Below are 288358 nucleotides of genomic sequence, written 5' to 3' on the forward strand. Positions count from 1 at the left end.
CTACGTTACAAACTAGAGTTCCGAGAATTCCTGTCTCCTCGCTTCCTCAGGTCAAATGTCCCCAAAGATCCAGAGAAAAAGAAGTCTCTCTTTCTAGCGTTAGACCAACTTTTGTTGCAAAAGGTCATCATGGTGGTTCCTGTGGAAGAGCAGGGGTCAGGGTTTTATTCAAACCTTTTCACGGTACCAAAACCAAATGAGGATGTCAGGTCTATTCTAGATCTCAAAGATCTAAATCTGTTCCTGAAGATTCGCTCTTTTCGCATGGGATCAATCCGATCAGTAGTCTCCATCCTACAAGGGGGAGAGCTTCTGGCATCAATCGACATCAAGGATGCATACCTGCATGTACCTGTTTTCCCCGCTCACCAGAAGTATCTGCGTTTCGAAGTAGAAGGACTTCATTTTCAGTTTGTAGCCTTGCCTTTCGGTCTAGCTACTGCACCTCGGGTGTTTACAAAACTTCTAGCTCTTCCCCTGGCCAGATTAAGGACTCAAGGTATAACAATAATAGCATACCTGGACTACCTGCTCTTAATAGATTGATCGGTAGTCTGCTTGGACCAAAGCGTGGTCCCCACAGTCAACTACCTGGAATACCTAGGTTGGGTCATCAACCTAGAGAAATCTTCTTTAAAGCCAGTAAGAAGTTTAGAGTACTTGGGTCTGGTCATAGATACAGCCCTGAAGAAGGTGTTTTTATCCCAGACAAAGATCATCGCCAAAAGGAGCTGGTCCAAGGGGTCAGGGCAAAGAAGGGTCCTTCCATTCGCCTTTTGTATGAGGTTGTTGGGGAAGATGGTGGCTTCATTCGAAGCAGTTCCCTATGCTTAGTTTCATTTGAGACTGCTGCAAAACAGTATCCTACCGGCCTGGAACAAGAAGATTCAGGCACTAGATTTTCCAATGTCGCCAAAAGTGCGCCAGAGCCTCAGTTGGTGGAGGATAGCCGAGAATCTGCGGAAGGGGAAATCCTTCTTACCAGTTACCTGGAAGGTGGTAACAGATGCCAGCCTTTCAGGTTGGGGAGCAGTCCTGGAAGAAGCATCTGTCTAAGGGAATTGGTCCAGAACCAAAAGGACCTTGCCCATCAACATTCTAGAAATTCAGGCAGGGCGTCTAGCTCTAAGGGCCTGGACATTCAGGTTGCAGAATTCTCCTGTCAGGATTCAATCCAACAATGCCACAGCAGTGGCTTATATCAATCACCCAAGGGGGCACCAGAAGTCAGGCAGCCCAGGGAGAGGTAAACCATATCCTAACCTGGGCAGAAAAACGTGCCGTGCATTTCGTCAATCTTCATTCCAGGGGTAGAGAACTGGCAGGCAGACTACTTAAGTCGCCAGCAGTTGTTCCCAGGGGAATGGCCCCTTCACCCCAACATCTTCCTGGCTATATGCCAAAGATGGGGGATCCTGGATGTAGATCTATTTGTGTCCAGGTTCAACAACAAAGTCAACAACTTTGTGTCAAGAACAAGGGATCCACCCACATGTGGAACAGATGCGTTGGTGACCCTGTGGGATCAGTTCTCACTGATTTATGCATTCCCTCCTATGCTGCTGCTACCTCGACTTCTTCACAGGATCAAGCGGGAAAGGAAGTCAATAGTTCTTGTGCCCCCAGTGTGGCCCAGAAGATCTTGGTATGCAGAAATAGTAAAGCTGGTGGTAGGGGCCCCATGGACCCTACCACCACGTCCAGACCTGCTATCGCAGGGACCAGTGTTCCATCCTGCTTTACAAATGCTAAATTTAACGGTTTGGCTATTGAAACCCACATTCTAAGGAATCATGGGCTTTCAGGCTCAGTGATACCTACCTTGATTGATACAAGGAAGCCAGCTTCCAGAGTAATTTATTATAGAGTCTGGAAGGCATATGTTTCTTGGTGTGAATCCAGGGGTTGGCATCCTAGGAAGTATGTCATTGGTAGAATTCTTGCCTTTCTGCAAATGGGGCTAGAAATTAAACTGGCCTTGAGTACTATCAAGGGCCAGGTCTCGGCCTTATCAGTATCAGTTTCAGCATCCACTTGCTTCGCATTCTTTGATCCGAAGCTTTATACAGGGGGTAACGCGGTTTAATCCACCGGTTAGGGCACCCCTGAACCCTTGGGACTTGAATTTAGTTCTGTCGGCATTACAGAAACAGCCTTTTGAGCCAATATGACATATTCCTTTGGTCCTTTTGACAAGGAAGCTAGGTTTTCTGGTAGCCATTTCTTCTGCAAGAAGGGTATCAGAGTTGGCCGCTCTTTCTTGTAAAGAGCCATGTTTGATCATTCACAAGGATAGAGTAGTATTGTGTTCTCATCCTAGCTTTCACCTAAAACCAGGATATTGTTTTACCTTCATTTTTTCCAGAACCCTGTTCTAAGGAAGAGGGGTCACCACACTCTTTGGATGTAGTGAGAGCAGTCAAGATCTATTTGAAGGCGACTGCTCAGATTCGAAAAACAGATGTTTTGTTTGTGTTGCCTGAATGTCCTAGGGAAGGACAGGCAGCATCGAAATCCACTATTGCCAAATGGATTCGGCAGGTAATTATTCAAGCTTATGGCTGGAAGAAGAAGGTTCCACCTTTTCTGGTCAAAACGCACTCCACCAGGGGTGGTTAATGCTTCCTGGGCAGTGCATCACCAAGCCTCCATGGCTCAAATCTGCAAGGCCGCAACCTGGTCTTCAGTCCATAGATTCACCAGATTCTATCAGGTGGATGTAAGAAGGCATGAGGATATCACCTTTGGGCGCAGTGTGCTGCAGGCAGCAGTATAGGTCCTCAGGTCTGATTGCACCCTACTTTTGTTTGTGTCCCCTCCGCTCAGGTGGCATTGCTCTGGGACATCCCATACAGTTATTACTGTGGGTCTGTGTCCCGTGTTGTACGATAAAGAAAATAGGATTTTTATAACAGCTTACCTATAAAATCATTTTCTTGGAGTACATCATAGGACACAGAGGTCCCTCCCCTCTTTCTGGTTACACGTGTATTGCTTTGCTACAAAACTGAGGTACTCCCGGTAAGGGGAGGGGTTATATGGGGAATTGAACTTCTTGTTTAGGGTGTTCCAGTGTCCATCACCTGAAGGTGCCATATAACCCATACAGTTATTACTGTGGCTCTGTGTCCCGTGATGTACTCCAAGTAAAGGATTTTACAGGTAAGCTGTTATAAAAATCCTATTTTTGGCCAAAATATATAAAGAAAAGTGACTAGTTTGCAAAATTTTTTAACAGAAATGAAGAAAATTGCATTTTTTACAGAATTTTGTCTTTTTTTTTCTTTTATAGCGCAAAAAATAAAAAAAAAACAGCTGTGATTAAATACCACCAAAAGAAAGCTCTATTTGTGTGAAAAAAAGGACAACAATTTCATATAGGTACAGTGTTGCATGACTGCGTAAGTGTCATTCAAAATGTGAGAGCACCGAAAGCTGAAAATCGTTCTGGTTAGGAATGGGGTTTAAGGCTCGATTCACACCTATGCATGTTGCTTTTGAGCGTTTTTGGAGGTTTTTTTTTTCATGCTTGGCACGTTTTTGAGCAGCGTTTTTGTAGCGTTTTTGCGGCGTTTTTGCCGCGATTTGCGTTTTGCGTTTTTTTTTTTTTTTTTTCATTTTTTTTACAGTCTTAAAAAAAAATTACAAAAAAAAAAAAAATAAAAAAAACGGCAAAAACGCACCAAAAATGCTGCAAAAACGGTGCACTTGAGTTTTTGATGCTTGTCCATTGAAATCCATTACATGCAAAACGCTGCTTTTTGCATGAAAAAAAGTCCCCGACCCTTTCCAAAAACGCAGAGATACAAAAAAGCATTGATGTGAACATGTTCCATAGGAACCCATGTTAAAAAATTCCCGTGCATTTCTGCAAAATGCAAAATGCATCAAAAAACGCGCTAGTGTGAATGGAGCCTTAGTGCCCAGTAGGCAAGTGGTTAAAGATATGCAAAGGGGGAATTAGGGATCACTCAGGTATGATAACCCTGAGAACTAAATTGATATATATTTGGGAGGGGGAAGTTGGGGTATGTACATGGGGGGGGTGGAGTGTGCACTATATAGGAATTAAGGCACAAATGGGGCACTGCCAGATGAGGCACTTTATATTGTCACTACCCCACCCAATACGGGCAATTAAAAATGTACTCCCCTTTGAGCAGTTGACGGTTTGCCCCTATACATCGTATTTTCCAGTTTTGTAAGATATTTACTACAATGGCAGAGCCAAGAATGCCACCATATATAGAGAAATAGGGGTATTTCTGAGTCAGCAACGGAAAGGGAAAGTGCTGACACTGGCACATGGCTCCTCAATGGATATAAACCCTAGATATGAACTTTAAATGTTTGGCAAGGTGGTATATTGCACCCACAAGAGAGTACAAATTATCAACCTGTAAAAAGTAGCCGCATTCTATTTGTTGATACTTCCTTTTTTCTCAATGTAGGTATCAATGTTAGGAGTTGTCAAACCATGGAAACAAAATCTTAAAGGATCCCCTTGGTATCATAGCACAGTGTGTGCCTGGTTCGTTTGGATCAGCAGCTGGTAAAGCCACACCAATAAATGGACTCTGTGCCTTAGGCTGGATTCACACCTATGCAGTTTTAGTGCATTTTTCAGATTTGCACTACAGAATGTGTTCCATAGGAAACCATGTTAAATGGACTGTAGTGCAAATCTGCAAAATGCAAAAAGCACTAGAACTGCATAGATGTGAACCCAGCCTGAGGCTCCATTCACACTAGCGCGTTTTTTGATGCATTTTGCATTTTGCAGAAATGCATGGGAATTTTTTAACATGGGTTCCTATGGAACATGTTCACATCAATGCTTTTTTGTATCTCTGCGTTTTTGGAAAGGGTCGGGGACTTTTTTTCATGCAAAAAGCAGCGTTTTGCATGTAATGGATTTCAATGGACAAGCATCAAAAACGCAAGTGCAGCGTTTTTGCAGCGTTTTTGATGCGTTTTTGCCGTTTTTTTTTTTTTTTTTAATTTTTTTTTTTAGACTGTAAAAAAAAAACTGTAAAAAAAAAAAAAAAAAACGCAAAACGCAAATCGCGGCAAAAACGCCGCAAAAACACTGCTCAAAAACGTGGCAAGCATGAAAAAAAAACCTCCAAAAACGCTCAAAAGCAACATGCATAGGTGTGAATCGAGCCTGAGGGAAGGAGCTGTTGCAGTAGACTGACCTTGCAGTAAGTGGCATAAAGCCCAGCTAATGACCTTTTCAGCCTCAGCTGGATAAAGACTTGTTACTTCCCCACAGGTGTAGTAATGCAAAGGAGGGCTGGGTAGGCTAGGATGAATTTTATCCGTTTGTGCACCAAAAGTTAACAAACACCAATAAAGGCCTTATTTTGGCTGGCCACCCCAGATGAATGATCCGAAAAGTCCATCAGCTTGTAATTGTGTGCAAAACTCAGGAATTCTAACATTAAGACTGGGTTCACATCTCTGTGCGGAGCGGCTTACAGCAGGGGTCCGGTGCGTCCCTGTTTACCTTTTCAGGTCCGATTTCGGTCTGAATTTTTAGCTGGATTTGTACCCGAATCGAACCAGAAGAGGCACAGGACTCCTGTGCAATTTTTCTTCGCAGCCGTCCCAGGGCTGTGTGAACCGGGTACATTGAGAGCCGATCACATGCTCCTGACATGCTAATTGGATGCAGAGAAAACTACATCCAATTCGCAATAGTGTGAACCCAGCCTTAATCTACTGGAACAGCAAAATGTTTTTCTTTTAAACAAAATATATCTACTGTATTTAGAAACAAAAACAATAAAAATATTTAAAAACAATACAAAAAAGTACATAAAAACGAATTTATATTAGAAAATAAGTCCTCAGTGTATTTATATTTTTACCATCTATTGTTAAGTGTTTGCTTGTTTTATATGGCAGTACAGTTGCTCTGAATCAATAGTTCCAGCCATTTAGGGAATGGGACCATATAATTGCACTATTCTGGCAAATTGCTGGCAATAAGATAATATCCACTGTCAATTTCTTTTCCAGAAAAAGGTCTTTAAAAAAAAAAAAAAAAAACTGAAAATGTATAGTTACTTTTGGCGACAAAGGAGCTAAGCTTCCCTGAAATGTAGTCTCAGGAATCTGTATCTCATTATTATTGCACAGGGTATGGTCAGGTGTCTGTCAATGGGGGAAGCAGAAGACTAGCAGAGTGGCATGTGTGCTCCAATTTTGGTGTGTATTCCTAACACCAGACCCTTAGCTCCCTTTGACAGACCAAACTGGGACAAAGGCTTATGGAGTGGACTAGGGGCTAGCCTCCTAACCACTGATTATGACCTATGGAGGAGACCGGGGATTTTGTCTGCTTCTTCCTGTCAGAGCATGAGAAAGAGCTCAGCCTCTGATCCAAGGCAGAGAGCAGGTCATTCTCTAATGATAGACAACAACACGATGAACGCTGAGAGCGAGGCTTGGATTAATTCTCTGAATAAGGACAATAAGGCTTCACTTCTGGAGTGGATGGAAAGGTGTCATTTTAATATTGTACAGGTTAATGCTCAGAGGAAATATCTGGTGGCCCTTCTGCAGACTGAGTTGGAGAAGCCCCTCCACTTGGGAATTTTTCTATCAACAATCTCCCTCAACAAATCTATGAAGATAAATTCCACTTTTTCAGACTGCTGGAACGTTGTATGAGCTTTGTCTCATAGACTGGTGCTGGACAGTCTGAGGTGGGGTGGGATCCCTGAATAATAAAAGCATTGTCTGTGTGGGCAGGGACTTGAATTACCTAGGCTTGTCTAGGTGACTAGTTGTTAATTAGATCACTGTTAGCTGTTGGGTGTTCCTTATATGTGCTAATGATACTACTGTTTACAGTTTGCATTTTTAAGGTATTGTGATCAGGCTCTTACCTGATTTTGTGTGGTATAAATTCTGTGTGAATTTACAATAAAGTTAGTTCCAATTTGCACCTAAGCTAGTGTTATCTGGTTCTTGGGTGCCATGATCAGTTACAGCTTCCTCCACTCAGGAACCAGGTATTGTATCTTGACTGAGGCACCCAAGCTGGGTGCTGGACAGTCTGTCACACTCCCCTTCAAGGCAAAAACCATTAGGCGTTTCGTCATCTAGGACTTGATTGACATTTACGTGGCTTATCTTTGAAAAATCCCACGCAGGTTGATGAGGTTTAATATAGAAAATTATACCTTTCTATGACAGAGATGAGAACTAGAAATATAAAATCACTGTCTCGTGCAAAACAGTAACAGTCATATTGTTTTGTTGAAATAGTAACTGGAAAAGGGTAACAAATGCCTGGAGCACTAAAAATATTTTATTAAACGATAGCATTTTTGAAGCGTCATACATAACATTTGGGGTAGCAATACTAAAATATATAGCAACATATGCAAGGAGAAAGAAGTGTGAAAGCATTTGTTTCAAAGAATCATATTTACTGTCTTCACAAGGCAGATACTGTAAGGATGCCAAGGTACCAGTTTATAAAGAAGTGTACGAGCAGCTGGATATAAAAGAAGTTAGCACAGATACAAAACATCTTCATTATGGATTAATTATTGCTGTATATCCTGTATGGGGAGAAAAAAAAAATAGTTACAATTAAAATTGATAATGTTAAACTATGTTTTGCCCAAAGATATGTTTGCTGATGTAGTCACCATTTCACAACTATGGCTGTAGGTTACTTAAAATAAATCTTTTCATGCGGTTCAAAATGGTATCAGGAAAGCTATTAAAAAAAAAAACATACAGACAGGGGTCTTTAAACTCTCTAAACAATTGGCCATTCCCTAGCCTTCAAATTTTAGGGGGGCTGGACTGTGACCAGTGATAGTAATGCCCTAGCATCAGTGATGGTAAACAATCCCCCTGGCTAGGTGGTCTATTGGAATAAAAAAATATCTGGTATCTGTGTTCAGTGGATGAAGGAATACAACCCCAGTACCAAAAAGGTTGGGACGCTATGTAAAATTATTATACAGGATTAGGATAGTGTCAACAGTTTACACAGCACTTTACAACATAAGCACAGACAGTACAATTGCAATATAATTTAATACAGTGGGAAACAGAGGGCCCTGGTTATTAGAGTTTACAATCTAAAATCTATATAAAAACAGAATGCAATGATCTGCAGATTTCATAAACCCATATTTTATTAAAAATAGAAAACAGCAACTGGCCGCCTCAGTTTCCAGAGTGTTGTTACAAAAAGAGGGGATGCTACACAATGGTAAACATGGCCCTGTCCCAACTTTTTTTGAGATGTGCTGCTTCCATCAATTTCAAAATGTTTCTTTTTTTTTCTTAAAATGGTATGTTTTCCCTGTTTAAACAGTTGATATGTTTTCTATTTTCTATTGTGAATAAAATATGGGTTTATGAGATTAGTAAATCATTGCATTCTGTCTTTATGTAGAATTAACACAGCGACCCAACTTTTTTGGAATTGGGTTTGTAATATCCAATGCTTGGTGTTTGGAAGGGGCAGTGCTACACTGTTGGTGTCATTGGTAGAAAAAGTGCCCCATCATTGATGTAATTTGTGCCCATTGTTGATGTCAGTGGGAGAAATAGTTCCCCAATAGTTGGGTAAAGGCAGGCCAAGGGCTGCATTGGCCCACGGGCCACAGTTAGGGGACCACAGATCTAGACCATATTTGGCGTAATTACTGTATTTTGAAAGGTTAATACATTATACGCTATATTTTGCTTTTCTAATAGGGTACTCTATAGCAGGCATATGCAATTAGCGGACCTCCAGCTGTTGCAGAACTACAAGTCCCATGAGGCATAGCAAGACTCTGACAGCCACAAGCATGACACCCAGAGGCATGATGGCACTTGTAGTTTTGCAACAGCTGGAGGTCCGCTAATTGCATACCCCTGCTCTATAGGTAGACAAAACAAGTCTGATATAAAGATTTCAAGACAAGTCTCGGGAGCTTACAAAACAGAACATTTCTATCAAATACTTACTGTAATTTTCCTTTCGTGATCGACTCCATGGCAGCCTACGTGTGGGTTAATCCTGCCCCCTTATACCTCATAGGACCCTTCTCCCATAAATCTTTGTTCCGGGCCAGAAGCTGTGTTCTATAATTTAGCCTACTCCAGCCACTGGGAGGGAACTCCTGCTGCCAAGGAGTCCATCAGGAAAGATAAATTACAGTAAGAGTTTTCCTGACAGAGTCCATGGCAGCCTACGTGTGGGCAATAACTAGCCATACACACCCACGTGGGCAAAGTGCTGGACAAAAAAAAAAGGTTTAATTGGCACCATCAACAGACAAGATACATAAATCAAATTTAACAGAAAATAATGAGTCTCACTCTATGCAGTAGTGCGCCATGAATGTGTGAATGGAAGACCACGAGGCCGCTTTGCAAATAACTTCTGGAGCCACGTGATGTGAAGCTGTCCATGATGGAGACACGTTTCTGGTTAAGTGAGCGGTCACCGCTTCTGGAGGCACCAAGCCCTTAGCTTTGTAGGCCCACTGAATGATCCATGCTGCAATAGATCTGGAAGAGGCACACATTCCCTTATTCTTTACATAAAAAAGAACGAACAGGTAGTCGGACTGACGGAACTGAGCTGTAGTTTCTAGATACTGACTCAGAGCTTTCCCACATCTAGGGGATGAACACTGGAATCTCCGGTAGATCTAAACGTTGGAAGAGCAATCTCCTGCTTGTGAAACACAGAGGAAACTTAGGGGTTTGAACCCAACATAAGAATCAAAACTACCCGATCAGGAAAAAAGGTTAGAAATGGCCCCTTGCATCCCAGGGAGCTGATTTCAGAGACCCTCTTGGCTGATGTTTATAGCCACCAGGAAGGCAACTTTTAGAGAAAGTTCCTTAATAGAGGACTGATCTGCATGTTCCATCTCTCTTCCTGAGAAGAAATCCAGGATGAGGGGAAGATCCCACTTAGAAAATCTTGGCTTTTTCTGAGGTCTGAGTGTTACTGCTCCTCTGAAGAACTGCTGAGTAAGGCTGTATTCACACCTATGCATTTTTAGTGCTTTTTGCAGATTTGCACTACAGTCCATTTAACATGGTTTCCTATGGAACACATTCTCAGCACAAATGCAAAAAGCACTAAAAATGCATAGGTGTGAATCCAGCCTAAGAGGGTGTCTAGCCCAGGAAACGCCCATAAAGGCAGAAATTGCAGAGACTTGAACCCGCAGCGAGCTGACTGACAGGGCGAGATCTAAGCCCAATTCTAAGAAGTCCAGAATATCATGTATCTTTGGGTTATTGCAAGACCCTGCAGTGCAAGAGGTGCAGTCTGCAATTGTTTTCCAAATTCTTTGGTAGACCCTGTTGATGCCTGCTTTTCTGGCGTTCAATAAAGTGCAGATGGCCTTACTTGGACAGCCTGGGGCCTCCAGCCTTCCCCTCTCAAAAACCAGACCATCAGATGTAGATGGGCCGGGCATGGATGTAGAGTTGCCCCTTGTGATAGGAAATCTGGTCTGGAGGGCAGAGGAACTGGGTCCAGGAAGCTGAGTTGCATCAGCAGGGGCAAACCATGGCATGTTTGGCCAGTATGGGACTATTGCCACTATCTCTGCTTTCTCCATCCTGAGCCTCGACAGAAACCGGAGAATGACAGGAACCAGGGGAAAGGCATAGGCCCTGTAGAATCGCCAATGGTCTGTCAGAGCATCTACCCCGAAAGCCTGGGGACAACGAGACCTCCTGTAGTATTTCTCTAGTCTGAAGTTGCACGGAGAGGCGAACAAGTCTTCCGGAATGACTCCCAAGGACAGGACCCACTTAAAGACTGCGGGGTGGAGAGTCCACTCGTTGTCTAGAGAAACTCTCGACAGAAAATCTGCCTGAATGTTCTGGGCTCCAGAGAGATAGACAGCTGTTAGGTTGGCCAGGTTCTTCTGGGCCCAGGTCATGATGGGCTCTACTTCCTTCAGCAGGGAGAGACTGCTGTTGCATTGTCCAGTCTTAGGAGTACTGAGGTTCCTGCCATTAAGTGGTGAAAGGTCTGTAGAGCGCAGAATGCTGCCCAGAGTTCCATAACATTGGAGACTATCCTGTGAGAAGGAAAACACAATATGCCTTGTGCTACCTCTGACAAGCAGAGAGTGCCCCAGCCCCTGTTGCTGGCATCTGTTGATGGTGATCCAAGACACCGGTGCAATGGAATGACAATTGAGGAGGTTCCTCCTCTGTAACCACAAAAGAAGGCTCCCCTGCATGGATAAGGTTATTCGGATAGAGTGATCCAGAAGCCTGCATTCCACTGCTGGAGGAAACCCTTCTGGAAGGGCCGCATTTTCCACTTTACTATGGGTGCTGTTGCTACCATGGTGCCGATGATTTTTAGGCATTGTGAGGCTTGGAGATGAGAGGAGGGCATTGCAAACCAAACTCTGTCCCAGATCACTGGGATTTTTTCCAGGGGTAAGGAGATGGTGCTCTTGATAGTGTTGAATTGTGCCCAGAGGAATACCAGGGACTGCGTAGGATCTAGGTGGCTCTTTTCCATGTTCAGTAGCCAACCGAACTCGAGTAGAGTGGAGATGACCTGGGATCTTTGGATTAGCAACTGCTCCCTGTCCCGAGATTAACAGCAGATCGTCCAGATAATGATACAGACCGATACCTCTGGTCCTGATCAGTGCCACGACAGCCAACAAGAGTTTTTTGAAAACACACGAGGCAATGTCATAAGCCCAAAGGAGAGACAGGTGAACGGCAAATAGATTTGATTGACAGCAAAGCGAAGGTATTTCTGGAACTCTGGCGCTATCGGGACATGAAAGTAAGCATCCTTCAGGTCTATAGACATGAGCCAATCGCCTGGCTACATTGCTTGACGGATCGTGAGCAGTGTCTCCATCTTGAACTTCTCCTTCTTGATAAAAGAATTCAAGTGGGTTAGGTCTATAACTGGCCTCCAGGAGCCGTTTTTCTTCAACACCATGAAGAGGGGAGAGTAGACCCCTTGAAACCTTTTGTGGACTAGAACTGATATTGCAGCGCCCTGAGCCACAAGAGAGTCTGCATAGGACAGGAGAATTTGCTTTTTCTCTTCCGAGAGAGGCAAGGATGTGGATATGAATCAGAGAATGGGTGGGCTGCTGAACGTCCAGGCATAGCCTGATGAGACTGTTTTGATCGAGGCTGCCCAGACGTGTTGAAAACGATGAAAGTGAGCTCCGACTCACTCTGTCTGGGCAAGAGCAATATTAAAGAGACTTAGGGGCTTCTCGTCCACCGGAGGATGCCCCTTTTGAAAACTTCTGGCCTGAAGGCTGTTTTTTCTTCCAGGTCTTCCTGAACTCACAGCCAGGTCTATAGCGGCGAGCATCCCTCACTCAATCTGAACATTGCCTGGGCTGTGTTCTCTTCTGGTTTAGCAGACAGCGATCCTGGGGAAGGAATCCCGACTTGCACCCTGTGACATGGGTGATGGCACTGTCCAATTTGTTCCCAAAGAGGGATGAAACCGCAATGGGAATCCTACACCGTGCCTGCTTGGAGGCAGGGTCAGCTACCCACGGGCACAGCCACAAGGCATGCTTAGCCGTGACAGATGACAGCATGATCCAAGCCTCCAGGCGAATTATGTCCAGGGAAGCCTCCCCCAGAAAAGCCGCCACCAACCTTAGTTCATGAATAGGTGAGCTCCTAGCCATTTCTTCTAAGATGCTCCTCAGAGGAGCATCTACGTCGTCCGTCCAGACTTGCATCGCTTTAGAAGAGCTGTGAGAGCTAGAGCTGGTTTGCAGGTCATACCCGCTGTAATGTAGATCTACTTGAGGTTGGTATCAATTTTGCTCTCCAGGCCATCCCTAAAGGATACAGTATCCTTCAGTGGAAGTGTGACTTGCCTCACCAATCTCATTAGGCCTGTGTCAATGAGGGGAGCCGACTCCAGATGTTTCACATCCTCGCTTTTAAATGGGTACATCTTTGATACCTTCGTTAACAGGGAATTCTTCCTTTCAACACCACCCCATTCATCGGTAATTATTTCGCCGTTCACCCAAAAAGGGGAAATTAGGGTGTTCTTTTTTGAGGTGTTTAAAATACTTCCTCTGTTTGGAGGGTACCTCCACTGGCTCTTCCCATCTCAAAGCTTCTTTGACCGGCTGTGGTACTAGGGCAAATTCAAAACCTGCACCAGGGTCATCTACCTCCACCTCACTGTCCGAGGCTTCAATTGAGGAATGGCTTGGCTGTGATGGGCCTGGAGCCTCCAGATCATCCCTAATAGGGACTGACATGGTGTCGTCAGCAGGGTTGTGGGTTTGATCAGAATACACTTTACTCAAGGACTCACGGACCTCCTTTCTGACCAGTGCTTCCACTTGTTGGTCTCCACCCTCTCTTTCTCTTGCGGCTTTAGAAAAGCATTGCTCGGAGAGTGAACCTGGGCCCTGCATCCCCAGCAGGCTTTGCTCTCAGAGCAGCTGGAGTGGCGGTGAGAGTGTCGCCCAGAGGTGGTTTTAGACTCCTCTCTGTGGTGCCTAGATCTGGAGGGTGATCTATGGCGGCTGGAGCTTGAAGAGGAGTGATGACGTCGAGACCTAGGACAGTCTTTGTCTTCACGTGCCGTGTTTTGGTGTTCAGACCTAGAAGGTCTGAGCGGAAAAGAAAGGGATAAGAGCTCCTGAATGAGTGAACCCAAGCATCACAAGAAGAAACAAAAGAACTTAATCCTACCTGCAGTGCAACGGTTGGCCACAGGGGGGCGGTGACAGATCCATGGCAAGGCAGCTTGGAACTGAAAATGAATCATTAATGACTATGAGAAACAGGAGTGACAACAGGCATGAGCGAGCACATAAACATAGCCAGCAGCCAGGATTCAGGGAGCCTGCAGCAAGTAATTTACCTTGAGAACCAGAGACCAGTGCCTGGGGAAACCACTGCACAAGCCTGCAAGTCATCCCAAGGAATAGCTGCTTTGACAGCTATTTAAATCTGCCGCCGTTGATGACGACACCACACCCCGCAGCGTGCCTATGCTGGAAAACGTGGCCACATGGCGCCTGTGCACATGAGCGACCATCGCCATTTTGCGGGACCGCGCCTGCACGAACCAAGCTCAGTTTTGTTTGTGGCTTGCAGATGCGCAGACCGGTCCCGGCGACTTCCTGAAATGGCGAGCTGGGACGCAGATGCACTCCAGCCGCCATGGCCACGACTACTAGAGCTTGAAAGCTACCTAGAGACAAACGCAAAGAAACGGCTGCCATTTAAAATGAGTGTCTTTGTACTTTACCACCACCACGGCACAATCTGGACCAGACTTGGGACTGGGAGCTGCTGCTCGATTAGGGCGTTTACAAGAGTTCCCACTAATAGCTGGGATGTTTGGCCATATTGCCGCTTGCCTGCCAATGGCCAGGCTAGTAAGCTCTTCATGGCATCGCATTATGTTGCCCATGTCCACCTGCTAATAGCGAGGATTGCTGGACTTCAGAGAGGATCACCGTTAACCACCAAAGTATCGCTGTGCACACCGCCAGGCCTGGAAGACTTCATGAAAGGTCCTGGGAGAACAAAAAAGGAACATTGCCTCTGGCCCGGAACAAAGATTTATGGGAAAAGAATCGTATGAGGGGGCGGGATTAACCCACACGTAGACTGCCATTTCAGGAAAGAAATTTTCCCTGAGCCAGTGTTACAAGGGCCATCGCTGACTTAAAGGCTAAATCCTGTAGCACAGTTATCATTTAAAATCTAAACAAAAACAATGTAATATATTTCAGCTTGCGAGTCCATAGATAAGGTGGCTTTGTTAATTTTCTTTTTTTTCAGGCTACTTTTCCTTTATTTAGAGTATATGTGGTAATTCTGCAAATAAAGAAAAACTCCTGTCCCTGGGTGGCAGCTGCAGGCATCATCCCGGTACCGTTTTTTTTGGAGACAACGATCATCTTTCTTGTAAAAGCAATCCTCCCGCTGCCTTCTGTGACTTTACCGTGATTTCCCGTCCCACTGGAGATCCCGATTGACCAGCCAGCACTTCCGCCGGCTGATCACACAGCCGACCAAAGACTGGATCGGCTTTATGATATACCAATATATAGCGATGATGACCTTACTTCACTTACAGTTTACCTGGATGTAAACGGTGCCATTTTAAAAAATTATTATTATATCAGATTTATATAGCGCCAACAGTTTGCGCAGCACTTTACAACATTGGGGCAGACAATACATCTTTTATATTTTATCAAAGCATTGTGTTTTGTATTGTGATGGGTTTTTTTTTTTTGCATTAAAATTTTTTTAAAAAGTGTTTTTTTTCCAAAAAAATCTTACGTAGAACAGAATGGGTACAAATGATTATTGCGAAGTTATCCCAATAGGAAATTGGGGTATATATAAGTGCAAATACAGTAAAATTATTAAACCATAATATTGTTGAAGTGTAGATCAACAGTTATAGTGTATATAAAGCGCATATAGTCCATGTATGACATCAAAATGGTGACTATAAATGAGTGTGAACTGGTTGTCTGTAGATAATCCACCACCGTAAGGAAAGAAGCTTACCAGACAGTTTGAACCCAACAAGGCGTATGCCTGATGAGTCAACCAAGCTTTTGGTGTAACACACCCAAGGAGGTACAGCAACCACGACTTCCAATCTAGACCGAATCGGATGTGGTTCCGTGACGATTATGACATCAATGAGTGTCCACCATATGAATAGCAACCGGAATTCGTGAGCAGTTCCTCTCAGTGTGACATATAGCAAAAGGAGAAAAAATTGGGCCACATAGTGTGATTCCGTTTAGATGTAAAACATTTGTTAAAAATGCTAAAATGGTTACTCACATTTGAGAAGACCTTAAAAGCGTTTGGATAAAATCAAAGCAACGCAGTGGCATCAGCAGAACCCGTCCCGACGTTTTGTCCTAATAAGGCATCCCCAAAGGGCTCTGCTGATGCCACTGCGTTGATTTGATTTTATCCATGCATTTAATTTCTTCTCAAATGTGAGTGACCATTTTAGCATTTTTAATAAATGTTTTACATCTAAACGGAATCACACTATGTGGCCCAATTTTTTCTCCTTTTGCTATATGTCACACTGAGAGGAACTGCTCATTAATTCCGGTTGCTATTCATATGGTCGACACTCACTGATGTCATAATCATCACGGAACCACATCCGATTCGGTCTAGATTGGAAGTCGTGGTTGCTGTACCTCCTTGGGTGTGTTACACCAAAAGCTTGGTTGACTCATCAGGCATACGCCTTGTTGGGTTCAAACTGTCTGGTAAGCTTCTTTCCTTACGGTGGTGGATTATCTACAGACAACCAGTTCACACTCATTTATAGTCACCATTTTGATGTCATACATGGACTATATGCGCTTTATATACACTATAACTGTTGAGCTACACTTCAACAATATTGTGGTTTAATAATTTTACTGTATTTGTACTTATATATACCTCAATTTCCCATTGGGATAACTTCTCCTTGTTTTTTTATTGCAATAGTGCTGCACTTATTCTATCTTATTTGGTTTACTTTTTCACAGACTATCTGATGTGCTGGCAGCTACTATCTTTTGTTTAAGACAGCGCGGTTTCTTTCACATTTTTTTTTTTATATACAAATGATTATTCACTCATTTGTAAGATTGTTGCACTACTTGTCCTATTTTTATCAAATTCTTGTAAGAATATCTTTCTAATACTGAGCTCAGTACTATCTCCTGCAACAAAATTAAAGAGTGATCCTGTCACTAGGAGATTTTCTTCTCCATCCAAATTTCCAGTGTAGCCCTTGCCTCTTAATGAAATATGTTCTCATTGTTCATAGCAATGGTTTATTATCAATTTAATTTGACCCGACCAGATATTTAAAGCACATATAAAGGACACTTGCTACACAGTAGGGATGAGCTTCGAGTACGAGTCGAAATCATGTTCGACTCGAACATCGGCTGTTCGCCAGTTCGCTGAACAGCGAACAATTTGGGGTGTTCACGGCAAATTCGAAAGCCGCGGAACACCCTTTAAAAGTCTATGGGAGAAATCAAAAGTGCTAATTTTAAAGGCTTATATGCATGGTATTGTCATAAAAAGTGTTTGGGGACCTGGGTCCTACCCCAGGGGACATGGATCAATGCAAAAAAAAAGTTTTAAAAACGGACGTTTTTTCGGGAGCAGTGATTTTAATAATGCTTAAAGTGAAACAATAAAAGTGTAATATTCCTTTAAATTTCGTACCTGGGGGGTGTCTATAGTATGCCTGTAAAGGGGCGCATGTTTCCCGTGTTTAGAACAGTCTGACAGCAAAATGACATTTCAAAGGAAAAAAAGTCATTTAAAACTACTCCCGGCTATTAATGAATTGCCGATCCGACAATACACATAAAAGTTCATTGATAAAAACAGCATGGGAATTCCCCACAGGCGAACCCCGAACCAAAATTTAAAAAAAAAATAGCGTGGGGGGTCCCTGTACGGGTGACCCCGCCCCCCTCTGACATCACAGGGAATGCCACAGGGAAGTCCCCGTCAAGTCCCTGTGCGTCAGAGGGGGGCGGGGTCACCGGGTGGCCCCACCCTCCGTTATTTAAGAACTGTCAGAAGACGAGAAGCGTCACACAGCGGAAGCCTCCCATCACGGATGCGGAGCGGCCCGAGAAGAAGAAGGGAAGAAGATGCCGCGGAGGAAGATGCCGGACGAGAACACCAGAGGAAGAACCAGAAGAAGAAGAAGATGAAGGAAGAAACCGAAGGAAGATAGAAGATAAAAGAAAGAAGACAGAAGAAAGAAGAAGCATTTAAATAAAGGAATTGTCAAAAACTGTCTCTTGTCATTTTTAACACTTTTTTTTGTGAAATGGTAGGGGTACATTTGTACCCCCTTACCATTTCACACGGGGGGGCCGGGATCTAGGGGTCCCCTTGTTAAAGGGGGCTTCCAGATTCCGATAAGCCCCCTGCCCGCAGACCCCCACAACCACCGGGCAAGGGTTGTGGGGATGAGGCCCTTGTCCCCATCAACATAGGGACAAGGTGTTTTGGGGGGCTACCCCAAAGCACACTCCCAATGTTGAGGGCATGTGGCCTGGTACGGTTCAGGAGTGGGGGCGCTCTCTCGTCCCCCCTCTTTTCCTGCGGCCTGCCAGGTTGCGTGCTCGGATAAGGGTCTGATATGGATTTTTGGGGGGACCCCACGCCATTTTTTTTTTTTATTTTGGCACGGGGTTCCCCTTAAAATCCATACCAGACCTGAAGGGCCTGGTATGGAATTTAGGGTGACCCCCACGCCATTTTGTTTTTAAATTTTGGTTTGGGGTTCCCCTGTGGGGAATTCCCATGCCGTTTTTATCAATGTACTTTTATGTGTATTGTCAGACCGGCAATTCATTAATAGCCGCAAGTAGTTTTAAATGACTTTTTTTCCTTTAAAATGTCATTTTGCTATCAGACTGTTCTAAACACGGGAAACATGCGCCCATTTACAGGCATACTATAAACACCCCCAGGTACGAAATTTAAAGAAATATTACACTTTTATTGTTTCAATTTAAACATTATTAAAATCACTGCTCCCAAAAAAAACGGCCGTTTTTAAAAAAATTTTTTGCATTGATCCATGTCCCCTGGGGCAGGGCCCAGGTCCCCAAACACTTTTTATGACAATAACTTGCATATAAGCCTTTAAAATTATCACTTTTGATTATTCATGTTTGTGTCCCATAGACTTTAACGGTGTTCGCGTGTTCGAACAAATTTTTTGCCTGTTCGTATGTTCTGGTGCGAACCGAACAGGGAGTGTTCGGCTCATCACTACTACACAGTTGTACATCTCAGAACATTGATGGATGATGTATACCCTCTATAGAAACTATTGGAAACCTAGAACTCCAACTAGTAGTATATTGTGGATGTAAATCACCTGGAACAAAGGCCGGGTCACTTTCTCCTGATGGATTTACAGCGATAACTTGGAAGTTGCTGGATGTGAATGATGTTTGACAAGCCAGACCTGGTGTTGTACATATTGTATTACCATTATCCATCTCCACAACTCGGTACTCATTAGCATACGGTGACCCCTCCCATGATATAAATATGGTTCCTGCACTTTCTACCAGTGGATTCACTTGTGGAGAACATGGAGCTGCAAAACAAAAAGGAAGATAATGCTACAAAATTTCTGGAAACAATAGTGACAAGGATGTTTTGTGAAATCAGTATATGTGCATATAAAATATAGACATAATTAAAAGGCTAGATTATGGTACAAGTATTTAAAATGACGGTACACTTAAAACTATTTGCTTTGTTCCAAGTAGAGGTGTCTTCCAGCTCAGTCTCAATATGGGTAGATTTGTCCTTTTAAAACCCACAGGCTGCGCTGCCTTCAGCAGTTACTTTTCTGGGGACAACCCAAAATGTGGGATTTTCTTTTACTTTCACTTTCTATAATGAATCTGGACAAATTAAGATGGTGAATCTCCCCAATGAGGACACAGACAGCAATAAAAACCTAATAAGTGTCCTAATCCATCTCCAAAAAAAAAGTTTTGCCTTTAGTTATACAGTAAAACCTTGGATTGCGAGCATAATTCGTTCCGGAAACATGCCTGTAATCCAAAGTACTCGTATATAAAAGCAAATTTCCCCATAAGAAATAATGGAAACGCAGACAATTTGCTCCAAAACCGTTTATTCATAAATCCTTCAGTTTATGGTTTATATAAAAAGATTATAGCAATGTGATAGGTTGTGTAACCATAAAATGTCCATCTACAAATGGCAACCTCCACTGGGGGATTAGAAGCAAAATCCAGCAGGATCTACAGAGTATAAAAGAGAAGAGAGGTGTCTCTAAAGTTGCTTTCACAATGAGGCGCTTTACAGGTGCTACAGTGCTAAAAATAACACATGTAAAGTGCCTCTCCTGTCTCTTCTGTCTAGTGCTGGAGCGGTGCGCTTGCAGAACGGTAAAAAAAAGTCCTGCAAGCAGCATCTTGCATCTTTGCAGAGCTGTGGGAGCACTGTATACACTGCTCCTAAAGCGCCCCTGCCCATTGAAATCAACGGGGCAGCGCCAGCAAAGCGCAGCTTTGCGGGCAGTTTTAACCCTTTTTCGGCCGCTAGCGGGGGTTAAAAGCGGCCAAATAGCGCCACTAAACCGACGGTAAAGCGCCGCTAGCTTTACCACCGACGCCTCGGTGTGAAAGCACCCTAAGTGTAGCAATATGGTCCACAAAGACCGTCCCCTGCACCGCCGGATCTCACCGCTGTCAGCCTGCAATCATAACCGGGAAGGCTACCCTGCAGTAGAGCGATCTGAAATTGAGACTTGAAGCGCTCGTGGAGCGCAGCGTGGAAGGGATGACGTTGATGGTGGAATTGAGGATGGTCTATCTAGACAGCTTTACCCCGAATGCCTGCATACTTAGATGTGCCTGTTTTAATCATCAACCATGTGAGTTGCTAAATGTTGTAACTTCATTAAATGTAACCATATTGCTACACTTAGAGGCACCTCTCTTCTCTTTTATATTCAGTTGTGACATGACGCTACTTGTATATCAAGACATCGCTCATTTATCAAGTCACAATTTTTTAAAAAATTGCTTGTCTTGCAAAACACTCTCAGACCAAGTTACTCTCAATCCAAGGTTTTGTACTTTAATTGTTTCTGGTTCTGCTGCCACCTTGTGGCCATTGTTTTTACTGCATGTAATTTTCTATATTTCCTCCCCTTAATGTGATTTCCTTTACATCTTTTGTGAGCTCCAGTATCCTCCCTACAAGGCACACACTGAGGTAGAAAAAGCCAATATTCATTTTGAGCATCTTAAACACTTTGATATCATCATTTACCACATTTGAGGATGTCAAGTGTTTGCTGATTTAAGGTATCTGATGAAGACTGTCTGCAGTGATTTTCTCTGTTTTATTCAGGCCAGGCATTGAGATCTCAGGGAGGGATAAATAACTATTAAAATTGGAGACAGGATATAGGCCATGGCTGAACTCCAAACCAACTGTAAAATAAACAATTGAAATACATATATGGGAGGTACTTATCAAATTATTTGTAATTCTATCCAGTAAGTCCTGAGATTTATGCAATCCTGCCAGGCAGCACAGCCAGGCTGAGAACGTGACCTTTTTTCTGGTACAATTAAAGTGGTATGAAACCCAAAAACAAAATGTAATACTGCATTTGTTTTGTTCTTTTCAGGCTTTTTTCCCTTTATTTCATCTGGTGAACCGATCAGTATCACACTTTCTACTTTAGGGTTTCTGCATTCTGGATGAAGCAGTAAAGTAGACACATTTGGACAACAGCATTGTCAGTCTGAGGAGAGGGTAGTGTTTGACTAACAGAGTTAGATGGACCTTAACTCATATGTCGGCCAGGCGGCGCGGCTCTCGTTCTGCGAGGGCGTCATATGACGCCCTGCCCGTTAAACAGGGAATGCACGTGATCGTGTGCGCACATCCCTATACCTTCGGTGACGGCGTGTCACAAAGACACCGCTCGCCACTGAGGGGGGTGAACAGCCATTGGGCATGGCTGTTTACCACGCGATCGGCCAGGATGAAGTCACGGCCGATCACAGATGGTACTGCCCCACTGTGCACGGGCATGCGCGCAATCGCCGATGCTCGTCACCGACGATGGTAAACAGCCATTGGCCGGCGGCTGTTTACTACGTGATCGGCTGTGATCCTTTCACAGCCGATCACTAAATGTAAACCCAGAGCGGTAACTAGCTGTTACCAGGTCTTCTCTCCTCACACACCATTTCCAGTGTGAGGAGAGAAGAGCCAGGAGCAGTGAGTTACCGATCTGTGTCTGTATTGTACTGCACCAACACCACACTAGTCAGATCGCCCCCCCCCCGTGTCAAATGTCACCCAACAGTCACCACAGTCACCCCATAAAGTGCACCTGTCACATAAGATGCCCCAAGAACTAATTCGCAGGCACAGTACCAGCGTTGCCGCCAGCGATAGGCCCCGGGAACAAATGCCCAGTACCAGCACTGCCGCCGGTGATAGGCCCCAGGAACAAATGCCCAGACCCAGTACCAGTGCTGCCACATCACGCCTGAGTACCAGCACAGGGAATTCAAATCCCCCAACTACTGGAGTGTCATGTCCCCCAAGAGCCAGGGCCTCTACAAACGTGCCAGATGGTCTTGCCAACCCAACATGGCTGCCATCCGACTCGGGATCACCAATTATTCCCCCTTTCATAGCACAGTCAGGTATGCAGGCCAACAGCCAAAATTTCTCAGAGATTGATTGCTTTCATCTGTTTTTGCCCGACATTTTGCTGCAATTCATTGTGGACCAGACAAATTTATATGCCCAGCAGTATATTGCCAACAACCCCTAATCATCATATGCCCGTCCATTTGAGTGGAGAGATGTGAATTTGGAGGAGTTCAAATTGTTTATTGGGTCTCACCCAAACATGGGGCTTGGTCCACCAACCCCATCCACAGCATGCCCATTTATTCTGCCGTAATGGCCAGGTCCCGATACGAGATGATAATGCGCTTTCTTCATTTTAGTGACAACACCCAGTGCCCTCCCCGCAATCATCCAAATTGCAACAAATTATATAAACTTCGCCCACTGATAAATTTCTTTTCCCAACAATTTGAAGAACTCTATGTCCCCGATCAGAATATATGTGTCGATGAGTCCCTGGTACCCTTTTCAGGCCGGTTAGGAATAAGGCAATATATTCCTAGCAAAAGGGCCAGATACAGAGTAAAATTATACAAGCTCTGTGAGAGAGCCACGGCATATTTGTATGCGTTCCGCATATATGAAGGAAAAGATTCCCAGCTCCAGCCCCCTGAGCGCCTGGCCTACATGGGCACAACTGGAAAGATTGTATGGGACCTGGCATACACTTATACATCGCAAAAACCCTGGCCTGCGGAACCTCCAGAAAAAACAGGAAGGGCTTCCCACAATCTCTAGCAAACAAAAAGCTGTGAAGGGGGGAAAGAGCAGCATTGAAATGCAACAAAGTGTTGGCCTTGAGGTGGAAGGATAAAAGGGATATGCACGTGATGTCCACCATCCATGACGACACTACAATTGAGGTTCAAAGAAGACGAGGTCCCATTGAAAAGCCAGTATGTGTCCAAGATTATAATCTCTACATGGGGGGGTGGATTTCAAATGATTGATCAAATGATTCAGCCCCATTTGTCGATAAGGAGGTCTCGATTCTGGTACAAGAAGGTAGCAATTTATCTCATCCATTTGGCCGTTTATAATTCCTACATAGTCTACACCAAATCCACAGAAAGTCCCGCCTCCTTCCTACAATTCATAGAAGAAGTTGTCACGTCCCTCATCTATCACCAAAGACCCCGCCCCAGAAGACCTTCGCTCTGAGGCTGTTTGCCGACTTCATGAACGCCACTTCCCCCTCAACATTCCACCATCTGAAGCAGGCCGAAGACGGCAAAAAATGTTGCGTGTGCACCAAAAGAGGATTTAGAAAAGATACCAGCTACCATTGTCCCCAGTGTCCCTCCCAACCTGGCCTTTGCATTGGTGAATGCTTCCAACTTTACCATACATCCCTAAAATATTAGCCCATATTTTTAACCATTTCCCCATTTTCATCATCTGTGCTGACCATTTTCCATGCTTCCCCAAATAACCATGCCACTGCCTTCCACGTGAACTGACCCTGGCCTGTTTTTTGACTATGCCTCTGCCTACCGTTTGGACTGCTTCTACGTGAACTGACCCTGGCCTGTTTTTTGACTATGCCTCTGCCTACTGTTTGGACTGCTTCCACGTGAACTGACCCTGGCCTGTTTTGTGACTATGCCTCTGCCTACCGTTTGGACTGCCTCCACATGAACTGACCCTGGCCTGTTTTATCAACTACGCTACTGCCTACCGCTTGGACTGCTTGCATGTGAACTGACCCTGGCTTGTTTTATGGACTATGCTTTTGCCTACCACTTGGACTGATCTGTTTCGGAATTTCCGGATTAGGGTCTGGAGTCCAAAGGCTTCATAGAGACTTGGGTGGGTCGAAGCCTCTACCCCTGTGCCCCGGTCTTACCTGATTGCGGCCCTCAGCCTGCTGCTGACTTACTGCCATCATGCCTCTGCCTGCCGCATGAACGGACCACACCGCTACCTGGACTATGCAAATAATTCGCTGTAGCAAGAGGCAGTGCGTTTATGAAGGGCTGGAGAGCGGTACAATGAGTGTCTGTAGGTAACAGTGTACCAGGAAAATATTATGGCTGTGCTGGCTGTCTCTGCCTGGACAATTTCTATGGACTGTGCTGTGCTGACAATATCCTTGTGCTGATTATATACAATATTCCTGCCTGCTGCCTGGATAATTACTATTGCTGTCGCTAAGCACATCCCTGCCTGCTGCCTGGACTAGTGCTCTCCTCTGTGGATACTACTAAAAGCACAGTTAATGCTTTTTTTTTACCCTTTCCGCAATAGAATTTATTTTGGATTGTAATTCTTGGTATGTACATGCTATGTGTTAGAAATATGAAGGGCCTTCAAAAATGATAGGTTGCCAGGAAATTATATATGTAATTTATGCTCCTAGATGGTGCTACTTGGATGTTGGGCCTCTGTATGTGGCCAGGCTGTGTAAAAGGCTCACACATGTGGTATCACCATACTCAGGAGGAGTAGCAGAATGTATTTTGGGGTGTCATCTTTGCTATGTACATGCTATGTGTTGGAAATATCTGATATATGGACAACTTTGTGTAAAAAAAATGCGTTTTCATTTTTTTTCCACATTTTCCAAAAACTTCTGGAAAAAATGAACCGTTCAAAAGACTCATTATGCCTCATAGATTATACGTTGGGGTGTTTGCTTTCCAAAATGGGGTCATTTTGGGGGCAATTCCATTGTCCTGGTGCTCTAGGGCCTTCAAAAGTGTAATAGGTGATTGAGAAATGAGATGTCATTTATGCTTGCAGAACACCTGAAGGTGCTACTTCAATGTTGGGCCTTTGTATGTGGCCAGGCTGTGTAAAAGTCTCATACATGTGGTATCGTCATACTCGGGAAGAATAGCAGAATGTATTTTGGGGTGTAATTTGTTGTATGCATATGCTCTGTGAGAGAAATAACCTGTTAATATGACAATTTAAAAAAAAAAAAAAATTTAATTTTGCAAAGAATTGCGGGAAAAAAATTACAACTCAAAAAAACTCACCATGCTACTTACTTAATACCTTGGAATGTATACTTTCTAAAAGGGGTCATTTGGGGGGTATTTGTACTTTCCTGACTTGTTAGTGTCTCAAGAAATGAGATGCATCTGATGTACTGAAGGCCTGATCAGATGTGATCAATTTTCAGTGATTGGCACCATAGTTTGTAGACTCTATAACTTTCACAAAGACCAAATAATTTACACTTATTTGGGTTATTTTTACCAAAGATATGTAGCAGTATAAATTTTGGCCAAGATTTATGAAGAAAAATTACTAATTTGCAAAATTTTATGACAGAAACAAAGAGGCATTTTTTTCACATAATTTACAGACTTTTTTATTTATAGCACAAAAAATAAAAAACCTAATAGTGATTAAATACCACCAAAAGAAAGCTCTATTTGTGTGAAAAAAACTATGCAAATTTCATACAGTGTTGCTTGACTGAGTAATTGTAATTCAAAGTGTGAGAGTGCTGAAAGCTGAAAATTGGTCTGGGCAGGAAGGGGGTGTAAGTGCACTGTATTGATGTGGTTAAAGCGGTAGTAAACTCTCTAAACTACTTCTACCCAAAAAATACACAGAATGAAGTTCATTAAGTTACTTTAAATCAAAGCTCCGCATAGGGAAAATATATGAAGGCTTCTTACTTGTAAAAACGTTTTATTTGATAAAGCTCTTTTTCCTCTGCAGCTGCCGCCATGCTGACTTCTGTCTTCCGTGTTCAATACATTTATTACTTCCACCCTTACTCGCTTTCCATGTCCCTAATCTCGCACGCACACTGCCTGCTAAAGGCTTGGCTTATAAATGGCAAACTGTCTTGCGGGATCTTGGAGCTGACGTCACACAAAGGAAATGACGCACCCCTGGCATGTAAACACCAATTTTCCGGCAAAAAGAAGAGCCTGCCAGAAAAATGGGACTAACTGCAATGTCCCGATTACGTCATTGATTAGAAAAGGACAAATTACACAGAAAGGGATAAGGTAGGAAGCGTTTTAACACAGAGAAACTAGTTCACGAGGTAGGAAAGCTTGATATGGTGGAAATAGTACAGGATGGGTTTACTACTGCTTTACGCAGTTACAGCACAAGTTTTCTTTCCTTTTTGGGATAAAAGTTTTATAAAAATAAATAAAAGCTGACCATTGTAAGCCCCCCTGTTAGTGTTAAATAGTTTGTCTTAACCCTCTAAACCGATACTTTGTCTGGACAACTTGATCTGTTAAAGTAAGTTAAAAAATAACAGACTTACAGGCTGGATCTCCAGGTGAAAATAAAGGATAAAAAAGCCTAATTTAACAACTTGCCTACTGGACACTTTCACTCCCTTCCTGCCCAGGCCAGTTTTCAGCTTTCAGTGCTCTCACACTTTGAATGACAATTGCACGGTCATGCACCAATGTACCCAAATTAATTGTTTATCATTTACTTCACACAAATAGAGTTTTCTGTTGGTGGTATCTAATCACTGCTGGGTTTTATTTATTTATTTTTTTAATTTTTTTTTTAAAAACAAACAAAAAAAGTTTTTCTTAGTTTCTGTGAGCAATTTTTTTAAATAAGTAATTTTTCTCCTACACTGATGTGCGCTGATGAGGCTGCACTGATGGGCACTGATAGGCTGCACTGATAAGGTGGGACTGATAGGTGGCACTGATATACAGCACTGATGGGCAATTATAGGTGGCACTGATGGGCAGGCACTGAAAGGTAGCACTGATTGGCCACACTGATGGGCACAGACTGGTTTTACTGATGGGCACAGAGTGGCATCACTACTGGGCACTGTTCAGGCTGCATTGTAATCAGGGCACTGATGATCAGTGCCCTGATTACCTTTACACATTTTTCCTGTGAGGAGATGCCACTTATCAGCTCTCCTCACCTCAGTGTGAGAGAGGAAAAGCTGATACACGGCACTTCTTAGTTTACATGTGATCGGCTGTGATTGGACACAGCCGATCACATGGGTAAATCGCTGTGGCTCTTTGTCAAGATCGGGGTTGCGCCGTGTCCCAGGATCGCCACACCGTGCATCCACGGCTAAACTGGGTGCTGCCATATGACGTCCCAGAACGAGAGCCGCAGCACTCTGCCATCATTTGATGGTGGGCGGGTAGTAGTTAATAAATGTTTGTTTTTTAATTTACCGCTTTGAGTAAAACGGCAAGGACTCACTCTGCCTTCTGCTTCCATCAGCATGTTCCCTGTTATCATCTATGTACTGCAACACATATGATTGGAACTTTATGCTGCCCCTCCTTCTTTCAGTGTGAATCCTGCTGTAAAGAAGAATACAGTTGGCTAATACCAAGTCAAATTTAGATGCACTAAGGGGGGTAAAGTAGGAATCTGGCCATTCTGCTGCTTTAAAAAAAGAAAAACTTGTACACTGTACTTCCCTTGCTTTGGACAAAACCTCAATTTCAAAGAATACAGGAGCCAGCAACAACAGGGATACAGCAAATTAATAGTCATGTCCCTTGTACTGATTTTTAAGTTTTTTATTTTGACTACATTTTAAGCCTAGTACACACTACTAGTTTTCTTTTGGTCAACCCAGTGGGCTGAAAGAAAAAAAAAAAGACAGCACAGCAACTCCTCCTGAGCTATCTATCCAATGTTTGTACAGCGATATCTCCCGCTGAGCTATTGTGTTCTGACAGGGGGACGGTCCCCCTGCCAGAACACCCTCAGGTCAGCAATCTCAACCATTGGCTGAGAGCGCTGGTAGGATGCTGATTGGCAGACCTTTTTCTGTCATGCCCCTTCAAAAGAAGCCGGCCGAACGGACCGGCTGCAGTACACACGGGCTGAATGTCAGCCGGTCTTTATTGAACTGGCCGATGCCTCCCGATGCGGCGGCCTCCTGCTCTCCACGGGTCATCACGGCGGCTTCCGTTTCCTCCCTCCTCGGCGGCCAATCAGGAGCCTTCTCTTTTCAGGCAATCGGAAAACGGGTCTCACACCTGCTTCTGATTGGCTGGATTGAAGATCAGTGTTTCAACAGCGAATATTCATTCGCTATTGTGACACACCTGGGAGGGATCAGAGCGCATTCTCTGCGGCCTGAGCCCACCCTATTTTGAAGCCTATTAGAGCCTCGAGCTCTAATCGGGTGCTTAAAACAAAAAAAAAAAACAACCCGGCTGCTGTAATTCATGCGCCCAGTGCCCTGAAAGGGGCCGAACGCATGAATAGGGGGTGGCCGCGGTGGGCGTTGATAGATTCATGCTATGCTATGCATGAATCTATCAATTGCATATGGGGGGTGGCGAGGCTAGAGCAGGCGGCGCCCGTGTGCCCCTAATGGATGGGCCACCACTGCTTGTATTGTAACTGTACTGTCTGCCCGCATGTTGTAAAGAGCTGTGCAAACTGTTATATAAAAACTGTATAATAATAATAATTATTAAGATCAAAAACTTTCTGTATGTAGCAGCCTTCCCAATACTTACCTGAGCTCCCTCTCTATCCAGCGATGTGCACGAGTGCCTCGGCCGTCCGGGACTCTTGATCAGCTGGGACAACTGATTGGCTCCCGCTGCTGTCAATCAAACTCAGTTAGCCAATCAGGAGAGAGAGAGGGGTGGGGCCGAACTGCGGCTCTGTGTCTGAATGGACACACAGAGCAGCGGCCCGGTTTCTCCCATAGCAAGGTGCTTGCTGTGGGGGCACTCGACAGGAGGGAGGGGCCAGGAGCACCGAAGAGGGACCTGAGAAGAGGAGGATCTGGGCTGCTATGTGCAAAACCACTGCACAAAGCAGTTAAGTATAACATGTATGTTTTTTTAAAGAAAAAAAAACGAGACTTTAATATCACTTTAAAGTGATTGTCATGTCTTGTTTAAATAAAAAATAACAAACATGTTATACTTACTTTCTCTGTGCAGTTGATTTTGCACAGAGCAGCCTGGATCCTCCTCTTCTCAGGTTCCTCTTCTGTGCTCCTGGCCCCTCCCTCCTGTTGAGTGCCCCCATAGCAAGCTGCTTGCTATGGGGGTACCCGAGCTGAGCTGCAGCTCTTTGTGTCCATTCAGACACGGAGCTGCCGTTCGGCCCTGCCCCCTCTCTCTCCCGATTGGCTAACTGACTTTGACAGCCGCGAGAGACATTGGTGCCGCTGCTGTGTCGCAGCCAATCATGAGGGAGAGTCTGGGATGGCCGAGGGACTCGTGGACATCGATGGACAGAGAGGGGGCTCAGGTAAGTATTAGGGGGTGCTGGGGAGGCTGCTGCACACAAAAGGTTTTTTTATCTTAATGCATAGAATGCATTAAGATAAAAAACCTGCCTTTAAGACTCCTTTAGGGCTTTAATGAAACCATAATACATGTTATTTGGTGTTTTCTGTATAATTGCCTGGTGTTCAGTTTCACCAGTTTAAAACCACTATGTGGACATTCTGAAAATTCTGTGAACCAAATGTTAATTTAACCACTTCCTGCCTGGCCTATAGCAGAACAACAGCCGGGCGGTGGTTCTGTTATCCTGACTGGGAGTCATATGACATCCAGCAGGATAACATGGGGGTGCGCAGTGTGGAGATCATTGGTGCTGTGTGTCACTCTGACACACCGCATCTCTGATCGTGGTAAGGAGCCTCTGACCAATAACAGCTGATCACAGCATGAACCAGGAAGTGGCGGTAAACGGCTTTCCTCGGTTTGCGCTGACAGGGTGAGCCGATCTGCGGCTCTCCCTGTCTGTCAGAGGGGGTTTGCACTGATAATCAGCACATTGATTATCAGCGCAGTCCCCATGAGAGGTGCCCATCAGCTGCCAGTCTGTGCCCCATCAGTAATGCCTGTCAGTGCCCAAAGTGCCAATCAGTGCCCCCAAAAATGTGCCAATCAGTACCCCATCAGTAATGCCTGTCAGTGTCCTTCCTTCGGATGCCAATTAGTAATGCCTGTCAGTAGCTCCTCATCAGTGCCACCTATCAGTGCCGCCTATCAGTACCCATCAATTCTATATATCAGTGCCTCCTCATCAGTGCCCGTCAGTGAAGGAGAAAAGGGAAAATTGTATGTCAAATTCTTACCGCAATTTTCCTTTCCTGACAAGCTCCATGTCAGCCACCACCGGGTAAGGCCCCGCCCACCCCATGCAATCAGGACCTAACTCATAAATTTGACCCCCACGCCCTGAACGGAGTTACATAACTAGAGCTTTGTCCATAGGGTGGGAGTCTGCGCTGATACGGAGCTTGTCAAGAAAGGAAAATTGTGGTAAGTATTTGATATACAATTTTCTGTTTTCCTGACAGCTCCATGTCAGCCACCACCGGGAAAAAACTAGATACAAGGGTAGGACACTGCCAAATTAATTTAATTTTGACATTGGCCACAGAAATAATAGTTTTGCCAAATTCGGCTGTGGTTAACATTGATATATATATAATACCAAAGATATGTAGCAGTATAAATTTTGGCCAAGATTTATGAAGAAAAATTACTAATTTGCAAAATTTTATGACAGAAACAAAGAGGCATTTTTTTCACATAATTTACAGACTTTTTTATTTATAGCACAAAAAATAAAAAACCCACTAGTGATTAAATACCACCAAAAGAAAGCTCTATTTGTGTGAAAAAAACTATGCAAATTTCATACAGTGTTGCTTGACTGAGTAATTGTAATTCAAAGTGTGAGAGTGCTGAAAGCTGAAAATTGGTCTGGGCAGGAAGGGGGTGTAAGTGCACTGTATTGATGTGGTTAAAGCGGTAGTAAACTCTCTAAACTACTTCTACCCAAAAAATACACAGAATGAAGTTCATTAAGTTACTTTAAATCAAAGCTCCGCATAGGGAAAATATATGAAGGCTTCTTACTTGTAAAAACGTTTTATTTGATAAAGCTCTTTTTCCTCTGCAGCTGCCGCCATGCTGACTTCTGTCTTCCGTGTTCAATACATTTATTACTTCCACCCTTACTCGCTTTCCATGTCCCTAATCTCGCACGCACGCTGCCTGCTAAAGGCTTGGCTTATAAATGGCAAACTGTCTTGCGGGATCTTGGAGCTGACGTCACACAAAGGAAATGACGCACCCCTGGCATGTAAACACCAATTTTCCGGCAAAAAGAAGAGCCTGCCAGAAAAATGGGACTAACTGCAATGTCCCGATTACGTCATTGATTAGAAAAGGACAAATTACACAGAAAGGGATAAGGTAGGAAGCGTTTTAACACAGAGAAACTAGTTCACGAGGTAGGAAAGCTTGATATGGTGGAAATAGCACAGGATGGGTTTACTACTGCTTTACGCAGTTACAGCACAAGTTTTCTTTCCTTTTTGGGATAAAAGTTTTATAAAAATAAATAAAAGCTGACCATTGTAAGCCCCCCTGTTAGTGTTAAATAGTTTGTCTTAACCCTCTAAACCGATACTTTGTCTGGACAACTTGGTCTGTTAAAGTAAGTTAAAAAATAACAGACTTACAGGCTGGATCTCCAGGTGAAAATAAAGGATAAAAAAGCCTAATTTAACAACTTGCCTACTGGACACTTTCACTCCCTTCCTGCCCAGGCCAGTTTTCAGCTTTCAGTGCTCTCACACTTTGAATGACAATTGCACGGTCATGCACCAATGTACCCAAATTAATTGTTTATCGTTTACTTCACACAAATAGAGTTTTCTGTTGGTGGTATCTAATCACTGCTGGGTTTTATTTATTTATTTTTTTAATTTTTTTTTTAAAAACAAACAAAAAAAGTTTTTCTTAGTTTCTGTGAGCAATTTTTTTAAATAAGTAATTTTTCTCCTACACTGATGTGCGCTGATGAGGCTGCACTGATGGGCACTGATAGGCTGCACTGATAAGGTGGGACTGATAGGTGGCACTGATATACAGCACTGATGGGCAATTATAGGTGGCACTGATGGGCAGGCACTGAAAGGTAGCACTGATTGGCCACACTGATGGGCACAGACTGGTTTTACTGATGGGCACAGAGTGGCATCACTACTGGGCACTGTTCAGGCTGCATTGTAATCAGGGCACTGATGATCAGTGCCCTGATTACCTTTACATATTTTTCCTGTGAGGAGATGCCACTTATCAGCTCTCCTCACCTCAGTGTGAGAGAGGAAAAGCTGATACACGGCACTTCTTAGTTTACATGTGATCGGCTGTGATTGGACACAGCCGATCACATGGGTAAATCGCTGTGGCTCTTTGTCAAGATCGGGGTTGCGCCGTGTCCCAGGATCGCCACACCGTGCATCCACGGCTAAACTGGGTGCTGCCATATGACGTCCCAGAACGAGAGCCGCAGCACTCTGCCATCATTTGATGGTGGGCGGGTAGTAGTTAATAAATGTTTGTTTTTTAATTTACCGCTTTAAGTAAAACGGCAAGGACTCACTCTGCCTTCTGCTCCCATCAGCATGTTCCCTGTTATCATCTATGTACTGCAACACATATGATTGGAACTTTATGCTGCCCCTCCTTCTTTCAGTGTGAATCCTGCTGTAAAGAAGAATACAGTTGGCTAATACCAAGTCAAATTTAGATGCACTAAGGGGGGTAAAGTAGGAATCTGGCCATTCTGCTGCTTTAAAAAAAGAAAAACTTGTACACTGTACTTCCCTTGCTTTGGACAAAACCTCAATTTCAAAGAATACAGGAGCCAGCAACAACAGGGATACAGCAAATTAATAGTCATGTCCCTTGTACTGATTTTTAAGTTTTTTATTTTGACTACATTTTAAGCCTAGTACACACTACTAGTTTTCTTTTGGTCAACCCAGTGGGCTGAAAGAAAAAAAAAAGACAGTACAGCAACTCCTCCTGAGCTATCTATCCAATGTTTGTACAGCGATATCTCCCGCTGAGCTATTGTGTTCTGACAGGGGGACGGTCCCCCTGCCAGAACACCCTCAGGTCAGCAATCTCAACCATTGGCTGAGAGCGCTGGTAGGATGCTGATTGGCAGACCTTTTTCTGTCATGCCCCTTCAAAAGAAGCCGGCCGAACGGACCGGCTGCAGTACACACGGGCTGAATGTCAGCCGGTCTTTATTGAACTGGCCGATGCCTCCCGATGCGGCGGCCTCCTGCTCTCCACGGGTCATCACGGCGGCTTCCGTTTGCTCCCTCCTCGGCGGCCAATCAGGAGCCTTCTCTTTTCAGGCAATCGGAAAACGGGTCTCACACCTGCTTCTGATTGGCTGGATTGAAGATCAGTGTTTCAACAGCGAATATTCATTCGCTATTGTGACACACCTGGGAGGGATCAGAGCGCATTCTCTGCGGCCTGAGCCCACCCTATTTTGAAGCCTATTAGAGCCTCGAGCTCTAATCGGGTGCTTAAAACAAAAAAAAAAAACAACCCGGCTGCTGTAATTCATGCGCCCAGTGCCCTGAATAGGGCCGAACGCATGAATAGGGGGTGGCCGCGGTGGGCGTTGATAGATTCATGCTATGCTATGCATGAATCTATCAATTGCATATGGGGGGTGGCGAGGCTAGAGCAGGCGGCGCCCGTGTGCCCCTAATGGATGGGCCACCACTGCTTGTATTGTAACTGTACTGTCTGCCCGCATGTTGTAAAGAGCTGTGCAAACTGTTATATAAAAACTGTATAATAATAATAATTATTAAGATCAAAAACTTTCTGTATGTAGCAGCCTTCCCAATACTTACCTGAGCTCCCTCTCTATCCAGCGATGTGCACGAGTGCCTCGGCCGTCCGGGACTCTTGATCAGCTGGGACAACTGATTGGCTCCCGCTGCTGTCAATCAAACTCAGTTAGCCAATCAGGAGAGAGAGAGGGGTGGGGCCGAACTGCGGCTCTGTGTCTGAATGGACACACAGAGCAGCGGCCCGGTTTCTCCCATAGCAAGGTGCTTGCTGTGGGGGCACTCGACAGGAGGGAGGGGCCAGGAGCACCGAAGAGGGACCTGAGAAGAGGAGGATCTGGGCTGCTATGTGCAAAACCACTGCACAAAGCAGTTAAGTATAACATGTATGTTTTTTTAAAGAAAAAAAAACGAGACTTTAATATCACTTTAAAGTGATTGTCATGTCTTGTTTAAATAAAAAATAACAAACATGTTATACTTACTTTCTCTGTGCAGTTGATTTTGCACAGAGCAGCCTGGATCCTCCTCTTCTCAGGTTCCTCTTCTGTGCTCCTGGCCCCTCCCTCCTGTTGAGTGCCCCCATAGCAAGCTGCTTGCTATGGGGGTACCCGAGCTGAGCTGCAGCTCTTTGTGTCCATTCAGACACGGAGCTGCCGTTCGGCCCTGCCCCCTCTCTCTCCCGATTGGCTAACTGACTTTGACAGCCGCGAGAGACATTGGTGCCGCTGCTGTGTCACAGCCAATCATGAGGGAGAGTCTGGGATGGCCGAGGGACTCGTGGACATCGATGGACAGAGAGGGGGCTCAGGTAAGTATTAGGGGGTGCTGGGGAGGCTGCTGCACACAAAAGTTTTTTTTATCTTAATGCATAGAATGCATTAAGATAAAAAACCTGCCTTTAAGACTCCTTTAGGGCTTTAATGAAACCATAATACATGTTATTTGGTGTTTTCTGTATAATTGCCTGGTGTTCAGTTTCACAAGTTTAAAACCACTATGTGGACATTCTGAAAATTCTGTGAACCAAATGTTAATTTAACCACTTCCTGCCTGGCCTATAGCAGAACAACAGCCGGGCGGTGGTTCTGTTATCCTGACTGGGAGTCATATGACATCCAGCAGGATAACATGGGGGTGCGCAGTGTGGAGATCATTGGTGCTGTGTGTCACTCTGACACACCGCATCTCTGATCGTGGTAAGGAGCCTCTGACCAATAACAGCTGATCACAGCATGAACCAGGAAGTGGCGGTAAACGGCTTTCCTCGGTTTGCACTGACAGGGTGAGCCGATCTGCGGCTCTCCCTGTCTGTCAGAGGGGGTTTGCACTGATAATCAGCACATTGATTATCAGCGCAGTCCCCATGAGAGGTGCCCATCAGCTGCCAGTCTGTGCCCCATCAGTAATGCCTGTCAGTGCCCAAAGTGCCAATCAGTGCCCCCAAAAATGTGCCAATCAGTACCCCATCAGTAATGCCTGTCAGTGTCCTTCCTTCGGATGCCAATTAGTAATGCCTGTCAGTAGCTCCTCATCAGTGCCACCTATCAGTGCCGCCTATCAGTACCCATCAATTCTATATATCAGTGCCTCCTCATCAGTGCCCGTCAGTGAAGGAGAAAAGGGAAAATTGTATGTCAAATTCTTACCGCAATTTTCCTTTCCTGACAAGCTCCATGTCAGCCACCACCGGGTAAGGCCCCGCCCACCCCATGCAATCAGGACCTAACTCATAAATTTGACCCCCACGCCCTGAACGGAGTTACATAACTAGAGCTTTGTCCATAGGGTGGGAGTCTGCGCTGATACGGAGCTTGTCAAGAAAGGAAAATTGTGGTAAGTATTTGATATACAATTTTCTGTTTTCCTGACAGCTCCATGTCAGCCACCACCGGGAAAAAACTAGATACAAGGGTAGGACACTGCCAAATTAATTTAATTTTGGCATTGGCCACAGAAATAATAGTTTTGCCAAATTCGGATGTGGTTAACATTGCCGGGTCCATGCGGTAGTGAGAGAAAAACGTGTGCATGGACGCTGCCTTGCATATGACTTCTGGAGATATACCACATGCGGCTGCCAATGATGTTGAAACGCTCCTCGTGGAGTGAGCTGTTATTCTCTCTGGAGGTGCCAACCCCTTATCCTTGTATGCCATGGCGATTGTCTTTATGAGCCAAGCGGCCATGATCCTGCTGGAGGTGTTATTTCCCTTGCGTATTCCGTTGGGAATTATAAACAGGGAGTCTGAGATTCTGACGCTAGAGGTTGCTTCAAGGTACACTTTCAATGTTCTGCCCACATCCAGTGGGCTGACTTCTTCTCCATCCTCCCGAAAATAGGTGGGTAGCACTATCTCCTGACTTAGGTGAAACTTGGTGGCTACCTTAGGAATGAAGTCTGGCATTGGCCTTAGAATGACCCACACTGCCCCGAAGGACGTGTGGCCAAGGTTATTGCGTTGGTGCTGTGAACAAGGCCTGCATGCCGAAACGCGTTTGTGTGTTCTTTTTATCATGGTCATAAGACAACAATAAAATTCAAGACTGAATTTCCAGTGGTGCTGGCTCTTCTATGTACATTTGTGGTTCGTTTCCAGATGTGAGAGGGATATCCTGAGCCAAAGAACCTGGACTAGGTGTGCCACCATCTATCTCATCATTTGGCTTTTCTGTTCAGAGCAGTGTGATTTTGTGTTGCATTCATTGCGACCAGGAAGGATGCTTTCATTGTCAAGTCCCACAGCGACAACTCCAGGGAATTCAGAACTAGCGGCAGGTCCCACTTGGAAAGTGCGGGTGCTCTGGGAGGCCTTGGTTTCACTACAGCCTTAAAGAACTGGATGATTAGTTTGTTAGAGGCCCACTGAATTCCCGTGACTGTAGAAATGGCTGACACTTGGCCTTTGAGCGTACTTGCACTTAGTCCCATTGCTAGGCCCTTCTGCAGGAACTCAAGGATGTGACAGGCTCTGAATTCTTCCATCCCGAGTCCCGCTGATGCTGCATACTCTTGGAACTTTTGACAGCTTCTATTGTATACACTGTTTGTGCTATTTTTGCGGGCCTTAATGAGGTCTGTACCACTTCCGCAGAGCACTCTAGGTTTATGAAGCTCTACCTTTCAATATCCAGGCCATTAACCTGAGTTCCTCCGGCGCTGGGTGTAGAACTGGGCCCTGGCTCAGGAGATCTGGCTTCATCGGTAACATCCGAGGCGCCCTGACACTCATGCGTAAGAGGCGTTTTGGCCAATCTGTGATCACTACCAGTACCGTGATGTGACGTCTTACTGTCTGTCTGTTCAGAAAGAGCAGTATTAACGGCACGGGGGGAAAGCGTAAGCTGTCTGAAAGTCCCACTTCGCAATCAGAGTGTCCACCAGGGCTGCCCGTGGATGAATCGAATTTGTGCAGAATTTGGGGAGCTTCGTGTTGACCGGAGATGCAAAAAGGTCAATTTCTGGGAGAAAATACCAAGCTACCAGTTCCCTGAATACTTGTGAAAGAAGGGACCATTCGATGTTGTCCACTGTAGTCCTGAACAGGTAGTCCGCCTGGAGATCGGCATGTCCGGGTATATATACTGCTGAGAGGCGAAGCAGGTTCTTTTGGGCCCAATTTATTATGGGTTCCACCTCTTCCAGGAGGGACAGACTCTGCGTGCCTCCCTACTTCTTGATGTAGGCTACAGCCGTAATGTTGTCCATCTTTAGGAAGACAGAGCCCCCACAGATTACCTGGGCAAAGGTTAGGAGAGCTTGATATGCTGCTCTCAGCTCCAACCTGTTGCCCACAATTTGCTTCGGTGGGTAAGACCATCTGCCTTGCGCCCACTGGTCTCCACAAGGGGCTCCCCATCCTGACTTGCTGGCATCTGAGGTGATCACTTTCCAGGATGTTGGGAGGAGGGAGTGACACTGCAGCAGATTCCTTTTTTTCTTCCCACCAGGCCAGACTCTGTCTCATGGACTGTGTTAGGGATATGTTCTGATACAGACTCTGGGAGTCCCATTGCCGGAGGAACCCATACTGGAATGGACGAGCATGCCACTGGGCCCATTTCACCATGAGCATTACTGACGTGATCTTGCCCAACAGCTGAAGGCAGGTCCTGGCGGGGATACAGTTGGCTGACCTTGCAGACTCTGCCCATTCTAAGATGAGGGAATCTTCCCTTCTGGTAGGGACACTATTTTTTCGTGTGTCCAGCTCTGCGCCCAGGTAGACCAGCAGCTGGAACGGATCTAACTGGCTCTTCTCCCAGTTTATGAGCCACCCGAGCTGTTGAAGGGTTGTGATGACTCTGTCACGGTGAGACAACAACTTGTCCCTGTCTTGATCCAGCAGCAGGATGTGGTCCAAGTAGTGATAAATGTGAATCATGCATCTCCTCAGCTGCGCCACTACTGCCAGCAGGACCTTGGAAAAGTCCTTGGGTGAGGCCGTCAACCCGAAGGGCAGACAGACAAATTGGTAGTGAAGAGGGCCAATTGCAAACCTCAGAAACCTCTGGAAGCTGGGGGCGACCGGCATGTGGAAATATGCGTCCTTCAAGTCCACCAAGAGGAGCCAGTCTCCGGGTTGTATCACCTTCAGGATGGTCTGTAATGATTCCATTTTGAAGTGTTACTTCTTCACATGGTTGTTCAGCCACCTAAGGTCGATCACCGGCCTCCAGTCTCCCGACTTTTTCTGTACCAAAAATAGCATTGAATAAAGTCCTGAGAAGCGCTCACTCCAGGGCACTGGTTCTATTGCCCGCTGAATCTCCTTTTTCGGGAGCATGAAGGGAGAGTGGTCGATACGAAGTTTGACTTCGGTTTCTCGAGAAACTCACAGAAATGCCCCGTTTTTATGGTGGAGAGCACCCAGCGGTCCCGGATGTTCTCTGTCGATACTTGCCAGGAACTGCGCAGCCTGGCTCCCACCGGGCAAGCATGGATGGGGACATCGGCAAAACGATTTCTGGGGCTCCCAGCCCGCAGGGGTGACTGCCTTCATCTGTTTAGACCCCAAGGGAGTATTCCAAGGCCTGTAGAACTCCCTCCCTGGCCTATAAGACCTTGCTTCTCTCCCTCTCATACTGGTGGGCCGGCCAAAGGCCGGATTCTTCTGGCAGAGTAACCTCCTATCCTGGGGGATGAAGCCAGACTTTCCCCCTGTCACCAAGGTCTGAGCCACAAGGCGCATCTTGCTGTGACTGCGCCAAGCATCACGCATGCCAGGGATTTGATTATGTCAATGGCAGCTTCCGACATGAGCCCCGTTGTGAGCCTCAGGTTGTTGAGCGAGGACATTATCTCGGTCTTCTCCTGATCGCTGGCAAAGGCTGATTCTGAATTGTCTATCCATACCTCCATAGCTCTGGAGATTGCTGCCAGGGCTATCGATGGTTTGCATGCCCCTCCTGCGACCGTGTAGACCTTTTTCAGGTCTATGTCTACTCTCCTATCGAGGATGTCCTTGAAAGAAACCGCATCATCTAGCGGCAACGTAACATGCTTGGCTAGGCGCATCAGAGCTGCGTGGACTACAGGTGGGTCTTCCAGATGTTTCACATCCTCCTTTTTAAAGGGGTACAACTTGGCTAGGCGGCTCCGAAAAAAAGTGTTTTTCTCTGGCTGCCTCCACTCATCTTCTATTATGCTTTTAATTTCATCCATGAGAGGGAAGGTGAGACCCTCTCTCTTCCTGTTCTTGAAATAGCGTCGCTGTTTCATCAGCGGCTCCTCGATTACATCTTCCTATTGTAAGGCCTCCCTGACATCCTTAAGAAAGGGCTGTACCAGGTTGAAATCAAACCCTTCATAACCTGCATCCCCTTCCTCTCCAGACGAGTCTTCGGATGCTGATCTGGGTAGCGCCTGGGCCTCTTCAGCCCCAGATCTTAGCTGAGGCGTAATCACAGAAGGGGCTTGCTGATGTAACGGCTGCAGCTGTTCAGCAAATGACTTTCATAAGGGACACCATCTCCTCCTTCCCTGCTTCCTTATCCTTGGTTACCTCCTTAAGGCAGGTTTCACAAACTGTTTTGCCAGGAAGCGACTCCTTTGGACAAGCCCAGCATATCTGGGGCCCAGGTTGAGAATGGTGGGATGGGCTTCAGGTCCTCACAGGGGAGCTACGGCGTCTGGACCTCGACCGATCAGATCGGTCTCTTGACCTTTCTCTGTGCTGGCTACCCCTGGACCTAGAGCGGTACCCTTGTTGTGACCGGCTTCTCTCTGAGCGGGGAGACTAATTGTGTCTTGATTAGCTGGCAGAAAAAAATAATAATAATAAAAGATGTGTTTTTTTTTGTTTTTGTTTTTTATTAACACAAGTGCCAAAAATCGGAGCACGACCATTACACATAGCGGTGGGTGAGCCTCCTACCTTCTTGGCATACGCTGGTCTTTTGGGGTTGGCATTGTCTCATTTACAGCAATAGGAGATGCAGACTGTTAAGGAAGCACAGGAAGACCGGTCATCTATGATTCACACAGCCCACAATCTCCACAGCAGGCAGCCCTGCCATCCTCACTCTCTTGCTTGCAATCACAGCAGCACTAGCACACTGTCTCTGGTGAGGCAGCATTATATTGAACCTTCACCAATTTATATCCTGTAACAAGTCGTCTGGCCCTGCCCCAACAACATCCGTTTGGTCACTAACCTCACACATGCTCCGTCCACCCGACAGAACTACTGTGGAACACACCACTATTTTGCTAGGGCTGGAGTGCTTGATTGTAGCTGTACAGCGGGATCCCTGGGGCTCCATGGGCCGTTGAACGTCTGGGAGAGGAGAGACAATGCCACTCCTGCTGCAGACCCTTGGTCCGCTTCTCGATGCCCTGGAAACAGCAGCGGGGACCCCACACAGCCAATGCGTTTAGCGGGCATAACGGGGGCTACGTCCAGGAGGCCCACACTGGACGGATGGCCAGATCATTGATCCAGCAAGGTAGGAGACTGCACCAGGTCCTGACCACATAGAGGAAAGAAAAGGAACACTGTTCAGGGCGTGGAGGTCAAATTTATGAGTTAGATCCTGATTGCATGGGGGTGGGCGGGGCCTTACCCGGTGGTGGCTGACATAGAGCTGTCAGGAAAACAACATTTTATAACAGAAACAAAGAAAAACTTTTTTTTTTTTTCAAAAATTTCGGTCTTTTTTAGCTTGTTTGGCAAAAAATAAAAAAAGCAGAGGTGATCAAATACCACCAAAAGAAAGCTCTATTTGTGGGAAGAAAATGTATAAAAATTTAGTTTGGGTACAGTGTGGTATGACTGCGCAATTGTTATTCAAAATGTGACAGCACTAAAAGCTGAAAATTGTCCTGGGCAGGAAGAGGGGAAAGTGCCTGGTATTGAAGTGGTTAAACATTCTAGCTACAAAAATGATTAGTGACAAAAACTAGAGATTTCAGTTAAAAAGACTTTCCAACTTGAAAAAGCCATGTTCACACTTGCATTTGGGGGTCACACAATTAAACCAAGTTTTAACTGCCACCCTTTAAGCTGCAAAGGCAGCAAACAGAGGTGTACACATGCAGCAAAAATGATCCTCTGTGTGGCATTCGGCGGACTGCACTATGTGCCAAACATGACCCATTCAAATAAATGGTGGTGCTCGTTTTTAGACATTAAACACAGGCAGTGAGGAGGCAACAACTCCTTACCACTGTCAAATGCAGATCACTCTTCAGCTAATTTAATTAGCCCCAAATCATTTTTTGAGAAAAGTTATCAATATAAATAATTGTTTAAAATGGCTGTTATGCTGACCTACCTGCAATGTTTTCTGAGCCACTGACCTGGAACGAGTATTCATTTTAGGAAGGTCAAAGTTCGGCTTATGTCACACTATTGATTCAGACTTTACACCAGTGTCTGAATTGTTACAATATGCAAGGAGAATACTCCCCTAGCTTGTATCTCTCACTCACTATCCCGTTCCAGTTGCAAGTCATCGCTGCCTCACTGCCAAAAATGCTTCCAAATGTAGCGCACTACCCCCGTAGGAGCTGCTAATTTGTTCGCTTTCCCACTGGCCATCCCAGACCCCTGAAGCTACCCCTGCCTCTGACACTTTGGGTTCCATGACAAGGAGTAATATGTAAACACACTAGAACTATAAAGCAATTTCGCAATGCACAATACAGTATACCTGTTTGTAATTACCTTATCCTCTTCTTGGCTGGTGATGAGTAAAACAACAATCACACAGTTGTACTTAAATAATAATTAAGTGTTCTTGCATAGCAAGACCACTTACTGTTATCTCACATATATATTATTCTTATTATTATAGCCAAATTTACCACCCTAACTCCTCCCACAGTTTTTACACTACATAGACAAGTAATATACCGAAACGTGCGGATTGTTCCCGAATGGTGTGCTATTACTTTGTGGAACGTTTCGCCGAATGGTTCACGAAATATCGTTGTTTTTGCGGTGAAATTGGTCCCATAGGAATGAATGGGGAAACTAGAGTGGGAGATGACAAAAGCTGGAAAATCAGAACATGATTTCTAAACTGCCGCCACTCCCTCATTTTCAAGCCCACCTACACAAATCTTATATCAAAACGTTCAGCTATCCCTGCTGCCACTAAACATGTCCACGGCTAAGCCATAGTCCTGATAGTTTTCACAATATGACCATTTGTTTGCAACTCACGCCGTCCATTGACATTCATTGAAACTACACTCTAGCCCCCTCCAAATTTGAAGGGCAATTTCTAAACTGCGACTGTGCCTTCATTTTTAATATTTCAGAGACATACTCTACATCAAAATCTAGGTCTGGGTCTTGTGATTCTCACAATATAAAGATCTTCGCTGTAGGATGTATAGTTTTAAAATACGGCCATTTGTTTAGAGGTCATTTCAGGAAATTTTAGCCATTAATCAGAGTGTACTGTTAGTGTTTGTTTTGTTGCCATGGTTACCAAAGCTTCTGTTATACACAGGGGGGAAGGTGGCTGGAGCATCTCAGCTGATTACAGAGCCCGGGGGAGGGGACAGACACACCATGTACTGATTTATAATAGAGGAATATGATGGGGCAGTTTTGATGGGGTAATTCTGATGGGGCAGTTTTGATGAAGCAGTATTTGGGAAGCATAAACAGGGCATGAGCGTTGCTAGGAAACAGTGGTTGTAAACACAAGATGCTGAGACACTCCAAATGCATGTGACTTCATCTGCTAGACTTGATAATGCTTGTAGACTCCTCCCACAGTTTTCACACTACAGAGACAAATAATATACCGAAACGAGCGGATTGTTCCCGATTGGTGTGTTATTACTTTGTGGAATGTTTTGCCGAATGGTCCACGAAATGACGTTTTTGCGGCGAAATTGGTCCCATAGGAATGAATGGCGAAACGTTCAAAACTAGAGTGGGAGGTGACAAAAGCTGACAACCCCATGATCAGCCAAAACATTATGACCACCCCATGTAAAAAAAATATATATTTTTGAAAAAAAAAATAATTAAAAAAAAATATATATATATTTTTGAAAAAAAAAAAATTTTTGAAAAAAAAAAAATTTTTTGAAAAAAATAAAAATAAAATCATTTTTGGAAAAAAAAATATTTTTGAAAAAAAAAAATCATTTTTGAAAAAATGTTCAACTCTTTCAGCTAATGATGAGACTTCAACTTTTTTACTACTATTTATACTTTTTAAAATATTAAGCATTTTAACACTTTTCACAGTTACTCCAGCCACTCCAACCACACAACAGTTACTCAAGCCACTCCACCCAGTTACTCCGCCCACTCCAGTTGTAGAGGCAAGAACACTTTTCACAATTTCCCCAGAAATTGTACCTTTTCTAGTTGTATTTACTGTAGTTGTATTAAACAGGTTAAACTACAATGATTGTACTGTCAGACCAACATAGTCTGATAGACAACAAAACTTTACAAAATACAATACAGGTGTATAAAGTCTGGAATACTATGTGCGAAGTATAACAAAGTAAATAGGAGCAGTCAGAGTGGTTGTCTCTCACTCTAAACACGGTCCTATTTCCTGCGCGCTTGAGACTAATAAAACACTAGGGAGCTCCCTCCTGTGCTATCACATACGCTCATGTCATGAAATAACCCAAGGCCTTATATGTTACTGAACAGTCCTTCTTTGTTTCTTCTCTTCTGCTAGCAACAAAGTGATTTTTATAATCCAAAGGGTTAATGATTCTTTATCCAAGTAACCTGAGATAGAAAGTAAAGTTCTGTTGCAGCCGAACTATAACTTAGATGCAGTGACTTAGTATTGAATCCTCTTGACTTTGCTTGTGGGACTACAGATCCCAGCAACTCTGTCTTGTGTACTCTGATGTATGAAAGTGCATCAAGAAACTTGTGGGCATCAGCCCTCTCACCCAACCAGGATAATGCTGTCTAGAGACTCCGCACTGGTGTGCAGGGTTGTTTCTCTGGCCAGCCGGCGCTGTGCTGGATGCTCCGCTCCTCTGCCACAAGTCGCTCCGGAACTCCCAGCTGACTACGACAGGCTCCTCTGGCTCCTCTCCAGTCTTGCCCTGACATCTGTGAGATGTCACAATGCCGCTGCTCGGATTACTGCTCCATGGAGGTAGGCCGCGCTGTGCTGGAAATCTCACACAGATCCTTCCAGGCTGGCCATGTGTGTCCAAGAGAGCTAAGATTGCCGCTCCCAGCCTTTTTATAAGCTTCCCACGATGCATTTCTGTTCCCTGATGTGGGAGTCCCTGTGCATTGTGGGCAGGTTAAATTAATGTCCAGATGTAAACAAACAAAAGACTTCCAGGTCAAACTCTCAACAATAACAAAAATAAAGTTTAAAGATGCAGTCCTTTTGTACTCTGGCCGCTAGATGGCGCCAGAGGATAAGATATAATACAACATTAAGTCATACATATCGCCTGACCGCTACACACTCCCCCTGCTTGAATCCTTTGGTCCCCAAAGATACCATGAGGGTATGTCTGACACAAACCAACTATGCTCAAATCCTGACTTATAACAAGCACTATTCACTAGCCCCCTTAGCTCTCACATATTAATTGGCATACTTCAGGTGTAATTTCAATACCCAAGCTTGATAGTCCCAGGGCAGTTCTTATGTTCAACCAAATAGTGTCAGAGGCCAGAGTAGATCCATTGCCTACCCAATTAATAGCAGGTGGCAGAACTTCAGGGTCTGATCGACAAGCCGTGGAGACTGGCTCTTCGGAACTTTCACCCAGCGTGTCATAAGTGAGTCTTTGTGGCGGGTGTACTCTTCGCCTCAACCTCATCGGCCCCAAATCCTCTTCCTGTTTGGTTAAATCCTCTACTTTGTCTTCCTCACTGATCGGAGTGTTGGGATCATCCAATGAGTCTTGTACTTCACTTTCTAAAGTCCATTGTGACTCTAACTTCTCCAAAGAAGACAATCATCCTCAAGGAAATCTCTCAAATCTCCAGTTGGTTTTGTGATGTCCATGGCTTCAGACCTTACTCCTGCTGCTCCACCTTCCTCCTCCATCCATAATTCCGCAGGTAAAGACACCACATCATCGACTAGTCCTATGTCTCCGCTTCCTGACAATGATCTTGAATTTGAAGCATTCCAGTTGGGAAATCTCGGTGGGACCTCCATGAAGCGCCCTACTCCCGTAGGAGCGGCTGTTAGTTCATTCTACCCTGGAGCTTGTTCCATCACCCCTACTCCTCAACCATATAGAACACACAGACAGTCAAATGAAAGTGAACTATATACAAGTTTATTATAGATTCCATGTGAAAAGGCAGCATCAAGTTGAAAAGTCACTTTAAACATTGCAGAACTATACTGAAGAGTCACTCTGAATAACTCTCAGCAGGGTTAGATGATATGAATCACAATATTATCCTTGAATAGAATAAGCCCCGAATAGTAGACCTCCATTTTTGAATAATATGCCCTTGTGCTGTGCAAGTTCCCTTCTTCCTCTTTACTACCACTTCCCGTGCAGGTACATAATGAATAATAGTTCATTGCATTCAGATTTGTAAACGGTAAGCCCCTATTAGTAGATTTCCATCTGATATCCATACTTTCAGTGCAAAGCGTGTTTCCTTCTTCCTCTTTAACACCACTTCCTGACTTTACAGCACCTAAGATTCCATCTTCTTGAATGATCACACAGATAACATTCAGAAGGTGACTTCTGGATTCCCCAAGGGTATCAGTGCTATAAGGCCCAGCTCAATTACCCTGGCACCCGCACACCGATCCCTGTAAAGTCTCTCCTAGGTACTGGTTCCCTTTGGGTTACACTCACTGTGTTCCTGAGGTATGATCCATGTCGCACACGGAAGATCCTCACCCAATCCTGGTTGTCAGTATTGGCAGCATCTGGAAGAAGTACTTCAGCTCCTCTCCATCAGCATGGCAGTACAGTTCCTCTCCTCTCACTTGGGGAGAGAATCAATGCTATGTCCGTGTCTGAATCCTGTCTCCTGGGCCTCTTCTCCACTTATTCATATCCACACCGAGCACAGGTTCCTCTTCCCCCCCGAGGGGGAAGAGCACATTTGGAAGCCTCTTGTCTCACATCCTATGCCAGGCTCCTCTCACTTCCCATGCAGAAAAAGAACCCCCGGGAAGCATGTGACCAGGCCTTTTATACAAGTCCCGCCCCTGTCCCAACAAATTAACCATTAGTCCAGAGGCGTCTTCCCAAAAGCCACCTGTCACTCACACTCATATTCCTTCTGTTCTCTAGGCCAACCCCCAGAAAACAGAGGAAACTGTTCAAGCAGAGTGCAGGGGGTCACACCCTCCGCTACATTATTAAACCTCCCCAGCAATCAAACCCCACCAGAACACACTGCAGAGTGAAATTCTGGGAAATTTAGCCTACTTTAACACTAAACTTACTATTGTAGCACTCACCCAAACTGGTGGGCGCTACACAAACATAAGTCACCAATGAGGGAACAACAAGCTAATGAGGGAGAGACACAGGAAAGCCGGTAAATGTTTCCCTTCCCTGCTGTGTGCTACATAGAGATCCTGCTGCTGGAGAGTTCTTGCCAGGGGCAGGATTGCATAAGTGACATTAGCATAAAGGTAGCTGTACGTATCCACATAATCATTCTGGTTCAGTGTCTCAGACTTTTAAAGCGGAGGTCCACCCTAACAAAAAAAAAATACATAAAAAGGTTCCTAAAAATGTGAAAAAAAAAATAAAAAATATTTTTTACTTACCAGAAATGGCTGTTGCTAGGCAGCTTGTCCTAATCTGCCACTTCCTATTTCACGGTAGTCTTCATTCTTCTGCTCCTCACGTTGTCTTCTGGGGAATGGGGTGCACTCTCTTCTGGGATCTGTGTGTGTCCCAGAACACAGCTGGCCATTCACAAAGCCCCGTGCGACTCGCGCATGCGCAGTAGGAAACGTGCAGTGAAGCCGCAAGGCTCAACTGCCTGTTTCCCTTAGTTCGAATGGCGGTGCCGGGACCCGATCCGATGGACGTATCTGCCTCGGGCGTTCTACATCATGGGCACCCAGGACACATAAGTGTGCTTATTAAAAGTCAGCAGCTACAGTGTTTGTAGCTGCTGACTTAAAAAAAAAAAAATTCAGCTGGAACACTGCTTTAAAGAAAGAGAATCAGGAGGACAACAAATGCAGAATGCAAAACTCAATGGCAGCCACCATGCTTTCCTTAGGGCTGGTTCACAGCAGCCACTTTATTGCAAGCGCAGCGGCTGATGTACAGTGCAATCTGACTGGGATCAGCACAGTAATGATGAGCTCAGCAGATCACAATTTTTAATTTTTTAATTTTTAAATGAACTTTATTGAGATGTCACAAAGACATCTCATAAAGTTCAATTGCCAGCCTCGCATTGCAAAGCAGTGGATTACCTCTCACTGCGCTGCACTGATAATGAGTACTGCATGCCATACTTTTTCTTAGTGCAATGTGCCCTCACATCAACGCAACGCAGTGGTGTGAACTGGGTACATAGGAGACAAGGCATTTTCTCTTGTCCATGCGTTGGAACTGCGCTGGAATAGCCGTCCAATGCAGTCCCACCGCATCTGGTGTGAATATACCCTAAACATTGCTTTTAAGCTAAAATATTAACGTAGAACTAAAGGCAAAACTTTAAAAAAAAAAATTCAGATAGAATAGGAAGGGGTTATAACCCCTGTCAGTTTTTTATTTTTTGCCATATGTCCCATTGGGAGATTTCCCAATGTCCTGTCTTTTACCCGCAACAGGAAGTGAGAGGAAGTCTCTCCAGAGTGGCGGAAATCCCTGGTTATCACCAGGATCACCAGAACTAGTGCCCCCCCCCCCCCGTTCCAGTAGTGACAACCAAATTTGAGATTTTCTGTCATATTCAGTCTTGATGATAACGGTCACAAGCATGAATAGGGAGGGCAAATTTCCCTAACGAGGACACAGACTGCAATAAAAACCTGGCAGAGCTTCTATTCCCTCTCCACTCTATACAAAACTGAAAAAGGCTTTGTCTTTAGTTATACTTTAATATAAATGTTGCAATAGGAATTTGTTGTGTAAATTCATGCACTGACCTGTGTAACCTGTGATAGGTGTGCTAGGAGAGCTTGATCCTGCTGGGTTGTGAGCAGTTACTGTAACATTGTAAAATGAGCTGCAGGGTACTGGAATGTAGAAGTCCATGTATGATGTCCAGTATGAATTCAGAGTAAAGGAGGACTCTGGATCATATCCGATTTGTCCTTGGACTGTGGCCATGTAATCTGTACCACAATGACTTCCATTCCAGGATATCTCCACTTCCTGTGGCTTCACATCTCCATGATAAATTGAAGTTTCCACTTCATCAGGGGGGCAAGGGACTGTAATAAACACCAAAACACAACAATAGTTTGTACAAATGAAAAGGTTGTCTGTGTGACAAATATACTTTCCAATCCCACTGCTTTTGCCAAAATGTGATGATTACAGAGATTTCCAACTTACATAACAATTTAAAGATGATATGCATATTTTATACATATTTACATTGGTTTATACCTGGCCAATGTCCCTGGAAGCTGAAAATCACTGTAGTATAGACATCACTACTACAGTAATTTCAAGTAGCTTCCATGATTTCACTGTCCTCTCCACCTTCTCCAATCAGAGAACACTTTGTATTCATTTAGAATGGTGCCTGTGATGAGGGGCTGAACTCCTGTGTTCAGAATGAAGCAGGGCAGACTCTCAGTACGGGACCCGGAAGCAAGTGGAGATTACTGGAATAGTGGTGTCTACTTCAGTGGTTCCCAGCTTCCATTGGCATTGCCCAGGTATGATATTTACATAGTAACATTGGTCCAAGCTCTTTTTGAACCATTCCTTGGTGGATTTGCTAGTGTGCTTCTGCTCATTATCATATTAAAAGACTAATTTTCTGTTCCCTTTTGGACTGATGGCCTCACATTCTTATCATGCACACTTTTATGTGATGTAGAATGTATAGTTGAATTGATGACTGAGAACTACCATGGTACTGAAGCAGCAAAGCAAACCCAAATCATAATATTTCCACCACCATGCTTCACAGTTGGTATGAGGTTCTTCTGAAATACTGCCTTTGGTTTGCAGCTAACATGTCTACCGTTACTGTGACCACACAACTTTATCTTTGATTGATCAGTATTCAGCACATTGCCCCAGAATGCCTGGTCTTTGCCTATATGTTCATTAAAAAACTGTCATTTTGCACAAAAATTCTTTTTGGACAGGAAAGACTTTTCTTAACACACCTCCCATGCAGCTTGAAATTGTTCAATATCTTTCTGATTGTAGATGCATGTAATTTTACTCCAACTGTTGCAAGAGTTAGTGGAACTGAAAAAAAAAACTTAAAAAGATTTTATTATGATTTGTACTTTTTGTGCTGCAAGGCAGCACTTCCTGCTTTTTAGCCTGGGCTGGGCCCCACTTTGTCCTGGGATTACTAAGTCACAGCTGTCTCAGGAGGCATTGCATACAAACATCATTGGCAGTTTAGGTGCCCATACATTAGAAATGGCATCTTTTGTGTGCATACACAAAAAAGCCGCCAAATGTGGTCTTTCCCAAATCCCAAATATCTAGTAGAAATTGAAATTGCATCTGCACACGGGCCTTGCAAGATGACAGCCCTGCACAAAGGAATAAATACATTTGTGAAGTTCCACTTTAAGCTGCACTATGTTCCATCAAATCAGTCACCTTCCATAAATGCCTAGCACATGCTTTACAGAGACAGACAGAGACTTAAGCCCTGGTTCACACTGACTGTGGGAATGAAATCGTGCGAGTTCAGCTGAACTCGCACAATTTAATTCCCGCGTGTCAGTCCCGACTTCGGGGTGATTTCAGAGACATCTGTGCGGGTTTCTACACAGATCTCAATGGAAATCGCACCCCAAAATTGCAAAAAGTACTACAGGAACTACTGTTGGAAATCTGTGCGGCGCCACACCAATTTGGACGCTGCCATTGCTGTTGATTTGGCATGCGATTTGACATATTTGACATGTCAAATCGCATCAATGTGAACCAGGGCTGAATCTGTCAACTTTTGTTATCGACGACTACTGACAATCTAACCTATTCAACTTTTAAATTGTAAGTTCATAAAACCATCAAATCTCAGTAAATCATTTTTATTATACACCAATATATATTTAGCAGACATTTGTATCTATAAAACTTACCCATGCCAGACAGTACAGACTCAGTAAATGAACTGTTGCACTGCATGTCCATAGCCAGCACAGAGAAGGAGTAGACGGTGCCACAGCTTAGGTCTGGTACAATGCAGGTTGTGCCTTCAGTATTACAAAAGACAGAGTCTTGATCAGATACCACTTCGCCAACATAGTGCTGTGCCCCTCTGCTTTCCTCCCAAGACAAAATGGCTGAGTTATTTGTACAGTCCATGTGAACTTCCAAGTTCTTTGGCAGGCAGGGGGCTGTTAAACATAAACCACATTTTTTGATCTTTACTGCTTAAAAATACATACATGCTATAATTAGTCAGATGCATTTATAAATCAGCTTTATGTAATTTATCATTAAACACTTATCACTATTATTTTTCTACATTAAAGTAAACAACCATTCCCATTAAAAAGGCTGACTTGAAATATAAGACATTTATATCTGAAGCCTTTAAGAAGTATATAGGCAAGAGAAAACAACAGAATAGGGTCTTGAAGAGGTTCCCTTTACTGTACTGAATGCAGCAAATTACACAAAGAACTCTATAAGGCTCCAGCAACACATTACAATAATTGCACATGTAACTTAATTTTGTTTGAAATTTAATCTGGCAGCAAAATCCCAGAGCTAGCAAAGCATCTTTAACTTTTAGTGAGGTTTGAAAAGCTCAAACATGCATTGGGAGACACCTTTAAGAGTAATAGGCACCACAGATGTCAAGCCAAAGATGGAAATGGCCATTATTCTATAGCATCTACATGTACATTCACTAGTTTTCAAATCTTGATGGAAGAGTTAAACACTGTGTCAACCTTTGGCATTTAAGAAAGTATGCACTGCCAGTTTGGCTCATCTACAGTAGGTTATGTACTAATGAACACTAAAAAGTTTGTAACAATTACCTGTGTCCAGAAGCACCAATGAGCTCCCATTGCTGCTACATTTCTGGCCTACAGCCACTACTTGGACATTATAGGACAAGCCACAGTCTAGACCTGATAAAGAGCAGCTGGTACTGGAGCTATTACAATGACTTTCTAGTCCTCCAGGTGCACTGGCTGATACATGATAATCAATAGCTCCTCCGCTTGCAGACCATGTCACGAGGGCCATTGTGGTAGGACACTTGGTTGTGTATTGCACATCAACTGGTACACAGGGTGCTGGGAAAACAGGAAATATCAGAGATTATTTCATTTCTACAATAAGTATTATTGTTGCCACTTAAAAACATTGTCTTGAAAATAGTACAATGCAATTAATTGATTGAAAGCTTACAAAATGGTGAATTATTAAGATTATGAAAGAGAAATTGTCACTACCTGAGTTTTCATAAAGCGTCACACTCTTGGAACTGTTACATGTTTCACCAATTGCCATAACGGTAAACCCATATGTCTTGCTGCATGACAAAACCTCAGAGCTAAAGAAGAGACTGGTTGTAGTGTACCAGTTTAGTTCACCAATGCTGCTTTCAACGTCCACACGGTATAGCTGTGCTCCATTACTCTCTTCCCACAACATGGAAACAATCTGGTTGCTGCAGTCAAGGTCAATGCTGAAACCTTGGGGCTGACAAGGAGCTGAACAAAAGAAATATAGTTAACTATGTAGGATTTGTCATTGAAAAAGAACTGTACATAAAAAAAATACATTACCTAGATGTCATTGCCAAAAGGAATGACTACACAGAAATAATCTTATACACAATAATCTAATACAACTCACATAAAATTAAAAGAGAAGTTCAGTTATTTATTTTTTTTAAGAATCATACTTACCTAGGTGGATGCAGCATCGGTCCAATGCTGCATCGGTCTCTGCCGGCTCTAATACTGAGAACCGAGCGATCAAACACCGCTGATCGCTCTGTGAGCAGAGAGCTGGTGACTGCCAGTCACCACTGTCTGTTCTGCCCCCTGCGCTCACTGGAGTGCTGGGCTGTGGAGGGGGCGGGAGCGGCTGGCTCAGGCTCTCAGTGGCTTATTGAGAGGCTGAGCCAGGTGCCGGTCCAGGGTTGTGGGCGGATCCCGACCATATTGTTCCAATCTTGCCCCAGCCTGAGCCGTCTCTGTGATGTCAGCTGACAGCGGGCTGAAAACAGGTCACAGGAGTGCAGAACAAACTGCATTCCTGTGATCCACAGGAGAAATACAGCTAAATGAGTTTTGGCTGTACTTCTCCTTTTGAAGTGTGCATGAAGCCTCTTTTCACAGTTTTCCTCACTGAGAGGTTTCCCCTTTACTTCTTTTTCTGTGAGTTCTCAAAATTGTTGATGTCCTATTATTGTAATAAAGGTAATGGTCACCCAAATCAAGAATTAGTGGGGACACCGGCAGCAATGAAACCTGAAAGGGGTTCTAACCCTTCTTTATGCTATCCAAAAAAAAAAAATGTTGACTTTTCATAGACCTTAAGGCCAAAGTAAACCAAATAGGATATTAGGCAGGTCATATTAAAATATGAATTTACTATTGTCAGCCGGGATGAGGTTTTGACCTGCTTCTACCATGATTTTACAGAGAATCCCTGGGATTCAAAAAGTTTGCAAATCACAAATATTTGCAAAAACCTTGCAGATTCACCACCAGAAATAAGGAGCAACCTAAAATGCAATGCATAGCCTTTGCTCCTTGTCAGCTACAAATGGCAATAATTTGAAGGAATGGATAATCCAACCCATTTCTACAAAAGGATTGGATCACAGCAGCCATATTTTAAGTGTGTATATAGTATATACTGTATATATATTTTTTTCACTGTCACATGTCCTCCTTGGCAGTGCCTGTTTTAATATGCCTTGTGTTTGAGAATATATTTCTTATTAGCCTTACATATGTCCAAAATAGAATAACTAGATTTGCCCCAATAGACTTCAATGGGGTTTGCTCCAAAGACTTCAAGAAAGATTTGTGACACTAGTGTAAAGACATAATAGGCTTCATGTACACTGCTGCTGGTAAAGAAACGTTTAGGAGCAGTTGGGGTTTTTTTCAGCTGCCTCTGAACTCTCCTCTGTTATCTTATCAGTACATGTACACAGGGTCCTATAGTTGTTTCCAGGCAGTTGAGTTTAGAAGCATTTTTTGGAAAGCAAAAAATGCGTTCAGGACAGATGTTCAGAGCCATTTGAAACGCCAAATGCTGTAACAGCTTGTAAACGCGTGTAAACGTGGTAACTCGTGTTTAGCTGTTTTTAATGGAGATACATTTTTGACTATTTGAAAAAAAAAAAAAAGCTTCTAAATGCAAACGCGGCTAAACGTGGCATGTATACGTGGCAAAATGGACGGTTTTTAAATGTCGGTTACTATCTGTCAATTAAGATCGTTCAGGAGAGGTTTCAAAACGTCCCATGTAGATTAAGCTTCAGAGCCACACAAAAGACGTTAAATACCCAGAAAAAGCAGCTTGCACAACACGAGAAACACAGTGTAAAACAAACTAAAAACAAAATATGCAGCACTATTTCTAACCAAAACCAAAAACAAACCATATGTGATCAGATTAAAAATGAAGATAGTGTCCAGAAATGCAGTACATGTCCAGTGCATATAACATATAAAAAAAAAACATGTTTACATGATACTAGTGACTAGCATACAGTGAATCAAAAATCACAAAACACAAATCAAGTCCCACGAAGTGCCAGTGAAACTTCTGTGTTCTCCTTTGTAAGTACAATCCTCCTAGTGAATGACCCCCAAAAGATTGAGTGTTCATATGCAGTTTAGTAACACCAGCACGCTCTCCAAGGGATACAGCAAAATCATATTGGCAGAAACGGTAATCGCAACATTTATAGGTTTTATAAACCCTTTTTAAATAGTTATGTACTGTACATTACCTAAAACAAATGCATTTCAATTGGAAACTACTTAATTCAATGAAACTGTGGAACTGTGGCTTCCATTTGCAGTCAAACACTTGCTCGAAACTGAATCAAGCATGTGTTTAATAAAAGCTCAGAAGAATCACTAACATCCTGCTAAATCAAATAGTTGAAATACCAATTTGTTTATCAATATATTACATGAACTTACATGCATTTAATTACTGTAGTTACTTGACTGTGTCATGGTTCCATTGTTTCAAGCACCAACTTCTGAACATTTGTTAAAGGGGTTGTAAACCCTCATGTTTTTTCACCTTAATGCATCCTGACACTGACCGGCCCCCCCAGCCCCCCGTTTTACTCACCTGAGCCCTTTGTTCCCTCAGTGGAGACGCGCTGTACCTCTCTGCCCGGGGTTCTCGGCTCTTGATTGGACAGATTGATAGCAGCACAGCCATTGGCTCCCGCTGCTGTTAATCAAATCCAATGACGCGGGCACCAGGGGGCAGGGCCGAGTCCAAGATTCTGTGTCTATAGACGCAAATGCTGGGCTTGGGAGCGCACCCGCAAGGTAACCCCACCGGGACAGCGCTTTTCCCAGGGGGTTTACCGAAGCAAGGAGGAGCCGCGAGAGCCACAGAGGGACCGCAGAAGATGATGATCGGGGCCACACTGTGCAAAACGAACTGCACAGTGGAGGTGAGTATAACGTTTGTTAATTAAAAATAAATAAATAAAAAAAACAAGGGTTTACAAACCCTTTAATGTTACTGATGTCAGCATTCTGGAACTTTATTGCACTGTGGACAGTGGCCACTTTGCAAAGTAATTTAAGTGACAGACATGAAATATGAACAAAGTATATCCCTCTATAGTGTGTACTTGTCTCAATTAGGAGCACTAAGTGTCATTTCTGTCTGCTGCTTCATTCCTCTGCTAATAGCATGAATCACTTCTAATGCCCCGTACACACAGTCGGACTTTGTTCGGACATTCCGACAACAAAATCCTAGGATTTTTTCAGATGGATGTTGGCTCAAACTTGTCTTGCATACACACGGTCACACAAAGTTGTCGGAAAATCTGATCGTTCTGAACGCGGTGACGTAAAACACGTACGTCGGGACTATAAACGGGGCAGTGGCCAATAGCTTTCATCTCTTTATTTATTCTGAGCATGTGCAGCACTTTGTCCGTCAGATTTGTGTACACACGATCGGAATTTTCGACAACGGATTTTGTTGTCGGAAAATTTTTTATCCTGCTCTCAAACTTTGTATGTCGGAAAATCCGATGGAAAATGTGTGATGGAGCCTACACGCGGTCGGAATTTCTGACAACAAGGTCCTATCACACATTTTCCATCGGAAAATCCGACCGTGTGTACGGGGCATAACAAGTTTTCCTGACGCCAAGAGAAAAAAGGTGACAGGGGAGGGACCTCCAGCTGATTGACAGCCTCAGCTCTATTTCTGTGTGCTATCTGAAGGTGTCCCTTCCCTCCATTTAGCTCTCAGTGCTCTCTTCACCAAGCTCTGCAGAGGTCTCTGACAGCTCAGACAAGCTTTATAAATGCTGGACTTTGAACAGATTAACAAGTATAACTTTTAGGAGGATTTGTTTCATATTTGTGTATCACCTAAGACCAGTTACAGTGGGGACGGAAAGTATTCAGACCCCCTTAAATTTTTCACTCTTTGTTATATTGCAGCCATTTGCTAAAATCATTTAAGTTCATTTTTTTTTCCTCATGAATGTACACACAGCATCCCATATTGACAGAAAAACACAGAATTGTTGACATTTTTACAGATTTATTCAAAAAGAAAAACTGAAATATCACATGGTCCTAAGTATTCAGACCCTTTGCTCAGTATTTAGTAGAAGCACCCTTTTGGTCTAAATACAGCCATGAGTCTTTTTGGGAAAGATGCAACAAGTTTTTCACACCTGGATTTGGGGATCCTCCTTGCAGATCCTCTCCAGTTCTGTCGGGTTGGATGGTAAACGTTGGTGGACAGCCATTTTTAGGTCTCTCCAGAGATGCTCAATTGGGTTTAAGTCAGGGCTCTGGCTGGACCATTCAAGAACAGTCACAGAGTTGTTGTGAAGCCACTCCTTCGTTATTTTAGCTGTGTGGTTAGGGTCAATGTCTTGTTGGAAGGTAAACCTTCGGCCCAGTCTGAGGTTCTGAGCACTCTGGAGAAAGTTTTCGTCCAGGATATCCCTGTACTTGGCCGCAATAATTTTTCCCTCGATTGCAACCGGTCGTCCTGTCCCTGCAGCTGAAAAACACCCCCACAGCATGATGCTGCCACCACCATGCTTCACTGTTGGGACTGTATTGGACAGGTGATGAGCAGTGCCTGGTTTTCTCCACACATACCGCTTAGAATTAAGGCCAAAAAGTTCTATCTTGGTCTCATCAGACCAGAGAATCTTATTTCTCACCATCTTGGAGTCCTTCAGGTGTTTTTTAGCAAACTCTATGCAGGCTTTCATGTGTCTTGCACTGAGGAGAGGCTTCCATTGGCCACTCTGCCATAAAGCCCCAACTGGTGGAGGGCTGCAGTGATGGTTGACTTTCTACAACTTTCTCCCATCTCCCGACTGCATCTCTGGAGCTCAGCCACAGTGATCTCTGGGTTCTTCTTTACCTCTCTCACCAAGGCTCTTCTTCCCCGATAGCTCAGTTTGGCCAGACGGCCAGCTTTAGGAAGGGTTCTGGTCTCCCAAACATCTTCCATTTAGGGATTATGGAGGCCACTGTGCTCTTAGGAAGCTTAAGTACAGCAGACATTTTTTTGTAACCTTGGCCAGATCTGTGCCTTGCCACAATTCTGTCTCTGAGCTCTTCAGGCAGTTCCTGTGACCTCATGATTCTCATTTGCTCTGACATGCACTGTGAGCTGTAATGTCTTATATAGACAGGTGTGTGGCTTTCCTAATCAAGTCCAATTAGTATAATCAAACACAGCTGGACTCAAATGAAGGTGTAGAACCATCTCAAGGATGATCAGAAGAAAAGGACAGCATAGTTAAATATATGAGTGTCACAGCAAAGGGTCTGAATACTTAGGACCATGTGATATGTGATTCAGTTTTTCTTTTTTAATAAATCTGCAAAAATGTCAACAATTCTGTGTTTTTCTGTCAATATGGGGTGCTGTGTGTACATTAATGAGGAAAAAAATGAACTTAAATGATTTTAGCAAGTGGCTGCAATATAACAATCAGTGAAAAATTTAAGGGGGTTTGAATACTTTCCGTCCCCACTGTATGTCACTGGGTAAATGCAAGGGTTTACAACCACTTTAACTGGAACTCGGTAAGTGCTGTTTTTTTTTTTTTTTAAAAAGTGCTTTGAAAACAGTTCCTTGTTTCTGTATACTCTGACATGTTAGAAATTTGTTCTGTTGCTTTATACCATTTCTAAAGTACACAAAAAATTATGTTTTCTACAAAACTATTGGAAAAGTTCATATGGGCAATATGTTTTCTATTTACCTGTTGGAAATGTACTGATGGCAGACAATACACTGGCACATTTGTCATCCATGGCCATTACATTTACACTGTAACTCTGGCTGCATTGTAATCCATTAAATGAACAGGTAGTATCTGTGGTGTTACAGTCCAGAGTTGATCCATTTCCAGTTAGTGTTGCCATGTAATGTATTGCCCCTCTGCTCTCCGCCCAGGATATAATTCCAGCATTGTTTTCACAATGTACATTTGTTATAACATCTATGGGCTGACAAGGGGCTGTTAAAAAGAAAAAAAAATTATATTAGATAATTTTGTGGAATAAAAAAGTGATTTACTTTATTAAGCTCCTAGTACTTACTGATGTTTGCCTTTCCAAGGCTAACATATACAGGTATTTGATATTTGCATTTAATGCATTCGCTATGAATTTATACTGACTTGTATTTGGGAGTAAGAGAAAGCACAGTCTGCCTCAAGATGACTAATTATTCCCAAAAGCCTGTGTATATTAGCACTTAGTTAGACAGTGATAGGCTATTTTACAGAAAATACTACAGATCAAACCCTAATCCAACTCAACCAAAATTTAAAGAAGATATTTAAACTGGACTCCGGTATTTGACTGGAACCAATCCAGCAACAAGAATAGCCAATCCCCGCAAAACAAAAGTTTTTGATTTGAGTCGGTGATGGTGGATTGAATCAATCAAGGGGTCTTAGGTGCAGGCTGCAAAATTTCATATAGTAGGTTACATAGTAGGTGAGTTGGAAAAAGTCCAAGTCCAACCTATGTGTGTGATTATATGTCAGTATTACATTGTATATCCCTGTATGCTGCAGTTGTTCAGGTGCTTATCTAATAGTTTTTTAAAACTATCGATGCCCCTTGCTGAGACCACCGCCTGTGGAAGGGAATTCCACATCCTTGCCGCTCTAATGCCCCGCACACGCGGTCGGATTTTCCGACAGAAAATGTTCGATGGGAGTCTTTTGTCGGAAATTCGGACCGTGTGTAGGCTCCATCGGACAGTTTCCATCGGAATTTCCGTCGCACAAAATTTGAGAGCTGGTTCTCAAATTTTCCGACAACAAAATCCGTTTGCATAAATTCCGATCGTGTGTACACAATTCCCACACACAAAGTGCCACACATGCTCAGAATCAAGCAAAAGAGCCGCACTGGCTATTGAACTTCATTTTTCTCAGCTCGTCGTACGTGTTGTACGTCACCACATTCTTGACGTTCGGAATTTCTGACCAACTTTGTGTGTCCGTGTGTATGCAAGACAAGTTTAAGCCAACATCCGTCGGAAAAAAAACATGGATTTTGTTGTCAGAATGTCCGATCGTGTGTACGAGGCATTGCAGTAGGGAACCCCCTGCGTAGTTTAAACCCTTCCCGCCGACCGTACGCACATCTGCGTACTCAGCTTTCGGGGGTTATACCGGGATGATGCCCGCAGCTGCAGGCATCATCCCGGTACCGTTGTTTTGAGCGGGCGATCGGCTACCCGTATATAACAACCAATGCGGCTAAAAGCCGCTCGGCTGTTATACCGGAGGAGTGGGAGGGGACATCCCCCCTCCCGCCGCCTCCCGCCGCTCTTACCGGGCCTCCCGTGCGATCGGGAGGCCCGGTGTCCGATTGTCTGCCTCCGGCGGCTGTGGGCGGGCTGGAACGAAGCCGTGGGCGGCTTCGTTCCAGCCTTCTCAATGTAAACGCGGAAGCGACGTCATGACGTCACTTCCCGTTTACTCGGCTGCCAATGCCGCCGAATTTTAAAAAATACACAGTATTCAGAATCGCCGTTTTCGGTGATCTGAATACTTTGAAGTGTAAAGGAGGGATCGGGGGTCTTTTAGACCCCCGATCCCTCCATAAAGCGTACCTGTCAACACCTATTACTGTCACGAGGGATGTTTACATTCCTTGTGACAGCAATAAAAGTAAAAAAAAAAACATTTTTTTTTTAAACACAATTTTTAAGTATATAAATAAATAAAATAAATATAAAAAAAAAAAAAAATGTTTAAAGCGCCCCCGTCCCGCGAGCTCGCGCAGCGAAGAAAACGCATACGGAAGTCGCGCACGCATATGTAAACGGTGTTCAAATAACACATGTGAGGTATCGCCGCGATCGTCAGAGCGAGAGCAATAATTCTAGCCCTAGACCTCCTCTGTAACTCTAACCTGGTAACCGTAAAAAAAAATTTAAAGCGTCGCCTATGGAAATTCATAGCTACCATAGTTTGTCGCCATTCCACGAGTGCGTGCAATTATAAAGCCTGACATGTTTGGTATCTATTTACTCGACGTAACATCATCTTTCACATTATACAAAAAAATTGGGGTAACTTTACTGTTTGGATTTTTTAAAATTCGTGGAAGTGTCCCTTTTCCAAAAATTTGCGTTTAAAACACTGCTGCACAAATACCGTGTGATATAAAATATTGCAACAATCTCCATTTTATTCTCTAGATTCTCTGCTAAAAAAATATATATAATGTTTGGGGGTTCTAAGTAATTTTCTAGCAAAAAATATGGATTTTAACTTGTAAACACCAAATTTCAAAAATAGGCTTAGTCATGAAAGGGTTAAGGTTAAACCTCTTTTCTTCTAATTTTAATGAGTGGCCACGTGTCTTGTTAAACTCAGTTTCTTCACATGGATTTGTATATTGCCCTCTTCCCACATTGCTATACGAAGTGTGTCACTATCTTATAGCTAGATTCTAGACTATCTTGCTTATTCAACATTATAGATAAATTGCTGGGGAATGTGACACAATCAACTTGTAATGGTGGCTGGGTGGAACTGGAAAGTGGAACATTTTCACAATTGGTTTCCCTGAGAGTCATAAAATTCCAAGGAGCATCTATGCAAAACTAAATTACAACTGGGTGGATGGGTGGTTTTTTTTTAATCCAAAAGAGTTTTTATTAGTATTGAAATGAGCAAAATAACAGCGTCAATGCTGACACCCACTGTATGTTGTACATATGCAGAAAATGAATAGAGAAAACAAGGTATCTGCAATATAGCATACACAGAATGAATGTATTACACAGACAATTGACAAATTATCAATTTGCTGAAGACAAATTAAATGAGACACCTTATCACAGACTGTTTGCAGGAATAAATGCAAAATAATATCCAAATCTCTCTCTCTCTCTCTCTCTCTCTCTCTCTCTCTCTCTCTCTCAAGAAAATTTTAAAAAAGCTAAACCAAAAGTGTTGTGTGCCATCCCAAATATGGGTTATTTCAATCTTAGTAGTACCCTTAGACATAACAGATCACAAATGGGCATATGGCATTGCAGTTTGGGTACATCAGACCTAAACATATAAGAGCCACTGTTCAAATCAAATAGAAGTTGCATCTGATGGATAGTTAGTAGAAGATTCTGCCCACTACATACCCCAAATTTTCTGATTTTTTTTGGGCAACCTTTGTGGTTTCTCTGATCAGTTTCTTATATGGGAGCCTTTAATTAATCTCTGCTTTGCATTGTTGTAAGCTAGGCACCACAGCTTGGATGGATGGATACTTTCAATGCTAGATTTTACCAGTGGAAAAAAGTGGGACTCATCACAAGCTAAGGGTTTTCCTGAACCAATCAAAGTAACATAGGCAGCAAGGTGGCACTCAATAAGGCTATATAAAGACATCAGTAAGGATCCCCTGCTTCCCAGGATGCTATATATCTTCCAAAAACAGAGGACCTATACAACAAATAGATTTATTTAGATTTTACTTAGATAGTATTTGTATGCCCCACAATTCTTGCACAAATGTTGACCAAGATGCAAATTTTGCTGTAAAAATTACATTAAAAATAATTTAGTTCACACAAGCACAATACAATTTTCAACATTTCTATTGAATAAAAAATATAAGACTGTGCCATCGTAAAATTTTTTTAGGCTCTGGCACATTGTATAGATACATAGGTGGCACCGCTTTTTCCTACAGAAGTTTACAGCTTTGTCTCCCATTTGCTCCTTCACAAGCACATTGATAGTTCAAACCAGTAAGAAATGAAATCTACAGAATAGACTGCAAACTCATTGTTAATTTGTCTCTCCTTGGGACATTCTTCATTAGTTCCGGAGTACTTTGGTTTTGGTGACAGACCAGATTACTATTTTGCTGAAATAATGATTCTCTGATACTGGATAGTTTAACTCAATGTTTCTCAACTCCGGTCCTCAAGGCACCCCAACAGGTCATGTTTTCAGGCATTCCATTATTTTGCATGAGTGATTTGATCAGTTTCACTGCCTTAGTATTTACCACAGCCGTTTAATCTGAAAACATGACCTGTTGGGGCACCTTGAGGACTGAAGGTGAGAAACACTGGTTTAACTAACACCATAGTATTTGTGGTGAGTTTTGCTTAAAAAAATATGATTATTTGCAATAATTCCTTTGGCACATAATTATGCACTGGTAATATCTATCATGTAGATTACAGCACTAACCTGTCTTAGATATGTAGGCCGAACTATTTAATGAGCTGCAGTCATGGTTAGAAGAATGCACCTGGAAGCTGTATTTAAGGCCACACTCCAGACCGGATATGGAACAGGAATTATTAAACTCAGAACAAGACAGTTCTTTTCCCAGGGGATCTGTAGCCACTGCTGTATGGTAGGTGGGATGGATATTGTTTTCTTTCCAGGACACGAGAGCTTCATTTGTAAAACAGTCAATTTGCACCTCAACTATGTCCGGAGTGCATGGAACTAAAAATAAAGATACATTTGGTTAAGAAGCCACAGGTAAACGAGAAAAAGCATAGCATGCCAACTCCAGCCAAAACTTTTTATGTATTGCGGATAGTTTTATGTGGGCTTAAAATATCTGTCAGGCTCTTATTTTTTTCTGTGACTCCTTTGGGGAAATCTCGCCACATACAGTATATACTTGCGACACCAGGACAAAACAAGGAGAATTGGGGTCACCAGGATAGCAATTTCCAACATTTCCAAAAAAGTCACAGTGGTTCTATACTTTCCCCACTATACTAAAATATGTTAAGTCTAATCTATACATTTGATGTTGATGATAGTAGAATATGTAATAACTGCTAGTACATACAGTCTTAACTGCCTACAACCACAAAACACAAGCAGCTAAGTAAAAGGAGCCCATAAGGAAATACAGGAGATACCATTGGTGACTTGTATGTGAAGCAAACATTTTTAAGTCTAGCCTAGGGAAGGTAAGAGGTTTGCTTGACAGAAGGCTCCACAAGCAATTTATACTCATCTTCCTCTCATTTACCCCAATCCACCACTAAAGCACCCCAAAATGTCCTGTGTAGGTTTGAAAAGATTGAAGCTGCTCAGAGATATGCGTATTCCCCCCCCCCCCCACCCTTTCCCAGCAGCCAGATCTTGAGATGGACTGCACAGGCACTGAATACTGCATTAGTGGAAGCAGAGGGAAGAGACATGTTTGCCAACCCAATATTGACCAAAATTTGGAGGAGCTGTGGTGATGCATTTGGGTAGCATGAGAAAGGTAAGTATGAGCTCCTCGAAGTTCATATTTTAGTGCAAACCTGTTTTCTTGCCCTGTCCTATCAAAAAAAGGGTTTACTTTAACCACTTGAAGACTGGACCCCCTTCCTCCCTTTTTTTATTTCAGCACTGCCACATTTTGAATGACAATTGCTCAGTCATGCAACATTGTACCCACTGAGTTTTTTTGTTTTTTGCTATATAAAGAAAAAAAAAAAAAAAAAAAGCTTTCTTGGTTTCTGTTATAAAAATTTGCAAATAAATAATCTTTTTATTAAGAGATATAAGCCAAACTATATTCTGCTATGTTTCATTGGCAAAAAAATATGTGGGGGATTAGGGAAAGATTTTTTCTAGGAAAGCCAGATTTAGGGTGGGGGTGGATTGGTGCTGGGAGGGGGAGTTGTGCTAGAAGGGGTAATGTGGGGGAGAGGATTTGTTCTAAGAGGGTGGATATGGGGGAGGGGGAGAAGGTTTGTGCTAGGAAGAGGATTTGGGGAGGAGAGGATATGTTCCAGGAGAGGGTATTTGAGGGGTACGCTGGGAGGGGGATTGAGAGGAAGGATTTGTACTGGGAAGGGGGGTTTTGGGAGAGGGGAGGATTTGTGCTATGAAGCAGAAATTTGGAGGCAAAAGGATTTGTGCTAGGAGGGGCTATTGGGTTATTGGGGGGAGGCTGTGCTTGGAGAGGATTGGGTATTGGGGGGTCAAAGATTTGTGTTCGAAGGAGGGATTTTTGCATTTCTGCTTGGAGAGAATTTTGGTTTGCAAAGGGAATTTATGCTTTCACGGGTTGAGCATGCAAATTAGTGCTGGTATTTTTTTTGGGGGGGGGGGGGATTTTTGCTGATGCGTTATGCTCATACTTCATGGGGGATGGGGCGCAGTTCGGCATCTTTACCCTGGGTTCTAGATGACCTTGTCTCAGCACTCACTGTATATGATCCTTTTATGAACAATTTAGGACTATTTCACCATTGGTTTGGCGCTTGTGATGTAAGTACATCTTTATGAACACTACTTTTATTTTCTGTTTCAATCGTTTTTATTGGTATTTTGAAAAATGCAGAGTAAATGAACACTGTGCAGAGCAGCAAACAATCCTCACATGCTCTGAATCATACAACAAGAATTGGTACAAAAATGAGGGGAGGAGAGTTAGAAAATCATCAGGGGAAGATCTTGGTAAACCAGGTAGGTCTTCATTAAGGCCACGGTGGAACATATGGGTATCAACATAAATAAACAAGGAAAATAAGCTTTCGGTTATGAAAATAGTACATTAAGAAGACATTATTAACCCTGAGAGGTAGCAGTCAGGATTATTGCCCTGTGTATCAAAATAAGAATCATTAAGGGCAGGAATATCCCGAGGTTGAGACCTTACCAGGCATGTACTGGCCGGAACTACCGGGAGTTTCCCAGTGGGCCGATGGCTCAGTGGGCCAGTTTGAGTGACAGCCTGTCAAAGTAATGGCTCCAACAGTATCACAGGAGGCCCCATGATACTCTCCTGTTCCCCCCCACGCTGTGACCCTCTGTCCTCCACCTCCCACTGTGTCCTCCACCCCCCCTGTGTCCTCCACCCCCCACTGTGTCCAACTGTGTCCTCCACCCCCCACAGTGTCCAACTATGTCCCCCACCCCCCCATGGTGTCCAACTGTGTCCTCCACCCCCCCACGGTGTCCCCCAGTGTCCTCTACCACCCACGCTGTCCCTCTGTGTCCTCCACCCCACCCCCCAATAGTATATATACTTTTTTTGTGCGTGTTTGCAAAATTAAAGTGACCCAGTCTGGATGAAGCCCAAGGCCAAATTTTTGTCCCAGTCCAGCCCTGGAACTTACTGAAACATATTCACTGTGAGTAGGCCCTCAAAAATATTAAAGAGGGTTCTAGTCTAGTGACCGCATCTCTCTAAATATTTTCCCCCGTTTCCCCTGTAGGGTGATCCGATCCCTCAACTGTAACAAAAAATCGTTTGAGTAGGAAGAGAGGAAGGGAACAGAAACAGAAAAAAGAAAAAAAGGGGGGGGGGAGGAAGGGATAGAGCAGTTAGAACATAAATCCCAGATCGGTTGGGATCACTGGAAGAAAAGAAATGGTAAAGAAAGAAAGAGGGGAAAAAAGAAGTGAGTCCATCCAGGGATCCTCCAGTCATTATCAGTTTCAGTTCCCTGGAGCTGCAAATAATCCAGCCAAGGAGACCAAATTTTGTCAAAAGTTGGTTGCTTATCTCGTAAGATACTCACTACCTTTTCATTCAACATGATCCACGTAAGTTTCCATTTCATTAAGGCTATATCTATGACAGAGCTTTTCCATGCTGTTGCTATAGTGATTTTAGCCACTAAGAACATAAAATAATTTAGGGTCTGGGTATACCAAGGGATATTTTCAACAGGTTTATTTAATAAGGCTATACTCGCTTATTTAGGGATATTGACCATCGTGACCGAGAAAATAAGTGAGTGAACCCTTATCCAAAAACAGCAAACCCTAGGGCACGCCCACCACACATGTAATCGTGTGCCTATTTGACTACAATCCCCAAAGCATACGGCGGAGGTGCCTGGATACATTTTTGACAAATGCTCCGGCACCAAGTACCACCTGGCGTGGACTTTGAATCCGCATGCTCCATTTACGCCAGTCTTCCGCCTCAGGGGAGCTCAGCGAAGGTGGCCCCCCTACAATCAGCACAAATAAAAACTCAAGTGTGTTTCTTTAGTGCTACGTTTGTGCTGTTTTGTGCCGTAAAAATTTACAATTGTGCTGCTTTTATTTTTAAGATATTAGCAATTGTTTTTTCCAGACCATGACATCACCTACCCCCCCTAAAACGTCCAAATGACACAAAACTGGTCTCGTTGGTTAGTGCTACGTTTGTGCTGTTTTGTGCTGCTAAAAATTCCGTTCTATCTTTTATCGTTTTTGCATTATTAATGATTTATTAAAGGTCACCAAAGGTCACTCAGCCCCCCTACAACGCCCAAATGACACAAAACTGGTCTCGTTGGTTAGTGCTATGTTTGTGCTGTTTTGTGCTGCTAAAAATTTAGTTCTATATTTTATCATTTTTGCATTATTAATGATTTATTAAAGGTCACCAAAGGTCAGTCAGCCCCCCTACAACGCTCAAATGACACTAAACTGGTCTCGTTGGTTAGTGCTATGTTTGTGCTGGTTTGTGCTGCTAAAATTTTTATTTGTGCTGTTATGGTTTTTAAGTTATAACAGTATTTTTTTTTTTTCAAACCCCACTCACTTTGCCCACCCTACAATCAGCACAAATAAAAACTCAAGTGTGTTTCTTTAGTTCTACATTTGTGCTGTTTTGTGCTGCTAAAATTTCCGTTCTACCTTTTATCGTTTTTGCGTTATTAATGATTTATTAAAGGTCACTCAGCCCCCCTACAACACCCAAATGACACAAAACTGGTCTCATTGGTTAGTGCTACGTTTGTGCTCTTTTGTGCTGCTAAAATTTCCATTTTATCTTTTATCGTTTTCGCGTTATTAATGATTTATTAAAGGTCACCAAAAGTCAGTCAGCCCCCCTACTACACCCAAATGACACAAAACTGGTCTTGTTGGTTAGTGCCTCATTTGTGCTGGTTTGTGCTGCTAAAATTTTTATTTGTGCTGTTATGGTTTTTTAGTTATAACAGCTTGTTTTTATATTTGTGCTTTTTTGTGTCATAATAATAAAAATTTGTGCTGCTTTTATTTTTTAAGATAATAGCAATTTGTTTTTTCCAGATGATGACATCACCCCGCTCTCCTGTCAGGTACCTGGTTAGTGAGGTCCTGGTTAGAAAGCAGCCATGGGAGCACAGTGCTGTAGGAGTGCCTGTGATCAGTCCAGTAGACTGCATGGTGGCAGCAGTCAGCAGGTGGATGTGGCGGCAGAACCAGCTGGTGGCAGATGAGCTGGCACTGAGCTTGGCTGGTGGCAGACTGTGGGTAAGCAGCTGGAAGCAGGAGACAGATGAGACCTTGCTGGGCTGAAGAGCTGTAGCAGGCTAGATGAGCAGGATGCAGGGTCAGATGAGCCGGGTCCATAATGGTCGTGATGAGCGTGAGCCTGTCACCAATGCTGGCACCAGACAGACTATTTAAACAGGCTGCAATTTGGTGTGCCGCTTCTGTGTGTTCATTCCTGATTCCTGTGTTTGACCTCTGATCCTAACCCAGCTTGCTCCTGACCTCCGTTTGACTGCAACCTGCCCTGACCTTGGCTTGTCTCTGGATTCTGCTTCTGCCTTCTCTTCTTGCCTGATCTACCTCCTGTTGCTGACTTGGCTTGTGACCCGACTATCCTGTTGTGTGCCGTCTATGCCTGATCTGCCTGACCATTATGGACCCGGCTCATCTGACCCTGCATTCTGCTCATCCAGCCTGCTACAGCTCTTCAGCCCAGCAAGGTCTCATCTGTCTCCTGCTTCCAGCTGCTTACCCACAGTCTGCCACCAGCCAAGCTCAGTGCCAGCTCATCTGCCACCAGCTGGTTCTGCCCCCACATCCACCTGCTGACTGCTGCCACCACGCAGTCTACTGGACTGATCACAGGCACTCATACCTCGCTGTGCTCCCATGGCTGCTTTCTAACCAGGAGCTCACTATCCAGGTACGTGACAGGAGAGCGGGGTGATGTCATCATCTGGAAAAAACAAATTGCTATTATCTTAAAAATAAAAGCAGCACACATTTTTATTATTATGACACAAAAAAGCACAAGTATAAAAAGAAGCTGTTATAACTAAAAAACCATAACAGCACAAATAAAAATTTTAGCAGCACAAACCAGCACAAATGAGGCACTAACCAACGAGACCAGTTTTGTGTCATTTGGGTGTAGTAGGGGGGCTGAGTGACCTTTGGTGACCTTTAAAAAAATCATTAATAACGCAAAAACGAAAAAAGATAGAACATAAATTTAAACAGCACAAAACAGTACACATTTAGCACTAAAGAAACACACTTAAGTTTTTATTTGTGCTGATTGCAGGGGGGTAAAGTGAGTGGGGTTTGAAAAAAAAATCTGTTATAACTTAAAAACCATAACAGCACAAATAAAAATTTTAGCAGCACAAACCAGCACAAACGTACCACTAACCAACGAGACCAGTTTCGTGTCATTTGGGCGTTGTAGGGGGGCTGACTGACCTTTGGTGACCTTTAATAAATCATTAATAACGCAAAAACGATAAAAGATAGAACGGAAATGTTAGCAGCACAAAACAGCACAAACGTAGCACTAACCAACGAGACCAGTTTTGTGTCATTTGGGCGTTGTAGGGGGGCTGAGTGACCTTTGGTGACCTTTAATAAATCATTAATAATGCAAAAACGATAAAAGATAGAACGGAATTTTTAGCAGCACAAAACAGCACAAACGTAGCACTAACCAACGAGACCAGTTTTGTGTCATTTGGACGTTTTAGGGGGGCTAGGTGATGTCATGGTCTGGAAAAAACAATTGCTAATATCTTAAAAATAAAAGCAGCACAAATGTAAATTTTTACGGCACAAAACAGCACAAACATAGCACTAAAGAAACACACTTGAGTTTTTATTTGTGCTGATTGTAGGGGGGCCAGCTTCGCTGAGCTCCTCAGGGGTTATGGACAGATCCCTTTCTCACGCCACCTGGTAGGGTAATCTGTCATTTGTGTTGATGAACAGTTGATATAATAGCGAGATGCTCCCCTGCAGAGCTGCATCCTACACCTGTTTTCAAACACAGTATGGACTGCCACATCAGAGCTACCCTTCTGCAGGGATTGGAGAAAGTGATAAATTTGATGCAAGTGGAAGCTTTCTGCAGGGGGGCATCTCCAGACTTCCTGTGAAATATGAGGTGGGGTGTATGCCTCTGTGATCAAAATAGTCACCTATACAGTCCATTCCATTATTCAGCCACCAACCATACCTGCCAGGATGCATACATGGTGGAAACAGGGTTGCTGAAAAGGGGAGCTACTGGGGTATACGATGAACGCAGACTCCATCTCCTGCAGATTGTGTCCCATATCTGTAGTGAATAGGAGAGCGTTGGACTCAGTATAGCCCTTCGATGTTTCGGGGGGACCCAAAGGACATGATCTATTGCAAGTGGGAAACTTGCCTGGGCATCTATGGTAACCAAATCTGGTTGGTAATGTTTGCTATGGAGTTGGCCTAGTTGAGCGGGCTGTGCTGCCACGTACTATTTCCTACAGTCTGGCACTCCTAGTCTGCCAATATCCTTAGGAGCACATATTGTGGCCCTTGCTATTCTGGGGCCTTTGGTACCCCTGATAAATCAGTGTATTTTGGATTGGAACCATTGAGTGGCACTAACAGTGACCTGGATCGGCAAAGTGCGGAAAAAATATAGTAACCTGGGCAGGATTGTCATTTTCACAGAGGCAATCCTACCCATCCATGATAAACTTACGTCTGACCATGTCTGCATGTCTTCTAATAGCTTAGCAAATAGAGTAGGATAGTTGGCCTTGTAGAGGGAGGAAACACGGGGGTCAGTCGGATTCCTAAAAAGGAGAGGGAAGTCCACTGACACTGAAATGAGTATTGAGATTGGATACTCTGTAGTGTCGGAATTGGCAGATTGACATTCATCGCCTCTGATTTATCATGGTTAACTATGAGCCCAGAAACTCTCCCAAAGCGGCCCAGAGGGAAAAGTAAGTTTGGCTGAGTAGTGTGGGGTGCAGGGCCAGATTAACATAGGGGCTATTGGAGCTGCAGCTCCAGGCCCCTTACTTTAAGATAGGCCCATTTAAAAAAAAAATCACAAAAAAAAAAACGATTGACTTTGAGGGTCATGGCTCGGCCACCAGGGGTCAGATAGAGCCCAAATTTAGGGGGTAGGTAGCTGAAGGTCTACCTACCCCACTACTGGTCAAAATTTTGGGCTCCTATCACCTATAGTCCTGGAGATACGGGGCTCCTTGTGCAGCCTGTCAGAAGCTACATACGGAGCAGCCAGTTTAAATACAAGCTGGCACACTCTGTTTGCAGCAGACTGAGAGGATGAGCTCACAATGCCTCTCCTCACTTCTTGTCAGAGGCACTGAGCTCAATGGACAGCTTGGAGCCTGCAGAGATTGACAGGCAGCACCGCTTGTCAAACTCGCTCGCAGTAGCAGCATAGTCCAACAATGTAAAATTGCCATTCAGCAATGTAAAAAAAAAAGGAGCGGCAGTAGCACCTCATGAATGCCTGTCAGCTGCTGCTATACCACTCGTTGAAAAGCAATACACCACAGATCACTTTTCTGAGGGCTGTAAGCATTACTGCAAATGTGAAAGAAACTTGAAACACATCATCCATTTCACACTCCCCACCAACCAGGTCACTCCCCAGCCACTTCCCATGTTAGCCACCTCCCTTCAACTTATATCACAGGTGACCATTCCCAACCTGCAGATGACACACCCTACTCCAAAAGATATCACTCCCAGTTACCCCCCCACCCGCTGATTGATATCCCTCCATGACCACCTTACATCCCCCTGCTAACAGACCTCTCTCCCCAGCCTGTCCCCACATACCTTCTCACCTACTGACCTGTGGATGGGGGAATCACTCCCGCAGTGTTATTGTGTTCTGCCAGTGGGGAGCCTTCCCAACCCACAGAATACAATGATCAGTGTTGCTAACTATAGCTGGCAGCACTGACTGTTTTGGGAAAAACCTGACAGGCTGGTTGTACTCAAGTCGATTAATAGACTTGACTTGTGTACAACCAGCTAGCCCATACATAGATCGACTATAGCTGGTCTCTGCTTAATTGGCTTAATTTCAATTCATGTATGGCCTGCTTAACCACTACACAGTCCCTAAACATCCTTCCACAAACCTTTACATTTTTCCTTCCCAGATTCCTTCATCCTCCTCACCTGTACATAGTGCCCACTGTCATACCCTCCACACTCCTCTCCTATACATACTGCTCACTGTCATACCCTTCACACTCCTCTCCTGTACATATTGCTCACTGTCATGCCCTCCACATTCCTCTCCTGTACATACTGCCCACTGTCATACCCTCCACACTACTCTCCTATACATAGTGCCCACTGTCATACCCTCCACCCTCCTCTCCTATACATACTGCTTACTGTCATACCTTCCACACTCCTCTCCTGTACATACTGCTCACTGTCATACCCTCCACACTCCTCTCCTGTACATACTGCTCACTGTCATGCCCTCCACACTCCTCTCCTGTATATACTGCTCACTGTCATGCCCTCCACATTCCTCTCCTGTACATACTGCTTACTGTCATACTCTCCACACTCCTCTCTCCTGTACATACTGCCCACGGTCATACCCTCCACATTCCTCTCCTGTACATACTGCCCACGGTCATACCCTCCACACTCCTCTCCTGTACATACTGCCCACTGTCATACCCTCCACACTCCTCTCCTGTACATACTGTCCACTGTCATACCCTCCACACTCCTCATGTACATACTGCCCACTGTCATACCATCCACACTCCTCTCCTGTACAATACCACCCTCATAATACCTTCCACACTCCTCTCCTGTACATACTGCCCCTATCACACCCTCCACACTCCTTTCCTGTACATACTGCCCCCATCATACCCTCCACATTCATCTCCTGTACATACTGCCCCTATCATGCCCTCCACACTCCTCTCCTGTACATACTGCCCCCCTCATACCCTCCACACTCCTTTCCTCTACATACTGCCCACTGGCATACTCTCCACACTCCTCTCCTGTACATAGTGTCCACTGTTATACCCTCCACATTCCTCTCCCTCACCTGCACCTACTTCCCACTTTTATACCATCCATACTCCTCCCCTATGCCTCTTACACACAAAAACAGTTCTTTAAAACGATATTGAATATCTTCAATGTTACCGGCTCTAGAATGGGCACACTTTTGTTCCATCTTCACCCTGTCTTCCTTCCGGGTTCTGTGCCTTCGGTCACTTGCCTTGGCCGGGCTGTGTTGCTGTCACTTCCACGCATGCTCATTCGCATCCTCTCTCTCTCTCTAATCCCCCCTTTATCTCTCATCCTCCCTCCCTTACCCCTCACCCCTCTTTCATCCCCTTTCTCTCTCTCTCATCTTCCCTCTCTCTATTTAATTTAATTTGTTATAACAAATAATTGTTTGCATTTTTAATTATTTATTTATTTAAATAAAAAGCCCCACCATAATCCTCAGTACCAGGCCCATGATGTTCTTAATCCCTGGTGGGGTGAGGTGATGAACAACAAGTCATCAGCGAATAGTGCACACCTGTGGCTCCTCCCCCCACTTACTATCCCTAAAATGTCTGGGTTCTGCCGTATCGCTATTACGAGGGTTTCGATGGCTATGACAAACAGTATAGGAGATAACAGGCATGCATACTAAGTGCCCGATGAGATGGGTATCTGGTCCGATCTCTGGCTCCTCAGAACTATCTGAGCCATGGGTAAGCTATATATTGAGTGCAGCGAGGTCAGGAACTTAGGACCGAAGTTCCATCTCGACAGCACCCAGAAAAGAAAATGCCATGAGAGGGAATCAAAAGCTTTACGGATGTCAAGGGACAGCAGCATCCCGGTCCTATTTTTTCCGCCATCCCAATACTAATGTAGTACGGAAATAAGGTCAATTGCTCTATGGACCTGGTCGGCAGCCTGTCTGTGTGGCAGAAATCCTACTTGGTCAGAGTGTATGTAGCTAGCTAAAAATTACTATTTTTCTAAATAGTTTCAAGTCACTATTAATTAAGGATATTGGGCGGTAGTTAGCTACATCGCTATAGTCTTTGTTGGGGCTTAGGAACGAGGACAATAAATGCTCTATTAGAGTCCATGTCAATTGGATTGCCCTTTTGGATGGCTTCAAAGAATAGCGCTAAAGACGCAGTCAAAAAAGGAGCAAACTTTTTATAGTATAGGGTTGTGAACCCATCTGGTCCCGGCGCTTTGCCCAGTGGGGCTTGTTTTATGGCCAACAATACCTCCTCCACTGTAATACGAACGTGATTTTTATTTTGTTGCCACTCATCTGTATTTACATGTTCTCTTTTTCCATCCCTCATAAATATGCCTAGCTCATATCAGTGTAGGGCTGATGGTATTGCAGTCAGTCAGTGTTATAGATAGAGCTGCACCAATACCACTTTTTTAAGACCGAGTACAAGTACCGATACTTTCAAGTACTCACTGATTGAAATATTTATTAAAAATTTTACTTTTTTTTATTATTATTTTTATTTTTTATCAGCCCTGTTGGGGGGGGCTTTGGTGAGATATTGTGGGTCTAAACAGACCCCTAATATCACACCTTTGAGACAGGGAAAGGGACTGAGGATAGAGATTCCCCAGTCCCTTTCTCTGCAGCCTCAGCTGCAGTGGAGATGAGGCTTCTCTCCATTAATAAACAGAAGCATCATAAACACAGGCTACAATGTTTCAGTTATAAATGGACAGAGTCAATGATCACTGACTCTGCATTCATAAAAGGAAGGAGCCGGTAAATTACAGATTTACCGGCTCCTTCCTCCGCACTCCAGCCGGTAAGGATGCAGGAGGACCTGGAGGAGGGCACAGAGGGGGACCCCGAGGACAAAACAGATCGGGACCCGGAGGAGGACACGGGGAGCACAGAGGGGGACACAGGAGGACCCGGGGAGCACAGAGGGGGACAGCCGGGAGTGATTGGTGCAGAGGTGGGGGCAGTTACAAGCATGGATCTCCCTGACAGCCACGGACGGGAGAGGAGCTAAAGTGGCTGTCAGAAAAGCTATACAGGGAGATAGGTGCTTGTAACTTCCCCCACCACTGCACCGATCATCCCTGAGGCTGCCCAAGTATCGGGCAAGCATTGGAGCATTCGCACAAGTACAAGTACTAATGCAAATGCTCGGTATCGGTGCAACCCTAGTTATAGATTTGTTAATTTTTTTTTTTTTTTTTTATTAAAACGTTTTTATTTCCCCCCCCAAAAAAATTGTACAATTTTCCAATGCACAAACATTATGTCTTTTGTTCAGCACAATTATTATACATATTACTCACGTAGGTGATAGCCAGAAGTCTCTAGTCAATTATAAAGACTGTTACAATGTGGCAATACGGTAGATCTTTTGGGGTATCAATATATCATTTGCTATTATACAGATTTGAAGAGAATGAGCTGTATGGTACAGGTCCAGTAGGGTGGTACGTTAAAGAAGGAGATGTGCTCTGCAGTGCTACACACGTGTCAGTTGTATTAAGCCAACGGTCCCAGACTTTGTTATATTTTGCAGAGCACCCTCTATTAATGTAGACACATTTTTTTATAGGGCAATGTGCTATTAACGTCAGTTTTCCAGTCAGATAATCTAGGGGGTACCTGTCTCATCCAGAGTTTAGCAATAGTTTTCCGGGCAGAAAATAGGGTCTCCTGCATAAAAGTTTTGGTGTATTTGTCAGTGTCAGCATCTGGGAAAATACCCATTAGGCATGGTTTGAGGTCTAGGGTCAGCAGAGATTGTCATGAAGAAAATCTACCACTTGTTTCCAGAAGCCCTGTATGTAGGGGCAGGACCACAGGAGGTGGTAGAATGTGCCTTTTTCTCGACTACATAATAGACATGTGGAGGGTTGTCCCTGGGTGAATTTCGCTATTCTTATAGGTGTGAGGTATGCGCGGTGTAGGATGTATGTTTGGGTCAGTCTGTCAGATAGCTTGGTTGAGACAGCTTTGCGTGCGTCCAATGTTTCACTCCAGTCAGATTTGTTAATATTTAAAAAAACAGACAGTTATAAGATATTCTGACAACAATAGAATAGAAAGTGAAAATTGTATTACCCGTCTCAATAACTCCTACGAAGACAGTGTCGCTGCTGCAGTCTATGCTCCACGCTGTAACTGAGATTGAATAAATGTCTCCACAGTGCACGTCTTTGATATCACATGTACTTGTTGTTGTACCACATGAAAGAGTGTGCCCATCATCTCCTTTTGCTGTCACTACATAGGACATGGCTCCTTTGCTGGGAGCCCAGGTGACATTTATAAGGTCTGCTGAAGAACAGTCTATGGTGGCTTCGGCATTAGTTGGGTTACACGGCACTGTTAATACATGAAATGAACATCAGCGTGGACAAAGATACAATTCTGAAAGTAATATAATCTTCCACCAGCCATATCAATTCAGGGTACTTGGGCAAACCACGATTTAGGCCTAAACTGCCCATATATAACCTGTTCCCCATCAGTCATTCACTATGCATTTATATGGTAATTAGACAAATATGTATAAAGTCCAGTCATATCTTTGTATTCCTTAGCATACGTATAACCATCAACCTCCAGCTGTGTAGCACTTTGTTGGAATATACTCAGCACTGAAGCTGCACACCTGGCTTCTGTCAGCACCGCTCACATCTGGATCACTATACTATAGTCAGTGTTTTTAATCAAAGTTTCTTTATCCTGACCTGTTAGCCTAGTTTTATGAATTGCAGACCTGTTTTCATGTTTGATAGACTTGCCTTTTGCCTCTGTTTCTGACAAGCACTTAGCTAATTATTGGATGTACTCTGGTACTCTGGTTTACTGGTTACAACTTAGATTGTTTTTGGTCTCTATATGTTTGCTGCCTGCCTTGATCTTGTGAATGCTTGCCTGCTGCCAAATTTAAATTGGTTGTAAACATCAGGCATGAAATATGAAAAAGCCTAATCCCTCTGTTGTGTGTACTTGTCTCAATTAAGAGCACTAAGTGTCTTGAGCTGCTTTATTCATCTGCTATCAGCATGAATCACTTCTGACACCAAGAGAAATAAGGTGACAGAGAAAGGAGCTCCAGCTGTTTGACAGCCTCAGCTCCGTTCCTGTGTGCTGTATGAAAGGGGAGGAGTCTTTCCCCTCCAATCAGCTCTCAGAGCTCTCCTCACTGAGCTCTGCAAAGTGTAATTTCAGCTTTCTGCCCTGTTTAGTCTGACATTCAGACAAGTTTTATCAACTCTGGATTTGGGCAGATTTAGAGAAGAGAAGATTGCAGATAAACAGGTACAACTTGTAGGAGGATGTGTTTCATCTGTGTGTATCACCTGAGGCCAGTCACTTCACTGGGTATATTTAAGGGTTTACCACTTTAACCTCCAGCCTGTTCTGACCTCATCTCTGCTCAATGATTTGGTACTTTGTTCCATTACTGTTTGCTATCATCTTCTAAGCTTGCTATCATCTTCTAAGCAATCCTGACATTTGTACTCTAATATCTGTCTGCAGCACAACTATCACATTACCACCAGCTCTGGAGAAGATCAGACTGTTCTAAATCCTGCAGCTTTAAAGAGATTCTCATGCTCCCGGTTGGTGACACAGAACAGTATATGTTACAATATGCTGTTATCACAGTTCTTCGACTCAACTCTTCCAGGAGTTTGCTTTAGCCAGCCAGAAGTATTATTTGAAAATATGTAGAGTATACTGTAGACCATTGGTGCTAAACCTGTGGCCATCCAGCTGTTGCGTAATTACAATTCCCATCATGCCTCTGCCTTTGGGAGTCATGCTTGTAACTTTTCAGCCTTGAAATGCCTGATGGGACTTGTAGTTCCATAACAGCTGGAGGGCCACAGGTTGAGCACCCATGCTGTAGACTCTATATGTTAGAGATATGTGCATGTTAGGTTTTGGAGCCAAACACCTGAGTATGTGATTCGTACCATGTATAGGCAACTTTAGAAAAAAATGTTGACGTACTGTAAGTGCACCATATGATCTATAGTTATTTTTCCATAAATAAATATTTCATTTAAAATAATTGGTATCTTTCAGAAAATATTATAATTTGCCTAAAGCTGGTTATATACAGGCCAACCACTCTAATACTGATGCAAGACGGGAAATGTTCCCATTGTTGTAAAAATCAGATCTTACCACAACTCCTATACCAACATTTACAGTTGTGATCATATGATCACATTGTCATTTGCAAACATATTTTTACACTATTAAATGATCACATCATGCTTGAATCTGTTTTATCACTTTTAACTGACCCATATTGTAAATATGGTTGTAAGTCATATATCTAAATTAATTATTATACTATCTTTACTTTGAGGCTAAAACAAACCATGCAGAAATGCATATTACCTGCACTAATGCTGGTAGTATTTGATGATATGCCATGGCAACTGTTATCAAAGGCTGTGACAGTTACACTGTAATTTTCTCCACAGTGCAATCCAGAAACAGAACAAGACATGTTTGTTGATGTACAGGAAACCTCATGTCCATCTGATCCAGAAAACAATACAATATATGCCATGGCTCCAGTACTTGGTTCCCAGATGGCTGTGGCTCCATTAACATTACAGTCCATGATAGCTATAACATGCATGGGACTGCAAGGGACTAGAAAAAGCATAAAATACAAATTAGGATGTGTACACAGAATTTATGTTCAGTTTCTCTGGGTTGTACTAATTTGTATGGAGCATGCTGGAAAGTTTGTGCAAAGTCCCTAAAAAGCATACAGTACATGAACAGACTGAAACTTTCAGCCTCTCCAAGCCAATTGTCTTAAACCTCCCTCTATGATTGTCTTGTGGCGGTCACCCCATTTTTTAAACAGAAGATCCACAGCATCATAGTAGTTAGTTAAAAAATCAGCATATGACAATCACAGACACACATTCTGAAAAAAACATTGCTGAACTACAGTATAATATCATGTATGATGGGTTCTTAGCCCACTTTGCCAAAGTTTAGGAATAGGATCACGCAGGATCATAATAAAAATAAAGGTAGCCATATGCGGACAGATGTGTTCCTGAAAATGATGGGTATTGAGACATATACCAGTCTTCTGTATTATTACCTGCCCCAGAAAGAAGGTGCATACACTCAGTTATCACCTTCTTTCCTTCTTTAACAGGCATTTAGAAAATCTAAGGTAAGTTCCTGCATCAGAAGTGAACATTATTGTACTCTATTGCAGTCCTGAATGGGTTGAATATTACCTGGGGACAGGAATTGCTAAACTGAATTTAAAATAACTTGTCTATTTTTTCAAAATGAACATTGTTTACAATGTAACAATGCAGAGAACAGCAGAGTATAACCAACGCTGACCAAAAGTATAGCAACCTATCTCAAGCCAGTCAGAAATCAACTTCCTGCTGTCAGACTACATAAGCTAAAGTTTTATTGGTTGGTATGGCTTTTGGTTTTGTAAACAAGCATATTTATTCAAATAATGAAAAATCCTCTGTCTATAACTAAACAAATATACAGGTTTGATATTTGTAACTACTGTTGAGACTCACCAGATGTGATTTCCAATCCAGTACTCTCAGCACTCTTACACTCATCATTGAAAGCCAGAACAGTTAGGCTGTACACCTCTCCACATTGTAGGCCAGACAAGAGACAGGTGGGATCCTGGACATCTACGGTAATAGTCTGACCCTGACTTCCTACAGCGTTAGCAAAATAGGCGGTAGCTCCAGAGCTGGCATCCCAAGATACACTGAGTGAATTCTCCTGGCATAGTAATGTGGAGTTCACATTCTGAGGAATACATGGCACTAGAAGTAAAGATAATATTACAGTTGAGTCAGTTTTCACACCAAACACACTTTCAAGTAGTAATTCCTGTCTGCAAAATCGAATGATGTCCCAGGTACAGAAGAACTATGTTTTCTATTGTAAAGGATTCACCCACCCTCTGTCACCAGCTTCAGCATACTACTTGAGAAAACATAGGTGTCTAGTTTGCTTAGGGAAAGTGCATACAGTTTTTTAGAGCATATCTATTGTCAAAATCATATATTTATTTCTTCATTGTATTTCAGTCATTTCTAACTTACTCATATTAATCTGAATGATTGAATTTGTAAACGTTGTAAAAAAATCCCCACAAATTACTTTGAATTACTTGATTTCCGTGACATGTATTCCCTATGCCCTGTGAGTGGGCACTGCTGTGTCACACATTTCACAGAGCCTGCCTTCTGAACTACACAGTTGCTCAGAGGAGGAGTCAGTACAGGAATTACTGCTTGCAGGCAGCAAGCTAACATGGGGTATATAGTCCTTCGAAATGAAAGTACTGTATACAGCAGAGGAGAAGCTGCAAAGCATGCAGAGAATACTGGAAGTTGTGGAAAGAGACAGCCAGCAGACAGTGAGCACTATATGAAAAGAGATTGTCAAGTAGGCTTACATTGGATTGCTTGTATTGCTATTACAATGCTGTGCCAATTATTATAAAATAAAAAGTGCATGTGACTATGGATTTCCTTTAATCATAACAAATGGCCTAAAATTTCTGGGTCCTTTGACAATGATAATGGTTGTCAAGAAGTGAAAATATTTTTAGATTAAACCTGTAGTTGGTGAAGAATGTATGGGCATGTTTGTTGCCAAATCACAAAGCTATAGTACAAGAGAGTAATACGCTTTATCAGGGAGTGCTACATATAACAAACAAGTATTATATATAAAACACATAAATGTGGTCCCCAATGTCACATGACTATCAAGAGATCAGCAGTGCATGCAGTTCCTATGGCCATGAGGCTACCTGATTGTACTGATGCTGAAGCTGTATCCCTGTTATTCAGCATGACAAGTGCCAAGACCTCTACTTATCCACTAAATGTCTGGCATTTGACATTTAAAAACAGGTTTCTGTGGTGTACAGTGGGGCAAAAAAGTATTTAGTCAGCCACCAATTGTGCAAGTTCTCCCACTTAAAAAGATGAGAGAGGCCTGTAATTGTCATCATAGGTATACCTCAACTATGAGAGATAAAATGTGGAAACAAATCCAGACAATCACATTGTCTGATTTTTGAAAGAATTTATTTGCAAATTATGGTGGAAAGTATTTGGTCACCTACAAACAAGCAAGATTTCTGGCTCTCACAGACCTGTATCTTCTTCTTTAAGAGGCTCCTCTGTCCTCCACTCATTACCTGTATTAATGGCACCTGTTTGAACCTCTTATCAGTATAAAAGGCACCTATCCACAACCCCAAACAGTCACACTCCAAACTCCACTATGGTGAAGACCAAAGAGCTGTCGAAGGACACCAGAAACAAAATTGTAGACCTGCACCAGGCTGGAAAGACTGAATCTGCAACTAGATGTAACTGACTAAATACTTTTTTGCCCCACTGTAGGAGTGCTGGACCTTATGATGATTTGTTATAACATAATAGGTGGTGTGTGGTACTGGAGGCTGCTTGACAGCAACTGTGGTGTCCTTCTGGACCCTCTGGAGAGTTTGCTAAAGCGTTAAAAGGATGGGAGAGCCATAATCCCCCTTCCTTAGGGCTAAAAACCAGCCCAAAAAGAAAATACCACAATTTCTTAAAACATGTTAAAAAATTAAAAAAAATATATATATTGTAGCGGGGTGCCTGTGATTGATGGGAGATATGTTGTGCCACGGATTCTTAGATTTTCAATCTAAGATAATACCAGCAAAGACTTCAGGGTAAAGAAGGATAGTTCTTTACCCTCTATTGGTAAAGTCCGTTCCGGGGCTGGTTTTATTGGGAGTCTGATAGAGATCTGGGTGGGACAGACTACCAAGTCCGTGGACCGCAGTTTAATGTTTTCTTTTCAGGTCTTAATTAAGGCAGCTGGTCCTAGCTCTCAGAGAGAGAGAGTGTGTCTCCATGTGAGGAGGCAACTAGGATCATGGCTGATTATCCCTGACTTTGGATACATTTGCGTTTGTAAGGACACTAAGACCCCTTTCAAACTGTGCCGCCACCAGCGTCAGCGGTAAAGCGGCGCTATTTTTAGCGGCACTTTACCGTAGTTTTAGCGGAGCTATTTGCTCCGGCTGAGTTTTGTGGGCGGATTTAACCCCTTTTCGGCCGCTAGCAAGGGGTTAAAACTGCCGCGTTTTGCTGGTGGTATTGCAGCGCTGCCCTATTGATTTCAATGGGGAGCAGCGGTGGAGGAGCGGTGAGTTCACCGCTCCAAAGAAGCTGCTGGCAGGACTTTTTCTGATGTCCTGCCAGCGCACCGCTACAGTGTGAAAGCCCTCGGGCTTTCACACTGGAGTGAATGGAGCAGCTGCTTTAGGGCAGTTTGCAGGCGCTATTTTTAATGCTATAGTGCCTGCAAAACGCTCCAGTGTGAAAGCGTTCCTACTACAAAACCAAGGACTGGTCAGACTACGGACACAGTAAGGCTTGGTAGAGGAGAAGTTTATTTTTGTTTGATTGATGGCAAGTTCCTTTTTTCTTCTGTTTGGGAATATCCTGTGGATTAGACATGATGTTTTCCTAAAGAAACTGTGAGTTTGCCCCTGTATTGAGTCTGATCCTCTACAAATTGGTGGAGAATGCAGGCACAAGACCCAGAGACTGTACCTCTTGCAGCAGCATTTAAAAAAAAAAAAAGAAGATTTTTGAATTCACTGGTACCAGTAAACTGTTAAGAGAACGGAGGAACTAATCAGACAGCTTCTACAAGCGCACAGACCAACAAGAAACTAACCGCTTGTTGATAACTGCTACCCAAGTGGCCATGCAGGAGCAGAAGGAGTTCAATAATCTCATACAGAGTCAGGTACAGTCCCTGACTGACAAGGTCCTACATGTGGACAACCTTACAGATTTACGCACGTGAGTGCAGGCTGCACTACAGAAAATGACGGCCGAGGATGACGTGGAGGCTTTCCTCATGGTTTTTGAAAGGGTGGCAGAGCGTGAAGGGCTACCCCAGGACCATTGGGTTAAGGTCCTTCCCCCCTTTTGGCCGGGGACCCACAGAAGGCCTAATTTGATCTGAATGCTGCTGAGGCCCGGCAATAAAAAAATTCTGAAAAATTCGATTTTGGCCCGCCTTGGCGTAACAATGGCTGTGAGAGCTCAGCGCGCCTATGCTTGGCAATTTAAGGTGGACCAACCTGCAAGGTCCCAGATGTATGACCTCATTCACCTCACACGATGTGGTTACAGCCAGAGGTCACCACCCCAGCCCAAATCGTGCAGAGAGTCGTAATGGACCGCTTTGTGAGAGCTTTTCCAAGCCCTATACAGCGGTTTGCCAGGAGAGCTGATCCTAAAGATGCCAATGAGTTGGTGGCTCTCATTGAGCGGTACTTGTGTACTGAGCATTTTCTTCAGAGGTAGTACCCAAAGAATCCTTCTCCAAGAGACAGAAGCCCACCAACCCAGGAAAAGTCGATCCCGCCCTAAAGTGGGGGAAAAAGGAGGTAAATGTGATTGAGGTTCCTGAGGCGCAAGGTGTGAAGAGGCTCAATCACCAAAGGGAGACCCGCCAGGACCGGGGTCCTATAGTGTGCTTGCATTGCCAAGAACCGGGGGAACTTGGCCGCCAGTTGTCCACTAAATCGGGAATCTATGGATTACCGTATGACCCAGCAAAGCTCTTTTGTTGCTACACCAGGAGGCACCCCACAACAGCCAGGCGGCACTGAGAAATAGATGTGTCATTAAAGTGGACGGTTGCCAGATGACTGCCTTGCTGGATTCTCGCAGTCTAGTAACTCTAGTGTATGCCAGTCTTGTGAACCCCCAAAAGTTGCAACAACAGCTAATGGGCATTGTTTGTATACATGGGGATACCAAGTGCTACCCAACGGCTATTGTATCTATCAAATCTCTCTGTGGCACCATGGACCATGAGGTTGGAGTAGTCCCAAATCTCATGTATAATATTGTCCTCGGACGAGACTTCCCATTTTGTGTGACTTATGTGGAAAACGCTCGGGGTGCAGGGCCCCCAGCTGTTATGGATTCCTACTGCCCGAAACCGCTAAAGGGGTAGAACGAAGAGAAAGAGTCTGCAAATTTTCCCTTGGAGGTCCTTGCAGGTGACACAGGAACCCCCCTCCAGAGTTAGACCTGCAGGACCTGCCCATGACTCGAGAAAAGTTTGGCATGGCCCAGCTTAGGGACCCCACTTTAGCTAGGGCAAGGGAACAGGTAGAAGTGGTATATGGGGTACCCCAAGAGCCAGGGGAAGAGGCTCTATTCCCACATTTTGCTATGGAAAATGACCTGTTGTACAGAGTCGATGAAATACGAGACGAGAGACTGGAACAGTTGCTAGTACCTCAACCTCATAGATGCATGGTACTAGACCTGGCACATTCTCATGTTCTTGGGGGACATTTGGGGGTGGATAAAACTAAGGAGAGAGTATTGAAATGGTTTTATTGGCCAGGCTTACACAAAGAGGTAAAATTGTACTGTGAATCTTGCCCAGTCTGTCAGCTCACCGCTCCGGTCTCACATTTCCGGAATCCATTGGTATCTTTACCCATCATTGAGGTGCCCTTTGACAGGATTGCCATGGATATCGCAGGTCCCTTGGTTAAGTCCGTTAGGGGGCACCAGTATATCCTGGTTGTCTTGGACTATGCCACCCAGTACCCAGAGGCAATCCCGTTAAGGAACCCCTCAGCTAACAATATTGCTAAAGAGCTTACTGTTTTCACGTGTGGGTATTCCTCGGGAGCTGTTAACTGACCAGGGCAAGCCCTTCATGTCGAAGGTTACTAAAGAGTTGTGTAAATTGTTTAAAATTAATCACTTACGCACTTCTGTGTACCACCCACAAACAGATGGTCTAGTGGAAAGGTTCAACAAAACACTGAAAGGAATGTTAAAGCAAGTGGTAGCTGCAGATGGTAGGGACTGGGACTGGCTCATTCCCTATCTCATGTTTTCTATAGGGGAGGTACCCCAAGCCTCCACCGGCTTTTCCCCATTCGACATCCGAGGGGCCTATTAGATATAGCAAAAGAGACCTGGGAACAAGAGGCAACCCCACTCGAAAGTGTAGTGGAACATATTGCTCAAATGCAAGACCAGATTGGAAAAGTCATGTCCATTGTTAAATCTCACTTGCAACAGGCTCAGCAGGCTCAGGCTAGATTCTATAACCGTTCAGCCAAGATCCGAACCTTTAACACCGGTGACAGACTTCTTGTGCTGGTACCTACGGTGGAGAGCAAATTTCTGGCGAAATGGCAAGGGCCATACCCGGTTGTAGAACAGGTGTGGGAAGATAACTATAGAGTACATCAGCCTGGCAAAAGGAAGCCTTACCAAACCTACCATGTCAATCTATTGAAGCCCTGGAAAGACAGAGAATTCCTTATGGTCCAGGCACCCTTGGCAATGACTACCGCAGGTCCTTCTACTGTGCCTGGGGTAGAGATCGCTGAGGCCCTGTCCTTAAGCCAGAAAAAAGAGACCAAGGAATTTCTGCTAAGAAATAGGGAGTTCTTCTCTGATCTTCCAGGGGTAACTTCAGTAATAAGGGATGATATTGTGACCGAGCAAGGGGTGAAAGTTAACTTAAAACCTTATCACATACCAGAAGCTCGGTGCCAAGTAGTCTCAGAGGAAACAAGGAGGATGTTGGAGCTTGATATAATAGAAGAATCCCATAGTGAGTGGTATAGTCCAATTGTCCTTATTCCCAAGCCAGATGGAAGCATTTGTTTTTGTAATGACTTTCCAAAGCTGAATGAGGTGTCAAAATTTGACGCTTATCCAATGCCCAGGGTAGATGAGCTAATTAAGCGTTTAGGACATGCTCGATATATCACCACCCTGAACCTTACGAAGGGGTACTGGCAAATACCACTTACAGAACGCGCGAAAGAGAAGACAGCCTTTTCCACTCCTGAAGGGCACTGGCAATATAAGAGGATGCCATTTGGCCTACATGGGTCCCCCGGCCACTTTTCAGCAGATGATGGATCGTATCCTTAAACCCCACCAAGACTATGCATCTGCGTATATTTAGATGACGTGGTAATTTTTAGTGCACACTGGGAGAGCCACTTACCTAAAGTGCAGGCTGTTATTAACGCCCTCCTTTGTGAGGGTCTGACAGCCAATCCTAAAGAAGTGTGCTTTGGGATTAGAGGAGACCCTGTATTTAGGGTACATTATTTGCAGGGGGTAGTAAAACCCCAAGTCACAAAAGTCCAGGCAATCCAAAGTTGGCAAAGACCCCTTAATAAAAAACAGGTCGGGGCTTTTTTTGGGTTAGTAGGCTACTACAGAAGGTTTGTCCCCAATTTTGCTATGTTGGCCGCTCCCCTTACAGATCTTTCCAAGGGGGGGAAGTCCACAGGGGTAACTTGGTCCCCAGAAGCTGAGAAAGCTTTCCAGAACCTAGAGACAGCCTTGTGTAATAGCCCTGTCTTAATCATCCCCGATTTCACACAGGAATTTGTGCAGTGTTGTCCCATGTGGTGAATGGGGAGGAACACCGACTGCATTTGGTGGGCACTGCACTGATGAGGCTGCATTTGGTGGGCACTGCATTGATGAGGCTGCATTTGGTGGGCACTGCATTGATGAGGCTGCATGTGGTGGACACTGCACTGGTAGGCTTCATGTGCATGCATGTGTCTACTTGTGTGTTAATTTTGGATTATGTGCGTGTGTCTGCAAGTGTGTTAAATTGGAATTCTGTGTGTTTGTGTGTCTGCCAGTGTGTTAATTTAGGATTATATGTGTCTCTGCCAGTGTGTTAATTTAGGATTAGGTGTGCGTGTCTGCAAGTGTGCCAATTTGAGATTATGTGTGTATCTCCAAATGTGTTAATGTGGGGTTATGTGTGTCTGCCAGTGTGTTAATTTGGCAATGTGTGTGTCTGCCAGTCTGTTAAATTTATGATTTTGTGGGTATTTGTGTGTCTGCAAGTGTGTTAGTTTGGGGTTGTCTGTGTCAATGTGTTCATTTGGGATTGTATGTGTGGGTGTCATTGTGTTCATTTGTGAGTGTGTGTGTTTATCTATCAGTATATATATGTGTGTGTGTGTGTATCTGTCATTGCAGCATGCACACATAGAATGATATTGCACACGAACAAAAACATCACAAACACACTCAGAAATCATCAAATCATCACAAACACATACTGACATTATACACACACAGAAACCATGACACCTAAATGACAGAAATTACTTTCTCGAGAGAGGGGTACTTAGGAAATATTTTTTTAGACCTGCAGGGGTACTTCACCGTAGAAGATTGAGAAACACTGATCTGAACCAAATAAGTTTATCTTGGTTTCATCAGACCACAGGACATGGTTCCAGTAATCCATGTCCTTGGTCTGCTTGTCTTCAGCTAACTGTTTGCGGGCTTTCTTGTACAGCATCTTTAGAAGAGGCTTCCTTCTAGGATGTCAGCCATGCAGATCAATTAGATGCAGTGTGTGGCTTATGGTCTGAGCACTGATAGGCTGACCCCCCACCCCTTTAACCTCTGCAGCAATGCTGGCAGCACTTATACGTCTATTTCCCAAAGACAAACTCTGGATATGACACTGAGAACGTGCACTCAACTTCTTTGGTTGACCATGGTGAGGTCTGTTCTGAGTGGAACCTGTCCTGTTAAACCACTGTGTGGTCTTGGCCACCATGCTGCAGCTCAGTTTCAGGGTCTTGGCAATCTTCTTATAGACTAGGCCATCTTTATGTAGAGCAACAATTCTTTTTTTCAGATCCTCAGAGAGTCCTTTGCCATGAGGTGCCATGTTGAACTTTCAGTGAACAGCATGAGTGAGTGAGAGCGATGACACCAAATTTAACACATCTGCTCCCCATTCACACCTGAGACCTTGTAACACTAACGAGTCACATGACACCAGGGAGGGAAAATTGCTAATTGGGCCCAATTTGGACATTTACACTTAGGGGTATGCTCCTTTTTGTTGCCAGATGTTTAGACATTAATGGCTGTGTTGAGTTATTTTGAGGGGACAGCAAATTTACACTGTTATACAAGCTGTACACTCACTACTTTACATTGTAGCAAAGTGTCATTTCTTCAGTGTTGTCACATGAAAAGATATAATAAAATATTTACAAAAATGTGAGGAGTGTACTTTTGTGAGATACTGTGTATGTGTATGTAATGCATTCTTATTGAAACAAAACATACTATTGAGAAGTATAAATTATAGTTCATACAATTTGCTCCACTGTTGAATCACACCAACAAAAATACATGCATGGTACAGTGAGCAACACTTATAACATATAAAATACAGCTGATGTTCAGAAATATATACAGGAGTTCAGTACCCAGAATAGAATAATGAAAAGGACAGCTAAGCCAGACCGTTGTGAAAAGAGAGCGGAGCAGGAAAAACTAAAATTTCAGGGATGTAAGAACCCCCATTCTCAAGAACCTCCTCTCTGGTTTTCCCTGCCTCACTACCCCCTTTCAGCTGTAATTTCTACAGTACAAGCACTCCATCCTCATTGCTCCCAGTCTGGCCTGCCTCTCCTCTATTCCAGTGTTCTTCTCCTCCCCGATGCAGCCTCTCCTCTCTGCATCACTCCCCTTTCCCTTTTATCTGTAAGTTCTTCTACACATATTCTGTCCTCACTGCTCTCAGTAAGACCTGCTTCTCAGTTCCAGCCAACACAAATTCCTGTCCCTTTCTAGCTGTCAATTCCACACACTCCATCCACACTTCTCACAGCCTCTGCTCCAGTGTTCTCTCATTCCAGCTGCAGCCCACTTACACTTTGGGTCCCTATCTTTCATAACAGACCTATTGGTAAGAATACCAAATCGGTTATGAATTGCATGAGCTCTATTTTATACTTCTCGATTGTGTTTTTTTTTCTTGTTTTAATAAGAATCGTTGCAGTAATTAAATGCAATAGTTTTTATTTAAAGCGGATCTTCACTGCATCTGAGCACCACAAACCAAAAAAAAATGATTTAAAGCGGAGTTCTGCCGCATTTTTTTAAAAAGTCAGCAGCTACAAATACTGCAGCTGCTGACTTTTAAAATAAGGACACTTACCTGTCCAGGGGGCCCGCAATGTCGGCACCCAAAGCCGATCTCTCCCTCGGCTCTCAGGTTCTGCCGCCGCCTGGTTCCCTACTGCGCATGCGCTATCCCACTGGTCCCTCCTGTCTTCTGGGACCTGTGTGTCTCCTAGAAGACAGCGGGGGGGGGGGGGGGAGTGGCGTAGATACTTGCGGGTGGCTCGGGTATCTATGCCCGGAAGTGGGAGCAAAATACCTGTATTAAACAGGTATCTGCATCCCCCTCCCCCCTGAAAGGTGCCAAATGTGACACCGGAGGGGGGAGGATTCTGAAAAGCAGAAGTTCCATTTTTAGGTGGAACTCCACTTTAACTCATTTTTAATATTCAAAGCAAACTCCCCCATCCATCTATGTCTCCATTCTTTTATTTGTTGAGAAATCATTTTAAAAAACACACCCCTAGCATTTCTGGCTGTGGCCATCTTGAGTAAGGGCAAATGATTCATGTAGCATTTACTTCCTGGTATCGATCTGCCCTCAGCTCAAGCATGAATGCTGGAAAGTATGCTTAGCTGGAAAAAAAAGGTACAGTAACCGAAGAAATGTAAAAAAAAAGTTTAAAACAACTAAATATGATATACTTTTCTATTAAACAATGCTAGCAGCATGAGGATTAAAAATAATCAATGTTGATTTGGAGAATGATGTTCCACTTTAAAGTAAGAAGCAAATACAATTTGGTGATATCCAATAATCAAGAAGAATTGTAAAACGACAATACTCATATTACTAAATAGTACTCTGATACAATGGTATATCTATTGACAGAAGGCATAAGACATATCAGCTGACACAAATTTGAAAATATACTACGACTGTTCATAATGAGCATAACAAAACAAACTTAAAGAAAAAAGTTTGAAACAGGAAATATAAACCACCACACCATATAGTGCTCCATCTGCATGATATATTAATGGATCACTACCGGAGAGACCACATTTTTTTAAGTAAGCCTTAATTATTGAATAAAAGGAAGGTTATAGGATTGTAACCATTATTCCCAGATTGATCTCAATGTAGTGTTTTGTTGGTAATTGCATGCCAGAATCATTGAGGTAATTATACTCTTATACTTATATACTGTGTATATATATAGTTTTTTTAGTAAGTTTATTTTCTTACTGTCTAGTTTTTAGCTCTGATGATGATGAAGGGGGAAAGCTGATGTGAAATAACATTTTTCATACAACAGGGGCAGGGCTTAACAAAGAAGGGGCAGGTAAAATCTCTACAAAATCTAGACCTAGGGAGTTCCCACAGATGTGTCTATTAGCTGCTGAAAATTAAACATTCCACCCACCTGTTTTAAATGTCATTTTAGAACTAGCTTTTCCTTTGCACGTTCCATCCTCCGCCCAGACAGTCGCTGTGTAATTCTGTCCACATGCCAGCTCTGGAATCTCACAAGTGGTGTCAGAGGTATTGCAGGACAAGCGATTTGCTCCTTCCAGTACAGCCACATATGACTTGGCATTCTGGCTGCTATCCCAGAGTATTATTCCTGAATTATTCTCACAAGATGCATAGGCAGACAGAATGTGAGGAGGACATGGAACTATAAAAACACCATTAAAGAAAAAAAGTGTTAGTTTACCCATCTATAACGGTTCTTTTTGTGATGATTCTCCCCTGAACAACGTTTATTTTGACTCTATGTTACTTTTCACCCTTCCATGAGCTCCCTTTCCGAGGAAATTGGGTTAAGTATATATAAAATGTGAAATCTAAGGCTATTGTAATTGACATATACACTAAACTTGTGCCATAACTTGAAAATATATTTTACCTTTACCAAGAAGCTGATTGTTTTTCTGTGTTTTTTTTATTTTTCTGTTTTTCTGCTAGATCAACACTGGTACCAATCTCCTTTCAATACCATTGTTTGTTGCATTAGATGGCCATCATAAGCTATAGCCCCTACATAACTATAAATAATGTTTTAAAATAATATTTCAGGGTACGCTTCATACGAACTGATATGGTTATCCTGCACAAGACTTTTTTTAGGAGGTTGTAAAGTATTATATACCCAATCATGACATTCAATATGAATATAAATATACAGTATGTTTATCAAATCTCGATTTATTAATTATTAGCTTAAAGGACAAACATGAGCCTAGCAAACTCATTAAATCAGCCATATACAGTGCCTTAAAAAAGTATTCATACCCCTTGACATTTTCCACAAATGTATTTTATTGGGGTTTTATGTGATAGACCAACACAAAGTGGCACATAATTATGAAGTGGAAGGGAAATGATAAATGGTTTTCTAAAATGTTTTCAAATAAATATTTGAAAAGTGTGGCGTGCATTTTTATTTATCCTCTTTACTCTGTTAACCCAAACTAAATTCTAGTGGAACCAATTGCCTTCAGAAGTCACCTATTTAGTAAATAGAGCCCACCTGTGTGTTATTTTAATCTCACTATAAATACAACTGCTCTGTGAAGCCCCAGAGGTTTGTTAGAGAACCTTAGTGAACAAAACAGCATCATGAATGCCAAGGAACAAACCAGACAGGTCAGGGATAAAGTTGTGGAGAAGTTTGAAACAGGGTTAGGTTATTAAAAAAATATCCCAGGCTTTGAACATCTCACCGAGTATTGTTCAATTCATCATCTGAAAATGGAAAGAGTATGGCACAACTGCAAACCCAACAATACATGGCCATCCGCCCAAACTGACAGGCTGGGCAAGGAGAGCAATAATCAGAGAAGCAGCCAAGAGTCCCATGGTAACTCTGGAGGAGCTTCAGAGATCCACAGCTCAGGTGGGAGAATCACAGGACAACTATTACTCATGCACTCCACAAATCTGAAGAGTGGCAAGAAGAAAGCCTTTGTTGAAAGAAAGCCATAAGAAGTCCGATTTGCAGTGGGGGACACAGCAAACATGTGGAAGAAGGTGCTCTGGTTAGATGAGACCAAAATTAAATTTTTTGGCCTAAAAGCAAAACGCTATGCGGAACATGATGGTGGCAGCATCATGTTGTGGGGATGCTTTTCTTCAGCAGGGACAGGGAAGCTGGTCAGTGTTGATGGGAAGATGGATGGAGCCAAATACAGGACAATCTTAGAAGAAAACCTGTTAGAGTCTGCAAAAGACTTGAGACTGTGGCGGAGGTTCACCTTCCAGCAGGACAATGACCCTAAACATACAGCCATAGCTACAATGGAATGGTTTAGGTCAAAGCATATTCATGTGTTAGAATGGCCCAGTCAAAGTTCAGACCTAAATCCAGTTGAGAATCTGTGGCAAGAAAATTGGTGTTCACAGATGCTCTCCATCCAATCTGACAGAGCTTGAGCTATTTTGCATAGAAGAATGGGCAAAAATGTCACTCTCTAGATGTGCAAAGCTGGTAGAGACATCCCCAAAAAAGACTTGCAGCTGTAATTGCAGCGAAAGGTGGTGCCCAACATGCCCCAGCTGGTCATTTACTGCACCAAAGCAAGACAGATACAACATGTTTCAATGTTTATATCCTTAACCCTCATAGATTTCTATAGGGCAATTCCTTGAGCTCCAGGCTTGGGAGACAGTCCTACATGTGTAATCTGTGAGGGCTAACTGTGCAGGTGCAGCCAGTGGTCAGGAAAATTTTATCTGGAAAATGTAGACCACAGAGCTGACTGCGGCTCATCTGCTCAGGTAAGTAAGCAGTTCCTGTAGTGGGGAGGTTTGGATGGTTTAGGTCAAGAATGCTAGAAAGTATGGATAAGTGTAGTTGTAATAAATTCACACTGACCTTTTAAGTACAGTGCCTTAAAAAAGTATTCATACTCCTTGAAATTTTCCACATTTTGTCATGTTACAACCAAAAACGTAAATGTAATTTATTGGGATGTTATGTGATAGACCAACACTAAGTGGGTCATAATTGTGAAATGGAAGGAAAATTATAAATTGTTTTTCAAAATTCTTTACAAATAATATGTGAAAAGTGTGGTGTGCATTTGTATTCAGCCCCCTTTATTCTGAAACCCCTAACTACATTCTAGTGGAACCAATTGCCTTCACAAGCCACCTAATTAGTAAATAGAGTCCACCTGTGTGTAATGTAATACAGCAGGGTTAGGTTATAAAAAAGTCCCAAGCTTTGAACACCTCACAGAGTACTGTTCAATCCATCATCTGAAAATGGAAAGAGTATGGCACAACTGCAAACCTACCAAGACATGGCTATCCACCTAAACCGACAGACCGGGCAAGGAGAGCATTAATCAGAGAAGCAGCCAAGAGGCCCATGGTAACTCTTGGCTGCTTGAGTTGCAGAGATTGACAGCTCAGGTGGGAGAATCTGTCCACAGGACAACTATTAGTCGTGCACTTCACAAATCTGGCCTTTATGGAAGAGTGGAAAGAAGAAAGCTATTGTTGAAAGAAAGCAGTAAAAAGTCCCGTTTGCCTTTTGCGAGACTTGAAAATTGCTGTTCACAGATGCTCTTCATCCAATCTGACAGAGCTTGAGCTATTTTGCAAAGGAGAATGGGCAAAAATGTCACTCTCTAGATGTGCAAAGCTGGTAGAGACATCCCCAAAAAACACTTGCAGCTGTAATTGCAGCGAAAGGTGGTTCTACAAAGTACTGGCTTAGGGGGGCTGAATATAAATGCACGCCACACTTTTCACATATTTGTTTGTAAAAAAACTTGAAAAACATTTATCATTTTCTTGCCACTTTGTGTTGGTCTATCACATAAAATCCCAATAAAATACATTTACGTTCTTGGTTGTAACATGACAAAATGTGGAAATTTTCAAGGGGTGTGAATACTTTTTCAAGGCACTGTATATAGGAGTATCCATTCAGTTGACTGATAATGTATAGAGCATTTCATCACACCCTTACAGCCCAGAGAAACCATTTATAGCTGTCATTCAACTTTTTTCCAATTTACCCCTTAACATTCATTTAAGTATAGAATGTGTGGAAAGAATAATAATCTATACACAGTGTGATAGTGTGAGGCCCTGCCACTGTGAAAGTGTAACAGAAAATATCACAGGATTCACATTCTTAATACGGGGTTCCAGACTATCGTTTCTGAGCAGAGAAAGCTGTGTTTTTGGTTTTCTCTGGATTCTGTACACATAAATTGGGGCCTGGAGCCTAAAGGTTCTAAAGTGTCTTGGGTGAGATGGAACCTTCAATCCTGTGAGCCAGTTTAGGCATTGGTGCCTGCAGCCTGTGAGAGTACGCAGGTGTGCAGGGTCAATTATATACTCAAGCCTGAGGATAGCACATGGCTCCCAGTTTGAAAACTCCTTCCATAATAAAGACAGGACTACTCAACCAGGGGTCAGAGGGGCCTCAGCCAGGAGTCAGGAGACAGGAGGTCTAAACCAGGGGTCAGAGGTGCGCAGCTAGCAGCGTTGAGACAGGAGGTCTCAATCCAGGAGTCAGATGGGCTCCTATTGAGGTATTAGAACCCCTATTTAGAGGCCAGGAGTGGGCCGTGCAGCAAGGCACTGCGACTAAAGGCTAAGTGAGCCAAGGGAACCAGGAGAACTGGGCAACAGAGTCAGAGGGACTGGCAAGGAGAGCTGCAGTGCTGCTGACAAGAAAGCCAGGTGGCTCTGTATTTTCCATTGAATTTTCATGTTGATGGTGGAAACCCCTGTGTGGGAAACTAATTGCTATGTGAACTGTTCAGGTTAATAAAAGTGGGCTGCCATGCCCTAAAATGCAGTTTGGACTGGCATAACTCATTGAAAAAGGCATCTGCTACATGAGCCGAATCACCCCAACACCAAAATAGGTAAATATTTACTATCTGGTAGCAAGTTGATTGACCGGGGTAGGAATTATTTATTCAGTTGTATTGATGAAGAACTATTGTACTGTATTGTCCTGAACCAGGGATGTTTAATACAGAATTAGCTAGACCTATAATTAAATATATAGGATTATGCAGAAGATCAAATAATAAGGCATCTAAAGCAGAGAATTTTTCAAAGACAGAAATTGCATGGACAACTTTAGAATTCCAGGGACTGTCCCTAGAAATTAGGAACAGTTAGTGGGTATGCATGTTACACGAAAACTATTGTCATACTTACTTGTTTTAACATGAAGTGAACTGTTTCCTTGACTATTGCAACTGTCAGAAGTGCTGCTTGCTGTAATTTCATAAACCCTGCCACATAACAAGTCTGTAAATTCATAAGATGTGTTTGTGGTTATGAAAGAAGTCTCATGTAGGCCACTAATAGCTGTCAATGAATATGCTGCTGCTCCTGGGGCAACTTCCCATGAAAGAGTCACAGACTGCGTGTCACAGTCCACAGAGCTACTCAGATTAGTTGGGACACAAGGCGCTGAAAGAAAATGCCCAAAATTATGTTACTAAAGTTTGTCAGCTTAAACTTTATATCAGGAATGAAAGGTTTATTTTTAATATAGATGAAAGCACAGTAGGAAATATATATTTCATTTTTTTACACCTTCCGTTGGAAAACTGCAAGCAAAATTGTGTTCTAGGAAAGGCGTACAGAACTGATCTGAAAGTCTGACAGATTGGTACAGTCATTGCTAACATAAGCATTATTATTAGTAGTAGTAATAATAAGAATAATAATAGCACCCCTGCCTCCTCATTGGCCCCAAACTTTTTCTGGGCCTATATTATGTTGTATTTAAAAGAGGCGTATGGCCAATGTTTTTCTTGTGGGTTAAAGGAGTACATTTACTTTTGTATTCCTGTGACCCAGAATCAGCTTATAGCGGGCTCTTTTCTAATTTCTACTAGCTTATGAGGCAGAGCTGTGCCAAGCTCAGGAAGGATCCCGTCAATATTGCTATGTCTACAGGACTGGAAGTGAAGGGAACTCTATGGAATGGCAAATAGATGACAAACACCCTGATCATTCCCTACTCTATCCAAAATGAAAAAAAAAAGTTTTGATCTTGGCTATATTTTTACCTAGACGAGAATAATTGGACTTTTGTATGTGGATTTTGTGATCCAGAGGCTTTTGGAGGGGACTGAATGCCAGCCTCTTGCCTACTGACTATGAGCCCTGGCTTTTAAGGGAACACTACTCTTTGTGAGGCATATGCCTGGGGACCCTTGGAGTGATGTTACTTTGGCTTTCAAGTCCATGTCCCCCCAAGACACATAGACTCTGGGATCCATGTTAAAGGCCTAGCTGCCTCATTAAAAATAGTGACTGCTCCACACTGTGGGACTCATAGCAGATACTGATGTCATCAGCAAGCCATCTATCTGGGGCCCCTGGCAATAATGTGTCTATTGAAAGTAGATCTCCTGCTATTGTTTGAAGGTTTGCTGTGTTTATAATTATGATAATGTGTATTGTATCTTCTGAGCTTGGAGCCACAAAGTCTCACCTGCAATAAGACATCTGAGTCATCCAGGTGATTAATTAAGGATCCTCTGTGATGGGATTAGCCATGAGTTAGCTAAACCATTGTGTGATGATTTGGGTCATTGTTAATATGTTTGGTGACCTCCTTCTCAAGTGTATAAAAGCCTGTATTCTTGTTCAAATAAACAGTTCTTGTTCTGGTTTACTCTAAAACTAGTGTTGCCTAGTTATTGGGGTAACTAAATCCAGATTTGCTGGTCCCGTGTTCCAGAGCTTAGGAACCAGCTTCTTGGCAAAGATACCCAGTCAGGGTGTTCAGATTCCGTCACATTTGGTTGGCAGCAGTGAGATGCTTCCTGCAGTCTGGGACACCCAAACTTCCATCCGGATCCAAGGTCCGGATAGCAGGAGAGGATAGGTACAGATACCAGCCACCATGGAAGAGGAATTCGAAAGGAGGTTGCGAGAGATGTTGATACAGCACAGAGGACCAGTGTCAGAGCAGGTCCTGCTATGATGGTATGATTATGTCCACTGGGAACTCTGGAAGGAAGCGCTAGCCCATGAGCAGCGACACCAGGGAAAAATTCTCTCCTCCTTTCAGGAAAGGTACTGGTCACAGTACGAAGTGCGAATGGTGTTTTGGGGGAAACAACCACACAAGGAATGGAAAGTTAAATTAAGCAGGCTGGTCAAGGCGGAAATGCGGAGCCCTCCTCTGGTATGTGGCGATTGGAAGAAATCTTGGAATACAGAGAATGGATGCTGAATGTCTCAGAAGTTCCCTGGGCACTGGAAGATTTGGAGTTTCTAGGCAATCAGGAATGGGAGTTGGAGATCGCCTACAGACGGCTGCTTGATTCTGCTCAGCAACAGGTCTAGGCTCCCTTTGCCTGGGACTATCCAGAGGTACCCATGGCAGTTTCGGAGGCCCGAGGTGAGAAGGTGGTGATTCTGCTTCCCCAGTGTATTTCAGAGATGCAGGGAGGGGAAGCAGCCACTCCCCCTCCCCAACAAGGATTTGTGCACCTGGGAGACAGTACCAGAGAAAGGGCATTCCTGCAGCAGACGGCACCCCAGAATTATGACACCAACCCAGCTGAAGCGCTGACAACCGGACAGAGAGTCCAAGATCTCTGCCCTACACCTGCGGCAATTCTGGAGGCCTAGGGTGAGGAGGTGGCGGTCACTCCTGAGAAGCAGATTAGGATCCAGGGGGGGAAGGGAGAGGAGGTTGTCGTCTTCCCTCCCCAACAGTCAGCCAGAGACGAGGAAACTGTCTTCCCTCCCCAACAGTTAGCCGGAGCGGATGATGTGAACGCCGAAGCGCTAACAGGGCAGAACGCTACTGGCCTTTGCACACAATAATCCACTCCGCATGAGCTCAAGGGAGAGAATGCAATCGGCAGCTCACAGCTGCAGCTTGAGCTGGTGTCGGTGGATGGGCCTGCGGCCTCCACTAACGGGAACCCAGCAAAAGTGCTGACAACAGGGCAGAGTGCTACCAACCTCTGCCTAGCACCAGCAACTACTGCAGAGTTCCAGGGAGCCGAGGCAGTCGGCCTCCCTCCCCATCGACAAGCTGATGTAGTTAAGCTTCTACTCCCAGCTGAACTGCTGACAACAGGACAGAGCGCCACTGGCTTCTGCCCAGCACCTACAGTGCCTCCACAGCTTCAGGGAGCTAGGGCAAATGACCCCTCTCATCAGCAGCAGACCAAGCCTCGGAATGTTAGAAACCACCCAGCTGAAGCGCTGGCAGCTGGACAGAGAGTCAATCACCTCTGCCCCACACCTACTGATGACAACTATTCCTTGCAGGCAAGAATGGAGATCATGGGGACTGACTATGTGAGTTCACTCTGCCCGACTAACGCATGTCCAGACCAGGTGGAGGTCTGGGACCTTGTTAATCGACTGTTTATGGGGGAGAAATGTTATAGACTCACCAGGGACAGAGGCTTGTGGAAGGGACTGAATGCTAGCCTCTTGCCTACTGACTATGGATCCTGGCTTTTAAGGGAACACTACTGTTTGTGAGGTGTAGTCCTGGGGACCCTTGGATGTTTATTTTCAGGTGGGGGGGCCCTCCACAACATCATACATAGAAAAAAAAACAAGTTATGGATATGGTCTCTACCCCTTCCCTACTTCATTTATGTGACTATCTCAAAAAATCAATCTGAATAGAGAAATGTTTGGACCATATTGGAAAGTCCTGCACCTAATTCCTGACTATGGGCCCTGGCTTTTAAGGGAACACTACTCTTTGTGAGGCGTAGTCCTGGGGACCTTTGGATTCAAGTCCATGTCTCTCCAAGACACACAGACTCTGGGATCCATGTTAAAGATCTAGCTGCCTCATTAAAAATAGTGACTGCTCCACACTGTGGGACTCATAGCAGATGCTGATGTCATCAGCAAGCCAACTATCTGAGTCACCCAGGTGGTTAATTAAGAATCCTCTGTGATGGGATTATCCACGAGTCAGCTGTAACTTGTTAGCTAAACCATTGTATGATGTTTTGGGTAAATATTTAGGTCATTGTTAATGTGGTGAGTGACTTCCTTCTCAAGTGTATAAAAGCCTGTATTCTTGTTCAAATAAACAGTTCTTATTCTGGTTTACTCTTAAACTGGTGTTTCCTAGTTCTTTGGGTAACTACAGACAGATTTGCTGATCTTGCGTTCCAGAGCTTAGGAAGCAGCTTCTTGGCAGAGATACCCAGTCACTGTGTCTGGATTTCGTCACACAGAGAGCAATCTTTTTTTTCTACAAATAGTTGCATAGACTTATATAGCAAAGACAGCGGCTGCTCATAATACCAGTAATAATTTTTTGGTTACCCAGGTGCGGGTGCTTTATCTTTACTTCTATAGACATTTTTGCTTGTTAAACCAAAAACATATTTTTTTCCACATAGCAAAGGTAGAAAAACTGATTTGGAGCATAATTTATGTATTAGAGGTAAATGACTACTTCAAAATTACTTGTCAATACAGAAATTTTATTAATGCATTAATGTAAAGTTTCTAAATGCATCACTTTGAAATCACAGTGAGCAAAATCTGCAAAAACTAGAGAGAAAAAAAAGAAATAAAGACTGCAAGCAGCAATCGACTCAATGTTTACAGTGCTGATTCTATAGTAATGCATACCTGTGGACAGCAAGGTGGGTAGACTCTTTCCACTATTACACTGCTCATTATAGGCTGTTAAAGTTACATTGTAGGTGTCCCCACATTGTACACCTTTGATGTCACAGGTCTGATCTGAAGTATGACAAGTCAGTGTCTCCTCATTCTGATCTGTTAGCGTTCCAACATAATAATCTGCTCCCAAGGTAGTGACCCATGACAGTGTTAAGAAGTCTAAAGTACAGGAAGGTATCACCTCCAGTACATACAGAATACATGGACCTGAAGAAGTAAACACATTTAAAAATCACCTTAACAGTATTAGCAGGAGCAACATAACAGTAGTAATAACAATCTGCATATAACTCAATAATAACCATTTGCAACACTTTTCTGGTGCTTTGGCCATATTACAAAGTAGAAAAGACCCACAGCCAGTCCTACTAGGTCTGTATTTTACAGTTTACAGTTTATTTTCTGGTGGGGGAGCCCTCCACAACATCATACATAGAAAAAAAAAAACAGGTTATGGATATGGGCTCTACCCCTACCCTACTTAGTTTATGTGACTATCTCAAAAAATCAATCTGAACAGAGAAATGTTTGAGACATATTGGAAAGTCCTGCACCTAATTCATGTAAGCTTGCTATTTCTGATCCACAGCAAATTGACATGTGACACTTGTGACAATGTGACACTTTTACATACTGGTGCTGTGGCTGCTACATATTCATTAAGAAACATCATCATATTGGTGGTAAGGAGAGTGGAAGTGAAAATTGTGTCATGCATGTATGTAGGCGGGTGCAGCCTGCTGTCTTCACTGCAGGTGGCGGTCAACCACAACGGCAGTACAGAGGGAGAGGAAGTCACAAGGAACTTGGTTCCTCTATGGTTTCCTGAGTCACTGGGGCAGTGATCTGATTGGATGCTGGCCGTCCATGTGACTGATGACCATCTTAGGTGTGGTAGAGTCCATATAAAGACACTGGGGCCCCTGGGTTTGGTGTGTATTTTGTGAGTGGGTAGTGTAGGGAAAGGTACCCAGTCTGTTAGGGACAGTACTAGTGGTAAGGAAAGGATCCCGACAAGAAGGAAAAGCATAGGATTCACAACCTCTCTGGACCTCTGCCTGTTTGGGCTCAAGACAACCAGGCCACATTCTGCCTCTCTCTACAGACACTCTACAGTGTCTGTACACTCCACACTGGAGACAATGCTGCAGCTGTTTGAGGGCGGATTGCAGGCGCTATTTTTAAGGCTATAGCGCCTGCAAAACGCCCTCGGTGTGAAAGGGGTCTTATGGTGATACTAATGCCGCGTACACACGATCGGAAATTCGGACAGCAAAAGACCGATGAGAGCTTTTGGTCGGAAAATGCGACCGTGTGTATGCTCCATCGGACTTTTGCTGGCCAAATTCCAGCCAGCAAAAGACTGAGAGCATGTTCTCAATTTTTTGGTCGAAAAAAGTTCCTATCCGAAAATGCGATCGTCTGTAGCAATTCCGACATGCAAAATTCCTACGCATGCTCAGAAACAATTCGACGCATGCTCGGAAGCATTGAGCTTCATTTTCTCGGCTCGTCATAGTGTTGTACGTCACCGCGTTCTTGACGATCGAAAGTTCAGCGAACTTTTGTGTGACCGTGTGAAAGCAAGGCAAGCTTGAGCGGAAACCCGTCGGAAAAGCACTTATATCTTTTTCTGACCAAAATCCCGTTTGTGTGTACGCGGTATAAGACTTTTGTGGTGGTCATTGGGGACACCGAGACTGGCTGCACTTTTAGGGCACATTCTCATGTGATGTTAGGGGTAGTAAAACCTTGTGGTTGAGCCCGGTTTTACCACCCCCTCTTCCTCTTTTCGTTATGGAGTCAGCGGGCAGGAGTGTACACATGCTGCGGATGCAATGTTTTGCTTTGCAGCCATGGCAGGAATTATATACTCCCTTTTGGCAGGTAAAGTGCCTGCTGATCGCAACCCATTCAAGTGAATGTGAGTGAGTGCTTGTGCAGGATTCATGAGGTTAAAACAGGCAGAAAGGAGGTGATACAATGCCTCTTTACTGCCTGTCGCTATCTGAAGTGTGATCCGAACATGGATTGCTCTTCAGAGAGCACTGAGGAGATAATACGGTGCACCTCTGACCAATATGCCTGTATTAGTGGGCAATCCCACCAGATATGTAATGTGGAGCCCACGTCTGTGCCACATCTCCAGGTTGAAGGCTCAGGTAGAGAACTTGTGGACCCTCGTTGGGGTTATTTTTTATTTTTTTTACATATATATCTTTGTTTACATACAGTATATGATTACTATAATTAGTCCTGTACCAGGTCATGTGATCCTCTGTGTCTTAGGGACACAATGATCACCAGGCTTGCTCTAAGCTGCACATATGTCTCTAATGTGAGAGGATGTACGGGAACTCCCACACACATCAGCGCTGCTCTTGTCCATCCATTAATCTCATGGGCCGGACAGGAAGCAGTTGAAGAATATGTTACCCCAACATTTCATATTCCTGATATGTATCTGTTGTAACATGTACTTGTCTTAAAGCGGGGGTCCACCTATCTATCGTTTTTTTTTTTTTTAGTTCATTCACAAACTTTTCTTCTCAGCATTACATACTCACATATTGTGTGTAATATGTCCGCCTGTGTCAGATTTCGTCGGAAAGAATAACTTATATTATTCACTGCAGGCGGTTTCCATCTTCATTGTGGGCATTTGAAGCCCACAAGCATTTATTTCCTGGATGTGGTGAATGCTGTGCTCCCAGCATTCACCGCTCGTTCCCGCACATGCTCAGTGGCATCCTGGGAAGCCTGAGACTAGCTCCCAGGAGTCTGGGAGAGGCTAGAAACACGCCTACTCCCACGGGAGGAGAACCAGGAAGTGCAAAGAAGAATAGAAAAATAAAAGGTAATTACGGCGATTTAAATTTTTTTAAACGGCATGTCAGCATCTAGGCAAGGAAGAGAATACATACAGATATTGTTCAAAATTTGGGTGGACCCCCGCTTTAAAAAGCATCCTGTTCTCTTTGCATTACTTCCTTTGTGTGAAATACTTAGTGATCCTGCCAGTTCCCCTGCTTCCCTATTTCAAACTGACCGTGTTAGGCATGAGAGCACATCCATTCCCCCGTGGTCAGTTTTCTGACTGTGCTGGGGGAACAGCCTGTCTGTGCTCCAATGGCAAAACAAGCTGACCCCCCCCCCCCCACACACACAGTAATTCACTGTGAAGATCAGTCTACTGCTGTTATGCCGTATACTGCACCTTTCCAAGTCCCTTATTAAAACAGGGTATCTATAATGTTTTTATATAAATACATACAAATGTTTTGCCTTTCACTTCTATTTTAAACTGGTTGTTTTACAAGGTAAGGGTTCACATATACTTTAATTTTTGCAGGGATGCCACAAGACCTGAAAAATACAATTCAATTTAATGATTCCTCTTGGTTAAAAAAAAAGGTTGAGAAAGGCTGGGTTAGAAAGTGCAGGGATAATGCTCTGCCATTACAAGACGGAATCAATAATACATGTATTTTTTACATTTTCATTACAATTCTCACCAAAGTGTGGGAGTTAGTATGAAAGGCATAGTTGCCAATAGTCCTGAATTTCACGGGACATTCCCAGGATTTAGACCCTTTTCCCGATTTTAGTGTTTCCTGGGAAATCCCTTTTTTCCTGCTTTTTTGTGGCCGCCGCCTTCGCCGGTCGCCATTTCCGAGAAGACCAGACCACGGAGGGAGCAGAGCGGCTGGGGGCGGGGCTCCGGGTAGCCAATCGCGCGAGGACAGGGTTTTCAAAATGTCTCCGCCTGCAGAGCCGCGTGCACTGGGCATAGAGATTTGGCGCCAAGTGGAGTTGTATTGGGGCGAGGCGCGGAGCGGGGAGTCATGTGACTGGGGCCATGATAAACACACCAAGCTCCTCCTACTTCCTCGCCCCCTCTGATGAGTCAAATCTGCCGGCTGCCATGTTGTGTCACCCGGAGGCGGGCGTACGCCCTATGTGTCACCAACACCCACATTACCCATAATAGTAACAAAGAAAATGTCCAGTTCAACTTCAAATTCCATTATACACCCGGATAGTGACTGCAATACATACAATGTAGAGTTATGGACACCCTGTGACACCTGAGATGTAAGGTGGCACTCCGCTGGGGACAGTTACACCTGAGATGTAAGGAAGCACTCCACTGGCTGGGGACAGTGACACCTGAGATGTAAGGAGGCACTCCGCTGGGGACAGTGACACCTGAGATGTAAGCAAGCACTCCGCTGGCTGGGGACAGTGACACTTGAGATGTAAGGAAGCACTCCGCTGGCTGGGGACAGTGACACTTGAGATGTAAGGAAGCACTCCGCTGGCTGGGGACCTTGACACTTGAGATGTAAGGAAGCACTCCGCTGGCTGGGGACAGTAGCACCTGAGATGTAAGGAAGCAATCCACTAGCTGGGGACAGTGACACCTGAGATGTAAGGAAGCACTCCGCTGGCTGGGGACAGTGACACCTGAGATGTAAGGAAGCACTCCACTGGCTGGGGACAGTGACACCTGAGATGTAAGGAAGCACTCTGCTGGTTGGGGAAAGTGACACCTGAGATGTAAGGAAGCACTCCTCTGGCTGGGGACAGTGACACCTGAGATGTAAGGAAGCACTCCGCTTGCTGGGGACAGTGACACCTGAGATGTAAGGAAGCACTTCCCTGGCTGGGGACAGTGACACCTGAGATGTAAGGAAGCACTTCGCTGAGGACACCTGAGATGTAAGGAAGCACTCCGCTGGCTGGGGACAGTGACACCTGAGATGTAAGGAAGCACTCTGCTGGCTGGGGACAGTGACACCTGAGATGTAAGGAGGCACTCCGCTGGCTGGGGACAGTGACACCTGAGATGTAAGGAAGCACTCCGCTGGGGACAGTGACACCTGAAATGTAAGGAGGCACTCCGCTGAGGACACCTGAGATGTATGGAAGAACTCCGCTGGGGACACCTGAGATATAAGGAAGCACTCTGCTGGGGACACCTGAGATGTAAGGAGGCATTCCGCTGGTGACACCTGAGATGTAAGGAAGCACTCTGCTGGGGACACCTGAGATGTAAGGAAGCACTTCCCTGGCTGGGGACAGTGACACCTGAGATGTAAGGAAGCACTTCGCTGAGGACACCTGAGATGTAAGGAAGCACTCCGCTGGCTGGGGACAGTGACACCTGAGATGTAAGGAAGCACTCTGCTGGCTGGGGACAGTGACACCTGAGATGTAAGGAGGCACTCCGCTGGCTGGGGACAGTGACACCTGAGATGTAAGGAAGCACTCCGCTGGGGACAGTGACACCTGAAATGTAAGGAGGCACTCCGCTGAGGACACCTGAGATGTATGGAAGAACTCCGCTGGGGACACCTGAGATATAAGGAAGCACTCTGCTGGGGACACCTGAGATGTAAGGAGGCATTCCGCTGGGGACACCTGAGATGTAAGGAAGCACTCTGCTGGGGACACCTGAGATGTAAGGAAGCACTCTGCTGGGGACACCTGAGATGTAAGGAGGCACTCCGCTGGGGACACCTGAGATGTAAGGAGGGACTCTACTGGGGACACCTGATGGCAAGTGACATGCTCAGGGCTCCCACTGATTCTGCATTATGGTGAGTTGAACTATTTCATTTTATATTACAATGTAAAAATAGAAATAATGCACTTCAATCACCCTGACACCATAACAACCATGGTGCCGGGATGATTGAAGCGCTAACACCAGATGTTTGGAGTATCTTTATCTGCTGATTGTTAAACTCTCTGGAATACACATATTTCTATTGTAGGATCTGGGCCTGCTGTCCCTCTATTCCTCTTTTTTTCCTTCCTTCTCTCACTCTCTCTTTCTTTGTTTCTCCCTCCATCCCTCGTTATCTCAGACTCTAACCACACCCCTTTGTCACGCCCATTTAAGCCATGCCCAATATTACGCTTAAACCACGCCCATTTTTCACCACGCCCCGCTCAACGCATTTTCCTTTCCCCACTAGGCCACACCTACAAACGAATGTCCGCCCCCTAATTATAATAAGACTCCGCCTACAGAAAAAAAAGTGTTCCTATAAATTTTTTTACAATGTTGGCAACTATGGAAAGAGTATCTTAATTTAATGTTTAAAGCAGCTTCATGTTATCCATGAATGCTGTCCATACTATTTATCTCCATTGTGACTCTCTTGATGGACACAAATTATTATACAAATACTTTTCTTAACTACTTGTCTCCCACCCACAGTAGTTATACTGCTGGTGAACAATACAGGAAGTCCAGACAACGGACATTGCCACCTGTCTGCCTGGTTTGAGGCACGTGCCCCCTGACGACCCGTGCTGTGAATGGACACAGCATGAATTTTGCAACAGATTTCAGCCAATGATTTTGGTTGAAATCAGCTGATCAGCTGTGTCCAATCACAGACAAAAACACAGAACTCTGTGTGCATAGGAATATTGATCAAGCTGTTTCTTCTTCCTGCAAAGCAGGGAGAAAAAAATAGCTAGATCAAAAAATTAAAGCAGCACATATTACACACATTACATATTGTTAGCCACACAGTTACACCCTCGATTGACCTTAGATGTTAACCCCTTCCCAGCCAGTGTCATTAGTACAGTGTCAGTGTACAGTATTGTCACTGATCATTGTATTAGTGTCACTAGTGATGTCAGTGTCAGTTAGTGACCCTCCCAGATAGTGTTAGTTAGCACCAGATTGCCCGCTACACTATTACAGTCGCACTATAAGTTGCTCGTCCTTGCTACAGTATAGCATCTATAGCTGTGTAAATTCCAGTATACAGTATATGCCATCGTTTTTAGATGTTATCACTTTCACACAAACCAATTATTATACTTATTGAGATTTTTTTTTTTTTTTTTTACCAAAGACATGTAGCAGAATACATTTTGGCTTCAAATTATGAAGAAATTAGATTTTTTTTATTGGATATGATTTATAACAGAATGTAGAAAATATCTTTTTTGTGTTTTTTTTCAAAATATTTCGTTTTTTTTTCCTTTTTATAATAAAAACAAATAAAACCCAGTGGTAATCTAATACCACCAAAAGAAAACTTTATTTGTGTGGGGGGGAAAAAATGATATAAATGTAATAATTTGCGTACAGTGTTCCATGATGGTGCAATTGGCAGTTAAAGTAGCACAGTGCTGAATAGCAAAAATTGCCCTGATCATGAATGGAAGAAGTTAAACCTTCCAGAGGTCAAGGGGTTAAAGTGGATCCCTCAAAACAAAATACAAAAAATGCACTGTTGAAAAAACATTGCAATTAATATATTGTAACTTTAATTTTAAAACAATTGCTTGTATTTGTTCCCGATAATCTTGTGTTGGCTAGGCACCTTTCATGCAATCTCTACCAAAGCATAGGTCATGTGGTCTGCGCAGATGACAAGCCTTGTAGGAAACAATGTCAGCAGGGTGATATTAGCTCTGTAATCTCACTTACAAAGTAGGATGACATTCTCTGCAGGCAAAACAGCACTGCTGATACTATTCAGAGCTACAAAGGGAAGCATCGTAAGAAGCGTACTAAAATAGCTAAAATAGCCCGTTTGCTAAATATTTGTTTTTAAATTCCAAGCTGCATATTATTTTTCACAGAAATAGATGGTTTCCCCTCTTTAATCTATTATCACTAAATGCACTCTTCCATAACTGAGAGAGGTCAATAAGCACAGAAATTTTAGTCTGGTTCAAGTGGTCATGTTATTGTAGTAAATAATTCGTTTCACATCCTGATTTTAGGTTTTAATTGGGTGCAACTGAAATTTCACATGTTGAGGACAGCAAAACAGAGCAAGGAAGGGTTAGACCATCTGAAACGTTTTAACTGATGTCTGTGTCCCCAATGGAGATATTCACCCCCTCTGTTTGCTCTGGTGACCATTGTCACCAAGAGAGAAAGTGAGGGAAACCCACAATTTTAGAGTTACCACCAGAATATGACGTAAGGTAAATCATCCAAAGGGGGTGGTAATCACTTTTCTCCAGGACAAAACCTGATGGGAAATCTCCCCTGTGGGACACAAAAATCAGAAAGAGCTGTTAGGGGTTCAACCCTTCCCTACTCTATCCAAAAATGAAAAATGGCTTGGCTTTATATACACTTTACATTATTGCTCTGCTGTGATTGTAAGCTCTAACAAGCAGGGCCCTTTGATTCCTCCTGTATTGAATTGTATTGTACCTGTACTGTCTGCCCTTATGTTGTAAAGCGCTGCAAACTGTTGGGGATATACAAATCTGGTATAATAATAATAATAAATACATAGCTCCCAACTGTCCCTGATTTAGAAGGACTGTCCCTGATTTGGAACAATGTCCCTCTGTCCCTCATTCCTCCTCATTTGTCCCTCATTTGGTTCTGATCTGTATAGATGTATATAAAATGCACTTTTTATCTATCAAAGGTGTTTTCCAGCGCTAAACCTTTCATCTGATTTATAAATTGCTGCATTTGTGAATTCCAAAAGCCAATATAAAGGAAAAGCAGTGGTTAAAAAAGCAGTGGGTTTAACCAATCTTGTTTTTTTGTACAAGTCTCCTTTAAGGGGGTGTGGCAATGGGGTATGTCCAAATCCTGCATGCTTTTGGTGATAGGTGTCCCTCTTTCCCATCTCAAAAAGTTGGGAGGTATGTAAATATACATTAATTAAATTAAAAATAATAATACTTCAATTAAATTATACATAATAAATTAAATATAATAATAATTACTCTTTGTGCTGTGTCACAGAATTAAAAAATTTCATTTATATTCAGTGATCAGAAATTGGGTCTGGTTTGTTCCAAAAGGAATTTGCAGTTTATCTATCCACCCCTAATCTACTGATATAATCTACTGATATAATCTACTGATATAATCTAGCCATACTGTGGAAATCTGATATACGAGGAATATATTGTACTAATGTACATACCTGTGCGGAATTCAACAATGGTACTTTTACTGTCACACTGTTCTCCATGTGCAGTCACTATAACAGTATAGTTCCCACCACATTCTAAATAGTCAATTCTACATGTGGTTTCCTCTGTACTGCATGAATAGGTATTTCCACCATGATCTTGCACAGTTGCTGTGTAGTTCCTGGCTCCTGGTGTTCTGTCCCATGACACATCTGTTATATTTGTTCCACAGATAACCTCTGTTCTCACATTTTGTGGAATACAAGGAGCTAGAGAATCAAAAGACAAAAAAATGTTAAATGATGGTGTAACTACAGAAAAAAAAAGATTTTGGTTGGAATACAGTATGGAAGGTTGAAGTCTTCTGTCAGGTTTTCTATTGCTGTTTGTGTGCCTGTTTGGAACATTACCCCTCACTATGGGGGAGATTTGCTATAACTGGTACACACAGAATCTGGTACAGCTGTGCAGAGTAACCAATCAGCTTTTTAACTTAAGTTTGTTCAATTAAGCTTTGACATTAAGGCTCGGTTCACACAGGGGCGGCACGACTTGCAGGTCGTCTCAGCGAGGCGACCTGCAAACTACTTCCGAGGCGACTTGCAAAACGACTTCTGCATAGAAGTCTATGCAAGTCGCCCCCAAAGTAGTACAGGAACCTTTTTCTAAGTCGGAGCGACTTGCGTCGCTCCTATTAGAACGGTTCCGTAGCACAGAACGGGAGGCAACTTGTCAGGCGACTAGGTCGCCTGACAAGTCGCCCCTGTGTGAACCGGCACTAAGCCCTCGTGAACACTGAACATGGCTTTGAAATCATGTGAGTTCAAAGACGCATTTCAGTCTCACTTCAGAGGCGATTGAAAGACATCTGTGTGGGTTCATGCACAGATGTCTGTTAAAATGGCCCCCAAAGTCACCAAAAGTAGCGCAGGGACTACTTTTGGAAATCGGTGCAGCGCTGCAAAGTCGGCGTTGCACTGATTGGGACACTCCTATTGCCGGCAATAGGCTGCGATTTGACAGGCAATCTCACCTGTCAAATCACATGTCAAATTGCACCGATGTGAACGGGGACTAAAACCTAGAACCTGGATTGGTTATTATTCTCAGCTGCACCACATTCTGTTTGCACCAGTTTTAGTAAATCTCCCCCTATCTGTCTTAGAGATAGGTGTAAAGTGGACGGAAAGTAAAGGTGATTCTCTCCCACAGAGAAATGGACTCTGGGTCTATGGGAGAGCGTCTAGGGCACGCAGACACTGAGCAGCACTGCATTATACGCAGGAAGGGAGTTTGTGGCATGTTACCAAGAAATAATAGTTTTTTTCGGGGGCTCAGATGAAGCGTGGGGAAAGCAAATTTAGTCACCTTATGTTATCTGCTTTTCAGAAACTTGTCACACCACCTATTAGAGACAAAGTACAGGGTTGCTTTAAAACCTCTGTCAGGTTTTTACTTTCTGGCTTAGTGATGGGTGTCAGTGGAACAAGAAGTGACTAAATCTCCCAAACAAGGACACAGGCAGCAATACAAATCCAGCAGAGGCACTAAGCCTTACCTACTCTAAAATAACAAAACATTTGTCTGGATGTAAGCTTCAACTAAGAAATTATAATGTACATGTGAGAAGAGTGAGGTGACTAATACATAGAAAATGTCATTCTTAACCTTGATTTCCAAGAATAAGGTTGGTTTGCAGTTTAAGCAATGTGCTCCCATTACTCCCATATACTGTGATTTGCAGTGTATTTTAAATATTCTCAGTGATGTTTAGCCCTGGTTTCACACTGGCGAGGTTTTTAAATTGCACTACTTCAGCGTGATTTGAAAGCTGCAGATCGGTGCGACTTGCACCTCTGATTTCATTGGGGCTTGCGACTTCCTTTAACAGAAGTCTAGAGATTGCTCAAATGAACTTTTTGTGAGCAGTCTTCTCCAGGGCCCTGGAAGTATATACTGTATAATATCCTGACTTCCCTCTGACTTTACAAGGCAGAGACAGCCAATCAACTAGAATTTTCAGAAAGTGGTTAGTACATTTCTCTCAGTACTGAGTCAGTCCACACAAACGCAATGCTTTTCCAGAGAGAAAAAATTAAACAACATCAAGCCAGAATACTGGGCATGTAATGATTATCAAATTGTTATCTTATTCAAAATGATCTGTATTTTAAACATTTATATGACATGCAGTGGCGGCTGGTGCTCAAAATTTTAGGGGGGGGGGGCGCAAACAAACTGAAAAATTCTGAAAAAAAAACATCAATTGCAGCCACTGTGCCATCAAACGCAGCCACTGTGCCCATCAATTGTCGCCACTTTACCATCAAACGGAGCCATTGTCCAATCAAACGCAGCCACTGTGCCCATCAATTGCCGCCACTGTACCATCAAACACAGCCACTGTGCCATCAAATGCAGCTACTGTGCCCATCAAACGCAACCACTGTGCCATCAAATGCTGCCACTGTGCCCCATCAAATACAGCTACTGTGCCCATCTTCTGCAGCCACTGTTCCCATCTTCTGCAGCCACTGTGCCCATCTTATGCAGCCTCACTGTGCCCCATCAAATGCAGCCTCACTGTGCCCCATCAAATGCAGCCTCACTGTGCTCCATCAAATGCAGCCTCACTGTGCCCCATCAAATGCAGCCTCACTGTGCCCCATCAAATGCAGCCTCACTGTGCCCCATCAAATACAGCCTCACTGTGCCCCATCAAATGCAGCCTCACTGTGCCCCATCAAACGCAGCTTCACTGTGCCCCATCAAATGCAGCCTCACTGTGCCCCATCAAATGCAGCCTCACTGAGTCTCATACTTACCGTACAGGCAGCTCCGCTCGGGCCGTGCATTCTATGGAGCTGCCAACGTCACTACCGGTTTCCCTGTAGAACAGGGAAACCGGAAGTAACCTCTTAACTTGAACAACAAAGCTCCCGTCCGTAGTAATACTATGGGCGGATGTTGCTCGACGCTTTGGAATGCGCCACAAAGCAGGTCAAAAGCCTGCAAATGAAGTGCCTCCTCTGCAATCTTGTGATTGCATTGACGTGGTGCTTCCCACAGTTCACTGTGTCCGGCACCCGAACACAGTGCACTTAAAGAACATTTTTTTCTATTTTTTTTTTTTCAAAGAGGCCTTTTTAAAAAATTTTTTTTTTTTTTTGTGACTGCTTTTGGATGGGCCGCCACTGATGACATGTAGTAACAATAATACACTGTTTCTCTAGCAGGTCTTACCGCTGTAGATATCGGTAGCATTGGACATGCTGTTACAGTCGGAGTTAGATGCTATTAGTGATACGCTGTACATTTGTCCACACTCCAAGGCATAAATATCACATGTTGTGCTATTTGATGAACACACACCATTCCAACCATTTATGCCAGTCACAAGAGCCACATATGAAGTAGCTCCTTGGGAAGGATCCCATAATAAAGACGCCATGTTGGTTCCACATTGAAACTGCGCTCTTATATTTGAAGCAATACATGGTGCTGTGAAACACAAAAAGTTGAATAAACATTGATATTTCATAGAGTAATATACTCAACATGTAATTCATAGGGTAATATCCTCAAAATGCAATCAAAGTAACCCTGTAAAATATATACAGCATTTCACAAAAGTGAGTACACCCCTCACATTTTTGTAAATATTCTATTATATCTTTTCATGTGACAACACTGAAGAAATGAAACTGAAATAATGTTGGCCACACAAAATATTGACACTTTGGGCCCAATTTGGAGATTAGATTAGAGGACAAGCGTGTTAAATTACCACATTTATCAGATTCTATTTAACCTATTTCTCTTAAGCCACTCCCACTGTGCTGTTTCTACATGCCGACCACTCATCTTGGTATGTTAATCTCTCTTTTTTTTAGTGTGCCACTGGGTGCCCTAGAGTCTGTGTTTACTTTTCCTAGCTAAAAAGCAATGACAGGAGTGTCAGGGACCTATCTGTGGTAAGTAATCTCACAGCTCCAGACATCTAGTCTATAGTAATTGCAGGCTGCTGGGACTCAGGGCTGCCAGTACTGCCATGGTTGCCAGAATAATATGAAAAGAGCGGTTGCTTCTGGGGGGGAAGTGGTCTGGAAGAGCTTGTGGCAACGGCATTGGACAGTGCACTGGACTACACGGCCTTCTTTCAGTGTGTGAGTCTTTAGATAGTTCTCTGGCTTCTTTGTTATCATGTGATCAAGATTTGGTTAACACAGTTGCACAGAAACATATAAACCTTGGTAGGTGAAACTATCACTGAAAGGGGTTTATTATTTTTATATTATGTACAAAGTGAAAATGGCACAGCAACTTTCATCTGTCCTTCTGCATATTTATTGTGCAATATTACCTCCGGTATCATTGAGTGTATATGCGAGGCGATATAGACACTTCAGATACATCCAACTGGAGTGCAGGGCTTTGGAGGGGGCAGCATGCTGAGAGGCTGAGCTAGCTGCTGGTTTGGCATCTGGGCGGATCCTGAAATTAAAGTGGATATCCCTCCAGATTCTGGACCGGCTAAGTGATGTCAGCCAACAGCCGAGAGCTTTGGCCAAACTTGTCCCTTAACCGATTCAGCCCCGGAAGATTTTACCCCCTTCCTGACCAGAGCACTTTTTGCGATTCAGCACTGCATCGCTTTAACTGACAATTGTGCGGTCGTGCTTGTTGAACCCAAACAAAATCAACGTCCTTTTTTTCCCACAAATAGAGCTTTCTTTTGGTGGTATTTGATCACCTCTGCGGTTTTTATTTTTTTGCGTTATAAACAAAAAAAGAGCGACAATTTTGAAAAAAAAAAACGCATTATTTTTTACTTTTTGCTATAATAAATATCCCCCAAAAATATATAAAAAAACAATTTTTTTCCTCAGTTTAGGCCGATATGTATTCTTCTACTTATTTTTGGTAAAAAAAATCGTAATAAGTGTATATTGATTGGTTTGCGCAAAAGTTATAGCGTCTACAAAATAGGGGATAGTTTTATGGCATTTTTACTATTAATTTTTTTTTTTATTAGTATTGGCGGTGATCTGCGATTTTTATCAGGACTGCGACATTATGGTGGACACATTGGACATTTTTTAAACTATTTTGGGACCATTGTCATTTATACAGGGATCAGTGCTAAAAAAATGCATTGATTACTGTGTAAATGACACTGGCAGTGAAGTGGTTAACCACTAGGGGGCGATGAAGGGGTTAAGTGTGTCCTAGGGAGTGATTCTAACTGTGGGGGATAGGCTTCAATTTTCATGACAGCGATCACTGCTCTCGATGACAGAGAGCAGTGATCTCTGTCATTACACAAGCCAGAACTGGGAAATGCCTTGTTTACATAGGCACTTCCCCGTTCTGAGGCTCCGTGACACAATCGCCGGAAGTGACGTAATGTGTTGAAAAGTTTTGTATGTATTCTTTCCTTTCTGAGCATGCGTAGTCTTTCTCTTACGATTTTTTTCGTACGAAAACCGTACTAATGAATTGAAAATCAGACGTTGAGTCCACATCGGACAAAAATGTTATAGTCTGCACATCCAACTTTTGTCTGACGAAAAAACGCAATCGGCTGTCGAAAGCACCGTACTAACGATCCTAAAATCTGCAGACAGCCCGTCGTACAAATTTTTCCATCCGATTTTCGTATCGTGTGTACGGGCCTTAAGAGGTTAAAAAAATGTGGGATTTACAGGGTTAGACCATTCAGTCCATGTCTACATATGCTGGCAGGACCACAGCATTATAAGGCAGAAACCTATTAATGTTAAAGTGTATAACATCAGGAATGGCTGACAAGTGTACCAAACTATGAAAGAAAAAGAAGCAAACAAATAAATCTAGAGGAAATAAAAGAGGAAGAAAGAAGGGAGAAAGATGGGAAGGCAGTGAGGAAGGGGGGAGGGGGGTTTCAAGAAAATAGGCATGAACTCAGAGAGGTGTGGAGGGAGAGGAAAGGGGAGGATGATTATCACTCTCTCATGGCTGACTATTGTTCAGGGAAATCATCCTCCATGATCCAGGATTGGAAAGCAGAGGAATATCAGAACATAAACTAGGAAGTTCAGGTTTTTAAAAACAGTTCTTCTCTATCATTTTCCTGTGCCAACAGATGCCCAAGATCACTGAAAGAATCTAGGTCACTCTCCTATTCCGTAAGGGAGGGAATAGCAGAAGTTTTCCAGTGATGGAGTATAACCATCCTGGACATCCTTCTTCGCGGACTTGATACTGTAAGTCCCAGGAATCACAGAGAGGAGCGCAGTGGTAGGAGAGAATGGAATTTGGGTCATGGAGGATTTGTGTCCAAAACACTTGTAATGGTGGAGAATTATGCCTTTGGTGCTGCACCTCCAACACAAGCGTGCCTGGGCACACCCTAATCACTGTGTGCGATGCAGATTGCCCCTATTGCCTGGGCTTCCCCCGTGTTTCAGAATGGAGAGTGGGGGAAGGTTCTGGTAAATATGTGATTTACCGACCCCTTCCTTTTCTAAATGAACACATTGAACACACTCACTCACTGTGTTCATTCATAAACGAAGCATAGGAAACTGTGTTTCCTATGCTTCAGTTTGTGAATGAACAGGAAGTCGCTCAGCACAGAGCACTTTTCCGTTCATTCACTGTCCAGTGCAGCTGAGGCTGCAGAGACAAGCATGTGTGTTTGAGCTTTGGGGTGCGCACCCTAATGCAATAGGCTTCGCACACCTATGACCTCCAACAAAGATCCAAAACTGAAAGGTCAAACTATTGGAGGGTGGAGTGGCATCTGTAACACTGAAGTCTTATACACACAATCAGATTTTCCGCAGACAAAACCTCAGACTTTTGTCCAAAGGGCGTTGGCCAGGAACTTGTCTTGCATACAAACAGCAAGGAATTGTCGGCCAACAAGTTCAATTGTCATGCCCCACCCTTTGGGCTACTTCTGCTAATTTTGTGTTAGTAGAAGTTTGTTGACTTTGCGCTTTTCATTTTGTGCTTTTTAGTTAGTTTCTGAACGGCCCTTCATCAGCCAGCCATGTTGCGGAATCGGAGATAATGTGTTATTTATTATTGGCCTTGGAGTTATTACTTTGACCCAAGTCCAGTCCAGGAACAGGAGGAGGAGAATTTCTTGGACCTAAAATTGGTTGCTTTATTAGTCGTTACCAATTATGTCATATGCCTTTGCTGTGGGAGCTCCAGAAGAATAATCCGGATGATTTTCGGAATTATCTCCGGATGACGGACCCCTGCTTTCACCAACTCTTGGCATTGTTGACCCCCTATATTAAGAAGCAGGACACATGCATGAGGCTTTTATTTTATTTTTTGGTTGAATAATGATTTGATTTGGTATATTTTCTATATTTTTGGATGCATAGAATGCACTTTTTGGTTAAGTTCTATTGGCAGATAGCATGTCCAATTTTCTTTGTTTTCTTTTTTTAATGCACAATAAAAAAAATTGTGTAGAATAATACTTGGCTATGCGTTTTACTTCAAATGACAGTTTGGGAGTAGGCAGTTACTTTTTAAAAAATACAATGTAAAATTAACAAGGGACACCAACATAGTTGTTTCTTTGATATAAAAAACTACGGGATAATGGTGTTGTGGTAACTTGACCAAAAAAACCCAAAAACATAATAATATTATTCTTAATATCACTTTTTAAATACGTTTGGCAGAACTCCATCAGTATCATCAGCAAAGAGGCTTCATTATTATCCCATTAAAGAAGAGAATTGTGCGCTGCATTTCGAGATTTCATAATTTGCTGCGTCACGAATGTGAATTCTCCATTACGAACGCTAGTTTTACTAGAACGACCACTGCCGGGCCCGGCTCGTCCTTGCTTCCGAGCATGCGTTTTTGTACTTTTGACTTTTGTCCGACGGCAATCCGACAACAGACCGTTGTCCGCGGAAAATTTATAAACCTGCCATCCAACATTTGTCCACGGAAAGTTGGCCAACAATTGTCTGATTGTCGGTCGGATTTTCCGCCAACAGCCTGTCATCACACAATTCCGTTGGAAAATCCGATTGTGTGTACGAAGCTTTAGTGATGTGTTTGAATCCCTTTTCCTGCACTTTTGTCACAATGGACAATTTGTGGGTCAGGATAAAACATTTTTCCCAGTCTGTCGGGGCAATAGAGGTCTGAAGTTCTTTTCCCCACATTAGTGTGTATAAAGGGGGGTCTGATGACTGTGCATATGCATATTTAAAATAAAACCTGCCTTGTTTCTCCCTCTTAGTGCTTGATCACATGGCAATACAGTGCACAGATCAGTGTGTTTGCGATCAGCTGTGGCCACTTGACCTGTATAAATCAATCAATATAGGGATTACGTATGGTTAGGGACAAATGGACGATGCAAATTGTCTGTTTACAGGGCCATTTTATTTGTCCCTAACTGCATGTATATTTTGGGATGCCGGGGGATTTAAAAGTTGGTGGGAATGAGGAGGGAGGACATAGTGATGAACAATATATTATAGTAAACCAAGCTGCCCAGCCAATGTACAATATTTGCAGTTGTCTCTCAAATAATGCGCTCTAATTTCTATTGCAAGATAAATCCTGCTTGGTCTTTTCTTTTATGGTCTAATAAAGCTGCATACTTACTGTCCACCCACTGAACATAAGTTGTGGCTTTGATCTCTCAGATAACACACTGCATTTTTTATTGCAAGTGCAGCCAGGTGCTGTCATAAAGTTCTTTGAGTAAAGACTGTTTGCATCAACCACTGTGGGATAGAAAGTCCCAGCATGTCCTCACATTAAGTTCCCTTTGACTTCCATTTTCCCCTTCTGATTGGCTTAGACCAGGTGCCAAGGGGAGGAGGGCGTTGAAAAGAGGAATTATGGGATATGTCGTTCTGTTAGATCCAAGTGGGACTATTTTCTGCTGAGAAAGAGACTACAGTTCCCAAAAGGCCTCAAAATCCAAAGAGGAGGAGAGTGGGGGACCATTTAAAAAGCCACTGGGGAAAGTGAGAACATTTGGCGCTAGATCGGGGACAGAGACAGAACAGAAAGCAGAGTGTGCACTGGAACCACACAGTAGAGTCACCGGTCAGTCCTCACAGAAACACAGGGACACCGATCAGGTCAGGGAACCATACTAAGTGTGCAGCAGACCCCAGCAAGTCCACCCAAATTCAGTGCATCAGCATATGAGGGCCCCTCCACCAATAGGACCTACTGCTGAAGTACAGGAGCTGGTGAGAGGGCCAACTCATCCTTTCCTCTGCTTAGCAGACACTGGCGCTTTAGTCTACCACAATTTGCCTCTACCGCCTCTTCAAAACCCCCATAACCAATCACACCACTTGCAGACAATTGCATTGACTTTGTTAGTTCACCACCTGAACTTTAATATCGTTATATGGATAATCTCCCTTTCTCCTTCTATCTGTCCTTTACACTGAACTTGCTATACTCCTAAATTTGACTTCAGTCATCTGTATAAGCACTTAATAGTTTATTCTTTGTAAACCGCCCACTGACTTTGATTAGAAGGAAACCAGTGAACCCTATCATACATGCATCACTGTAAGGGCCCCAACCAAGCCTGCAAATGATAAGGCTTGTCCTCTATGACAACACATTTTTTTTCCATTTGAGGATATTATCAACTACCGGTATCCTTACACGGGGAATCCTTTGTCACTGACATTGCAAAGACCTGCAGGCAGACTTGGACTTATCAGGGTCATGTTTGGGTGACCTGGTGACAGCATAGTCAAAAGAAAGGGGTCTTGTTGCTATAATCCAGCCATCACCACTGTGCCCTTAGGGTCCCTGCTAAAGTTTAGCTGATTTAATAATTGGTTAAAAAAAAGAAAATTCTGGGCCCGGTTGTTCCTTCCCTCTCCCGTCACTGTTCGTATAGTAGATCCCTGTATAGAGTTAGGGGTATTGTATTTTACTGTTTTTTGCTGGATGGTTATCCTGGTTTAAGCTGTCCTTTGGGAATATAATCACAGCTTCACTTAAGTTGGTGTCGTTTAATTGCTTGTCAGGGGTGTGTCAGAGTGGTTGATGCAGTAATATTGGGTGTTTTGCCGCCCCCGAGTCAGATTCAGAGGGTGTAATCATTCTGTGGCCCCTTTGGGGGTGCACTACGCAATATATAATCTGCCTCTCCTTCTTATATTTGAGCCTAACAAAGCTGCTTTTATACTGCCCAGCCACCAATAGCAGCCATGAGCTTGCTTTAAACCATTATTTACTATGCCATTAAACTTGTGACAATTTCACTTTAAATAATTCTTTAGTTAATAAAAAAAGTGTTATACAAATAACTTAGAATTAAACAATTATATATTGTACTGTATTACTGTGTTAGTATACAATGGTTATACTGCAGTTATTGATATCAATTTCCCTCACAGTCTTCTAACTTTTAGGGCTGTGGATGTACAATGTTCCATAAATTCTTAATAAATAAAGAAATACCTGTTTGAAATGTCTGCACATCTAAGCTCACATTAGCTTGTTGAATATTGAAGACTGTGACAGTTGCACTATATGTTTCACCACACTGAAGTCTACTAATGTCACAGGTGTTGTTTGTTGTTTCACATGTATATTTCTCCCCAAGTGAGGATGTGACAAAGGACTTGTAAAGCACTGCTCCAATGGGCTCTGTCCAATGCAGTCTAACTGTATCAGAGGTACAGGGATTAAATATGGATATGTTTTGAGGTACACAAGAACCTAAATGATAAAAAAAAGAAATTAAATATTATCTGTTTTACTGTTAAAGAAAATAAATAATAAATAAATGAAAAGCATCAATTTAATGACAGGATCATATGAAAACAATTATCAGCACAGGAGGCAAATCTTACATGCTTGAAGATCGGTGATGCTATGCACCATACTGCTGCAGACTTCATTCTGTGCCTGCACTGCCACGGTGTATTTCTCCCCACATACTATGTCTGCAACCCAACATGATGTTTCTTGACTGCTACAATTGTATTTCTCTTCTTGTGGTCCAATCAGAATAGATGTATAATTCAAAGCTCCAAGGGACTGGCTCCATGAGACCAGTGCTGAGCCACTCACACAGTCCACGGCTGTGTTAATGTTTGTTGGAATACAGGGGGCTGTAAATCACACAAAGAGAAACAAGTAACTATTTACGGAATCAAACTGTAGGGTTGATTTCTTAAAGCAAATTGACTTCGCAAGGGCATTTGCTCCAGAGCTTAGTAAATGAGATGAAGCTCTGCTGACTTTCATCATCAAATCATGTGCAAGCAAAAAAAAATTTTTTTAATTTTCCTTGCATGTGATTGGGTATTCTTTGCAAAGTGAAGCGTTACTTCATTTGCTAGGCTCTGGAGCAAATGCCCTAACTGCACTTGCAAAGTACACAGTCTATTTGCTTTCAGTAAATTAACCCCATTGCTATCTATTATGCTTTCTGCATTTTTTCAGATTGTAGTTAAAGTGTTACTAAACCCACAACAGTAAAATCAGTCTGTATATGCAGTGAAGCATGCTTGTAATACTCACTCTGAAACCTAAGGGGTTAATCCTCTGCATTGTGTAAAAAGGCTGTTTAATCCAGTCTTCTTTGATCCTTCCCTTCTTGCATTGTCTCCAAAACTTGTCTGGATAAGACAGAGCTACTGGAGTCAGGCTGCACATGCTCAGTTTGGTGTGTATTGCTAGAGAGTTTTTTTTTCTTGGGAGAGTGCATGTGATCAGCACAGGGCCAATCAGAATTGTCCAGACAGAGGGTCAGGGGTCCTGGATCCTGATAGGACAGCCAATGCACTGTGAAAACTCCTCCTACCAGCTTTAACCAGGAACTGGTAGAAGTCACAAGACTGCTATATACTGCTGATGAGAAGAGGTTTTTAGCAGTTTATGTTTCCTAAAATTTTTGCATTCCCATGTCCTGTGTACTGTGAGAGACCAGATATAGTGAATGCAGAGTCTTAGGTTTAGTAACACTTTAAATCTGGTTGTGTTGGCAAATATAGCCTCAGATATTGCAACAGTGGATTATTTAGAGTGGGAAGCTGGAAAATTGAGTATTACAGGTAAGAGATCAATAATAAATGGCTGACAAAACATGAATGGGATCTTTTAATGTAAAAAAAAACATTACAATTAAAGTAATGTAGGTTCATTTTTTTTTTAATTAACAACCATGTCATACTTACCTGCTCTGTGCAAGGATTTTGCACAGAGCGGCCCCGATCCTCCTTTTCTGGGCTCCCCTGGCGGCACTCTTGGCTCCTCCTCTTCATCGAGAGCCCCCACGGAGAGCCGCGTTCCATGGGGGCACCTGTGCGGGCGCACTCCCGAGTCCTGCTGCTATGTCCATTAACACAGACAGCAGGACTCGGCCCTGCTCCGGGTCCCATGTCACTGGATTTGATTGACAGCAGCGGGAGCCAATGGCTTCTGCTGCTATCAATCTATCCAATGAGGACCCGAGACAGCGTCTGGACTCGTTCTCATCGATGGAACGATCGGGTTCAGGTAAGAAAAAAGGGGGCTCTGGGAGGCAGCTGCAACACAGAAGGTTTTTCACCTTAATGCATAGAATGCATTAATGCATTAAGGTGAAAAACCACAAGACTTTACAACTTTACAACTTTACAACAAGACTTTACAACTCCTTTAACCACTTACCAGACCACAACCAAATGACAGCTGCAGCACGGTCGAATAATTCTGGGAGAATGTACAATGATGTCCTTCCAGAATCACGGTCCCGCATGCCCCCTGGGGCGCACACCGGGGAATGTCCATAACCGTTGGGTCTTCCAGACCCGGCGTGTCACGGATCGGGGTAAAGGGCCAATGACAGCGGCCTTTTACCACGTGATCACTCCGTCCAATGACAGAGCGATCACTTGTCAAGAAACTGGAGCATGTCCGGTTCAGCTCCTCCCCTCTCCTCGCACTGATCGGTACAGTGTGCGAGGAGAGGAGGGAGGCAGTGCAACAGAGCTGTAGGCTGGATCTGAAGTGAGCTGTAGGCTGGATCTGAAGTGCCCACGGTGCTGATCTGTGCCCATCTATGGCTCATCCATCCATCAAAATTCATGCTTGTCCATCCTCATTCATGCTTATCCATCCTCATTCATGCTCATCCATCCTCATCCATGGCTCATCCATCCTCATCCATCCCCAACCATGGCTCATCCATGGCTCATTCATCCCCATCCATGGCTCATTCATGCTCATCCATCCCCATCCATGGCTCATCCATGCCACATCAGTGCTCATCCGTGCCACATCCATGCCACATCAATTCTCATCCTAGCCACATCCATGTCACATCAGTGCTCATCTGTTCCACATCAGTGCTCATCCATGCCACATCCATGCCACAGCAGTGCTCATCCGTGCCACATCCATGCCACATCAGTGCTCATCCATGCCACATTCATGCCACATCAGTGCTCATCCATGCTACAACCATGCCACATCAATTCTCATCCATGCCACATCAGTGCTCATCCATGCGACATCCGTGCGACATCCATGCCACATCAGTGCTCATCCGTGCCACATCTATGCCACATCAGTGCTCATCCATGCCACATCCATGCCACATCAGTGCTTATCCATGCCACATCCATGCCACATCAGTGCTCATCCGTGCCACATCAGTGTTCATCCATGCCACATCAGTGCTCATCCATGCCACATCCGTGCCACATCAATGCTCATCCATGCCACATCAGTTCTCATCCGTGCCACATCCATACCACATAAGTGCTCATCCTCATGCCACTACAGTGCCTATCAGTGCCCTTACAGTGCCTCACAAAAGCGTAATAGGTAGTCAAATTAGATTTGAAAATTATGTCCCTAGAACACCTGATGGTCGTTTTGGGCGTTTCCATTGTCCTGGTGCTCCAGGGCCTTCAAAAGTGTTAGAGGTAGTCAAGAAATTAAATGCGTAATTTATGTCCCTAGAACACCTGACGATGCTCCCTACATGTTGGGCCTCTGTATGTGGCCAGGCTGTGTAAAAGTCTCACACATGTGGTATTGCCATACTCAGGAGGAGGAGCAGAATGTATTTTGTGGTGTCATTGCAAGTATGCATGTGCTGTGTGTGAGAAATGACTTGTTGTTATGACAATTTTGTAAAAAAAAAAAAAAAAAAAGACAAAAAAAATCTTTATTTTGCAAACAATTGTGGGAAAAAATTACAACTTCAAAAAACTCACCATGCCTCTTACTAAATACCTTGGAATGTCTATAAAAAGGGGTCATTTGGGGGGTATTTGTACCGTCCTGACATTTCAGGTCCTCAAGAAATGAGATAGGCCGTCAGGTGTAATCAATTTTCAGTGACTGGCACCATAGCTTGTGGACTCTATAACTTTCACAAAGACCAAATAATATACACTGATTTGGTTTATTTTAACCAAAGATATGTAGCAGTATAAATTTTGGCCAAAATTTATGAAGAAAAATTACTAATTTGCTACATGTTATAACAGAGACAAAGAAAAATGCAATTTTTTACAAAATTTTTGGTCTTTTTTCATTTATAGCGCAAAAAAAAAAACTCAGTGGTGATTATATACCACAAATAGAAATCCCTATTTGTGTGAAAAAAAGAACAACAATTTCATATGGGTACAGTGTTACATAACTGAGTAATTGTCATTCAAAATGTGAGAGCACTGAAAGCTGAAAATTGGTCTGGTTAGGAAGGAGGTTTAAGTGCCCAGTGGGCAAGTGGTTAAGATATCAGCCATATCCTCAAAGTGTTTATATTGAAGGGAACTCCAGCCAGGATTTTTGGGAAGATGGAAAAGAGTTAAAACTTCTATCAGGTTTTAATTGCTGTCTGTGCACCCCACTGGAGATATTTTTCTTCACTTCTTGTCCTGTAGACATGTCAGGAAGTAAGAGAAAACCTCTCCAAACTTAGGGAAAATCCCACCAGTTAGCACCTGCAGTATTGCTATGCTTCTTCAACAGACTTAAAAGTACCTACAAGGTTTCTAACTAAGCAGAGCCTTGCTTGTAAATACAAAAATCTTTGTAATATAATATTTCTTCAATACTGTACCTATATAATCATATGCATAGTAATTGGAAAACTGGTAAAAGTGTTTGACAAATAAGCCTGTGCTTTTTAATATCACTGATTTGCATACTAACATGAAGTGTAATAATGTAAGGCATGCAAAACAACAAAAGGGGAAAAGCATGGAAAAAAGGGATTACTTTAGTAGTTATTTAGTATAAATGTATATGGATGGGTGGTGCTGCGCTGATCCTTGGTGTGGAGACAGGTGAACATAAAATAATAAATGCGCTAGGTGAAAAAATGGTGAAATAACATAAAAGTGAAGGATATTGTGTATGACAAAGGTTAAAAAATTATAAATGTTCAATATCTTCAATAATGCATAGAGAATGGCATAAGTATATTAAAATAAAATATCACTTCAATCACCTAAAATAGAATCCACATAATTACAATACAAAAACGTGGTGGTGGGGCTGCCAAAGCACCAGTGACTAGCTCTGAGTTTAAGAAAGAATAAGGTGCATAATAAACGTACATCTATCATTAGACCAGCAAAGTGTATAGTGCGGACAAAAGGTGCTATGTGCAACTCAAAATTGGAGGAGTGGTAGCTTACTATTTCTATATAAGGTGCATATTGTGCATGCTGACATCAAAAAATGGAAGAAGGTAAAAAGTTTTTTAAACATGAGAAAAAAATATTATTTTGCATAAAAAGCATAAGAAGAAAGTCCTTTTAATAAAATGTGACAGCAACGTGCTAACATGCACACGTTGCAATTAAAGTGCTGGAAAACGCATCCATATGATGCACAGGAACAGTCCTTGTGTATGGTTGTGACAGCAACGTCCTGGCATGCACACGTTGCAGTTAAAGTGCTGGGGTGAATCACATCAAGTGTTTTCTTCGTGTGCTAGACCACTTTGGTGGGTAATAGCCCCTTACCTTCAGGTAATGGGGCAAAAGCATGTAACAAGAGAGCTGTTTAGGACGTCCGCCTATGGGTTCCAGCGCGTCCCTCTCTATCCTGGATCCTGGGTTGGAGTTCCCTCAGGTGTGGTGCAGGGGGGTTGTATTCATAGGGGGTAATCGGCAGAAGAGAAGCCAATAGTGTAATCCAGTTTTGATTAAAAGTAACACTCTTTATTGTAAAGTTACAGGTACTCACATAAAAATTGAGAAGCAGTGGTATCAATCCAACGAGCGGCGAGCTCGTGTGCCTCTGTTTGTGTTTGCAGCCTGTCTCGTCCCTACGCGTGACGTCACACCACGTGACTTCATCAGGGGATAGATACAGGCTAGAATCTCGTCCTTAAATAGTCTAATATGGATCACTATGGGGCGGCCATTTTCTCGGAGTCTAATTGGGTTGTATGCGGCGGCCATTTTCCGAGAGGTATTTCACCGCTAGTTTTAGTATAATTTCCCTATACTAGCAATACCAGCTTCTGTTCGGTATATACTTTGTCTAAAATTGGATTAAAACGTTTTGGCCGTGGTTACACATTAACAATATTAATAAACATGAACTAATAAAATGGGTTTTCCTGCTACATACCAGTCAAGATCTTTACAGCATTACTTAAAGGACCACGACACTGTCTGTTAGCGGCTGCCACAGTCACACTAAATTCCTGTCCACATGGCAGGTTAGGGAAGGAGCAGTTTGCCAGTATGGAGCTGCAAGTCCAGTTTCCAACATCAGAAGCCGTAAGATAGGAAATAAATGTTTCTACTTCTGACATCTGATTCCAGGAGATCTCCAAAGAGTTTGTGACACAGTCTATTTCAGAATGAACTTGTTCTGGAGCACAGGGAGCTATAGAGAAACACAATAGTCTTGTCAATGTGTTAGCAATTATAGGGGGAAATTTATTAAAACTGGAGCATTCAGAATCTGGTGTAGCAGTGCATGGTAGCCAATCAGCTTCTAACTTCAGCTTGTTCAATTAAGCTTTGACAATAAAACCTGGAAGCTGATTTTACATGCTGGCTTACAGGCAGAGCTGCACCAGATTTTGCACTATGCAGTTTTAGTAAATACCCCCCATAGTGTCTAAGGCCAAGGCTTGGACAAGCTATAACTTTACAGCTTTATAACTTCAAATCCCACCATGCGCTGCTATCTGATGGATGTCAGTACCTGTTAGAACATATCCTTTATATCCTTTAAGATTAACATAATTTTGACCTTATTTCTAAACCCTTTAAAAAGCATTAAACATAATGTTGAAGGTCAGACAATGTACTGCATTACAAAGCCAATATAAATCCCTTAAACAAGGTGAGATTTGGTTCCAAATATATATCTGAGACCAAATACATAAAATTATATAATTGTGCTTTACTGCTGATAAAAAAAACTTTAAACATTAAAAAAACTATTTTTTTACGCAATTTACATTGCGTTGTGAATTGACAGAGACCCTAGATTGTGGGAATGTCTCCCATATTTGTATTCCTACATACCAAATTATAAACACTATATAGATTATATGTTGTTAACTCCAAAACTCACTTCCTATATACACATAATAGGTGACTGTGTTCTTAATGTGATTTGCTATCTGCTTCTTCAAGAGATTGATGCAATACTGTAGGTATATAAGACAAAGAAGAATGGTATAGCCCAATGGGACCTAGGTGCTGCAATCATGTGGTTACATCGATGATCCTTGTGTGGGGGCTGTCAAGTGGGGGCGAAAAAGCATTCAAACCGTTTAGAAATCATTTAGTCACCCAATTACCATTTAAATATGACCTCCAGTTTTTAATTCTCATGCTGTTAGGGAATACACTTGTTTCCAACCCAGTATATTAATACCAAATTGTTCCCACAAGATCACAGTACATAGAAGTACTATGAGTGATATCCCATTTGTAACCTCCAGCAGGTGTCCAGTGTTACCAGTATAGAGCTAGAAGAGTGCATTTATTATGCCAACATAGGAAGGGGCCAGGAGCGCGAGTGAGGGACCCAAGAAGAGGAGGTTTGGGGCTGCTCTGTGCAATTTCCTTGCACAGAGCAGGTAAATATAGTGATCCTTTTTTTTTTTCCTTTATGTTTCCTATATAATCACTTTAATATACGAGGTGTGACCATTTAATTACCGGAATGGCTGCAGCGTAGCACTATGGTGGTGAGTAGCACAGCCATTCGCACTCAAGAGCATTCGGACATGTTCTAACTTGCATTCACCTGGGTCGCAGACCAGTTGACTCGGTCTTGATGTAGTTGTAAAAGAAATAACATGTGTGTGCGTTGTGCTGTTGGCAGAAAAATGAGTGACAGGAATCTGGAGCAGCGGGTTAACATCAAATTTTGCGTAAAAAGTGGCAAAAGTGCGAGTGAAATTTTAGCTCTGTCACAACAGGCTTATGGTGAACATTCCATAAAGAAATCAAGTGTTTTTGAACAGCATAGGCGGTTTAGGGAGGGGCGGGAGGATGTCCACAATGACACAAGAAGTGGGCAGCCAGGAACACAAAGGACGGATGCAAACAGGGACAGAGTGTGAACCCTCGTACACTCAGATTGAAAATTGAGTGTGCATATGACGACAGAAGAATTGAACATGAACAGGGAAATAGTGTGGCAGATTCTAACGGAGGATTCAGGAATTACAAAGATTTCTGCAAAGATGGTGCCTCGAATCTTGTCAGATCCCATTCTGGGAATTAAATTGTCACACGTCATATGTATATTATAGCTACTGAAATGCAGTCATACAGCATAGTGAGGCAGTTGATAACAATTATATTTCCTAATTTAGACATGCACACTATAAGGTAAAAACAAATGCCAGAAAAACACTGGAGGAAAAATGCTGATAATAGCATTTTTGTGCCAGCTTCTAGTAGCATTTTAGTAGCTTTTAGGAGCAGTTAGGAGCATTAGGCATCTTGTTCACTGCAGCTTTTTTTACTGCGCTAAAATACAGCCTATTAATTGTAATGTGCCTATGCACACAGGCACATAAACAAGCGGCGTGCATTCTTCAGTAAAAATAAAAATAGAAAAACTAGCTTTTTTGTTTTTGCACATTTGCGCGCGGAAATGGGCAAACGCATATACGCGAAAATGCACATAAATTTGCGCAAATACATTCAAAAATAAAACGTCTGAAAAAGTAGATGCTCAAACAGGTGTATCATGTGCAAGAGGCCTTAGCATTTTATTGGCGTTTTTGCAGTACATGAAGAAAAAAAAAAGAAAAAGCTCAAAAAAAGTTGTTAGTAGCATTTTAGTAGCAGCTAGGAGCAGTTAGGAGCAAGCATTCAGCATATTTTTCTGCTGGAAAAATGCTCCAAGAAACTCTACAAAAACTATTTATTTTCTGCTCCTAGAAGCTGAAGCTCAAAAATGCTAATAGCCTTAAGTAGTGTGCATGGACACATAGCATAACACGATTTAGCTTCTAGGAGCAGAAAAAAAAGCTAATAACAGCTTCTAGGAGCTTAAAAAAAAACACTAGTGTGCATGGAGCCTAAATTTGGTGTTTGCTATATCAGGGTTTTATTGCATCTAATGTGAATTTAACAGAAATTATAAATATTGGTTGTATGTTATGTGTCCTCAGTACTTTTCAACATCACTGTAATGAAAATGATAAAAGGTAATACTTACAACCATAACATACCTGTGATAACCTGTATATCATTGCTACTTTGTCCTTGACACTGATCATTGAAAGCTGTAATAGTGACATTGTAAGTATGGCCACAGGGGAGATTAGTGATGGCACAGGAGGTAGATGTAGTGTTACATGTGTGCACCTCTGCATCTGTTGTAACCACCAGTGCTGTATAATTTTCAGATCCAAGAGCACTGCTCCAATTAAAGATTACATTGTTCAGTTGACAGTCAATGTATGCAAAGAGGTTTTGGGGAACACAGGGCTCTAGAAGATGACAAAAAAAAGATTTTCACTGGGTATAATAGTATAATAGTTGTAACAATGATAACATGTATCTGTACAGTAAGGTACACCCTACTGACAACCCCTACAAAACCACACCCTCATTTGTAGCAGCCACACCCACAAAATCATGCCCTCATTAGTTCAGATGTTATGATTAGGTAACATACAAAGTTAAGAGGTCAGGATTAAGTAACACAGAGTTCAGGGGTCATGATTATGGTTCATACAGAGTTCAGGGGCCAGGATTAAGTAAGGCACAAAGTTCAGGGGTCAGAATTAAGTAACATACAGAGTTCAGGGATGAGGATTATTAAGTAACATGCAAAGTTCAGGGGTCAGGAGAAAGTAACATGCAGAGTTCAGTGGTCAGGATTAAGTAATGCACCAAATTCAGGGGTCAGAAATAAGTAACTCACAGAGTTCAGGGGTCAGGGTTAAGTAAGGCACAGAGTTCAGGCATTAGGATTAGGTACCATACAGAGTTACAGGTAAGGGGTCAGGATTAAAGTTATTGTAAACCTTCCTGTTTTATTTTTTTAAAATAACAAACATGTCATACTTACCTCCACTGTGCAGCTCGTTTTGCACCAAGTGGCCCCGATCATCCTCTTCTGGGGTTCATCGGTGGCTCTCGTGGCTCCTCTCCGCATCAGATAACCCCCTAGGAAAAGTGCTCTCCCGGGTGTTACCGTGCGGGCGCACTCCCGAATCCAGCATATGCGTCCATAGACACGAATGCCAGACTCAGCCCCGGCGCCCGCATCATTGGATTTGATTGACAGCAGCGGGAGCCAATGGCTGCACTGCTATCAATCTATTCAATGAAGAGCCTGGACCCCGTGCAGAGAGGGATAGCGTGTTTCCGCCGAGGGAATTACGTGGCTCAGGTAAGTAAAACGGGGGGCTGGGGGGCCGGTCACTGCCAGAAGTATTTTTTCACCTTAATGCATAGGATGCATTAAGGTGAAAAAACACGAGGGTTTACAACCCCTTTAAGTAATACACAAAGTTCAGGGGTCAGGAGTAAGTAACACACAAAGTTCAGGGGTCAGTAGTAAGTAACACGCAAATTTCAGGGGCCAGTAGTAAGTAACACACAAAGTTCAGGGGCCAGGGTTAAGGAACGCACAAAGATCAGGGGTCAAAAGTAAGTAACACACAGAGTTTAGGGTCAGGAATAAGTAATGCATAGAGGTCAGGAGTCAGGATTAAGTAACACACAGAGTCCAGGGGTCAGAAGTAAGTAATGCATAGAGTTCAGGGGTCAGGATTAAGTATCAGAAAAAATTAAGGGGTCAGGCATAGGTAACGCACAGAGCTCAGGAGTCAGGGCTAAGTAACACATAGAGTTCAAGGGTAGACTTAATCCTGACTCCTGTACTTTGTAAATATCTAATCCTGACCCCTGAATTCTGTGTATTACTTAATCATTAAGTAACAGGTATCAGGATTAAGTAACACACCTGTTCAGAGGTTCAGGAGTAACAGTTCAGGAATCAGCCCAGCCAGCTGCAGTTATTCACAGTTTGGCGCATAGTCCTTGTGCAATACTTACACATGATTAAGCATGCATACACTTAACATAAATTTAAGATTTAGATCTATTTTAGTAATTGAATAGTCATTGTACATTTAATCTAATTTAATAAATATTAGATATTAAATTGTATCGGGCAAGGGATAGGCACACAGGTCTTGAAACATGTCCTTATCACCACCTTATTACTGCAGTAAGAGTGAATGGTGGGTAAACCAAGATACAGGGCACTCATGTGCATATGAACATTGGAAAATATTCACTGTCACATCAAAGAATGTTTGTTGGTATCTCCACGGCCCTGGTAAGCTAAAAACTGATTGTCTAATATGGGCATTTAAACTTTTAGCAGAGCACATTGCTCACATTTTTTTTACAGAAAAAAGGCTTTGCATGTAAAAGGTCAAATTGCCCTCATCGTAATGTCTACAATTTACTGGTTGCATCATAAATATCGAAGAAACTTTCACTTCAATGTCAGGTAGGTGGGTGATTCAGATTATGTATAAAGGTTTTGTTAATAAAATAATTTTGTGCCCATGTTCTGGAACGTATCCTATGTGCAGCATGGTGGGTTTATGATGGAAGGGGAGTATGGAAAGCACGAGAAGGGAATCAGATCTCCTATTTTGAGCAATTTAATTGGCGTATAATATTTGATTGGTATTTCTGATTTCAGTTTATCTAAAAAAAAAAAGATCACCTTGGACAAAAAGAATTCTGAGTTCCATTGTTTCCAGTATAGGCAATTAAAGACATTAGCAATTTACCCCCAATGTATTAGGTATGGATTATTTATCAGATCAAAAACACTGCTAAGTAATACCTTGATATAAGTTTTTGTTAACTTTTACAAGGATCAGCTTATGTAGCACACTGTTAAATTACTTTAAAACTACTAACACAGCCATACTGAATAAATCTGAGAGTGGCTTTAGCTATATTACAAAAATGCTAGAAGATAAACTTACCTGTCTGAATCACTTTTGATGAGACAGCTCTGCTATGGCAGATCACACCAAAGGATTCCACAGTTACAGTATAGATTTGTCCACACTGCAAGGAACTCACTGTACACGTGGTGTCTGTATTACTGCAGTTACTGCTCTCTCCATCTTGTGTGGTGGCAATAGCTGTATATCTTATTCCTCCAGATACTGCCCCCCAGGAAATGACGGCATCTTCTGAACCACACTGATACTGTGATTCTATGTCTGTTGCAACACAGGGCACTGAAAAAAAATATCAATAGTCAAATCCATCATGCAATATATTCATTTTGGGTCAGAACATGAAATGTTACAAAAACATTTTTAAACATCTCTAAGGTAAAAAATGACAATAAAGATATGTTTTCCCTCTTATGAGTGGCAGTTGAGTTGATTGTATTGGTTATTATCACGCAAGTACAGTATCTCACAAAAAAGAGTACACCCCTCACATTTTTGTAAATATTTTATTAATATCTTTTCATCTGACAACACTGAAGAAATGACACTTTGCTACAATATAAAGTAGTGAGTGTACAGCTTGTATAACAGTGTAAATTTGCTGTCCCCTCAAAATAACTCAACACACAGCCATTAATGTCTAAACCGCTGGCAACAAAAGTGAGTACACCCCTAAGTGAAAATGTCCAAAGTGGGCCCAAATAGCCATTTTCCCTCCCCCATGTCATGTGACTTGTCAGTGTTACAAGGTCTCAGGTGTGAATGGGGAGCAGGTGTGTTAAATTTGGTGTCATTGCTCTCACTCTCTCATACTGGTAACTGGAAGTTCTCTCTAAGTATCTGAAAAAAAAGAATTGTTGCTCTACATAAAGATGGCCTGGGCTATAAGAAGATTTCCAAGACCCTGAAACTGAGCTGCAGCATGGTGTCCAAGACCATACAGTGGTTTAACAGGACAGGTTCCACTCAGAACAGGCCTCACCATGTTCGACCAAAGAGGTTGAGTGCACGTGCTCAGCCTCATATCCAGAGGTTGTCTTTGAGAAATAGACATATGAGTGCTGCCAGCATTGTTGTAGAGGTTGAATGGGTGGGGGATCAGCCTGTCAGTGCTCAGACCATACACCGCACACTGCATCAAATTGGTCTGCATGGCTGTCGTCCCAGAAGGAATCTTCTAAAGATGTTGCACAAGAAAGCCCGCAAACAGTTTGCTGAAGACAAGCAGACTAAGGACATGGATTACTGTAATCATGTCCTGTGGTCTGATGAGACCAAGATAAACTTATTTGGTTCAGATGGCGTCAAGCATGTGTGGTGGTAACCAGGTGAGGAGTACAAAGACAAGTGTGTCTTGCCTACAGTGAAGCATGGTGGTGGGAGTGTCATGGTCTGGGGCTGCATGAGTAATGCCTGCACTGGGGAGCTACAGTTCATTGAGGGAACCATGAATGCCAACATGTACTGTGACATACTAAAGCAGAGCATGATCCCCTCCCTTCGGAGACTGGGCCGCAGGGCAGTATTCCAACATGATAACGACCCCAAACACACCTCCAAAACGACCACTGCCTTGCTAGAAGCTGAGGGTAAAGGTGATGGACTGGCCAAGCATGTCTTCAGACCTAAACCCTATTGAGCATCTGTGGGGCAACCTCAAACAGAAGGTGGAGGAGCGCAAGGTCTCTAACATCCACCAGCCCTGTGATGTCATCATGGAGGAGTGGAAAAGGACTTGTGAAGCTCTGGTGACCTCCATGCCCAAGAGGGTTAAGGCAGTGCTGGAAAATAATGGTGGCCACACAAAATATTGACACTTAGGGCCCAATTTGGACATTTTCACTCACTTTTGTTTCCAACGGTTTAGACAATAATGGCTGTGTGTTGAGTTATTTTGAGGGATTAGCAAATTTACACTGTTATGCAAGCTGTACACTCACTATTTTACATTGTAGCAAAGTGTTATTTCTTCAGTGTGGTCACATGAAAAGATATAATAAAATATTTACAAAAATGTAAGGGGTGTACTCACTTTGTGAGATACTGTAGATTGTTGCATCAAATAAACCAGTAAAATAGCTGCGTAACATAAAGGTAAGTAAAATATCCTATATACAGTATCTCAAGCATTCAAGCATTTAGCACAGGCATGTCCAAAGTCCGGCCCGCAGGCCAATTGCAGCCCGTGTTCCGGTTTAATATGGCTCCACTGGTATTTTGGATATATATATATCTTTTGTGGCCCCCAACGAATCCCCAAATGTTGTGCTGTGCTTTAGTATTGGTTGGGGGGGCCACAAAAGATACATACCATATTTATCGGCCAGTTCTGACAGCCTCAGAGTGGACAGGGAGGGGCGGGACAAATGGCATACAGGAGAATTTCCTGTTTACTCGGCTGCAATAGGAATAGGAAGTCCCGTCTCCTGGGCTGGCATTGGACAACTGTTCTGTCTATCATAGGAGGCGGGACTTTGTATTAAAGAGGCTGCCGAGTAAACGGGAGATTCTCCTGTATGTAATCTGTTGGCGCTCATCCCGCCCCCCTCCCTGTTCCCTCCAAGGCTGCAGATGGGCATGGATCAGGCTACACTGATGGCAATGATGAGGCTGCATTCATGTCAATGGTGAGGCTGCATTCAGAGGCTGCATTCATGGCAATGGTGAGCTGCATTCATGGCAATGGTGTGGGTGCATTCAGAGGCTGCATTCATGGCAATGGTGAGGCTGCATTCATGTCAATGGCTTTCCTCCTGGCCTCCAGTTCTATCAGTGCCTTTTTCCATCTCCTAGGCGCTCTGCTGGCATCTCCCTGATCGCTTTTCCCTCGTGATCTATGGGATGTATGCCCTCTGGAATCCACTGCATCTCTCTATCCTGCTATTCCCATGGGACGCTCCTTCCTGCACTCCCACTGTGTTGCAGATTCCCTGTAAATCGCGCATATGCGGTGAGTTACGTTGCGAGCGCTACCCCCCCTCTGGCCGGGTCAGGGGATGCGGAAGCATTCGCATTGCTCACTTGACCGGGATATGCATTTAGGCTCATTTGTGAGCTTGGTTGGGTAGCATTATCTCTCTCCCCATGTATGATCCTGCGGTCTGGCTTGTGTGTTATCACACAAATTAGGTATGTTTTTATGCTTATATTGGGGCTCTCTCTTTTTTCTCCTGCATTGTGAAATTGAAACTAGGGATGAGCTAGCAGTTCGAGTCGAATGTAAGTTCGAGTCGAACATAGGGTGTTTGTTTGTTCTAAAACTAAGCAAACATATGAGGCATTTGCGGGAAATTCGATCGCCACAGAACGCGAGATCGAAGTGCATTGCTGTATGATGATTGGCCAAAGCGTGCACCTGACCTGCATGCTTTGGCCAATCACAGCGCGCTCTGCTGAGAGAGCCATAATTGGCCAAAGGCAGGGTGCCTTTGGCCAATCATGGCTCAGGGGGACTAAGTCCATGCCCCACACTATATAAGGTTGCTTACATAGCGGCCGTGTGTAGTGTTGTTGGCGTGGACAGAGAGATAGCTTGAATTAGATTAAGCAGGCAGGTTATTCAGTTAGAGGCAGTGTATTTGATTTATACACTGAGCAAAAGTATAAATGCAACACTTTTGTGTTTGCCCCTATTTATCATGAGCTGAACTCAAAGATCTACGACTTTTTCTACGTACACAAAAGGCCTATTTCTCTAAAATATTGTTCACAAATCTGTCTAAATCTGTGTTAGTGAGCACTTCTCCTTTTCCAAGATAATCCATCCACCTCACAGGTGTGGCATATCAAGATGCTGATTAGACAGCATGACTATTGCACAGGTGTGCCTTAGGGTCTGTTCATACTAGGACAACTTGGGATCCGACTTGTAAGCCCTCAAGTCGCCCCAAGTCGCTTTACTGTGAGCTTTACATTACTGTGAATGAGAGCATCTTAATTGACACTACTGAAGTCGCTCCGACTTCAGAGCGTATTACCTGTACTACTTGGATCCGACTTGTAGGCGACCTGTACCCTCCAAGTCGGATCTCCATCTACATTGAAGCGACTTTACAGGGAAAAAATTTAGTTTGCCCAGGCAAACCCCTCCCAGAGAACTGATTATCCTGTGATTGGCCACAGCCAAAGTCGCCTGTCCTGGAGGCGACTTGAAGTCGCGTTGTAATTTGCTTAAAGTCGCGCTGAAGTCGCGTTGAAGCTGCGTTGAAGTCACCTTGCAAAGTCGCGCTGAAATCGTGTTGCCCCTGTGTGAATCGAGCCTGAGGCTGACCACAATAAAATGGCACTCTAAAATGTGAGACTTTATATTCAGTGTTTACTCTATATTCATCAGCGCAGGCAGTGTATTAAAAAAAAAAAAATATATATATATATATACGTATATATATATATTTATTAGAGGTGCGCATCTTCACTGGTCTCAAGATTCGATTACGATTATCTGGTCAATGATTCGATTCCGCAAAGCATCACGATGTATCACAATTACTGACGAGCCCCCACTTCTGCTTGGCCGCCTAGGCGGCCCTTCCTCGCTGCAATCTTCTGGGACACATCACAGGTCCCAGAAGATTGCCCGGCTATGCAGGACAGCGCAGTGAGACATGCGCACCCGGCTGTGAAGCTGCAAGCTGTCACAGCTGGATGCCCACAGTAGTATTGCCAGCGCAGTGGACAGGCGGGGGAGAGAAGGGAGGGTTTGGGTGGCCACGTTGCTGGATTGTGGGACAGGTGAGTGTCTTTTTATTAAAAGTCAGAAGATACACTTTTTTTGCTGACTTTTAATAAACAAAAATTGACTGGAACTCCGCTTTCAATTAAAAATAACCTGACTCCCTTAAAAAGTGCACTAATCCGGTGCATTAAAGGGTACAGGCATTCACACACACTGCTGCTGGGAGGTCAGGAGGGATTAGAATCCACAGCTGACAAACAGCCCTGTGAAGTTCCCTGTACTGTCTCTGTGCTGACAGTTCCCTGGCTTCCCTGTTTGCACCTTCCAGCACACTAGGAGTTAACACAGTGGAATGTACAAACAGGGAAGCCAGGGAACTGTCAGCATGGAGCGTGTACGAGGTGTAAGTAGAGTACAAATACATTTGTACTCTACTTACTGTTGTTAAAATAACTGTGTTTTAATAAATCCCAAGTTACAATCAATGAAGTGCCCCGCTGTATGTGCTTTAAAAAATATGGAGCTTCATACCTCATTTCTCAGTGTGTGGGTACCTGCCGCTCATGTGACTACCTGGGCCGCTTCTCTCCTCTCACGTCTCACGTCTCCTGACGTCAGCGGAGAATTCTCAGTCCCGCCCGCTGACTGTAGCTACCAGATCAAAAGAGAGGCGGGCGGGGCTGAGATTTTCCCGCTGACGTCAGGAGAGACGTGAGACATGAGAGGAGAGAGGCGGGCCGGGCAATCACAAGCGGCGTGTACACTGTACACACACTGAGAAATGAGGTATGAAGCTCCACATTTTTTAAAAAGCACATACAGTGGGGCACTTTTTTGATTGTAACACGTGATTTATTAAAACACAGTTATTTTAACAATACACTCGAATCGCTCTCCCGGGAGGGGCGGGGCAAGTCGGGGTGACGTCACCCGGCAATCGATTGTTCGTATGCATCGATGCCGCATTGGAAACACCCGAATCGTGATGCATCGATGCAGCGATTAATTTCAGCACCCTTAATTTTATATATATATATATATATATATATATATATATATATACAGTCTGCATCCAGTGTAGCCTATATCTACAGTGCATTCGGTGGTGTACTGTTTCTAATACACTTCAGGTGGTGTATTAATATATATATATATATACAGTCTAGTATATGTATATATATACTCTGCATTCAGTGTAGCCTATATCTACAGTGCATTTGTGGTGTACTGTTTCTAATGCACTTCAGGCGGTGTACACAGTATATAATACAGTGTAGTGTGGTGCTGCAAAACAAAAAATTCATCATGTCCGGAAGGCCACTAGGGAGAGGCAGCCCCTCACAGGCCACTAAAAGAGGGAAGCAGCCTCTGTGTCAACAGTGGTGGTCATGGACATGGTGCATCCTCTGCAGGTGGCCGTGGGGCACGATTGTCCTTTTTTTCTGCTGCTGGCCATGTTATTGAGCCACAACATGCAGAAGAGTTGGAGTGGATAGCGAAGCTGTCCTCATCCTCTGTCACCCAGGCTCAGAGTAGTTTGCCTTCCAACGCAGCTGCCAAAGCAGCCTAATCCACCGGCTCCTTGTCCACAGTCACTCCTTTCGTAGCCCCACCATCATGCACGGAGGAGTCCCTAGAATTATTCGACCACGGTGTTGGTTATATGCTGCTGGAGGATGCGCAGCGATTTGAAGGCTCTGATGTTGGTGCACAGGTTGAGGTAGGGAGTAACGTGAGCCCAGAGAGAGGGGGTGCCACAGAAGGAAACTGGCAGTCATGTTCCCCCAGCTGCAGCGTACTGCCAAGTTTGCTCCAGTGATGAGGAGGGAAGGGATGATGAGGTCACTGACTGTACTTGGGTGCCTGAGAGAAGAGAAGAGAGGAGGAAAGTGAGGAGGAGGAGGCAAGACTCCAACGAGGCAGGATGTGGCACCCTATTGCATCACACCGCAGAGCTCCGCAGGTGCAGGACGCTGCCGACTCCTCGCTGACTTTTAAAAGTTCCTTGGTGTGGACCTTTTTTGACACGTGTGCAGCAGATCACACGATTTCTGTTTGCAACCTATGTCTGAAGCGGATCAAGCATGGCCAGAACAGCAGCCGCTTGGGCACCACATGCTTGACCAGACATATGACGACCTGCCATGCAGTCCATTGGCAACAACACTTGAAAGACCCACATCATAGAAAAAGGAGGACTTTTCCTTGCTCCTCAACTGGGATCTCCAACCCTACTATACCTCCAGTCCTCTCAAAGACCTGCACTGAGAGGAATGAAGGTATAGCAATAGGTGTTACAAGTACTTGCAGCCAAACTGCTAGCAGTACACCACCAATTGATTTTAGCAGGCAAATTTCCCTACCCCAGTTGCTGAACCGTAAAAAGAAATTCGGTCCAAGTCATCCACATGCTCAGCGTCTAAATGCTAGCTTGGCCAAATTGCTATATTTTTTATATTTTTGATATAATATTTTTGATATAATATTTCACAGCAGGGACTGTTCCTGCGCCCAACAAGAGTAACTATGAGGGGTTACAGTGTTCTGGCACCACCAAAACCAAAGGCCCAATTTTTCTGCTTCTGTTTAACAGGGTCATGTAATTAAAATTTTTGATATAATATTTCACAACAGGGCCCGTTCCACCACCCAACAAGAGTAACTGTGGGGGGTTACAGTGTTTTGGCACCACCACAAGGCCCAATTTTTCTGCCCCTGTTTAACAGGGGCATGTAATTGCAATTTTTGATATAATATTTCACAGCAGGGCCCTTTCCTGCACCCAACAAGAGTAACTGTGAGGGGTTACAGTGTTCTGGCACCACCAACACCTAAGGCCCAATTTTTCTGCAGAGTATAGGGCAGGCCGTATAGTATATATACTGCTGTTCAGAGTATGTAGTGCCTGGGGGCCTGGAGGACCCCCACGCCATTTCTTCTTTTAATTTTGGTGCGGGGTTCCCCTTAATATCCATACCAGAACTGAAGGGCCTGATATGGATTTTGGGGCGGGCATCCACATCATTTTTTTTTGTATTTTTGGCACGGGGTTCCCCTTAATATTCAAACCAGACCCAAAGGGCCTGGTAATGGACTGGGGGGGTGGAACCCACACTGTTTTTTTCAATGATTTTTATTTATATTGCTGGGCTCCAACAATACATTACAGCCACAAGCAGTTTTAAATGACATTTTTTCATTTTAGAAATTTCATTTAGCTGTGGTACTGTTATAAACATGGGAAAGATGCGCTACTACAAGCAGACTAAGAAGACCCCCCAAGCACGATATTTAAAGGAATGTTTCATTTTTATTGTTTCACTTTAAGCATTATTAACCACTTGCCAACCGCCCCATAGCCAAATGACGGCTGCCGGGCGGTTGGATAACTCTGGGATCACGTCATATGACGTGATTCCAGAAAACTGCTCCCGCGCGCCCCCTGGGGCGCGCACACAGGAACATCCGTGACCGCCGGGTCCTCATCACGGATCACGGTAAACGGCCGCTGATCGCGGCCGTTTACCATGTGATCGCTCCGTCAAATGACGGAGCGATCACATGTAAACAAACCGGCGTCATGTCATGATGCCAGTTCCTCCCTCCCCTCTCTGTACCGATCGGTACAGAGGGGGAGAGATCGGATGGGAGCCGCGCTGTGAGCTGGATGTGTAGTGCCCACAGCGCAGCTCAGTGACATGTACAGTCACATCCATCCCTCCATGCTCTGCAATGACCCTATGCAATACTCTGCAATGACCCTGTGCAATACTCTGCAATATTCTGCAATGACCCTGTGCAACACTCTGCAATGACCCTGTGCAACACTCTGCAATGACCCTGTGCAACACTCTGCAATGACCCTGTGCAACACTCTGCAATGACCCTGTGCAACACTCTGCAATGACCCTGTGCAATACTCTGCAATGACCCTGTGCAATACTCTGCAATGACCCTGTGCAATGCCCCACAATACTCTGCAATGCCCCGCAATACTCTGCAATGCCCTGCAATGTCATGACGCCGGTTCCTCCCTCCCCTCTCTGTACCGATCGGTACAGAGGGGGAGAGATCGGATGGGAGCCGCGCTGGATGTGTAGTGCCCACAGCGCAGCTCAGTGACATGTACAGTCACATCCATCCCTCCATGCTCTGCAATGACCCTGTGCAATACTCTGCAATGACCCTGTGCAATACTCTGCAATATTCTGCAATGACCCTGTGCAACACTCTGCAATGACCCTGTGCAACACTCTGTAATGACCCTGTGCAACACTCTGTAATGACCCTGTGCAACACTCTGCAATGACCCTGTGCAACACTCTGCAATGACCCTGTGCAACACTCTGCAATGGCCCTGTGCAATATTCTGCAATGACCCTGTGCAATACTCTGCAATGACCCTGTGCAATGCCCCACTATACTCTGCAATGCCCCGCAATACTCTGCAATTCCCTGCAATGTCATGACGCCGGTTCCTCCCTCCCCTCTCTGTACTGATCGGTACAGAGGGGGAGAGATCGGATGGGAGCCGCGCTGTGGGCTGGATGTGTAGTGCCCACAGCGCAGCTCAGTGACATGTACAGTCACATCCATCCCTCCATGCTCTGCAATGACCCTGTGCAATACTCTGCAATGACCCTGTGCAATACTCTGCAATGACCCTGTGCAATACTCTGCAATATTCTGCAATGACCCTGTGCAACACTCTGCAATGACCCTGTGCAACACTCTGCAATGACCCTGTGCAACACTCTGCAATGACCCTGTGCAACACTCTGCAATGACCCTGTGCAACACTCTGCAATGACCCTGTGCAACACTCTGCAATGGCCCTGTGCAACACTCTGCAATGGCCCTGTGCAACACTCTGCAATGACCCTGTGCAACACTCTGCAATGACCCTGTGCAATACTCTGCAATGACCCTGTGCAATACTCTGCAATGACCCTGTGCAATACTCTGCAATGACCCTGTGCAATACTCTGCAATGACCCTGTGCAATGCCCCGCAATACTCTGCAATGCCCTTGTAATGTCATGACGCCGGTTCCACCCTCCCCTCTCTGTACCGATCGGTACAGAGGGGGAGAGATCGGATGGGAGCCGTGCTGTGGGCTGGATGTGTAGTGCCCACAGCGCAGCTCAGTGACATGTACAGTCACATCCATCCCTCCATGCTCTGCAATGACCCTGTGCAATACTCTGCAATGACCCTGTGCAATACTCTGCAATGACCCTGTGCAACACTCTGTAATGACCCTGTGCAACACTCTGCAATGACCCTGTGCAACACTCTGCAATGACCCTGTGCAACACTCTGTAATGACCCTGTGCAACACTCTGCAATGACCCTGTGCAACACTCTGCAATGACCCTGTGCAATACTCTGCAATGACCCTGTGCAACACTCTGCAATGACCCTGTGCAATACTCTGCAATGACCCTGTGCAATACTCTGCAATGACCCTGTGCAATGCCCCACAATACTCTGCAATGCCCCGCAATACTCTGCAATGCCCTGCAATGTCATGACGCCGGTTCCTCCCTCCCCTCTCTGTACCGATCGGTACAGAGGGGGAGAGATCGGATGGGAGCCGCGCTGTGGGCTGGATGTGTAGTGCCCACAGCGCAGCTCAGTGACATGTACAGTCACATCCATCCCTCCATGCTCTGCAATGACCCTGTGCAATACTCTGCAATGACCCTGTGCAATACTCTGCAATATTCTGCAATGACCCTGTGCAACACTCTGCAATGACCCTGTGCAACACTCTGTAATGACCCTGTGCAACACTCTGCAATGACCCTGTGCAACACTCTGCAATGACCCTGTGCAACACTCTGCAATGACCCTGTGCAACACTCTGCAATGACCCTGTGCAACACTCTGCAATGACCCTGTGCAATACTCTGCAATGACCCTGTGCAATACTCTGCAATGACCCTGTGCAATGCCCCACAATACTCTGCAATGCCCCGCAATACTCTGCAATGCCCTGCAATGTCATGACGCCGGTTCCTCCCTCCCCTCTCTGTACCGATCGGTACAGAGGGGGAGAGATCGGATGGGAGCCGCGCTGTGGGCTGGATGTGTAGTGCCCACAGCGCAGCTCAGTGACATGTACAGTCACATCCATCCCTCCATGCTCTGCAATGACCCTGTGCAATACTCTGCAATGACCCTGTGCAATACTCTGCAATGACCCTGTGCAATACTCTGCAATATTCTGCAATGACCCTGTGCAACACTCTGCAATGACCCTGTGCAACACTCTGCAATGACCCTGTGCAACACTCTGCAATGACCCTGTGCAACACTCTGTAATGACCCTGTGCAACACTCTGCAATGACCCTGTGCAACACTCTGTAATGACCCTGTGCAACACTCTGCAATGACCCTGTGCAACACTCTGTAAGGACCTGTGCAACACTCTGCAATGACCCTGTGCAATACTCTGCAATGACCCTGTGCAATACTCTGCAATGACCCTGTGCAATACTCTGCAATGACCCTGTGCAATGCCCCGCAATACTCTGCAATGCCCTGTAATGTCATGACGCCGGTTCCTCCCTCCCCTCTCTGTACCGATCGGTACAGAGGGGGAGAGATCGGATGGGAGCCGTGCTGTGGGCTGGATGTGTAGTGCCCACAGCGCAGCTCAGTGACATTTACAGTCACATCCATCCCTCCATGCTCTGCAATGACCCTGTGCAATACTCTGCAATGACCCTGTGCAATACTCTGCAATATTCTGCAATGACCCTGTGCAACACTCTGCAATGACCCTGTGCAACACTCTGTAATGACCCTGTGCAACACTCTGTAATGACCCTGTGCAACACTCTGCAATGACCCTGTGCAACACTCTGCAATGACCCTGTGCAATACTCTGCAATGACCCTGTGCAATACTCTGCAATGACCCTGTGCAACACTCTGTAATGACCCTGTGCAACACTCTGCAATGACCCTGTGCAATACTCTGCAATGACCCTGTGCAATACTCTGCAATGACCCTGTGCAACACTCTGCAATGACCCTGTGCAACACTCTGTAATGACCCTGTGCAACACTCTGTAATGACCCTGTGCAACACTCTGCAATGACCCTGTGCACTACTCTGCAATGACCCTGTGCAATACTCTGCAATGACCCTGTGCAATGCCCCACAATACTCTGCAATGCCCCGCAATACTCTGCAATGCCCTGCAATGTCATGACACCGGTTCCTCCCTCCCCTCTCTGTACCGATCGGTACAGAGGGGGAGAGATCGGATGGGAGCCACGCTGTGGGCTGGATGTGTAGTGCCCACAGCGCAGCTCAGTGACATGTACAGTCACATCCATCCCTCCATGCTCTGCAATGACCCTGTGCAATACTCTGCAATGACCCTGTGCAATACTCTGCAATATTCTGCAATGACCCTGTGCAACACTCTGCAATGACCCTGTGCAACACTCTGTAATGACCCTGTGCAACACTCTGTAATGACCCTGTGCAACACTCTGCAATGACCCTGTGCACTACTCTGCAATGACCCTGTGCAATACTCTGCAATGACCCTGTGCAATGCCCCACAATACTCTGCAATGCCCCGCAATACTCTGCAATGCCCTGCAATGTCATGACACCGGTTCCTCCCTCCCCTCTCTGTACCGATCGGTACAGAGGGGGAGAGATCGGATGGGAGCCACGCTGTGGGCTGGATGTGTAGTGCCCACAGCGCAGCTCAGTGACATGTACAGTCACATCCATCCCTCCATGCTCTGCAATGACCCTGTGCAATACTCTGCAATGACCCTGTGCAATACTCTGCAATATTCTGCAATGACCCTGTGCAACACTCTGCAATGACCCTGTGCAACACTCTGCAATGACCCTGTGCAATACTCTGCAATGACCCTGTGCAATACTCTGCAATGACCCTGTGCAATGCCCCGCAATACTCTGCAATGCCCCGCAATACTCTGCAATGCCCCGCAATAGTCTGCAATGCTCTGCAATAGTCTGCAATGCTCTGCAATGCCCTGCAATACTCTGCAATACCCCACAATACCCCGCAATACTCTGCAATACCCCGCAATACTCTGCAATACCCCGCAACACCCCGCAATACTCTGCAATAGCCCGCAATACTCTGCAATACCCCGCAATACCCCGCAATACCCCGCAATACTCTGCAAAACCCTGCAATACTCTGCAATACTCCGCCATACTCCGCCATACTCGGTGATACCCAGCCATACTTTGCCATGCTCAGCCATACTCGGCTATACTCAGCCATACTCAGCTGTACTCGGCCTCTGTATGTGGCCAGGCTGTGGAAGTCTCACACATGTGGTATCGCCGTAGTCAGGAGGAGTAGGAGAATCTATTTTGGGGTGTCATTTTTGGTATGTACATGCTATGTGTTAGAAATATTGTATAAATGGACAACTTTGTGTTAAAAAAAAATGTGTTTTAACCACTTCCCGCCCGCCGGCCATCATACGACGTCCTTGACTTTTGGGATATCTGAATGATGCCTGCAGCTATAGGCATCATTCAGATATCATCTTTTTCAGCCGGCAATTCCCTACACCATAGGAATGATCATAGCGGCTGTTCCACTGCTTGATCATTCTTACGGGAGGCGAGAGGGGACGCCCCCCTCCCCTCTCGCCGCCCTCAGGTACTTCTACCGACTCACCGCTACGATCGAAGCCAGGATCATTTTTTTTTTTTATTATTTCAGGCTTCCCAGCCTAGAGGTGAGATGTGGGGTCTTATTGACCCCATATCTCACTGTAAAGAGGACCTGTCATGCCATATTCCTATTACAGGGAATGTATTCCTTGTAATAGAAATAAAAGTGATCAAAAAATTTATTCTTTGGAAAAAAGCCTCAAACTAAAATAAATAAAGTAAAATGAATAAAAAAAAAATTTTTCCCGTGTCCCCATGTGCTCGCATGCAGAAGCGAACGCATACGTAAGTTGCGCCCACATATGAAAATGGTGTTCAAACCACACATGTGAGGTATCGCTGCGATCGGTAGAGCAAGAGCAATAATTTTGGCCCTAGAGCTCCTCTGTAACTCACAACATGTAACCAGTAAAAATGTTTAAAGCGTCTCCTATGGGGATTTTTAAGTAGCGAAGTTTGGCGCCATTCCACGAGCGTGTGCAATTTTGAAGGGTGATATGTTAGGTATCTATTTACTCGGCATAACTTCATTATTCACATTATGTAAAAACATTGGGCTAACTTTACTGTTTTGTTTTTTTTGAAAGCACAAAACTGTTTTTTTTTTCAAAAAAAAGTGTTTGAAAAATTGCTGCGCAAATACAATGCGAGATAAAAAGTTGCAACGACCGCCATTGTATTCTCTAGGGTCTTTGCTAAAAATATATATATAATGTTTTGGGGTTCTATGTAATTTTCTAGCAAATAAATTATGATTTTTACATGTAGGAGAGAAATGTCAGAATTGGCCTGGGTGCTCCAGAACGCCTGGAGGTGCTCCCCTGCATGTTGGGCCTTTCTATGTGGCCACGCTGTGTAAAAGTCTCACACATGTGGTATCGCCATACTCGGGAGTAATAGCAGAATGTGTTTTGGGGTGTAATTTGTGGTATGCATATGCTGTGTGTGAGAAATAACCTGCTAATATGACAATTTTGTGAAAAAAAAAAAAAAAGAAAAAAAAAATCTTGATTTTGCAAAGAATTGTGGGAAAAAATGACAACTTCAAAAAAACTCACCATGCATCTTTCTAAATACCTTGGAATGTCTTCTTTCCAAAAAGGGGTATTTGGGGGGTATTTGTACTTTTCTGGCATGTTAGGGTCTCAAGAAATTAGATAGGCCGTCAGTACTTCAGGTGTGATCAATTTTCAGAGATTGGCACCATAGCTTGTGGACTCTATAACTTTCACAAAGACCAAATAATATACACCGATTTGGGTTATTTTTACCAAAGATATGTATATAAATTTTTTTGGCCAAAATATATGAAGAAAAAATTATTAATTTGCAAAATTTTATAACAGAAACGAAGAAAAATGCATTTTTTTTACAGAATTTTCGGTCTTTTTTCTTTTATAGCGCAAAAAATAAAGAACCCAGCGGTGATTAAATACCACCAAAAGAATGCTCTATTTGTGTGAAAAAAAGGACAAAAATTTCATTTGGGTACAGTGTTGCATGACTGAGTAATTGTCATTCAAAGTGTGAGAGCACCGAAAGCTGAAAATTGGTCTGGTTATTAAGGGGGTTTAAGTGCCCAGTGGTTAAAATCACTGCTCCCGAAAAAACAGCAGTTTTTAAAACTTTTTTTTTGCATTGATACATGTTCCCTGGGGCAGTACCCGGGTCCCCAAACACTTTTTATGGCAATAACTTGCATATAAGCCTTTATAATGAGCACTTTTGATTTTTCACGTTCACGTCCCATAGACTTTAACTGTGTTCGCATGTTCGCACAAACTTTTTGCCTGTTCGCATGTTCTGCTGCAAACCGAACCGGGGTTGTTCGGCTCATCCCTAATTGAAACAAAATCTGTACTATCTGCAGAGTGTTTATACACACCCGCAGAAGTGTAGGCTATTAATGGACCTTTAGTCTATGGACACCCCTATAAAACACTGAAGAGCGATTCACTACCTTAGATTGTAAGCTCCTAGAGGGCAGGGACTGATGTGAATGTACAATATATATATAAATCGCTGCGTAAATAGCCGGCGCTATATAAGAACCTGTAATAATAATAATATGGTGGACTTATTTGTGCTGTTATTTTTGCGGCACTAATGTGCTTCTCAGATACTACATAGAGGTGAGAGCCTTTAAATAATTATTATCTGACCTAAAGTTCTATAGAACTATCTACTTGCTCAAATGGTGTTTGGAGTTTTTCGTTTGGCTGCTTATATGGCAGGTTCCATTTATGTCCTTACTGACTATCCATGTAAGAGAAACTTCTACACTTATATTTTGAACACTGTGAGAGAGCCAAGCTGACTTGGTTTGATCCTACTTAACAGGTTGGGTCAGGTGATGCGGAAGCAGCTGCTCCGCTCACCTGACCAGGATATGCATTTAAAGTGGTTGTAAACTCTGTATAACCACTTTTACCTACAGGCAAGCCTATAATAAAGCTTACCTATAGGTACTGTGAATTTCTCCTAAACTTGCATGTGCCGTTTCTTCAGCTGCTGTGCTGTTACCGGAGGCTCCCGCGCGTTTTTTTTTTCATCTGGGTTTATAACCAATTTAAAGCTCATTTGTGATCTTGGCTTGGTAGCAGCACCTCTCTCCCCATGTGTGCTCCTACGGTCTGGCTTTTGGTGTATTGCCACACACCTTAGGTATGTTTTTATATATATGTATTTTTTATGCTTATATTGGGACTCTCTCATTTTTCTCTTGTATTTTGAAATTGGAACTAAATCAGTATTATCTGTATTATCTGCAGAGTGTTTACACAACCGCAGAAGTCTGTGCTATTAATGGACATTTAGTCTATGGACACTCCTATATATCACTGAAGAGCAATCCACTATATATGGTCGACTTATCTGTGATGTTATCTTTGCAGCTCTGAAGTGCTTCTCAGATACTACCTAGAGGTGAGAGCCTTGAAGTAATTATTATCTGACCTATAGCTCTATAGATCTATCGACTTGCTCAAATGGTGTTTGAAGTTCTTTCATTTGGCTGCTTATATGGCAGGTTCCATTTACGCCTTTACTGACTATCCATTTAAGAATATTTTGAATACTGTGGGAGAGGTAAGCTGACTTGGTTTCATCCCACATAACAGTGTCAGAGGTGAGTCTATATGCAACAAGGTGATCCTTTATCACCGCTGCAGGTGATCCTCTGGTGGTGAGATAGCTGTTCCCTCCTTCCTTATTACTATCTATTCTGGCTAAAGTGCATTAAAGGTTAATGCCACATGTCTATGATGAGATCTCTCTAACTTGATGCACTCTATGATACCTGGCATGTCCCCACATTCGCCCATAGCTCAATTGCATGTGTATGTCCTAGGTGCTGGTTTATAGACACACTATCTGCTATATGTTTATATCACACCAGTGAATAAGTATATATCCTGATGCATGACCTATGGAATTATATCTATGTATATATACTTAATGAACGACTCCCCATTTTCATTTAGAAATTGTATATAAGCTCTCGAAGAAGCGGTTCCCCGCGAAACATGTCGAGCTTCCTGTAATTCATACTTTGTACTAGCCGTCATGACAATAGCTGGGGTTGTCACCAGTAAACCCCTAATGTAGATGGCTGTCTTGGAGACATATATTTGACTACTTGTGTGTTTTCTCAATTACTGTATTTTAAATTCTGTTTTTATATTTATGTGGTGTGTTTAATAAAATGTATTACTTTTTATCAGTGGTGCCTATAAAGTCAATTTTTCCAGTTATATTTTTCCTCAATTTCTCTATATTGTTTAATGGCTCTTTGTTAAAGGATGTTGTGTTATTCCTTTTCTGCGGTTACTTTCCTTCCCCTTTTCCCCCCATACTTCTCCTCCCCTGTACCCTGCGCGTTATCACCTATATCCTCCTTTTTTTTATCTTCACCCTTTCCGTGGTTTGAGAATGTCACTTTCTAGTCCTCCACGCAGACTGAATACTCTACATATTTGTTTATCAAGGATTATTTGATGTGATATTCAATAAATTATCCTTATTATCTTTACTGAAGCACTTTTACACTCTTTTTAGATGTGGTTCTCTTATCAGTGACTCTGCATATGATTATGGTGGACTGTACTCATGTCTCCCCTGTTTGTTTACTATATAGACAAGACATCTTGCTGCTCTATTTGTATTGTACCAATTATTTTCAATAAACATTTTCTACTTGTAAAAAAAAAAAAAAACACAGAACAAGGATTCCCAGTGTCTTTGAGAAGGAAACAAATATTTTAGATGTGCGTAGCTACTTGAAACCGTGTACTCAATACACTATTGTTGCAGTAACAGATTGCAACAGTGATAGGGATATATAAGCTATGAGGAAGAGAGAGTACAAAGTTGGCATTATAAGGCATAGAAGAGCCCTACTTTGGCTGTATAATATACAGTATCTCACAAAAGTGAGTACACCCCTCACATTTTTGTAAATATTTTTTTAATATCTTTTCATCTGACAACACTGAAGAAATGACACTTTGCTACAATATAAAGTAGTGAGTGTACAGCTTGTATAACAGTGTAAATTTGCTGTCCCCTCAAAATAACTCAACACACAGCCATTAATGTCTAAACCGCTGGCAACAAAAGTGAGTACACCCCTAAGTGAAAATGTCCAAAGTGGGCCCAAATAGCCATTTTCCCTCCCCCATGTCATGTGACTTGTCAGTGTTACAAGGTCTCAGGTGTGAATGGGGAGCAGGTGTGTTAAATTTGGTGTTATCGCTCTCACTCTCTCATGCTGGTCACTGGAAGTTCAACATGGCACCTCATGGCAAAAAACTCTCTGAGGATCTGAAAAAAAAATTGTTGCTCTACATAAAGATGGCCTAGGCTTTAAGAAGATTGCCAAGACCCTGAAACTGAGTTGCAGCACGGTGGCTAACACCATACAGTGATTTATAAGGACAGGTTCCACTCAGAACAGGCCTCACCATGGTCGACCAAAGAAGTTGAGTGCACGTGCTCAGCATCATATCGAGAGGTTGTCTTTGGGAAATAGACATATGAGTGCTGCCAGCATTGCTACAGAGGTTGAAGGGGTGGGGGGTCAGTCTGTCAGTACTCAGACCATACGCCGCACACTGCATCAAATTGGTCTGCATAGCTGTCGACCCAGAAGGAAGCCTCTTCTAAAGATGATGCACAAGAAAGTCCGCAAACAGTTTGCTGAAGACAAGCAGACTAAGGACATGGATTACTGGAACCATGTCCTATGGTCTGATGGGACCAAGATAAACTTATTTGGTTCAGATGGTGTCAAGCGTGTGGCGGCAACCAGGTGAGGAGTACAAAGACAAGTGTGTCTTGCCTACAGTCAAGCATGGTGGTGGGAGTGTCATGGTCTGGGGCTGCATGAGTGCTGCCGACACTGGGGAGCTACAGTTCATTGAGGGAACCATGAAAGCCAACATGTACTGTGACATACTAAAGCAGAGCATGATCCCCTCCCTACGGAGACTGGGCCTCAGGGCAATATTCCAACATGATAATGACCCCAAACACACCTCCAAGATGACCACTGCTTGCTAAAGAGGATGAGGGTAAAGGTGATGGACTAGCCAAGCATGTCTCCAGACCTAAACTGCATCTGTGGGGCATCCTCAAACAGGGGGTGGAGGAGCGCAAGGTCTCTAACATCCACCAGCTCCGTGATGTTGTCATGGAGGAGTGGAAGAGGACTCCAGTGGCAACCTGTGAAGCTCTGGTAAACTCCATGCCCAAGAGGGTTAAGGCAGTGCTGGAAAATAATGGTGGCCACACAAAATATTGACAATTTGGACATTTACACTTAGGGGTGTACTCGCTTTTGTTGCCAGCGATTTAGACATTAATGGCTGTGTGTTGAGTTATTTTGAGGGGACAGAAAATGTACATGGTTATACAAGCTGTACACTCACTACTTTACATCGTAGCAAAGTGTAATTTATTCAGTGTTGTCACATAAAAAGATATAATAAAATATTTTAAAAAATGTGAGGGGTGTACTCAATGGTGGCTTCAATCCTCACATGACTGAGCTATTAATATTCCTGGCTATGCACTCTTTCGGAGAGACAGGGTAAAAAGGAAAGGTGGCGGGGTCTGTCTCTATGTGAGAAGTGATCTCAAAGCAAGTGTGAAAGAGGACCTGGTTGATGGAGAGTGTGATGAGTCTGAAGCATTATGGGTTGAACTGCATATAGATGGGCGTAGTTCAAAGTTAATCATTGGAGTTTGTTATAGACCACCCAATGATAGTGAGGAGGTGAGAGACTCAGCTCCTTGCACAGATGGAAAGGGATGCATGGGCTGGGACAGTGATAATAATGGGGTATTTTAACTACCCAGAAATTGACTGGAGTAATGGCACTGCTGGGACAGTTAAAGGGCAAAAAATTATAAACCTATTACAGGACAATTTTATGGTCCAGTTTATTGAGGCCCCAACTAGGAATGAAGCTCTGTTGGACCTGGTAATCTCAAACCATGCAGAGCTTATTACTAATGTCCAGATAAAGGAACACCTGGGTAGCAGTGATCATAACATGATTTCATTTGATATTAGCTGTAAACAAGAAATACATACGGGAAAGATAAAAACACTTAACTTCAACAGAGCAAATTTTCCAAGGATGAGGTCTGCTCTTCAGGATTTAGACTGGGAGGGAATATTTGCATTGATAAACACAGAACAGAAATGGGAATTCTTCAAATAGACTGTTTGGGACCTCACTGCAAAGTATATTCCCATGGGCAATACGTTTAAAAGGCTAAAAACAAAACCTATGTGGCTCACGGCCAAAGTTAAAAAAGCTATAAACAATAAGAAAAGAGCTTTTAAAAAATATAAAAATGAAGGAACACTAGTGTCGTTTAAATGTTACAAAGAATTTAACAGAATATGTAAAAAGGAAATCAAGGATGCAAAAATTCAAAACGAACGACAGATTGCAAAAGATAGTAGGACAAACCCCAAAAAATTCTTCAAATATATTAATAGTAAAAAGGTCAGCTCTGAGCATGTAGGCCCTTTACAAAATAATCTAGATTGGGTGACTGGGAACAAAGAGAAGGCAAATTTATTAAATACTTTCTTCAGCTCTGTGTATACAAAAGAGCATGGGGAAGCTCATGTCCATAATGGGGGTGGTAGTGACACAGCCCCGACTGATCCACAATGGCTCAAAAGTGATATGGTCCAGAAATATTTAGACAGAATAAAGATGGATAAAGCACCTGGACTTGATGGCATAATTTCAAAGCCATTGTATCTAATTTTTAGGGACTCATTAATGACAGGAATAGTACCACTGGATTGGCACAGGACGAACGTGGTGCCTATATTTAACATGGGATCAAAGTCTTTACCAAGTAACTATAGACCTGTTAGTTTAACTTCTATAGTCGGGAAGATACTGGAGCATTTAATAAAAGACCACATAGATGAGTTTTTGCTGGAAAAAAACATTTTAAGCAACGGACAGCATGGATTCATAAAAGACAGAAGTTGTCAGACAAACCTGATTTCTTTTTATGAGGAGGTAAGTAAAACCTTGGACAGAGGGGTGGCTGTTGATGTGGTATACTATGATTTTGCAAAAGCTTTCGACACAGTTCCCCACACGCAGGTCATGTGTAAGGTAAAGTACAGGCTTGGAAATATCAGTTTGTAAATGGATAGAAAACTGGTTAAAAGACAGAATTCAGAGAGTAGTGGTTAATGATTCTTACTCTGAATGGTCTAAGGTCATCAGTGGTGTACCCCAAGGTTCAGTGCTGGGACCCTTACTTTTTAATACCTTTATAAATGATATTGGGTCTGGGATCAAAAGTAACATTTCTGTTTTTGCAGATGACACCAAGCTATGCAGTGGAATAACGTCCTTACAGGATGTCTCCAATTTACAAGCCGACCTCAATGCACTGTCTAATTGAGTGACTATGTGGCAGATGAGGTTTAATGTTGAGAAATGTAAAGTTATGCACTTATGGGCTAAGAATATGCATGCATCATACATACTAGGAGGAGTACAACTGGGGGAATCCATGGTGGAGAAGGATTTGGGGGTTTTGGTAGATCATAAGCTCAATAATAGCATGCAATGCCAAGCTGTGGTTTCCAAAGCGAGCAAAGTCCTCTCTTGTATTAACCTCCCTGGCGGTATGATTATTTCGGATTTTAGGTGCTGGAAGCGGTACCATTATTTTGCATGGAAATTTGGCGTTTTATATTGTAGGCCTGTAAATCTTAACAATAACACACTTAAATCTGTCCAAACCAGAGTCTAGTAGATATCCCGGGTATGATAAAGTTTGAAACACAAAAACATAAATTATAATATAATAAATAAAAATAAATAATTAAAAAAAATAAAAAAAAATAGTAATAAAATAAATTTCCCCACAATTCACTATCGCACAATTCTGCAAGTGTTCTAATTTACTATCGCTGTTTTCTAGCTGGTCTAAAGCCACTTTTGACGTAAAGGGACACTTTTTGGTTGCTATGGAAAATCTCCAGTTTCCAGGCAGAAAGAACAGTGTATATCATGTAAAACTGCATGCAGGGCATGGGCCAAAGCACTGGGGACAAAAGGGATGTGAAATCATTTCATACAGTACTGTAATCTGTAAGATTACAGTACTGTATGTGTTATGATTTTTACTTTTTTTTTAATTTGCCGCCGGGCTCCGCCCCTGTGCGTCGCGCCGCTCGCAGGGAACGGAGCCTGGCACGGACAGGCTTCGGAGGAGGACGGAGCCCTCGGACACTGCGGGGGACATCGCAGGATCCCGGGGACAAGGTAAGTAACGCCGCCCCAGGATCCTGCAATGCGATCCCGAGTGTGGCTCGGGGTTACCGCTAATGGTACTGAATTTTAACCCCGAGCCACACTCGGGAAAACCGCTGTTCAAATCATTAGTAAGACCTCATCTGGAATATGCAGTTCAGTTTTGGGCACCAGTTCTAAAAAAGGATATCAGGGAACTGGAGAGAGTGCAGAGAAGGACAACCAAACTGATAAGAGGCATGGAGGAGCTCAGCTATGAGGAAAGATTAGAGGAACTGAATTTATTCACTCTTGAGAAGAGGAGATTAAGGGGGGATATGATCAACATGTTTAAATATAAAAAAGGGTCCATATAGTGAACTTAGTGTTGAGTTATTCTCTTTACGGTCAACCCAGAGGACACGGGGGCACTCTTTACGTCTAGAGGAAAAGAGATTTCATCTCCAAATACGCAAAGGTTTCTTCACAGTAAGAGCTGTGAAAATGTGGAATAGACTCCCTCCAGAGGTGGTTCTGGCCAGCTCAGTAGATTTCTTTAAGAAAGGCCTGGATACTTTCCTAAATGTACATAATATAACTGGGTACTGACATTTATAGGTAAAGTTGATCCAGGAAAAATCCAATTGCCTCTTGGGGGATCAGGAAGGAATTTTTTCCCCTGCTGTAGCAAATTGGAGCATGCTCTGCTGGGGTTTTTTGCCTTCCTCTGGATCAACTGAGGGTGTAAAATTGGGTATATTGGATTGTACGATATTTTTTATTTTATTTATTTATTGTTTTTAAGGTTGAACTGGATGGACTTTTGTCTTTTTTCAACCTGACTAACTATGTAACTTTTGTGAGATACTGTATTTATATAATAATAGCCCTTCTTATCAAGTGATAATATATTTACTGTATAATCAAATTAATGGCATTTTTATCTGAGGCATATTACATATGTATGTGTTACTAGAGTATTGATGAATAAATGAAAGAAAGCCTTTTTAGTTAAAGGGGTTGTAAAGGTTCAGGTTTTAAAAAAAACAAAAAACAAACATGTCATACTTACCTCCGCTGTGCTGTTGGTTATGCACAGAGTGGCCCCGATTCTCCTCTTTTGGGGTGCCTCCGCTGCGCTTCTGGCTTCTCCTCTTCTCGAGTGTCCCGTCGGAGAAGCGCTCTTCTACGGGACAACCGTCCGGGCGCACTTCCGTGTCCTGCTGCTGCGTCAGTTGACACAACAGCTCCGCCCCCCGGCACCCGTATCATTTGATTTGATTGACAGCAGCGGGAGCCAATGGCTATCAGTCTATCCAATCAGGAAACAAGACACTGGCCGGAGCTGGTGTGCTCGTTCCCGTCGCAGGAATTGCGGAGCTCAGGTAAGTATTAGGGGGGCTCGGGGGCGCTGCAGTAAAGAAGGTTTTTCACCTCAATGCATAGAATGAATTGAGGTGAAAAACGCAGAGGGTTTACAACCCCTTTAACAAAAAAATAAATAAAAATAAACACGTGTATCATTTTAATATCCAAACGTCATTAAATGTACTGTATGTAAATGCATTCACATACCTGTATGAAAGGTATTGACAGGACTAATGTCGCTGCTGCACATCTTTCCCACTGCAACAACCGTAGCTTCATACACTAAGCCACAAGAGAGCTGTGTAAAACTGCATGATGAATTGACTGTACTACAGCGATGCTCCTCTCCATTAGCCCCAATTATGTTTGCAGTGTAGTTGTCAGCTCCCATAGATGAGGTCCAGGACAGAGTTGCAAAGTTAGAGTCACATTCAATCTGTGCTTGTAGCTCAGTGGGTACACAGGGCACTGTAATAAAAGTCTGTAATTAGATTTATTGTACTTGACTTGTTTTACAAGTGACAACATTAACAGCCAATGTGAAATATAATGCAGTGTTACATTCTTCTCACACCCCAATACTGCTATAATGTCAATATGCATCTAAAAAGGTACTGGCTGCTAGCTTAAAGTGAATCTAAAGCCATTTTCTTAAATTTGGATAAAGTGTGGGAGTGTAAAAACCATAGGCATGCGCAGGAGGGTTTGTCAGGTGTGCCCTAAATACTCTGTGCAGTGCGGATTCCTGCTACTGCCCGGGTTTCCCCCCCGTGCTGCCCCTCCCCCCCAACCACAGTGCTGCTGGCTCACTTTCTCTCCTCTCTCCCTGCATAGCATAGCATAAAATCCCTTAAAAAAGTTTTCTTATTTATTTAAACCACATAGCACTCGCATTTATGCTATGCTGTGCTCTCGTTATTTTCAGATTACACCTCTCTGGATTGGAGAAATTGATCACATTATTGTGGAGGAGAGTCGGGAGTGGATATCCTTTGGGCTTTGTCCGCAGAAGGTCCGGATTGATAGCTACTAAGGAGATCTGACATATCTTCTACTACAGATCTGCAGAGTATTGGATCCTGTTAAGGAAAAAGTGTGTTTGCTGGTTCCCCTATACCAGCCACTAACATTAGTGATTGATTTAGATCATAAGCGGTGAAGGATACATATATGAAGAATTTTCTACTTACACTTGTGGGACTGAACACAGTTTCTTTTTGAACTCTTTTTTTGATACATCTGTTTACTAACAATCACAATTTTTTGGCCACATTTTTTGGCCCTGCTGACCCCATGTATTTTGCCCTACTAACCCTTGCATCTGCCCCGCTGACCACTGTATCCTGCCCTGCTAAACCTCCATACTCTTCCCTGCTGACCAGGAACGTGCTGTGAGGTCAGTGGCTGGTGAGGCACTGGCTAGTATCAGAGCCAGATACACACAGGGTACATACGCCGGGAACGTTAGAGCGAGAGCAATAATTCTAGCACTAGATCTTCTCTGTAACCCTAAACATGTAACCTGTAAAAAATTTCTATTGCCCCGTACACACGGTCGGACTTTGTTCGGACATTCCGACAACAAAATCCTAGGATTTTTTCCGACGGATGTTGGCTCAAACTTGTCTTGCATACACACGGTCACACAAAGTTGTTGGAAAATCCGATCGTTTTAAACGCGGTGACGTAAAACATGTACGTCGGAACTATAAACGGGGCAGTGGCCAACAGCTTTCATCTCTTTATTTATTCTGAGCATGCGTGGCACTTTGTCCGTCGGATTTGTGTACACACGATCGGAATTTCCGACAACGGATTTTGTTGTCGGAAAATTTTATCTCCTGCTCTCCAACTTTGTGTGTCGGAAAATCCGATGAAAAATGTCTGATGGAGCCCACACACGGTCGGAATTTCCGACAACACGCTCCGATCGGACATTTTCCATCGGAAAATCCGACCGTGTGTACGGGGCATAAGAGTGTGCGCAATTTTAAAGCATGACATGTTAGGTATCTATTTACTTGGCGTAACATTATCTTTCATAGTATACAAAAAAATCGGGCTAACTTTAGTGTTTTTTTTTTTTATATACATGAAATGTTTTTTTCCCAAAAAATTGCTGCGCAAATACCGTGTAACATAAAAAGTTGTAACGACCATCATTTTATTCCCTAGGGCAGTGATGGTGAACTTTGGCACCCCAGATGTTTTGGAACTACATTTCCCACGATGCTCAACTACACTGCAGAATACATGAGCATCATGGGAAATGTAGTTCCAAAACACTAGGAGTGCCAAGGTTCGCCATCACTGCCCTAGGGTGTCTGCTAAAAATATATATATATATATAATGTTTGGGGGTTCTGAATAATTTTCTAGCAAAAAAATTAGGATTTTGACATGTAGGAGAGAAGTGTCAGAATTGGCCTGGATGGCAAGTGGTAAATTACCATAAGTAAGTAATATACAAATAATTATTATATATTGTTTTTACAGTAATTTACTATATTTTCAATAACTGTACTCAAGCAGATGGCTTAACGGCCAAATTACTAAAGTTTGAAGTTATAACTTTAAACCAGTAATTTCACAGTAAATAGATAAATAATAAATTATTACGGTATGTTATAACATATAGCATAATCATTTATTATTTAGCTTGATTAAAACAGTATCTTTTCAGCAGCAGCAGATCCTCATTCTCCCTCTTAACTGTGTTAAAAAATTGGATTATGGGTAAATCTTATACCTATAAACCCATGCTTTTTCATTCTAGTTAAAAGGGCTGGGCTGGAAGGGAGCATGTGTCTTTTAGACACATGGCCCCTTCTATGACACTGCAGTGAGAGGACAGCCCCCACTGCAGCATTTTTATTGGACAGCTTGTTCCAATGGTGGTTTACCATTGGTCCAAGCCTTCAAGCTGTCCATTGAGCTCAGTGCCTTTGAAAAGAAGTTAGAGGTACTGTGAGCTCATCCACTCAGTCTACTGCAAACAGAGTGTGCCAGCTTGTATTTAAACTGGCCGATATGTATGTAGCTTCTGACTGGCTTTTTTTTTAATTTTTTTTTTTTAATGTTCATGGCAGGTGCCTCCCCTGACTGCACGTCCCTGTTGCTGACCCCCTGTACACTGTCCTGCTGACCCCCTGTACACTGTCCTGCTGACCCCCTGTACACTGTCCTGCTAACCCTCTGTACACTGTCCTGCTAACCCTCTGTACACTGTCCGGCTGACCCCCTGTACACTGTCCTGTTGACCCCTGCACTTCACCCAGCTGGCCCCCTGTACTCTGCCCTGCTTTTTCCCAGTACTCTGCCCTGCTGCCCCTTATACACTGCCCTGCTAAACCCCTGTACTCTGCCTGCTGAATCCCTTTTAATAATTATTTTTTTATTTAATGCTATTTCCAAAAATCAATGTTATTATATCCACAACTCAGTGATCACACCAATGTTCTCTGAGCTGTAGATCTTAGAGATACTCCTATAGTGAGATGTACATTTTTGGGCATCCAGTGCTTCTAAGCTACAGCTGTCATTGTTTTTTATTGATGCCTGTGCCTTCCCTGGGGAGATTCACCCTCTCTATTTGTCCTGATGAGCACTGTCATCGGAATCGAAAGCGTTGAGAAATTCAAAATGTTACAGTTATCACCAGAACAAGAAAAGAAAGGAAATCTTATGATAGGGGACACCTGTTCTAGTGACGACTGCCAAATAGGGAGTTTCCCCACACTTTGGCAAGATTTCTGCTGTCTTTCCAAGATAGAAAATAAAGAGAAACATTTCCAGTAGGACACACACAGCTAAACAAAACTGACAGGTGTTTAACCCCTCCCTATTTCACACAATATTAAAAAAAATGTTTTGTTTTTTTTGTATACTTTAAGGGGAATTTTTATTTACAAATGCCTTGTAAACATGTTTAATAACTAATATTCAAGATTATCTGAAGGCTTAGCATAAGGATAATGCCTTTTAGTATAGAATGTATAATGAATTCAGGATCATACTCGATGCATTGCTTGACCTATGACTAATGAGGCAGTGTAAGTTAAAGTGGTACCAGTCTACAACTTGTAAACATCTGTAAAAAATGTATAAGTTATAACGTATATAGTGTTGACAATTTGCTTGGTAAACCTTCTTTGGTACTTGCAATGGGGATACTGCTCCTCCTATTGGATTTTGCATACATTTGTATAGTATGCAGAGTGGAACAGGAGGACCTGCAACACATATAACACCCTGGTGTATAGGAACAGAGTTGGGAATTATGGTAGTTGTGACATTGTTGGAGAACTCAGCCTGCTAGGCTCCATCCATATCATTCTTTACGTTGACTTCTTCTTTGCTATGGTTGGTCACAAAAAGTTGGAGTCTGAATAAAGGTATATCATCATTCAAATGAGTCTCAAGGCACTACAAACACCACCTTTGTCATTAAACTGAACTGTTTCTAAGGAATTTTAACCATTTTAGTACATTTAACACCAAGGGATGCAAAACTGCAGAATCTTGTAATTAATGAGGTAGATGGCCTTATATTTATCTAGGTTCACATTAAATCTATCTGACATGTGTACAATTTAGATCTAGTTACCTGTGTAAAGTTCTGTTTCAGAGCTAGGTATACTCTGACAGTCATTATTGAAAGCTGTCACTGTCACGTTGTAGCTTTGTCCACAATGCAATCCTGGAATTTCACAGGCTGGCTCAGTACTATTACACACAAGCGGCTCCTCACCAAATCTTGTTAGAATGGACATGTATCTTAGAGCTCCTGGTGCTTCATTCCAGCTCAAAAGTGTTGAAGAATTATAACAGTTCATTTTTGCCATCACATTCTGAGGCTGACAGGGAACTATAATGATAAACCATATTAGACATACAATGTATTTATCAGAGCAGTAATAGTACACCATAGAAACAACTTACCTGTAGTAAGCAGAGATTGAGCAGATATGGGACTCAAGCATTGACTATTGATGGCTGTAACAGTCACACTGTAGAGCCATCCACACTTCAGATCACTGATCGTGCAGCCCGTATCCTCAGTAGTACAAGAGAGAGTATCTACTGCTGGACTGGTAATACTGGAGGTATAATTGACTGCACCTAATGTTTTTTCCCAGGACAATGAAACCGAGTTGTCATAGCAGTTGATCTGCAGTGGTTTCAGTACCGGAATACAGGGGGCTGTAAAGGCAAAACATCACAATGTATCAAGACTATTCAATGGCCTATAGCACTCCATATAATGGCAGATAGACTTTGTTTCTAGTGTCTGATTTCTAATACTGAATACTTATCCTCCACAATGGAACAAAGCACACACAGCTTACATTATAAAAAGGCTATGCCTTAGTTTACTTTTGACTAAGCAGTAAAAATTACAAGTGTTTCTGTATGAGAGATACCATATTTATTTTTATGAAGAGTGTGACGTATACTATATATTGCAAAGTATTGAGAGTTTAATATTATGGGTTTTTTGTGCCTGGAGTACTGCTTTAATTTGTAAAATATATTTAACATTTTCAAAGAACTATGGTGCTCACTCATTTAATACTAGCCCTGAGCTAATAACTGTCTTAAAATGGCTGTGGAGGACATGGTGCCTTGGCTGGACTGTAGCATGTTCAGATCATTTATGCACATCCTATAAAGTCATTGTATGGTAAATAATTTCAGAGAGGAGAAATTCCAGAGCAGTAGAGAGAACACAGAGCAAAGGTGCTTAAAGTGTAGTAGGGTAAAACAATACAAATGTATTAAATCTATTAAAATTAAAATTAAATTAGATTAAAAGAGAATCCTTAAATAAAGAGGTATAGCAGCGTATAGACAGGCTGGTCTTCTCAGTTTATGTTATTCACCTTGCACTTACATTTTTACTGTTCATATTGCAGCGCTAATTTATATATTACTAAAGTCAATCATTGCATATTGTAGAGCGGCTATTTAGGTACTAGTGGGAAGTCCTTAGGCAAGCGGATAAAGGGGATAGCATTCCCGAAACCCATCCCTGTGCATGCTCCAAGACTGACATCACACTGGATAGAAGTATCAATCGGACTGGTCAGCTGTCAAACCTGAGGTGTGGTTTCCCTTCTCTACACTCTGAAGCGGCCAGCATTCCCCAGAGCTTGCACAACTGTCATTCCAGAGGAAGGGGGGTGTCTTAGGAGAACTTTGTACAAGAACACTTGTCAATTTGTACAAGAACACTTGTGAGTACAATTTTAAAGATTTAACCTACTACACGATAAGCATCTTTACACCTTGTTCTCTTTGTTTTCCTCTTTACATGCACTTGGAGCTCCCACTCCTCTTCACCTGGCTGCAGTATATTAAAACACACAAATCTATTGTGCTTGGGTTAATACAGGTACCCTAACATATAGCAGCTAGCACAGTTTTGTTGGAGACAATAAAAAGTAATACATAGTGATGGTGCAGCTCTGAACTAGTAAAGTCTGTGATAAATGAACACTTCATAAATATTCAAAGTGGTGTTCTTATGCTGTGTAACAGTGATAGATGGAAACCGTCACCAACACCCGGTCACACTTCACTGACTCTTAGGCCCCTTTCACACCGAGGCGCTTCTAAACTGCCAGTAAAACACTTGAGCGCTTTTGAAGAGCTTTTCAGGTGCTTTTGAAGAGCTTTTCAGGCACTTTTGAGGAACTTTCCATTCATTTCAATGGATAGGGGCGGTTTTTTCACCACCCTGCCAGCACACTGCCTCAGTGTGAAAGCATTCATTGATTTTAATTGAAATAGTTTTTCGTGAGCTTTTAACATGCTTTTTTTAGCGTGAAAGCACCTGAAAAGCGCCTCAGTGTAAAAGGGGTCTAATCCTAAGGCTACTTTCACACTGAGGCGTGTGCGGGCGCTGGCGGTACAGCGGCGCTAAATATAGCGCCGCTTTACTGTCGTTTTAGCGGCGCTAGCGGGGCGGTTTTAACCCCCCACTAGTGGCCGAAAAAGGGTTAAAACCGCTGGCGGGTTTGGAGCTCTCCCCCATTGTTTTCAATGGGAAGGGGCACTTTAGGAGCTGTAAATACACCGCTGCTACAGCGCTCCAAAGATGTGGCTTGCAGGACTTTTTAGACCGCCCTGCAAGCGCACCGCTCCAGTGTAAAAGCCCTCGGGGCTTTCACATTGGATTGCATTGAGCGGCTCTTTCAAGGTGCTTTGCAGGCGCTATTTTAAGCACTTTAGCGCCTGCAAATCACCTCAGTGTGAAAGGAGCCTAAGGTAAAGACATATAGGAAATAAGTAACATCCAATGGCAAACTCAGCACTCCTCCACTCCAAGGATATCTTCTCCTCCAGAGCAAGATAGCAGTATATGCTAGATAGTGGTAGTGGTTTTTGTTAAAAAGAGTATACTATCCACGGCACCTACAGTTCCTGATATATAATACCTATACATTTATATGTTTTTATGCATTGTGTATAGTTTAGCGCACACATTGGGGCTCATTCTTCCTACTTCCACCCAGGATAACAAGCTATGTGTCATCAGTAGGGTTGAGCTCGGCATTTTTATTATTCTTTGGTAATTTTTATAAAGGAGACTTGGATAGTAGCCCATTAGTACAAATCTAATTAGAAGAATTATAGACACCAAATGCAATTCAAATGTGTCCTATGTAAAGCCTGCATAATGCACATACTGTACGTTTCTGTGAAAAATGGTCAGATAACAGGAAAAGGTAGTGCGGTGTTTTGTTTCTCTGGCATTTTTTTAAGATTGTGTATGTGTAATTTACTTGCATTTTTGAACAATAATATACTGTATGTACAGCTGTCTGAGATGTGTAGGAGTCTTAAATCATGGAGCAAAGGTTTTTGCCATAGTGGCTTTATTTGCAAGATCATCTCCAGGCAGCAACCTTAATCAATTTGTGAACTGCTAAGGCAAATTTGGGAATCAAACCAGATTTTGGGAAACTATAGGTTCTATTTACAAAAAATCTGCTTAGCAAATGTCTCATAATTTTCAGAAAAGTAAAGATTAATTCCCCTAATGTTTGTAAAATATGTATACAGGTACTCCTCACTTAACAACCAGGTTCCGTTCCAATGACCAGGCCATTAAACGAGGAGTCACAAGTAAATAATTTTTTAAGCATTTTTAACTACTGTACTGTATTGTGAAAAAAAGGTCTAAACACACAACCCCAGCTCAATAACGTTGTTTTAATTTGCATATATACAGAACACAAACGAAAATTCTGTACTGTACAATACAATGATGTATAGCGCGTCGTTTAGGTGGGGAAAGCTGGTCGCAAGTCTGAATGGTTGTTAAACAGGTGAGTTGTTAAATGAGGAGTATATGTAATGTAATTTTTATTTGTTGCCTTTCACTGAGCAAATTAATCATTCCCTAACATTTGACCCCAAGAAAAAAAAAAAAAAACATAAGAACATTTAACTATAGGAGTTAAAGAACATTCACTAATAGAAATAATAGCTTAACACTGTAGACTAAAAACAGCAGGGGAAATAATATGAGGGAGACCTCAGCACTGTGTACACAGTCTATGGAGACTGAATTGTACAAAAGTGACACTTCATTGACATCACAGTACAGCAGCAGGGTACAGTGACATGCGATCCAGCCTGGGGAACAGAGCCATAGGCTCCAGCTGCTGTCAGTCAAACTCCTGTAAGGAGGGCGCAGGAGTGGGGGCGTGGCTTACTGCCCCTGTGTGTGTCTATGTACACAGCCCAGCCCAGGAGTGCGCATGCACTGGTGCCTCCTTAGCATTCGGCTTGCTATAAGAGGTATCCATCTGTAGGAGGGTGAAGTACCGGTGGTTGAGGTTGAGCACTTTGTCATTGCTGCATCTGTGCAGGGTGCGCTGACTTTAATTGGAGTTTGCTCAATTCTATTAAACAGAGAAATTGACTTACCTGTTATGAAGTCTATAGGAAGACTCTGATTGCTGCTACTTGCTTCATTTATTGCTTTGACAGTTACTTCATAAGATATGCCACATGTTAAGTTAGTAAAGCCACATGACGTAGCCGTGGAATTACAAATATGATATTCTCCATTTGTCCCAACAGCTTTAGAGGTGTAATTCTCAGCTCCCAGACTGGAATTCCATGAAACTGTTGCAGAATTGGCCACACAATCCACATATATGAATATATTTTGGGGTGTACATGGAGCTGTAGAACAAATACAAAAATGTCAACAATCTAACATTTACACAATTCTTGATATGGATAAAAATAATTTTCCGTATGCATGAAAATAATGTATGTGTGCTGGTCTATAATAAGTAAAGTACATTTAAAAATATATATATATTACTGTTAGCATGCTTACACAGCAGAAAAGGCATATGAGTGAGAAAAAAATGCCTTTTTCAGAGCACTGTGAACTATGGCTCTCCAGTCAACAAAGTGTTTGCAATAAAAGCGTGTTTACTGACCCACAGCAGCCAATCAGGTTTCACCTTAAAAAGTTTGGATAATAGAGTTTGAATATGAGCTTTGTGGGGCAGTACAAATTTACTTTAAAAAATGAAGGCAGATATGGTTACTTACTAGTGAATGCATCCAATAAACCAAATAAAATACACTTTGTACTAATCTGGCTTTAGTAAAGTGACTTGTGGGTGCCTGGTATAAGTTATTGCAGTCTGCACATTGTTCTTTATTCTGTGCACAGTTTTCTGAATAATACAGAAGTGAGCTATCGTAAGTAGAAGTTATATTTGATTTCATGCTTCTGTGATGCACCTGCTGACTAATTTACCAATTGCATTCAATGTTGTCTGTTGCTTACCTGTTTTGAATTGATGTGTATAACTGACTTTACTACTTAATTCTTCTCCATTGGCTGTCAATAACACAGAGTACTGATAGCCACACATCAGATTGGCCATTACACATGAAGTATTTGTTGAATTGCATGTGTAGGTCTCTCCATCAACTCCAATAACCTCTGCAGTATAGTTAACAGCACCAGGAGCTTCTCCCCAAGAGAGGACTACTAAATCAGAAGTAACATTGACTTCCAGATTCTCTGGAGAACACGGGACTGAAAAATAGGGTAAAAAAATAATTATTTATTAATTATCAGCTGTAATATATTGAATAGTGTCAAATGTGATCTGAATAGAGTCAAATGTGATAACGTGTTATTTTGCTTTATAATGTAGATGTATTTAGAATCACAAATGCCTTACAAGAAATATAAAGTGTATTTATAGTCATTTTTTCCTATGGAGAGTTTACAGAGGGGTTAAAGTCTCTGACAGTGCATTTTTCTATGCTTGTCCTATTGTGAAGATTTACACTCACTTCCTGTCCTGGAGACACACCAGGAAGTGAGAGAAATCACCATTCTTCAATAGTTGCCTCCAACTGTAAAATTTTGGATTCCCCTTCACTTTTTGTTTGTTGACAATAACCCCCCGGGCAGATAGAGAAGGTGAATCTCTCCAGCAAGGACACCAATGGCAATAAAAGCTTAAAAAAGTGGTTCTAACCCCCCACAGTTCTATCCAAAAAAGTTCAGTTTACATAAACTTTAAAAAAAACTACTCCTGGGTTGCTGCTGAGAGTCTATGAAGGACTGGCAGAGCAATAGTGTTACATAAATTGGGAAAGTATCAGAATAGAAAGTGTTTCTATATAATCTGATGTATTCACTTATAGATTAAATTATAGACTACATTTTTCTATTTTATTGTGCATACTTTATTTTTTTTATGCCTTGTCTTGTATTTACTGCCCTACTGCAATGCCTTATGTTACTGTACTGTGGGTCAATTAAGTTGTACAAGGTGTATGTATGTAGTTTGTGCATCCAGGGAGGGAAGAGTTAATGCTGCCTAGTTTCCCGTGTGTTCATGGTGCCAGCCCCTATCGGTGACAGATAAATACAAGGGAAAAGAAGCTTCCTGTGCCAAGAGTTGCTTTGTGTATGGGAAGCAGATAAGAGATTATGTCGCTATGTGATTGAACCTTTCCTAATTGTTCTCCCCTCGCCCAGTCGGGGTTCCCAGGACATGAACATTATGGACTTTTCTGCAGTCGAGGTATGATTAATTATGGGGCAGGGGCTACCAGGAGGTACCAGGAGTTAGAGCGTTTTAGAGAGACTGTAAACCATGCTGTAAGACCGTGGTTCTCAACCTCGGTCCTCGAGTACCCCCAACAGGCCATGTTTTGGGAATTTCATTTAGATAAAAAAAGCTATCCAAAATACCAAGTCATTGACTCTGATTTATAGCACCTGTGCAAGATAAATGACTGAGGTTGAGAACCACTGCTGTAAGATATGCAATGTTCTGTGAGCTGTAATGGATGAAGTTTCTACAAAGTAAAGAGAAATTCTGTTGCCATTGCCAACGGCCAAAGGCATGCAAGCATGGTGTATCACTTAACATGGGCACATTAGGGGCCAAGACCGTGTAAGGATATTATACAGTACCAGTGTCCTAAGAAGTGATCAAGTTAACCCTTTGGGGGTTGGTCTGTCATTGCCAGTACTAGTGTCTAAGCTCATTAGAGCAGCCAGCTAGTTGAGAAGCTGAGGTGACTTGGCGTAGATGACAGATGTCCCCGATAGTGGAGGATCCTGTGTTCTTGGTTCCTTTCATAGTGATCTGTACCCAAACTTAGGTCTGATTGCAGTACAAGGCATCCTAGGGACCTGGCCTGGAAGTCATGGAAGATGTAGTGAGGTCTCAGAATACTAAAGAACAGGTATAGAGATTCCTGGGATACAAATATAACGGAGGAGATGAGGAGTTAAACATGTGTATTAGTGTCACTGGGATAAGGTGACGGGTTGCTGAGCTGCTGGAGTCTGGTGCATGCTACAAGGCACTGGCTCTGAAAAAAACTGCATGGGAGGAGAGGTGTATTAATGAACTGTTAGTTGAGATGCTCAGTTGAGGAAAGGAGTGTGCCACACCACAATATCCAAGGGTTAATTAAATGTCTGCTCAGTAGAAGTGTCGCTCATAACAGAGAGTGTTGCTTAACACCATACCCCCTGTTTGGGCACATACCCCTGGCAGTCTGCAAGGGAACAAGTGCTCCTCCTCTCCCCAGTAAACCCTACCCACAAATCCAAGTTATAGATCCTGGACAACAGGCATCAAATATTCATACCCTAATTGAACTGCTTGGAAACTCAAAAGTATATAAAAACATAACCCCACTGTATTTATATATAATTTCGGGAAAACCAAAAGCATTTGTATGAAAAAAGAAACCTTTTTGAAGTGCCTTCTTTCCTGTCTGGTATGCCATAGCTAAGGAGGTCTGAATCGGGAAAAAAAGCCTGAAATTCCATGGGAAAAAATAAAAAAAAGTTCATGTTTGTGGTTTCATGTGGTTGTGATTTCATGTTTGTTTTGGTTATGCTCATATTAGCGATCTCCCATGTACTTCCGAGGTATTATTTATTTAGTAAAATGAATGTTTTCCCTTCTTTTATACATTATAAGCTTAATTATATTTTGCATTTTACCAATCATTATATATGGTGATTGCATAGTCATTGGCGTTGCACTGTCCCTGCTGGGAGAACAAAATGACTATTGCTAGCGGCATCCGGATTGACTTGGCCTGCCCAAAGATAGATTGAATCTGGCTGAACTGGCCGAGATTCAAACCAGCTATGGCCGGCTTTAGTGGATGCTTGAAAGCTGATAGAAAGCTTACAGAATTTTTTAAAGTTGCTTACTTATGGCTTAATCTTCTTATCTTACCTGATTTGAATTCAGTAGCAGTGCTTTCACTACTGTTGCACATGCTGTTGTATGCAGTGACCATTGTGGTGTACACCTTTCCACATGTCAACTCTTGCACCTGACATGATGTATTCTCAGTGCTGCAGTTATGCCTGTCTCCACTGATACTGATCACTGATGATGTATAACTAATGGCCCCAGAGGAAACATTCCAGGTTATGAGCACTGAGTTTTCTATTCTATTAACGGAGGTCTTTACATCCAGGGGAACACAGGGTGCTAAAGAACAAAGTAATAAAAAAAAAAGAAAGTATGTTAATTTGTACTGAGCATCAGAAGATAACACTAGGTGCATACAGTAAAGGACAATTTTAGACCTATGCATGTGTGTAGAGGTGCATTTTTTGGTAGTATTAGGCAGGTGCATTGTCTTCCATCTATGTGTTTTCTTTGTGCATTGACATGCTTTATTGACTTGTGTGGGCACACATTTCCAACGTGTTTTCGTGAGGATTTGGACTGGATATAGTTAAAGTGGAACTAAATGCATTTTTCAACAGAATGTGAACAGGCAGGCTCAGGGCTGCTGTTAGAAACCACAAGGCCCCATACACCCCACTCTCCATCTTGAAGCAGTGGCTGCTGGTGCTCAATATTTGGAGGGGGGTGGCAAACGAACGCCACCCCCCCTGCGGGAGACGGACGGGAAGAGGGCGATGAGAGTCTTCCTTGCCTTAGTAGGCAAAGGACAAGGGTCTGGGGTAGGGCTACTGCTACTGCTACTGCTCCTCGCTCCAGCTATTCTGAACAGGAAGTGGGTCCTGAGACCAATCTCAGGACCCGCTTCCTGATTGGCCGGGAGGAGAATCAGGAAGACAATAGCGAATATTAATTTGCTATTGTCCCACAACTGGATGTGCTCAGGGAGTAGTGCTCTGTGCCCTGAGCCCGCCCTTTTTTGAAGCCAATTAGAGCCTCAAGCTCTAATCATGTGCTTCAAAAAAAATTGAAATCCCTGCATGTAGATTAGGGGCCAGGCGCATGGATCAGGGGGGCATCGCCTCTGCGCCCTTTGTGGACGGGCCGCCCCTGTCTTGAAGAAGCCTATTGTGTGCTTGCAGCTGCCGGCAGGAAAGAGAGGAGGGGGTCAGGCAGCACTGCGGAGGTAGGGGGGCACACAGGGGGGTCTGGGCAGCAGGGGGAAACGTATGGTGCACAGGGAGGGTGATCAGTGTGGCAGGGGAGGGGGGGGAATTACTGAAACTGATTCCCTGTATAGCTCTCTCTGCAGCAGCTGAAAGCCAATGGGTAGGAGAGGAGACGAAGCCAACTTTCAGCTGCTACAGAGAGAGCCCATCCTAATCTTTATGTATACCTCCTATTGTATTAAGTCCAAAAAAAAAAAAATCTCTGTAAAAGGAAAATATAACAATACTGTGACTCTGTAGCCAGAAAAAAAGTGTGTCTGTCTTTTTTTTTAAGTGTGCAATTATTTTCTCCTTTTTCAAAAAACAATGTGTGGCAATAATATCTGCAAATTTTAGCTTACCAGAGTAGATCTTTACAGACTGGCTCAATGGTCCTTCACACTGCTTGTTAACAGCATACACAAATCCATCATATTCATATCCACATGGTAGGCCAGAAAAAGTACAGTTCTCTCCGGTGGAGTTACATGTTCTAGTGACACCATCAGATCCAACAAGATATGATGTAAAACCTTCAATACCAGCCATTGCTGACCAAGACAAAGCTACAGAAGCAGCATCACAGTCTATTTCTCCCAGGACATTCACAGGTGTACATGGGGCTGAGGAGAGACATACAAATACATTTGTTAAAACTGATGAAAATGTAGCATCCTTAGCTGCTTCCCTATGGCCTCTTGTCAAAATCTTAAATTTAATTATTAAATTATTTTACACTCTGCACAAGGCAGAGTTCTATAAGGATATACTGTATTGCATTTTATGTAGGACGCACTCTGACTGGCTGTAAATGTGTGAGTGGACAGGTTGAGAAGGACTCTCTTGACATGTAGGAGCCTATCCCTTGTTACCAGAATGGATCTCTGGCCTACGGGGGTGAGATTCCAAATTGATAATAACAATGGGGTGGGGGTGATCAGGGAGTGTACAGGTGGATGTCACTTTAAATAAACTTATCTGTTATGACCTTAGTATGGCTTTCAGGTTATAAATGGAGTGAGTTCCTAAGAACTGGGTGAGTTATTCTCTATAGCAGAAGACTTTAGAGACCTTAAGAATGGGCCCAAACCTTTTTTTCTTGAACATGGTGCCAAAAAGCTCATGTTTTACAGCAAATATTTTCACATTCAGGTTACTTTGCTAAGAGATAGCTCACTATTATTAGTTATTTTTTTCTGTGAGATTCTTAATATCCTGCCAAGATGCACACCAATCAGGATCAGTAAAAGAAAAAGGTGGAAGAAACATTTTTATAGAAAATATAGAATCCATACATAGATGGGCCTATTTATTTCACTGTTGTTATATATAGAGACATCTTGGTTGGATGTCAATAAGGTTTCTTGTTATATTCTCAGTAAATATAAATCCATCTAGTCTAATCTGGATGAATACTGTCTGCGTTCGAAGACACGCACCTAAACCTACATGGATGTCAAATTGGGAGCAGTGGCTGTGACTGCTGCGACTGCCTGCACAGGGATGCACAGGTGTTCTGTGCAGGAAAACACACCCCTCACATGGGTGTATGCTGAAGTATGCCTGTGTGAACGAAGGCCCAAATGTCACACCTAAAGTCAACACAGACACTGTAATTCATAAAGGCTGGTGCAGACAGATTTTGCAAACATGTCGCTCATACAGTGGCGGCTGGTGAAGTTTAAGGATGGGGGGCGCCAGACCCGCCCCTCTTTTTTGACCCCTCCCACTTATAAGCCCCACCCCTTAAAGCATCCACCCACTCCATCCCCTGTATTCCACTTGCTTCCACCCATAGTGTCAGGAGTATACAGTTCAGGACAGCTCATCACAGGACATAGTATACAGCCCAGACCCACAGCAGAGTATACAGCCCAGACCCACAGCAGAGTATACAGCCCAGACCCACAGCAGAGTATACAGCCCAGACTTACAGCAGAGTATACAGCCCAGACTCACAGCAGATTATACAGTCCAGACTCACAGCAGAGTATACAGCCCAGACTCACAGCAGATTATACAGCCCAGACTCACAGCAGAGTATAGCATATAGCATTTCTCACAAAGCCTGGTATATAGCATTTTCACAAAGCCTGGTATATAGCATTTCTCACAAATCCTGGTATATATAGCATTTCTCACAAATCCTGGTATATAGCATTTCTCACAAAGCCTGGTATATAGCATTTCTCACAAATCCTGGTATATAGCATTTCTCACAAAGCCTTGTATATAGCATGTCTCACAAGCCTGGCATATAGCATTTCTCAAAAAAATGGTATATAGCATGTCTCACAAAGCCTTCTATATAGCATTTCTCACAAATCCTGGCATATAGCATTTCTTACAAATCCTGATAGATAACATTTCTCACAAAACCTGGTATATAACATTTTTAACAAAGCCTGGTATATAGCATTTCTCACAACGCCTGGTATATAGCATTTCTCACAAAGCCTGGTATATAGCATTTCTCAGAAAGTTCACCTCTGCACCCCCCTCCATCCACAATTCACCTCTGTATCCTTCTGTCAATCTCGTAACCCCCCCCCCATGTGCACCTCTGTACCTCCCCACTACCTCTGTACCCCCCTCCTCCATTCACCTCTGTACCCCCCTCCTCTGTCCACCTCTGTATCCCTCATCCACCATTGTAACCCCCCTCCTCCATCCACCTCTGTAACCCCCCTCCTCCATCCACCTTTGTACCTCCCCTCCTCCGTCCACCTCTGTATCCCCCATCCACCTCTGTACCACCCCCCCATCCACAGTTCACCTCTGTACCTCCCTCCACCCACACTTCACCTTTGTACCCCCCCATCCGCAGTTCACCTCTGTATCCTTCTGTCCATCTTGTTATCCCCCCATGTGCACCTCTGTACCTCCCCGCCACCTCTGTACCCTCCCTCCTCTGTCCACCTCTGTATTCCCCCATCCACCTCTGTACCCCCCTCCCCCATCCACCTCTGTACCCCCCCTCCACCTCTGTACCCCCCCTCCCCCATCCACCTCTGTACACCCCCATCCACCTCTGTACCACCCCATCCACGTTCACCTCTGTAAGCCCAATTATCTGCACATGCGAATCCCCTTCTCTCCATGGTGTTCTTTCTCACCTGACATGGCGGTACAACACAGTGCAGTCTCTGCCTATCAGACCCGTAGCACACAGCCAGAACACTTCACTCGGCTGTGTGCTACACAGGTCTGTCACTGTCAGGCGAGGTGGGGCGGGAGGAACACTGAGCGCCACTCATTCACTGTCACTCCGGTCCGCAGCTCGTGACAGAGGGAGAAGCAGGACAAGCGGGCTCAAGCACATGCAGCTCGCAGCTGTCCCGCTCTCCTGTCACAATGTGACCGCCGCTTGGGAGAGCAGGGGGGCAGCGCAGGGCTTAAATGGCAGATGCTTTGGGCCCCAGTGATGACAAGGCAGGGCAGCCAGCACTTACCTTCAATGGCGCCGCACGCACTCCAGTCGACTCACCCCCACTGTGGCCGAGAAACCAGAAGTGATGTAGTAGCACCGCCCATGCCCACTGTCCTCCGGTCCCCACCGCGCCAATCCCATGCCGCTACTAGGCATACTGATGAATCAAAGTAGAGTGGGAGTGTGTGCGGGCGCACAGCTTGCTCCCTACACACGCCCTAAACATGGGCAAATCAGCTTCCCAGCCTGCATTCAGCTGATTGCAGGCTGGGAAGCTTCCCATAGACCGCCTCATGTCCGGCGCCTGGTCACTCTTAAAGTGACATTTTTTTTTTTTTTTTTTTTTTTTTTACAATTCGGGGGGGCGGCACCCGAGGGCCCCCTATGGACAGGCCGCCACTGCTCTCATACATTCTAATAGTGGTGAAGCATGTGCCAAATTCATACACCTGTCTAGAACTTGTACTTGAATTTGACGAATGCTGCGCCACTTTCAGAATGCACGTGAAACACTTTCGGAAAGTCTGTCTGTGCCAGTTTCTCTCTCTGTACGCCAAAAGAGAGTTGGTCTTAATTAGCTCAAGTGTTGTAAGATAGGAATTGTCTGTATTTTACTTTAAATTTGGCACATTCAAAGTTGCACAATGTAAAAGTGGCACATTTTAGAACTACCTAAATTTGATGCACAAGTCCCTGTCAGAAAAATAATGTGTCAAAAATTCTTAATGAATTTGGTGCATTGACTTAGAAGTTCAGTTTGGGAACTGTGCAATATCATAAATACAGTGGGGATGGAAAGTATTCAGACCCCCTTAAATTCTTCACTCTTTGTTATATTACAGCCATTTGCTACAATAATTTAAGTTCATTTTTTTCCTCATTAATGTACACACAGCACCCCATATTGACAGAAAAACACAGAATTGTTGACATTTTTGCAGATTTATTAAAAAAGAAAAACTAAAATATCACATGGTCCTAAGTATTCAGACCCTTTTCTCAGCATTTAGTAGAAGCACCCTTTTGATCTAATACAGCCATGAGTCTTTTTGGGAAAGATGCAACAAGTTTTTCACACCTGGATTTGGGGATTCTCTGCCATTCCTCCTTGCAGATCCTCGCCAGTTCTGTCAGGTTGTATGGTAAACTTTGGTGGACAGCCATTTTTAGGTCTCTCCAGAGATGCTCAATTGGGTTTAAGTCAGGGCTCTGGCTGGACCATTCAAGAACAGTCACAGAGTTGTTGTGAAGCCACGCCTTCTTTATTTTAGCTGTGTGCTTAGGGTCATTGTCTTGTTGGAAGGTAAACCTTCGGCCCAGTCTGAGGTCCTGAGCACTCTGGAGAAGGTTTTCGTCCAGGATATCCCTGTACTTGGCCGCATTCATCTTTCCCTTGATTGCAACTGCAGCTGAAAAACACCCCCACATCATGATGCTGCCACCACCATGCTTCATTGTTGGGACTGTATTGGATAGGTGATGAGCAGTGCCTGGTTTTCTCCACACATACCACTTAGAATTAAGGCCAAAAAGTTCTATCTTGGTCTCATCAGACCAAGATCTTATTTCTTACCATCTTGGAGTCCTTCGGGTGTTTTTTAGCAAACTTCATGCAAGCTTTCATGTGTCTTGCACTGAGCAGAGGCTTCCGTCGGGCCACTCTGCCATGAAGCCCCGACTGGTGGAGTGCTTCAGTGATGGTTGACTTTTTGCAACTTTCACCCATCTCCCTACTGCATCTCTCAAGCTCAGCCACAGTGATCTTTGGGTTCTTCTTTACCTCTCTCACCAAGGCTCTTCTCCCCCGATAGCTCAGTTTTTGCCGGACGGCCAGCTCTAGGAAGGGTTCTGGTCGTCCCAAACGTCTTCCATTTAAGGATTATGGAGGCCACTGTGCTCTTAGGAACCTTAAGTGCAGCAGAATTTTTTTGTAACCTTGGCCAGATCTGTGCATTGCCACAATTCTGTCTCCGAGCTCTTCAGGCAGTTCCTTTGACCATATGATTCTCATTTGCTCTGACATGCACTGTGAGCTGTAAGGTCTTATATAGACAGGTGTGTGGCTTTCCTAAGTCCAATCAGTATAATCAAATACAGCTGGATTCAAATGAAGGCGTAGAACTATCTCAAGGATGATCAGAAGAAATGGACAGCACCTGAGTTAAATATATGAGTGTCACAGCAAAGGGTCTGAAGACCATGTGATAGTTCAGTTTTTATTTTTTAACCACTTCCATACAGGGCATTTTCACCCCCTTCCTGCCCAAGCCAATTTTCAGCTTTCAGCGCTGTCACACTTTGAATAACAATTGCGCGGTCATACAACACTGTACCAAAATGAAATTTTATAATTTTTTCCCCACTAATAGAGCTTTCTTTTGGTGGTATTTGATCACCCCTGCAGTTTTTATTTCTTGCGCTATAATCAAAACAAAAGTGACAAGTTTGAAAAAAAACACAATATTTTTTACTTTTTGCTATAATAAACATCCAAATTTTTTTTTTTAAACAAATTTTTTCCTCGGTTTAGGCCGATATGTATTCTTCTATATATTTTTGGTAAAAAAATATTGCAATAAGTGTATATTTATTGGTTTGCGCAAAAGTTATAGCGTCTACAAAATAAGGGGATAGATTTATAGCATTTTTATTATTATTTTTTTTTACTAGTAATGGCGGCGATCTGCAATTTTTATCGTGACTGCGATATTGCGGCAGACACATGGGACAATTTTGACACATTTTTGGGCCATTCACATTTATACAGCGATCCGTGCTATAAAAATGCATTGATTACTGTATAAATGTGACTGGCAATGAAGGGGTTAACCAGGAGCGGGTGCTGTAGGGTTAAATGTGTTCCTAAGGAGTGATTCTAACTGTGGGGGGAGGGGATTCACAAGGGGAGGAGACCGATCGGTGTTCCTTTGTACAAGGAACACACCATCGGTCTCCTCCCATCTGACAGGACGTGGATCTGTGTGTTTACATACACACAGATCCACGGTCCTGCTCGGTTACCGGGCAATCGCGGGTGCCCGGCAGACATCGCGGCCGCCGGGCACTCGCACTGGGACCCAAATGACGCGGCGGGCGCGCCCCCTAGGGATCCTGGAAGGCAGCGCCGTCATATGACGGCGGCCCAGGATAACAGCTGCAACATCCCGCCGTTATATGACGGTGGGCGGGCAGCAAGTGGTTAATAAATCTGCAAAAATGTCAACAATTCTGTGTTTTTCTGTCAATATGGGGTGCTGTGTGTTCATTAATGAGAAAAAATTGAAATTATTTTAGCAAATGGCTGCAATATAACAAAGAGTGAAAAATTTAGGGGGGTCTGAATACTTTCCGTCCCCACTGTAGCTAGAACTATTGAATAACTAAAAAAACAAGGAATGAAACTGCCCAAAAGAAATAGAACAGATTAGGAAGGAAGGACATCTAATTGATCAGATCCAAGATATTGTATATTGTAGCATTAAGGTTAAAGTGCAGGGTGGTGGGGGGTAACTAGCAGACAACAGAAATGTATATGATGAGGTATGAGGACAACTAAAATGAACTGAAATAAAAATGATCTAAACCACTGTTTCTCAACCTTTTTTCAGTCAAGGGACCCTTTTAAATTATGGACAGTCTCGTGGCACTCCATTCTAAAATGTAAAAAACTATTCTAATAGCTTTACACAATGCAACAACATCCACATGTAGGACACCCAATTTTAGACGTGATTTATTCTTCCAAAGCAAATCCACTTTTGCATACTAGTACTGACTAGTATTGTAATGTTTCTCTTATCTCTCAATTTCTCTCCATCACTCAGCTAATGTCACCCCAGTGCTGAGGGAGAGGGCCACAGGAGGGTCAAACAAGGATGCTGTGGAGGCAACAGACATCCTTCTTATCAACTGATGATGTCATTGGTTGTTAGGGTTCCAGTGTCTAAAAAGTCGTAATGGTGCATAATGAAAGCCTGTGGCTTTGTGTAACTAAAAGGCAGGCTGGATCCACCTGCCGACTTATATACACTTTTTAATACATTTTTAGGCATTTTGCCAAGGCACCCCTGAAGAAACCTCAAGGCATCCTGGTTGAAAAAGGCTGATCTAAACTATTATTTTTAGGCACATTGGGAAGAGTACTATTAAAAAGTGACAATACCTATCCATGATGTATAGCAAAAGTGGAGCCAGCAAATAGAGAAGAGATCAGGTACATTCCCAAGGATACAGCCTTGAACTCTTAAACTCATGGACCCTCACAAAGCAAATAATGACTAGATTCTAAATACCTTATTGATTTAAGTATTTATGTTTGTACCTGTAATGAATTCTGTGGGGTCACTGCTTTGTCCTTGACATTGGCCATAGTATCCTGTGACAGTAAGGTAGTAGATGAGGCCACAGTTCAGATGGGTGATGTCACAAGAAGTGGATGATGTGTTACAAGCGTGTTCTCCATCTTGTCCTATCACCAGGGCTGTGTAATTAAAAGCCCCAGGTGTTTTGCTCCAGGTCAGGGCAGCTTCATTAGTAAGGCAGTTGACACGTGCAGTAACATTCTGAGGTATACATGGAGCTTAAAAGAAAATTATATTGAAATGAGAGCATGACTAGTATTGGCAGATAATTAACAATGCAGTTTTAAGTCATGATATACATTTTAGTAAGGCATCCTCAAAAGATTAGATTATTACATTATTGTATAAGTCACAAAGTCCCTTATATGGTATCTCCAGATTTTTATGTTAGTGACTTCAGACACTAAACACACTTTCATAGAGAATATAGTATAATACAATGTAGTAACATCTGATGGTATGAGATTGATTTTAAAGTGGTATTAAACCCAAAAGCAAACATTTACTATATCACAGCTTACCAGTTCTTAGAAGTGATGGCTGCATTCACTTTTTTTTTAAGGCTTTCTTTCCTTTATTTTAACCTGGTAATCTGGCCAGTAAGTCTGTGTTTTTTTTTTTTTTTAAAAAACAAGATCTCTTGCAGATGTAGCCATTACAAGCATGAGAAAAATCATTTATCACTGACAGGGGTGTCTACAATGATTAGCTTTTATTTATTCATGTAAAACCTTTATCCCAAAAGGAACAAAACTGTTGCTATAACTGTTTGTGTCACTGCAGTTTGAACTGGAGTTTGGTTTGTTAGCGTATGTAAATCTGCTAGTGCATCTAACACTCCCCCCCCCCCCCGTGACCCATGATTTGTTAGTGTGCCGCTCAGGCTCGATCACTGTGGGGAGTAGTGTGGGTGATGCCGCATCCACTGCAGGAGTGCCAGCAAGGGATGGAGCTCATTCCAGCTACTATAGTCACATCTACTGTTATGGTTATAGGAGAGACAACCTCACCCTGGGCTCCTGCCAGGCCACGACCCCAACTCATTCCACTCTGCCCCTTGGAGCTTTGTCGTGGGGATTTTCTCCCCCAGATTTACAATGCTGCTGTCTGCTGTACCCCTGTGCTCCTTCATCGGCAGTAGTGGCAGGCTAATACAGAAGGTGTGTTACTGGCAAGATCACCAGGTGAAAAAAAGGGGAAAATGCCTAAAAAGAGAAAATGAATGCAGTCACCACATCTAATGATTAGTAAGCTGCAATATATTGGATTTTTGGTTTCATAAAGCTTTAATTATAATTTACCTGTGTGAAAATGTTCAGAAGCGATGACTATGCTACTGCAACTTGATCCATAGCTTTCCACAGTCAAGTTATATATCTGGCCACATTTTAATGTATAAAGTGTACAGCTGAGTCCTAATGAGCTGCATTCACTTCTTTGCCCATCTTCTGCAGTGATTGCAGCTGTATACGAGACTGCCCCGAGGGCTGCTTCCCAGTCGATCACTGCAAATGCAATGCTACAATCGAATGTCATGGTAGGATTTCTTGCTTTACAAGGAACTAAAAAGAATAAGCAAAGTTAACATTTAAATGTCAAAAACAACAGAACAAAACAGTATTACAAGTTCGCACACACTAATGCTTATCTTAACCCTCCAACTTTTAGCAGCCATCCTGCTTACTGTAAAAATATTAAAGAACACAAATGTCACTCTCCTACATGCTGATTTCTACATTTGCTCAAAAGTAAACATCCAGGGTGTGTTCTGGCATAATGGAAGGGTGTGCAGTGTTGTTACTAAGGTATTGGAGACATGCAAATTAAAGCTAAACTCCAGGCAAACAGCTAGGTATATAGAAGAAATGCATTTAGGGAAGTTTACTTACCAAAGCATTTATATATCAGTCTATTCAACTATGAATTATACACATAATTGGATGGCCTATCTGACAGAGCAGCAGAACTGATTTTTCTTTGCTACAGTTAAAGTTGTTGTAACCCTAAGAAAAATAAAAAAATACGATCCTGTTCCTTTAAGGCAGTGGTTCTCAACTCCTGTCCTCAGGGCCCACAAACAGGCCAGGTTTGCAAGATAACTGAAATACATCACAGGTGATATCATTTGCCGCTCAGTGATTGCAGTATTCTAGTCTGCATCTCCCCAAGGTAATACTTAAAACCTGGCCAGTTAGTGGGTCCTGAGGACAGGGGTTGAGAATCATTGCTTTAAGGCATGCTGTATAGCACAGTGCTTGTGCTATGTCATTTTTCCCTTCCTATCTTGTAAAAATCAACCTGGTTGATCCTGTCAGTTCCTGTGTCCCCCTCTGTGGGCTGACCACGATAATCATGGCTGCTGAACCCTGATTACCGTAGTCATTTTAAGTGCCTCTGTCATCCACTGCTGTGCTCTGACAATCTCTCCCCCTCTCTCTCCCTGTCATCATGAGAGCGGCTCTCCTGCCCGCCCCTCCCACCGCTATTCAGCTGCATAATGCAGCAAATTTACAAGCATCCCCTTCGGATTAGGCTGGCATTCACCAAAGTGAATTTGTTTTATTTAAATTAAAAGGTTAAATACCTTTTGTCACACCTCCGCTGTGCGGTCACGTGATCCTCCTGTCCTGGCCGGTCCCGATCTATGGAGAGAAGCGGGAGGGGCCAAGATTCCCCTGTGCTGGCTGGCTGATGTCACAGGGGAGTCTCCCCTCCCACTTATCTCCATAGATCGGGACTGGCCAGCACAGGGGATCACATGACCACACAGCTGCGGTGTCACAAAAGGTATTTAGCCTTTTCATTTTTAAATAACAAATCCACTGTAGTGAATGGCAGCATACCGCGGAGGGGATACATGTAATGTCACTTTAAGTAACACAGGCTTTGTCCCTCCCCAGCTACACTCCCTATTTCTGTTTGCATGTTTCTTATTGTCATTGTGCTGCTTCTCCTTCAGCTAGTCTGAGGTCTGCTGTACAGGGGATTGCAAGAGGGTGATACCAAGTCAAATGTAGGTACTTAAACTGCTTGCATTTAAAAAATAAGCTTAATTGTGTATTAATGAATATAGTGCTGTATTAACTTGTGTCTTTTTATCTGTATGGAATTCAGCTTTAACCACTTGCCTACTGGGCACTTAAACCCCCTTCCTACCCAGACCAATTTTCAGCTTTCAGTGCTCTCACATTTTGAATGACAATCGATGCAACATTGTACCCATATGAATTTTTTTTCCTTTTTTTCATTCAAATAGAGCTTTCTTTTGGTGGTATTTGATCACCTCTGTGTTTTTATTTTTTGCGCTATAACTGAAAAAAGACCGAAAATTTGGTACAAAAAAATGCATTTTTCTTTGTTATAAAATGTAGCAAATTAGTAATTTTTCTTCATAAATTTTGGCCAAAATTAATACTGCTACGTATCTTTGGTAAAAAATAACCCAAATCAGTGTAAATTATTTGGTCTTTATCAAAGTTATAGAGTCTACAATCTATGGTGCCAATTATTGAAAATTGATCACACCTGATGTACTGGTGGCCTATCTCATTTCTTGAGACCCTAACAAGCCAGGAAAGTACAAATACTCCCCAAATGACCCCCTTTAAGAAAGTAGACAGTCCAAGGTATTTAGTAAGAGGCATGGTGAGTTTTTTGAAGTTGTAATTTTTCCCACAATTCTTCACAAAATTGTCATATTAGCAGGTTATTTCTCTCACACAGCATATGCATACCACAAATTACACCCCAAAACACATTCTGCTACTCCTCCTGAGTATGGTGATACCACATGTGTGAGAATTTTACACTGCCTGGCCACATACAGAGGCCCAACATGCAGGGAGCACCGTCAGGCGTTCTAGGATCATAAATTACACATCTAATTTCTAGACTACCCCTTATGCCCTGTACACACGATAGGATTTTCCAACAACAAAATCCATGTTTTTTTTTCAGAAGGATGTTGGCTCAAACTTGTCTTGCATACACACGGTCACACAAAGTTGGTCGGAAATTCCGAACATCAGGAACGTGGTGACGTACAACACGTACAAGGAGCCGAGAAAAATTAAGTTCAATAGCCAGTGTGGCTCTTCTGCTTGATTCCGAGCATGCGTGGAACTTTGTGCGTCGGAATTGTGTACACACGATCGTAATTTATGACAACGGATTTTGTTGTCGGAAAATTTGAGAGCAAGCTCTCAAATTTTGTGTGACGGAAATTCCGATGTAAAATGTCCGATGGAGCTTACACACGGTCGGAATTTCCGACAACAAGCTCCCATAAAACATTTTCCGTCAGAAAATCCTATCATGTGTACAGGCCATTACACTTTTGAAGGTCCTAGAGCACCAGGACAATGGAAACGCCCAAAAAGTGACCCCATTTTGGAAAGTAAACTCCCCAAGGTATAATCTATGAGGCATTATGAGTCTTTTGAACATGTCATTTTTTTCCACAAGTTTTGGAAAATGTGGAAAGAAAATTAAAACACCTTTTTGGCACGGATGATCAATGATGTGGCATGCATGATCACTGATGTAGCACAGATGTGGCATGGATGATCACTGATGTGGCATGGATGTGGGACGGATGGTCACTAATGTGGCACGGATGAGCATGAGTGAGCCATGGATGGGGATGGGTGAGCATGAATGACCCATCGATGGGGATGGATGACCCATGGATTGGGATGGATGAGCCATAAATGGGGATGGATGAGCCATTAATGGGGATGGATGAGCCATGGATGGAGCATGGATGAGCCATGGAAGGAGCACGGATGAGCCATGGATGGAGTATGGATGAAGAAGAGTTCCATATGGTTTAAATGGATACATTTTTCATACATTTTTCTTCCGCTTTTTTTACCCCTAAAAATGCATAAAAAACGGATCAGTGTGAAAGGGCCCTTATGTTTAGTGTCCTTATGTTTAGGCTAGAGTTCAAGCTAGGGAAATCAAAATGGTTAGGTGAGGTGTTTGGATCAGCTCAGGGGTTAAAGTGGATTAGGTGGATTAGATTTAGGGCACTTTCACACTGGGGCGCTGGGGGCATCGGCGGTAAAAAAGCACTGCTTAAAACACACATCAAAGCGCCACTTAAAATAGTGGCGCTTTGATGTTGTTTTAAGCAGCGTTTTTTTTGGCCGCTAGTGGGGTGCTTTTAACCCCCGATAGCGGGCAAAAAAGGGTTAAAAGCACCGGCAAAGCGCCACTGCAGCGGTGCTTTGCTGGTGCTTTGGCAGCGCTGCCCATTGATTTCAATGGGCAGAGGCACTTTAGGAGCAGTGTATACACCGCTCCTAAAGCGCCTCGAAGAAGCTGCTTGCAGGACTTTTTTTAGCGTCCTGCCAGTGCACGACTCCTGTGTGAAAGCCCTCAGGCTTTCACACTGGAGTGACAGGAGAGGCGCTTTACAGGCGCTTTGCAGGCGATATTTTTAGTCTGTAAAGTGCCTCAGTGTGAAAGTAGCCTAAGAGTCGGTTCACACTGAGGCAGCACGACTTGCCTCAGACGACTTGAACCCGACTGCAGCGACGACTTGCAAAACGACTTCTATATAGAAGTCTATGCAAGTCGCCTCAAGTCGCCCCCAAAGTAGTACAGGAACCTTTTTCTAAGCCGGAGTGACTTGCGTCGCTCCGATTAGAACAGTTCCATTGTACAGAACGGGACGCTACTTGTCAGGCGGCTAAGTCGCCTGACAAGTCGTCCTAGTGTGAACCGACCCTTAAGGTTAGAAGTCAGATAAATGTTGTGTTTAAGTGTTGGGGTTAGGTCACACATTAGTGATAAGCTACAGGTCAGCAAATATGGACATTTGCCACACCATGGTAAGCCATCTATTATCAGTAAAAGGAATTTACATTTTTCTATGTTTAAGTCCTGACCCTTTGCACTCTGTACATTACATATTTTTTGAAAACTACATTTTATACAGTATACATCAGATACCTACACTCTGTATGTTACATACTCTTGACCCATGTGCTCTGTACTTGTTTTAAACTCCTCCCACTATTGGCACAATTTTGCCACACCCAAATTTCTCCACAGCTCACAGTACATGTCGCCTCCTTCTTCTCCACTGGCTGGGGACTGGATGGGGGGGGGGGGCGGCTTAAGCTCTGGCCATGTAAGGTGGGGTGGCCCTGTGAGGTAGGGCCCCATGATTTCTAACGGTAGCCATGTATATACATAAAAACATTTGCAAGGAAAATTCCCCCAGAGCTTAGTGAAAGTGGTACATTTTCACTTTGCAAAAAAACACCAAATCACGTGCAAGAAGAAAAAAAACTGTAATGATGGAAGTCAGCAGATCTTTATTACATTCAATAAGCTCTGAGGATAATTCCCTTGCAGAGTGAAACCTCCCTTGCAAAAGTGAACATTGTATTTGCCTTTAGTAAATCCACTAGACATGTGCACACAGAAATATTTTGTTTCGGAATTTCGTTTTCGTCCGAAAAATAAATGTATTTAGTTACTCCCGAAATTCGTTTTTATACATTTCGTTTTTTGTTAAAAATTGCATTCGTCCGAAAATTAAGGTCGAATCTGTCATTGAAGGTGTCTGTCGAATGTTCAAAGAAGATTCGACGGAGCAGCTAAACTGAATGACGCCGTATAGTTTACCTGCTCCGTCGAATCTTCTTAGAACTTTCAACAGACACCATAACCCAAAGTACGTGTGTACTTAGTTCTAGCCATTTTACTGCTCCTCCTCTTTGGTTACAATCAACCAATAGCATTCATCATCATCATTAATTTTATTTTACTTCCCCCACCCAATTCCAGCAGCGATCTTTTCTTCTCTTCATCAAATCTTTTCTCCCCTACGTCAAATCTTTCTCTCTATGTAGAATAATCTTGGACTAATAGAGTTAAGGTTAGGCACATTCGACCACAGGTTTGATGGACACAGATTGTTATTGTCATCATCATGTCGAATCTCCTATCTATATCGAACTGTTGTAGCAACGAAAACGAAAATAAAGCATTTGTTTATGTCGGATCTTTCATTTTTCGGATTCTGCACTTTCGTTATCGTTTGTTAAAACAATAACGAAAATACCTGAAATTCGGACAAGAATGCATTCGGACGAAAACGAATGCACATGTCTAAAATCCACCCCATATACATAGGTTTGTATTATGTATGAAAAAAAAAACAAATGCACATACCTGTATTAAATGCTATGGATGTGCTGACATCACTGACACAAGTATTTCCCACAGCAACAACTGTAGTATTAAATTCTAAACCACAAGAAAGTTGGGGGAAACTGCATGATGTATTGCTTGTTTGACAATAATACTTCCCTTGGGGCCCTGTGGCAATTACTGTATAATTCACGGCTCCTGTGGTTTCAGCCCACATTACAGAGACCACACTGGACTCACAATTAATGATAGACTGCACTGCAGTTGGTACACAGGGAACTGCAACAAAAAAAAGTCAACAGTTAGTTACAGTAATATATATATACCCCCAATAGAAAACCATCACTATGCTATATAGTATATAGCTGTCCACCTCTACAGCATATTAAAGTATAAGTATAGGCAATTTTTTTATTTTGGATAGAGTGGAGAGGGAACACTTGTCAGATTGCTGTCTGTGCCCTCGTTAGGGAGATCACCCTCTCTATTTGTCCTGTTTACCATTATCATTGAAGGTGAAAGTAAAAGAAAATCACAAATTTTGGGTTGTCCCCAGAACAGGAAAAGGGGAGACCCTGATGACAACCTGGGATTAGCTCATTTGGAGGGATTTTCTGTCACTTTCTGTTTCAGGTTTCTGACAGGAAGTGAAGGAAAAATGATCTGCAGTGGCCTCCGCACCACCTGTTTTAACCCCTAAAAGTCTGCACCAATGCACAATGGGATGAAGAGGGGTGGTTGTAGCGCAGCCCCAATAACTTGAGCGGGATGGGGGTGATAATTTTTGCTGCACTTCTATGCAATGCATCATGGCAGCAGCATACACATACCCTGGTAAAGCTGCCATTGCAGCTTGGAAGGCTGTAAAAACGTGGCTGAACTATCTGTTTTTACCACCTCTTAACATTAAGTGTAAACTAGGTTGCTAGGTTACTCTATCCAAAATAAAAAACATAAAAATTGCCTTTAGTTTCACTTTAAGCTTTTATATATGATGGCTGAGCAATCACACAAATAAAAGCATGCATTGCTGTTCAATAACTGAGAACAGCAATGCATGCTTTTATTTATGTGGTTGAACAGGCTGGGTTCACACTGTTGTGTATTGGATGCGGGTTTCCCTGCATTCAGTTTGCATAGCAGGAGATTTTGACAGGCTCTCTAAGGAGCCGGTTCACATATCTCTGCGACGGCTCTGGTGCGAATAGCACAGGGGTCCTGTGCGTCTTTTGATCCGTTTCAGGTCTGAATGCAGCCAAAAATTTGGGGTTGAAATTGGACCTGAAACAATGAATGGAGACGCACCAGACCCTGCTGTGAGCCCAGCCTAAATATCCATGGGGAAGGAGAAGCAAGCTACAAATTCTTACTTTTTCACAGACTTTTCAATTCCTAAAAGCTGCAGGAGAGTGTGTTCTTTTTATTTAACTTTTGCATGTAAAAAAAATCGAATTCAGCTATGCGTACATAACGTAGGTGCCAGATTCACATATGAGACACCAAAACTTGCATTTTCCTCCTCTGATATAGTTTTGTTAACATTTTCTTAGGCTAACTAGCCTGTCTGCCAAGACTATTGCAAGCATGAAAAGCCAGAAAAAACGCAAAGTAAATTATTAATAGGATGGAGAGTGTTCCTGCCGTTTATTGATGCAGGTATACAGCATTAACTACCAATTTAGTCAAACAGTATAAAAGTGAATGTAATTTGAAAACTCAGTGATGATGGGAGAAATGATAATAAAAATATGAAAAAATGCATAAAAAAGTTTACATTTTGCATATAATAAGGTGTATATTATAAGGTGTAATATGTCTGTGCTACAATGTCCACCCAGTTCAGCTTGCACTACATGAAATAAAATAACTTGTAAAAAAATATTTAAGTAAGTTACACTTATATTTATGAGAATACAGACATGTTTAATGCCAAAGCATACAATAGCAAACTTGTGTTGCATCAGATTAATAATACTGTATATTTGTAATATGTTGACATCTAGTGGTGGTTTTAGGCCACTACAACTTGTTGACTGTGATTTAATTTCTCCTTTTGCCTTCCCTACCTGTTTAGTGCTGGTTAGCTCAGTTCTAGCTAGACACTCTATCTTTCTTCCATATTCTCTCAGTCAGTGTTCGTACTTTACAGAGTCAGGGCTTAGAAAAGTCATTGGTGGGATTTACTAAAACTGGTGCACACAAAATCTGATGCCGCTGTGCATAGTAACCAACCATTCTAACTTCAGCTTAATCAGTTAAGCTTTGACAATAAAACCTAGAAGCTGATTGGTTACTTTGCACAGCTGCACCAGATTCTGTGTGTTCACCAATTTTAGTAAATCCCCCTCATTGTCTTCTTAGACTTCAAAAAGCTAGAAAACATACTCTGTATATTAGCTGAAGTAAATTTGTGTTGGATTTAGCTTCTGTGTCTTATTGAAAAGTTAAACTGCCTGTGGTTGGTACCAAGTCAGCGGGTGACCGTACTGTCCAGGCAGACTGGGTCTAGAAAGCAATGTAAATGCATAAAGTTGCATTTGAAACAGAAATTTTACCAACAAACTAGAGTCTCACTAAACTTCCATGATTCCATCTTGCTTTTAGCAGGTGAAACTGAGCTGTCCCAGTTTCAATCCTAAACCCCACTTTCACACATTTAACTCATCCATGAATCAGCCAAAAAATGCATATGGTGCAAGTGTGAAGTGGTGGTCTTTAATATGCAAGCAAAATCAAATCTATTGGAATTGATATACTAAAGGCAATCAGGGTGTTCACTTTCCAAGAGAATTTTCCCCAGAGCTAAGTGAATGTAGTGAAATTTCACTTTACAAAAAATATCTAATAATGTGCAAGGAAAATAAAAAACAGTATTTTTGCTTGCACATGATTGGATGATGGAAGTCAGAAGAGCTTCACCTCAATCACAAAACGGTGGGATAAATTCCCTTGAAAAGTGCAAACTGCATTGCAATATGAATGCCTATTTGCAATGAGTAAATCAACCCAATGCCTCCAAAGCAAGAACATCTTAGTGAGTTAGGTTCAATGGGGAAAAAGTTAGCATGTGTAGACAAGGTGAGATAAGAAATGTATACCTTAGGCCAAATATCTAACATTATTAGGGTTGATTTACTAAAGGCAAAAAGTGCACTTTGCAAGTGTAGTTGCTCCAGAGCTTAGTAATGGGGTAAAGCTTCACTTTGCAAAGAATACCCAATCATGTGCAAAGAAAATAAAAAAAAAAACAGCATTTTTGCTTGCACATGATTGGATGATAAAAGTCAGCTTCTGCACATTTACTAAGCTCTGGAGCAACTGCACTTTGCAAAGTGCACAGTCTATTTGCCTTTAGTAAATCAACCTCACTGCCAAACATGGTGTCTTTTAAAAAGCCGTGAATGATCAGTTTGCCTAACATTACCCCATGTTTTCCTAGCAAATACCCATTGAAAGGATTATCACATTAATTCATCAGATTTGCGGTTTGTGTTAAGCATTATGTTCAGTCAGTTGAACAATATTTATCATCAACATTCTTCAATTAAAAATCCAGCTCTTGGTAACATTCACCATAGTCATAATAAAACCAATGTTATATTTTTTACGAATTACAATTTTCACTGATGAATACCGGTAAATCAATTTACTAATCAACTGGTAAATCAGCAAATTTTGAATTTGTGGTTTTGCCTGAATAGATGCATGGACATTTGTTCAATCTTAATAAACATGTATAGACCCAATAATGTAACAGGTTTCTATAGAAAATTGCAATTATAATAGGCTGCAAACACCTCACTGACAAGCTACTGAAGGTGTGATGGTTCACTATCAACTTTTGTTTTACAATGAATAATCTTTAGGAGAGTCACAGTACATTGAGATGACCATTAATCCAATTCTTCTTCAGAAGAAACTCCATCTTGTTGTTGTTTTTTTGTCACTCTTTGCTTCTGAGACTCCGTTTACACCATGCGGGTGCAATGGAGTGTCCCGGCCATTTTTGCGCGTTTCTGCACATCATGTATAGGGCAGCCCATTCATTTCAATGGGCTGTCCTACGCGTGAGAAACACTGAAGTCCTTGGCCCTTTTAAAAAAACTTGTTGCACTAAAACGCATGGTGCTGCAGCAAGAATTAATGGCACCGCCACAGGTCTGCAAAAGGGTAGTTACTTTCTGTGCATTGCAGGAAAGCATACAATTTTGCGCACATTCCTGCAATACACAAATGTGAACTTAGCCTAAATTATTCTTTGTTTTGGATTTTCAACGCTGCTTATATTCTAAAGTTAAATTATGCACAGCTAGCATCTTATCTAACTGTGCTATAGAGAGACTTGTGAATCTCTTAAGACTCATTGCATTTATAAATTATGTTATAAAAGGCAGCTCTTCCTAATGCTCTGAAATATTTTACTAAACAATATGTTTTATCATGGGAATTATGATGATGCATTCATTGAATATTTGGTTATAAGTGGTAAATACCACTAGTTATAAGAGAAAGTCCAGCTTACCTGTGTATAACTCAACCGGAAAGCTTGGTTTACTTGCACATTGATTGTTAACAGATGTTATTATCACATCATACACACTTCCACATGGCAGACTGCTGATCACACAACCAATCTCTGTGCTGTTACATACAACATAATGGTGAGTATGAGTTCTCAGCACTGACAGATAACTCAAAGCTCCTGGAGCTGCTTCCCAACTCAAGAGTGCCTCTGAGTCAGAACAGTTCATCTCAGTAACAACATTCTGAGGCTGGCAAGGGGCTAAAATGATAAGAGATAACATTATTACAAATATTGAAACCATTTTAATTACAATAAAAAGTAAAATTTTGATCCTGATTTAAATTATGCAATAAACATGAATTTTTTTTTTTTTTTACCAAAATAATCCAATTATTTTTTACCTTTGTAAAGAAACCTTACCAGTTATAAGTGTCGCTGGAGGAGTGGTTGGACCTGAACACTGAGCATTGATAGCTGTAACTGTCACATTGTACGTCTGCCCACACTTCAAATTATCAATTGTGCAACTTGTGTCCTCTGTTTGACAGAAAAGACTTTCTACTCCTGGGCTGGTGACATTCGAGATATAACTGATTGCCCCTGAGGTTCTACTCCACGATAGTGACACAGAATTGTTGTAGCAAATGATTTGTGGCGGATCCAGCACTGGGATACAGGGAGCTGAAAAGACCAAACCTTTAATTTTATATGTCATTTAGATATATGAAAACATCTAAAACATGAATATATGTTAAATACATTTAGAGAATAGTGATGTCACCAGGCCTTCATTTTTGGAAAGCCTTAAAAAACCTATGCACAAGCTTTACAGGAAACCTGTTTCGTGCCCATTCAGGAAAAAGCAGCATATTTGCTTTAATCTCTCACCCGTTCCCAGTTTATACTTGCCTTATCTCAATTCTCTTCAAACCCTGTGGGCGGGGCTTATCGCCCAATGTGGGGACAAGTGGAATTGCACTCACTAATTGCTGAACTTCAGGCTGGGAGCTGTGGTCATGTGACAGTCAACATTAAGGTATTAAGGCAGGTCTTCCGAGCTTAGACGTGCTTAGAAGTGAGCAGCAATGACACTGTTAACTCCTTGCTCTCTGTACTGACTCCATTACCTGATGACACTTGTGCACTTCAGACACTCTTATGCTTAGAGGGCGCCACTCCCAGGTATGCAGCATTTTGAAGTCAGTACCGCTGAGCCTGTACTGGGCTCCACCAATCCAGCGGTTCATGTCACCTTCCTCTCAGTGGCACATCCCATCCTTGCTTTGAGATACAGGAAATGCTCTCTTTCGCTCTCTCTTCACCCACCATGCTTGCTCTCTTTTATAACTCCAGGCCGGGTCCCTAGACACTCTGAATGTGCGGATTTAGTTAACAGTAACTTTACTGAAGAAAGGCAAACATACAGGAACAGTTCTTGAAAAGCAGCTTCTCACACAAATTCTTCTACAGAGTTTTCTACGTGCCCCATAAAGTGACTGTACCTAAGGCAGATTGCAACTATCCATTAAGGCAAATAATCCACAGGAGGTAGCAAAGAGTCCATAGAGGGCATGGTCAGCTGTCCCAGTCCCAGTCCAAGACCCCCATCAGGAACTCCGATTAGGGCTCCCATCACCCCCCCCCCAAAGGGGTGATGACTCGGCAGAGTAACAGTTACATTTTTACCGGCATTTCCCCAGGCAACCTTAGCAGGAAGCACACAGGGCATTTCAGTGTTCCAGCAATGACTGAGATGTCAGTCTGAGGGGCCCAGGCTGTAGCGGGAGGCTGCAGGATGTGTGTGGATGTGTGTTGAGAGGCCAGGAAGAAGGTAGAGTCTTGGGTGTGGAGTGTGAGCCGGACAAGGCCTACCTCTGGAGGAATGACACAGAATTCGTACGCTATGCGTTCTGGGGGCTCCTCACTGTGATGGACCCTTATGATCTTCCTTCATTTTTGTATTGAAAACTTTCATCTATCTATTTATGACTGCTGAGTTTTAGAGTCCCATCCATGACTCCTATGCCCATAAATACCATCACTAATATGCCCCCCCCCCCCATGGCCTGATGAAGGAGCATGCATGCTCTAAATGTGTGCCACGCCCACAACACCTGATGCTGACGTCACCTCTGCTCGCCCGGACAACCCAGAAAATGCTGGAATCCACCAGAAACAACAAGGGTTTCACCTGGCTTCACACTGCAGCCACAGCGGTGACCCTTCATCTCATTGATGAGCACTCTTTTATCCATTTCCTGTTGCCACTTTGTTGATTCCCAGTAAAGTGCTTTTAATGCTACACTCACAAGCCATGGGGGGCTGGTGTTTTTTTTGGGGGGGTGGCAAACAATGCACCCACAGCTGCCTAACCCCCCCCCCCCCGTGGGTCAGTCGGGTCACCCGCACCCACCTCCCCCTTCCCTGTGGGTAGGTCGTTCGGTCAGTCGGTCAGCCCCGCACTTACCCCATCAAGCGGGCAGCGCACCCCTCTAGGCGACGAGCGGCAGCTTCTTGTACGTCTCCTCACGGCAGCAGTGCGTCTCCTCTCTCATCCTCTCTCCTCCTCTTGGGCCAATAGGCTCTGCGCCCTAAGCCCACCCTTTTTTGAAGCCCATTAGAGCCTCAGGCTCTAATCACGTGCTTCAAAAAAAAAAAAAAAAAACCCCATTGGAATCCATGCACCTGTCGCCCTGCATATAGATTAGGGGGCTGGATCCAAGGATGGGGGGGGGCGGCACCCCTGCACCCCTAATGGATGGGCCGCCACGGCTAGGAAGGCTCTGCTGGCTTCCTTGTTCTAGCCTTTTTATGTGGCTCTCTGGAAAATTGACAGAAAAATCTAGCCAATCAATTCCTCAGTTCCACCACACATCTACATTGTAACAATTTGCACCTTGCTAGCTTGAAGAAATGAACACATACAGGAGAAAACAGCACAGCTTGACCAAGATAGGCAGAACACGTGTCAGCACAGCAGAATTTTTTTTAACCCATTGTAGGCATCTGCCAACATGTTTAGCACTGAGAATCATAGGAAATACCTGGAATTTCCAGTTATTTAGGAGCGTGTGGCTGACCTAATGGGTTGCCATTGCTTGGAAAGTCTGCACTACCACATGAAAAGTCTATAGCCCCGTGTACACCATAAGGAGCAATAGCTGCCAACACAGAACTTCCTTTACTCCTGGCAAGGGAGCAAAAATAGGGTAAGTATGTATATGCTGCAGGGAAATGCTAACTTCAAGTAGACAAGTTGCTTTTTCCTACACTGGCAAAGCACAAGTTCACTTTAAAATTAGGGGCACCATACCAGAAAGTGGCCTAAGGCATATCTAACATATAGCATTGAGATGTAGAGTGCTCTGAGTACACCCTGCAGTACAGTGTAACCAAAAAGATTATGAATTGTGGCTACATTGAAAATCTCTCTAATGCCTTTAGAATTTCCAGCAGTGATTAGAAAATCAGCACCAGAGGAGGAAAGGCTTAGGGCTCATGCACACAGTTTTAAAAATGCCAGTGATACAGCAGTTTAGCAGTGGTTTCACATTAGCGTTTTTGTGCGTTCTTTATTGAAAACACTCTTTATAATGTAAAAATGCCTAAAACCGTCAAACACGGCTAAACGCGGATTGACGAATTTAGATGCGTTTAGATGCGTATTTTGCCGTTTTTCTTTTTTACAACTCGTTTTAACTGCTCCTGGAATCAGAGGCTGGCTGTTTTTTTTTTTTACTGCCACTAAACGCTTATGCCTCAAAATGCCTCTGACAGTTTATGTGTGCATGGACACATAAGCTAACATCGAGGGGCTTTTAGAGGCAGGTAAAAAAAAAAAAAAAGTCAAATGCCCGTAACAGCAGCTATAAAAATGTCCTGTGTGCGTGAGCCCTTAAAATGAAAACTGCATTGGCCATGGGTTGTTATATACTGAATACTGAAGCAGAAGATAGTGGGTGGGAGGACTGTAACATTTATCAGCCTATCTTTTAAAGGTTAAATTCATATTTGTTAAAAATGTATTTGTAATTTTAATTGTAATTGAAAGTTTTTCTTTTAATAGTTTTAACCCTGGACTGATCATGTGACTAAAGCAGAAAACTCCCCCAAGTTAGTGATTTGAAGAAGTACAAATTGGTAAAATCTATTTGTGGGTTTTAATACAAATGGCAGCAGGTAACAATTAAAGTGGAAGTCCAGTCAAAAATGAACATTTCTCTATTAATATGTTAATAGATTAATATATTAATGTAAAATATCTTTATCTTTGACATTATTAATTTTCTGTATTGCTGATTGCCAAGTTTAGAAAATCTAATCAAAACCAGACAATCGGCTTCTTCCTGTTCTTCTTCCTGTTCTTCAGGGACAACCTTACTTCCTTATTTCTGAATTCTGCATGAGGGCCTCTCACTTCCTGAAAACATTGTCCTTCTCTTCTACAAGCCCCGCCCCCATCCCGCCTCTCCTTTTTAGACAGACATGCCTAGACCTGCCCAGCCCCGCCCCCATCCCTCCTTCTCAGATCTCCTCCTGTCTTCATAGGCTCGTTTTGGATAACAGAGGGGGGGGAGGGGCATTGGAAGTATGTTCTGCTTGTTAGAAACTGTAAGATAGATTACAATGCAACATGATGCAGATTTTCTACAGTGTAGAACCACGTGGTTGTTGCTGCATGGCACTGTGATGGCACTATGTGCATGGTATGGCACACGCCCAGCTAAGGGAGCTACATGTGAGTACGTTAGCTACAAATTAGTTTAAGGCTCCGTTTCCACTAGTGCGACTTGTCATGCGAATTTGGACACATAAAGTCACATGACAAGTCACAGCCCATTGATTTCAATGGCAAATGTTCCCATCTATGCGACTTTGAAAAGATGCCTGCCCTACTTTGATGCGACTTTTGACGCGACTTTGATCCAGAGTGTAAAGTTGGATCAAAGCTGCACTCAAAGTCTCACTTTAAATCAGACAGCTTTGGAGTCGCACTAGTGGAAATGTAGCCTAAGGCTAGAGTGCGACTTTGGAGTGTGACTTTAATGCAACTTTACACTCTATGAATCAAAGTCGCATCAAAGCATTGCAAGTACCTTTTGAAAGTCAGTGATTTTCAAAGTCGCATAGATGGGAACGGGTGCCATTGAAATCAATGGGCTGTGACTTGTCATGCGACTTCATGTGTCCAAAGTCGCATGACAATTCATACTAGTGGAAACAGAGCCTCAGTCTACGTTTCCACTATTGCGACCCCAAAGTTGCACGATTTAGAGTGCAGGTTTGATGCATCTTTAAGCTGTCTGGATCAAAGTCGCATCAAAGCATTGCAGGTACCTTTTCAAAGTTGCTGATTTTCAAAGTCACATAGATGGGAACAGGTACCATTAAAATCAATGAGCTGTGACTTATCATGCGACTTTGGACACATAGTCGCATGACAAGTCACGTTTTCACTATTGCAACCACAAAGCTGCATGATTTATAGTGCGACTTTGATGCGACTAAGTGCAGCTTTGATCCAACTTTAAAATCTCTGGATCAAAGTCGCATCAAAGCATTGCAGGTACCTTTTCAAAGTTGCTGAATTTCAAAGTCGCATAGATGGGGACGGGTGCCCCATCTGTGTCCAGCTCCCTTCTCCTGTGTACAGCTATAATGTATATGTGCCCTGCACCCCCCCCCCCCCCACCTGTGTGGATGGGGCTTTTTATTTCTTTACTTTCTCATGAATTAGGATGTACAATGAGAGAACACTGGGCGGGAACCTATGATCAGCTCCTCCCATCCTGTATACGCCCACTGGCTACACAGGAGCAGTGTCCCTCCCAGGAAGTGATGTCACTAGCTTTCAGAAACCACACCCACTGGCTGATTTTACTCTCAGAAGGAAGTAGATTCAAAGTCATGTGACGGCACTGGATTCTGCAAAATCATCATTATTAATTATTATTTATTATCCTCTAATAAAACTATAAAAAAAACAAGCCAAAGACTGATTTCCGTGTCCAGATGAAAGAAAGAAATGTGTGACTGGCTGTGCAGCAGTAGGGAACCCTAACTTCAGCAACTCCTACAGGGCTAGTGCTACATAAATAATAGGGGCTGACACAGCAGTCCACCTCAATCTGACTGCAATAGTAATTTACAACTCACCAGTGTGCAGATCTACTCCAAGACTTGGTCCACTTGTGCTCTCTCCATTCGTTGCCAAAATGGTCACTACATACATCTGTCCACATGATAAGCCAGAAATATCACATGATGTTTCAGATGAATAGCAAAGGTGATATTGTCCATCTGCACCAACTGCTAATGCAGTGTAATTGTTTGCTCCCAGGCTTCTTTCCCATGTAATGCCGGCAACATTAGTCACACAATCCACTTCAGCAGTCACATTTTGTGGAACACAGGGAGCTGTAAGAAAGGAGGATTTCAAATATATGTAAAATGTGTTACTGTATATGGATAGATGGATAGATAGATAGATAGATAGATAGATAGATAGATAGATAGATAGATAGATAGATAGATAGATAGATAGATAGATAGATAGATAGATAGATAGATATTCTGGTGCAGCTGTACATAGAAACCAATCCACTTCTAGGTTTTATTGTCAAAGCTTAAAGTGGATGTAAACCTGATTCATGAAATTTGAGCTGTGCACATACTGTAAATTTGTAGTGTTTTTTTATCTCTCTTCAAAGCACTATGTCCCATAGCTGTCTCTTGCTGATGTAGCACCCTGATGTTTAGGCAGGGTTGCTAGTACATTTACCTGCCATGTATAGTTCCCCTGGCCAATTGTTAGGGGATCAATTGATTCCATCCTAATTCTGGAATTGCTGCACTTCTCTCTTCTGTCACTAGATGGCCGGGTATCTGGTGATATTGGATAAAACAAGGGGATTGCAAGGACAGATTAGGAATAGATAGTGTATCTTAGCCATTGGGCAGGAATCTTCTTGGATCCCTTGGCTTGCTGGGAGAGCCTATTTATTTGGGTGAGGTCAAATGTTCGGGGTTCTGTGCCTCCTGGACAGCTGTCTGGGTGGACGTGTGTTGTGCTGCCTCAGGCTGCTAGGCCAGAGCCTGAGGCCTATCCCAGGGACATCTGGCTGCTAGGCTGTCTGAGGGCCTTTCCAGAAGCAAGAGAGCAGCATAGGGTTGGAACTGCGGCTTGCAGTCCAACCATAAATGATAGTTCTGCCGACTGGAAAAACCTGTCGTGGTTGGAGGTAGAAGGGAAGCTGTTGCCACTAAGGGACCGACCACCTTATTACCAGGGATCACAGTGAGTAGCTGAAGCAAGTACCAAAGCAGTACTCTCACCAACCGGGGATGGTGAAGAATTGGGAAACTTCAGCAGGTGTCAAGCCAGGGACCCACCCAGCAGAGGTGACCTTGTGTTTTAAGCCAGTGACCGAGCAGGCCAGTGGGGGTGAAGCTTGAGGAGTATCTGTGAGTGCCAAGCTAGGGACCCAGCAGGGATGCGGGGGTGACGCTTGAGGAAAATACTCAGTGAGAAGGTTGGAAGAGCTCAGGAGATCCAGTGGCAGTGGATCAGCAAGTCTAGTGAGAGAGACTGGGAGCTCAGTGGAGTGAAGATCTACAAGAAGTGATTGTAGAGGAAGTAGGTTACAACTTGTGTGAGAAACTGTTATAAGACTGTGCCATAGGAGACAGCGTGTCTACATATGTAGATGTGGTGTCATGCTGGGTGCTTTTCCCTGCATGGCTGTCTACCTACATTGCAACCACTAAAGGGTGTCCTGGCCCTAAACCCTCTCTCACACAGTTCTGTTCAAGCGAGAATAAATCTGTTTGCATTCAAGAAGATTCTGGCACCCTTGAATCTATCTTGCATTACACCCACCATGCCTTGTAACCCACTCTACACAGAAGGATGTCAGCTGTCCCTAACTCAGCAGATTCTCATTAGACCAAAGGGGACCCGGGACATTGTTACACTCTGTAGCTCTGTTATCAGCCTGATTACTTTTCACACATTCTCCAAGACGGGAGATAGAAGGGTGTGTTGGAGGAGGTTGCTATAAATAGATTAGCAGTTAGCTTTCTGTCTCAGAGAAGAGCTCTGCACATTCCTTTCTTTCTTTGCCTGTGAGGAGTGGTGGTGTGTGCCTTTCCTCCAATCAGCTGTCTTGGTTGTATTCCAATGATCCACTCCCAGTGGTAACCAGGAAGAGAAAAACTTTAACACAAAGAGCACTTTCTAAAGGATAAATACAGTTGAAGAAAGCAGTGTAAAACTTATGTAGGGAGATTTGTTTTATCCCTGTGTATCATCTGAGGCTGTTCACTTCACTGGGTATATGGAGGGTTTACATCCACTTTAATGGAGCTAAATTTAAAAGCTGATTGGTTACTATGCACAGCTGCACCAGATTCTGTGTGCATCATTTTTAGTAACTCTTACCCAAAGTGATAAGCCTTTCAAAGGTAAAGAGGAGAAATGCAGAAAAACAAGTATTTAAAAAAGGAACATTAAAAACCAAAGACAGATTTCCAAGGCTAGGCTCACACCTACTGTATGTGTTTAGTGCGGTTCACTTGAATGGGCTGCTGTACCTGCTGCTAACTCTGTGCTAATTCATTTCAATCCCCTCTTACCTTTTTCATTGGGTTATCCTTAATATACTGTATAAACCCACAAGCCAAATTAATCCAGCGTTGCTCAGTTGCAAACTACTGCTCCACTGCTGCATACCCAGTATCGCGCTTTGATCTTCCTTTCTTACATGATCTGGAGCCAGCTGTCTCTTCTTGGTTCTTGCAGCTCGCTCCCTGGTGATGCAGTGCCAGGTCTTTCCATTATTGCTGTGTAGAAGCTGATGCCTCCTGGAATATGCGACATGAATATCCCAGGAGGCTGCAGAAGCAGGCTTTAACATCTTTCTCGCCTAGGCAAGAATGGATGCTGGATGCTGGGTGGACAGTGAATGCACAAAAAAGGTAGATAAACATAAAATAAAAAAGGATGGAATTTTTAAATAGTGATTTAGCTAAAGGGACAGCATGGCAGATTAGCTTGCTTTGCAGTTCTGATTGTCTTTAAGAAACCTTGGATTGAGTCACTGCTTTAATGACTCATTAGAATTCTGTAAACAATCAGCTTCCTTCAGCACAACTGAAAAGTTATTATGCTATCAATACGAAAAGGAAACCAAAGCTCCTCCTGATGGCTGTAAAGAATACAGCAATATTTAATCTCAAAGTGGTTGTAAACCCCACGTGGTCATTTTTGCTACAGGTAAGCCTATAATAATAATTAATACTTAATCTCAAATATTATAAAAACAGAAAGAAAATATGTCCAAACCACTATACATTTACTTTACAGTGGTTATAAAGGATACATTTTATTTTCTTAAAAAAATTATTTAAAAAATTATACTTGCGTGCTCTGTGCAATGGTATTGCACAGAGCAGTCTCTTTCCTCCCTTTCTGGAGTCCCGTGCTGGCTGCTATGGGGCTCTCGTGCTCCTACCACTGCTCCCTCCTCACAGGATTTGATTGACAAGGGCAGGAGCCAATGGCTCCCATTGCTGCCTCTGTATCCTGTGAGAAGCGGAAGAGGGGAAATTTCTGCTGCAGAAAGTTACAGAGCACTCAGGTCATTTGGGGGGGAGGGGGGGGAGTGATACAGCTACTGGGACATTTTCTACATTTTGTTACCTTAATGCAGGTAACGCATTAATGCGGAGTTCCACCCAGAAATGGAACTTCCGTGGATTGGATTCCTCCCCCCTCTGGTGCCACGTTTGGCACCTTTCAGGAGGGAGCAGATACCTGTCAAATCTAGGTATCTGCTCCCACTTCCGAGGAAAGATCGCCGCAATATTGTGTGGCAAACTATGCAATGACTGACCCTCCTCCTTCCCTCCCCACCCGCTGCCTTCTTGGAGAGACACAGGTCCCAGAAGACAGCAGGGACCGTTCAGAAAGTTCAGTGCAACTCGCAAATGCGCAGTAGGAAACAGGCTGTGAAGCCGTAAGGCTTCACAGCCTGTTTCGCTTAGTAAGGATGCTGGTGCCTGCACCCGGAGCTGATGGATGGGTCGGCTTCGGGTGCTGACATCGCGGGCTCCCTGGACAGGTAAGTGTCCATATATTAAAATTCAGCAGCTGCAGTATTTGTAGCTGCGGACTTTTATTTTTATTTTTTACCCAGGCAGAACTTCGCTAACCACTTTAGGATAAGATTATACATCAAAATGTCCTTGAAAGCAAATCACATGCAGGATACTGGACCCTGTAGAAATCTTCTGTGCAGGGTGCCCAGTCCTCTCTTTGGCCTGAACTTAATAGAAAAGATCCCACCAGGGTCCAGCCCTCTCCTCCCTTCTCATCCATTAAGAAAAGCCTGTGTATAGTGTTCACTGCATCAAACTCTTACCCCATTCACAGATCATGTTACATGCAGACTGCATTTAATATGATCTGTGAATATGGGAGAGAATCGTGTCATTCATCAGCCTCTTCCCCCATTCACAAATCATGTTGCATGCACTGAACACTATGCATGGGCTTTAGTGAACGTATGAGAGAGGAGGAGGGTGCGGGTCCCCTTCATGACCTTCTTCTATTGCGTTCAGTCTGGAGACCTGAACCTATCCACCACAGCAGCTCTTGAAGTTCAGCACCAGGGAGAGGACTGAGCATCCTGCACAGAATATTTCCACTGGATCCTGTAGCCTGCACAATGTGACACATACTTCTCTGCAGGTAAGTTAGGTCACTAAAGTTGTAGGAAAAAAATATTTCTTAGCTAATTTTGCTTCAAAATTACTTCATTATGTATCAATGGATTAGAATGTTCTATTCCCACCTGTCTGAAAGGTGTGTGTATCGCTGACATTACTGTTGCAGTGTTGGCCAATTCCTGCAATCACCATGTTATACTGATGACCACATTGGAGATCTTCAAAGGCACAGCTTGTGTTTGACGTCTGACATATATATCTCTCTCCATTGCTTCCTGTCACATTACTCATATAATCTAGAGCTCCAGTCATGTCCATCCATGATGCAACCACAAGATTGGCACTTACTTGGGACTGTACACCAACAGGAGAGCAGGGCACTGGAACCAAAGATAAGATAAAAGACAACCAATTAAATTATTAGAAATCAAAACAAGATTAAAATGAATAATAACTGCAATATCAGGAAATGTGTATGTACATGTTAAATCTAAAGTGTAGTGTATGCATATAATGATTTCTCCTGTCTCCCCTGATCAACATGCAATTAAAAATGTTTGATGAAGTAATTTTATTTTTCAAGAAATACCTATTTCGAGACCCAGTAACATTCTTACTGGGTGTCTCTTTGGCTCGTTGTTCTCAGTTTGGTGGTAGGGCTTAGCAGGCTGCTGTAAACATCACAGCAATCGGCCTTGGATCTTTTTTCAAAATAATGATATGAAAGAACACATCCCTGGAATCCCTTTAGATGTGAATGCTTCTACCTGCTGGCCACTGTGTGGTACACACTTTAGCTGTACTGTCTGCTTACTGGATGCTTGATCATGACCGTCTAAAGGGATGCCATGGATGTGTTCCTTCATATGACAGTCAAAAGTAAAAATATTGATGGCGGAGAAAGCTAATAGCTGTGAGAGGAGGGCCAACAACTGTACAGATCCAGAGGAGCGGGGAGGAGTGATTGATGATTGAATGAAATTGTTCAGACAAAAAATGGAGATGGGCTCCGCTTCCTAGGGCTTAGTTATTGGGATACAAGTTTGCAGGGAATTTAGCAAATCTGCTTCAATACAGGAGAGGACTTCCTACAAGTTTGGAAACAAAAGATAATGTGGGAGTTCAGCTTTAAGAACAGACTTCCAGACATACACAAAAATGGCGAGATGTGACCAAACTGGATTTTCAGTGTGCAAGGTAAATATCAACTCATGTAAAAAGGAACTAAAGTAGTTGCATGATTTTGGCATACACGTGTACCAGAAGCCATTCAAGCTATTTGATATCTAAGTGAAAGCTGCCTACATCTTATAGATGTGTGCCACCATTCTCATTTTAGAACTATAGTTACCCAATCTGTCAGATTACTAGGTTGTATAAAGATACGCTTATCCTTGGAGTTCCACAGATATTTTATTATTTGCTACTCTTTCTCTCCAGGTGTATGATGATTTATTTTGCTGTGTTTCCCCATACAGAAAAATTTATAAGCATGTAATAAATGTTTTTAGTGGCATCTGTTCCCAACAATGCAAAGCAAGTTGTGCTCATAAGTTTACATACCCTGGCAGAATTTATGATTTCATGTCCATTTTTCAGAGAATACGAATGATAACACAAAAACTTCTCTTTCACTCGTGGTTAGTGTTTGGCTGAAAGCATTTATTATCAATCAACTGTGTTTACTCTTTTTAAATCATAATGGCAACAGAAACTACCCAAATGACCCTGATGAAAATTTTATATACCCCAGTTCTTAATATCATGTATTTCCCCCTTTAACATCAATGACAGCTTGAAGTCTTTTGTGGTATTTGTGGACGGGGCTCTTTATCTTCTCAGATGGTAAAGCTGCTCATTCCTCTTGGCAAAAAGCCTCCAGTTCCTGTACATTCTTGGGCTGTCTTGCATGAACTGCATGTTTGAGATCTCCCCAGAGTGGCCCAATGATATTGAGATCAGGAGACTGAGATGGCCACTCCAGAACATTCACTTTATTCTGCTGTAGCCAATGACAGGTCAACTTGGCCTTGTGTTTTGGATCATTGTCATGCTGGAATGTCCAAGTACGTCCCATGCGCAGCTTCCTGGCTGATGAATGCAAATGTTCCTCTAGTATTTTTTGATAACATACTGCATTCATCTTGCCATCAATTTTGACAGAATTTCCTGTGCCTTTGTAGCTCACATATCCCCAAAACATCAACGATCCACCTCTGTGTTTAACAGTAGGAATGGTGTACCTTTCATTATAGGCCTTGTTGACTCCTCTCCAAATGTAGCATTTATGGTTGTGGCAAAAAATCTCAATTTTGGTCTCATCACTCCAAATGACTTTGTGCCAGAAGGATTTATGCTCATCTCTGTGCTGTTTGGCATGTTATATGGGGGATACTTTGTGGCATTTGTGTAGTAATGGCTTTCTTCTGGCTACTCGACCATGCAGCCCATCTTTCTTCAAGTGCCTCCTTATTGTGCATCTTGAAACAGCCATTCCACATGTTTTCAGAGAGTCCTGTATTTCACCTGAAGTTATTTGTGGGTTTTTCTTTGCATCCCAAATTTTTCTGAAAGTTGTGGCTGAAATTTTAGTTGGTCTACCTGACTGTGGTTTGGTTTCAACAGAACCCCTCATTTTCCACTTCTTGATTAGAGTTTGAACACTGCTGATTGGCATTCTCAATTCCTTGGATATCTTTTGATATCCCTTTCCTGTTTTATACAGTTCAACTACCTTTTCCCACAGATCCTTTGACAATTCTTTTGCTTTCCCCATGACACAGAATCCAGAAACATCAATGCAGCACTGAATGAAAGATGCAAGGGTCTGTCAGGAGTCCAGAAACTCATTGACCTTTTATACACACACACTAATCACAAGCAAACAGATCACAGGTGAGGATGGTTAACTTTAATAGCCATTCAAACCCTTTTGTGTCAACGTGTTTGCATGTTATCAGGCCAAAATAACCAGGGTATGTAAACTTTTGATCAGGGTCATTTGGGTAGTTTCTGTTGCCATTATGATTTAAAAAAGAGTAAACACAGTTGATTGATAATAAATGGCTTCAGCCAAACACTAACCACAAGTGAAAGAAATGTTTTAATATTATCATTTATATTCTCTGAAAAATGGCCAAGAAATCATAAATTCTGCCAGGGTATGTAAATTTATGAGCACAACTGTATATGCACATATAAGCACAGATATGCAGAAAAATGTTGACAGCCAAACAATTATAACATGCTCTCCTGCTAGGTCAAACACTGTCAGAATAGATCGGGGAGATCTCTGGAAAACGTAGGAAAGTGCACGGACAAAGAAAATACAGTAGCTTATTTTTGTAAATAACTATCCTGCACTGCAGCTCAGTCTGTTGGTTTTTGTACTGCTCCTCCCTCTTGCAATCTGGGAAGGAGTGAGGTTCGGGTTCATCACTACCATGGGCTTGAGGCAAGTCACATTCTTCCACCCTCATCCGCATAGATAAAATAAAAGCTAGGCATATGCTGGTTAGAGCTACAGTATTTTTCCTGAAAAAAATATCATGCTGCTGAGTAAATGTACAATGCTGTATCCCCTGTGGTCTCATTCTTGTAGTAAAACTTCTGCCTGCAATCCGTGTCTCTAGTACATTCTAGCCAATTCTCCCTCATTAAACACATCCTGTCCTTGTTCTTTTCAACATGGGAAAGGTTGCTTTGTCAGGGAGGTAACCTTCCCATATTGGGGACATGCTTGGATCAGGTCAGATGTGCATTTGGGGGGGTGTCTCTTGCAATATTCTATCTATTTTTGCATGGGGTTCTTCTTTAAAATCCCTTCAGGTCTGGTAAGAGTTTGGTGGGGGAACCCACACTGTTTTTTTAAACATTATCCTCATCCATTTGTTTACATTCAGCTCTCAGCTAAGAATCCCCAGCTGGCAGCTGAAGGTGCTGGGCAGGGTTGAGTCAAGGTTGTTACGGCACCAGCAGCCTCCTTGCAACCTAACAACCAGGAGCTTTTAGCTGTCACAACTGGCAGCAGTAGTAATATAGCTGCTGAAAGTTTCCCTTCTCACTGCAGCTGGAGGTTCGACACAGCCGAACACCCATTTATTTTGGCCGTTCACTGAACTGCCTGAACAAGTATCTTTACTGGTGGACTAAATGGGGAATTTCAATGGGCAATATTTTTTGTAAACATGAGGCACTACTAAGTCCTGAAAAGGCCATTAATGGAAGCTTTGTTATGTGCCAACCCCCTCCATATATAAAGTTGGCACAGAGCAGCCATAGCGTCAGTGTATTGGAAGCTGTTGCATGGATATGATAGGGAGAACTGGCAAACTGCATAGGTGTAAAGCTAACTGGTCTTCTTCAGATTTGCTTAGCAGTACTACTAAATGCTGTAGAGACTCTTTTCTTCCTCTTCCTTGGCGATGAATAGGCAGGGAGAAAGAGCAACAGAACACAGGATATTTATTGACTGGCACCACAGCCAAATGGCATACCCATCCCTATCAAAAAAGTAAGGAGGACTTCCCATTGGTTGTAGGAGCAGCCTCAAGGGGAGTCCTGGCCACTTCTCAACAAGACAGAGAGCTCCAGGACCCACGGATGAGTGACTGTGTGCCCAGAAAGGGTGATAGTGTGCCAGGACCAGGGTAAAAAGTGAAGCACTCAGGTGTGTGCCCAAATGCAGAAAGGGCATGATGCAGAGATGCAGAGAGCATATGGCAGAGATACAAAAGCACATGGCAGTCACTTAAAGAGACTGTTGCTGGGATCCCAGGACTTTGAGCTGTCCTAAGAAACTGCTGCTAGAAAGAGGTGCTGGACCATGGGCTTCTGTACTAAGAGTCGCTGATACCATTTCTACTGCTAACTAACAGAAATCTGGGGAATGATTTTGAAACACTGCTGCTGAGGCCATGTGGCCGCTGTGCTTCACTGGGCTGAGTGTGCCTAAGTACATTTTCCTGTACTGTGCTGCAGAATGTATTCCGTATCCCACTATTTCAGTCTGTAGTTGTTGCAGAATGTTTCAGTGTTCCTGCTGTTCCAGTATCCTACTGTGAAAGGACTGCATGCTCCTGGAGACCAAGTTGTGGTGTCTCAGGGACCCAAAGTGAGGTTCACCATCAAGTGGGAGAGTAGACGGCAACCAGGAGGACCTCATCATAGTTTCTGCTTGGTGAGAGGTCTGCTGGCCAATATAGTGTGCATAATAGGCCTAACCAGTATAGGCCTAACTTTTTTATTTTTACTATAAGGATGGGGGGTGCAGTGAGTATGGGTGATAGTGTGATGTGATTTTGGTGCACACTTTTGCACTTAGTTTTGTGGGGTTTTTTATTTTCTTTTTTCCATTTTTCTTTCAAAAGATGCAACAGCATTTTGCAAACAAAGGACAGCTACCAGAATATAGTGGCATCAAATGAAAAACAAAAAACAAATATTGCCTGTAAAATAAAAGCTTACTTAAAAAAAGCCCTCTAGAAAATAATAAGCAGTTTGACCCTAAAAAGGCTATATCAGCGAACAATAAAAAACAATAGATCCCAAAAATAAACAAAAACCCCAAATTAATACCCCTGAAAACAAAAGCCCAGTGTTTTTAGGAGAAGTATTGTGGTAATCTATCACTTAACTGTGTCTATCATGTGCCAATGCTCAATACAAAAAAAAAAATGATAAAAATATATAAAAATACTGTCTATCAAACAATAAGTGGAGTGGAACCCTGAAGAGGATCATTACCATTACATTACTGCAATGTTCTATTTTGGCTCCCTGCATATAAATGCCTCTTGGGTATGGGTATGTAAACAGGATTGAGATTGATAAGGGTTAATATACAAAAGGCAAATGTGGGTGTTCACTGTAGAAGGGAAGTTGCACTTTGCATGGGAATTTTTCCCAGAGCCTAATGAATGTGGTGAAAATTCACTTAGCAAAGAATACCCAATCGTGTGCAAGAAAAAAAAAACGGAATTTTGGTTTAAACATGATTGGATGTGGAGAACTTCCCTTCATTCACTAAGCTCTGGGGATTATTCCCATGCAAATTGAACAGGCTATATGCCTTTGGTAAATCAATTGCTATGAAACACACGATATCCTATATACATCAGCCCAGGATGATCACTGAGTATATTCCTGACCCATTTTTGTTTTTGCTTTTAAGCTACTTGACATATGCCATACATAACTGCATGTGTTACAATATTTAAGAAGCTTTATATTACATGTTGATTCGGTCTTTGACAAACATACCTGGATCCACATATAACTCACTGGAGAAACTCTGACAATCACTGCTCACAGCTATCACCGATGCATTGTAGATTTTTCCACATTTAATACCTCCAATAACACATTGGTTTGTTGTGGACTGACACATCAAATTCTGCTCATCCTGTGTGTGCATTGCAGCTATGTACATTTCTGTGCCAACTCCTAAACTTTTTGTCCATGTTATTACTGTGCTGTCATTAGCACAGACACTTTGGGTTGATATGTCTGTTGGCTTACAAGGAACTAAAAGTAAATCAAAAATATGGTAAATATCTGCTGAGAATGACATGTACTGGCAACTCAACAAAATTGGGTCAGTAGCATTTATAATCTGAACACCAACAAAAGTCATGATAATTATAACTACATTACTATAAAAAAAAAAGAATAAAACTTGCTTATGGTGGAAAAAACTGAATAAAACGTGCTTATTGCGACTTCTGTTTATAATTTTATAGTACAGTTGTATAACCATGATAACTTGGGTTTGAAATTAAGTACCAGTTATTTGATTACACACATAGCAAATATTTTTAAAAGACATTCATAACAATGAATACAATAAATATTTCTCCCAATTTTTATTACTTTATTTCTTTTCTCTCCAAAACCCCATACACACTATAAGATTTTCTGCAGATTTTTGTCTTCAGATTTACCAAAACCATGTAGTGCAAGGGTCTGCCTGATTGCATACAAGTTGAAACGCTTAAGATTTGACCTCATATTATAGGGTTTTGGTAAATCTGAAGACAAAAATCTGCAGAAAATCTAATAGTGTGTATGGGGCTTTACTTACGTCTCTTTCTTTACCACCCTGACTATTTTTGATCCTGAAGAGAGTAAATGGGACTCAATAAAAGGGTGAATGTAAGAGGATCCAGCAGGGTGGGGAGCCAAAGAGCAGCAAGGGTCATGGAAAAAAAGGAAAAAAACAGGAAAAATACCTGGAAAACTGCTTAGCCACACCAAAGGATGCTAAAAGTGATTCCGATAACTGCTCAAATGGATGAATGCACTTCAAAAATGTACCCCAAAAAAGTACCCAATGATTTCTTAAAAAGGAGAGGGTAAAGGTCTAGTCACCCAAACATAGAAACATAGAAAAGAAGTGATGGCAGAAGAATGACCAAGTGGCCCATCGACTCTTTTTTTTTTTTTTTTTTAAATCTATACCTGTTTTGTATTTTTTGGGTTTTTTTTCATCAACTTTTTTGTCTGAGTATAGATCTATGTGTAGCACTGGTAGATTTACAATCTACCGCAGATTAGGTAAATTTAGTAAATTGTGTGTTAAGAAGGTTAAAAGTTCGCCTCTCTTCCAGCTTGGCTGACGTTGTGTGTGCTTCCGTGCTGACCGGAGGGTGTCGCTGTTACCACTGGTCAGTGTTGGAAAGGCAACGTGTCAAAGTGTATAGATGCTCCTCTGTCTTGAAGACAAGCTCGGTGGAGGTGGTCCTCCGAGTTGCGTTCTGGGAAGAGGGTATTTATGGGACAGACGCCATGTTCTAGGGGTTTGTTTTACAGCCACCTGCTGGCCCTCCTGGCTGACAGGTATGCGTTAAGGAGCTACCTCGTGGTCCTCCGATCAGGAGGCCCATGATGCTACGGCGCAGGGGTGGGTCCAGAGGCTTGTCTGGGGCCTACCACCGCAGCCGAGGAATGGTCCTGAGCTGTCGGTCCTGTGTGACAAAGCTGGACAGCTGAGGAGATCCCAGGGGAGGACCCATCTTGGAGAGATCACGCAGCGTGCTGGTCTATAGAGGGGCCTGGTGACTCGGCTGGAGGACGTATCCAAGAGGGGCCTGGTGACTCGGCTGGAGGACGTATCCAAAAGAAGTAACCATACAGCATAGTGTTGCCGGTTCGGCTTAAAGGCTCAGGCACTGTGACTGACTGTTCACTGCAGAGAATCTGATACATCCTGTGGCAGAGGATTGTGCAGATTTACCCCCCCCCCAAACTAGTCTGTGGCAGAGACTTTAGATTCATGCTGCGTACTGGCTGCTAGACCGGTGAGAGAGGCCTATCCAGACGAGCAAAGAGTGTGTCCCATGAGGGGAGTGCATTTCACATAATTATCTGAATTCTACCGGGACATTTGTCACTAAGATTTTGCAAGAAGATATTTGAGTTTCTCCTGAGAGTTTCCTTTTCCGCCTCTTTCCTGCTACTTCCTAAAGGTTGTCTGTTCAATAAAGCATTAAAAACGTACTCCAGTGTTGGTGCGTGTGTCGTCCAGAAGTAAACTCAACGGAACCCCTAGACCGGTGCCGGTGAAACAGAGGGAAGCAAGATGAAGGTAACAGACCCGCTTAAACCAGCATCTCCACCGTGAGTTAGTGCTACATGTGGGGGCTCGTCTGGGATTTGTTGACCAACAATTGTTGCAACCCAGTGGAGTGTTTTACCGGGAGTTTACAGAGAGAGCTGGACTTTGAAAAAAAAAATCTCTTCAGGAAGAGGAAAGGTTAAACTGCAGGACTTTGCTTTCAAGTGCGTAGACGATGGGCGCCAGAAGAGGCCCAGGAGCTACGTGACTGAAAGAACAAGTGGGAGGAGTTACCCTACTTGCTACCGCGTGGGACGCATGAGTGTGCCTGGCGCCAGAGGAGAAGAGAGGCCTCGTGATCATGCTGAAGGATCAGAGTGTGGCCATGTCTTTTCCGGCGTTGCAATCGGTTGTGGGACCCAGAGTGTTCCCTGCAAGCACCGTGATGAATACTGTGCAATCTGGAACTCTGCTCACGGATACTGGAGTTCGAATGAAGCCGCAGGGGAAGTTTGTCCTGTATACCTCAGGAGATGTTGAGGGACTGGGCATGACCTGCCATCGATGTGGAGGATTGGCCGTGCATCTTCGTCCATTCGGCCGATGTCCGCAGTGTGGAGAGTACTTGTTTCTGGTGGAGCCATCCACTATGCCACCCCGTGCCTATCGGATGGATTGGTTGACAGGTATCGCTACAGTGGAAGCTGCTACCGCTGCAGAGAGAGAGCGACGGGCCGCTACTTTGCCTGTTGCTACTGAAAATGTTTCAGAAAGAGACACTGCTGCTGCCTTCTCATCAGGAGACGTTGCTTTGATTTCTAAGTCCACTACGCCTGTTCCTGTAGTACCTACTTAGAGGAAGGTGGGCTATGTGAAGGCTTCCCGCGGCCGTGGTCGAGGCCTGCCCCAGAGGTTACCTGAGCCGGAGCTACCAGAGTCTACGCCTGGAACGGGTAAGCCACTGTTGGGGACTGTAAATAAGTATTTGCCCGCGGAAGAATTGAGAGACTCAGAAATAGAATCCACGTCGGATCTTTCCGGGGATGATAACTTGTTTGAAACCATGTCACAAGAGCTATTGTGGTCACAAGGCGAAGATGTTGCCTCCACAATGACTCTTCCTGAATGGACTGCAATGAGTTCTGGGAAGACGTCACCTTGTGTGGAGAAGCACAGTGCTGTTGCTGGAACTTTGTCAAAAGTTATTGATTCGCTACAGACACCGGCTGGGTCTATGGTGAAAGTAATTAGATTCCTGTGTGCCGCCTGGTATAGGAAAAGACAGACCTTTCCCAAAACTTGCTCGCTTGCAAAGGATGTTAAACAAGCGTGTGGCCGCAGAGTATGGATTGGAGTTCCCCTATGTGCCCCAGGATGTCATGCGGGAGATTGAAGCTAATCGGGAACTTTGGTACAGTGACGCTGTTTGGGACTACTTGTCTGTGCCTAAGCCCTTTAGAAAGACTGGATGTTCTGTCCGGATGGATGAACGCTTTAACGGATGCTTTGTACATTGGAACTATGGTCGGCATATCTATGCTGATAAAGTGGTAATCTGCAGACCGGGAAAGGACAATGCTGTATACTTTATTACCACTGTGGATAAAGAAGGAAAATATGTGACTTTACCAGATCCTTGGTTTTACTGGTAATTATGGACACTATTACTTTGAAGTTACCTAGTTAGATAGCAACAGGGTAAAGCGATCTGCGTGGTCAAGATCTACAGATCCTGTTCTGTGTTAAATCCAAGGACTTCTGTTTGCTAGCCGGATTTCTTTTATAAAAAAAGTTCTTACCCTGGGATGGACTCCTAAAGTATATTTTTTTCTTTTTCTAATATAAATCATAGGAAGAGAGTTTCCTTTTAAATGAGGCTTTGCTCCTGGTGTTGCGAAGGTTGTATATATGTGTGTTTAAAATGTGTTTCTTTTTCAAGGATCATCGGATCATATGTATAGCTGGGAGGCTTTGCAGCTAGTGTCAGGAGGCGCAGGTCGCCTCCGTCCACCGGGCTTCAGGGCGCATGCGCGGTGGACTCGCGCTGCGCCGCACACCCGTTTGCGGCCCAATGGTGCGGCGCGCGCAGGTGCATGGCGGTCCCTGTGTGAGCGCCGTGGCCCGTGCGGGTACCCGGTAGCGCGTCACGCTGACGCACTCGCCAGAAGGCTACATCTGATGGCTCCAGCACCCAGTCGGGTTGCTGGTTTGTCCTGTCCCCTGTACCACTGAAGTCTCTGTATTACTCCTGTTAACCCTGTGCTGAACCTCTGCCTGTACAAATGGATTACTCTACTCTGCCTGATACCCCACGGCTTAATGGAACAGGGAAGTTCCGTGCTAAATACCATAGATACTTTCTTCGAGAGTATGTCCCAGCTCTATGATGACCCACAGCGTATGGCTACAGCCGAAGCCATCCTGCACCACCTGTCCCAAGGGAGGAGACCAATTGAAGCCTATACGGTGGAATTCCGTAAATGGGCGGCCGACACAAATTGGAACGAGCCGGCTCTGCACTATCAGTACCGTCAAGGCTTGTCCGAACTCCTCAAGGATGAGTTAGCCAGGATGGAGACTCCCGCTTCCTTGGAAGAGTTAATTCAGGCAGCCACGAAACTGCACAGGCGCCTGCGGGAACGTAGCTCAGAGCGGTTCCAAGGTCCACGCCCTGCGTGGACGCCGTCCAGATCCTTACCCATGCAGTCACCATCTCCTACGGCAGCCGTGTCTACGACATCTCCCGAGGCTGAGCCCATGCAGCTTGGCCTGGTCCGAGCTCTACTGACCTCAGAAGAGAGGCAACGCAGACGGCAGTCCAACTTGTGTCTCTATTGCGGGGGAGCCGGACACTTCCTGCGCAACTGCCCAATAAGGCCCAGTAAGTTTTTTCAGCCAAAATTGATGAATTGCCAAGACAACAATGCTTCAAAATCTTACGTGATGTTGTTTGTTTCTCTACAGCTACCGGAAGGGGAGTCCCGCTTACCGGCCATCATTGATTCGGGTGCTTGTAGTTGCTTCATGGATGCTGCCTTGGCCTGCGTTAGACCATGTGTGGACTACCGGCAGCTTAATAAATATCACCATCAAGAACAGGTACCCACTGCCGCTCATTCCGGAGCTATTCCAATGGTTCCGATCCGCCAAAGTCTTTTCCAAATTAGACCTCCGGGGTGCCTATAACCTTGTCAGAATCAGAGCCGGGGATGAATGGAAGACAGCTTTTAGGTCCAGGTTTGGACACTTCGAGTACTTGGTGATGCCATTCGGGCTTTGTAATGCTCCAGCCACTTTTCAGCACCTAGTAAATGATATATTCCGAAAATACCTGGACAATTTCCTTGTTGTCTATCTGGACAATATACTTATTTTCTCCTCCACGATTGAGCTACACAAGGGGCACTTTAAAAAGGTTCTTACCATATTGAAGCAGCACAAGCTTTATTTGAAAGTGGAGAAGTGCGATTTCGAAAAATCAGTTGTACAGTTCCTGGGGTTCATCATATCAGCGAATGGGGTTGCAATGGATCCCCAAAAGATACAAGCTATTCAGGAGTGGCCAGCCCCGTCCGATAAAAGAGGAGTCCAGCGGTTTATAGGATTCGCCAACTTTTACCGGAAATTTATTGTCGGATTCTCTGCCATAGTGGCACCTATCACCCAGCTAACCCGCCAGCACGGTTCCTTCTGGTGGTCCCAAGCCGCACAGGAAGCCTTCCTGAGGTTGAAGACTCTGTTCAGTTCTGCTCCAATTCTTCGTCACCCCGACCCTTCTCAGCCATTTGTATTGGAGGTGGACACTTCGGAAATTGCAACAGGAGCAATTCTTTCCCAAACACAGGGACCTAAAGCCATCCTACACCCCGTTGCATTTGCATCCCGGAGACTCAGCCCGCCGGAATTAAACTACGACGTGGGTGACAGGGAGCTGCTAGCCATAAAATTTGCTCTAGAGGAATGGAGGTATTTGCTTGAGGGTGCACTACACCCAGTGATGATCTTTACAGATCACAAGAACCTTGAATACCTACGGACAGCAAAACGGCTAAAACCCAGACAAGCCCGTTGGGCTCTCTTCTTCTCTCGCTTCAATTTTCACATATCCTACAGACCTGGTGCAAAGAATGGAAAGGCAGACGCACTCTCGCGGATGTTCTCGGCAGATTCCCAGACTTCGAAACCAAGTACAATCCTCTCTCCTCAAAACTTCCTTGGGATGGCACAGGTGGACTTGATGTCATCCATCAAATCTTCGTCTAACTCATGTACGGAACCAGAGGTACATTCCTTGAAAAGATATGGGAATTTTTTTTGGATCCATGGAAAAATTTTTGTACCTCGGGAGACACGGCCACTAACCCTTAAAATGTGCCATGACCATAAACTCGCAGGGCACTTCGGGATAAGGAAGACGTCTGAGCTGATCTCTCGCTCCTTCTGGTGGCCTGGGTGGAGACGGGATTGCAAGGAATTTGTGGCCTCCTGTCCTCTATGTCAGCGGAACAAAGGCCAAAACGCCAAGTCCTGGGGTCTGCTCAAACCCCTGCCCATTCCAGAACGGCCATGGTCCGACGTGTCCATGGATTTCATCGTGGACTTGCCAGCCTTGGGGGGTTTTACCACTATTTTTGTCGTGGTCGACCGTCTCTCCAAGATGGCTCATTTATTGCCCATGAAGGGCACCCCTTCTGCCATGGAGACGGCCAATATTTTTCTGAAAGAAATCATCAGGCTCCATGGTGTACCAAAGAGTATTGTGCCGGATAGGGGCGTGCAATTTACGTCCAAATTCTGGAGGGAGTTCTGCAAAGCCCTGGATATCAAAGTCTGCCTCTCATCAGCTTACCATCCTCAGAGCAACGGCCAAACGGAGAGGACGAACCAGACCCTAGAGCAATACCTCCGGTGTTTCTGCTCAGGATCCCAGGATGATTGGGCAAGTCTTCTCCCGTATGCGGAGTTCGCTTATAACAATTCCGTTCACGCAGCTACCAACCAAACGCCTTTCTGGGCAAATTGCGGATTCCACCCCACGTTTCTGTCTAACGATGTTCCTGAGGTAGCAGTCGCTGCAGTGCATGACAGGATAACCTCTTTACAAGCTAATTTCCAGAAGATCCAAGACATGTTGCAGAAAGCTCAAGAGGATTACAAGGAACAGTATGACCGGGGCAGGAGGGAGAATCCAACTTTTAATATAGGGGAAGAGGTCTGGTTGTCCACCACCAACCTTAAACTACCCGTGCCATCTCGGAAACTGGGACCCAAGTTCATTGGTCCTTTCCCCATCAAAAGAATCATCAACCCTGTGGCTATGGAGCTAGCACTACCAAAAACATACAGGATCCATCCTGTCTTCCATGTATCCTTGTTGAAGTCCGTGGTGGCCAGTACTTTTCCAGAAAGAGGAGAATTTCCTCCTCCATCAATTAGGGTGGATGGGGAGAATGAGTTCGGGGTGGAGTCCATCCTTAATTGTAGGAAAAAAGGCAGGCAACTGCAGTACTTGATCCAGTGGAAGGGATACCCACCTGAGGACAATTCTTGGGAACCTGCATGCACCACGTTTAATTCAAGCCTTCCATCGAGATCATCTGGAATGGATGTCCAGCCTGGGAGTCCAGTGTCCGCCCTTTGGAGGGGGGCACTGTCAGGAGGCGCAGGTCGCCTCCGTCCGCCGGGCTTCAGGGCGCATGCGCGGTGGACTCACGCGGCGCCGCACACTCGTTCGCGGCCCAATGGTGCGGCGCGCGCGGGTGCAGGCGGTCCCCGTGTGCGCGCCGTGGCCCGCGCGGGTACCCGGTAGCGCGTCACGCTGACGCGCTCGCCGGAAGGCTACATCTGACGGCTCCAGCACCCAGTCGGGTTGCTGGTTTGTTGTCAGCTGTGCCCTGTCCCCTGTACCACTGAAGTCTCTGTATTACTCCTGTTAACCCTGTGCTGAATCTCTGCCTGTACAAACGGATTACTCTACTCTGCCTGATACCCCTGACCTCTGCCTGTACAAACGGATTACTCTACTCTGCCTGATACCCCTGACCTCTGCCTGTACAAACGGATTACTCTGCTCTGCCTGATACCCCTGACCTCTGCCTGTTCAACGGATTACTCTGCTCTGCCTGATACCCCTGACCTCTGCCTGTTCAATGGATTACTCTGCTCTGCCTGATACCCCTGACCTCTGCCTGTTCAACGGATTACTCTGCTCTGCCTGATACCCCGGTTCTGACCTCTGCTTGCTTAACGGACTCTGCTCTGCCTGATACCCCGGTTCTGACCTCTGCTTGCTTAACGGACTCTGCTCTGCCTGATACCCCGGTTCTGACCTCTGCTTGCTTAACCGACTCTGCTCTGCCTGATACCCCGGTTCTGATCTCTGCCTGCTTAACGGACTCTGCCTGCCGGATACCCCGGTTCTGACCTCTGCTTACCTAACGAACTTCTTTCTTTACAGTTCATCAGTACCAAACGGTAACCAGGACTTCCATCAGGCCTTCCAGGAATTCTGCAGTACCGGAAGCCCGTGCCTCCGCGTGCCCCCAACTCCCTGTATCACTTCCAGGGGTTCGGGTGCGCGTGGTCGTAATGGCGAGCCACTCTCGGCATCTTGGCCTCGGTGAGTATTAATCGTGACAGCTAGTTAGTGAGGATGTGTAAAATTGTATTGTGGTTTTGTTCGCGGCTGTGAACATAATGTTTTATAAGATATAAGTCTCATAATGTCTTTATACCGTCCTTTCTCTCTCTGTGCCTATCTAAAGTTATGAGAAACTCAAATGCTACTCTCAGGCTTGAGATTTACTGTTACTGTGTTCAGGACAGACGTTGGGGACAACGTCTATTGTAGTGGGGGGAGTATGTAGCGCTGGTAGATTTACAATCTATCGCAGATTAGGTAATCTTAGTAAATTGTGTGTTAAGAAGGTTAAAAGTTCGCCTCTGTTCCAGCTTGGCTGACGTTGTGTGTGCTTCCGTGCTGACCGGTGGGTGTCGCTGTTACCACTGGTCAGTGTTGGAAAGGCAACGTGTCAAAGTGTATAGATGCTCCTCTGTCTCGAAGACAAGCTCGGTGGAGGTGGTCCTCCGAGTTGCATTCTGGGAAGAGGGTATTTATGGGACAGACGCCATGTTCTAGGGGTTCGTTTTACAGCCACCTGCTGGCCCTCCTGGCCGACAGGTATGCGTTAAGGAGCTACCTCGTGGTCCTCCGATCGGGAGGCCCACGATGCTACGGCGCAGGGGTGGGTCCAGAGGCTTGTCTGGAGCCTACCACCGCGGCCGAGGAATGGTCATGAGCTGTCGGTCCTGTGTGACGAAGCCGGACAGCCGAGGAGATCCCAGGAGAGGACCCACCTTGGAGAGATCACGCAGCATGCTGGTCTATAGAGGGGCCTGGTGACTCAGCTGGAGGACGTATCCAAAAGAAGTAACCATACAGCATAGTGTTGCCGGTTCAGCTTAAAGGTTCAGGCACTGTGACTGACTGTTCACTGCAGAGAATCTGATACATCCTGTGGCAGAGGATTGTGCAGATTTACCCCCCCAAACTAGTCTGTGGCAGAGACTTTAGATTCGTGCTGCGTACTGGCTGCTAGACGGTGAGAGAGGCCTATCCAGACGAGCAAAGAGTGTGTCCCATGAGGGGAGTGCATTCCACATAATTATCTGAATTCTACCGGGACATTTGTCACTAAGATTTTGCAAGAAGATATTTGAGTTTCTCCTGAGAGTTTCCTTTTCCGCCTCTTTGCTGCTACTTCCTAAAGGTTGTCTGTTCAATAAAGCATTGAAAACGTACTCCAGTGTTGGTGCGTGTGTCGTCCAGAAGTAAACTCAACGGAACCCCTAGAACGGTGCCGGTGAAACAGAGGGAAGCAAGGTGAAGGTAACAGACCCACTTAAACCAGCAGCTCCATCGTGAGTTAGTGCTACATATGTTTATCCCAAGCATGTTTGAAACCACTTACTGTTGAATAACTCACTACCTCTGCTGGAAGTCTATTCCAAGCATCAACTACCCTTCCAGTAAAATAATAATTTCTAGGATTAGTTTAGAACGTTCGTCCAGTTAGAGGTCATGTCCCTGTGTTTTTTATCCTGGTTTCATAATAGAAACCCTTATTCTACCCTTGGTTTCATAATAGAAAGCCTTACACTTATTTCCTATGTGCTCCTGGCAGCTGATCTTTCCCATTGCTGACTTACAATGTCTTGTTCTGCACTGTGTCTCTTTGTAGTGGTGGCCATCTTGGTAGAGACAGGACTTTGAATCCTAATTTCAGAGCCTCCAGTAAAAAGACCAGTGAGAAGCACAGTCGTGACCAGAGCCACCAATAAGGTGGTATAGGCGGCCTTCAAAAAACGAGTCCCATTAGGTCAGCAGAGGGGCCTGGGAGTTTGAACAAGAGCGTTGTCATTATCTTCCTTTAATAGGGCATCATGCTGTAATGTAATAACCTCTTCCTGGCACGCCCACATAGTAAACTAGCTAGCCGGAACTTGGGAGATCCCAGGTGATGTCAGGAGGGAAGGACTAATGAACTTCAGATACCCATTGGCTGAAGTGAAGCAACCTAAAACCTACAGCCTGAAACCTGCTGCCTCCTCAGCCAATGGAAACACAGGGTGCAGTGTCCATCACATGTAATTGAATCTTCATCCTGCTGGCTTCCTAATGCAGGTGCTGGATGGAGCTGCTCTGATTTGGGGAGAAGCCCCTAATGGAGTCCAACTGTCTGCAATGATCAAGGTGAGGGAGGTGTGGGTAAGAGAGTGTTTTACCCCAAAAGTAATTAAGGTAAAATGGGGAGCTACTAGAAGTGCCTGTGCAGTGCATGACCTATTCTTGCCCATCAATAATTTTGCCTCCTTTAATAGCAGTCATTGTAATGCCACCCATATTCTTGTTCTTTTAACAGGGTGAAAATAACCTGACACCTGTGCAATATAGGTGTTTTCTGACTGTCATCATGTTAAAAGGACAGGAATATGGGTGGCATTACAATGACTCTTATGTTCAAGAGATGATCCTGCCACCGCCAGTTTTTTGCACTGTAGCCCCATTGACCTGTATGGCCAAGTCTGACAGGTGATAACGCCTTTCAACTTGACATGTCGTGTTAAATTTTACATTGTCATGGCACAAACCAACACAGTCGCAGCATGTGAACAGCCTCCTCCAGCTGTATTTTAGACTTTAGGTGGGCGGCGAGGGGGCGGTAAAACCACCCCCTAACTACCCTTGTTAAAAATTATCTGTCTGAAAGCACTGCACTTTTAAAGACAAGTAGATGGTTTTGCATCTTATGCTTTATGCACTCCTGGTCCCTGCACTTTATACATTATACACACCTGACCCCTGCACTTTATACATTATACACATCTGACCCCTGCACTTTGTACATTATGCATTCCTGACCCCTGTATTTTGTATATTTTGCATTCCTAACCCTTGCATTCTGTGTATTACCCATTCCTGATGATTTTTATTCCCAAGTGCTGCCATGTCTAAGCTGATTTGCAAGTAGTGAGGCTATTTGTTGGCCTCAGGGGGTAATTTGCTTGATTATGCATCAATATTTTATTTTAAAGATATATGTTTTGCATCTACTGCTGAGGAAGCAAACAGAGATTCACAAAACGCATTGAGTTGTCAGATGCAGCTTGCTATACACATATGTATCAATATTTAAAATGTATATGTGCAACAACATTGCAACTGTGTATACATTTATATATGATACATCAGCATAATATTATTTTAAATGGATTTTACTGTGATGAAACTTGTACCTATGAATTAATAAACCCGTAATCATGTGTATTAATTACACATGATTGTAGCTCCAGATAGCACCTCCAGTGCTCACATACCGTTTTTAACTACTGCTTCTGATTTTTGCTAGAGATTCTGTTGTTTCCACTATGAGTGCGTCCATGTTCATATCTCTCTGCACTAACGGTCTCAATATCCCTGAAGAATGCACCATTGTATTGAATGAACTTTGGTGCTTTAGGGCACAAGAAGCCTTTATACAGAAGACCCATCTCAAAAACCGATAAGGCTCCCAGATTCTCCAATTTTTACTTCCCCATTGCTTTTCACAGCATTAACCCACACTCTAAATCGAGGTGGGGAAGTATCCTGTTGTCCAGAATGGTGGGGTGAAAGCTGCATTCACATAAAATTTACGTCAATGGCAGATTTTTGATACCTAAGAATGATTTGAACGTTCAGGGGATCAGTATGACCTTTTGTGTGTGGTGTACCTCATTTAAAGTCCCAGGGCAAAAGTAGCAGATATTGTATATAAACTGAATTACAAAAATTTTTTTTCCAGATCACTTTTTATATAAATATGAATTCACAGGACATTCATATGTCCTGAGGGTAGAATCATGACGAAGTACAACCCTGTCAATCATAGATAGTACTTTTATACTTTCCTACATGCCTTCCTGCAATCAAATGAGTGCAACTTTCAGTGCATGTCATACAGGACTCCATCAATGGGATGAGTTGTAGAAAACTAAAAAATAATCTGTTGTTTTTATTTTTTATTTTAATTTTTAGGGAATATATGTCTCTCTGTGACTGTTCTGACTTTCCTAAAGATAATTGAAAGGTATCACATCAATGTTTGCAATTACTACACCTTTACCAATGTTGGACATGTCGTCCCACTTAAAGTAAAAGCCCCAAAACACAAAAGTAGATATAATAATATGATAAAAATGTTAAAACAAGGAAAAAAGATATTTGCAAAGTAACAGTACCTGAATAGAGTGATGCAGTTTCGTTGGAGGAAGCCAGGCATTGCCCTTTTTCTGCATCAACAGAAACTGTGTAAAGTTGTCCACAGGCTACATTAGTAATTTCACAATAGCTTTCCTGGCTGGTGCAATTATAAATGCTGGAGTCACTCTTTGCTGTGGCTTTAAAAGTCACGTTTCCATTGTCTTCTGACCATGTGACATGTATTGTGTTCTGGTCACAATTTAAGTTAGCTCCAATGTTCTTTGGGATACATGGAACTGTAGACAAAAATAATTAAATTCTAAAGGTTGCACTGTTAGGCTACAATTAGACTTGATTTTTTATTAGCCATTATTATTACCCAATAAGAGGAGTAGTCGCATAAATGTTCATTGAAGTACAGTTAATAAGTAACTCCCTTTGTTTTTTATGGTTTCAAAAAGGTTAAATAGATGATTAGATGATGCTGATATAGATTCCTTTTATTATAATATGAACAACTTTGCAAAACCAAGTTGAACCAATGTGTTCAGCTGTAAAGCAACAGAAGGATAGCGAAAGGACCTTGGATGTACTTCCTTATTTGCCTAGAATACAGTCACGGACGGAGTCACAGACCTGACGTCACCACAGATCAGCCGGCTAGCTTTATCGTGGCTGAGCTGTCTGTTTCTTTGGAACTTTCTGTTTTACATTTGATGTCAGCAGTCCATCATTTTTAATAAAGAATTTTAAGTACTACACCATGGAGGATCCTCTGTCTATCTGATTTCTCCCTACATGTCATGAGCGATCTCAGAGGCACAGATCCTATGGTAATCCCAGTGCTCGGGAAGGACTGAAGTGGAATCTCAATCCCACAAGTATAATCAGCTGTTCCCGCCTGTTGGATCCGATATCTCAGAGCTCGTAAGACCCCCGTGATAGGGGTCCATCACATCTGGTAAGCGCCCCTTCTTTTTCCGCTGTTGGGTGTGTGCAAACACCAGGGGAGATGGAATGTTACTAGATGAAGCAAGGACCTACATGGATATATAGAGTCTGATTGTTTATAATTGGACATTACTTTGTATCTATTTTTCAGGACGCTATTTTGTCTCTTTTCACATTAACCCACCAGGATGTTAGCATGTTACATTATGATGTTTAGGTTGAAGATGATTTTTTAAACACTTCTTCAAAACACTTTGTTTCAGATATTTGTAGCGCACCTTAAATTATTTTTATTTAGAATACAGTAATACCTTGGATTGTGAGCATAATTAATAATGCAGGCATCTGGGATAAAGCTGTTCACATAGACCATCCTCTGCACTGCCGGCTCTCACCGCTGTCAGTCTGCAATTGCGACCAGGAAGACTACCCTGAAGTAGAGTGATCTGAAAGCAAGGCTTGAAGCGCTTGTGGAGCGAAGTGTGGAAGAGATGACGTTGATGGCGGTGCAGAGGATGGTCTATGAGGACAGCTTTACCCCGGATGCCTGAATACCTAGATGTGCCTTTTGTGCCTCATGCGAGTTGCTAAATGTTGTACCTTCATTAAATGTAACCATATTGCTACACTTAGAGGCACCGCTCTTCTCTTTTATACTCGCTTGTGACATGATGTTACTCTTATATCAAGACATTGCTTGTTTATCAAGTCAAACATTTTCTTTTTTAACTTCTTGTCTTGCAAAATGCTCTCAAACCAAGTTACTCTCAAACCAAGGTTTTACTGTATAACAAACTTTAAATAACCCAATTCCTACTTGGGTTCTGAATCAGGCTGTCAGTAAAGGGGCAGGATTGGATCTTTAATGGTAACTCTAAGATACTGTGGATCCATGAAGGCTGCGGGTGGGGAGCCATCTGCTCATCTTTAAGCAAATCATCAAAAGAACCACCATGAAACAAAGTTCTAAACTGACATGAGCATACCCAGAGTGTTTTCTTTCTTTACTCTTCTATGCAAAAAGAGCGAAGGTCTAGGAACAAGTTGTAAATAATCCCTGTGTGGTAATGTATGTGTATGTAACCTCATTCGAATTTTAACAAAAAAACAAAACAAAAAAAAAGATTCATATTCCTATTTTGGTGATGCCCTAGGTAACACATTGCTGTCCATGCTATTGAGTTGGATTTTTATTTAGGCTAAAATACATTCATTAGAGCTATCTGCTGAATTATTTGAATAAGCTAATAACAGTAAAAAAAAATGTATACATCCTTTCCTGCACTCCCTTCTTTTTACTTTATACCTGTCATCCTACTGCCCTCCTATCCCTCCACTCCAGATTTTTTTCCCTCAACCTTACCTATCCACTACTTCGGTGCTGGGATGTCCACACAGCCCCCCTCCAGTGCTCACATACCGTTTTTAACTACTGCTTCTGATTTTTGCTAGAGAATCTGTTGTTTCCACTATGAGTGCGTCCATGTTCATATCTCTCTGCACTAACGGTCTCAATATCCCTGAAGAATGCACCATTGTATTGAATGAACTTTGGTGCTTTAGGGCACAAGAAGCCTTTATACAGAAGACTCATCTCAAAAACCGATAAGGCTCCCAGATTCTCCAATTTTTACTTCCCCATTGCTGTTCACAGCATTAACCCACACTCTAAATCGAGGTGGGGAAGTATCCTGTTGTCCAGAATGGTGGGATGAAAGCTGCATTCACATAAAATTTACGTCAATGGCAGATTTTTGATACTTAAGAATGATTTGAACGGTCAGGGGATCAGTATGGCCTTGATGTATCTACCTAAAGAGGCCTAATCTCAATCCCTCTCTAAGGGCATCCTAATTGAGGGCAAAGGTCTTAATCTTCCCCTCAGCCCCCTCTTTGATACATCTAAATACTCTGCCCATCTATTTTATTCACACCTCAGGAATAAACCCAAAACCAAAAATACAATATACCGTACTGCAGCTTACCATTCATTAGATATAGTGTCTGTGATTTTTTTAAATGCTTTTTTCCTGATGATCTGGCCAGTAACACACCTCTTGTATTAGCTAGCCCCCACTCTGGATGAAGGAGCACAGGGGCACAGCTGACAGCAGTATTGTTAATTTGAGGGGAGGGGAGTGTTAAATGAACTAGCAAATTTAGATCCACTAACAAATTGAAGCCAAACTACAGCTCACCCTGCAGTTACACAAGAAGTTACAGCAAACATTTTTTTAGGATAAAGGTTTTACATGAAATAAATAAAAGGTGATCAAAGTACCCCCCCCCCCTCTTGACAATGGTTCCACTTGATAGACATGTGCACAGCCAAAAAATTCATTCATTTTTGTTTTCATTTCATTCGTTTATTTTTTTTTTTTCGTTTTTCAGGTCATTCGTTATGATCACAATTCGTAAATTCGTACATTCGTACATTCATACATTCGTAAATTCGTACATTCATACATTCGTAAATTCGTACATTCGTGAATTTGTACATTCTTACATTCGTACATTCATAAATTCGTACATTTGTAAATTCGTAAAATCATACATTTGTAAATTAGAAAATTCGGAAATTTGTAAATTCGAAATTTGAAAATCCAAAAACCTGAAAATTCGAAAATCTGAAATAGTAACTAACTATTAAATTATAGGTATTGTAATTTACTTTCAAATTTGACTGTCAGTGAACGTAACAAATACTAATTTATCCGAAGTTACGAATTATCCAAAACGAATGCTGCATCTAAACAAATGGAACAGAACAAATTAATAATAAATAATAATAATAATAAAACGTTTTTATTATTATTATTATTATTTATTAATATTAATTCATTACATTCTATTCGTTTGGATACGGCATTCGTTATTTCGGACCATTCATAACTTCGGATAAATTTGTATATGTTACGTTCACTAACAGCCAAATTTGAAAGGAAATTACAATACCTATAATTTAATAGTTACTAGTAATAGTTAAGTTATTATTGGTTAATTAATATTTCATATTTCCGAATTTACAAATTTACGAATTCACTAATTTACTAATGTACGAATTTACGAATTTATGAATTTACAAATGTACGAATTTACGAGTGTACGAATGTACGAATTTATGAATGTATGAATTTACGAATGTACAAATTTTTGGAATTTACGAATATTCGGAAACATTCGTTAAACGGGTTTTCGTTAATTCGGATATTTCTGTATTAACGAATTTGTCGAAATTCGTTAAAAAATGAATTCGGAACGAAACGAATTGCACATGCCTACGACTCAACACTTTTAACTGATACATTTGCAGGGGAGCTTATTCTGTATAAAAAACAACAGACTTATTGGCCAGATCACCAGAATAAAATAAAAGAAAGAAAGTCGAAAAAAGAAAACTAATGCAGCCATCACTTCTAAGAATTGGTAAGCTGCAATAAAATAAATATTTGCCTTTGGGTTTAATACCACTTTAATTTTATTTGTTTGTACATTCACATTCCTGATGCCAGAGATGACACTTTTTACTCAGTACCTCATAATACTTACTCATGGATTGACCACCTGTTTGGTTTCTTAATCCGTTCTTCCTTATGCTAGTAAGACCATAATATAGCCAGACCACACACCTATCACTCTATCAGTCAAGTTAAACAAATTGCCACCTAAAGCCTTGTATTGGAATTTAAGCGACTCACTAGTGCAGGATAACCCACTTAATAATTAGCTTTTAGCAAACTTTCCCAACATTTTGCAGACGACAACTAAGAAATTCCTCCTGTGATACAATGGGAGGTCCACAAATGCATGATGAACTGAGTGCTGAATTGAACAAAGCTAAAGTAGCCAAAATTTCACCAGCTTTTAGCTTACATAACGCACCTGAAAGTCTACACATAAAATCTATTTCACAAACCCTGGCAACTGAACTCAAGTTTCAGCTCAAGCGACTTGCATCTCTGCTACTACACAACACCAAAGTACAATTGGCTTAAACTAAAAGCATCTATTATCAATATGACCCTTGCGACTACTAGAATTACCAATCTCACCCCCCAACTTTCCCTTTCATTAAACTACTATCCATATTACTTATCTAGCCACCAAAATCACCCCCCATGATTTATAAGATCTGAAAAGGCTACTCTCCCTCCCCTTCTTCACAAATCCCCTCCAGTATTGGAATAAAAATACATACACCTGGAGTGGCAGAAACACAATCCTTAAAATTAATGTTATACCCAGAGTGTTATGTTTTTTCTATTTCATACCAATCTTGATACCACTGCCCTTTTTATACAGTGCCTTGAAAAAGTATTCATACCCCTTGAGGTTTTCCACATTTTGTCATGTTACAACCAAAACATAAATGTATTTTATTGGAATTTTATGTAATAAACCAACACAGAGTGGCACATAATTGTGAAGTGGAAGGAACATGATAAATGGTTTTCAACATTTTTTACAAATAAATATGTGAAAAGTGTGGTGTGCATTTGTATTCAGCCCCCCTGAGTCAATACTTTGTAGGACCACCTTTCATTGCAATTACAGCTGCAAGTCTTTTTGGTGATGTCTCTACCAGATTTGTACATCTAGAGACTGAAATTTTTGCCCATTCTTCTGTGCAAAATAGCTCAAGCTCTGTCACATTGGATGGAGAGCGTCTGTGAACAGCAATTTACAAGTCTTCCTGCAGATTCTCCATTGGATTTAGATCTGGACTTTGACTGGGCCATTTTAACACATGAATATGCTTTGATCTAATCCATTCCATTGTAGCTCTGGCTGTATGTTTAGGGTAGTTGTCCTGCTTGAAGGTGAACCTCCGCCCAAGTCGCAAGTCTTTTGCAGACTCTAACAGGTTTTCTTCTAAGATTGTCCTGTATTTGGATCCGTCCATCTTCCCATCAACTCTGACCAGCTTCCCTGTCCCTGCTGAAGAAAAGCATCCCCACAACATGATGCGGCCACCACCATGTTTCACAGTGGGGATGTTGTGTTCAGGGTGATGTGTCCAGTGTTAATTTTCTGTTACACATAGCGTTACTCTTTTAGGCCAAAAAAGTTAATTTTTAGGTCTCATTTGACCAGAGCACCTTCTTCCACATGTTTGCTGTGTCCCCCACGTGGCTTCTCGCAAACTGCAAACGAGACTACTTATGGCTTTCTTTCAACAATGGCTTTCTTCTTGCTACTCTTCCATAAAGGCCAGATTTGTGGAGTGCACGACTAATAGTTGTCCTGTGGACAGATTCTCCCACCTGAGCTGTGGATCTCTGCAGCTCCTTCAGAGTTACCATGGGCCTCTTGGCTTTTTCTCTGATTAATGCTCTCCTTGCCCGGCCTGTCAGATTAGGAGAACAGCCATGTCTTGGTAGGTTTGCAGTTGTGCTATACTCTTTCCATTTTCAGATGATGGATTGAACAGTGACCCGTGAGATGTTTAAAGCTTTGGATATTTTTCTATAACCTAACTCTGCTTTAAACTTCTCCACAACTTTATCCCGACCTGTCTGGTGTGTTACTTGGTCTTCGTGATGCTGTTTGTTCACTAAGGTTCTCTAACAAACCTCTGAGGGCTTCACAGAACAGCTGCATTTATACTGAGATTGAATTACACACAGATGGTCTCTATTTATTAATTAGGTAAATTCTGAAGGCAATTGGTTCCACTAGATTTTAGTTAGGGGTATCGGAGTAAAGGGGGCTGAATACAAATGCATGTCACCCTTTTCAGATATTTATTTGTAAAAAAATTTGAAAACCATTTATCATTTTCCTTCCACTTCACAATTATGTGCCACTTTGTGTTGGTCTATCATATAAAATACCAAACAAAATACATTTAAGTTTTTGGTCGTAACATGACAAAATGTAGAAAATTTCAAGGGGTATGAATACTTTTTCAAGGCACTGTAAGTTTTGGACAGGGAATTTAAACAATATATCTGGGACCACACCCATTCAAGAACCCCATACAACCATCTTACCCTACATAAGAAACATGAGGAAATGACCCTCTAAAATGCTGTCAGACAACTCATATATCCAGGGTGTTGGCCTGGGGTAGATAATATGACCACAAACAATGGAGCACCTTAAAACAGATAATTGTAGCTTGCTCTGTTGGGTAAAGATGAAACAAAATAAAACGCTTAGGATCCACCTGTCTTTAGTCCCAAAGCATTTTGACAATGGGGGACCAGATACCAGACCCTTACAAAGCCATCACTCCTAAGACCCCTTTCCTAGGTAATCCCAATTTTGCCCCTGGTCTGGCAGATAGATACAAACAAAGTTGGAAAAAAGAAAAGGACTAGGATGCTGGTGCACTTATTACTTGCCTAAATGCCTTATCCAGTATATGTTGTCTATTTCAAATTCATTAACCCAAATTAACATGAATAATGTATTAATGTTTCCTGATAGGTCTATTATGTTAGGTGGTAATGAGCAATGATACATACCGGTATTGAACTCTGAAGATGGACTCTGGGGACTAATGCACTCATAGTTAGAAGCAGTTACAGAAACCATGTATGTTTGGCTGCATGGTAATTCAGAGAGTGTACAACTTAGTTCAAAAGATTCACAGGAATGTTCTGACCCATCAGTAGCCACTGCTTTGGCAATATACATAACTGCTCCCTCGCTATAGCTCCATCGAATAAAAGTGGATTTTGTATCACAGTCGGTCAGGGCTAAGACATCCTTGGGTGCACATGGAACTAATAAAAAAAAAAATAGGAAACATTTTAGATTACTACTTATCCCAGTTAATTATATAGACACTTAAAACACACATATATTTACTAGTTAATAAAAGAAGGTAAATTTTATTCAGTAATTTATTTTTAAAAAATATTACAAGGCCACCCAAATCACATGGCTGGCTCCATTACAGCCCATTAGGGGTTTTGCAAGAGACACTTATTTTTATATCTTGTGAGTAGCCAGCCTTAATCTGAATGTTAAGTACAGTGCTTTTTTTCTGAGAAGCTGCTCAGTTTAACCCATATCCAATCCTCTTGTACCCTACAACAAGAACATTTCAACAGACTATTCCCAACGCACATGTTCCTGCAGAAATGGCTGTGTATATAAATGGGTATATAAATGGCTGTAGCGACCATCAGCTGGAAGACAGTAAGAGTGAGAGAATGTCACCAGCACATCACATACTGTATCTCCAGAATGGATTCAAAGCTTTACTCAGTCATCATATCATTATAGCAGAAACAACGTTTTGGAGCCTCATAGGACCCCTTCATCAAGCACATGCCTGATGAAGGGATCCTGCGAGGCTATGAAATATTGTTTCCGCTATATCGATGTGATGGTTGAATAAAGATTTGACCCGTTCTGGAGATCTGTGGTGTGCTGGTGACATTCTCTCGCTACAACATTAAAAGTCCTCCAAACAACTGTTTATACCTGTTCTCTACAGCTGATTGGTGGGATAGCCATAAATTGAGCTAGGGATTATGTAACCTCCAAATAGATTTTTATGGCTAAATTCAGAGAAAAATAAAAATCTCCAAAACAGAACATGTTTAGAGCCATAGGGCCATGAAGTAATGATAATAATGGTTCCCCCCATTATCATAAGGTAAAGCCTAAACCCCTTGTTTTTTTGATTAGCTTATGTGATGAGATATAATACATAATTTTTAAGAAGATTGCACTGTGGTTTAAAACATTTTTAGTATTTCTTGGTTTTTATATTCCATTTGGTCTTTAGCTCACATTCAAGTGTAACATAGGAAAAGTAAAAAATCCAAAAAGTGAAAATAGGACGCATATAATTGTAAGCCAAGGAAAAATTCACTAGCAACAATGGTAGGCAGACTTGTACTAGCTCCAAGTTAAGAATGTTAAATATATAAATATGTATGCTTAAATGAAAGAACAAAAATACATTCATCTCCGTAAGTAAACCTATATTTCATTAAATTATTTTACAAATTGAAATAGAAGCTTGGGAAGTTTGATCAAATGTAAAGTGCATTTGATCTTCATTTTTAATTATTTTATAAATGAACCTTTAAAATATTCGAAATCATTTTATCAACACCAACGGCCTACATTTAAAAAATGGTTTATACCTGTTACAATATCTTCTGGATGACTACTCATACTGGGACAGTCAACATCATAAGCGATTACAGAAAGTGATAGGCTTTCACCACACTCTAGCCCTACAATCTGACAGCTGGTGTTTACAGAAGAACAGTTGTAGGTGACACCACTGCTCCCCAAGACTGCAGCTTTGTAGAAAGAAGCTCCATTTGATGGGTTCCATGAAACGTCCAGAGAATTGTCTTGGCATTGGATGATGGCTTGAACATTTCGTGGTTCACAGGGAGCTTAAAAACAGAAAAATATTAAACATGTATGTTTCTATACTTCTAATAAATCACCTAGTTGTATATTATAGTTTAGTTTGTGCTTAAAGCATATCAGTGGAAAAATTATTTAATAATTTCCACATTGTATTTAAATTATTTCTAGCCTACCCCTATTATGCCCTGTACACACGGTCAGATTTTCCGACGGATTATGTTGTCAGAAATTCTGATCGTGTGTGGGCTCCATCGGACTTTTTCCGTCAGAATTTCCGACACACAAAGCTTGAGAGCAGGATATAAAATTTTCCCACAACAAAATCCAATTGTTTAAATTCCGATCGTGTGTACACAAATCCGACGCACAAAGTGCCACGCATGCTCAGAATAAATTAAGAGACGAAAGCTATTGGCTACTGCCCCGTTTATAGTCCCGACGTACATGTTTTACGTCACCACGTTCAGAAAGATCAGATTTTCCGTCAAATTTGTGTGACCGTGTGTATGCAAGACAAGTTTGAGCCAACATCCATCAGAAAAAATCTGATGGATTTTGTTGTCGGAATGTCCGATCAATGTCCGATCAATGTCCAATCGTGTGTACAGGGCATTACTGTGAATTATCTTGAAGTTTGTAAACTTTCTCTGTAAAGTTTCCCACACATTTACTTCCTTAAATTCTGTTACACATATTCACTATGCCCCTGTTGATAGGCACTGCTGTGTCACAGAATTCAAAGAGCCTGCTTTTTGGACTACAGAGGTGCTGAGAGGAGGAGTTGCAGGGGGTGAAGTCAGTACAGAAATCGCTGCATGAATGCAGCAAGGTACCATGGAATATGTAATCCTTATAAATCATTTTAATATAGAGTGTTTCTGCACCAATAAATCCAAAGTAAAGCTGATAGCACCAAAAAAGAATCAAAGACTCATCCGCATAAAATCACCTGTGCTGCGCTGTTAGTAAATGTGCAATACTATTTATAATATAATAAATATAATATAGCAAATATAAATAAATCTCATCATCTATGCATCAATAACTAATAAATATAAAAATAAATTAAAAGTATTAACTAAATTAAATAAAAATCAAATGTATGGTCATGAACACGATAGTGAGAAATGCTGTGCTCAATGATATGCAAAACTATGTGCCGAAAATGAAGTTTACAAAGTTGCTTCAATCGGGTGAATAGAAAAAGATCCCAGTGTTCCATGCAATACCACCCACATCCATATCCATATACTAGAAAACCTGGACATAGGCTGTGAATGCACTTCTTGGTTATACTCAATAGCAGGGAAACATAATGGAAATGACAATTTACAATTTAAATGATAAGGTTTTGTCCAAGTTTGTTGACCCAAGGCTTCTGTCTACATCAGCATACTGTCATCCTCCCTGGACACACTCGCTCCCCTCTCTACACGCAGAACCAGGCCTCGCCTGCTACAACCCTGTTAAACAGACGACACCAGAAATCTCAAGAGACACAGCCGTGCTCTTGAGCAAGCATGGCGTAAAATGAAATTCCTACAAGACTTCACCCTCTACAAATCTGCTCTTCTCAAATACAACTCCTGACTCCACTCTGCTAAACAAACCTACTACACCACTCTAATCAAAGCCCTCTCATCCAAACCTCTGTGAACCAAGGCATCTTACCAGCCGCAAGCAAACACACCAATATCATCACCTTCTTCATGGTGAATTCTGATGGACGCCAATCACCAGAATAGCCGGCCAACCTCATAGCATCCTGATAACAGCTCCGCCTCTCCCCAGCCCCAGTCTCATACACATCTGCCAGACGGCCCCCCAGTGAAGACAGGACTGGCATCTGCTCTGTGACACCTGGAGCTGCGTGTGCCTCTGCCTCCACCAACCAACACACCAGATCCAACACCACACTCAACACATTCCTCTTTCAACCCTGTTACCATTGAGGAAGTTGCAAAACTCCTTTCCACAGCTCACCTCACCACCTGTCCCCTGGACGCTGGACCCTGTCCCCTCACAATTACTGAGGCTACCTTCCTGCTGTATCCTAAACTCTCTAACCCACATCTTCTTCCTCTCTTGCGACACCTTTCCCTCCCTCACACATGCATTGGTTACCCCCATACTTAAAAAACTCTCACTGGACCCCACTTGTTTGAATAACTTAAGACCCATTTCCCTGCTTCCATTTGCCTCCAAGCTTCTTATAAGCCTTGTCCACAACCGTATGAGTTGCTACCTCACTGACAACAATCTTCTCGATCCCCTACAGTTTAGCTTCCACCCAAAACATTCCACTGAAACTGCCCTACTAAAACTCACCAACAACCTACTAACTGCAAAAACCAATAGGCAGTACCTCATACTCATACTCGTAGTCCGTTCTACTGCCTTTGACACAGTTGACCACCCATTCTTCCTTAATAAACTTCACTCCCTTTGCCTCCGTGACTTTGCTATTTCCTGGTTCTCCTCCTACCTATCTCAGAGCACTTTCAGTGTCATATACAACAACATCCCCTCTGCTTCTCTTCCTCTTTCTGTTTGAGTACCCCAAGGCTCTGTCCTTATGCTGCTCCTATTCTCTCTCTATACCTCTTCCCTAGGCCAGGTGGTAACCTTCCATGGCTTCCAATACCACCTCTATGCTGATGACACCCAGATCTAGCTCTCAACTCCTCAACTCACCCCCTCAATCTCCTCGCATATCACAAATTTACTGAGTGATATATTAGTATGGATGTTACACCACTTTCTCAGACTCTATCTTTCTAAAACTGAGCTTGTAATATTTCCTCCTCCCCGATCCCACCCCCCATGACTTTACTATTGAGATCAATGGCACAACCATTGGTCCCTCCACACATGCCAGGGTGCTAGGTGTAATCATAGACTCTGACCTCTCCTTCGCAACATTTCTAGAATTCGCACCTTTGTAATTAATGACACCACAAAACAACTTATAAACTTCTTGGTTATTTCCCGCCTTGACTACTGCAACTCCCTCCTCACTGGTCTAGTTTTCACAGGCTATCCCCCTTCAGTCTATGATGAATGCTGCTGCTGGACTAATACACCTTACTAACCGATCCTTGACTGCTGCCCCTCTCTGCCAGTCTCTTCACTGGTTTCCCCTACCCCATCGTATAATATTCAAAATACTAACAACAACATATAAGGCCATCCACAACATCACCCCCAGCTACATTACCAACCTCATCTGCAGATATCTCCCAAATCATCCTCTCCGCTCCTCTCAGGACCTCCTGCTCTCTAGCTCCCTTGTTAACTCCTCCCATGCTCACCTCCAGGACTTCTCCAGAGCCCCTCCCATCCTCTGGAACTCCCTACCCCAGTATGTCCGGTCAGTTCCTACCCTGTCCGCCTTTAGGCGATCCTTGAAAACTCACTTATTCAGGGAAGCCTACCCCACCTCCACCTAAGAACTGTACTTGAGTCACCTCCATCAAATCATCCCCTGCAGCTATTACCTTTTGTACCACCTTCCCCCTCCCTTTAGATTCTAAGCTCCATGAGCAGGGCCCTCCTATTCCTTCTGTCTTTAACTGTATTGTAATTGTACTGGCCTCTTTATATTGTAAAGCGATGCATAAACTTTTAGCGCTATATAGATCCCATATTATAATAATAACCAGGTGCACTTTTTTATACCCTATGCTGACCAATTAACAAACTTAGTTCAGTTGAAATCACTAGTAATGGACAAAAACTGTCTGTAGTATATTAAGAGCTGATTTGTTTATGTGTTTAAGGCTTGATTCACACCTATGCATTTTTAGTGCTTTTTGCATTTTGCAGATTTGCACTACAGCTGGTTTCCTATGGAAAACGTTCTGTAAAGCAAATCTACAAAATGCAAAAAGCACTAAAAATGCATAGGTGTGAATCCAGCCTAAATGCGTTTTTAAATAATTGTGCTTGTCAACCAAGCAGGTGTTTCTCTCACCTGTTCTTATTTTGATTCTTGGACTGCCAGAGCTATTTATTTTACCATTAAAGGCAAGCACACTGATCTCATATTCAGTCCCACAGAGTAAGTTCATGAAGAAACAGTAAGTATCTTGGTTAGCGCATTCCTCCTTACTGCCATCAGGTGCAAAAGCATTTGAAATGTACCTGACAGCACCAATAACAGGATTCCAGTAAACGTTCACAGTGTTGATACTACAGTCACGAATTACGGTCACATTTTTGGGGGCACATGGAGCTGTAAAACACAAAAAAAATAATGAACTCAACATATGGAGCAACTATTATTTGCTGGGTATCATATTCAAACCACCAATAATGATATTGCACAGTTTTTAACTCACAGCTTCTATACTTTATAGTTTATAGCTTTGCATTTTTAAATAGAAAGGAATTCTGTCTCAGAAACTAAAAATGTGAAATTTCATAAAATCAAGCCCATTTCTTAAAAGATATCGATAATGGTTTTTAATTTGATTTATGTTTGTTTATTATTATTTGATTATATGTTATAGATAACAACTTGTTATCAACGACAAGTGAATGTAATTATTATAGACATATTGTTAACGCATATTTCTACTTTTATGATGATGCTTTTATATTGAGATTGTAAAAAAAATTTTATTCTTAGACATACTCTGTTGTTTGAAATACCAACATATTGACTACTAAAAATTAATTTAGCCCTATTTGTTCATTTTCTAAACTGATTTTCTTTATTTCTAAATATAGAAATAACTAGCATTTTTATTTTTACAAATGTATTATGGAATCAATTTACAACACTCCATATGAAAAGTAGGCTCTTTTTCTTCATCTCTGGTTGTGCCACAGCATTATAATCTAACCACGTTAGCTATTTATTATTTATAGATTCATAAGCATTGTTTTTCCTATTGAGCTGACTTTCCCTACAGAAAGTACTATTTTACCTTGAGCACCCATTAATCTCCTTTATGTCTTTCCATGGTTAATTTAATGAGTCTACATATGTTTTTTGTTATGTAATCCAACAAATCTACCCTCTACTTAGCTTAGTTGTGGAGCTTGTCAACAGTTCTTGTACTTTGTAACATTTTGCCATGGGATTGTTCCATCGCTTTTCATCTATTCTTTGAAATGGTCAACAAAAATGATTGAAAAAGAAAAGTATGCTAGGCTTTCTAACATGCTTAGCATTACCATTATGAATTTTAACTAATTCTGTTAATTCTTCAAGTGTATGTAAAGACCCTTTGTCTTTGTTTATTATAAGAAATATAATAGCGCTGCTACAAATTAAGTGATGAATGATGATAACACAAAATTGTGATCAACAATATAAAAACATATTGAAGTGTTGATTGCAAATATAAAAAAAAAATAAAAAATAATAATAAGTTGTTGTTGAAGAATCTTCTTATGCCAAAAAAGTGCAATTCTAACTTCACTATGAAGATACCTGCTTCATAAATCAAACGTCATTTCGTGATTAGTTCTCCCTTCACCTTGTGCAATGAACGCTCACCTCCTTTATAGACCCTAATAGGGTCAACACACACTCAAAGTTCATGATGATTCACATTAGCAGACGGCTCCATTTTGATCACCAATGGCTCCTATAAAGACCTTGCAAGGGTCAAACACACTCTACACTCTGTGTACTCCGTGTACTTCTCCTTTAAAAATGCCTCTGTGTAGTTCGCCAGCAACTCCAAAGCGACATAAAAATAAAAAGTGTTGTGTTTTTCATTCATTTACCACTAGGTGGCAGCGCACAACTATCACATTTCCGTTTGTTTTTGTTTATTGCTGTCTGTGTCTTTGTTGAGATGGTTCACCCATTGTATTTGTCCTGGTGACCATTGTTACTGAGACAGGAGAAAGGGTTAAGCCAAAAATTTTGAGTTCTACAGACATTCCAACTTGCAAAAACTCACTTCAGGGAGGTGGCAAGCTCATTTCAGGGAGGTCACGTTCCGTGCCAACAACCCCCCCCCATTCATAATAAAATACTATAATAAAATAATACTTTAAAGATAATTAATTATATAATGCCATAATAGAATAATACGTTAAAAGATAATGTTGTGTCACACTCACCAGCAAAGCACCCTCACTGTGTCCATTTGCAGCCTCATCAGTGCCAACAATGCAGCCTCACTGTGCCAATCTGCAGCCTCACTGTGCCAATCTGCACCCTTACTGTGCCAACCTGCACCCTCACTGTGCCCATAAATGCAGCCTTACTGTGCCCATCAATGCAGCCTCACTGTGCCCATCAGTGCCAACAATGCAGTCTCACTGTGCCCATTTGCAGCCTCATCAGTGCCAACACTGCAGCCTCACTGTGCCCATCTGCAGCCTCACTGTGCCAAAAATGCAGCCTCATCAGTGCCCATAATGCAGCCTCACTTAGCCATGAATGCAGCCTCACTGTACCCATCTGCAGCCTCATTAGTGTCAACAATGCAGCCTCACTGTGCCAACAATGCAGCCTCACTGTGCCCATCTGTATCCTCATCAGTGCCCATCTGCAGCCTCACTGTGCCCATCTGTATTCTCATCAGTGCCCATCTGCAGCCTCAATGTGCCTACAATGCAGCCTCACTGTGCCCATCTGTATCCTCATCAGTGCAGTCTGCAGCCCCACTGTGCCCATCTGCAGCCTCACTGTGCCAACAATAAAGACTCACTGTGCCCGTCTGTATCCTCATCAGTGCCCATCTGCTACCTCACCAGTACCTTGATTACACACAGCGGGTGTCTCCCATGGTGTCATGCAGCTGCAGTCTTAACTGTTCGGCGGCCGTCCACTGTATCAAAGCCCTGTCTCCTCATCCATGATAGACGGTCAACTGCACATTGATACAATGCTGGGAAATTGAATCAGTGTTCCGTCTATCATGGAGAAGGAAGCGGGGCTTTGTTACAGTGGACGGCCGCCAAACAGTTAACACTGCAGCTGCATGACACAGCGGGAGACACACGCTGTTTGTGATTACTCCAGACTGAATGGCAGTGCAGGCTCAGCCGGGAGATCGTACCGCACTCGCGGGTGTTCGTGAGCCCGCCGCCAAATGTGGGAGTATCCCACGAGTGGCGGGAGACTTGAAATGTCTGGTTCTACCCAGAGCAAGAGATGAGGTAAAGTCCTCCACTGGGGACAAATATTTCTGTGACAACCTCTCTAAGATAGGAATTATGTTGGCTAATGAAAGATTTCCTCCCCCCAGGTGAAATATCCCAGGCAAGAAACAGCAAAAAATAACACGATAGTTTTAAGCCTTCCCTACGCTATCTAAAACAGAAATAAAAATTGGTTTTACTTACACTCTAAAGGCATTGCTATCTTTGCCAGCAGAGAAGGAGGTTGTGTACCCCATCTCTGAATAATTCAAGTCCCAGTTTAAAGTGTTGCTAAACCCAGGGCCCTGCATTCACTATATCTGGTCTCCCACAGTACACAGAACATGGAGATACAAAAACCCCTTAGGTTCCACAGTAAGTATAACAAGCATGCTTTACGGCATATACAGACTGAGTTTACTGTTGTGGGTTTAGTAATACTTAAAACACCAAAGCTGCTCTCAAAGATTTTTAGCTGCTTTTCAAGACTACCTTGGAGCTCCATTTGCGGGGTGAAAGAAGTAAATGTGATATATTCATATGCAACTACAAAAAAATGAAAATGGATTGTTTTTGTTACAGAAAATAATAAAGTAAATTTCCTTTAGGCATATCTTATATATAAAGTCCATCTAAGGCTCACTATGCTTGATCAGGGTCTTTTTACAATGATCAGGAGGTAACTGTTCAGAGAATAGTTTTACATGAAACTTACTAATGAAATATTCTGGGTGTTATATAAAATTCAAATAAATAAATTAAAATAAACCAGCCATGCATACTTAACCACTTGACCTCTGGAAGATTTACCCCCCATAACCAGGCCATTTTGCAATACGGCACTGCGTTACTTTAACTGGCAATTTTGCAGTCATGCAGTGCTGTACCCAAATAAAATGTATGTAATTTTATTTCCCACAAAGTGAGCTTTCTTTTGGTGGTATTTGATCAACACTGCATTTTTTATTTTTTGCACTATAAACAAAAAAATGACTGACAGTTTTGAAAAAAAAACAAAACATTTTTTTTACTTTCTGCTATAAAACATCTCCCATAAAAAATGTAAAAAATCGAATTCCTTAATAAATTTAGGACAATATGTATTCTGCTTCATTATTTTGGTAAAAAAAAATCCCAATGTACAGTGATTGGTTTGCAAAAAAGTTATAGTGTCTACAAACTATGGGATATATACTGGAATTTTGTTTTATATATATACTACTAGTAATGGTGGCAATCAGTGACTTATAGCGGGACTGTGATATAGCAGTGGACAACAGACACTAACTGACACTCTGTGGGAACCGGTGACACTAATACAGTGATCAGTGCTACAAATATGCACTATCACTGTACTAATGACACTGGCTGGGAAGAGGATAAACATCTAGGGTGACCAAAGGGTTAAATGTGTGCCTACCCACTGTTTTTGTGTACTGTGTGAGGTGCTTTTACTAAGGGAAGTGATGGATTTTATTCCCTGCTTTGCAGTGAAGGAAAATTCATCACTTCCCCCCCTGTCAGAACGGAGCTCTGCTTGTTTACATGGGCAGAACTCCTTTCTGTGTGTTTTCCTGGCACACATCCATTCGCCGACACCCAGTGATTGGCTTCTGCTGTAACAGCAGAAGCGACGTGCCAGCAGTGTGAGCGCACCCCCTACCCAGAAGTGCAGAATCACGGATATATACGTAGCAGTAAATCTGCTATGAGGAGGTCGACAAGTGGATAATATACAATGCCACATCCCTTGGCAAAATGATTCAATATCATAAAAACAATAATTTATGCTTTAAGTAGCATACCTGTTTCTAGAATGAATGCTTCACTGGTATTGCTGGTACAGTTGTTGGTTAGTGCAACGGTGCTCACTGTATATCTCTGTTCACAAACTAAGCTTTGAATCTCACAGCTGTTAGAAGTGGATGTACACAAAGACTCATAGTTAGTGTCTGATTTTGCAGTCACCATATAAGAAGAGGCACCTAAGCTTGACGTCCAGGATATTAACGCATTGCCCAAATTGTTGTTGTATTGGATGTTGAGGATCTGGGGAGAAGCAACCTCTATTCACAAAAAATAAGACAAACATAAATAGAAAATGTTTTTATTAGTGTAAATATTTGTATTGTATATCTAAACCTGTCTACAGTGCTATTTCCCTGAAAATCACATAATAAATACTGTACATAAAAAGTCAACCCTGAATAATTATTAACAAAATTGATATTATTACATGATAACTAAGGAGTGCAAATGCACAAACAACAAAATATATCCATTATTAAGTGCTAACAGTGTCAATAAATATATATACATGTTAATTCCATAAAGTGAAGTATTAGCTGATATGGTTTTATTGTAATCCACTAAATATATTTTCAAATGCTGAAGTGAAAAAATGTAAATGTGATCCAATCAGTGTTATGGTACACCCAGATAGTCCTGAAGAAAGATGAAATAATAATCAGATGATAATCCATTTCCAAAGGTTCCCCTATGATATGCTCACTTTATAGCATTGACCCTTAAATTATTAAGACTTTCAAAAACAGCATAGGCATCTAAAAACTCCTTATCCTCCATGCGCCCATCTGTGACCACTAAACACCTCCCAAATAATACTCCATCCCAAGCATCATAGAGGGGAACAAGATATAGATTCAATGCACAACACCTTTATTAAATGTAGCTTTAAAATACACTAAAGCTGCACTCATATATTCATGTGCTATTCAGTAGCAGCAGGATAATATAGCCTGTATTTGTTTCAGAGGGCCACAATGCTTCCTAGTGTGAAAATGTATACAAGGACTCTCGTGTGTGATGACATCACAATGTACAAACATCACCCAACATGTTTCATCCTGTCCATGTAAACCCCTTGTGAAGTGCCACTCTCCAAATATACCCACATTAATCCTTTATTGTGCTACACCAATAATGCCATGTTGTGCCAAATAGACCAAAAGTTCCCCCTACAGTAGGAAAACTATAACTGGAAATGCTGTCCACCTGAAGCATCAAAGAATCACTGATCCTAAACAAAATATATTTTTTAGTGTACATCAATATATTACATCTTTGCCAGCAACATCCGACTGAACAAAATAAAAAAAAAATCATCTTAGGAACATTAATCTTTAAATCAATATCTATATTTAAAACCTTAGGGCGCAATGTATCCAATAAAAATATCCACTTGGTTTCATTATTTGATATTTTTTTTCTCAGATCAGACCCCCTCCAGTGTTTGACTACCTGATCAATTACAAAAGTTACAAAAACAATAGTATTACAATATTAACCAATATTATAAATATTATTCAAATGTCCCAAAAAAATCTAGGCACCATTTCCAACTGATGAATATATCATCAAAAATGTGCCAGTAAAAAACAAATTTGACCAAAAAACTGAACTAATACACTCCTTCTCCCACATGGCCATACAATATTTGCCATACTAGGGACATATCTAGCTCCTTTAACTATTTCCTTAGACTGGAGGTAGAATTTTTATAATACCAAAAATAATTGTGGGTCATAGCCAACATCAGATAGTAACCTTTTCATCTCTACTTTGTAATCACTTCAATCTAAAATCACAATCCCCCTCCCCCTTCCGTACCAGGGTAATCACCAAATCCTGCCAAAATCAGAACTCAATCATAAATTCTTGATATAAGGAATTTACTTTAAATTGCATTGTAGTGTGTGAAAGCAGTGATTTTGCAAAATATGTACTCTTTTCAGTGTTCGCATATGAGAGAAAACAGAACGTGGCTGTCACAAGGAGTATGCAGATGGTTCAGACTTTTTCACTGAAAAAGCCTAATTATCCAACGTGTTTTCTCTGTTACTTTTAGATAATATATACAGTCGATATATTAGTTATATGAATTAGGAGTGAAGACCCTTAAATATAAAATGATGCCCAGAGATGACTTAGTTGGCCCGGAGTATTTGTGATATACATGACACATGGTCAAACTAGCGCAGGCATTAATTTACTTCTGAGCTGGCCCCTGCCAAAAGTTCCACAGCTTCAGTTCAGGAGAGTTAGGAATTCTACTGTGGGTGTGAAGGCTTCTGTGAACCTTCAAAAAGATTAATATCTATGTTTAGCTGATATCTTTACTGCCTTCTGCCAGCCCTGACCTTTGCTACATTTAACAAATATCTCCCCTGACAGACCTTGGTTGTATTACCAGATACCTCTACAGTGTGCTGCCTGCCCTGACCTTTGATACCTTCACTGATTATGCCTGCTGCCAGCCACCAGTCCTAACTCCTGCAGTGTGGTTTCAAGCTTGTTTCCCCCATCACTTTATGGTATGTCTACTCTCTTCTACCTTGGGTCCAGCACAAAAGTTTATAGTAAGAGTATATAGTTGTGTGTATGAAGCCCTGCGGGCAACTTAGTAGGGGTAGGCCTGCTTATCTTTAGGAAAGGTGGGCTGCTAAAGGTGAAGCTTAACTAACTGGTTATTAACTATGATGGGGTGTCTGTTTCCGGACTTTACAATAAGTCACCTTAGATATCCAGATTTAAAAAAAAAAGGTAACAAATTCACTTTTTGAGAATTCTACCTCATTGACATATACATACATACATATTACTACATATTACAGTCTATCAACACACCCACCATTGCACCATAATTTTAGGTAATAATAATCAAATTACAAGTATTGGTAAACCTTGGTTAGGTAATATCCCTTTGAGATCATGCAGATAAATCAGAGACGGGTTAGGACAGAACAGGGCCCATGGCAAGGTACTGTAGCAGGTTTGATCCCCATATGAATAACATTGATAATGACTGTTATAAGTACAGAGAAGCTGCCCCATTTGTATTACCAGTACCTACATAGCTTTATCAGATACCAACTACCTAAAGGTGAGTCTCTTCACTTGTGAAGTGACAGGCAGATGCATAGTTTTGACTAGTTGCAATATTACCATAAAGTCATGAAGTATATAGCTGGGCCCCATGAACATCCACTGGGCCCTAGGATCCTGCCTAGTTAGCCTTGTGGATGATACGGCCTCTGAGGTTCAGAGTAAACATTTTGGGACATATAGCTCCTTCACCAAAACGTGACTAGTAACATAATACTAAAAGAACAATGTTTAAAGAAGGGTTAACTAATGTAAATGAGGGTACTGCACTTTATGTCAACATCTTTATCACTATTCATTTACAGCAATGAGATTTCCATGCCATTCCACTGACATTTTGCTTATTATGTTTGTGTTTTCAGCTGGCATTTAAATGATAGCCAAATATAAATGAACTTACTTCCAGTTTCATATAGCAGTTGATTCTCCTGCCCAGCTGTGTAAAACCAATTATATGACGTCAAGGCAAACATATAGTGAGTGCAGGGTAGCAGATTATCCAGTGTGATGACAAGGGAAGTAGTCTTCCTTATATATGCCAGACTGGGACTCAGTCCAACTTCATAAACAAAGATCCCATACATCAGTGCATAATCAACACTTGACCACGTTAATGTCACCGCATAACTGGAAATTGTGGTTACAGAGACATTTGTTGGTGGAGGGGTCACTAATTTAAAAATAAAAACAAAAAACATTAATACGACACATAAATTTAGCAAGGTATCCCAAATTAAATATAATTTTTTGTTAAATGCAAACAATATGAAATTGTATTTAGAATACTTTAAACATTTCCTAAGGCCTTTGAGAAAAAAGGGCGTGGGTAGCTGGGCAGTGCCATGGGGGACATGTACCAATGCAAAAAAATGTTTTTTTGCAAAAATACCCTTTAACAGGGAGCAGCTCTTTGAAAAACAAAAACATAATACCGTTAACATGCTTAGGGGATGCCTTCAACCTGCATATGACATGGCACATCTGTACAATGCACGAAACAAAAGTGACATTTACAAAGAAAAAGTGTCCAGGGATTTCCATTAACATCTATACCTGATCCATTTCCTTGCACCAAAAAAAAAAAAACTATATAAGCCCCTCCTCGAAAATCTATACCGGACCCTTATCCAAACAGGCAGCTTGACTGTCCAAGAAAGGGGGGTAATGAACCAGGCCACATGCCCTTAACATGGGGAGGGTCCCTTGCCAGGGCTCCCTCCCCAGCAAAGCACCTGCTCCCCATGATAGGGACAAGGACCTCCTCTCCGCATTCTTTGCCCAGTGGATGCGGAGGTCTGAGGGGGAGAGGACTTATCGCAATCTGAAAGTCCTTTAACCACTTCCCCCCCCCCCCCCCCCGGGCCATTTGGCTGGCCAAAGACCAGAGCACTTTTTTGCGATTCAGCACTGCGTCAATTTAACTGACAATTATGCGGTCGCGCGGCGTGGCTCCCAAACAAAATTGACGTCCTTTTTTCCCCACAAATAGAGCTTTCTTTTGGTGGTATTTGATCACCTCTGTGGTTTTTATTTTTTGCGCTATAAACAAAAAAATAGCGACAATTTTGAAAAAAACACATTATTTTTTACTTTTTGCTATAATAAATATCCCCAAAAAATATATAAAAAAACATTTTTTTCCCTCAGTTTAGGCCGATACCTATTCTTCTACAAATTGTTGGTAAAAAAAAATCGCAATAAGCATTTATTGATTGGTTTGCGCAAAAGTTATAGCGTCTACAAAATAGGGGATAGTTTTATGGCATTTTTATTAATAATTTTTTTTTTTACTAGTAATGGCGGTAATCAGCAATTTTTATCATGACTGCGACATTATGGCGGATACATCAGACAATTTTGACACATTTTTGAGACCATTCACATTTTTACAGCGATCGGTGCGTTTAAAAATGCATTGATTACTGTGTAAATGTGACTGGCAGTGAAGGGGTTAACACTAGGTGGCACTGTAGGGATTAAGTGTGTCCTAGGGAGTGATTCTAACTGTGGGGAGGAAGGGCTACGTGTGACCCATCACTGATCACTGCTCCCGATTACAGGGAGCTGTGATCAGTGACAGTGTCACTAGGCAGAACGGGGAAATGCTTGTTTACATTAGCATTTCCCTGTTCTTCCTCTCTGTGAGACAATCACGGGTATCCCCGCAGACATCGAGTCCGCGGGACCCGCGATCCTACTCAGGGAGCTCACGGCGGGTGCATGCACGTGCCGCCGGCGGCGTGCACGCGATGGCATGGCGGCAAATTCAAATGGACGTACAGGTACACCCATTTGCACAGCTGTGCCATTCTGAACCCCTGAGCAAACCAGTAAGTGGCGCATAGTACCCTGGGTTACTCATTCTCAAAAACAGTAAAATACTAAATAAAGGCACAACACCACAAAAAAATCAGTTATAAAAAAAGATATGTCCCGCAGTCTAAATCTATAATTTATCATGTTGTCCAGTGAGTTAGATTTATCATCAGTCACAATGAATGGTGTGCATCACCCAGCTAAAAAAAGACAAGTCAACTGCTGATGGCATCTTAGCAACCAATTATGTCATAGGTTGCTAGGATGCCAACGGCTGGCCCATACATCATCCTTGGTTGCTCTGAGGCAGTGTCCAAGTTACCAAGGAGCAGAAAGCCATTCGTTTGATGGCAGTAGTGATACAGAAGCCATTCAGTTTGCCCATTCAGTGAACTGCAAACATGTAAAGTTTGGATTGAACTCTACATTGCCATAAACTCAAATTTCATTCTGACTCACTAGGTTAGAATACACAGATAGAAGAGTGTCACCCTTGTTACAGCTTTGTAGGAAAAGTTAGAACCACAAACTATTGCAGAGAAAACCCACTGTTGCTGCATTTCAACCTGATTTAAAATCCCTTACATGAATGTTTCCAGGCATTCTAAACGTTCATTCTTCCTTCCCATCTTGAGAAAGATATAAGCTCTACTTTATACTCTAAATAAAACCAGCCTATGTCCAAACAAAAATTTAACACACTTGGGGGAGATTTACTAAAACTACTGCACACAGAATCTGGTGCAGCTGTGCATAGTAACCAGCTTCTAGGTTTTATTGTCAAAGTCTAATTGAACAAGCTGAAGTTAGAAGCTGAATGGTTAGTATGCATAGCTGCACCAGATACAGTGTGCACCAGTTTTAGTAAATCTCCTCCTTGAAGTCAAATTGTAATGCACTGATTACATCTGACTGATGGCATTAATGCTGCATTGCAGCTTAGTAGGTCACCACTGCCATTTTCTGACACACTAGAAGCCCAAACAGCTGAAGACCCCCAGTATATGTATGCAGCAAATCCAACAAAGCAAAAATTACATCTGCCTAAATCAATGCATAGCTAACAAGGGAAATATGCATGCATATGTTTGTTAATTGCCTTTTTTACTTTACTTGCACCTTTATCTCGCTAGCTATAAATTGATTTAGACAGCTGCCATTTTTGCTTTCTTGAACAGCTGAACATGGGGAAATGTGGATATATTGCAAAGATATACTACATATATTTTATTTATTTTGCCATACACTTTTTTTTTAAATCAAATGCTTTTTTTATTTTTTGTTGCAAAAACATATAAACAAATATAACAAATTAGTCCATGTGATATCATAAAGTAGAAAATTAAAAAGAAACAAATAAAAACATAAACCAAACAAACTTTGTTCCTCTTGGAGTGACTTAACATATAATGAATAGAGCATACTAAGATTATGAATACATTCTGCACATTAGCTTAAATTCCCCCAGTGTCAATCATCAAATTATAGCCATTTCCTCCGAGCAGCAATAAGTTATCTTTCTTTTACACCCTCTATGCCTCTCCCTTCTACCACTACTCCTTACTCCCGTCTATCTTCTCTACCTTCACTCCTCTCTACTAGACAAACCATCATATAATTCATTACTAGGTTCTATCCAATGTGACCATATTTTATCAATTCTTTGGGGTGTGCCTCATGTTTGTATGTTAATTTTTCTCTTTTAAGTATATAATTCAGTTTCTCAACCCATTGTTTATGGGTTGGAGAATCAGTGGATGTCCATTTTTGTAGAATAACTTTATAGAGATCTTATCCACATAGTATGCATCTCTGCTGGTAATTCTCTATCAGGTATTATACCCAATAATGCCAGTTTGGGCGTCCTTGTTATCTCAGTTGAGCATACTATGTTTAAGGTTATAAATACTTTTTCCCAATAACGATGGAGCTTTGGACATCGCCAGAGCATATGGATAAGGGAGCCATTGAATAGAGAGCATTGCGGGCATAATGGTGTTATATATTTTCCCCATGCATAAAGTTTTTGTGGAGTATAATGAGCCCTATGTATAATAAAAAGCTGAGATGGCCTTTGAGGCGGTGAGAGGGATGTCCTAGGAAGTGTTTCAAGGGCACGTGTCCAGTCCTCCTCATCTAAACCCTCTATATCTCCTTGCCACTGAACAAAGCTATTTTGGGTTTTTTCAGTGTTCTCCATTATTTGTAAATTAGCATAAAGATCTCCTATTAATCCTCTTTTCATACAGGCAGCCAAGGTTGCCTTTGTTAATATTTTAGAGTGTTCATACTGTAGTTGACTTTCTGAGCTTTGGATTTGTAATGCGTGACGTATTTGGAGGTATTGATAAAAGCTTTTATTTGTTAGCTGATACTGGTCTTTCAGTATATTAAAAGGAAATAAAACGTCCCCTTCATATAACTGGTACAGGAATATTATACCCACCTTTTTTCCAGTCTAAATATTCCGATGGTTTATTTAATTCATAGAGGCAATAATTAGCCTATATGGGCATCTGTTTCGTATATTCCTTATGTTGAGTAATATTTCGTACTGCTTCCCATACTCTGTGGGTCAAATGGAAAGTAGGGAACCTTTTTTTATTATAGAAATGGTGTGCTACTATTAATTGAACTAATGGGTCATTTTTAAATTGGGACCTCCATGTCCACTGCATCCCAGCCATGCCAATGTTGTAATTGTGAAGCAATAAAGTATAATCTTACATTAGGTATCACAATTCCCCCTTTATCAATGGGCTGTTGTAATATTTAAAATCTAATCTTGGGTTTTCCTCCCCTCCACACAAAGTCCCTAAAGACCGCGTCGATGGTCCTAAATAATTGTAACATCAGCCATGGGAAATTATGCAGTACATATAACATCTGTGGCATTCACACCATCTTCATCAAATTTGCCCTCCCTACCATAGATAATGGGAGTTTACTCCATGTTTTACTCTGTTGTTTAAATTTAACAATAAGAGGAGGTATATTCCTATCTGTATAATCTATAAAATTCGGTGTAATTACCACTCTCAAGTATTTAAATGATGTAACCAGGGCCATCTGCTGAGTCTGGCGCAGATGTCCCGTACACACAGAATCCACAAGCATTATTACAGATTTGTCCCAATTAATATTAAATCCTGAGAAGTTTATTAAGGACATAACTGCAGATATGGATGGACCCGTATCTCCCAAAAACACAAGAGCATCATCCGCATAGAGTGCTATCTTATGTTCACCTGTAGATCTGCGGAATCCCACAATATCCACAGATGAACGAATAGCCTCAGCCAATGGTTCAATGGCCAGAGCAAAGAGCAGTGGGGATAAGGGACATCCCTGCCTCGTCCCTCTGGTCAACGAGAAAGGGGTTGATACACATCCATTCACCCATACCCTTGCTCTTGGGGAGTCATACAAGAGCTGTATCCATTTAATAAATCTAGGACCAAACCCATATTGTTTTAAGCAGTTCCACAAGAAGACCCACTCTATGCTATCAAATGCTTTAGCCGCATCAAGTGACATTATAGCTCTATTTCCCATATTATCTGTTGGGAGTTGTAAATTCAAGAATAACTGTTTAATATTATTAGCTGTAGATCTATTGGAGATAAAGCTTGATTGATCATGATGGATTCATTTGCATATATATCTTGATAATCTAGTCGCCAATACCTTTGCCAGCAACTTAATGTCTGATGTTAGCAAAGATATTGGACAATATGAATCAGGGTTACTTGGGTCCTTATCGGGTTTCAATAGAACAATAATTACTGCTTCATTCATAGATGGGGGAAGTGAACCCAACTCCATGGCATAGTTAAAAACATCGAGCAGTTCAGGTAATAGCGCGTCTGCATATTTTTCATATATCTCCCCTGGAAGGCCATCTGGTCCTGATGCTTTATTATTAGGTAGATTACCTTCTGCTTTTCTTAGTTAATCCAGAGTTAATGGGCCCTCCAAAGCCTCCCTTTCATCCTTTGAGATATTTGGTAATTCAATAGTATCAAATAATCCATTCAAGGACTCTTCCAAGAAGGATACCCTGCTCTTATGTAATGTTTGATAATATTCCCTAAATGCGCCCAGTATCTCTGGAGTGGTATCAACCCTCTTATACAAGGATGATTATATTTCAGTTATACATGATGCTGTCTGCTGAGCTTTTACAATAGTTGCCAATAGGTGTCCTGTCCCCTCTCCCTCCTGCTGCATAATGTATTTGACTCTGAAGCCATTCTTTTTTTGTATCTTCATTTGGGTTAGTTATAAATAAAAGTTCGGCCCTCATCGTATCATCAAATAGAGTGTTTTCCCATTGCCTAGATTGTTTCTTAATTTTTGAGATTTGTGCAATAAGGATACCTTGGAGATACGCTTTCATTGCATCCCAATATATTAAGGGTGAGGCCGAAGTTCTATTTATATTCTGATAAAGAATTAATTCCATCATAATTTCTTCCGATGAAGGATATAATGACAGCCAATATGGGTTCACCTCCCATAGGGTGTTTCCCTGCTTAGTCCCAAATGAAAAATATAGTGTTAAAGGAGAGTGGTCTGCAATACCCCTAGCCTCATATTTAATATCACAAAGGTATGGTAACATAGAATATGTTCCCAACGCTAAATCTATCCTAGAGAGGGTTTTATAACTACTTGAAAAGCAAGAAAATTGCCTATTGGATTGTTGGATTACACTGTCTCCAGAGATCTATCAGTCCCAATTCTGTTATATATCTAGCAAAGACCATCTGCCATACATTTTAACTGCCATGTCATGGAAGGTATTTAAAAGAAAGGTCTTTTTCAGGAACATTTTTTCATCCTCTTTCTGCACAAAATTTGAAAATAATAAAATCATTAGTTGTTGCCCTTACAAAGAAGAAAAATTGTGCTTGCAAATGGAGGAGTAAAGTAAAGCAAAATAAAATAAAGTGAGGAACAGGATGACAGGCTCAGATTCAGCACCTTTAACAACAAATCACCTTTGGCAGCTACTATATTTCTAATCTCTCAGCTGCCTTTAAAACTGACTTGATGTTTTCCACATTGTGAATGTAGAAGGCATAGATACATACATGTGAGAACAGTTATGCGCTTGCTAGCTGCACTTGATCCAGCTGAATTCACACCATAGAGAGTAAGGCTGTAAAGAGAGGATGGTTTAAGATCTCCAATGCTGCAGTTCAGGGCTTTGTATGTGCGATTAATACTGTCTTTTCCGAGTGACACCATAAGAAAGTAAAAGTCCACTCCAACCACTGAAGACCATCCCACTGTGATTTCAGAGCTGGATATACCATTTGCTGCAGCAATCTCTGGAGTGGCTGGCACTAAAAAAACAGAGATAAGTAGAGTGTAATTTTTACTGTAAATGATGATGATGTAATAAATTCTATGTAATGAATCAAAATACATTATACTGTTTACTTAACATTGAAACATCAATGGTGCATATATTCTGCTTTAACCATGTTTACAATCAAATATATATATATAATAAATACAGCTTACAAAGTTATTATGTGTCATTGAGACTCAAAGACTATTTGAAAGATATGAAAGCACAAGGTAGGCAGTTGAGTCATGGAGTTTCAAATTGACTTTGCATATTCTAATAACCTACAGTAGATGGTACATTACTGTACATGTAAGCTTTTACCAATTAATATTTGCCCACCAATTTTCAAAATAGGGCAGATGTTGATCTGGTTAAGTAGCAGCATCGGTTGCTTGTGGCATCCTTTACATGTTGACATATCTCCTGTCATAATCTTGAATATATTGTATAAAATAAATAAAAAATCTAAGCAGGAGAGGAGGTACCCCTCATGATGGCCACAATAGGAGGCATGCTTGAATGCAATTACTAGCCAGGTTTGCCTTAACCTTTGCTTTAATTTGTCCAGTCTTGTCTGCCTAAAAAAAAGTGTAATTTTTTTTTGGACCAAACAGGTACGCTTAGGGATTATAAGTATTTATACGCCAAAGCAGATCATTAACATATCTGGAATGTATGCATCTTTGAACACTTTCACTTTAGAGTAGACATTGCTGCCCAATAGATTTTAGAGAGACAAGATAATACCAGTATCAGCAGTTCCTGCTTGGTGCCTTCTTCTTCCTTTATTACATGGACAATGAATGCATATTAGGGTCAGGTCATCTGCTGGGGGGACTAGAGGGGAAGTGCTTCTAAATAGAGTGACTTTCAGTTACTGGTGCCAAAACCTTGCACTGAACACTAGCAGGGCCATGTTCTCAGCACTGGAATAAACTGTAACAAATAAATTATATTTACAAAGCCTATTAGTTTACTACCTTTTCAATAATATTTACCCTTTTCGTTAGAAATGTATTTCGTTTTTATTACTTTTTTTTCTTTAATTTTGTATGTGTGGTATTTATTATTTATGACTGAGATAAATCTCTTAGCAGGAGCAATTTAGCAATATGTCATGGAAAAAAAGTGATTCTATGTTAGTGGAAGATAACTTTTTTTTTGTTAGTGGAAGAGCTGACATGTGGCCCACATTAGTTGGTTATTTACACATATATATGAATTTGTGCCTGCATTGAGTTTTCATGTTTATTTATGCACTAGTACTTATTAGACCTATACATAGTGAGTAATTGTGTGGTGGTATCTTGTGAACAGCTGGCATATTTGTGGCGTAGAGACTATTATGTATACTGACCTGTCTGTGCCTGTACCCAGGTTGTTGCAAGCAGTGCACCACTGGATCCATATGATTTTAGTGTTACATTGTAGTATGTGCCTGTTCGTAATCCTTGCATTAACTTGGACCGAGAAGTAGTACTGGCAATTGCAGTAATGGCAGCGATGGATGTATTGTTCACCACTCGAAGGTCAAGCATAAAGTAGGCCACCAGTGTAGAGCTGGAGCTCCATGAGACCACCAGTTGTGCAGATGTTGGACTTGTCACATTGGTAATCTGTAGATCTTAATGAAAACATGATTATAATCACAAGCATGTTTTAAAATACAATATGCGCACATACCTACATTACTTTGTGTTTCCTCTGTCTCTTTACTTTGGGGTTGATTTAGTAAAGGCAAATGGGCTGTTCATTTCCCTTAGCTTAGTGATTGTGGGCAAGCTCTGTTACCTTCAAGTATCCAATCATGTGCAAGCAAAAATTATTTTTTTTATTTTCCTTACACATAATTGGGCATTCTTTGCAAAGTTATTTTTTTACTACAATCACTAACCTAAGGCATATTCCTTTGCAAACTGAACAGCATATTTTCCTTTAGTAAATCAACCCCGTTGCGTCCACAGAATGGAGCAGAAATGGTTGTATCCACAGTTTTTTATTTACAGTGGACATGTTATATGCCATGGCAAGATCACTGTCATTTAACCACTGAGATGGAGTAGCATGAGGGCTGCCTACTAGAGGGTCTTTCCCTTCATTCAAACAAGCTTCCTTCACAATCACATTGTAGGAGCAACAATAGTTTTAAATGGTCTAATGGTGCACAAGTTAAATTATCCATAGCCATTTATTTTCTGTCTGCTTCCTGTTGAGCAGATTTTTTTCATTATCTGCCCCAGAGACTAAACAGAAAGTAAGAGAGGGGAAATCTTGTCCTAGATGTTTCTCATTGCCCCTTGGAAAGGTTCCCCCTCACCTCTGGTTGTTTAGATATAAATACACTTTACCATGGGCACACTGCACAGTCTGGCTTTGTGGTAAATATAAATGTCTAGCTGTATCCACATCCATGTAAACTTGAAAATAAATAAGGGAGTCACTCTGTTTTTAACCCTTTCTAATCCTGTCAAACTAAATTTTTTTATATTGCAGCTTTGGTATGGTGGCTGCATTATTTTTCTTTTTCCCCCTGGTAATCCTGTAAATAACGCACTTCCTGTCCCTGGAGGGCTACGTCACTCCTCCACTGTATCTGTAGAAGTAGCCATGGTTGTCACCCCAGGCTTTACTACTGATATGGACTCCAAACATGTCCATATCACTTCATCTACATTACATGGGGCAGGGCAATTGGTGGTTTACAGAAGATAGCTAGGAAGGAAGATATTCTTTATTGCAGCTCACAGGAAGTGACAAGAACACGACATTTCTGGCAAGATCAAAAGCTATTTTCTGTATTTGCTGAAAATCTTCTTAGCTTGAAAAAAGAAAACTAAGGCAGCCTCCACCTGTAAGTAATAATGGGTTATATTGGGCAATAAGTGTTTGTGTGTACATTAATGTCTATGCAGAACAGCAAAAAGTTAATGGAGTCCAATTAGAGCGTTCAGCAGGGCCGTTTGAAGGAATTTGGGGACCCCAAGCAAAATGGACATGAAGGCCCCCCAACCCCCCCCCCGCACACACGCAAAGCTACTTACTACTCCCCCCCACGTTCTTTTTAAACCCCCTCCCTGGCTACCGCGTACCGCGCGGCAGGAGATTCAGTTTTCTGTTCCCGGCTGGCCGGACTGAAAGGAAGTGAGCACTCGGTGTGTGCAATTTTTGTCAGTCTGGCCGGGAACAGGAAACTGAATCTCCTGAGTCCTGTACCACGCGGACTGCAGGAGGAAGGAAGAGGAGCTCGGCCATGCTACATTCTGCAGCTTATACAAAGCGGCGGCCGGCTTTCAAGGCTGCAAGTTGTAGGAAGAGGCTCCCCACCTCAGATGCATGAGCTGACCGCTCACAGATTACATACAAAAAGTGCCATTTCTTCTTTCCATGTGAGTTACTAATTTACAAGTTTTTGTCAGTACTATTAAAGTGGTTGTACAGTCTCAAGGTTCTTTACCTTAATATGTTAAGATGAAAGCCCTTCTGTGCTGCAGCTGACCCCCAGACCCCCCTTTTTCTTACCTGAGCCCGATCCGATCCAGCGATGTGCACAAGCCCAGCAGCTCCAGCCACTTTCACTCTCCTAATTGGACAGATTGATAGCAGCAGGATCCATTGGCTCTCGCTGCTGTCAATCAAACAGGGGAGTGGGGGCGGGGCCGAGTCCCACTGCCTGTGTCAATGGACGGGAGCGAGTCAGCATGGGCCCCCCCATGGAAAGCAACTTTCTGTGGGGGCACCCAATGAAGGGGAGGAGCGTTGCCGGGGCACCCCAGAAGAAGAGGATCGGGGGTGCTTGTTGCAAAACTCTTGCACAGAGCAGGTAAGTATAACATGTTTGTTATTTTCATAAAAAAAAAAAATTTACAAACACTTTATTACTGAACTTAGTTTGGTGCCCCCTGGTGTGTTCTCCTGGTCCTGCAGGTGTATCCATCCACCCAGTACTCCTATCTCGGTTTGAGGTTCCCTGTTGTTGTAAGACTGTCCATTGGAAGCCCTTACTATGTGATGAGCCTGATTTTAACTGTCACAATGCGAGTTGCCATTTGTCTTTTCCCCACAATAAATCTGTTACTATACTACACTCACATTGCGCACTGCTGTTCTTCTTATCCACATCTAAGGACTGTAAGCTGCAATATGTCACATTTTTGCTCTTGGGTTTAGTTATCCTTTAAAGATTTAAAAACACTTACAGATAGACATTGCAAACCTTTGTTATATGCACTGGCTATACAGTAGCTCTCTGTTTTTGTTATTTTTTGTAGCTGTATCACTTCACATTGTCTGTACGCTGTAAATAGTTCTCAGTATCTATTTCTAATCTTTATATGCATGAGTATATACATATATACTTATGTGTATATATTATTTTATATATATACAGATATATAGATATATCTATATATCTGTATATATATATATATATATATATATATACTGTATATACATACTACTTTGTAGAATTATCCTTATTTTGTGTGCTGGGCGTTATCAATATTTAATATTATGTCAGCACAATACCACTTCTCTTGCATCCCTAAACAGTTTTTTTGTTGTTATTCACTAAATGCACTGCACAACTTTCTATGTTAGCTCAACATTTTTTTCCCCTCTTGACATTTGTAGTAAGCCACGCCCCTTAATAATTAGCCACACCCATTTTTTATGTACAGTATGTTATCATTCTATAAACTATTCTACCAGGTTGACATCTCTCTTATAAGCATCATTAAATTCCCTCTACTAAATCAACAATACATATTACTATTGCCATTAAAGGGGACCTAGACTGAGGCAGTCAAAAAATGGTAAACCAGAAGACTATGCTATCTATATTTCTTAAAGACCCTTAATAACAACTTATCTTGCCTCGTTCTGCTCTGTCACCGCATGGTGGCCATATTGGTAGAGAATCAAGCTGTTGATAGTGTTTAGCTTCCTTATTTTATATGTGCCCCACTGATGATTTATGGAAGTCATGCAAAATCTCATGATAATATCAATAATCAGAGACAGGAAGGGAAAGGATATACCTCAAATGATCTCACACTTCAGACATATAGTTATGAGGATCTATTAAAAGAAGTACCTTGTACCTTGTGATTTCAGCTAGACCAAGAAGTACTATGTGCAGAAATGTTGTACTGCTACTCTTCAGGAAGAATTCAAGGTGATAGTAGATTTTGGAGGGTACTGCACACTAACCTTACTAGATATCGCCTATAAAACATTTTCACTTTCTTAAGTATAGGTCCACTTTAAAATATCAGGAATTCCTTTACTCAAAGCACCAAAAAAGGTAATGATACACAAGAGATTTTCTACACCAGGTGCCAGACAAGCAGCATTGTTTGAAATATCCTACAATTGTACAGAACTGGAAATAAGTTTCTGGCAAAAAAATCTGTTGTGTGAAAATATACAACGTACAGTTAAGCCACTTCATGAAATTATCCAGTTGCTTTCTATTGTCTCTAGACTTGGTGCTGCAGAGAATGCTATTATTTGTTTTCTGTGGTTCCAGGCAAGAAACTGAATGCTGTATTATATTACTATTTCTGTTACAGAAAGAAAGAGATCAAGAAAACACAAATTATTGTGTCTTCAGGTGACACATAAAATGTTCCTGAGTCAACATTGCATTTATTATGATATATAGGCTTTGCAGGTTGCTTTGGTACTATTGGGCAAATGGGCTTGCTTGGGGGCTTAGTTCACTAAGCATCTATCTAATCTGGCTAATAATACAGTCTACATACAGGACCACACACATAGGAGGTGACTTCATAAAAAAAGTACTTTTTTCATTTCACCTTCAATTTGAACACTCAATTACGTGCGGAGGAAGTAAAAAAAATTGAATATTCCTTTGAACTTGATTGGGAGATTGAACCTAATACAGCCTCCCTAAGCTAAGTGAAAATGTACCCATTTTGTAAACACTCATATCATGCTAACATGCAACATATACTATGTATTATAATCAACTATTTTGTGTATATGGATCTAAGTAAATACCAGTGTATTTAAATATAATGTACAAAAACAGCAATTACCTTTTTGTCCTTCTGAACACTAGAGAATAGAAAAAAAGTATATATTATTATCATAATACTGAAATTATATTGTTAATAATGTAAAAGCTCATCAGTTAACAATAAAAGATATCAACAAACAAGAATGTATATGCATTTTGTGCAGAATTCTGAATACAGGAAATGTTTTATTGATGGTGGTGACCATGGCATCTCACAGCGAATTGAGTCAAGTGTTGGCTATACATACACTTTAAGGTCCCATTAAAATATTAAAAGGGATTTGTGGTACAATGTGGCATTAAAATTAATTGTAATATAGAAAAGTAGTAAAATGCTATTTGACATTGCATTCTTCAGAGCAAAGAACACCGTCGGGTTGTACTAAAACTGGAGCACACACAATCTGGTGCAGCAGTGCATAGTAGCCAATCAGCTTCTAACTTCAGTTTGTTCAATTAAGCTTTGATGAAAAAAAAAAGGAAGTTGATTGATTTCTATGCAGTGCTACACCAGATTTTGCACTCTCCTCTCCAGTTTTAGTAAATAACCCCAACTGTGTGTATTCAAAAATCAAACTAACATGCAAAAATTAGATCTGACCTTCTATCTAAGTCATATGTACACATAAATACACAGTCATCTTATAGTGCAAGAACACACATGGGTAATTACACAAAAATCCTCCACATAATACTATCAAAATGCAGACACTTCATTTCAATTACAAACCAAACACAACTGAGCTTACCTAATAAAGTACAGTGAAGCACTGCTATTCTGAGCAGCAAAAGAATGAGAAATTATTTCTGAGTTATAGCACATTGTAGGGTGTGCTTTGCCTTATTAAAGGGTTCACTAGTTACAACATGGACTATAAGGGGTCATACATATGGATGCAATAATAATCCAGCACCTATTTAACTTTGGGCAGCATTGCAATAGCATTCCAAATTTTACCAGGCAGGGGGTGCAGCAATGATTTTCTATGAATTGACATGACCCAGATGGGTATGTGTACTAATCCCTCTGCTGGAGTAAAAGGCTTTTAGGCTTAGCTTTTGGGGGACACTCAACCGGTCTCAAAATATTTTTAAAGCATCAAAAACCATATGTAAAAATTCCAATTAATATATAAAGGAAATATTCCTAAATATTTGCTTACTTTTTCCACTCAAATGTCTTTGTATTTTATATCTATTTACTCACTCCAACAAAAGCATAAAATAGTTTAGCATACGCCTTGAAAGAGAAACATTATACAATTCTTATGTAGCACCTACTTCAAATTATATATATATATATATATATATATATGTTTCTCTGTATGGTCAATATACTATTATCATTTTCATTTCCCCAACAATATCTGGGCCATACATATTCCAGTTCTGACACTGACAGTTACCTAAGCATTGTTTGAAATACTTGGATTGGTAACAAGTGACAAATAATTGAGAACAATTTGCAACAAGTTAAAAATCATAGTAGACATGCAGGACAAATACAAAACAAAAATCTATAAATCTTAAAACTAGGAAATACGGGAGCTATTGTCATGTCAATAAAAAATGTGCGAATAGTCAACATGAACACAGAAGGAAAAAACTTTGCCAAATAATTACTATTATGATATAGACTGTAAAAAAGACATAATGTCCTAAAAACAGAATTTAAGATACCTGAAATAGAACTGAAAACAGAAGCAATGTTCTTAAAAGCCAGGAAAATGCAGTTTCTGCCATTCTTCTCTAATCTGCTAAGACACGTCTAAAAGGGACATTTGTGGTTTGTTGTCACAACATAGTAGTTGTATAGATACATGTGTGTATAATGGTTAATATCGACCAATCCTAGAAGATGGGACAGTGAAAAGTGATATTTCTGAAGAAGAGCTCGACCCCTTCATCTGATGAAAGTCTGCCTAACTTTTTGTCCCAAGAGAAAACAAGTCTGAAAGAGGTGTTACAATTCTCATTGTAGCCTGGAATTTTTGCAGTGTAAGGAATATAAAAGATTATATACAAAAGACTTTTGAAAACTGGGCAGCACCTAAAAAAAGATACTGAGAAGTGTAAGTACATCATGTGTGAGAAAGAAAGCTAATTCCAACAGAAGAAAGCAAATTCCAACAGAACAAAGTTAATTCCCAATGGTGGCAACAAATGGAACAACAGGAGTGAAATAAAAGCTAACCTATTTACATGATAATATTGCATACAAAAGAATGATAAACATGATACTGCTTTTGCAGTGTGGTTAAGAGATTTATGATTATATATGTGCTTAAAGTTTATAAATTGAACACAGATATGGGATCCACTGGGTAGAACACCTGAGACTTCCGTGTTGATTTACTAAAGAAATACAGGCTGTTTACTTTGCAAGGGGATTTTTCTTTAGCTTTCTGAATTAAGTGAAGCTCTGGTGACTTTCATCATCCAATCATGAGCAAGCAAAAGTAACATTTTTTCTTTTTTCCTTGCACGTGGTTCAGTATTCTTTGCAAAGTAAATTGTAAGCACGTGTACTAAGATAAGGGAAACTTCCTTTTTGCTTTTAGAAAAAGTCAAGACATAAAGCCAAATAAAATATATACAGTTTAAAACCTGTTTTTTTTCAGACTGTCCTTATCATATTCTAATATACCCTGTTTAAATAGATAAATATTGTTTTAACACAATGTTTGAGAAAATAACTATTGGTCATTTCTTACTCTTTTATAACATTTTTTAGTTGCTAGTCTTAGAAAAATATTTTTCAATTAAAAAACCACCTTACCTTCCTAAAGGCTATAACAGAATAGATAAGCATCATTACATGAAAACTTTACTGTTGAAATATAAAGACTACTTGTAAAGTATCAAGTGGATGGCCTGGGCTGGCTTGAACTTGTGTACATACTGTTACAAAAAGTTACCTGTCGTTTCTCGCTTTAAGGTATGTTACGCCTCATCAACAAATCTGGTTCTAATATCTTACATTAACAAGAGAAGTGTCTGTTTTTCAGAACAATGTAAAGCTTGAAATTGTGTTGCTAACACAATGCTGGTGGAAACAGTGATACTATGTTGCCAACATTATTAGCTATTAGAAGCAGTGATTGCATGCTTGAAGATCTAGGAATTTTCTTTAAAAACATTTGTACCATGTTACATAAAATACAGCTTTTTGGACCCATCTATTCATAAGAAATTGAAAGCAACCCCATTTTCAGGTGTGTATTAATTAAAGCTTGGACCCTTTTAATTCATGATGCCCCCACCAGTTGAATGGGATCATGAGTAAAAGTGAGTGTACATGGGGATTTGTGTTTTTCTTATGACATGATGGCAAATATCAAAACAATGCTTTCATGTGTATAGAATGGGTATATGTATTGTGTTGGTCATGTGATTTTTTTTTTTTTTTTAATCAATGATGTTTATTCAATTTTTGTCAACATACAAAAGGGTGAACAGCATATGTCATACATCAGCAGGTATCATAGACTGTGATAAAGATGATTGCAGCTAACAAAATCGTGCATTTACCCTACAGTTGCATCACATTTGTATGGTTTGTAAGGATTATAAAATAGGACAAGAGGTACTGTCTCCCATCACCAGTCACCCCCTTGGGAGCTCGCTGTGACTTGGTGGTGGTATCGTCCTCCCAAATCCATACTCATTTCTTTTTTGTTTTTTTTCCCTCCCCCCTCTATATTTTATGCACATTATCAATTAATCCTCCAAACAAAATCAAGGAAAAGGAAATGCAATTGTCTTTACAAGTAAGAAGAATATTTGTACATAAATAAAGCTCCATGGGTCAATTATAAAGCTATTATATCTTATGTACTATATAGCTTACATATTATATTGTACGTCTATTCAGGTCGGAACTAAGACCAGCTTTCAACCCGTTATTTGGGCTCTCGCGCGGACCCCAAGCCCCCATATGGCGTCAGGGGCCACGTGATGCCATACATATCTGATATACGAAACAAGAGAGAGAAATAAGAGAAAGGAGAAAAAGTAATTGAGAACTGCCTGAGAAGAAAAAAGAAAAAGAGGTGAGAAAAAGAGGGGGATAAAAGGTGGGGAAATGGGGTGGATGCACTCCTATCACGTAGCAAATGCTTCAATTACCAGGTGTCCTACGTAGTTGTAAGATACCTGATCCAGGGTTCCCATATGTTATTGAACCCAGTGATCTTATCCTTCAAAATTGCCGAAAGGCGTTCATTTACCATTATCTATGAGAGTTTAACTTTTAGTAAGTAAAAAGAAACCGAGTGGGACCTCCAAGACTTGGCTATCGAAATTCTGGCCGCCACAAATATAAATGTGATGAGTCTACGCATTGGTTTTGGTGCCCCCTCCACTGGGCAACCCAACAGTGCGTGCAGAGGTGATTTAAGTAGATTCACTTGCGTGAGGGAATAAATGAGGTTGTATGTACGTATCCAAAAACTCCTCACTTTAGGACATGTCCACCAAGTGTGGTACATGGTACCATCTGTATTACATCCTCTAAAGCACCGGGGGGACACCCCTGGGACGAAGGTTGCTATCCTCTCTGGGACCATGTACCATCGCATCAATACTTTATAGTTCGCCTCTATCAAAGAGGTATTAATAAACGATTTATATGCGTTCTGTATAATTTTGCTCCATTCTTCTTGTGCATATAAAATAATTTTTCGAGGTCGAAAAAGTCAAGGTCAAGATGTTATATATATGTGATATATGACCAGTGTGCTTATCGAAAGTCCTACAGAGATTTTCCATTGAGGAGAAAGTGGTAAGATCGGAGGTGTGATTCAGTGTCGCCAAGAAATGTGCTATCTGTGTATAGCAGAAAAGTTCAGAATTTGGAAGCCGGTAAGATTTTCTTGGGCGGCGTTTAGGGAGGTATCTGGGCGTTCTCCATCTTACGCCCACCACCTCCATGTTGCCACTCCGGCGGGCATGCGCAGTCCGCCGGAGTGGTACTTCCGTGCCGGTGGGGCGGGTGTGCGCGACGCTGTTCCAAACGCCGTGACGTCCGCGCATGCGCGGTTGGGGCTGCGCCGCGCACCCCCGCCTCGGGGGTTAATACAGCACGTCTCTGCCTATGCCTGCTCACACAACAGCTGTGCCTCATTCTGACGCCAGCTGATTGAGCACTATATCAACAAGCCCCTCTCACTTCCCAGCAGGACACTACACTTGCTGGATGTTGGTCTGCGAGGTTGCGGTTTTATACTCCTATCTCCATCTAAAGTATGACTTCTTAATCATTTGTTTTCTTTTCACTTGAGCATCTCAATCTCAGATACATTCATTACTCCTCCACTCTGTTGGATTAACCATACATTCCTCACCTTAAGCTTGCTCTGACTCTGAGCTCTGCTGTTTATTTTATATACACTATAACAGGCCCTGTAATATTACATTTGTACTACCTACTATGTATATACTATGGTCATGTTTTCCATTATACTTTCTCACTGGTTACCGTATACTTTTTCAGTATGCATACATATTACATCTACTCTGGGACTTGTAACTGTGTACCTACTCTTAGTATATATTATGCATCCCCCATATGTATACACAGTTGTACTCCGCTACTATAATATAGGGCAAATTGGATCCCCCCCTTTTATTAGTCCTCCCCTTTTTTAGTCCTTATTGTATGCATTGTAACTACATACATACTATGCCCTAGAGTTTTATTCTGATCAATATATATCTATATAATTACCCCACCCTCTCTACCTATACATTTTGGACCCTCTCCTAAGGTCCTTTCTACATTTTCTTATCTTCCAGAGACGCTTTCCTGTGACCTCAGCACGCCGCTCTGGCTTGCACGCGCCCGGGTTGGGCGGGACGGGAGTACTGTTACACCTCCCTACGGTGACTGCAGCTTACCACCCTGCACATCTTACCATCTAATTATATAGATCCATACTGGCTATAATACCTATACGTATTTCCACATCCTGTCCCCTTTTTGTGCCCTGCTTGTTTTTGTTTTTATTAACTTTCACAAGCAATTAATCGCACTTTCAGGTAGGTGATCAATTGATCATCCCAATTTCCCATACATTATTATCTAAGGTTTGACCAATCACCTGACCTTCTTTTTTCCATTCCCTTTCTAATTAGCATAGATGAAACCCTCTCTCCTAGTTTTGCCCCTGAAGAAGGACCGTACAGATATGTAGTACCCTGAAACGCGTCGGGCCTGAGAAGAGTTTTTTCATCATATATTGCTTTTTGTTCATCATAGCTACTATGTAGTTTTCATTGTGTTACTATGTACATTTATTGCTTGTTTTTTACTCGATGTATTTTCCTATACGAATAAAATTATACCTTTTATCATTATACAAATGCCCTTTACTTTGTGCACACCCCACCTGTTTGCCTTTGCAAGTGCCAGAAAAGTCCACCTAGGGGAACCCTTTGTTTTGTATTCATATTTTTCCTGTAAGGGTGATTTCGATAAAGCACCTCTATGATCACAGAAATCCGCTATACGCAGCAAACCCTTGTTGGTCCACCACGAGAAATTTTGGGGATGGAGACCCGGGGTGAACAAAGCCTTTCTAAATATTGGGGCTAAGGGGGTGTGCTGGGACTTAAACTTATGGGTAGTTACCAGTCGATCCCACAACTCTAAGGAGAACGACAAGCTCGGGCATAATATAACCGGCCTGTCCTTTGCCTTCATCCATATAAAGTGACTAATCTCTCTATCAGGATATACAGAGGACTCAGTCGACATCCAGAGCGGTCTAGACTGTTGTATGTGGAATCAAATTAATTGGGACATTTGTGCTGCCTGGAAGTATTTTAGTAAGTCAGGCATTCCCAGGCCCCCTCTCAGTTTTGGTGTATATAATGTTCGCCTATTCACCCTAGGTCTCCTGTGTCCCCATATATAATCCAACAACCTTGTCTGAAATTTCTGTAAATCTTTTCTTATTATCGCTATCGGAAGAGTCCTGAATAAGTATAGCACCTTCGATAAGACAATCATTTTAACTGAGTACAGCCTACCAAGCCATGACGGAGGGTCATGCGACCATTTTTTGAGATAAAAATCGGAAAGTTGCGCTAAAAGCTAAGGGTGACAACAGGCAAGTGCCCAGAAAGCCTCATAGAGATATGAGGGTGGGTAGTGATGACTGAGTGAATAAATTATAAAGAAGTGCTGATCAATATAAATATGCACTATAAAAATAAAAATAGCATCTAATAAATGGGACACAGATATTGTTTACTATGTCCGTAAGAAATAATCAATATTGCGTGACTCAATCAATGTCAGGTGAGTATCTCAAATTTCAAAAAGAGTAATAGTGTGCCAAATCTTTGACTATGGAAACTAGACCATAATTTATATAGAAAAAACAGTACAGAAATACAGAAAACTAAACCCAAAAAATGTCCATGGCTCAAAAAAAAAACAAAAAAAAAACAAAAAAAAAACAGTATTGATTAAAGTCCATCCATGCTAAATAACATGCATGAAATAAAGCTTGTCTCCAAGTGCTCTGTGAATATTGGAACAAAAACTTGCTGTAGTGAAAATAGGGTGCGTAGACAGACCTCCACCTCTTGAGAAAAATGCTGCCTCTTACCAGATAGAATTGGTCTCTTAATTACAGGAGACCTAAAGGGCGGATGGCTGCAACCCCAGCCAGGGATCTTTAAAGCAGGCGCTCAGCGTCCGAATCCAGGGACTCTCTCCAACTCACATCAGCATAAATGGAAATGTCCCCATGCAAAAAACAAAGTGCTCCACATAGCATAAAATCAGCGTAAAACGGGGTCCTGTTGTGACGAAACGACGTAGGGAGGAGGAGCTACGTCCTGACATAGTTACATAGTTACATAGTAGGTGAGGTTGAAAAAAGACACAAGTCCATCAAGTCCAACCTATGTGTGTGATTATGTGTCAGTATTACATTACATATCCCTGTATATTGCGGTCATTCAGGTGATTATCTAATAGTTTCTTGAAGCTATCAATGCTCCCCGCTGAGACCACCGCCTGTGGAAGGGAATTCCACATCCTTGCCGCTCTTACAGTAAAGAACCCTCTACGTAGTTTAAGGTTAAACCTCTTTTCTTCTAATTGTAATGAGTGGCCACGAGTCTTATTAAACTCTCTTCTGCGAAAAAGTTTTATCCCTATTGTGGGGTCACCAGTACAGTATTTGTAAATTGAAATCATATCCCCTCTCAAGCGTCTTTTCTCCAGAGAGAATAAGTTCAGTGCTCGCAACCTTTCCTCATAACTAAGATCCTCCAGACCCTTTATTAGCTTTGTTGCCCTTCTTTGTACTCGCTCCATTTCCAGTACGTCCCTCCTGAGGACTGGTGCCCAGAACTGGACAGCATACTCCAGGTGCGGGCGGACCAGAGTCTTGTAGAGCGGGAGAATTATCGTTTTATCTCTGCAGTTGATCCCCCTTTTAATGCATGCCAATATTCTTCTTGCTTTATTAGCAGCAGCTTGGCATTGCATGCCATTGCTGAGCCTATCATCCACTAGGACCCCCAGGTCCTTTTCCATCCTAGATTCCCCCAGAGGTTCTCCCCCCAGTGTATAGATTGCATTCATATTTTTGCCACCCAAATGCATTATTTTACATTTTTCTACATTGAACCTCATTTGCCATGTAGTCGCCCACCCCATTAATTTGTTCAGGTCTTTTTGCAAGATTTCCACATCCTGCGGAGAAGTTATTGCCCTGCTTAGCTTAGTATCGTCTGCAAATACAGAGATTGAACTGTTTATCCCATCCTCCAGGTCGTTTATGAACAAATTAAATAGGATTGGTCCCAGCACAGAACCCTGGGGAACCCCACTACCCACCCCTGACCATTCTGAGTACTCCCCATTTATCACCACCCTCTGAACACGCCCTTGTAGCCAGTTTTCAATCCATGTACTCACCCTATGGTCCATGCCAACGCACCTTATTTTGTACAGTAAACGTTTATGGGGAACTGTGTCAAATGCTTTAGCAAAATCCAGATACACCACGTCTACGGGCCTTCCTTTATCTAGATGGCAACTCACCTCCTCATAGAAGGTTAATAGATTGGTTTGGCAAGAACGATTCTTCATGAATCCATGCTGATTACTGCTAATGATATCATTCTTATTACTAAAATCTTGTATATTGCCCTTATCATCCCCTCCAAGAGTTTACATACTATTGATGTTAGGCTAACTGGTCTGTAATTCCCAGGGATGTTTTTTGGGCCCTTTTTAAATATTGGTGCTACATTGGCTTTTCTCCAATCAGCTGGTACCATTCCAGTCAATAGACTGTCTGTAAAAATTAGGAACAACGGTCTGGCAATCACCTGACTGAGTTCCCTAAGTACCCTCGGATGCAAGCCATCTGGTCCCGGTGATTTATTAATGTTAAGTTTCTCAAGTCTAATTTTAATTCCGTCCTCTGTTAACCATGTAGGTGCTTCCTGTGTTGTGTCATGAGGATAAACACTGCAGTTTTGGTTACTGAAGCCCCCCGATTCACTCGTGAAGACTGAGGAGAAGAATAAATTCAATACCTTTGCCATCTCCCCATCCTTTGTAACCAGATGTCCTTCCTCATTCTTTATGGGGCCAATATGGTCTGTCCTCCCTTTTTTACTGTTTACATACTTAAAGAATTTCTTGGGATTTTTTTTGCTCTCCTCCGCTATGTGTCTTTCATGTTCTATCTTAGCCAACCTAATTGCACCCTTACATTTCTTATTGCATTCTTTATAAATTCTGAATGCTGTGGATGATCCCTCAACCTTGTATTTTTTGAAGGCCTTCTCCTTTGCTTTTATATGCATTTTTACATTGGAGTTAAGCCATCCAGGATGTTTGTTCGCTCTTTTAAATATGCTCTTAAAGCAAACCCATCTCTCCTCCGTATTCTTTGTTCCTAATATTTTATCCCAATTTATGCCTTTTAGCAAGGTTTGTAGTTTAGGGAAGTTGGCTCTTTTGAAATTCAGTGTCTTTGTGTTCCCTTCATGTCTCCTATTTGTGTGATTTATACTGAAACTAATTGACCTGTGATCGCTGTTACCTAAATTGCCCCGTATTTCCACATCTGTTATCAGGTCTGTATTGTTGGTAATCAGTAGATCTAGTAATGTTTTATTTCTAGTTGGTCTACCATCTGACCCATAAAATTGTCCTGCAAGACACTAAGGAACTGGCGAGCCTTAAATGAATGCGCGGTTCCCTCCGCCCAGTCTATGTCTGGATAATTAAAATCCCCCATTATGATAACACTTCCCATCCTTGCTGCTAATCCAATTTGTGATAGGAGATCCGTCTCCACTTCCTCCCTCAGGTTAGGGGGCCTATAGCATACTCCCAGTATTATTTTCCCCTTAGCTTCATCCCTTTGGAGCTCTACCCATAAAGATTCCACCTCCTCCCTAGCCCGCTCAGTGATGTCATCTCTCACATTCACTTGTACATTATTCTTGATATGTAGGCATACACCTCCCCCTTTTTTACCCTCTCTGTCCTTGCGGTATAGGGTATACCCTTGAATGTTTGCCAGCCAATCATGAGAGCTGTTGAACCAGGTCTCTGAAATTCCCACAAAATCCAAATCCTCCTTGTACAACAGTATCTCTAGTTCACCCATCTTGTCCGCCAGGCTCCTGGCATTGGTGAACATGCCACATAGTTTAGACCGGTCGCATTTTGTCCTCGTATTGGGTGTTTCAAGATTGCAACTTGGACTTGCTACTATACTCACCTTGTGTTTTTGTGCTTTGGTTAACCTACCACTAATGCCCCCAATACTACCCTCTGGAATATCTTCCGCGCTGGCTATCACTGTCTCTGGACCCTCCCCCACATCGCCTAGTTTAAAAACCCCTCTAACTTTTTGGCCATCTTCATTCCCAGCAGATCTGCACCCTCCTCATTTAGGTGCAGTCCGTCCCTTCTATAGTACCGGTTACCGACTGAGAAGTCGGCCCAGTCCTCCAGGAACCCAAACCCCTCCTTACTACACCAGCTCTTCAGCCACTTGTTTACTTCCCTAATCTCCCTCTGCCTCTCTGGTGTGGCTCGATGTACCGGTAGTATTCCTGAGAACACTACCTTGGAGGTCCTTTTCCTCAATTTAGCTCCTAAGTCCCTAAAATCGTTCTTTAGGACACTCCATCTGCCTCTGACTTTGTCATTGGTGCCAACGTGCACCATGACAGCCGGGTCTTCCCCAGCCCCTCCCAGTAATCTGTCCACAAGATCCGTGATGTGCCAAACCCGAGCGCCCGGTAGACAACATACTGTTCGGTGCATCAGGTCTTGGTTACAGATTGCCCTCTCTGTCCTTCTAAGAATTGAGTCCCCTACCACCAGAATCTGTCTTTCCTTTCCCTTTGCTGCCCCCCCACTCTCACTGGAGGAGTTCTTCCCCTGGCAGCTAGGAGAGTCCCTCATCTCCAGCAGTGCTGGTCCCTGACTGGTTACACCAATGTCACTCAATGGAGCGTACTTATTGGGATGCTCCAGTCCTGGATCGGCCTCCCTGGCACTTCCCCCTCTACCCCTCCTGACTGTCACCCATCTACTCTTTGCTAGTGCCTGCACCTCTTTGTCTCCACCCGCCTCTGTGCTGGCCCCTGCCGGCACCTGCCGTGTACGTTCCTGGCTCACCTTTAGTATGGAGGGACTTCTCAGTGCTGACAGTTGCTTCCCCAGATTCAGAACCTGGGCTTCCAGGGAAACAATGTGCTTACATTTTGCACAGCAGTATTCGCCCTCGATCGGATGATCAAGGAACGCATACATGCGGCAAGATGTACAAAGAGTCGCCTCTCCACACCCGCCGGGCATCGTACCTATTAAATTTGGTGAGCATTTGGGGATTTTACCCTGTCCAAATTACCTAACAACTAGCTTCCTGGCACTAATACTCAAGACAATACACAGGTACACGACAAGACAATACACAGGTACACAATACACAAGTACTAACGATCCACACACACTACTCAGACAACACTCAGATACTCACACTACACAGGTACTATGACCCCTGTTATAACCTCCTGTTTTAAACTCTTGTTTTTAACTCCCACTTAATCCAGCTCCACTTACACCAAGCTCCACAGCTTCAAACTGAGCACGCTCAGACTGAGTCCTACAACAAGTTAAATAGGCACCTGTGAGCAATTAACCACACCCCTTAATTGATAGACCGATGAAACAAGAAAAAAAAAAAAAAAAAAGCTATTAAAAAAGTGACAGCAAAAGGCAAATTAAAAACTAAAAGGAAAAGTCCCCAAAATGCAACCCAGCAAACACCAACAGACAGCAAACACACACCAACAGACAGCAACACACACCAACAGACAGCAACACACACCAACAGACAGCAAGACTTGTATACTCTAACACTTGTTTTTAACTCAAACGACACTCAAACGACGATTCTGACGACACCGCGATTCACATACCCGGAAGACACGGATTACTTTGGAGCCGGCCGGCTTTTTCTTATACGCTTTTAAACAACAATGATTCTGTAAGTGCAATCTTTATTTTTATATTCAATAAAACGCTGATTTTATGCTATGTGGAGCACTTTGTTTTTTGCATGGGGACATTTCCATTTATGCTGATGTGAGTTGGAAAGAGTCCCTGGATTCGGACGCTGAGCGCCTGCTTTAAAGATCCCTGGCTGGGGTTGCAGCCATCCGCCCTTTAGGTCTCCTGTAATTAAGAGACCAATTCTATCTGGTAAGAGGCAGCATTTTTCTCAAGAGGTGGAGGTCTGTCTACGCACCCTATTTTCACTACAGCAAGTTTTTGTTCCAATATTCACAGAGCACTTGGAGACAAGCTTTATTTCATGCATGTTATTTAGCATGGATGGACTTTAATCAATACTGTTTTTTTTTTTTTTTTTTTTTTTTTTTGAGCCATGGACATTTTTTGGGTTTAGTTTTCTGTATTTCTGTACTGTTTTTCTATATAAATTATGGTCTAGTTTCCATAGTCAAAGATTTGGCACACTATTACTCTTTTTGAAATTTAAGATACTCACCTGTCATTGATTGAGTCACGCAATATTGATTATTTCTTACGGACATAGTAAACAATATCTGTGTCCCATTTATTAGATGCTATTTTTATTTTTATAGTGCATATTTATATTGATCAGCACTTCTTTATAATTTATTCACTCAGTCATCACTACCCACCCTCATATCTCTATGAGGCTTTCTGGGCACTTGCCTGTTGTCACCCTTAGCTTTTAGCGCGACTTTCCGATTTTTATATGATTTATGGTTTACTACTTTTTAGTCGCAGCTTATGCCAATTAGTGTAAGCGCAATATTTGTTTTTGACCATTTTTTGAGGTCTTCTAGTATTTTCCTAAATAGTGGGGGATAATTATGTTTATACAGTGTCGTAAGAGTGGGAGTCAGGAGGATGCCTAAGTATGGCAAGGTCTCCTTCTGCCATTTAAATGGAAAAGATTGTTGCATAGCTTGAACTATGTGTGTTTGTAAAGAAACACTAAGCGCCTGAGATATAGAGTGATTTACTTTGAGTCCTGAAAATTCTGTGAAGTGTCTCAATACAACCTGCAGGTTGGGCAAGGAGGTGACCAGGGAGGAAAGGAGTAGCAGAATATCATCTGCGAATTGTGCGCATTTGTGTTCACGATCACTGCATCTCACTCCCAGTATATCCTGATGTTCACGAATTTTGATGGCCAACGGCTCTAAAGCCAGAATAAATAATAGGGGAGACAGGGGGCAGCCCTGTCTGGTCCCTCTGAGTATATTTATGTTTTGAGATTGGTAGCCCTTAACTACAAGATTTGCCGTAGGGTCGCTATAGATTATTTTAAGTGTGGTCAGGAAATGCAATCTAAACCCGTATTTTCTTAAAATAAAGAAAAGGTAGTCCCAGGATAGTGAATCAAATGCTTTGTGTAGGTCTAATGAGACCAATAATGCCCCTCTCTGGCCCCCTCCATCCCAGCCCGAGTTCAGAGCAGAAATAATGTCAATGATGCGTCTAGTCTGATCCAGGGCTTGTCTATTTGGAACAAATCCCGTCTGGTCGGGGTGAATGTATTTCGATATGAACGAGTTCATACGAATGGTCAATATTTTTGTCAATATTTTGAGATCAACGTTAATCAACGATATGGGGCGGTAGTTCGTGCAGTCCCCGTGGTCTTCATACATGCTTGGGGATAACATGTATGAAGGCCCTGTTTTCGTGAAGTGGTAACGGGGACCCCTTTCTTAGTGAATTATAAAAAGAGCAAAGGTGAGGAACCAGAACTTCTGTAAATTTGCGGTAATAGTGGCCTGAAAATCCCTCTGGACCCGGTGACTTTGACGGGTTCAGGGACTTAATAGCCGCCGCTACTTCGTTCACTGTAAACTCTGCCTCCATCACCTCCGCATGGTCATTAGATAATGTTGGGAGCGGTATGTCCCTCAGAAATTCTTCGACCCTATTCTTGCTAAAGTCTTTAGGAGAATCATAGAGTTTAGAATAGAATGTAAAGAATTCCTGCAATATAAGCTGAGGGTTTTGTGTCACTTGTCCAGTCTGTAATCTTAATTTAGGGAGCGCGGGATTTTATGGTCTGGGACTAAGTTTTCTTGCCAGTAGTCTATTAGGTTTATCTCCCATTGTGTAATAACGATGTTTAGCCCATCTAACATATTTTTCTGCTTTTGTAGTGAGGCTCAAATTTAATGCTGTTCTTGCTATATCAATCTGGTTCCTAAGATCCATATGTGGGTTGGATTTTTGTTCACCCGTGAGTCGATGTAACTCTTCCTCTTGTTGTTGGATAGTTTGTGTGCGTTCCTATTTGACCTTAGTAGCTAACTGTATTAATTTGCCACGTATGGTAGCCTTGTGGGCTGCCCAAACCATCGCTGGGGAAGAGGTCAAGGAGGTGTTGTCTTGAAAATATTGTTGTATGGCTTTTTAGACTTCTTTGGCAATTATAGGATCACTTAGTAGTGACTCATTCAATCGCCAAGACGGCTGTCGTGACTTAGACCAGAGATCTGTTAACACGACTTGGACCGTGGAATGGTCCGACCATGTGATAGGTACTATATTAGTCGATAAAATGTACGGTAGCAAAGGAGTCAATCTAAGCAGATGGTCTATGCGCGAATATGTTTTATGGACGTGTGAGTAGAACGTGAAATCGTGAACTGTGGGATGGGTGTCCCTCCAGAGATCCATAAGATCATAACTGTGGAATAGGCATGCTAATGTACTGCTTTGTTTAGGGGTATGTTTCAGGGTCGTCTTTCGAGGGTCTGACTTATCTAGAATCTGGTCAAGAGAGGTGTTGCTGTTTCCACCTAGCATCACATGACCCACTAAATGGGGCATTATGACTTCAAGCATCATTTGAAAGAAATTTAACTGTCCTAAATTGGGGGCGTAGTAGGAAAGAAAAGTGACCACACTCTCATTAATCTTACCAGCGACCATAATGTAACGGCCCTCCCTATCTCTTATCACATTAGTGGGAGTAAAGGGGACCCGTTTGGCAATACATATAGCTACTCCTCTTTTTTTATCCGGTCTGTTAGACAAATAAACTGTCGGGTATCTTGCATTGAGATGCTTTGGGGTTGAAGTTCGTGAAAAGTGTGTCTCCTGTATAAACAGGATATCCACCCCCATTTTGTGGTATTGTTGAAAAGCCTTGGTCCGTTTGATTGGGGAATTCAAGCCCTGTGCATTGTGTGTCAATATAGGTAAGTAGGTTGATTTCTACCGGTCATGGTGGTTCGGAAGGCTGTACTCACGTTTTAGATGCTTTAAGAGGTCTGGTCGGGAATCTTCTTTGGGATCATACTCTTGGACCCTTACTTGGTGTAGGAGTGCATCCAGGGAAAAGGTGGGATAAAGGAAAGGAAAAAAGGCAGAGTTAGAATTATTAAAACATTTATAGTGTAGCATTATGTTTAGTTGTATTAACAGGTAGAACCCGTGAAAAAAAGAAAATCCAAAAAAATAGGAAAGAAGAGAAAAAAAAACTGAGTAAAAAAAAAGGGCACCAAAAAGGCACCTGCACACTGCATTGCAGTGTGACTGCAGGGGTACTATTCCCCTGTGTGGTTGTTGTGAAGTTGTCCCCCCCTCACAGCGGAGACAAGTTCACCTCAAGTGGCATGTGGCTCACCTCCGACTCTATTTTTCTATCGTCAGGAAAGGACGAGCGGGATTCACCCGCCGTAAAATTGTGAAAAAAAAACAATGAGGAGCAGAAAGGTCAGTGGGCATTGCCATCCTCCCCTTCCCTCCCTCCCTAAAATGAGTAATACGAAATAAAAACCAAAAAACATCAAAAAGAAAAAAAAATGGAGAAGAAAGGGGGGCAACGCCGCACTCAGCAGCAGACATTCCACCTGGGAAACATATTCATCATAACTTGTAACCTCAAACAATGTCTACATTCAAGTCTGTGTAGAACAGGGACAACAGGAACAACCAGATATAGGTATCTGGGTTTTCAAAGGTGGTCGCTGACCATCTGTTAGGGTCTCGGTCTCTAGGACCAAATTTTGGGCTACTTCTTAGGCGGGATTCAGGTGCCTGATGGAGATTTCCTGGCTCTTGATCTTTTCTGCTGGGACCATAGGGGGGAGATAGGTCGTCCCTCCTCAATCTGGGTACTGGTCCCTTGTGGTTCTGATGAAATAAGACCCAAATCCTGGAGTAAAGCTTCACCGGTCTGGAAGGTAGCAAAGGAATGGGATTTGCCTTTGTAGGAAAATGACCACCGGTATTTAATCTGTTGGCTGATGAGTTGATTAAGAAGCGGCTTCAGTGCTCTCCTTTTCCGGATCGTTATCTGGGCTATGTCCGCAAAAATCTGTATCGGATGTCCTGAGATATATATGTCTCCTTGGTTTCTTGCCTCTAGCATAATCTTTTCTTTGATGCGGTAGAAATGAGGCTTAACTATCACATCTCGTGGTAGGCCATCTGGTCTGAGGGCTGTCAGGGCACGGTGCACCCTGTCTAATTCTAACTGGTGGGGAGCAATGTCCGGTATCAGTTGTTTCATTAAGGTGTGGATCGATTCTTCTAGGTCCATTTCCGATTCTGTGAGGCCCCGCACGCGGAAGTTATACCTCCTAGACCCGTTTTCTAAGTCCTCTATTTTTGCGTTTGTTTGGTCCAATTGGTCCTGTAGGGATGTGATCATTTTGGAGTTTTGGTTCACTCGCTTTACTGTCCCATCCATCTTGGACTCGATTGTGTCCAATCTCTCCCCTATGTTTTGAAAATCATCTTTCATACCCGTAGTGATTATGGTGCATGCTTTATATAGTTCCTGTTGCAGAAGTGCTGAAAATCTAGCGAGAAGAACTGTGTCTCCTGAGTATCCAGTTGTAGGGGCAGGTGGTTGTGAACAAGCCACACTGTTTTGGCTTAAGGCTATTTCAGCAATCTCTGCCATTTGCCTATCTGTGGAGGAGGCTGGGGAGTCAGTAAATAGTAGGGGTCTGTCCAAAGAGCCCGACAAGGGGGACAGCTGTGGGTGCTCACTCTGTGGGGATGAAGGCCCTTCCTCAGATTGGGATGAAAAGGGGTCTCTGTGTACTTCTGCTAGAAAAGTAATTGCTGGGCAGGTTGGCTCCGTCTGCTGTTTCTGGCCTCCCCCATATGATATATCTCCTGCATCAGGTGCCATCTTGGACTGGGGGGGCCGCTGCTGTGTCTGGGGACTAACCTGCTTTGTGGCTCCCCGGTTCGTCTGCTGAGTTGCCCAGTTCTGCTGATGGGCTGGAGGACTGCTGTAGTCTGTGTTTCTGTGTTTACAGAAGGATGGAGCTGTGTATAAATTATAAAATGCAGTATGTCAGAAAAGGAGGATTTCGGTAATATTGGGTGAAACGGTATATGGCTAGTTATGTGGATATCGGTAGATAAATAAATTAATCACCGGCATCACAGAACTTTTGAATCAGCAGTCACAGAATGTGTTATTAGGTTAGTTAAGTCAGGGGTGAAAGAACTAGGTGTCCCTCTCCCCATCCCTGCAGCCCTCGGCATTAGCGCGGCGGAGGTTTGAGCCGTCGCACGTAGCCACTGCGCATGTCGGCCCTCTCTGCGGCCGCGGTGCCTCATGGGATTTGTAGTCAGATGGGCTTCCCGGTCTCCCAGGCATGCGCACTGGCGCCCTCACGTCCGCATCGAGCTGGTTACGTCACACGCCAGCTCGATGGGGAACAGCATATAAGCCGGCCCTTCTGACAGCTTCGTCTGTCAGCGCCGGAGGATGGAACTCACCCCCTAGCAGTGTCAAGTGACTGGTAAGTGTACCATACACTGCTCTACACTCTAGTGCTATGCCTATGCTTTAATCTTTACCCATTATCCTTCAGTTTTCAAACTTCAAGTGAAAAAGTACTCAAATAGCTGCCCTTTTGTTTTCAACATGTAAACTCTGAGACAATTTGTCCTTGTCTATCTGGGTATTATTAGACCGGATGAGTTAATCCTAAACTCTTATTACCATTACCTCATGCATATACTTCAATTTCCCTATATTACTTTACCCCTTAACTAATCAATTAACCCCTTCCTTGCAGTAATATCCCTCTGGTTTCATTAACCAGCAACATTGAATTACCTTTATAATTGCATCTCAATTGATGACTGCCTCTACCCTTGGTTATTGGTTTGATCAATCTAAAGGGTAAGTATCAAATAGTTCTTTCACCCCTGACTTAACTAACCTAATAACACATTCTGTGACTGCTGATTCAAAAGTTCTGTGATGCCGGTGATTAATTTATTTATCTACCGATATCCACATAACTAGCCATATACCGTTTCACCCAATATTACCGAAATCCTCCTTTTCTGACATACTGCATTTTATAATTTATACACAGCTCCATCCTTCTGTTCCCTGTGGCTGCACACTTTGGCCTCATCGCTGCCCCAATTCGGGTGGTTTAATGCTGGGTTTGACGAGGTTCTTGTTGGGTCAATATGGCGGTAAGCATTATAACCAATGCTGTTTCAGTGAGGACAATGCGTAGGTCTATGTACAAATTGTGTCATCTTATGTTTTAATATAAAATACAAATGTTCCTCATGCTATTTTCTATTTCTCTAGAATCACTAAGAGTTTAGGATGATATCACCACCACTTTTGCATATCCCTTGAAAAAGCGACAATGCGAAACATGTCGGGCTACTATGCAATAAGTATCATCTGTTAAGATTCAACACAAACTCGTATCCCAACTGTGACCACTATGTTTTTATAAATTGTTATTTCAGATACTATGTATAAACTGTATGTCCCCCCCCTTTTTTAATGATTGAATTAAAAATAAAAAAAAATTTTTAGAAAAAATAATCTTTTCATGTCCAGTTGCTTGCACAGTTAAAATCCCTATATTTCTCTCTGTATTTATTGAACAGTAGGTTATTTTGTTGGATTGTTGACCTTAGGCATCCTCCACAGAATTACACTCTTTTATGACATCTCTAAAAGAACGTAAATTGTGAAAGTACTGTTATTCTGCAAATGACTTCATAAAACTGCAAAAAGGTCGGGCCAGGTATGAGGTGTGTCGAAAAAGTTTGGTGAATGGTCCGATATCTCAACGGCAACATGGGCCAGGTGCATGCACGTGGCTATCCAGAGACGTGTTGAGAAGCGACACCTAGCATGGAATACACATGACCATCAGGATAAACCCTCTGCGGGCAGTCAAACGTAGTCGTGTAAGAGGTAGGATCACAGTGCAATGGAGCAATGAGTGAACATCAAGTTCTGATATTGATTGGGGGAACTCTGACAGAGACGCATGAAATGTTGGTGCAAGTTTACAGGATGGAAGCCGTGAGCAGAAAATATGTTTACAACACATTCGTTCAGGCGCTTTTGCCACGGGTGGGAGGATGAGCCATATTCGGGTAGGCCGCCGACAAGCAGACCCCAGGCATGATTGAGCGAGTGCGACAAATGCTGGCACAAGATCGGCGACTGACTCTATGATTGATGGAGGAGGAACGGGGCAATAGCAAGGATATGGTGCGCACCATCGTCTGCAGACCTCAGCGCAGTGTACCCGTTCTCCATACTCCTTTGATCTGGTGCCTGCGGACTTCTTTCTGTTTCCCAGCCTGAAGAGTTTCATGAAAGGCACATGTTTTGCAACGTGGTGGCAATCCAAGAATGTGTAACAGTGTCCCTGCTATTGATTGCAAAAGATGCCTTTGCTGATAGTTTCCAGAAGCTTTATGAACGTTGCCAAAAGTGTGTTGTGAAGGATGGCAATTATTTTGAAGACCAATAAAGGTAATTTGTTTGTATCTTCTGTTTTGTTTGTTTTCTGTTACCATTCACCATCACCAAACTTTTTAGACACAACTCGTATGACAATCCAAAAAGTAGCTCTTTGATAGTACATATAAAATAACCAAAGTTGGTTAATTTGGCACAAAGTGTTTATTTGTTTTGTTATTTTATATGTATTATCACAGTGCTATTGCAGTGGATTGTCATAGTTGCATAGTAGGTAAGACTGAACAAAGACAACAGTCCATCCAGTTAAACCTTTGTTGGTGTGTGTGTGTGTGTGTTTGTCTTTTAAAACTATCCATACTTCCTGCTGACACCACAGATTGTGGAAGAGAGTTATACATCTTTACTGCCCTGACAGTGAAAAACCCCCTATGCAACTTAAGCTTAAACTGCTTCTCTTCCAGTCTCATTGTGTGGCCCTGTGTCTTCTTACACTCCCTGGACTGAAATGTTTCATGCTTAAGCTGAGATAACCATTGAGATATATGTATATCGCTATCATATCTCCTCTCAAGCGTCTCTTCTCCAGGGAGAATAAATTTAGCACTTGTAGCTGTTCCTAATTGAGGTCCCCATGTTAATTTTGTTACTTTTCTCTGGACTTTCTCCAGCTCCAGCACATTCTTTCTGAGGATTGGTGACCAGAACTGGACGGAATACAATAGATGCAGTCGAACCAGAGTTTTATAAAGTGGCACGATTATGGTTTTAGCTCTGTAAATCCCCTTTCAAGGGCTTTGCTTGCTGCATCTTGACATTGCATGCTATTGCTCAGTCTGTCTTCTACTAGGACCCCCAGATCCTTCTTCATCCTGGAATACCCCAGGGGTTCTCCCCTTAGTGAGTAACTTCCGTTTATATTTTAACCCCCAAGTGCATTACCTTACATTTATCAATGTTAAACCTCATTTGCCATCTAGTTGCCCACTCCATTAATTTATTCAGGTCCTCTTGTAAAGTTGCTATATCCTGCTGTAATATTATTGCACTATTTATTTTTGTGTCCTCAGCAAACACTGAGATTGAGCTACTTATCCCATCCTCTATAGCAGGGGTCCTCAAACTTTTTAAACAGGGGGCCAGTTCACTATCGGTCAGACTGTTAGAGGGCCGGACTATAGTTCGGACGCGCTGTGATAAAAGTCCCGCCCTCCTCCTACCTAGACTAGCTTGTGGCTCATTCTATCTCAACACTCCAAATCAGTCCATCATATTTAAGGCACCCCAAAGTGGACCACCCTAACCACAGCACCCCAAAGAACCCCACATTAGCGGGATGCACAGGGGGAGGCAGTGGGGTGGAGGGGGGGCTGCAGAGTGGTCAGAAGGACAGTGGGATGCACAGGAGAACAGTGGGATGGAGAGGGGCACAGTGGGATGGAGAGGGGGACAGTGGGATGGAGAGGGGGACAGTGGGATGGACAGGGGGACAGAGGGATGGACAGGGGGACTGTGGGATGGACAGGGGGACTGTGGGATGGACAGGGGGACAGAGGGATTGACAGGGAGACAGAGGGATGGAGAGGGGGACTGTGGGATAGACAGGGGGACAGAGGGATGGACAAGGGGACAGAGGGATGGACAGAGGGACAGAGGGATGGACAGGGGGACACAGGGATGGACAGGGGGACACAGGGATGGACAGGGGGACACAGGGATGGACGGGGGGACACAGGGGGACTGTGGGATGGACAGGGGGACTGTGGGATGGACAGAGGGACTGTGGGATGGACAGGTGGACTGTGGGATGGACAGGGGGACTCTGGGATGGGCAGGGGGACTCTGGGATGGGCAGGGGGACTGTGGGATGGACAGGGGGACAGAGGGATGGACAGGGGGACTGTGGGATGGACAGGGGGACAGAGGGATGGACAGGGGGACTGTGGGATGGACAGGGGGACTGTGGGATGGACAGAGGGATGGACAGGGGGACTGTGGGATGGACAGGGGGACAGAGGGATGGACAGAGGGATGGACAGGGGGACTGTGGGATAGACAGAGGGATGGACAGGGGGATGGACAGTGGGACAGACAGATGGAGAGAGGGATGGACGGGGGGGACAGAGGGATGGACAGGGGGACAGAGGGATGGACTGTGGGATGGACAGGGGGACTGTAGGATGGACAGGGGGACTGTGGGATGGACAGGGGGACTGTGGGATGGACAGGGGGACAGAGGGACTGTGGGATGGACAGGGGAACTGTGGGATGGACAGGGGGACAGAGGGATGGACAGGGGGACTGTGGGATGGACAGAGGGATGGACAGGGGGACTGTGGGATGGACAGGGGGACAGAGGGATGGACAGGGGGACTGTGGGATAGACAGAGGGATGGACAGAGGGATGGACGGTGGGACAGACAGATGGAGAGAGGGATGGACGGGGGGACAGAGGGATGGACGGGGGGACAGAGGGATGGACGGGGGGACAGAGGGATGGACAGGGGGACAGAGGGATGGATAGGGGGACAGAGGGACTGTGGGATGGACAGGGGGACAGTGGGATGGACAGGGGGACAGAGGGATGGACAGGGGGACAGAGGGATGGACAGGGGGACTGTGGGATGGACAGAGGAATGGACAGGGGGACTGTGGGATGGACAGGGGGACAGAGGGATGGACAGGGGGACAGAGGGATGGACAGGGGGACACTTACACATACGGACTTGCCTCCGACTGTCTCCCCGATCTCTCGGTTCTCACTTCTTCCTAGTAGGCTGTTCCCTGAAGCCTGCGCTCTCCCTGCTGGACTCCTCTTCCTCCTCGCTGTCCTGGGACAAGGCGAGCGTCACCTCCGCGCCTCCTGTCTGCCATGCCAGTGAGAAGTGAATCCGTGGGGCTGCGCTGGAAACTACACTTCCCAGCGTGCAGCGCGGCACACGGAGCCCTCCATAGACATGACTGGGGTGGGGGAGGCGGCTTGTGTAGCTTGTCTGAGCGGAGTGGACATTCTCCCTGTCGGAGCAGAGTGGACCTGCCCAAGATGAGCCGACCTGGCCCCGGCCCGAGCCAAGCAGATCCGCCCCCGTCCGTGCCATTTATTAGTGTGGCTGTGTGTCCTGTCAGGAATCCGGCCCTGGGTGGGGTGGGCCGGATAAATGACCTCAGCGGGCCGCATGTGGCCCGCGGGCCGTAGTTTGAGGCACCCTGCTCTATAGCATATAAAAATAAATTTAACAGCATTGGCCCCAGGACAGAGTCTTGGGGTACCCCACTAACCACTCTAGACCATTCTGAGTACACGTTATTGATCACCACCCTTTGGACATGCCCCTGTAGCCAGTTTGCTATCCAAGAATAAACCCTATGGTCCATACCCACAGACCTCATTTTGTAGATTAAGCATTTGTGGGGGGCTGTATCAAATGCTTTTGCAAGATCCAGATACACCACATCTACCGACCTTACTTTGTCCAGATGGTAGCTCACTTCCTCGTAGAATGTGAATAGGTTGGTTTGGCAAGAGCGACCTTTCATAAACCCATGCTTATTACAACTAATGATACTGTTTTCATCAGCAAATTACTAGATATGATCCCTTATCATCCCCTTAAATAGTTTACAATCTACCGAAGTTAGACTGAAAGGCCTGTAGTTTCCAGGAATATATCACTGCCCTTTTTTGAATATTGGTATCACGTAGGGTTTTCGCCAATCAGCTGGTACCATTCCTATCAGTATCCTGTCCATAAAGATTAGGAATAGTGGTCTGGATATAACCTGACTGAGTTATTTGAGGACTCTTGGGTGTAAGCCATTCGGGCCTAGAGATTTATTTATGTTAAGCTTCTCTAATCCTTTCCGGACTCCAGCCTCTATTATCCACAAAGGTAGATCCTGTGAGGTGTTACCAACAATACAGTTGTGGTTGTTATGCCCATCTTTTTCCTGTGTGAAAACTGAGAAGAAAACGTTTAGTACAGCTGCCTTCTCCGTGTCATCTGTAACTATCTTCCCTTCATTAGACATGTGCGATTAGTTTCGTACAAATCGGAAAAGGATCCGAAATACGAATTTTTATGCATACGAATTTTGTACGAAATACGAAATTTCATTTACGAACTTTGGATAAATTTATCATAACAAACTTTCATTATTGTTACAACAAGTTAATGAAACTAAAAGTTAAAAACCCGGGAAGTCAGCACAGCACAGGGACGGTGGGAGCCCCTCATAATGATAAATTTATCATAACGAACTTTCGTTATTGTTACGAAAAGTTAACTAAACTAAAAGTTAAAAACCCAGGAAGTCAGCACAGCACAGGGATGGTGGGAGCCCCTCATAATGTAAATTTATCATAACGAACTTTCGTTATTGTTATGAAAATTTTACGAACCTAACGAAAATTCGTATTTTGTACGAATCCAAATTGAATTTCGGACACGAATTACGAATTAATTTTAATATGAAATGGAATGGAACGAAACAAAACAAATTTATTGACAGTGCACATGTCTACCCTTCATCATCCTCTATGGGGCATATGTGTTCCGACGTTGCCTTTTTACTGTTAACCTCCCTGGCGGTATGATTATTTCAGATTTTAGGTGCTGAAAGCGGTACAATTATTTTGCACAGAAATTTGGCGTTTTATATTGTAGGCCTGTAATTCTTAGGAATAATTCACTTAAATCTGTTCAAACAAGAGTCTAGTAGACATCCCGGGTATGATAAAGTTTGAAAAACAAAATAAAAAATTATAATATAATAAATAACTATAAATAATTATAACAAATAATAATATAATAATAATAAAAATTATTCAATAATGTAATCAAATCAAAAACACTGACATTTTCTCAGTTGCAGAATTGTCGCTTTCGTTACTTTTAGTGTTTGGTGACGGATTTCCCCACAAATCACTATCGCTCAATTCTGCGAGTGATTCTAATTTATTATCGCTGTTTTCTAGCTGGTCTAAAGCCACTTTTGATGTAAAGGGACAGTTTTGGTTGCTATGGACAATCTCCAGTTTCCAGGCAGAAAGAACATTATTTATAATATAAAACTGCATGCAGGGCACTGGGCAGACCACTAGGGACAAAGGGGATGTGTAATTATTTGATACAGTACTGTAATCTGTAAGATTACAGTATACTGTATCTGTACTGTGTATTTTACTTTTTGAATTTGCGGCCGAACTCCGTCCCCATGCGTCGCAACGCTCGCAGGGAACAGAGCTCGGCACTGTGAATCGAGCGAGACACAGCGGCTCGCCGATCACAGCAGGGAGACATCGCAGGATCCAGGGGACAAGGTAAGTAAACTCTTCCTGGATCCTGCGATGCGATCCCGAGTCTGGCTCGGGGATACCGCTTTTGGTATTGAAAATCCACCCCAAGCCAGACTCGTGAATACCGCCAGGGGGGTTAATATATTTAAAACATTTATTTTTACTCTCCTCCACTATGTGCCTCTCGTAGCCTTTTTTTAGCTGCCCTGATTGCGTTCTTACACTTCTTATTGCATTCCTCGTAGTGTTGGAATGCTGACACTAATCCCTCCTCTTTATATTTTTTAAAGGCCATTTTTTTGTCCTTAATATGACATTTTACGTTTTGCTTCAGTCACACAGGTTTAACCTTTGTTCTTCTATAATTGTCACCCATTGGAATGCACTTGGTGATACTTTTATTTAATATGTTCCTAAAGCACTCCCATTTTTCCTCTGTGTTCAATGTTTCAAGGATTTGTTCCCATTAAATAGTGTAAAAATGTATTTTTTTTTACCCCCACTAACAATCAAGTTTGAGGAATTATTTTCACCCCCGAATACCTGGGTATTTTCTATTCCAACTAGCCACTGTCCAGACCAGCTAAAGTTTGAAGGACAGTAAGATGGCCCTTTGTTTAGAAAGCTTGCAGCACCCTGTACTAGAGGACTGTAAATGCCTGGTGCATACACAACTAAGACTCTCCAGCAAATGGTGTGTATTCTGTTCTGTTCTGTCATCAAGAGTGGTTTGTGTGCAACTTTTGGTTGTATATGTGGATGCATCTACAAAATTAACAAAAAACTGTCCTGAATTAACACATGAATGTAATATTTAGATCCCAAATGTGTATCTATTTTACTAAATACATTTTAATAAAAGCTTTGAAACAACCACACTTCTCCAGCATACTGTACATACTGTGTAGGGATCTGCTGCCCTTTCCGTATTTGTAAGTGGCTGTGCTTCATTATGTACACCACTTCCTGTCTCTGTGGGACTAGGTTAGAAACCCCAGAGGGAGGGAGTAAATAGGGGGAGAGAATCTGAGGCCATGCATCCTACTAGGAAGGAGCTGCTTCTAATCCAGGCGAGAAGCATGGATTATTAGGCAAGTGTTTCTATGTTTAATAGTTTACTATTGTCACGCATAGCTTCTGGGTGTATATATGTGATATTTAAAGATTAGTGACAAAAGTACTGTTAATCTATCCCCTTGTTATCATCTGACATGCACTATATCAGATATTTCAGTCCGTGACACGGTACAGGTGTGTTGTGGTCACCTTGTTGTAGTCATAGTAGGTGAACCTGTTTATTGCAATATAGATGATATTCAGTTCCTGTTATTTTAGTTAAACATGTCACTTCTGATCTTGGATTATTAAACTAGTTTTAGCTCAGGGCTCAATAACCACCAAAGGCTAAAGCCACGTTAGGTATCTGATGGCCACTTAGTTAGAGAACCGGTTGAATGGCGGATTAGAAGCAACTAGGGACTAAAATGTAGAATAGATCTGCTGACTCTAAATTCCAGTGCCGCAGCACAGTTTCTGCTGGCAAGAAGCTGCATTGCAGGCTGGTTGCACAACAGCTGGAGGTTCTCCCCATCATCACTGACTTGTCTTCAGGTCTCCAAGACAGTTGCTGCATCACGATCATCCTTGGGGCCCCTGCAACCTGAACTTTGATGCAACATTTATTTGGAGGTATGTTTATTATTAACTATATATGCCGTCTATATATCACAATTCCACCAGGACTCCTGATGGACCCTTTGCTGATATTACCTGTTTGTACTTTGGATTTATGTACTATTATTAAACTTTTAATCTATTAAGCATATATTATTTACATACTGGTGTGCATCTGTATAATTATGGTTAATGTTGCATGCTGGCTGCAGAAGTTCCTCTGTGACCAATTACTTTGAGTAGGTTACTGGTTAATTTCCCAGGAAAGAATTCCCCTCTGTTCATAGAGGCTCTGTCCTGGGTGGAGGCACTGCTAACTTTATTATCAAACCAACTTTTCCACTTAGCGCTCTTATTTGCCTACAGGTTTAGCACAATATCCTGCTTGGGAAGAGTCATTTCTCATAACCCCCCCCCCAAAAGTGGGATACAACTGTATATCCTTATTATTGTAATATGTATTAATACCCCAACAGGCAGTCAGATCTACAACTTGTTTTATGAACCGTATACTTTCAAAGTATATTTTGTTATTGATTTGCTAAAAATCTCTATATAGAATTGAAATAAATATGTTTTTCAGTTACAACTTTGTACTAGACTAGAGAAAGCAGTAAAACAATGCATGTTGTATAGGTCATCTAGGGCTATGAAGTTTAAGAGCACAAAACAAGAAACATTTCTTTATTTATAAAATTCCAGAGTATCTCTTGACAATACTTAAAAAGATTGTTTACTATATAATAGGTACACATGGCTCTGTATAATAAGGGCATTCACATTTCAGAGTCTCTTTTGTTGACCTTGTATAATCAGAAGATATCACAATTCAAAAGGGGAATGACCCAACTGTATTCTCTATATACAGTCCTATAGAATAAACTTGTGCCCCAGGTGCTTCCTGTACTCAGGAAATGGTAATTGTCATTGTTTTCAAGCATTTGTAAGCTGAAATTTTGCTGCCTTCAAGCCTTGTAAAAGAAACCTCAAGCCAACGCAATGTTATAATAACAATTCTATAGATATATGGTTAGTAACAATCAACCACACCTGAAACACAATCTTTTGTGGTTTCCACAAGTATGAGTTTTGTAATAAATTATAGGTGCTTGGTATGAGTTGCCAGTGTGTATGAATAAAGAAAAAACAGAGACAATATGCATTCATGAATGTTTATTCCTACAAACTATATTTCATTTCTAAACCTAATAATAGATTTCAGAGACAAAACTTTTTTCTGAAACTGAAATGAAGCTGAAGAATGCATTCGGGTACAATTATTGTATATAGTTTACAAAGCAATAAAAATGTCAATCCAAGGCAAGGCTAAATTAATCAAATCATTTTTTAAATGGCAATTCCAGAGAAAACGTCAGGCAAAACAGCAGATTACAGGTAATATGTTTTTTTTTTTTTTTTTTGCTTTATGTTTTTTATTGCCATGATTTTGATTGATTTAGAGTGAAAAAATAATTATAATGCACATTCAAGTTTTAAAAGAATATTTTTACATAATGTGAGCACATTTGCTCATTGCAAATACAGTACATCCTGCACTTCCTGCAATGCATGCATGTGCCAATCTAGTCGATGCTGACAAGACCCAGTGCTCAGTATGCTAAAGGCAATTGTTTTTGGTTTAATCAAGGTCTTGTGAGAATTAAATTTTTCGTTTTCTAGGAAGCTTTGCTGGAAAATCTCCATTTCTGTCATTGCACCCTGCTTTCTAAATTAGCACAATGATTGTGCTTGAGGCTAGGTTCACACTGCTGCGAATTTTATTGCGAATTTGAGCCGCTGCGATCGCTCAAATTCGCAAGTCATTTTAATAACATTGTTTTCCATGAGTGCTGTTCACATCAATGCGTTGCGAATTTAACCTGCGTAAAAAAAGGGTCCTGTCCGAGTTTGATCCGTGTGCAATGCGAATTCAGCTCCATAGATTGCAAAATTTGCAGTAGAATCGCAAGAACACACAAAGAATTCGCAATGCAAATTTGCAACGCAATCGGATCAAAATCGCGCTAAATTCGCACTGCAGCAGTGTGAACCTAGCCTAAAGTATATGCATAGCCAAAACTTTTTTTCCTGCTTTGTATAGTGTAGAGATTGGCGAATCCCCCTGTCAGTTTATTTTTTTGTGTCTGTGTCTCATTTGGGACACTTAGGGGTTGATTTACCAAAGGCAAAAAGACTGCACTTTGCAAAGTGCAGTTGCTCCAAAGCTTAGTAAAAGAGAAGAAACTCTGCTGACTTCCATCTTCCATGTGTTCCTTGCACATAATTGGGTACTCTTTGCAAAGTGAAGCCTTACCTCATTTACTAAGCTCTGGAGCAACTGCACCTGCAGAGGACATGCACTTTGCAAAGCGCACAGTCTATTTGCCTTTAGTAAATCAACACAAAATTGTCCTGAAAACTCAACAAGCAGCAAGAGGAAATCTCAACAAAGTGAGAGTAAATCCCCCCCCCCCCCAAAGAGTTGTCACTTCAATAGCTGACCCAATTGAAAGCTTTATCCTCACCTTTGGTTCAGATGACAACCCTAAAATTTTGGTTCTCAAATCACTCTCTTTGTCCTGATGACAGTGGTCACCGGGAAAAACATAGCACCAGCGTCGTAGCGGCAAGAAAGAGTGATGCCCGTTTGGAGCATGTGCGCTCCTTTGTCAGGCCATCCGACGTGCGTAACACTCTCCTACCACTATGTCGCTCAAGCTGTCATTTGAGTGTTTACACTGGGATCTGGCTAGCCTAGGAGCACTGGAAACCACCAGCATGGTTAAAGCCGCTTTCCACTGGATGGATGCCTCACAAATTGGGACTATCATCCCTGCAGCAGGATTAATTGTTGACTTGCAGAATACATGCTCTCTCTAATGTGAGTTGCCTACCTTTTTGATTAAAGTGATATTAATGACTTACTACACTCACATGGCGCTGCTTGTTTCTTTGTTTTGATTCATCCTACAGAGTTGATTCTTACTCGTTCAACTGGCAGCAATCTACTCATTATATTAGCACTAAGCCCTGTTCACACCAGAGTGACTTGTCATATGATTTGACAGGTCTATTGTCGCAAATGGCACTGTTCAAATCGGTGCAGCGCCGACTTTGCGGTGCCACATCAATTTGAAAAAGTAGTTCCTGCTCTACTTTTGCTGATTTCAGGTACAATATCGTGGCAAAGAACAGGTATTTTGTTTATTAATTAAAAAAAAAAAATAGTTCAACCCTTACGATCACTTTAAAGAACTTTAAGCTTAATATTTTACTAATTTAGAGTCATCACTTTTTCCTTTCCCTGAGCTTACTATGTACAGCATCATGCTGTGCATAAAATGAGGGTAATACAAGGGTAGAGTTTAGTTAATTACTTATGGAGGCTGACATTTTGACCTCTCTCTCTAATATTGCTAGTCACCAATCTCACTTTACTTGTTGGATGCTTGTTCCAGCTCAGTGGCCCAAAATAAAACTAGGGTGCAAGTAGCATTCAAGGCATGTCAAGGATGACTTCAACAGCAAACTGCGTATTCTCTAAACACAGGTTATCTGCTAATGATTTCTAATGAACGCGTACAGTGGTTGTATACCTCAGAAATGAAAAATGAATAAAGCATAACCTTCTACAGCCACATGAGCTCCGGAAAGGTTTTACCCCTTCATGACCAGAGCACTTTTTTGCTATTCGGCACTGCGCTACTTTAAGGCCCCAGTGGGTGCATCAGCGGTAAAAATAGCGGTGCATTGCTGTCAATTTCGCTGTGCTCTTCGGCCGATAGCGGGGTGCTTTTACCCCCCACTAGCAGCCGAGAAAGGGTTAAAACCAGCCGAGAAAGGGTTAAAACCACCCGCAAAGTGCTGCAGCAGTAGCGCTTTGCCGGCTGTATAGCCGCGCTGCCCATTGATTTCAATGGGCAGGAGCGGTGGAGGAGCGGTATACACACCACTCCTTCACCGCTCCAAAGATGCTGCTAGCAGGACTTTTTTTAGTGTCCTGCCAGTACACCGCCCCAGTGTGAAAGCCCTCAGGCTTTCACATTGGAGAGACAGAAGCGGCTCTTTCAGGCACTGTAGCGCCTGCAAAGTGCACCAGTGTGAAAGGGGTCTAACTGGCAATTAAGCGGTCATGCAACACTGCACGCAAATGAAATTGTTACAATTTTTTCACACAAATAGATTATATATATATAATTTCTTTTGGTGGTATTTGATCACCACTGGGTTTTTTTATTTTTTATTACATAAATAAAGAAAAGACAAAAGATTTCGAAAAAAAAAACAATATTTTTTACTTTCTGCTATAAAACACATAAAAAAATCGAATTTCTTCCTAAATTTAGGGCAAAATGTATTCTGCTACTTGTCTTTGGTAAAAAAATAAATAAAAAAAGTCTTAATAAGTGTATATTGATTGGTTTGCTTGAAAGTTCATAGTGTCTACAAACTATGGTATACATACTGGAATTTGAATTTATTTTATTTTTTTTAAACTAGTAATGGTGGGGATCATTGACTTATAGTGGGAGTGTGATACTTCAGCGGAAAATCTGACACTGGGTGGGAACTGATTAACTGAGATTACCAGTGACACCAATACAGTGATCAGTGCTAAAACTTTACACTGCTACTTTACTAATGACACTGACTGGGTAAGAGTAACATCAAGGGGCAATCAAAGGGTTAACTGTGTGCCTAACAAGTGTAATGTGTGCTGCTTTTACTAATAGATGTGGCTGATCTTTCCATTCTCTCACAGGAGCAGACTGTTCATTTATTGACCCAAGATACTTAATTTTCATTGGAGAGGAGGGGGCTGTGGAAAGTCGGAGCACTTCTGTGAAATTAGCCAAAGTGGCTGGCTGTTATAGGAGGTACTGCTAGACATACACAGATTCCTAAATATCTATACTAATGCATCTTCTAAGTAACCAAGTTATTTTTGCACAGTGCAGAAAAACACTCAACCCTGTAGAAAAAAAATAAAAATAAACTTTGGCTTTCGAATAATAATTAAAAATGGTTGTGCATTTTCCTGGAGAACTTCCCCTGAGCGGCTAGTAAGAGCTTAATGTGACACTAAACTTTGGTAAGTGCCTTCTATTGCTCTCAGCCTCCTCCAAATATCCTAGTTTAATTTTTTAATTTTTTTTTTGCTGCTATGATCTGTCTTCCTGTTATAGGGTGGCTAAGTTCATTCTCCATGGTCCCACTGTATGTAGGAGAGAATTGCAAAAGTGGGAGAGGGTACCTGTCAGAAAAGGGTACCGGCTCCCAAAAAAAGCTTTGAAATATGTTAGAGGAGTAGAGGCAGATTAATGGTACTTTAAATTTTAAGTAAAGGTCCACTTTAAGTAGCTTTTAGTAATGGATGCGTAAGAGATTGTTGTTAAATAAGATAGTTTACTGCCACTTTAATTCTTCCCTAGAGAATGACTTTAATTACAGGATTCTATCTTGTGCCAACTGTAGTGTACTGAATTTGGATGAATAAAGAGTCATTTCATTGTATTGGGGTTGATTTACTAAAGGCAAATCCACTCTGCACTACAAGTGCACTTGGAAATACAGTCGCTGTAGATCTGGGAGTAAGATCATAAAAAAAGGGGGGAAGCTCTGCTGATTTTATCATCCAATCACGTGTAAGCAAAAATGCTGTTTTTTATTTTCCTTGCATGTCCCACTCAGATCTACAGCGACTGCACTTCCAAGTGTACTTGGAAGGGCATGGTGGATTTGCCTTTAGTAAATAACCCCCATAGTATCCATCATTTATTATTCTACAAAAGTTTGAAATAGATATATATAAGTTCACCAGAGCCTTTGGAACATTTCCACATGTAAACAAGACCAAACAAATGTAACAGATAATAATGAACATTAATTAAAACCATTTGAATGTCCACAAGTAAATCTAAGATAGCTGTATGCTTTTCACTGTCAGGTCAATTGCACCATGAATTCCTGCCACAAAATCTGTATTTGAAATAAAAAGAAAAAAATAAAGAAGAAAAAATGAATAGTACACAAACAATGAAGCTCAACATCAGTAGATAGACAGTAAAGAGCTGATATACATATATATCATTAAAAGTTAGACAGTTTAATTAGTGTTTGCCAGTGATAGCGCCTAGTGATCACAACAGGGGAAATCATTTTAGCTTTAGGCATGTGTACACCCCTGTCCTGCTGCCTTTGCAACTTAAAATAGAGCTATAGGCATTTTTTTTTCATATTGGATGGAGCAAGGGAGGGTTATAACTCATGTCAGAGTTTTTTTCTCTATCTGTGTCCCATTGCAGAGATTTTATTTCACATCCTGTCCCAGAGCCAAACAGGAAGTGAGAGAACATCCCTGCAAAGTGTCCCCATTAGAAGATTTCTCATCTATTACTTTTCTGGGTACAACCCAACATTTGGGATTTTCGGTTATTTTCACTTTCAATAATAATGATAAACAGGGCAAATAGAGAGGGTGAATATCCCTAATGGGGACACAGACAGCGATAAAAACCTAATCCCTCTCCACTCCATCCAAAACTAAAAAAAAGCTTTGCCTTTAAATATACTTTAAGGGAAAGTGGTTGGGGGCAAGATTTAGCGATAAAAACAAGGCTCAACCATCTATTTTTTTTACTGTCCCTAACTAACCCCAATATTGCAGAAAAGATAAAACATTTACATTCAGGCAATAATGTTTATAAATCAAATATGCCTCAGCATACAACCCGCATGTTGAATGAAAAAAACAGTCATACATGGGCCACTTAAGCTGTTTTGTCTGCCAGAGAAGTTGTTATTTTGTTGGTGACCTCACTTTTATTCTACAGTAGGTAAGCAATACATTTTCCCACTTCCTGGCTCCCACCCTGTAATTGAACAATGCCTTGCAGAGCCTGACTGTCTCAGATTAATAACCTTTCCTCTCCCAGTACTCTCTTATGAACAACATTAAACAAAAAAACCCCAAAAATTATATATATATATATATATATATATATATATATATATATATATATATATATATATATTTTTTTTTTTTTTTTTTTTTATGTACTTTTTAATAAATATGTAAGTGAACTAAAATGTCTATTAAACTGAGCAATGCATATATGCTTCAATTGAAAGGAACAGAAATTACTTAAACAGTTTGTTGCCAGTTATAATTGCTGAATTTTGATAATAATTCATTAACTGGTCCTAATTGTATCCTTTTCCTTGTTTGGCATGTTTTTTTTTTTTTTTTTTTTTTTTGCAGCAGGAGCCTTAATGAATGGATTCTGTCATATGCATATTTTTTATAAAGTATGGTTTTAATATGTAAGGTCCTGTCAGCTTAATTAGTATGCAATATTATCTAACATTTTTTACCTTACTGAAAATAGGAGGATTCCCACGTTAAGTCACGCTTCTTTTTCCTCTATAGATCACTGCAAAATGAACAGTTGGAATACTTGTTAAATCAATTGCTAAAGAAACTACAGTGAAAGAAAAAGCTAAATATGTCATTAGTTGTAGGTGATTTTCTTTTTTTGAGTAAATACAGAACAATCATAGGTTCATCGCTTTTCTACATATAGTGATAACCTTAAATTGATGTGATTACATACCAAATAAAAGAAAATGATGATGATGATTAAGCCCTGGTTCACACTGACTGCGGGAATGAAATTGTGCGAGTTCAGCTGAACTTGCATGATTTCATTACCGCATGTCAGTCCTGATTTCGGGGGCGATTTAAGAGACATTTGTGTGGGTTTCTGCACAGATGTCAATGGAAATCGCATCCCGAAATCTCCAAAAGTAGTACAGAAACTACTTTTGGGAATCTGCGCGGCATCGCACCGATTCGGACGGTGCCATTGCCGGCAATTGCCACCAATTTGTGCCATTGCCGCCAAATCGCATCAGTGTGATCCAGGGCTCAATCAACTGAAATATTAGGGTACAAAAACACTGGATATTAATGATGCTCATGCCACCAACACCATTCTATGTAGGGAACTGCACAATGACTGACAGTGCAACCAAATTTAGTTAAAAAAAAAATAAAAAACATTTTTTTACCAGATGCCAAGGAGCTCTCTCCACGAGGCCACATATAGTGCAGCAGAAATACATACTGATATATCCCTTTAGGAACGTACAGTATATCTATAAGCCTTACTACTTGTAAAAAAACTAAAATTCTTAGCTCCTTATTAAGCACAGAAGGAAGCTTTGTGGTCATATAGCCCTGAAAAAGCATACAGCATACCAAAGAAGTGCTTATAGTGCTTTGTATGGGTTGTGAGCTGCTTGTTCTGTGTTTGAGCATACTCTAAGTCAGTCAATGTAAATGGCTATAAATATTGCTGTGAAAGTTTACCTTTTCAACTACTTTTTAATATCAAGTATGCAAGTGAACATGAGTGAACAGCCTGCTTTAATTTATTTCTATAAAGTAGACAGAATAAGTGAAATCTATTTTATACAGTGTAGAAATATGATAAATCATCTATGTCTTACCCATTCCTAGAGAACTTCCAGAGCATGTCACTGAAATAAAATAAAATAAAAAAATCTAAGTTAAAGTGTTTTAAAGTCAGAAGGTTTGTTTTTGTTTTTTTTTACCTTAATGCATTCTATACATTCAAGGCAGTGTTCCTCTCCCCCTTTTCTAAATACTTACCTGAGTCCTACATCAATCCAGCACTGTGCCAGTCTTCAGGTCTTCTGTCTTCTCTCCCTGCTCTCACAAGCTTGGCTGAGAGCAGCAGGAACCATTTGCTCCTACCGCTGTCAGTCAAATCCTGTGAGAAGGGAGCAGGGGGTTGGGACTAAGCTGCACTGTGTGTGCCTATGAACACACACAGCCCAGCTCGGAAGTGCTCATGTACGTGTACTCCTATAAGAAGCTGCTTCCTATGGTTGCACACACAGAAGAGGTAGAGCAGAGAGCACCACT

At 42.5% G+C, this 288358-nt stretch overlaps 2 protein-coding genes and 1 long non-coding RNA gene across 3 annotated transcripts in view; 1 reads left to right on the forward strand and 2 right to left on the reverse strand.

Moving 5' to 3' along the window:
* Nucleotides 1–7305: 7305 nt before the first annotated feature.
* LOC141103397 (uncharacterized) lies at nt 7306–166683 on the reverse strand. The gene is made up of 27 exons (XM_073592929.1): nt 166449–166683; nt 163508–163762; nt 162625–162885; nt 158629–158889; nt 158294–158554; nt 153895–154155; nt 130197–130457; nt 127407–127667; nt 124325–124585; nt 118591–118851; nt 118196–118456; nt 110972–111229; nt 107740–107997; nt 98750–99010; nt 94322–94579; nt 89553–89807; nt 78709–78969; nt 77534–77794; nt 75233–75496; nt 62341–62604; nt 57871–58128; nt 51851–52111; nt 51431–51691; nt 50522–50779; nt 48383–48670; nt 18926–19150; nt 7306–7577 (listed from the first exon to the last, which is right to left on the reverse strand). The coding sequence occupies exons 1-27, from the start codon at nt 166510–166512 to the stop codon at nt 7552–7554; spliced, it is 6585 nt and encodes a 2194-aa protein (XP_073449030.1). The 5' UTR covers nt 166513–166683; the 3' UTR covers nt 7306–7551.
* Nucleotides 145926–163311, forward strand: LOC141103398 (uncharacterized). Its single transcript, XR_012235318.1, has 3 exons — nt 145926–146203; nt 146311–146464; nt 154613–163311. It is a non-coding gene; the product is annotated as an uncharacterized lncRNA (long non-coding RNA).
* Nucleotides 166684–282623: 115940 nt separating the features above from the next.
* The window catches only part of LOC141103399 (fibronectin type III domain-containing protein 7-like), a 58326-nt gene continuing 52591 nt past the window's right edge, over nt 282624–288358 (reverse strand). Inside the window, exons 12-14 of the mRNA XM_073592931.1 lie at nt 287920–287949; nt 286783–286841; nt 282624–285387 (exon numbers count right to left, since the gene is read on the reverse strand). Of these exons, the coding sequence (XP_073449032.1) occupies nt 286810–286841; nt 287920–287949 (62 nt within the window). The 3' untranslated portion in view covers nt 282624–285387; nt 286783–286809. The remainder of the gene's footprint in view (nt 285388–286782; nt 286842–287919; nt 287950–288358) is intronic.

The sequence above is a fragment of the Aquarana catesbeiana genome, linkage group LG07 (assembly GCF_042186555.1).
Source record: "Aquarana catesbeiana isolate 2022-GZ linkage group LG07, ASM4218655v1, whole genome shotgun sequence".
Lineage (NCBI taxonomy): Eukaryota > Metazoa > Chordata > Amphibia > Anura > Ranidae > Aquarana > Aquarana catesbeiana.

Bases quoted from the DNA above. Each gene is read 5' to 3' on its own strand.
- LOC141103397 (XM_073592929.1), bottom strand. From the start codon at position 166,512: ATGGTCACTGCATACAACAGCATGTGCAACAGTAGTGAAAGCACTGCT. The intron at 52,112-57,870 runs GTAAATAGAAAA...TCTTTTGTTCAG, and splicing joins CATCAGTACATTTCCAACAG to CTCCTTGTCAGCCCCAAGGT. The intron at 50,780-51,430 runs GTAATTGTTACA...TATGTTTAACAG, and splicing joins ATTGGTGCTTCTGGACACAG to CCCCCTGCCTGCCAAAGAAC.